The 255,046-nt window shown below is 43.5% G+C and overlaps 7 protein-coding genes, 1 long non-coding RNA gene and 1 other non-coding gene across 11 annotated transcripts; 3 read left to right on the top strand and 6 right to left on the bottom strand.

Moving 5' to 3' along the window:
* Positions 1–17,846: 17,846 nt before the first annotated feature.
* Positions 17,847–27,028, top strand: MCRS1 (microspherule protein 1). Of its 3 annotated transcripts, none has more exons than XM_047066533.1 (15): positions 17,847–17,930; positions 19,089–19,208; positions 19,729–19,867; positions 20,232–20,370; positions 20,984–21,142; positions 21,292–21,401; positions 22,243–22,351; positions 22,615–22,753; positions 24,939–25,014; positions 25,373–25,401; positions 25,518–25,610; positions 25,787–25,869; positions 26,027–26,114; positions 26,350–26,477; positions 26,595–27,028. In XM_047066533.1, the coding sequence occupies exons 2-15, from the start codon at positions 19,199–19,201 to the stop codon at positions 26,679–26,681; spliced, it is 1,389 nt and encodes a 462-aa protein (XP_046922489.1). In that variant the 5' UTR covers positions 17,847–17,930; positions 19,089–19,198; the 3' UTR covers positions 26,682–27,028. The 3 variants fall into 3 exon arrangements, with proteins under 3 accessions (XP_046922489.1, XP_046922487.1, XP_046922490.1); XM_047066531.1 differs by having other exon boundaries at positions 19,089–19,540; XM_047066534.1 differs by lacking the exon at positions 19,089–19,208 and having other exon boundaries at positions 17,878–17,930.
* Positions 27,029–27,156: 128 nt separating this feature from the next.
* KCNH3 (potassium voltage-gated channel subfamily H member 3) lies at positions 27,157–44,077 on the bottom strand. Its single transcript, XM_047066550.1, has 15 exons — positions 44,002–44,077; positions 42,304–42,537; positions 41,685–41,819; positions 40,754–40,887; positions 40,070–40,313; positions 39,523–39,680; positions 39,230–39,437; positions 35,072–35,353; positions 34,577–34,776; positions 33,878–34,127; positions 30,395–30,612; positions 29,294–29,625; positions 28,810–28,916; positions 28,101–28,177; positions 27,157–27,979 (listed from the first exon to the last, which is right to left on the bottom strand). The coding sequence occupies exons 1-15, from the start codon at positions 44,075–44,077 to the stop codon at positions 27,383–27,385; spliced, it is 3,252 nt and encodes a 1,083-aa protein (XP_046922506.1). The 3' UTR covers positions 27,157–27,382.
* Positions 44,078–53,182: 9,105 nt separating this feature from the next.
* SPATS2 (spermatogenesis associated serine rich 2) lies at positions 53,183–131,182 on the bottom strand. The gene is made up of 12 exons (XM_047066352.1): positions 131,158–131,182; positions 96,374–96,453; positions 91,685–91,793; positions 90,496–90,545; positions 81,122–81,383; positions 79,244–79,423; positions 76,492–76,627; positions 63,702–63,760; positions 60,051–60,160; positions 56,998–57,100; positions 55,511–55,725; positions 53,183–54,448 (listed from the first exon to the last, which is right to left on the bottom strand). The coding sequence occupies exons 1-12, from the start codon at positions 131,180–131,182 to the stop codon at positions 54,137–54,139; spliced, it is 1,641 nt and encodes a 546-aa protein (XP_046922308.1). The 3' UTR covers positions 53,183–54,136.
* LOC124502777 (U6 spliceosomal RNA) lies at positions 121,635–121,741 on the top strand. Its single transcript, XR_006960031.1, has one exon. It is a non-coding gene; the product is annotated as a U6 spliceosomal RNA (small nuclear RNA).
* On the bottom strand, positions 131,161–212,793 carry LOC124501899 (translation initiation factor IF-2-like). The gene is made up of 3 exons (XM_047066351.1): positions 212,787–212,793; positions 202,682–203,262; positions 131,161–131,423 (listed from the first exon to the last, which is right to left on the bottom strand). The coding sequence occupies exons 1-3, from the start codon at positions 212,791–212,793 to the stop codon at positions 131,376–131,378; spliced, it is 636 nt and encodes a 211-aa protein (XP_046922307.1). The 3' UTR covers positions 131,161–131,375.
* LOC124502662 (uncharacterized) lies at positions 165,043–172,945 on the bottom strand. Its single transcript, XR_006959969.1, has 3 exons — positions 172,881–172,945; positions 168,778–168,831; positions 165,043–165,093 (listed from the first exon to the last, which is right to left on the bottom strand). It is a non-coding gene; the product is annotated as an uncharacterized LOC124502662 (long non-coding RNA).
* Positions 212,794–215,283: 2,490 nt separating the features above from the next.
* Positions 215,284–218,026, bottom strand: DNAJC22 (DnaJ heat shock protein family (Hsp40) member C22). The gene is made up of 2 exons (XM_047065570.1): positions 217,187–218,026; positions 215,284–215,469 (listed from the first exon to the last, which is right to left on the bottom strand). Exons 1-2 carry the CDS (start codon positions 218,024–218,026, stop codon positions 215,284–215,286), a joined length of 1,026 nt encoding a protein of 341 aa, XP_046921526.1.
* Positions 218,027–230,316: 12,290 nt separating this feature from the next.
* Positions 230,317–233,177, top strand: C1QL4 (complement C1q like 4). Its single transcript, XM_047064930.1, has 2 exons — positions 230,317–230,853; positions 232,998–233,177. The coding sequence occupies exons 1-2, from the start codon at positions 230,317–230,319 to the stop codon at positions 233,175–233,177; spliced, it is 717 nt and encodes a 238-aa protein (XP_046920886.1).
* A 1,749-nt stretch (positions 233,178–234,926) lies between these two features.
* On the bottom strand, positions 234,927–241,325 carry TROAP (trophinin associated protein). Its single transcript, XM_047066688.1, has 15 exons — positions 241,248–241,325; positions 240,841–240,995; positions 240,553–240,736; positions 239,881–240,038; positions 239,654–239,791; positions 239,383–239,465; positions 238,830–238,882; positions 238,231–238,343; positions 237,227–237,343; positions 237,036–237,119; positions 236,867–236,926; positions 236,477–236,611; positions 235,691–236,324; positions 235,235–235,428; positions 234,927–235,056 (listed from the first exon to the last, which is right to left on the bottom strand). The coding sequence occupies exons 2-15, from the start codon at positions 240,982–240,984 to the stop codon at positions 235,009–235,011; spliced, it is 2,145 nt and encodes a 714-aa protein (XP_046922644.1). The 5' UTR covers positions 240,985–240,995; positions 241,248–241,325; the 3' UTR covers positions 234,927–235,008.
* Positions 241,326–255,046: the final 13,721 nt, after the last annotated feature.

Raw genomic sequence — 255,046 nt, 5'->3', positions numbered from 1 at the left:
AGTTTTGGAACCGGATCTGTGACCATCTGGCCCCTGACCTGGACGCCAATCAGGGAGGATTCCCCAAGTGTCACCTCTGCCCTTTGGGAGCCAGCAAGCCAGGGCGGCCACGATTAGTGCCCGGCACGCAGTAGGCACCAGTAATTTTTCAATTCATCAGAGACATGGACAAATAAGTAACTGATGTGCTGATGATTAGCAGGAAGGCTCAGAAGATAAGACCAAAAGGAAGTATCAAGTACCAGTCAGAGCCAGGTGTCACTGGGTAGGAGGCAAAGGCAGATATGTCTCAGAGGAGTAAGGACAAAGGTGGAAGAAATGAAGACCTAGAGGTTCCACCTCTAGATGGTGTGGTCTAAGGAGGCCATCTCTGGCAACTCTTCAATTCAAGCAGTTACAACACTGCTTTCGTGAATTGATTCAGCTCATGAGCACTGCTGTCCACCCTACTCCCCTCTAGCACACAGCCATCTGCCTCATCTACCACTTGGCCTTCAGCCTCCCACTTTCCTCCACTGGCCCAGACACACCTGGCCTGGGGACATTGTCTAGGAAGTGACCCTGTCCTCAGAGAACCCGCAACCCAGTGATTCTGTTTATCAGGATTGGTGCCCATGCGTGCTTCCATCCAAGGTGAAGACTCGGAAAAGAAGAGGAAGATGTGGGATGTGAAAAGCTGGCCTTTAGATGATGTGAGAGTAGAAATGACTGCTGAGCCATGGCTTAACATAGGGCAAGGATGCCTGGTTGGGGAGGAAGGGGAGAGGCATTCCTGCTGCAGGTCTTAACACAGGACAACTGTGACAGCCAACAGCCGCTCCTGGCCTTTCAGGTCTCGAGCTTATTCTTTCTTTGGAGGCCTCACCCAAATTGTATCCTACATAATAAAATGCCCTAACACTAAATACAACACTTTAAATAATTTGAAAGGATTTATGTGACTCTACCTTGGAAATAACTGGCCATGAGGGTTTTTTTTAATCTTTTATTTTATTATTTTTGAGAGAGAGAGAGAGAGAGACAGAATGAGAGCAGGGGAGGAACAGAGACAGAGGGAGACGCAGACTCCGAAGCAGGCTTCAGGCTCCAAGCTGTCAGCACAGAGCCCGACGAGGGGCTCGAACCTATGAACCATGAGACCATGACCTGAGCCGAAGTTGGACACAACCAACTGAGCCACCCAGGCGCCCCTTTTTTTTAATTTTTTTTTAATCTTCTGAGTTTTTTTTTTTAAACATGTCTTTGTGACTTCTCAACGATCATCATGCATATGAGGTGCCTGGGTGGCTCAGTCAGTTAAGTGTCCGACTCTTGATTTCAGCTCAGGTCATGATCTCATGGTTTGTGAAATCGAGCCCTGTGTTGGGCTGAATGCTGACAGAGCAAGGCCTGCTTGGGATTCTCTCTCTCTCCAAGTAAATAAATAAACATTTATAAAACATCATCATGCATAGAGATGAAATCTAACAAATTTTGTAAATGTAATGAAAATATTTTAATATTAAATTTGACAGTGTAATGAAACTGACAATGTTATGTTTTGTAAACAACTACATATTAATTTTTTTACATTTTTGTATTTTGATGGCAATGATATCTTAAAGGTTTTGTACATTTTCATAGGCTCTTGGCATTGTGCTTAAGGGGCCTAGTGGCTATACCTGCTCTAGTGATGAAGGACTTTGACTTTCCGGACATCCTCTAGCAAGCTCTCTCGCAAGCAAGCAAAGTGTCTGACTGATTCTTCTGCTTTGTCAATGGTGTCATCCCCTTGAGGACAAAGAGGGCCTGGATTGTCCCAATCTGTGAAGCCAAGAGATTTGGACACCAAGGAGATATGTTTCTATCTATGTCTCTTTATTATGATATATGATATCACAAACCATGAAATCATGACCTAACTGACTGAGCCACCCAGGCATGCCCTATGCATGATGATTGTTGAGAAGTCATAGTCAAAGACATGTTAAAAAAAACTCATGGCCAGTTATTTTCAAGGCAGAGTTATATAAATCCTTTCAAATTATTTAAAGCACTATATATGGTGGCTTTCCAGGGATGAGGTTTTTGATATTACATGAGTCTCATTTTTTTTTTTTCAGAGCAAAGTTGATGTATTTAGTCAAATAAGATATTGCCTCCACCCCCAAAAAATCTCCAGGAACCCAAGGCATGGGAAGGAATACTTCTTGGCATATTTCTTCGAGTCAGATTTAGGGGTTGGCCATAGCTCTGCTTGCATGGCCATGGCCTTGGGGACCTCAAAGATGATGAACCAACACTAATGTGGAGAAGGGGACATGAGGAAAGGGTTTACTTTAAGCCTTAAGTGTGACCTTCAAGGAGGTGTGGGTAAAGTGGAAAGGACAAAAACCTTTTGAAGACAACCCAGCCAAAGAGCTAGGGAGGGAAAAGCCATGCAGGGTCTTGTCTTCCATGTACAGGGGAGGCCAACTTGGTAAGCCAGAAAAAGGATGAGCATGACTGACTCCATGATTGGAGGAGTCATCTTCAAAAAAAAATTAAAAATAAATACAGTAGAGCATGGCTAACATGTAACTATCAATGAGGACTTTGAAATAGCTATATTTACCATAAAGAAACTAGTCTAGTGGAAAAGGTGGACAATATGTGTAACAGTTGGGGAATTTGAGTAAAGAGTAGGAAATTGTAAAAATGAATGGAAAAATGGAAATGCTAGAAGTGAAAATCTTAATATCAGAGATGAGGAATTCCTTCAACAGGTTTATCAATAAACTGGACAAAAGCAGAGGGAAAAAAAACAAACCTGTGAACTTGGAGCTAGCTCAGTAAAAATGAACCAAACTGTATCACAAAAGTAAAAGCAAACAAACAATTAAGCAAACCCAAAACTAAGCACCGAGACATATGGCACAATGACAAATGATCTAACACGTATGTAATGGAAATCTCAGAAGAAGAGGGGAGACAGAATGGGGCAGAAGAAATATTTGAAGAGATAATCACTCAGAATCTCCCAAATTCACGAAAGACAAAAACCACAGATCCAAGAAGCTCAGAGGACCCCAAACAAGATAAATGGGAAGAAAAACACACCTAAGCATAGCATAGTCCCAACTGTTGAAACGAAAGATAAAAGAACATCCTGAAAGTAGCCAGAAAGAAGAAAAAATTACATAAAGAAGCAAGAAGCAGTCTTCTTAGAAACTCAGCAGGGTGCCTGGGTAGCTCAGTCTGGTGTCTGACTCTTGGTTTTAGCTCAGGTCATGGTCTCGCAGTTCATGGGTTCAAGCCCTGAGTTGGGCTTTGCGCTGACAGTGCGGAGCCTGCTTGGGATTCTCTCTCTTTCTCTCTGCCCCTCCCACACTCTCTTTCTCTCTCAAAATGAATTAATTAACAAAGAAAAGAAAGAAAAAATAAACTCAACCAGATGGTTCCTGAGGCCCAGCTCTATCCCTGCCATATAGGTCCACAAGATAAACCCAGTAACATTCCAGAATATTCTCCCATCTGGGGGGCTGATATGAGCTTGGGCAGATTTCTGTTACCTGCAAAAACAACAGTGGGGTGCAGCCGAGCAGTGGCTCAGCTAAGCAGCAGCCTGCAGGGCACTGGCTCTCCAGTTCACCACCTGCAGCCCCACCACCACCACCCCATGCCACACCCAGCCCCTTTCTCTACACACACCCCACCCTGAACTGGCTGTGGCCACATCACCCCTCAAATACTATTTATTGGCTGTGAGTTGGAAGGAGGCAGAGTAGGGAGAGGCTAGACATACTAGTAGACTGGCCTCGACGCCCATCGAGGTAGGCCCTGGGATCCGAATGTTGCTCCAAAGCCTTTCCCCAGGCGTGACCAGCCTGGAACAACCAAAGCCTGAGTCCAGTTGGGACACCTGTCAGGACTTTGCTGAGTGGATGGTCACTGCCATTGGTGGCAAAGTCTGTGAGAGGCAGCCAGTTGCCATAATTCAGAGTTGCCATGTGGTCAAGAAGATTCAGGTTTCCTCCCCCACGACCCATGTTCAGAGAGTCCCTGTGTTGGCTTCTGTGTGGCCTCACTTTCCAGAAGAGTTCCTTTGCTGCAGGAGCCACAAGGAGGCAGCAAAGAGCTTGTTTCAGGGCCTCAGCTGGCCTGGAGAATCAGAGGGGTTGAATTTAAAATCTGGGCACTGCTGAAAGACGGACACAGCTGAAAGTGGTGGGCTTTCCCTGAGACAGTACTCGGCTGAGTGTGGAAAGCAAGTATGGCAAAGGTAGGGGAAAGACAAGAGATTCCTGACTCCTCCCTGGACATCTGGATCCTGCAGACAATTCCTGGTTGCCAGGGTCCTCTCTCCCTCAGTCAGGGCCACTTCATCCTCCCTTGACCACCCCAGCAGGGGCCTCAGCTCTGCAGTTCAGAGTGCTGTCTTTGCAAATGATTCTTCAGGCAACTGGTTTTTAGGAACTCTGCCAGGAGGCCCTACTTGAGACTTCCTCAAACATGCATTATGTCCTCATTCATTCATTCATTCAACAAATATCTATTGGGCACCTAATACTGGGCACGATTCTAGGCATTAGGGATACAGTACTGAAGAAAATCGATTTTTTAAAGTGCTTTCATGGAGCTTACGTTCTTTTGGAGGAAACCAGATAAGAAATTAGAACTAAAATACACCGAATGTTAGATGGTAAAAGATGCCATGGAGAGACACAAATTTCAGAAGAGGGTAAGGTACCAGAATACAGGGGTTACAATTTAAAATAGGTCACGTCGGGGCGCCTGGGTGGCTCAGTCAGTTGAGTGTCCAACTCTTGATTTCGGCTCAGGTCATGATCTCAGAGTTTCATGAGTTTGAGCCCTATGTTGGGCTCCGCACTGACAGTGCGGAGCCTGCTTGGGATTCTCTGTCTCCATCTCTCTCTCCCTCTCTCTCTCTACCCCTCCCCCACTCATGCTATCTCTGTCTCTCTCAAAAAATAAACTTAAAAAAATAAAATATGTCATATCAGGCCTCCCTGAGGTGACATTTGAGTAGTCTTGAGGAGGTGAGAAGTGAGCCATGGGGTAAGAGCATACCGGGCAAGGGAACAGCTGAGGTAGGAGCATGCTTGGCAAACTCCAGAAGCAGCAAGTCTCCAGTGTGTCTGGCACCAGGTGAGTGAGTGGGAGAAGAGAAGGAATGATGAGGGAGAGGTGACCGGGGGACAGATCAGTGCCTTGCAGGCCACAGTAAGGACTTCCCTTTTACTCCGGTTGAATAGGAGCCATGTTTACGTTGAAAATGGAAACCATTGCAGAATTTTGAGAAGATGAAGGACATAATCTGAGCGACACCTCAAGAGCATTGCTCTGGGACACCTGAAACTAACGTAATATTATGTGTCAACTGTACTTCAATTAAAACAAACTGGAAGGGCACCCGGGTGGCTCTGTGGGTTAAGCGTCTGACTTCAGCTCAGGTCATGATCTTGAGGTTCATGAGTTTGAGCCCTGCATTGGGCTTTTTGCTGTCAGCATGGAGCCGGCTTGGGATCCCCTGTTCCCCTCTCTCTCTGCCCCACCCTGTTTGCACTCTGTCTCTCTCACAAATAAATAAACTTAAAAAAAAACTGGAAAAAAGAAAAGAGCATCGCTCTGGCTGCAGTGATGAGAACAGACTGAAGGCTGGGAGGCGGAGGCAGGGAGACCAGTTGGAAGCTATTAACAATTTCCATCCCATTCAGGAAAGGTTAGTAAGGGAGCTCAAATGCCCTCCTCCAGTGAAGTCCCCCCCAATCTTCCCTAAGATCCCCCCCCTTCTCTTGGGACCTCTCTCCACCCTCTGTTCATGCATCGCCCAGCCTTGGCCAACCTTGCCTTTGTTCTAGGATTAGTGCTAGGCCTGTCCTCAGCCCCCCTAGACCTCAGACTCTTTAGGAGCAGATGTCCAGTTGCTTTGACAGCTGTAGCTTCTCCCGGCACAGAGTGCTGTACACACAGAAACCAAGTCAGACTTTCCCTAAGGAATGAGTTATCCCATCCCTCATTAGTTGAGCTGCCTGCTCTTGCCTCAGAAGCTTCTTCTGGGCTGTATTTCAGCCTGGAGAGCCACATCTCTCTGTATGAAACACTTTACCACTATAACAGCCCTAATTCTGTCTGTCGGCCACCTTCACAGTCCCTCAGTCGTGCCATGTTTACACGCCACCCTTGTCACTGCCCTGCAAAGACAGGCTCTCAAAGCTGGCAGAAAGCACATGCGAAATATTGTTTGCCAAAGCCATTGGCTTCTCTGGAGGCTTTTGAGAGCAAATTAAATGAGTACTTATTGAGTCCTTAAACATGTATTGAACACCTACTGTGGGGCTGTGTTCTGCACTAGGCAGTGAGGGTATAAAAGTGAATAAAACAAGCTTCCAAGGATCTTACTGCAAACACAGAGTAAAGGCCATATGCAAAGCACAGTGCTAAAATAAAGACAACTGCGTCCTTGTACTGCACCAAGGACTCCCCATCCACTCATCCGTCTATCACTCACTTAGCAGTTACTTACTGAGTGCACTGAGTGCAATGTGCATTACACTGGATGTGTGATGATGGCATTGAGACACAATCCCTCCTCACACTCTGATGTGGAAACAGCAAATAGTGGGGAGCTGGCATATGCAACAAACACAGTTCAGGGTAAGTGATGTTGTATAGGTACAAAGTAAAATGGAGAACAGGGGAAGGAGATGTTCTTTGCAGTGAGGGTCTGGAAAGGCCTTCTGGGCTAAGTGGGTTTTCAATAGAATGTTGAAGGATGGGTAGAACTATCATAGGTGGGAGGAGTGGAATCAGAGGAATCCAAAGGAATAGAACACTATGAGCTTAGACCCTGTTTATGGGCCAGAAAGTGGTCCCTGTGGTTGTGGTTCATTGGGTAGAGCCAGGTATTGTAGGAGCTGAGCTGGACTGGAATTGGGTTTGGATGGGCTTGAAGGCCAAGCTGATGATTTTCAAGAAAAGGAGTGGTAGTTCTAGATCTTGCTTTAGAGAGGCAGTTGTGGCAATGCAGAGACATTAGAGAATGAAATCAATTCGAGGAGCAACAATGAAGGCTTGAACCAAAGTAGTATAAAGAACCAGCTTTGGGGCACCTGGGTGGCTCAGTCAGTTAAACATCGCACTCTTTTTTTTTTTTTTTTAATTTTTTTTCAACGTTTATTTATTTTTGGGACAGAGGGAGACAGAGCATGAACGGGGGAGGGGCAGAGAGAGAGGGAGACACAGAATCGGAAACAGGCTCCAGGCTCTGAGCCATCAGCCCAGAGCCCGACGTGGGGCTCGAACTCACGGACCGGGAGATCGTGACCTGGCTGAAGTCGGACGCTCAACCGACTGCGCCACCCAGGCGCCCCAAACATCGCACTCTTGATTTTGGCTCAGGTCATGATCTCACCGTTGTGAGTTCAAGCCCTGTCAGGCACAGAGCCTGCTTGGGATTCTCTCTCTCCCTCTTGCTCTGCCCCTTCTCCCTTGCTCGAACTCTCTCTCTCTCAAAACAAACATTAAAAAAAAAAAAAAAGGAACCAGCTTTGATTGAATTTATATATTCATGCCCTTGTTTGTTCACAAACAATTATGTACAAAACCTTGTATTGATTGAAGATAGGGATGGAGCAGACAGGGAGGAAAGAAAGAAAAATAAAACCCAGTTTTATTTCCTCAAGGATATTATAATGAAGTGAGAGACACAGACCACTAAAAGTCTACTGCAGTGGGGTACCTGGGTGGCTCCGTCCGTTAAGTGTCCAACTCTTGATCTTGGCTCAGGTCATCATCTCACAGTTCATGGGATTGAGCCCCATATTGGGCTCTGCACTAACAGCACAGAGCCCACTTGGGATTTTCTCTCTCCCACTCTCTCTTCCCCCCTTCCCCCACTTGCACACACACTCTCTTAAAATAATAATTTAAAAAACCCAGGAATTAAAAAAAAATGCTATTACATTCTTTCCTTGACTTCTGTCATGTGATATTTGGTTTCCCTCCTATGTTCCCTGTACTCTTTTGGCTCCTCAAGAAGTTCATTATCTTCAACCAGTGTATTCTGTGGGTTGCACCAGTGCCTGGACTCTCTCCTCTCTTCGTGCCGTATGATGTCCCCAAATGACTTCATCCTCCCCTATGGCTTTGAACATCAGCTATATGATAATGACTCCCAAATTTATCCCTAATCCCCTTCTCTCCTGAGTCATAGAGCTGTATATCCAGACACCCATCTGAATGTGTCAACTGGTTGCCCACTGGCACCTCTAGCCCAATTCATCCAAATAAAACTCATCTTTCCTTCTCACTCAAACCAACTTCTCCACTTGCACTCCCTGTCTCAAAGTATAATCATCATTCTCCTTCTACTGCCAAAGCTGGAGACCAGGGATCCGTGCCTCATCTCTTGCACCTCTACACCCAGTTTATCCCCAAGCTGTATCCAGTCTACATTTTGTGTGTCTTAGATGACCACCCTAATTTAGCCACTGACTGACCTCCCTGTCTGTAGTTTTACTGTTTCAATTTATGTTCCATACTAGGCCAGAGAGATCTTTCTCAAATCCAGATCTCATACCATACCCCCTGCATAAAAACTCTTTAATGGCTCTTCATGAGTTTAATCATGACCTGTAAAGATTTTTGTGACAGCTCTTCAGCCTAGCTGTATGGTAGTCCATTGTATGGATGGACCACAACTTCTTTAACTAGTCTTCTAGTGACAGATGTTTGAGTTGTTTGCAAATTTTTGCTACTATAAACAATGCTATAGTTAATAACTTTGTATATACTTTATCTTGCATGTGTGCAAGTATGTTGGATCTGAAATCATATGCATTTTTAATCTTGACAAATATTAACAATTTACAGTTCCTCCAGTAACATATAAGAGGGCCTATTTTTCCACAACCGTGCCAAGGGTATACAGTCAAATGTTTGGATTGTTTGCCAAAAATAATATCTAAGTGTAGTTTCAACTTTCTTGTGAGTAAGCTTGAGTATTTTTTCATATGTCCAAGAGCCATTTATCTTTCCTTTTATGTTGCTCGTCCCATTTTCTTATTGGATTTTTGTATTTTTTTATATTGATTTGAGGGGATTTTGTATATATTAAGCACATTAGTCCCTTTGTCTGTGAGATGAGTTGCAAATATTTCCCTCCGTGTACCATTTGTGTTTGTTCATGGTGGTTTTTTTGCTCTGCAGAAATTATAGATTTTCTTGTTGACTGAACTTGTCCTTTTTTTATGCTTTGGGAAATTTTGTGCTCTTCTGACAAATGCTTTCTCCACTGTGACATTATACATTTATGGTTGTATCCTTTTACATTTATTTAAACACAATTGATTCACATGGATTTATTTTTAGGGTAAAGAACAAGCCAGAGATACCATATTATTTTTTTTCAGGCAGTTACACAATTGTCTTAATACCACTTATTGTATAATCCATTTTTCCCTACTGATAGATGATGCTACCTTCATCGCACACTAACATTTTAAATGTTGAGTCCATTTCTGGATTCGCTATTTGGTTCTCTTGATCAAGTTGCCTGTGTATGTGCTAGTGTCCCCTGGGTTTCATTACTTTAATTATTGTAGCATTTAATGGTTTTATATCTGGTAGAACTATTTCTCTCACTAACCTTCTTTCTCAGAATGTTCATGGCTATTCTTGATGCAGAAATTTCCCTGTGAACTTTATATTCAGATTATGTCGTCTGTTGGTATTTTTATTAGGTTGTGTGAAATTTATAGATTAATTTATGGAGAGCTGACATCTTTATGATAGTGAGTCTTTCTACCCAAAAATAGAATATGACTTTTCATTTTTTCAAGCCTCCTTTTGTGTTATTTGATAGCATTTTAGTATTGAGCGCCTGGACCTAGTACATTCGTTAAGATTACTCTTGGTTAGTTTACTTTGTTGTTGCTATTGTAAATGATATATTTTATTCCCCTATATTTTCTAACTGGCTGTTGTTCACTGGCTTTTTGTATATTAACTTGTGCCCACTTTGCCAAAATGTCTCATTTGTATTAGTTTTGCAGTTGATGTCCTTGATTTTCCAGGTAGGCTATCATTTCATAAATAAATAATGATAATTTTACCTCTTTTCCAGTTGATCAACCTTATTCCTTTCTTTTCTGCAATTAAGTAGGCTAGTACTTCCAAAGCAATACTAAAAGAAAAATAGTCACAGGGGCCATCCTTATGGAATACCTAACTTTAATGAGAATAATTTAGGTTTCCTGATTAATTGTGACTCTGGCTTTTGGACGGCGATGTGTAAACTTTGTCACGTTTGTGAAGTTGGGTGTTTCATCATTTTTCTGTGGTTCTCTATCCTGAAGACTGCTGTTTCGGGAGGCTCCAGGCTGTGTGTAAGGCTCTTCCTCTGCAGACAGTTTCTCCTCCCTTGGAGAAAAAAAAAACATGTACAGATATCAAGTATATGTTAACTTAAAATGCATTGCGAACCCAAAGATAACTTTGTAGTGGTCAACAGCTTTATTAAACTTGACTTCCTAAGATGGTATAGTTGAGCCAATAGCAGATCCTGCATCTTCTGGCTGAGCGCCCAGAGGTAACAGCCTTAGGTGAGAGGGAATCTTCTCTAGTGGACAAGAGTCGGGATGGGCTATGCTATCAGTTTGGGCCCTACACTCTGATAACCTGGCAGGTGACACTAAGACCCAGGCCCTAAGAACAGTACCAACAGCTAACATTTTTGAACACTTGCTACTTGTTTAAATAGTGAGTGATTTACTCCTCAGAACCATCCTACAAAGTGGGTACTATTATTTCTCAAAAGATGATGAAACTGAGGCAAAGAAATGTAACTTGCTCAAGGTCACAGGTCAGTAGGTGATACAGCTAAGGTTTAAAATCAGGCTGTTCGACTCCAGAGCCTATGTTCTTAACCACCATAGTCTAATTCCCAGGAGGAGCAGCCTGGAGCCCTGAGCAGCTGAACACAGATCTAGGAGAAATCATGAGTATGGTCTCCATTGTAAACCACACCCATCCCAGGGAAAGAGGGCCACACTGTGAAAGACTATTCTGGAGCCAGGATGGTTAACTGAAGCAGGATGATTGGTGCCCTTGCTAGCTTTTCCTTTTATCCACACTCTTCTTTCTTTTTGTCCCCTTTTCTGGCTCCTCCTCTACCTAACCTTAAACATTGGAGTGCCCCAGGCACTGGCTTTGGACCTTCCTCACTCTCTGTCTATACTCTTCCCTAGACACTGGCATCTACATCTTCATGATAATGTTTCCTTTGTGTGTAGCTCCAGGGTAGGACTTCTTGCCTGACTGGACTAGTGTGTCCACCTCTCCTCTCAACACTTCACCCAAATACCTCCCAGGCATCTCAAACTTAACATGTCTGAACAGAACCCTTCTTGTCTACCCCTACACGAACCTCCTCCTCCTCCCACAGAATTCTCCTTTTCAGTGAGTTTATTTAACACACTTGCTCAACGTGGGGCTCCTGGGTGGCTCAGTCAGTGGAGCGTTCGACTTCGGCTGAGGTCATGATCTCACGGTTAGAGTTCGAGCCCCATGTTGGGCTCTGTGCTGACAGCTCAGAGCCTGGAGCCTGCTTCGGATTCTGTGTCTCCTCCTCTCTCTGCCCCTCCCATGCTCATGCTCTGTCTTTCTCTGTCTCTCAATAATAAATAAACATTAATTTTTTTAAAAAAAACACACTTAACATATTTGTTAAGCACCTACTATAGCAGTGAACAAAATAGACAAAGCCCCTGCCCTAATAGAGTTTACATTCTACTGTTGGGAGGACATACAATAAATGGGAGAGGGCTGCCTGGGTGGGTCAGTCAGTTGACTGATGCTTGGTTTCAGCTCAGGTCATGATCTCACAGTTTGGTTCATGGGTTTGAGCCCTGCATTGGGCTCTGCCCTGACAATGCAGAGCCTGCTCGGGATTCTCTATTTCCCTTTTCCTCTTCTCTTCCCCCACTTACACTGTCTCTCTTTCTCAAAATAATAAACTTAAAAAAAAGTTTTTAAAAAATAAAATAAAAGGGGGAAAAGCAAAGTATGTCATGCATTAAAAGATAAGGGCTAAGAAGAAAAACAAAGCAGGGAAAGGGCAGAGGGTGCAAGGGATGGAGACGGAGATGTTAGAAAGGGCAAGGGGGAGGAGCAGGAGATGAGGTCAGGGTAACAAGGGCTAGACCATTAGGTGTACTCAAAGAAGATGGAGGATTTTGAACCGAGGCTTGACATGAGTGGATTTCCATTTTAATGGGCATGCCCTAGCTTCTGTGAAGAAATCAGGGGAGGGGCAGGAAGATGAAAGTAGGGAGACCAGTGAGGCAGCTCTTGCAATAGTCCAGATGAGAGATGATGGACTTAGGGTGAGACAGGAAAACTAAAGGGAGCCCATGAAAAACTGCTTTTATCGCTCCTTTTCCTGCTTCTATTCTTGCTAGGACCTGCACCTCTCCCTTACACATGCATATAGAACAGATAACAACGTATGCCCTCTTAGAGGCCGCTTTTAGGCAATGGGCTTGAGCAATGGAATGTAAAAACACTCACAGCAACCCCTTGGTTGAATATCAGGTGACCCACCTCAAAATATCCACAGGCCTTAACTAACCAATGGGCTACTTACAACCAGGCAAGTTACCAAAAAAGGGAAAATTCCATATGTCCCCATTACTACTCACCTGCCCTATTCATTCATTTATTTATTTATTTATTATTTTAGTTTAGTTTTAAAATTTTATTTATTAATCTTATTTATTTTCAAGTTAGCTAACATACAGTCTTGGCTTCAGGAGTAGAATCCAGGGATTCATCACTTACATATAACACCCAGTGCTCATCCCAACAAGTGCCCTCCTTAATGCCCACCACCCATTTTCCCCACTCCCATCAACCCTCAGTTTGTTCTCTGTAGTTAAGAGTCTCTTACAGTTTGCCCCTCCTTCTGTTTTTATCTTATTTTTCCTTCCTTTCCCCTATGATCATCTGTGAAGTTTCTCAAATTCCACATGAGTGAAATCATGTGATATCTGCCTTTCTCTAACTTATTTTGCTTAGCATTATACCCTCCAGTTCCATCCACATTGTTGCAAATGGCAAGACTTCATCCTTTTTCAAAGCAGAGTAGTAGTATACACACACACACACATACATACATACACCACATCCTTCTTAATCCATTCATCAGTTGATGAACATTTGGGCTCTTTCCATAATTTGGCTATTGTTGATAGCGCTGCTATAGACATTGGGGTGCATGTGCCCCTTTGAATCAGCACTCCTGAATCCTTTGGATAAATTCCTAGTAGTGCAATTGCTGAGTCATAGGGTAATTCTATTTTGAATTTTTTTTGAGGAACCTCCACACTGTTTTCCAGACTGGCTGCATCAGTTTGCATTTCCACCAACAGTGCAAGAGGGTTCCCCTTTCTCCACATCCTCACCAACATCTGTTGTTTCCTGAGTTGTTAATTTTAGCCATTCTGACTGGTGTGAGGTGATATCTGTATTTTTGATCTGTATTTCCCTGATGATGAGCAACGTTGAGCATCTTCTCATGTGTTTGCCATCTGGATGTCTTCTTTGGAAAAGTGTCTATTCACGTCTTCTGCCCATTTCTTCACTGGATTATTTGTTTTTTGGGTGTTGACTTTGATAAGTTCTTTATAAATTTTTGATACTAACCCTTTATATATCATTTGCAAATATCTTCTCCTATACCGTTGGTTGCCTTTTAGTTTTGTTGATCGTTGCCTTCGCTGTGCAGAAGCTTTTTATCTTGATGAGGTCCCAATAGTTCATTTTTGCTTTTATTTCCCTTGGGGTGCCTGGGTGGCTCAGTCAGTTAAGGGTCTGACTTCGTCTCAGGTCAGATCTCGCGGTCTGTGAGTTAGAGCCCCACTCCGGGCTCTGTGCTGACAACTCGGAACGTGGAGTCTGCTTCAGATTCTATGTCTCCCTTTCTCTCTGTTCCTCCCCCACTTGCACTCTGGTTCTCTCTCTCTCAAAAATAGACATTAAAAAAGTTTTATTTCCCTTGCCTTCAGAGACATGTCAAGTAAGAAGCTGCTGTGGCCGAGGTCAAAGAGGTTGCTGCCTGTTTTCTCCTGTAGGATTTTGATGGCTTCCTGTCTCACATTTAGGTCTTTCATCCATTTTGAATTTATTTTTGTGCATGGTATAAGAAAGTGGTCCAGGTTCATTCTTCTGCATGTTGCTGTCCAGTTCTTCCAGCACCATTTGCTAATGAGACTATCTTTTTTTCATTGGATACTCTTCCCTGCTTTGTCGATTAGTTGGCCATACTTTTGTGGGTCCATTTCCGGGTTCTCTATTCTATCCCACTGATCTGTGTATGTGTCTGTTTTTGTGCCAATATCATACTGTTTTGATGATGACAGCTTTGTAATACAGCCTGAAGTCCAGGATTGTGATGCCTCCAGCTTTGGTTTTCTTTTTCAACATTACTTTGGCTACTTGGGGTATTTTGGGGTTGCATACAAATTTTAGGGTTGTTTGTTTCAGCTCTGTGAAGAATGCTGGTGTTGTTTTGATTGAGAGTACATTTAACGTGTATATTGCTTTGGGTAATATTGACATTTTAACGATATTTGTTCTTCCAATCCATGAGCATGGAATGTTTCTCATTTCTTTGTGTCTTCTTCAATTTCTTTCATAAGCTTTATGTAGTTTTTAGCATACAGACCTTTTACCTCTTTGGTTAGGTTTATTGCTAGGTATTTTATGGCTTTGATGCAATTGTAAATGGAAATGATTCCCTGATATCTCTTTCTGTTGCTTCATTATTGGTATATAGAAATGCAACCAATTTCTGTACATTGATTTTATATCCTGCAACTTTGCTGAATTCCTGTATCAGCTCTAGCAGTTTTTTGGTGGAGTCTTTTTTTTCAACGTTTATTTATTTTTGGGACAGAGAGAGACAGAGCATGAACGGGGGAGGGGCAGAGAGAGAGGGAGACACAGAATCGGAAATAGGCTCCAGGCTCTGAGCCATCAGCCCAGAGCCTACGCGGGGCTCGAACTCCCGGATCGCGAGATCGTGACCTGGCTGAAGTCGGACGCTCAACCGACTGCGCCACCCAGGCGCCCCTGGTGGAGTCTTTTGGGTATGTAGAGTATCATGTCATCTGCAAAGAGTGAAAGTTTGACTTCTTTGACAATTTGGATGCCTTTTATTTAGATTGGTTGTCTGCTGAGGCTAGGGCTCCCAACACTATGTTAAACAACAGTGCTCACCTGCCTCCTTTAAATAGTCCCCACCCACTGCTTCCTTGCAGACAGTCTCTGCTTTGCTGTCCTGCCTGCCACTCCTTTACAGTGTATTCCATAAACTTTTATCTCTTTTGTTCTGCGTTGAGTGAATCCTTCCATGTCCCCCTCCCCACCTGCCCGCAGCTTCCAGGTCCATCTGATTGGGTTGTGATTGGGTTCTTCCACATTAGGAGACCCCCATCATCAGAGGTCCCCATCATCGGAGAAAAACCACTCCTAGTAAAGGTCAAGAATTTAGATTTCTTTGCAGTCTTCCAGCACAATAGTGAACATCGAAAGAGTGACTGGGCAGGGTCACCATGAATATTTTCCAAGACCACTGACTCATCAAGACCTCTGGCTCCAGGGCATAAGTAACTTGTGGAAGACACCTAAACACTTGCCTTTGTTCCTGGATGCAGGAACTCCAGGCCCCAAGCAAAGACGAGATTCATTCTTTTTTCCTTTCTGAGTCTCCCAGACTCTATGCCAGTATCTACACTCTTTTTGTGTCTTTAACAAACTGGTCTCACTTCCTCTCAGCTGTGTTTCTTTTTTTAATGTTTATTTATTTATTTTTGAGAGAGAGAGAGAAAGCATGAGCACAGGAGGGGCAGAAAGAGAGGGAGAGAGAATCCCTAGCAGTGCCACGCTCAGCACAGAGCCTGATGAGGGACTCAATCTCACACACTGTGAAATCATGACCTGAGCCAAAATCAAGAGTACAATGCTTAACTGACTGAGCCACCGAGGCGCCCCTCAGCTGTGTTTGATTTCTACCCTGCACAAAGCCAAGGATTTTCTTGGCTGGTCTTGCAGGATCCCTTCTGGGTCCTCAGGCCCAGCCGGCCTGCATCAAGGTGACTTGGATAGGGCCAGATTCTGGATATACTCTAAAGGGTGCTCCAGCATCCACCCAATTTCTCAAGCCAAAAACCTAGGTCTTATCTTTGATTCTTCCCTTTCCCTCATATCCCATATGCAATCCATCAGCAAATCCTTGTAGTTCTAGCTCCAAAATATACATCAAAGTCACTGTTTCTGTCCGTTTTCACTGCCCCACAACCCAACTAAACCACCCGAATTTACCTCTCACCTGGATTGCTGCAAGGTAACCTCTTAATCTGATCTGTTTCCTCTTTTACAATCCTTCCCCACAAACAGCTGGAGGCATCATCTTAAAAATTAAATCATATCACAGCAAGGATGCCTTCACTTGTAATCCTTTAAGAGCTTTCCAAAGCATTAAGAATAAAGGCCCAAATCCAGCAAGAACTGCAAAGGCTAATGTGATCTGCCCCTGATGACCTCTATCCACATCTCCATCCCTCTTTTTCTTGATCATCCTTCTCCTGGGCTCCTTCCTGTTCCTCAAACTCACCAAATTCATTTCTGCTTTGGAGCTGTGCTGTCCCCTCTATCTAGGTCATCATACACCAGCTCTTTTCATGACTGGCTTCTATCAACTGTCAAATCTCAGTTCACCTGTCCTCTCCTTAGAAACCTCCCTGATAACTCTCACCTGGCATAGATACTATACTAGACCTCATAAAATCCACACACCTTGTATCAGAAAACTCACAGTCTTTCAGGGGAGAAAAATAGGTTAATACTTATTAAGTAAGATCACAGGACAGTAAATGAGTTGAGGGCTTTTGAAGCAGTGGGCTATCATACACTGTCAGGGCCAGAAGGGCTAGCCTCCCACCTGACATCCCCTGACAATGTCCAGGTGACGTGTGGTTGACATCTCCATTGAAAGGATTACCCAATGCTGGACAGCTTTGGAATTGGGACTTCCCTTAATCTGAGCTGTGATATGATTCTCCGCAGTTACTACTCTTTCGTGCCCCTCTCAGGAAACATAAAACAAACAGAAACCCTCTTTTAGTGGTCTGTTTGGATTCTCAAGGCCAAACTTGCCCGCTGCCTTGTTCTCCCATCCCAAGCTTCCCTCCAGGGCACTCTCCTCTGGACTTCTCTCTTACCTACCGAGGTCCACAACTGCTTCCAGCAGTCCTGATGGGATCGGGCTGCCACTGGGCATTGCTCTTTCCTCAGGACCTCTACCTCAGGCCCACGACCCTCCGTCCGTTCCTTAGACATCAACCTCCCCGCCTTCTGTACGCCACACCTCTCCAGCTGGAGCGAACGCCACATCATCTCCCCGTGTTGTGCCTAGCACAGGGCCCGACACACAGCAGTTTCTTTAAAACCGCTGGGAGAATCAAACAATACATCGTTGCCCCTGGGAAACCATCAAAGGCTCCTATATCCCGTGGGAATTCGAAAGCCGAAGTGGGGTCCCCCGCCCACCCTACCTCCAGCCCGCCTCTCAGTCTATCCTACGCCAAGTCTCGCCTTTCCATTAATCACTCTCTTCAAGCGAGTAATCTTTCTGAGGCCTATAATCCCTCATGTTTCCCCCTATGTTGTCCCAATTGTGAAAACCTTTTATTTCGACTATTAGCAAAAAGTCGGCCCATTCCCTGCCGTAACCACGCCCCCTTCATCACATTCCCGGGGCGAACCGGAAGAGATCGCGCCTCCCCTAGTTCGCAGACCCGGAAGTAGATGTGTCTCACGGAAGCCGGGTTTGGCCCTGCGGCTGCTGCCGTCGCCGCGGAGAAATTGTTGGAGCTGGCAGCCTAGGAATGGTGAGACCTCGCGGTTCGCTTCTGAGGGTTCTGAGCAGAGTTTGGGGCGAAATGGAGTTTTCCAGAGTGCCGCTGGGGAAGACCCCCCCACAATGTTTGGGGCCCCGCCCCGGTAGCGCCCCGAAAATCTGCGCATGCGTGGGCCGGACCGGGCCAGAATCTGGTCCGAGATGTTACGCATGCGCAAAGGTGCGCAAGGCGTAGGTGGGGTGAGACTTGACCTGGGAGTTAGTCTCCTGTCCCTCGCCACCAGTTCGTGGGGCTTAACCCAAGGCAGCGAGGACATCTGGGTGCACTCGGTGCTTTGCTTTTGAGTTTCAGGGCTGACTTCACCACTCTTATTCCGAGCTCCAGAAACAGACCGGCACTACTCCCCCACCTCGGGTGTGCACTCGGAGAACGAGGGCCAGGGAAGGAAGGGGGCCCAGACTTAGCCTCAGGCTACCCTTCACCTGACCCCCGAGTGTCAAGATTCCCAGCCGTATCCTATGGAGCCGAGCGACTAGAGCACCTGGGGGCAGGGCCAGAAAACTGTGCGGAGAGCCGCCCTGGTCTGAAGGGGCGGGGCCCGCAAGCGGCACGCCCAGAGAGTCCCCAGTACCTGAGTTCTCTGGGGTTAGGAGCAGGCGCCCCAGGGCGGTGGAAATTCGCTCAGTTACCAAACCGCGTTTTTTTAGGTTCCACGCAGTCCCACCCGGTAAATCTTCAGCCAAAGCTGAAAATGAAAATAAAAATTAGATGGACAGATCAGAGTTCGATCTCCATTTCCCTGCTTTGGCTTGGAAGGGCAAGGGTGGTGCTGCTGAACTGAGTGGGCAGCGAAGATAAGAAAAAGTGAGCCACTAATCCCTTGTTTCCTGCTGGTTTATAGTCGAGGCCCTTCCTAGCGACTGTGAGTAGAATCATAGAGGTCTGTGGACCCCCTAAAATGCTATGTGTTTGTACATTTTCCTGGAGTCCATAGCTTTTATATTCTAAAAGATGTCGGTGACCTTTAGAAAGCTGTTGGTTTATCAGGGTCATGGCAGAATAGAGCCTTGTGTTTCTTCTCCTTATGTCTTCCCTAGTTTATGGGATCCTGGGGGAGCTGTTCCAGTAGAAGGTGGGGCTGGCCCATTGGAAACCTGTGCCTCAGGGAGCCTTATTTCTCCTTTGCAGAATCTCCTCTCAGCCTCTAAGCTCACCTGGTCAGAATCCTTGGATGAGCCTGTGGGACCCTTCCTCCTAGCCCTGTGGTTTGGAACCAGTGGCTTTGGGACTGTAAGAGGATGGACAAAGGTAGTATGAGGCCAGGCCAGCTCCCCAAACGCTCAGGCGCCAAGCATCTGCTGATTCCACCCCGTGCCTGGCACGTATGTCTTTTCGTCCTGACTGGGCATTGCCACCTCCCCCTGGGCCAGCACCACCCACGTACCTCTCGGCAGAGGCCACAATTGACTGACTTGCTGTTGAGCTGCCGCTCTTTGGCACGGCTGCATTTTGATGGCAGAGGGAGCAGTTATGCCCAGAGCCCGGTGTGTCGGCATCACCAGTCTGACCTGAGCACCATGTGCTGCACGACATGACACGTGGCACCGGGAGAACTGCCCAGCGTGGAAGGTCTGGGCCAGGTCTGAGCCCAGATGGGATCTGGATGGCCAAGGAACTCCCACCTTAAAACCTCAAATGTCAAGGAAGCAGGGGAAGGGCCAGGAGGGCTGGCAGGGGGAGGAGGAGCAGAGGAGGGGTCCCATGTTCAGAGGCTCAAGGCTCTACTAGGCACTTAGGAGACTTGAGTTCACTGCTTTTCTTTTTCTAGATTCTCAGGGGCTGCTAGATTCATCTCTGATGGCATCAGGCACTGCCAGCCGCTCAGAGGATGAGGAGTCGCTGGCAGGGCAGAAGCGGGCTTCCTCCCAGGCCTTGGGCACCATCCCTAAACGGAGAAGCTCCTCCAGGTAGTAAGGGTTCGAAGGGCCAGGAACTGGGCAAGGGCATTAGGTGCTACATGTCTTCACCACTGTTGCGGTGGCTACCCGAGCTCTGGAGCCTAAGTACTGGCAGAGCCTTGTGCTTTCCCTACCAAATCCCTCTTGTGGGATATGGGCCAAGGGAGGGCGATCTGAGATCTTTGACATGGAATCTTTGTGGTGCAATACCCTGTCATCTCAGAGGGATGGAGCATAGCAGTTCCGTGCCCCATCCACTGAGCCGGAGCAGTTAGCGCCCAGCCGGGAACCTGCTCTGTTTCAGAGGCTGAGTGTGTGCAGGTGGGTCCTAGGGAAGGGGCAAGGGATGCTCACTGGGTAGGACTCTCCACAGGTTCATCAAGAGGAAGAAGTTTGATGATGAGCTAGTGGAGAGCAGCCTGGCTAAGTCCTCTACCCGGGCGAAGGGAGCCAGTGGGGTGGAACCAGGGCGCTGTTCGGGGAGTGAACCTTCCTCCAGTGAGAAGAAGAAGGTGAGGGATTGGGAGATGTGGGGGCCAGGGCCAGATTTTGTTTTTCCCCACCACCTTTGCCAGCTGACAGGGGCCCTGGCAAAGGAGACTTGTGAGAAAATCGGGTGGCCTCAGCCCCAACCTCAGATGCCTCCCTCCTGAGAGCCCATCGCTCCCTACTCCCCCTTTCTTGCTGCACCCCCCCCCCCCACACACACACCCTGTCAATGCGTCCTGTATCACATTCTGTGTGGGAGGCATGGAGCGTGCATCTATTCTGGGAGCAGACAGCCTGTTCCCAGCATTGCTGGGTGTAAAAATAACCCCCAGGTGGCATTGCTCTGGCCCTAGACACTGTACCAATAAGAGTGGTTTCCTGGTATCCTCCCCACCCACCCTCCACTCTGGGGTTGAGGGTGCCACCAGCAAAGAGAAGACCCCATATGTTCAAGGATTATGTAGAAGTACTTTGGTAGAGGTGGGAGGGGGAGGGGTGGGGACTAGAAAGCCGAGCTCCTGCCTGTGTTGCTTATGGTTGGGTGGGACCAGGGCCACCACACAGTGTGTGAAGTTCAGGGTCCAAAGCCCCATCTGCCCTGATGCCGGCTTTGAGCTCTTCCTGTCCTCTGCTCAGGTGTCCAAGGCCCCTAGCACTCCCGTGCCGCCCAGCCCAGCCCCAACCCCTGGACTCACCAAGCGTGTGAAGAAGAGCAAACAGCCACTTCAGGTGACCAAGGATTTGGGCCGCTGGAAGCCAGCAGATGACCTCCTGCTCATCAATGCTGTGCTGCAGGTAGTGCTTCCCACTGCAGGCTTCACGTCCCCCTCTCCCCCGGCCTGCGGTTCCCAGCCCCTGCACTAGCCCAGCAGCACCCTGGGGGTGGCAGGGGAAGGGTCCTTCCCAGCTCTAGGGCTGGGACCAACCCATCTGGGGCCTTGCAGACCAACGACCTGACATCTGTCCACCTGGGCGTGAAGTTCAGCTGCCGCTTCACCCTTCGGGAAGTCCAGGAGCGCTGGTACGCCCTGCTCTACGATCCGGTCATCTCCAAGTGAGTGGGGCCAGCTCTGGCAGCATGGAGGGACGAGGAACACTAGAATTTGGCTCCTGGAACAGAGAGAACTATACAAGGAACCAAGGGAGGGGCCTGGGAGGCAGGACTCATGGGGCCTTGCATCCTCTGGGATGATATTGAAACCAGGCAGGCTTGGGAGGGAAGCTTCTTCCTGCTGCCAACCCGGCTAGTCCTGGCTTGATGCCAGAAGCAGGGGATCTGGAAGCTGCAGAAGCAGCCTGGAAAAAATATCCGAATGAGCGCCAGGAGCCCTCGTTCCACCAGGGTGGTCTTGGGCAGGTCACTTTCCATCCTTTCCCCACTGACCTCCACAAGAAGGAGTTGGAACAAAAGAACACCAAGGCCCCTAACAGTCCAAGTTTCAAGTAAGCCTGTGTGCATACGCCGTACACACTTTTCCTCCTCAGCCACTTCGTTTAGCATTGTCATTGCTGGCGGGATGCTTACCACCCATCTTCTGTTCCACGGTCTCTAACACCATTTAAGCTGTAGCCACGGCCCTGACAGGAAGCGGGCAGGGCTCAGCTTTGGAGAGAGGATGTGGTGGGCAGTGGGTGGTCTCGGGATCTCCCTCGGGACTGGTCTCTGGAGGCTGTGCCTTGAGTGTCTTCGAGGAGGTGAACACTGGAAACTCGGTTTGTTGAGTTGCCTGTTACGCTTTCAACAAACGCATGAGGCCACAGGTGCAGTGCTAAGCCTTCGGCTGGTGCTGCTGAGGGCCTGGCCTCTAGTTCTGAATCTCAGAGGCCTATAGGAACCCCTGATTGCTTGACCCCCTCCCTTCAACCCTGCCCTCTTTCTCCCTCTACCCCCTCAGGCTGGCTTGCCAGGCCATGAGACAATTGCACCCAGAAGCCATTGCCGCCATCCAGAGCAAGGCCTTGTTTAGCAAGGCTGAGGAGCAGCTGCTGAGCAAAGTGGGATCGGTAAGGCTGAGGAGCAGAGAAGGGCAGGGTGGGGACCTAACCACTGGGAAAACTACGGATGTGGGGAGGCCCCACTGCCCGGAAACGTGCCCGGCAGGTCTCGTATATTGGCAGGGGCCTTTGTGGATGGGGTCCTTAGGAAGAGCCAAGACTGGCTCCCTCTCACTTCTCCCAGCTCCTGGTGGGGACAGGGGGTGGGGATGATGAGGCGGAGACAGGAATGAGAAAACCCAAATGCCGAGAACACGCTTCTTGCCCTCCAGACCAGCCAGCCCACCTTGGAGACCTTCCAGGACCTGCTGCACAGACACCCTGATGCCTTCTACCTGGCCCGTACTGCCAAGGCTCTGCAGGCCCACTGGCAGCTCATGAAGCAGTATTACCTACTGGAGGACCAGACAGGTAACTGGCTCCAGGAGCTGGCGGAGTGGGTGTGTGCGTGTAAGTGTGAAGCTGTCTGGGCACAGTTGCCCTCAGGTGCCCAGTAACGGATCCCTCAGTGGCCCCCAGTGTCTTGCATCTCTTGGCAGCAAAACTTCCTTCCAGGAGGAAGGAAAGTGGCTGGAATGACACTCAGCAGCATGGTAAGGGTAGCCCAAACCGTCTGCAATCCTGAGCAAAAAGTCTAAATGGCAGTGTTGTCTCCCACTTCCTGTTTTTGTTGTCGTTTTTAACATATTTCGCTGTTATGTAAACAATACGCTAACATAGTCTTCGTGAATAATGTTGAAAGTGAATAAAAGGTGAAAGTCCCCTGCACTGCTTTATCTTTCCCCATTTCCCCCCCAGAGATGGTAGGGTCTCTGTCTTTCTGCCCCTTCCCTCTCTCCACTTTCCTTCTCGCTGCCTTGGAGCCATGCGGAAATTCCCATTGGGCCTTCACACCCAGGCCCCCCTGCCTTCCTCCTTTCCCAGGGGCCAGAACACTCTCTGCCCACCTCTTCCTCACCAGCAAGTTCTCGCTCCTGATGACAAACTCAGGGAAAGTCAGCTGACTAAAGTGCGGGAGACTCTTCAATTCGACTTGGGATTTGGGATCAGGCTTTCGTGGTGCAGCGTAGTGTAGGCACACTCTGCCCTCCCTTCCTGGATGGTATTGCCCATTAGCGTCTCCATAGTTGTCCGCACTGTTCTGGAAATGAGGCTTTGCCTGTGCACTCCGCCTACTCCCTGGGTCCTACTGCTCCTGGTTATCAGAAGACACTCCTGCAAGAGGATTTGAGGAGATCGTGTCAGGGATGCCCTGTCTTTCCTTCCTGAGGGTCTCTGCAGTTAGTGGGCAGCCCTCTTTATTCCTGCAGCTTCCACAGCTCTGCTTCTGCCTCAGACTCCGACGTCCCTGAATTCCCACAGAGAGTGGACACCAGATAAAGTTGATTTATGCTGCTATAGCTGGCTTCTTTGAAAGTTATCTTGTGTAAACGTCTCTGTTAACTCAGAGGTTTAATTTTTCTCTCCAAGAGTCTTTTCTGTGGGTATTTGATTTCTCCTTCGCTGTCTAGTGCTGGGAGGTCCTAGGAACTGGGTAGATATACTGCTTGGCTCTCAAGTTGGTTGAGTATTAAATTGGTGGGATTTCAGGCAGCTGCAGTGGGGGAGCAGTCGGGGACGGGGGGGATGACTGTCCCAGTCCCTTGTTTCCCACACAATCTGACCTAAGGGGATTGAGGGTGTGGAGCACTTGTGGCTCCTGTGCAGCCCCCTTCACTTCCCCGGGCAGACAGTGACCACACCCCGGGTGTTGACAAACTCCCCAGCCGACGGTTTCACAGCCACTAACTACTGAGCGACACTGCAGTCCTGGGAACAGCTGGCCTTAAGGCAGAAGTTCTCAGAGTTTGTGGGCCCCCATCCCCTTTTGCAATTTGGTCAGAAAAAAAAAACGGAAAAACTTCCACGAAACTTTATTCTCAACACATCTAATGGACTCTGATATTATTCTATCCCGTTTCTTTTTCTTTTTTGGGTGGGGGGGCGGAGGAAGAAATGAAACTAATTTCATGACTGTTAATACCTCATGACCCGCAGTTTGAAAAATACTGGCTTACGGGGGGGCAGCTCACTTCTGGCACATCCTGAGGAGCACTTGACCGGCATGTGCCTCTCTCTGCCCCCTGCTGAGTGTGGCAGAGAATATTTGGGAGCGTATGATGTGTCGGAGGAGCATTTTGGATTTGGAGTCAGAAAAATAGAGCTTGGGTCCTGCCTCTGTCCTAACCCTGAGTCACATGGCTTAACCCTGCTTCCTGTGTCTGTCCCCTTGTGTGCACAGGGGAACTGACAGCGATGCCTTCCCTCCTTAGTTCAAGGCTGTGTGAGAACCCTTGCACACTGAAAAGCACACACGAAAAGTCAGCCTTAATTCCCTTTTCTTTCTAGAACCACCTCTGCCCTTAGCTAATGTCAGGAATTCTTTGTGCCAAAAGAGGGTGTCTAATCTGGTCTGTGCTCTGTTGCCTATTGATTGCAGTGCAAAACTGTTGCCACAGGTTGTCTTCACAGTTTGTCCCCTTAGTTCAGTTGCTGCACGGCAGCTTAGGGTGGAGTAGGAGCGGCGGCGCTGACCGTCCCCCCGTCCTTTGTTCAGTGCAGCCGCTGCCCAAGGGGGACCAAGTGCTGAACTTCTCCGACGCAGAAGACCTGATTGATGACAGTAAGCTCAAGTGAGTGGCTGGGGCCACAGACAGGGTACAGAGTGGAGTGTGCCCCCCCCACCCCCTTGGGTGGGCCAGAGCTCCCTGGGCAGCACTGCCCAACCTGGCCTCCTGCTGCTGAGAATCGGGCCCAGCCCACACCCAGCCTTGTGCACCGCTTGCCGCTCTTGGCACCTGGTCTCTTTGCTGAGCCCCATCCCTTCAGCAACCCCCCCCCCCCCCCGGGAAGGAGGCTAGTCCAGGGTCATAGGAGCAGCCTCCTGGGTTGTTCAGCTGAGAGACTGAGGAACACCCTAATGAGCCAAGTAGCACCTGATGGTAATAGCAGGTGATCCTGATTCCTCCTCTTTCCCCCTTCTTCCCACAGGGACATGCGGGATGAGGTCCTAGAACATGGTAAGTGTACCCTGGTGGGGACCGTTAGGGGGTGGAAGCCCCTGCCAGCACAAAGCATTGGTATGAGGTGCTGATGACCTCAGAGCATCCCCGCTTACCACCCTGACTCACCCCAGAGCTGACGGTGGCCGACCGGCGCCAGAAGCGAGAGATTCGACAGCTGGAACAGGAGCTGCATAAGTGGCAGGTGCTGGTAGACAGCATCACAGGTGAGGCGGCGGGGGACCCGGGTGGCGGGGGGCCTGCTCCAGCTCCCTCTGCCCCACCCAGAGCCCCTGTGCTTGCCTGGCTGGCTGCGCCCTCATTTCCCACGCCCTGGCTCCCTGCCTTCCACCCCGCGGCCCTCAGGCGGGCTCTGCGTGACACCAGCTGCTCCCCCTCGCAGGCATGAGCTCTCCTGACTTCGACAACCAGACTCTGGCGGTGCTGCGGGGCCGCATGGTGCGGTACCTGATGCGCTCCCGAGAGGTAAGGCGGGCCCGGCCCCTGCTTCCCCGGGTTTCCCTCCTCCGTCAGTCTTGTCCTCGCTGACCTCTTCTGTGTCTGGCCCCTGATCTCTCGTCTTTCCCTGACCTGTGTAGACCCATTCCTCAGGTCCCAGCCCTCACCTACCCCGTTTCCCCAGATCACCCTGGGCAGAGCAACCAAGGATAACCAGATTGATGTGGACCTGTCTCTGGAGGGTCCGGCCTGGAAGATCTCCCGGAAGCAAGGTACCGGCAGGCGGCAGTGTGGGGGTGTCCCTCCCAGCCTCTCGCTGCCCTCCGGCCCTGCAGCTTGGTCTCCATGGGAACCCGCTAGGGTTGAGCAGCTGGCATTTCAAGAGCTCTAACTTGGGAGTCATGGGTGCCTTCTAGCCTGTTCCCGGGAAGCAGTGTGTGTGGGGACTGCAGGCCCTCTTCTGGCCTCCCCTGTCTCCTCATCCCTTTCGCCTCTCCATCCCCACAGGTGTCATCAAGCTGAAAAATAATGGTGATTTCTTCATTGCCAATGAGGGTCGGCGGCCCATTTACATCGATGGACGGCCTGTGCTGTGTGGCTCCAAATGGCGCCTCAGCAACAACTCCGTGGTGGAGGTGAGCTGGGAGGGAGGTGAAGAGGTCATGATGAGACCCGGGGCATGGGAGGCCGGTGTGTGGGCCTGGCCCCCAGTCCCACCTCTGTCCTCAGCCGCTTTTCTCTCTTGCCCACAGATCGCCAGCCTGAGATTCGTCTTCCTCATCAACCAAGACCTCATTGCCCTTATTCGGGCCGAGGCCGCCAAGATAACGCCACAGTGAGGAGTGGTGGCGGGACCCGTGTGCTCTCTCTGGCCTCCGGTTCCCCTGCCATTCCAGCCCCTAGGAGCTAGGAACTCAGGCTCCTGGAAAAACCATGGGCAGGAGGAGACCCAACTGGCCCACTGATCTGAGCCTCTGTGGGAGGGCAGGGCTGGTCCTTGGGAAGCCCCTCGAGGCTGGAACCCTCCGGCTTCCTTAGAGCCAGAGCCCCTCCCCTTCTCTCTCTGCAGACCACCCTCCTCTGCCCCTCAGATTCCCACCTTTTCCCTTTGTCTCCAGCTGATTGGCTTCAGACTTTTCCTTTATTATTTTTCTTTTGTAAATAAAAAGCACCGAGTTCCAAAGTAGTTCTTTTTATTATATATATTTTTTAATATAAAAAATGGGACTGGTGAGGCAGGGACACATGCAGGGGATGGCAGAATCCCTCGGCCTCAGGCCTGTCCTCCATCCTGCAGAGACAGGTCAGAGAGCAGGCTGAGGTGGGGCACCAAGATTCCCAGCCTGGGGCCTGCCCCTGAAGCTCCAGCCCACTCGTGAGAGTCAGGGGCCAAGGCCTCTTTAAGTCTCGGGCTCCCTGCCCTGAGCCGGGGACCAGCACAGAGTCCTGGGGAGCGGCTGCCACTCTCTCTGCCGCCCCGAGTTTGGGCAGAGCAGCAGACGGCAGCGTGTCTGGCAACACTGGGTTCTGGGGCTGGCAGTCAGACCCCCGTGCCTTCTTCCTGGGTCCACTGGACTGTGCCAGAGCCGTGGCAGCCGATAAGCACCATCTCCAGGCTATGGGGTTCCCAGGGCAAGGCCAGGCCCCCTGACCCTGGCGGGGGCTCTCCAGTACTTGCAGCCTCGGCCTGGTTAGTGGGTTCCGGGGGCCCAGTCCTAGCCCCTTCCTCGGGGGCCGGGGAGCCAGGGGTACTGGGCTCGGGGCAGAGCTCTGCTGAGGCCGGGGGCTCTGAGTCAGAGGTGGGGGTCCAGAAAGCTGTGGCTCGAGGCCAAGGGGAGCTCTGAGAGGCCGGGGGGCCCCAGGGCCAGGGTGCTACGAGGGGAGGGGGCCCTGGACGAGGGTGGGGCCAGGTCCCACTCAAGACAGAGGCAGCTGGGGGCTGCAGGCAGTACGAGGATGTCCCAGTGTCCACACACAGAGGTTGAAGGAGCCCAGAGGTGCCGGCTAGGCACGGCCCCTCTCCCGATGCCCGAAGGCAAGGACCCTCCCCGTGGGGCGCCAGGACTTGCTGCACAGCCTGGCGAAGTGACTGCAGACCCTCCCGCATCTGCAGCACCTGCTCAGACAGCTCTGTCACCTTTAGGGAGCGAGGCAGGAAAGAGGGCGAGGTTAGAGAGGAGTCTGGACCTCACACAACGGCAGCGCCCACCCCCCTCCCCTCGGCTCCCCTCCCCACCTCCACTCTGCCTCTCACCCACCGCCTGCCGCAGCTTGTCCAGTGTGTCTGTGTTCCTTGCCTCACTGGGCCCGAGGGGGACAGTGAGCAGGCCGTTCTCTGCAAAGAGTAGACTAGGGTTACCAGCCAGCACCAGGAAGAGGCCAGGCATGGGGTCCAGGCCTCTGCCCCAGTTAGCACAGACCACACTGGCCTGGCGGGGCCTGATGCCAGCCACGGCCACTTCCAGCCTTGCCCCAGTTGCCGAATTCTACCCAAACCGCAAGGAGCCCCTGGGCACGCTGCCCCACACTTTCCCCCTCAGGACGCTGCCCTCTGTGCCTGTCCTCCAGACACACGACCGCTCCCAGGAGCTCATTACCTGGTCCGCTCTTGGGGCTGCGTGGCCTGGGGACCACTTTCAATTCTGCTTCCCCCTTAGCCCTCTATCCTCCCCAGGGTCTTAGCAACATTATCTTCTTTAACATGCACGACAACCGTACTGCAGACCAGAAGCTGGAGCGAGAACCGAGATCTTGCTGCTGGAGAGCTGACCGCAGGGGTCCAAACCCCTTCCCGACCACCAAAGTGCTGGTCTTAACCACCAAAATGCCCAAACCATGCAGGCTGGGAAGGACAAGAGGCAAGAAGTCTTTACCCCGCCGGTTTCTCAGGGGTGCGCAGGGCAGAGAGGCAGCCCTGCCCACCTGCCGCCGCCCCCCATCCCCCAACCTCGGAGCGGGCCTCAGTACCTGGTCCAGGGGAGGGGCTGCTGCTGCATTCCGGGCCAGGCTGCCCCACACGGAAAGAGAACTTGGGCTGGTCGGAGCCACAGCCATCCTCAATGCCATCTACTACCCTATGGACACGGGTGCCAGGACAACAAATCAATCCACGGGCAACCACTGTGGTGCCCTAGTGTCCACACACAGGAGCTCCCTGGAGTTCGGGGCCCAGGAAAGGTAACACGTGGTCCCTTTCCCTAGGAGCTTGGAGTTTTGCCGGGGGCTCCAAGCTTGAGCAACAGGACACAGCGGGAATTCTGAGCAGTAAATGGCCATGGACCAAACGGTTAGGGAGGGGCCGCAGGAAGGTGGAGTCCAGGAAGGCTTCGTGGAGGAGGCTGGGACCGGTTAGGATGGAAGGATGGACACCCAGGGGAGGAATGTGCCTGGCTGGACCCCAGGGCTATCGCCACCATCTTTGCCAGATCACAGGGGCCCAGGGCCTGCTTACCTGGGGCTCAGATCTGGGGGTACATTCCACGGTACAGAGGGTAACTGCAAACCCTCTAGGCTTCGAGGGTGAAGAGAGGGGCCGGCCTCAGCCTGTGAAGCCCCTGCCCTGCCCGGCCGTCCTCTGCTCCTTAGCCTGGGCCGGGGCGCGGTTCGCCGTGGGGATAGCAACTTAGCAGCGGAAGAGGAGGATGTGCAGCCGGGGGACAGCAGGGGGCTGGAAGGCTCGTCCGCTGGGGCCGGTGAGGCCGCGGGGCCCTGCTCCCCATCCGTCTCCTTCTCCTCCAGTGTGGACATAAGGGTGTTGTCACCACTCAAGGAGCTGGTGTCTGCCTGGGGACAGTGGGGCACAGGGAACCAGCCTGGATAACCCCTACCGTGTCCCATTCACCTGCCCCCCCGTGACCTCATCTCCCTAGAAGGAGCCATCTTTGTTAAACTGGATGCCCAAGATCTCCCACCCTCGGAGGCAGAGGCTGTTACTCGTGGCGGTGAAAGGAGGTGGGTGGGGGACTGCTCTTCTGCTGCCACCACAAAGCCACCAAGCCCTGGAGGAATTTGCTGACCTTCAAAATTCTAGCCAAATGTGGATGTATCACCCCTCTACCTGGTCCCTCAGGCTAACCGAACTATCCGGGGGAACACAGTGCTAAAAACTGGTTTAGAACTAGTGGTAGAAGCCAGGAAAATTCGAAGCCCCTCAGAGCAGTTGTCTCTCACGGTGAGGAAGCAGGAAGCAGGGAGAGCCGCAGGGCTCTCTTCGGAGTCAGCCTGGAGGACTAGTGCCCGGCCCTGCCCAGGGGCCCCATCCCTCACGTGTGGCCTCAGCCTCCATCCCTTAAGACTCCGCTGTGGACCAGGCCAGGCCGTCTCGGGCGGGCCGGGGAGAGCCGGCAGGGCTGGCGGAGCACGGCTGGGCTGGGCTCTAAAGGACAGCGTGGGTATGTAGGGGCAGGAGACGGGAGAGTGTAGACCCCCCACAACGTGTGGGGGTGTTAACACCAGGCCAGGCGCTCACACGGCTCCTCCCCAAACCCCAGCCTCTGCCCACTTCACCAGCCACCACCCCAGCCCCCTCCGCACACATTCCCGGTGCCCTCACCTCTGCGGGGCCTCCGCCGGCACCCAGGTTGTAGCTGAGCTCCCCTCGGAGGCCCCGGCTGAAGCGTGGGGCAAACTCGGGGTACAGTGCGAGGCTCTCGTGCAGCCCAGTCAGCTGGAGACACTGCAGGACGCAGTAGGTCAGCCCCTTTACATCAGCATTGGCCTTGACCACCTGTTCCCGCCGGGGCAGCTCACAGCCAATCAGATCACCCTTCCCTGGGAAGCGGAAGTAGAGGTCAGCAAGCCCTGCCCCTCAGCCCACGCACTGAGGGTCAAGCAGAGGCAGCTGAGCTTCTCTTGTGAGGTGAGTGGGGCCTTCGGAGCCAAGACCCAGACGGGCAGAGGGGCCCAGGCTCCGGCCGACCCCCGCTCCTTATCTCTCCGGCTCCTCAGACAGACTTGGAGTGAAAAGCACTGAGGCCCAGGAGCTCAAGCACTTCCGGGATGGAAGCCACTGTCCTGAAACACACCTGAAGTCTAGCTCTGAGATTAACTGAGCGGTCAACAATTCTGGTGGTTCCGAGGCTGTCTGTAGATGGGAACCCGGGCCCCATCTCTACCTATAACATCTGCAGGAGACCCCACAATCCGGTATCTTTCAAGCCTCACACGTGATTCAGGTGGGGCTCATCCAGGAGCCAGCAGGTTAGGGCCCAGCTCGGCACAGTGAAGAGGTCAGGCAGCCACGCTTCTTCATCTCCCTGAACCCTGGTTCTTGCGGGACGGATTTTGTACTGAACTGGGTCCTGGTGCTTTCTTGATCTTACCAGAAGGTGCCAATGTAGGATTTTCCCACCACCCAGCTGGGACTGCCACCTGGCTGACAGCAATTGTAAAATGGCATCAATTAGAGTCCGTATCCCAATCTCAGAGATGTTAAATTATAGGGGGAAAATGTGCATCTTACAATCAATGAACTAGGGTGCCTCCAATCACGGACATGTGAGGAGTAAGCAAGTTAGTGTAGGTAAAGCGACTGACACAGAGACGATCAAAGTTCGTTTCCTTTCTCTCCCTCTGGACAAGAGTCCCCTGTAGATCGTTCCCAACAGAGACGGCCTGCCGTAGGCAGAGCACTCACCGCCTTCACAAGGCAGCTCAGCCCACTGCCGGAGTTCGCAAGATTGGAAAGCGTTTCCTTACCCTCAAGGAAGAAGATGGATCACTGCCACCCTCCACCGTGGGCTGGCTCGTGCTGCCAGCAGGACTGAGCTTAGCAGCTCCTGTAAATGTTCACGGACTTTTGCTCAAACTTAAGTGTAGAAAGCATTGCTGTTAAATTGTATTTTCTTGGTTTCGGGCCATCCTTCTGGTTCCTTCTGAGAGCTGTTTGGATCTCAATGTGCTCATCTGATGAATGAGCTCTCTCTCCTGTGTGTCATCTGGAAGTAAGAGAAGTGTGTATTTTTTGTCTTCATCCAAGAGGTGAGATAGAATCGAGAAATAGGACAAGACCAATGACAGAGCCTCCATGCCATCAGTCTCAGACCAGAGACTGCCCTCCAGGCCGGCATTGCAGCCGGAACCTCCAGCTCAGCGTTCCAGCCCCCTCAGGTCTTCCTGGTACTGTCACCCAGCCCACTTCTCTTCTCTTGCCTCCTTCCCCCACAACCGACTGTGTGTGCTTAGCTGTTAGCTCATACGCAGAGGTAGGGGCCAGAATTGACGCCACGAGCTGCACGGTGAGCCTCAGCGGCCAGCAGCAGGCAGGAGGCCCCTGGATGTCCAGCGAAGGAGGCAGGTGGGGGCAGGAGTGAAGGCAAAGCAGAAGACCAGGTTGTGGGGAACCGGGCATACATCGGGGCACCCGGAGCCATCAAGTCAACAGAGGAAACAATTCCTCTGGAACGTGTATGCAGGCACAGGATGGATCAAAGGTGGCAAAAGCTCCAGTGCTGGGGACGCAGGCAGTGAGGTGAAGGTGGCGGACATTCTTGAGGCTCGTCTTAATAGTGAACAGGATTATTTTGCAACCTGGTGCGTGGCAGCAGTGAGGAGATGTTCTTACAGGACCAATGCCAGCTCCCAGCCACACTGCTTCCTCGGCTCCGAGATGAAAACCATCTGTTTAATAATCCGCTCGTCAGTCTTGACCAGTCTGCAATTGTCAAAATCTGTCTGTTTGCCCTTCCGAATCTCTCCAGTTCTCCAGCATTTCTCAAGGACTGCCAGCTATATGTGGGGGGCCATAATTCCGTTTCCTGGGAGTCCTGGCATAAAAGGCATCTAGGTCGGGAAGCCAAACTCCCAGAAGACTCAAGGTGAAAGGTGTGGCAGCCTCTCACCTCTCTTACCTCCAAGACCCCCTTGATGGTATTTCTTTTTCCTGTTGGTAGATCATCCTCCTCGGGGGAGCGGGGAGGGACGCACAGTAGCTTCTGGGCATCTAGTCTTCTTAATTCTCCAGGTTGGTGACAAACCTCAGCCCCTCCAGGCGTCAGCCACCCCCACGGTGAGTCTACAAGCACTTGGCCGAGGTTTCAGCTCCCTTCCATCCCCTGTTGTGAGGCCCTCCATTACCCAAACAGGTCACAGAGTTCCTGCCTGCTGGGGGCGCTGCTGGGAGCCTCCCACAGCCACGGACGCCCTCAGCTCTGTGTTTCCAGGAGTGCTTTGCGTGTGCCTTCCTAAAGCCCGGTGTGTACAGCCTGCCATCCTGAAATTGTGCCCTTCCTTGGGGACACAGCGCTCCCTTGATCAGAGCTCCTGAAAGCACAGTGTTTGAAGCCTTAGGGTTGGCAGACTAGGTTCTAACCCCACCAGCCAATTCATGAGCCTCTCCAAGCCTCCTGCTCCTTCCGTGCAGAACAGGCACGACACCAGTGCCTCTGCCAGGGGTTTTGTGAGGTTTGTGTGAGCTGAAACACCTAAGGGCCAGCCCCACAGTGAGACCCTTGGGATCAGCATTATTCTGATGTCCATCCCACAACTGCAATCTCTTCTTCCTTGTCCAGGGACTCGACCCATTTCCACCTCTTTCTTTTGCCAAGAAGGGAAGTATATAGGCAGAGTCTGAGCCCTGCTGTTGCCCGCTGGGACCCTGGGCCTGCTCTGTGACCAGCCCTAGGAAAGCACAACCCCCCTCTCCCCTGACCTGGTGGAGGGGCCCCACAAGAACAGCTCTCATTCCCTTCTTGCAGCCCTGCCTAAGCACTCTCTCCAACATTGCCATCCCTAGTATTTGATTTTTCTCCTTGGCAAGAACTGCTGATCCCCCCCATCCCCTCATAGGCTGCAGGCTGGTGGTCCTCCACTCACTCAGGGAGCCTTGAACACCTCCTTGTGTTGCCACCCGGTGGTCACTAGGTCCGCTTTGAGCTTTGTCTGCTTGGAGCTTTGCGCCATGGCTTCTCCTGACTCCGTCCTGGCTGTTTCTCCACGGGTGGCCTTGCCTGTGCCCCCTGTCCACGTTTCTGCTGATGGGGCCCTGGTTCCACCCACCTCCCCCAAAACCCCCGCTTCCTCTCCTGCCCTCACAAACCTAGGATGGCAAGTACGGTGCCGCCCTTGAGCACCTCCATGGAGCCGGAGCAGACAAAGTAGAGGGCCTGGAGAGCGTCCCCTTGGTGGATGAGGTACTCGCCAGGGGTGCAGAAGGCGGGACGCAGGGCCAGGGACAGTGCCCGCAGGCAGCCACGGCTCGCGGCCTCAAACAGAGGCAGCTGCAGAACCTCCTTGTGCAAGTGCATGGCGATGTCTGCTCGAAGCTCGTCTGGGAGGCTCTGCAGCAGCTGCAGGGGGGAAGCAGGTGGGGAGGTTAGTGGTGGCAGAATGCAAGGCAGCCTCCAGCCAGCCCTCTTTACATCCATCCCACAGGCCTTAGGAGCAAGGGGAAGTGTGGGAGGGACCTGAGGCTCCGTGCCTGTAGCCTGTACCGGCAGTGCGGGAGGCTGCCTCTGCCCCCCTCCCATCACTTTAGCCCACCGTGAGCTGCTTGGCTTTCCTCCCCCAGGCCCAGAGCCGGATGTCGGTGAGCAGAGCCTCCAGGCCTAACAAGGGTGGAGAAAGGCCTTCAAGGCTTTTTGACTGCCCTCTGCCCCATGCTACTGCCCACTCCCGGGGAGCAGAAGCCAGAATTTTGTGTTCCTTGCCCCCCAGCCCACTCCTGGGAATTTTAGGCCAAGCGCATACTCCTGGAAGGAGCAAAGGCTGGAAGGGACAGCCCTGGAGGCCTGCGCACCTCAGTGGTGTCGATACCGTTGTTCACAGCCCACGTCGCCTGGAAGTACTCGAGCATGCGCTGCTTGAGGGGCTTGGGGATGCGGTGGATGCGGATGTAGTCTCGGAGGTCACGGGTGCGGCTGTGGTACAGAAAGCGGCGGGCGTACATGCGCTGGATGATGGCCGTCACGTTCCCAAACACCACCGCGTGCATCAGGGCTGGGGAGGGTGGCGAGAGGGGGTCACCTCCAGGCCCGGCCTGACACCACGCCGGACACATCTGTCCTCCCTCCCACCATCCAAGTCTCCTAGGCAAGACACGGGCCGCTGTGTGGCAGGGAGTCCTGCAGCCACATGGGACTCCCCTGGCCCTGGTTCTGTGTTCCTTCAGTCCCCAAAAGCAGAAGAACCTCTGAGAAGGACCTTGGGGCCCTGGGGGGAGGTGGGGTGTTGGGGCCACCTGGAGCCACAAGTCTGAGAGTGGGCCCAAGACAGGGAGAGCAGCAGGCCTCACCGCCAATGAGCATGGTGCAGATGGAGAAGATCTTCTCGGTGTCCGTGTTGGCGGACACGTTGCCGAAGCCCACGCTGGTGAGGCTGCTGAGCGCGAAGTAGAGGGAGGTGATGTAGGCGCTGCGTAGCGAGGGGCCGCCCAGGAGCTCCAGCCCCGTCCTGTTGGCCTCCCCGCTGACGCTGCTACAGTTGTCATTCTGGCCGGAGCTGTTCCCTGCCACAGGGCTGCGGCCCACCAGGTAGTAGGGGGTCTCGAGTCGGCGGGCCAGCTCCTGCAGCCAGCCTGGGGAGGGGACAGGGCACACCTAAGCAAGCGGGATGGCACTGCCACACCACAGGCGCACGTGTGCCCACTGCTTCCCCCGGGGCGGGGGCCATGTGGATGCAGACCCCCCCCCCATGTCTTCCCACCACTTTCCTCCTCTGCCGGTCCAGCACACCCTGTCCACCCCCTCAACCCTGACCAAGACAAGCACGTGAGGACGAGGCTGTCGTCTCTCCAGCCGGCATCTGCTGGTGCCGAGAAGGGAGCAAGGCGCATTGCACCCTCTCTCCCGTGGCTGCCACTGATCCCAGCCAACGGGCCCGGCTGGAGGGGCACAGGGCCCGCACCGGCCAGTCTTGTTCCCAGGGACGGAGAGGTGAGGCCACCTCCTCTGCCCTGTCCACCCAGATTCCTCTTGCTCTTTCTCTGGGCTCACCTGCTCCCAAAGGCTGCTTCCCCCTCACCCCTCCCACGACCACACAAACCACCCAACCCCATGTTTGCATTCTCAAGCACACCGTGGACGCGTGCATACGCACCATCAAGGCCACAGACGTGCTCTGCAGTTGAGAGGATGAGGACACACACGTATGAGCACATTCACAGGTGCACAGCCACAGCCACTCACACAGGAAAAGCCTGAGCGCACTTGGGAGAGAGACAAGGGCACACAGGTGCTTGCACTCAGACACCCAGGTAGGTGAGGCGAACACGAGCACACAGGTAAGCACACTCAAAGGCCACAAACAGGCAGGCACCTGTGCACACACAGAGGCTCCTGAGCACACATGCAGACATGGGTCAGCCTGGGACACTGGGCAGAAGCTGAGAGTGCCCCAGTTCCCCCCATCAATCCCACACTCTCTGGCTTGGACTTGGCAGGAGATGGAGCTGAGTACTGGGCTCTCTCAGGAGCTCTGGCTACCCACAGTCACTCTGAGCCCAGCTGGAAGGTTGTGGGAACTCTAGGGTGTTGGATGGGGGTTCCTGGGGTCCACAGAGGTCCCAGGGATCCTGGCAGAACCGGGGGTCATGGGGAGCAAGGGAGAGAGGGCTGATCTAGGGTGGAGACACAGAGGGCAGGTGCAGAGAGGGGGCTCAGGGTCTGTGGCTGCAATGGAACTCACCTCTCCACATGCGCTCTGCCACTCCCACCTTGACACACCCAGCGTCTCTGCTCCACACTCTCCCGAACGCCTTACACACACTCTCCCTGCCATCTCTACGCCCCTCCTCACCCCCAGACCTGTTTATTCAGCGATCTCACAAACATGTGCCTCATGCACAACACCCGAGGGCCATGTGATGGGGCTCAAACGGACATGCTATGGGTTAGGGCTAGAGGGCTCCCTAGAAGAGAGGACATTGGTGTTTGGTCTCCAAGGATGGCTAGAGTTTTGACTCAGAGAAACTGAGAGAAGGTTGTTCCCGATTTAGGGAAGGACCATATTGGGCCATCCCTAGGGATGGTGACACGTGCAAGCAGTAGCTCAGCTTAGCTGGAGTGTGCGGTTCATACTGGGGGCATCAAATTCCCTGCTAAGGAATTTGAGGGGAGGTGTCAAGGCCTGAGCCAAGGTGAGGACTTGCTCTCCTGTAACTCGACGTGTGCTGCAAGGATTCGCGGGAGTGTGCCAAGCTCGTCAGTCGCTCTTCAGCTGGGCCCAAGTTGAAGCCAGTTCCAGGTAAGGAGAGTGGGCAGCAAGGGGTGAGAAGCAGGAGGATGAGGGGAAGGTTCCAGAGGGGCCTGTCCTCTCTGTCTTGGCCATGGGGCATTGGCAGCTCCTGGAGCTGGTGGTGCGGGGAAGCTGTTCCGGAGGCCAGTGGCTTTCGTTGAGAAATGCCCCGAGTGATCTCCCTCAGCATTTAGTACAATCTTTTGAAAATGCAGCCCATCTCTATGGGGCTAACAGGAATAGGGGGAAGGAACTCTGTGTCGACACCACCCACAGCAAGGCAGAACCCAGGCAGGGAAGCCGGGGGCAGGGACCTCCCAGAGCCAGACCAGGAGGGGGCGCCACTTCCCCTCCAGAAATCCCTTCTGGGTCTGGACTCTGGGAGGTCTGGGTGTGGCTCTGACCCAGCTGGGGAGTCGCTTCTCTGGAGAAACAAGAAGGGGAAGATGATGTGAAGAAGGACTTGGAAACTCCCCTAATGTGAGCTAGTACCAGCCCAAAATAGAATGAAATTACTCCAGAACTTAGGGTGCAAGAATTAATATGAATATCTGCAAAACAGCCAGCCCCCCACTTGCCCATGTTCTCCATGGTGGGACTCAGAGCCCGTCCAAGAGCCAAAGACATTCTTCCCATCAGCTGAGCAGCCTCTGTGAGGTGGTCAGAACAAAGGAGCCACAGGGACCGGAGACTCAAGAGTGGCCCTATTTGGGCGCAAACTGACCTGGGGATATGGTGTCTCAGCCCACTTTGGGATCAGGGCTTTGCATCACTATTATCTATCTCCCGGCCCACTGACCGTGTCGCCATGTCCGCCTCCATCACAGCCTCCCTCTGGGAAGGGCAGGTGCCAAGGAGCTGACACTGCCTGCAGCAGCCCGATTCCGTGTGCTCGGCAACTAGAGCTTTGGGGAATATCCAAGTGGGCCTCTGGGCCACACACCAGTCTCCGCGGGCTTGGCAAGGGACAGAGGATTTGCAAGAGCCTCCTTGGCCCTGAGAACTGATCGGAGCATGTTTCTAAGGCCCAGCTGGACTCCTGGTGACCCCACCAAGGAGCAGATGGTCATGCAAGGCCATCTGAGCAGCTGGCCTGCTGCCCATGGACTGGAACAAGCGTACAGTCCAGTTCCTGGGAAGCCACCAGAGGGCTGGAGGGCAAGGGAGGGAGAAGGTGTGTTCGGTTTTGGAGCCTCAGGGTATGAAGAGTTAGAACTGGCTGGAACAGAATGGTTCAGAGTTAGAGGAAGGATGGAGGTTGAGCTGGTGTAGTGGCACCATGGAATGACAGGGGACAAGGTGAGGGGAGGAGACAGGGCCAGGGCGGAGGAGGCTGACGGAGGGCCTCATTGCTCAGGGCAGAGGGGTAGAGCAGTTCAAAGGGGTGTGGTTAGCAGAGTCAGGTGCCACAGGGACTTCAAGGGGATGCGGGTTTGGCCCTAGGAGGTCACTGCAACCTGCCAGGTACCATTTTGGGTGGAGAGGTGGGGGTGGGAGCCTTCCTGGCAGGAGTTAAGATGTGAGTGGGAGGCGAGCAGAGGGAGGAGTGGAAGTAGAGGTGAAGTGAAGGAGAGTGAGTACACCAGTGGAGCAGAGAGAAAGGCTGCATTTTAGGCCTGGGGGAGGGCAGAGAAGCAGCTGAGAGGGATGGGCCTGCATATAACAAGAGTGGGGAAAGGCCTTAGAGGGCAAGGTGTGGGGGGCGGGATTCCGAGAGGGTGGCGCAAAAGCACCAGGCACCAGAAGTACCCAGGGCAGTGGCTCCCTGCATGGCCTTCTCCTGAGAAGGGTTGATTCTCAGCTGGGCAGAGGCCTGAAGAATGTGACAAAGGCTAAGGCCACAAGGAGGGTATGATGGGTGAGTAGGACTCCCCCGGGCCCACCAGGCTTTCTCCACTATGCCTGGCTGCTGAAGAACAGGCCTACCTCAAGGTAGTGGCTCTGTCACAGTCACACCTGTGTGCACGTGCGCACACACGCACACACACACACACCAGCCCCCACATTCTTCTCACAAACACACACCTACTTGCATGTATGCCCCGGATACACATGCAGACTTGCACACATCCCTGACCCCCCATATCAGCTCACAAACACACCCGTGGACTCACATTTCCCTGACACACACACACTCGAGCAGACATATTCCTCTGTTACATATGTACACACACACTCTCCCCTCCCCCCCCCACCCCTCGCCGGAAGCCTCTGGTACCGATCTCCGGCAGCTCCGAGGCACTGCTCTCGATCTCCAGCTGGCCAATGTAGAACCAGACGCAGGCCACCCAGTGGGCGAGCAGGGCGAACACAGCCATGAGCAGGGTGAGCACCACAGCACTGTACTGCGAGTAGCGGTCCAGCCGCGGGAGCAGCCGCAGCAGCCGCAGCAGCCGCACCGTCTTCAGCAGGTGGGCCCCAAAGTACTGAGGTGGGGGGAGACAGGGAGGTCACCCCAGGGTCGGCCCCGCCAGCCCTGCCCCAAAGCCCACTCAATCCAGCCACACTGACCACGTTGACCTTGAAGGCATGTAGCAGGTCAAAGGGCAGCGCCGCGATGACATCCAGCAGGAACCAAGTGGTGACGTAGTGGAGGCAAATGGACTTTGGGGCAAATACCACCTGGCCTGACTTGGACACAAACGTGGTGCGGAAATTCAGCACGATGTCTGCAAGAAGTCGGGGTGGGACTCAGCATGGGGTAGCGGAGGGGCCACACCTTACTGGGCATTGACACTTTACTGGGTATCTGACATGGCCTGGGGCCCCCTACCATCGTAGTTCATACAGAACTCTAAAGGGTGGATACTGTTATGCCCATTTGATGGAGGGAGAAACTGAGACTTGGAGAGGCTATCATCAGCTCAGGGTCATATAACCCGTTAGCAGTAGAGGTATGTTTGGAACCTAGGTTTGATTTCAAAACCCACAGGTCACAAACAGGGGGAGGGCGTGGGGGACACTTGTCAGCAGGCACAGGAAACCATGCAGACTATCCCCATCAAAGCCCGAGGGGTGCCCGGCATGGGGTGGGGTGGGAGGCACAGGGCACACGTACCAAGAATGAAGAGGACCTCCACAGCCAGATCACAGACGCTGGGGGCACTGCGGGCGGCGCTGGGCTCCCGGGCTGTGCTCACACACACGCTGTAGGGCACGGTGACAGCCACGTAGAGGGTGGCAAGCAGGATGAAGCCGTCCCAAGTGGCCCTCAGTGCCCCACAGTGCAGCAGGATGAAGGGTGACTTTCGGATGGCTGCTACTTTGTACTCAGGCAAGTTTGGCTTCTCCCCAAACACCCCCTGAGAGGGGCAGGGCAGGTCCAGCCAGGGAGGACAGGAAATTTATAGAAGCTGAGTTAGATAGGGTCTGGGACAGGCAGCCACCTCCTTTCTCTCCCTGCATACTCAAAGCAACCTCTGACACGGGCATTAGAGCCCTCATGTTACAGATCAAAAGACTGAGGATCAGAGAGCCCACTGACTTAGCTGAGGGCACACAGCCGTTTAGGGGAAGAGCCGACATTGATCCAAGTCCCATCTGACTCCAGGGCCAAGACTCTATCTTTGATGGATCAGGCATCTGACATTCCCTCCCTCAGTCACAACCCCAAAGTGCTGGTGGGGCCTGGGTGGTCCCCTGGACATCCTCTCTGTGCTGGGCTTAGTTCCCCTCCTCCATCTCCTCAGCCTGCCCCTACGGTGCCCTGCCCCCCAAACACACACCCTTATGCGCAATCCACCTTATTGAGCTTGTGCTTGCCCTTGGGCTGCTTCTGCAGGTGCCCAGACAGGTGGTAGAGCACAGCCCGGCTCCGCCGCCGGTTGGCATTGAAACCTTTGGCTCCTGCCCGGCCATATCGGCGCCGGCCACCACCTGCAAAAGAGCGGCCCGTGAGGATGGTGGGGGGAGTGCCCACACCCCCTAGCTAGGGTCTTGTGTGGAGGACACCAGTTGCTGGCCCATGACCTGGGCCAGTCTGACTCATTGACTGGTTAGTCTGTTTAGAGCTGGGGACTCCAGCATCCTCACTTCCAGGGGCACTTATAGACACTCTTCCCCTCACTTCCAGGGGCACCTATAGACACTCTTCCCCATGCCAACTTGCAGGAGAAGGAGGTCTGGATTAAGGCAAAGTCAGGAGAGGATCTCCATAGGGAAAGGCCTGAGACAGGAGTGGGGAGGTGGTTCCCAGGGCTGGGGGGTGGGTAGGGGGGATGGAGAGTACCCCTAGCATCCCCAGCTGCCCCCAGTGACAGCCTTGTGAGCTGGCCGTAAGGCCTCCCCGGTCCTTGGAGGATACAAGAGGGGAAAGGTCCCAGGGACTAAAAGAGGGCTTTGGATGGGGCTCCCAGTCAGCTCTGTGTGAGGGAAAGGTACCAAGTGGGTCTGCACTGGGCCCCACTAATTGGTCCGAAAATGTTACTTCGCAGGCACTAGCAGAGTTTGTTTGCTTTCCGTTTCTTAGTAAAGTTGACTTCAAAACTCCAACTTTGTCTCAACTGGTCTCTTTGGAAACAAGCTTTCCATATCTGGGCATGTGGAGATGAGAGCCTCTCACCCAGCAAAGTGGGACTCAATGAGTGCAAGAGGGTGGGGGGACCCGTGAGCCCAAGCTGGGTGCCAAGGCCCCACCCACAGCAGCTAAAATCAACAGCCCCACGGGCACCCACCTGTCTCCTTCCAATTGTCAGGGCCCCCTCGGTTCTTGGTGTCACTGATATCCTTGTGAGAGACCAGGAAGAGGGCCACCTCCCCTTTCTCATTCTTTATGGGTATCACATCGAGGAGACACCAGAATGGGAGCCCTGGGCACAAAGACAGACTTAGCCTAGCTCCTGTTCTCCACCTTGCCCGAGGTGACAGAGGTTCCACTGCCACCCCCCCGCCAAGACACAAGCAGGATGGGGGCTTTTCTGGGAGTGGAGCGGCGGCCTGGCTCCATTTAGGACAGGGCTTGATGGAACAGAGAGGGTGGGGGAAGGCAAAGGAGAGCAGAAATGACCATCAGACATGTGTGTTCATAGACCTGTCCTACTGAGACCGGGACATTTTTCCGCTGAGGTGGGAAACTCAAGATTGGAAATTGAGTGGAGACTGAGGCTGAGGTGGGGATGGAAGAGAGAAGCCAAGGGACAGTGGATGGGGCAGGGAAAGTAAGGGGATGTGGGAAGACAGGACGGGATGGGGAGATGGAGAAGATGGGGATGGAACACAGGGGCAGTGGATGGAGTGGGTGCCAGGCTGGGTGAGGCCTCAAAAGTGAGGTGGGCTGGCCAGGTGGCCCCTCACCGCTCTTCCGGTACAGGATCAGCTCAGCCTTGAACTCCTTGTGCTCATCCAGCGCCTTGCGGATCTGTTGGCGGACAAGCTCACTGGTGTCTGGCCCATAGAGGAAGGAGCAGGCGCAGCCCCGCTGCATGACCTCGGCCCGGGAGAAACCCGTGAGGTCGCAGAAGCCATCAGAGCAGTAGACCACGGGGAAGAGCCCCGCCACCTGGGCATTGCCCAGCACGAAGTTACTGTCTGCAAGAGAGCACCTCTCAGAGGAGGCATGGGGTGGGGGGGCACAGGGTCTACCACCCCTCTTTCTTAAATGCCTGCAACCAAAGGGTGGGTGTCACGAAACCCAAGAATTCTGTGTGTGTGTGTGTGTGTGTGTGTGTGTGTGTGTGTGTGGCTGGGGTTAGGGCAGGCAGGTGCGGTTTATAAACAGGAATCAGTGTGTCACCTGTGTACCAGTGCCCTGCAAGGGTCCACTCCTAGCCATGTGTGTATGTGTATATTCAGGAATCAACACCGAGGTTAGTGAATGGGGCCCTGTGTGGGAACTGTGCCCTCTGGACCGAGTCCTGAGCAGCTTGGGGTATAGGGTAGGGCTGGGATGCCCAAAGAGGGCTGTACAACCAGCTCTAGGCAGCCACAGCCCCACTCATACCTCTGCCAGGTCCATTCATGGCTGTCTGGCTCCTCTCACTGGAACCCACCTGGATGGGAGGCGGTCCAGGCCACCATTCAGCCTGCACTTTTTTGAACCCCAGCTGCCTGATGGGGCTCAGGAATTAGTGAATGTGATAAAAAATGGGGGTGTAAGCATGGTAGCTGCACAGCACTGCCTGAAGCCAGCAATGTATTGGGGAGTGGGGGGCACTGAATCAGCAGGCTGCAGGATGGAGAAGCCAGTGTGTGTGTGTGTGTGTGTGTGTGTGTGTGTGTGTGTGTGTATTGGGGCAGGGGCTGCTCAGTGATGGGCTCCCACCACCTATCAGGAACTGCAAGACCATGAAGTGTGCCAAGCAGAGAGCTGGGAAGCCCCACTGGGGGTGAGTGTGAGGGAGCAGGAGAAGGAGGGAGGGGGTTTTCACGACTTTCCCTGTGCTCAGAGCCCTGGAAACCCAGGATCCAGAAGCTCTGGTCGCCTACTCCAAACTTCCCCAATCTTGGTAGGAATACCCGAACCTATCTTTGGGGGTCTAGAGGGGTCCTGTGGGTTTAGGCTGGTGAGTTTAGTCGGTGAGGTGAGCTTGGACAAACAGTGTGCTCCTAAATCCTGCCTACTCTATCTCCTTTGCAAACCTTTTTCCTAAATCTGATTTTTGAACCCTCGGGCTGTCCCTGAGCACCGCTCCTCTCCCTCGTCCCCCACCCCGCCCCTCCACTTCTATGTTAGTCGGGGGAATAGCGCCAGACTCAGGAACAGGGTGGGTTAGATTCACTAGGTAGGGGTTCAATCTCTAGCAAACAAATAGCATCCGGGGCCCCAAACCCTGAGACTTCTGGCCGTCTTGCCCAGCCTCGTGTAAAGTTGACCCTGGACCTTTTGGGAAACGGCGTCTGGAAGGAGATGGTGGTCCCGGCTACAATCAGGGCGTTGGGGACAGAGGGTGAGAACAGGAAGGAGCCAGGCTGAGATGTCGGGGAGCGGGACCTGCGGGAACCCTGGCAGGGAACGGCTTCTCTGGGAGCCAGTGGAGTGAAGGTCAGACTCACGCGTGCCGTCGAAGCGCGTGGCGATGGTGTCCAGGAAGGTGTTCTGCGGCGCCAGGAGTCCCCGCATGGCCGGCATCTTAGGCGGCCGTGGCCGCCTGCCCCATCCCTCCGGGGCGCGGGGGCTCAGCGCCGGGGGAGGGCGCCCAGCTCGGCCGCCCCCCACCGGGCCCCGCGCCCCCTAGCGCAGCCGTCGGAGGCTGAAACCCACCCCGGGTTCGCAGGCCCGGCCAGCAGCCGGTGCGCGAGGGGGCGTCCCCGCCGTCGGGGCCCGGAGCATGGCGCGCGGCCTCTCGCGTCCTGGCCGCCCACGAATGCCGGGCTCCAGACTCCGCGCTCGCCGCGCTCTCCGCACCTTCCGCTCGCGGCGGCGGCAGCAGCGGCCGCGGCTCCCGTTTCGGCTGCGGGTCGGCTCCCGCTCGGGCTCCGCTCGGCGCCGGGTCCCCGCAGCTCCCTCGGTCTGTCGGGGAGAGGAGGCAGCCTCCCTCCCTTCCTCCGGCGCCCGCCGCCTGCACCGGGGTAACCATGGAGACGGGCACACCCAGGCAGGGCCGCCTCCTTAAAGGGACAGGCCTCCCGCCTAGGGATCCCCTCCCCTTGGGACCTCGGTGGGGGCAGGGGAGGCGGCGGCCCCCCTACCCCCGCCGAGCCTGCTGCCCGAGCCGCCCCAAGCCGCCCCGCCCGCCCCTCGGAGAAGACCGGCGAGCGCCTGGTCCCGCTCGGGCTGACTCAGCGCAGGGGCGAGGCGTCTTTCTCTGCAGCATGGGGGTTCGCACAGAGCCTCGCAGACTCTCCTCCCCCGGAGCGACCAGAGGAGAACTCCGGCGGGGGGGGTGCGCGGGGAGGGGGGGGCTCTGTGTTTTAGAAGACGCTTTCCCCGAGGAAAAAATGTAAAGGGAAAGGGGGCTGGGCGGTGGTGGGAGGTGGGGAAGGCAGGCAGAGGGACCCCAACTGTACGGGAAAGTCTAAAAGGAGATGGGCTGGAGGGTGTCTAAACGCAGCTTCTGGGCATCCAAGCCTTTGTCAGCCTCAACTTGACCCTCGTCACTGGGAGGTGCAGCTGCAGACAGGAGCTATCAGGAAACGGGAGGGTGGGTAGCCCTGGAAGTAAGGTTGAGACGCTCTCGGTGAGTGCCGGTGGTGGTGGTGGGTGTGTGTACGGAAAGGGTGTGGGATATTTCTACTCTTTGTCACCTTTTGCCTCTCAGGCAGCTCCCGAGGGTCAGGTTGCAAATACAGCGGACGGGTAGGACGTCAGACACTGGGAGAACTTCTTAGCCTCGTGCGTGCGGATCCCTGGCGAGCGAGCGAGCGGGGAGTGAGAAGGACCCGGCCAACGCTGCCCCAACTCCTCGAGTCCCAGAGTAGCGGGCTCTGCGCTGTGGGGGGAGCGGTGGCTGCAGGGACCCCCTCCCGTGAGAGGGTGGGAGGAGGGGCCAGGCGGGGCCGAGCGGAGCGGGGCCGGGGCGGCAGTCTGTAGCTTGTCTCCGCGCTGCGTCGATCCCCCCGGCTCGCTCTGCCAGCGCCGCTCCTCCTCCCTCCCACGATTTGCCAGCGAGCGCGGCTACCGCCCGCGCCCAGAGGAGCCGCCGGGGCCAAAGCAGCAATTTGTTCCCCAACGGGTGAAGCGGGAGGCCCAGCACCCCCGCCCCTCAAAGAAACACATCCACAGCCACCAGCCTCGGAAAGAAAGGAGTGTCGCCCGCTCCACCCACCCCTCGTCAGCGACACGGGCCAAAGCCCCAGGCACCTGTATTTAAATGAGCTGGTGATTTAGGAGGAAAGGGAGGACGCGTCCTCCTCCCCAGGTCCTCTGAATCCTGGAATCCCGCTCCCAGGAAGAAAGACCCCAAGGAACCAACCTGTTCCCCACGCCCACCTCCACAAGCAAAGTCAGCCCTCCTCCAGCCCATCATCACACCCTCCACGCCAAGTTCAAGCATTCTGCTAGGAGAGGGTGCTGTTTGGTAGGAGTCTGTCTGCTCGCTTGGAGACCAGACCAGGAGGTGGTTGAAAGCACATAACTTGGGTTTGACTATAGTCCTGCCACTTGCTGCGTGATTTTCATTCGGGACCCAATTTTCTCCTTTGTGAAATGGAGATAATAAATAATAACGACCTCAGAGGGTTGTTAGGAAGATTAAATGAGTAAAGGACTTAGAACAGTATGTGACATTTGCATCATGTAAATGTTTATTATCTGATTTTGAATCTCATAGAACCCCTATGAAATAAGGTAGATGCTACTTACACTCCACTCACAAATGAAACAGAGGAAGAGAGACAGAGAAAGAATGGGAGAGGGAGAGAGGTTTGCTCACAGTAACCGAGCTGGTAACTGGCAGAACTAAGGTTCCAACCATGACAATCTTCCAAACCCAGGTCCAGAGTCTGCCTCACTGCAGCACAGCCGTCCCCACCGAGGACCCAGAAAGAGCTTAAGGTTAGCTGGGGACCGGTTATCTGGGTTGTAAATCAGATCCAGGTGGCCTTCCAGTCGCCCGGTATAAGTGCCAGGTGTTTAGGCTTTCGGGCTTCCAGCTTTTCGGCCTGGGCTGGTCTTGGTTATTAAAGACAGTGGTTTGGACATTAAGACAAACCCAAACCAGACACCTTGGGTCGGTGTGAGCAGGCAGTAGATGGCATGTGGGGGTGCCCCCAAAGAATTAGTAGTTTACATTTATTGAGCATTGGGTGCCAAGCACCGTGCTGAGGCAGAGGGGCTACATTTCTAAGATGCACCGCCTCCTCCTGCAACTCCAGCCTATTTTGGCGCCCTAGTCCCCCCAATACTAGAAAATATACTAACCTTCATTGAATGTTATGATCACTCTTCTTATCCCAGAATGAAACAATAATGTTTTGGTCTTTAAATCCCTTTCCCCACTGCCCTTCAAAGAATTTGTGGGAACGTGAATATGGGGTGGGGGTTGCAGCCACTGCCCAAGTCCTTCCTCTGAACTGACCGGGTTTAAGATGCTCCTTCAGCCCAGAGGCAAATTTTCAGGCATAGAGCCTCCCGCTCTCTTCCCTCTTTCACTTCACCTTGTCCCTCAGGTCTTCCTCTCAGCTAACACTAACAAATTCCATGCCTCCTCCTTCCACACCTCCCTCACTCCCCCAGCCCCAATACAGAACAGTGTGTGACATTTACATCATGTAAATGTTTATTATCTGAGGGGCAGGGACTCACATTTAGGAGACCAGAGAATGGGGGTTGGGGAGGAGCTGAGAAGTGAACAGGGTACTGGGAGGTCAGGGAGCACCGTAAGCCCCTTTCTTCTCTCATTCCCCCAACTCTTGACCCATTATTGGGCCACGGTGGGAAGTCACAGGGAGGGGAAGGTTGAGGGGGAGCCCTGTTCAGAGACAGCTCAAAGCCATTGTCAAAAAGAAGAAACTCGGGAGCCTGCATTTTGGAGCTGCCGTGGGAGGCCTGTGGGAGTATTATCTACAAAAGGAACTAAGAGAGAGAGAAGAGTGAAGCAAGGGAAAAACCGCTCAAGACACAAAAGATGGAAAAAGCACCCTGCCCCCCAGAGCGCAGGCAGAGTCACTGTGTGCAGGGGGTGAGAGCAGGTGGCTGTCGAGGAACAGAGCCCAGGGGCCCCTCCCTTCTCCTCCCCTCTTCCCACTCTCTTCCTCCTTTCTGGAGGTCCCCAGGTCTGTTTCCAGCCTTGCTCTCTCAGCCAATGGGGCAGGTTCTGCTTCTAAGGCTGTGGTGAGCAATGGGAATCTTAGCCTTTCAAGTCAGACCAGTCTGGACTTGAATTCTAGCTCTTCCACTGATGACCTTGGGTGGCAATAGGAATGGGGTGGGGGTGGGTGTTAATCTCCAAGAGCATCAGTTCCTTCATTTGTGAAATGATCTTTCCTTAAAGGATTGTTGAGTGAGACGAACTAAGTGGTTGGGATTGTTATCAAAGTCCTCCTAAGTGCTTGCCCTGGGAATGCAGAAATGAGCTCAGGATGAAGCCTCACTGAAGGTTCGCCATCTCAGAACAAACAAACATTCTGGAAAACTTCGAGGCCTCCACTACTTGGCCACTCCTTGGCTGTGTCATTCTAGGTCATTCCTTTTCTGTCAGTGGAGGATCCTAGCTGTTGTTGAGTAAACCACAATACATTTTCCAACAAGGGAATCATGAAAGATACATGGTTTTACTTACAGATCTGCAAACTGTTGTGGATCATATGGCTAGGAAGTGGAGGAACCAGATGCGAATCATGATTTGACTAGGTCGACAGGAGTTTGTCACTGTGCCATCTTGCTGGGGTGCTTTGTCCTGTCCTTTGGTAAACAGCCTTTTCAAAGGGGACGGTATGGTCATTTTGACGGGAGGTCAGATAGTGACCTGTAGCGAGTGCCCACAGTGCCTGGCAACCCGGACCTCGAACCACGAACCACGACGAACCACGAACCGCGGGGAGCCCCATCAGCCCTGCGGGGAGGGGAACCCACTGCAGTCCTGCCTGTGGCAGGCAGGGGAGTGAGTATGAGAAATCTCAATCTCAATCTCAACCTGCGTGTTCTAGCAACACCAGAAAACTGATTTGTTTGAAATCCAGTTACAGGGAAAGCCTAACTGGGTTAAGTTGAAGAGAGACATAAAAAGGAGACCTGACTTTTCCCTGAGGAATCAGAGTGGGTGGTATTTGTTCCTGCTGTTTTGACGGCAGTGAAGGGGCGGGTGGGCTGGAGAACAGTTGCGCTGGTGGTAGTGACGGTGGGTGAGTTTCCTCACCCAGAAAGATCTTCAGATCATGTTTCCCCCTTGGTTAAGGAGCAAAGTAGGTGACAAAGCTGCCTCAGCACCTGGGTGGAAATAACGCTCCCTGACTCTCCCCTGGGAAACCCCAGCTTCAGCCTCACTCCTGCACGCTGCTGCAAGGGTGACTGTTTACCCGTGTGAACGCCATCAGCCTCTGGCCTACCCTGCCCAGGAGCTCAGAAACTGGGGATGAGGGTGTGCTTTTCCAACACGTATGGCAGACAGACAAGAGGGCACAGAGCTCACCACGCTGGAGGGATACGCGCTCAGGAGAAAACCTACAGAAGGAATAGGATAACTGAGCCATTATTATTTTTTTGGTTAATAAGTCTGTCTGGCTGGAAATAGGGGAAGTCTTTTATACACTTTTTAACGGGGCAGGAGAGACAGAAGAGCAGAAGAATTATGGTAAGTTCAACTTGTCACAGGTTAGCTTAGACACCAGGGTACTGCTGTGCGGCACCTGGCTAGATACCTCCCCTCACCCATCCATGGAGTAGTTGCCACTGTGTCCACTTTACAGTTCAGGAAGCAGTTCAAAAATGTTATTTGCCCAAGGTCAGTCAGACACAGAGCTACCTAACTGAAGCCAGAATTAAAATCCAAGTGTATGTCTCAGAAGTCCAGGGTCTTTCCACCTTACCATACTGCGTAGCCACCACGCATGGCTTCCAAGAGTTTAAGGAAGAGCTGAGAGCTCTGTTTCCTTCACCTGCCAAGTGGCTGAAGAAAGAGCTGGAATCATGTGTCTATGCCTCAGAACTCAGCATAGTTCCCAGCACACAGTAGGTGCCTCAATGTTCGAAGGAAACAACGTGCTCGGGTGGCTCATGCAACCGAAGTCAAACTTGATTGATTTAAAAGTTCCCTTCTTCTGGCTACCAGGATTATGGTCTGGTACTCTGAATTGGCTAAAACAGTGATGAAACAGCTCCTTGGTTGGTGACCTCACAATATGTGCTGATTTGAACGACTTTTTCTTCCATGAAGTATGCTACCTCATGGATACAACCCCTACTAGGTGGGACAAGAAGGTGGGATGAATCCTGTAAAGTAGGCAAGACAAATCTTCATTTTGTTAGGTCAAATGGCAGAATTTCCAGTGGGTAACAAGTCATGACTTCACTGATAACCAAGAAGCATAGGTCAGTTCACAGACTGATTAACCATGCATGCTGGGTTTTCCAGGCCACCTCCAACCTAAAACAGTTTATCTTGCTCTTCCCAACACATACATCATCATATGACTGTACCCTGGGTTGGGATTCTGAAATACGAGGTCACCCTACCTATAAACCACTGAACAAAAGGCCTGACCACCCCTTGGTATAGTCCTACTGTAAGCCGAGGACCCAGGCCTTAGCATAGTGCTTCTTCCATTTTACTCACACCAGACAGGATGGCTCTTTCATGCGACACTACCTAGTATTGTTTTATTCAATGCGTCAGTTGCCCCAACTAGTTTATCAGCCCATGAAGGGCTGTATTTTACTTATCTTTACCTCTCCTTAGCTTCCAGCTCAGCAACTGTACAAAGCACAGTTGGTGAGAGTATAAATCCAAGCATCTTTAAGAGAACTTACCAATAACCATATGGCCCAGCAATTCCATCCTAGGAATCTGCCCAATAGATATACTCTCACAAGTAAGAAATGATATATGTATAAGATGCTCATTTCAGCAATACTTAAAACCTGAAAACTATCATTAAAGACTGGTTAAACTAATTATGATGAGTTTATACAATGGGATACTGTGCAACCACAGAAAGAACAAGGTATATTTATGAGTACTGACATGGAAAGAGATCTCAGTGGTGTATATTCTTATGAGGTAGGTATGCTAATATAGAAGATCTCCAGAAGGGTCCACAAGAAGCTTAACAGTGGCTGCCTCTGGGGAAGGGACAAATAGTCCAGAGTGGGGTGGAGGCTTATTTTTTACCATATAACCTTTTGAACTGCTTACAGATTTTTTCCTTTTTACCATTTACATATATTGATTTTCTTAAAACAAATACTAGCTATAAAAAGAGGACAAGTGAAAAAAGCAAGCTATAGAGGAGTATGCACAATATGATTCCCATTTATGTAAATGAAAGAAAAATACGTATTTGCATGTTTGGATTTGGAAAATTTGTGGAAAGATATATAAGAAACTTATCAGTGATTTCTTCTCAGGAGTGAGACCAGGTAGGGGAGGATTTTTTAATTTCCACCATGTATCCTTTTTAAAGGTTAAAAAGAAAAAAACATACAACTTTTTCAAAAAATGAATGTTAAAAATTGCCATAAATAAGGGGCCTAGGAAGTATTTGGTGTTCCTAATGAAGCCACGCTAATTTAAATTTTCTCTCTCAAGTGGTATACAACTGACAGTGCTAAACCACCTGAAGTTTCAGTCCTATGGTTAGGCTGCGAAAAGGGCAAGACACTGATCTTTAAGAGGAAGGGGAAAGGAAGGGAAATGACAATTAGGCCGGGCACCTCTGAACACAGTGGGCACAGAGCCTCCCTTCTCTTGGGAAGCCCAGAGCTACTACAGGGAGCAAGAGATGGGCTGTACAATTCAAACTTAAGATAAGCCTAACCTCAGGGTGCCTGGGTGGCTCAGTCAGTCAGTTAAGCGTCTGACTCTTGATTTCGGCTCAGGTCACAGTTTAGTGAGTTCACAGTTGAGTGATCTCACGGTTTAGTGAGTTTGAGCCCCACGTCGGGCTCCACACTGACAGTGCAGAGCCTGCTTGAGATTCTCCCTCACTCTCTCCCTGCCCCATCCCGTTCCATTCTGTCTCGCTCAAAGTAAATAAATAAGCTTAAAAATTGCCTTTAAAAAAAAAAAAAAGATAAGCCTAACCTCTCTTCACTGGAAGAAGGTCCAACTGACAAATTTAGAATATCTGAAACATGAAATCCTAAATGAATTATGGCTTAGACATATTATTTTCAAAAAGAACTATTGAATGCATATAGTATCTTTGTTTTATAAAGACAAAACAAAAAGTTAAAAGCCTATATATGCATGTGTATACATATATATATGTTCTGAAAAAGGTCTATAAGGATATATCCCAAATTATTGAGTAATTACCCCTGAGGAATAGAAAGGGAGGGTGGAAAACTTTAATTTTTGTCTTTTATAATTGCTATTATTTGACTTAAAAAAAAAACTTTAACATTTATTTATTTTTGAAAGAAAGAGAGTGTGAACGGGAGAGGGGCAGACAGAGAGGGAGACACAGAATCCAAAGCAGGCTCCAGGCTCTAAGCTGTCAGCGCATTTTAAACATTTAAATATTTTAAACACTACTTCTGTCATTAAAAACAAAATGTAAAAAAAAAGTGTAATTTTTAAACTTTTTATGATCATACCAAAACATCTTCAAATATTCTTCTATAATGAGGTTTTAATTTTAACATGAAAATGTTTCATTTTTTTTTTAGTAATCTCTACACTTAGGATGGGGCTTGAACTCATGACCTGGAGATCAAGAATCATATGCTCTATGGACCGAGCCAGCAAGGTGCTCCTCAACTTCAAGGTGGTTTTGACAAACATGCAGCCTCCCATCTTAGAAGGTTGGTTTGCCTGGATACAGGGATAGACCACATGACCCTTCAAGATCACTTCAATCTCTGGACTTTCTATAAAGTATAGGGAAGCAATTAATCAGAAAAGCAGGGCTTTTCCTGGATACCCAGCAGGTTGATGGTGTTGGACAAATTCCCCAAAATGAGGGGATCAGCCCTTTAAAATGGCTTCCTAGTATTCCTGGACTACTGTTTTCTTTACTGAAAGACACACACACACACACACACACACACACACACACACACACTCACTCTCTCTCTCTCTCTCCCTCTTTCAATCTGTTCAACCAACCTGAACCCTGGCAGCTCAGCTTCAGCCAAAGAGCCAAGGGAAGCCCTGAGGCAGCTAAGTTCTGCACCACTGCCACTTACAGTCTGGGCTTCAGATTCGGGAGAACAAATGCTGGAGAAAGAAAAAGCTCTGCTGTTGCTAAATCATAGATGCTGGGGGTGGGGGCGGGGTGAGGGGTCTGGCCCCACTGCCACCTGCTACATGCAGGAGCTCAATTATACCGTTACACTCACTACTCCTGTCAAGGGACAGGCAGTGGAGGAGAGGGGTTGCTCGGGAGAGCTGCTGGCAGCTGTGGTTTTTCTCAACCGGCAAGCTTCCTTTGGAAAGTCACCGTTCCCTACACTAGGAATCTTTTCCCACAAGGTACAGCTGCATTTGCTCATGCTGGCTTCCGCATTTTCCTCTGGTTCCGAAGCTAAGCAGTGGACAAATGACTTAGGTCTCTGACATCCTCATTTAAGCCCCGAACAAGCTGTCCGGGTGACTTCTACCCCATGAGGCCCAAAGGAAACCAGAGAATGAAATGAAGTCATTTGCTGCCGTGAAACAAATGTGGGAACATTATGCAGTTGTTTTTATTTTTCCAACTATAAAGACTGGCAATTTGTTGATGGGTAACACCTTAGATTAACACTAATTATATTGCTATAAATTTGGTTGAGGATAAGAATAGGATTCAGGAACAAGGGAGAACAATAACAACAAAAATCTTCAAACATTCTTGAAACAAAGAAACACTTTTTTTTTCCTTTAATTAAATGCTTCTTTCCCACAGACTTCCCTAGACTAGTTTGCAGTCTAAGGCCATAGGAAACGAGGCTTTGGGCATTCTGAAGAGACTGCAGATTAAGCTATGGCGCCAAGCAGGAGACTAAAACCCTGACCTGACTGTGTCAATCTTAGGCATGTTCTGGGAGCAGAGGCAGATTCTCAAATGTTTCCCAGCGTTCCTTCCTTTTTACCAATTAAATTTCCGCTTCTCTGGCTAATTCAGTGTAGTACACAATCCCCTCGCTGCCTTTCCTGGTTATACTGTTGTGTAGAGGGAACCTGCCAGGAACGTGTCGCTTCTGCTTAGGCTGCAAAGGCAACTGGACTAGTTCTGATCCATCTCCTCCTGAGAGCCTCAAGAGTAGGGAGTTGCTGAGGAAGGCCTCTTCGGGGAACTGAAAGGTCGGGTGCACTGGGAAGAACATCGCTCACCCTTGGGAAACCTGGCATCGGTTGCCTGTGATTCCTGGTGGAAGTGACCAATCAGACTCAATCCGTACCATTGGGAAAGGTCAAGGGAAAAAACAGCTTCCCCTCCAAAAATGGTAAAGAGGAAATGAGGAGAGAAGAAACCCAAAATATTCAGAATGGCATAAAAAGTGGTATGTGTAAACTTCTTTTTGTTATTACATCTAACTATAAGTTTCCTAAAGTCCAGTTACCAAGTTGAATTGTGTGGGATAGAGGAGAGAGGCCAGTTGGAGCTGCCTTCAAGAGTTCACAGCTTCAAGCTGAGAGGTCCTAGGTTTGCGCTGGGGGAGCCCCTTTTTGAATGAGGGCTTGGGGGGGATGGGCTCCATGCTGGCTCCAGTTCCATTGGTCCCTGCAGAGTGGGCCTGGCCCCGTTCACTAATGTTTCCTGATGCCTGGGATGGAGCATTCTGATACCTGGAACTAGATGAATACCATGAGCTATTTCTGTAACGACCCACACTGTCATGTCGCCCTTGGTTCATGGGGTCATTCGACTTTTGGCCTTGTGGCCTGTAGCTCTGTCCTCCTCGTCTGTTCCCCGGCAATACCTGAGGATAAAAGAATACAATGTTCAAAGAACTCTGGCATTATGGCACTCTGTCTGTTCCAGTTCAGCTTACAGGAGTATTCTTAAAGCCTAAATTGTGGTATCCCATAGTTGGGACTCAGCTCTCTCTCGAGACTCCCAGAATTCTGTCAGCCAATCTAACTTAGCCACTACTCCAGAATTAATGTATCTTCCACTATTTTACCCCACCTTTCATCCCTAGGCTCTCCACTGAAGAGGACTTCACTTTTCTTTAGCTGGACACAAAAAGATAGCTAAGGAGGAAGAAAGAACACTCTTGGGCTGTTACAAGCCCTTGACTGGGCAAGTATCTTATCACATGCCTGAACTCTGAGGACTGTAAGCCATTTGTAAAGATAATGAACACCTGGAATAATAAAATAAACGTCTTTATAATCTGCTTGGCTATACATTATGAAGCACAGATTAAATCATGCTGCTGTGACATTTAGGACATCTCTCACATTACAACCCAGAAAGCTTATGGCATGTGGTTTTATTTTTGTCCTCCACTTCCAATGTAATACCAGTTCTGCAGGATTGCTAACAGCGCTGCCTTGGATTGCTCTTGTGCATCTTCTTCAAACCAAGAAAAGAACCTCTGGATTATGCTTCAACTCTCTGGTGTTTGCCCTCCACCCCACCAGGTTCACTCTCTCTCCCGGATATATTCGACGCGGTGCTCCTAGGGAGCTGCTGCTTCAGATGCACTCTGGTGAACCTGCCACTGTGTACTCATCTACCTCGAGATGGGTGCATGACTCCCACAGTGACTAATTACCAGGCGATACTACCTACAATAGCTAGGACTCCCGCCAACATCAGAAAGTCAGCAGTCTTGGCAACAGGAAGTCTAAGCTAGCTGGTGGTTTGGAACAGAAGTACCAAATGCTTTCTCTGGAACTAACTGGGGCTGGAGGGATTCAAAATAGGTGTGGAATGGCCATAAAGAGAGGAAGGTAATGTACTGAGCTGTCAGCAACTAACTGTGACAGTCTGGTAACTTTTCTCTATAAGTGGCTTGGTGTGGAAGCTAGGTTACCTCTTGATGAGGCTGGTAGGGCCGGCCACTGGAGTTTGCTATGGGTGCAGGAGTCTCTCCTGGTGCCGAGTTTTTCTTGTTAGCACTTGTAAGGCTGGGAGCAGAGGCACAGGTGGAAGAGGAAGCGGCAGAGGCATCACACGGACTACTCAAGGACATAGACGGAACTGTGCTGCATCGGGATCTGGTTGAGTAGCTGTTCTTTGGATGGGACACTGGACGGAAATAGGAGAAATAGGTTGTCATAGGACAGAAGAGCACGATGGTAAGGTTTTCCCTATTTCTCCACTTCACGATAAGCAATTTGGGACAAAGAACTGTCTACTGGAGTAGTTGTAAAGATAAGCTTATAAAAAAGCAACAGGAAGCAAAATCTCCCTTCTGCCCTCTTCCTCCACTCCTTCCAAATCCCTATTGCTTTTTTTTTTTTCCTTTCAAGTTTTTATTTAAATTCCAGTTAGTGAATCCCCCACTGCTTTGTAAAGGAACTCTTAGAGACAGGAGAACAGTGTAAGATCGGAGTAGTCATTCCCCCACCAACTCATGACTTCTCGGCATTTCCTACTAAACTCCTGGCTGCGGCTCCAGCAGCTGACTAAGCCTAGGAACAATAGTATGGGCCATATGTTCAGTTTCCTATGAAGGAACATTCTGAAGTACAGACTTCACAAAGAAAGAAAAAGGTAAATAGAAAGCTAAATCCCTTTTTAAAAATTTGAATGATGCAAGGTATAAATAATCAGGATTAAATATGAACAGAACTAGTCTTTATAATAAACATGTATCTTCCCAAGGTTCTTTCTGCAAAAATAATCCTCAACTCAAAACATCTGAAAAATAGTAATATATTCACTTCAAATTTTGTCAGAATTCAATGGCTTAAAACTACCCCCCCCCTTTTTTTTTTGGTTTTAAGTCTGGTCTAATGTTGAGTTCACAATCACTGCTCTAGGTCCGACCTTTCACTTTTATACTGACAGAGAAAGAACAAAGGAGCTGAGCTCAGGGTTTGACTGGTGTGCCCCTATAAGCTCTCACCTTAAGGACCGCCCCCCCACCCCAGCCTTAAAGCTATTATTTAAGCACCTATTATGTGCCAGGAAAGGTAGGTGTTATTATCTCCATTTGGGAGAGGAATAAAATAAAGTTCTGAGAGGTTAATGTAAAGGCAAGGATTCCAGCTCGGTCTGACTCAGAGCTCCCGCTCTTTACACTATGTATCACACACAACTCAACCCAGCAGAAAAGGATGAAAAAATAACATTGCAAATTTAGGGAGCCAGAAAATGCCCATCTTCTAAGCTCAAAGAATCTGCATCCTGTGACTTCTTAAGTATCTCAGAACTGCTTTTCACAAAAGCAAACAAAAACACAAGAGGCATTAAAGCAGAATCAGTGGAGAAGCCAAGCCAAAACTTTAGTCTCGGATCAGGAGACGGAGTCCCCTCCTCACCATCTCCAGCGCCCAGAATCTCTCGCCATCCTACCTTGTCCAAATGACTCAATGTCCTTCTTCAGCGTCTCTACATCACAGGTGAACCGAGCTACTCGTCCCAGGTCCTCATCGTATTTACGCTCACTAACAAAGTGCTGGAGAAAGGACAAAGAAAAGCCTCCAGGTGAGACAGGTGGTATACATGGAATCCATGGCCTCTTATAAACAGATGAAAAAAACTATTTTCCATTGTCTTTTTGTTGCTTCAAATTTTACTAAATGGCCATCATATTGCCTATGCCAGGTGACTGATGGAATTCAGCCATTTTCCTAAGGTTCAAAGGTAAGTCTGTTGGGGAGCTTTATGAAATGCTACCTGATGGTCAAAGCCCATCAGAGATGATGAAGAGAAATTGTAAAGAAAGAAGAAAAAGTTTCCAGTAGAGGGCCATCTTTCCACTGTTGGCTACTCTCCACATTGTTCCATTTTATACAGAAGCAGAGGCAGCAAAAATGCTCGTACGTTACAACAATGATTCCATGTAAATAGAGGGCTTGGTGTTCTTTAATAGGAACCTCCTTAGGCAACCCACTTCATCCCTTTATAAAGTAGGATTTGTTAGTCCTTGAAGTGGGGACAACTTCTTGAGATGGAAAATCATTCATGTGAAAATCCAACCTTGCAAATGAGAAGGGTTTATGCTGCAAGTAATTTAATCCTTTTAAGCAGACTGAGCTGAGACATAACCAACCCCTTGGGTCAAAACTAACTATCATGTCAGGAATAAAGTGCTTCTGGGGGTGTCTTTCAATAAACAATTTCCAAAGTAGCCTGGAATCTTTTTTTTTTTTTTTTTTTTTACCCCCAGATGAAAAGGAGGCAAAAAGGAAAAGTTAAAAGCCTACATATCATTTACAAGAATCAAACTCCTCAGAACAGTCCTCTAGCAGGTGGTCTAATTCCACTTTGGATTTTCAAGGGGTATAATCAAAAACATCAGAATCCTTGGGATGGATCTAGAAGCAGTAGATGGTAAAGGAGAAATCAAAATTCCCTGTGAACCCTGAAGTCCTGAGAGTACACTGTGGTTCAGGAAAGCACATGAACCTCTGTAACATAGAGCCTTCAGACATGTAATATCAGTCTGAGAGTAATTCTGAAACAAATTCTAGGGTTTGTTAAGCCAGAGACATAACAAGAATGACGGAAATAACATGATCTGGAAATAAGACATTTAAATTGCACAGCACCCACTTCAGTACACTGAATATGTGGAGAGAAACAGATCCTTAGTCAGCCTGCAGAAATATTTCTAGCAGCTTTTCAACCACGTGGGAAGGAGAACAGATGAAGCCTGTGAGAGCCAGGATTCTCATCTAATTCCAAAGGGGTTTCCGGCTTCTCCCAGATAGTTGAACAAGACTGACTGGCATCTTCATGTCAGTGAAGAAGACTTTCTATAATTTTTAGTATTATAGTTCTAGTTAATCAGAAATGGTAATTTCCTACTGGCATCGTTTTGCTATTTCACCCCAATAGCGTCTAAGGGGAGAAGTGAAAGACTGAGTGTGAAAGACTGGGTCAGAACAATAAGGATACCTGGAAGGTCTTAGATGATTTCCCATCTAGGTTTTTATTTTACAAAGGCTGTTATATAGCCTGTGCAGCAAGTGTTCCTCTTAAGTATGGCAAGAAGTCTCATGTGTTCAGAAAGAGCAGAGGTTAGGGCTCAGGAGTAGGAACAGCCAACTCCTCTTCTTCACACAGCTAACGGTTTATAAACAATTATTTAGAATTCCAGTGTCCACAACTACCCACAAATATCCCAACGTCTCTCAGGTCTCCATGCTTAGTCTCAGAAACATTGTTCTTTATATAAGAATTTTAAATGTATGAGGGGCGCCTAGGTGATTCAGTTGGTTAAGCGGCTGACTTTGGCTCAGATCATGATCTCACGGTACGATTTTAGAGTTTGAGCTCTGCTGTTGGGCTCTGTGCTGGCAGCTCGGAGCCTGGAGACTGCTTCAGATTCTGTGTCTCCCTCTCTCTCTCTGCCCCTCCCCTGCTTATGCTCTGTCTCTCTCTCTCTCTCTCCCCCTCCCACTCAAAAAAGAAATAAACATTAAAAAAATTTTTTTTAAGAATTTAAAATACATGAGTGTCGAACCTAAGTAATCTTCACAAACAGATACAATACAATATCTCAAGTTGCTCATTTTTCTCTTCTAAAATCAGAATCAACCAACCAACCATTTCAATATTTACTGAATCCCTACTACATGCCAAGGCACTATGCTAGACACTGGAGGCACACTGGTTCCTGCCACTGTAAAGTTCACAATCTAGTTGGGAAGACAGATCAGTCAAATGCATATAAAATGATAACTATGCTATGAACATACAAGATAGGGGGCATGACATGAAAGTTAGGAAGGACGAGCAGGCCAGTTATCTGTGTGCTGGGAGTGGTTGGGTGGGGCGTTTTGTACAGATCGAAAAGCATACATATAGCCCTCCAGCAGGAGGGAAGAGACTATGTTTGTGGGAAGGAGAAGCAAAGATGGCCAGAGAACAAGGGGAGTATGGTGTGAAATAAGATGGTGGCAGAGCCGGACCCTGCAGAGCCCTTAGAGGCCGTGTTAAGGATTACAGTCTTTATCCTAAAAGCAGTGGGAGGTTTGAAGCAGTTTAATGTGGTGTGAGAACAGATATGGAGAGCTGGGAGGGCGGGGCAGTGGCAGAATAGACGGGTGAAATCAGTTAAGAGGCCATTACAGAAGTCCAAGCAAGAGACAACAGTAGCTGGATCACGGTGGTGGTGAAGATTGAAGAGAAAAGGTCAGATCTGAGATTTGGGAGGAGGTCAAACAGACAGGGTCTGCTGACAGATTTAATATGGGAAAGGAGAAATTCCTAAGGCTTCCAGGTTGGACACCTGGATAGATGACAGTACCATTTACAGAGAAAGGGAACATGGAAGACGGTTAGCTTTGAGAAGGGAAGATCATGAGTTCAATATATTAGATATGGCGATGAATTATGGAGATTTGCTGCTTCAGTCCCTGAGGGTAAGAAGAAAGGCAGAAAGGAGAAAGAAGTTTTACCTTGATATCAGCTCTGAGCTCAACCAATTGTTCCTCTGACATTCGAACAGCCACATCAGTCATCTTCTTTAGAAGTTCGGCTTTCTTTTGTCGGCTGAGCAAAATTTCCACTGTGGAGGAAAAGAGAGTAGGACTCTTATCTTCTGCTAAATAGGATAAAGGAGAATTGGAAATATGGGCCTTGCAGTACATATTTGAACAGCCAAAGGCTTAGCTGCCCACCCATCCAGAAAATGAAAATACCAAAGGTCCAGTTTCCAGCTTCTTGAGGGACTCTGAAGGCAGTTAAATGGTAAACACTTTTTATGAATCATAAAGACTCATAAATCATTTGTCATTTCTCTTTCTTCTCTTTCCAGTCAAAAAAAAATTTTTTTAATCAAGAAACATATAAATTAAAACAGAAATAGGTACCCAGGGTAAAAAAAATTCACCTAGAATAAATGGGTATAAAATGAAAAGTAAAAGCATCCCCCTACTTCTGACAGCAAATATCTCTCTCCCTTCTTTCCCCTCCTTACAGATAGGAGTATGTCATATATGTGGTCCTTTCCTTTACCTAAGCTATTTTTACTTGACATACCTTGAAGTTCATTGCCTATTAATACACTGGCTCTCCTTCACTGTTTAACAGCCACATGGTTTTCTACTACTTAGGTATACTACAATTATTTACTAAGTCCCCTAACGGTGGATACTTAGGTTGTTGACAGCCTTTTAAGAAGTATAATCTTTGGCATGCTCCCAGATGTACAACTCAGATATGGCCACAGAGGATAACAGACAATATGAAAAAAAAAAAATCTCTCAGAGCAGAGAACCAGGGGTTACAGAGGATGTGAGCCAAAGAAATCCTCCAAGGAAGCAGAACTAGGTGCTGCCATATGAACGAAGGCGTTTTCTCTGCCACAAGGCCAGGGATTCTGCTACTCCTGCCCAGTACAATTTGATCATTGCTTTTCCAGGTGGGAATTTTTTACTCTAATTATGCTCTTCTTTATATAATATTGGAGGTAGGGGCATTTAACTTTTCCTTTAGTTCATGGGGGTCTCACAACATGCCATATCCAGATCTGTTGAAAGATCTGAAATGACCCCGAAGCCCTGGACTTTCAGCTAAATATACTAACTAGATGAGACTTTGGAGGTATTGTCATTGAGGAGGAGGGGAGTGTGTTCTCATTTTTTAAAAAAGAGGATATCGGGTAGCTGAGGGGTGGACAGTAGCAAAAAGACTGTTAGCAACTGCATATCCATTCTCCTCTTTTTCCTATCGGAAGTCCAGTGTTTTGGGTACCAATCTGCTTAGGTAAAAATCTACATTTCCTGGCTTTGCTAGATAAGACAGTCGTGTGATATGGTTTAGTCACTGAGATCTAAGCAGAACTCACAGGGCGAGGTTTATAGGAGTCCTAGCCAGCATGTAACATATTGCCTCTCCTCAACTGGAGCCTTAGCAGGGATCTTTTGACCATAGGTACACTCTAAGGATGGCTGAGTACAACGACAGAGAAGCCCGGGTCCCTCATGTCATTTTGGAGACGCCCTGCCAGCCCTGATCACTTACCTCTGGATTTTTCATTTCATGAGAGAAAGAAATAAACTCACATTTATTTAGGCCACTCTGTTGCATGCAGTCAAACTCAATTCCTAACTGTTATACATAGAATCCTGTAACCCACTTAGAAATCAGCCAAATTTATGTTAGAAAATAACTAGAATTTTCCAAGAGCTACATCAGGTATACCAGAGAGTTGAATGCCTTTAGCAAGTTTACTTATTAGCCTGATTGTCACGGATATGCCACCCATGGGCTGCCCTCCCCACATGAGCTTAATTAATAAGAACACACTTTCCCAGTAAGTGAGGGATATGCCTACAAAAGTTTCTTGACACTAAGGCCCAATAGTTACAAATGATCTACTGGTCTGGCTCCCAAGATAAAACCTGTCTGCCATTTTGTGTCAAATCCATTTGCTCTCAGGAATCTGCATTCTAGGATTCTAAGACAAAACTACAGATCCCATCATGGAGGAAATGTGTCACGTCAAGAACTCCACACAAATCAGTGGACCCAATTACACAACTTTGGACAAGCCACATTTTCTCCAAAGGACTCATTTCTTCATTTATTAAAAAAAAAAAAAAAAAAAGAAGGAAAACCTAATTACCTCATAAGGGTAATATGAAGATCATAGAGAAATGAATGAAAAAACTCTGAACTGTGAAGTACTATGAACATACAAATTAATAAAACTATTAAACGTGTAAGAAAAAAAAGAAGCACCTTCTTGATAGTATTGGTAAATGAATAATTACATTTACTAACACTGAGATCCAGGATTTTAGCATGAGAGAAAGGAGATACAGATATACAACTGACAAAATTAAGTAAAACTGTAGCTCTTAATTTGATAAAATAAGATTTGCCATGAATTGATAATTGGTTGAAGCTGGACGGTAGCAGTTAATTATATCAGCCATTTTGAAATGTTTGGCATTTTCTATAAAAGATATATTTTTAAAAAGCACCTTCTTCTCAAAAGTAAGGACTATGTCTTCTTACTAGCTTTATTTGAAACTTTATGCTCAAAATAGAACACACAGTACACGAATAGACCGAAATGGTCACATTTAGAAATTTCAGGATATACCACTCAATTTAAATGAATCTCACCTCTGAAAAACAATGGACAGCACCTGTTCAACATTTCAGGTCAAAACAGATCAAAAGAGAACTCAGCTCAGTGCCTCCTCTGGCCCATGAGCATCAACACAAATGGTTTAATTGTGAGTCATCACCTCAACCTATTGCCATTCGTACCAGTCTGAGAGCAGGTTAAAAGAAACAACCCTCCAAATTACAAATCTAGCATTCAAAGCATGAAGGTCAAACCTGCTGCTGAAAAGCCCACATCAATGCCATTGTAGAAGCTGTAACAGATACTCCCTTCTTTCCATACAGCTGTGTATCTTGTATCTACCCTCAACAGGAATGACAAAAAACAGGTATCTGGTTCTTTGGTACAAAACCCCACAAATTACCCAAGTTAGACTCTATTCCTCCAGAATCTATTTTAGTAAGCTTTCAAGGAATCCTAGTCATGGTATCCTAAACCCTCATTTCATTGACTTCCTCTAACTAATGATAACAGACACTGAGTGGAGACTGTTCTACAAACTGAGAAAACCAAGAAAGTTCTCAGGTAATGACAGTGATGCATACACTAAATTGTGGGCAAGCTGGTGAAGTTAACTCTGATTATGCCAAACATTTTTTTTTCCAAGTAGAAAAAAAAAACCCAATGGAATTATTCAATCACTGGAAGTAAAACCCCAAATAAGACAAAACCCAGGCACCTGGCAAGGATACTTTATTTTCCTAAGATGATGTTGTGGTGGCAAATACCATGATGCAGTCCCTCAGACATTGAACATTCAAAATATTAACATTCAAAAATATTAAAAACCAGATTCTTGTAAAGTTGTTTCACCTGACAGGATTCATATGCCAGGGCAGTACAGCTTCTCAAGATTCTTCAAATAAATATATAAACTCCTACAGTGACATTTATATTGAGCTTTTGTTATGAGGGTTGAAAGGCAGATACCTACTAACTGGTAATAGCTTTAACTACAGATCAGTCTTACTTGCTTCAGCTTTCACTTTGTCCATTTCAGCAAGCAATGCCACTTCTCGATCCATTAAACTAGGAAAACATGACAAAGGGAAAAAAGGTTTGATCAGAAACTCAAACAGAAATAGCACATTGTTAACAGAGGAGACAGACTTATGAGTTGTTTCACTGAAAGTATACTACAAAGTAAACCCTGTGTGGACCACATAAAAATTGTCTTACCCTCAGCAAAGGATATTTTAAGGATTCCAATAAATAGACCTGATTCCCTTTTATTTCTTTTTTTTCTTTAATTCCCTTTTATTTCTGTGTATTACAGTAAACCAGTAGCTAGAAGTCCAAGAATTGAGAACCAGTAGGTGGCAGTAGCGAGCTACAGAACACTTCTAGCTAAACTGTGCTAAAGCAAAAGTTCTGGAAGTTACGTATTTCCACATACAAAGTCACATATTTTTTATTTTATATTTTGGTCTATAAAATCAGACAGCTTTGCTTCTAATACATTTTACCAGGCAATATCCGTACTAGGGCATGGTAAATTTATCCACAATTAGGATTTTGTATATTCTCAACACTTTACCACAGTTGCACCAAGTCCACTGGCACTTTAGTCTATTTTGTCAAAGTTTTTATTTAAACTCCAGTTAGTTAACATACAGCGTAACAGTAGTTTTGGGAGTACAATACAGTGATTCAACAATTCTTTTTTTTTCTTTTTTGATTCAATTCTTATTTTTTTAATGTTTGTTTATTTATTATTTGTTTATTTATTTATTTTTATTTTTCCGAGAGAGCACAAGCAGGGGAGGGGCAGAGAGAGAGAGGGAGACACAGACTGCAAAGCAGGCTCCAGGCTCTGAGCTGACAGCACAGAGCCCAACACAGGGCTCGAAGTACCCAACCTGGAGATCATCACCTGAGCCAAAGTTGGACACTTAACTGACTGAGCCACCCAGGTGCCCCTTGATTCAACAATTCTGTACATCACCCAGTACTCATCACAAGAGGTGTCCCCCTTAATCCCCATCACCTGGTCAGCCCATCCCTCCCCTCTGGTAACCATCAGTTTGTTCTCTGTAGTTGAGTCTGTTTCTTGGTTTGTCACTCTCTCTCTCTCTCTTTTTTCCCTTTGCTCATTTGTTTTTGTTTGTGGCACTTTAGTCTTAAAGAGGCAGAGTAGTTAAAAGACATATATACATTGTGCTGGTTTCAGGTAAACATTTAATAATCCAGAAAAAATGAAATCAAAGGTTTCTGATAGGCTTTCTACAGAAAATGAACATCAAATGGGTACTGAGAATTTTCTCCACTGCAAATGTAAATGGCACGTAAAGCTTTCTATGTTCTTGTAAAAGAGCCCACTACCTTCAACATATAGAAAGACAGTAGTTTGCCCTAGTCTGCAACCTCTGGATACAAGTAATTTTCCTTACCGTATCAGTTTTACTCAATGGTGAAATAAAAATCTAAAATTTTGATACTTGCCCAGACATGAAATGTTCCAACTCTCTTTGAATTTTCTATTCATTCTGATTTCCCCTTTTGCAAAGGAATAGATCTACAGGGTTAATAAAAGTTCTACTCTTGTTTCTGATTGTAAAACTAATCATATAGACACACATACATAAACATATACGTATACATATATATGAATGCTGATTCAATTTAGCTCAATATTTCGTGATGTTAGCAGAAAGTAGTTAATACAGGGACTATAGTGTGAGGTATACAAAAAAAGATAAGGCAGGGTCATTTTCTCAAGGAGCAAATTCCTTTATATGAAGTGCCAGAGAACACAGGTTTGATAAGAATTATGTATGATGTGGGGCACCTGGGTGGCTCAGTTGGTTAAGTATCTGACTCTTGGTTTCAGTTTAGGTCATGATTTCACAGTTCGCTGAGTTTGAGCCCCACCCTGGGCTCCATACTAACAGAGCAGAACCTGCTTGGTGTTTTCTCTCTCTCTCTCTCTCTCTCCACCCCCCTCTCTGCCCCTCCCCTGCGTGCACGTGCACACTCATGCTCTCTAAAAAAAAAAAAACAAAAAAACATCATTATGCATGATGTTAATAAACAGACTTGTAATGAAACAAATTTGGATGGCATATTAATCCAGAAGCACCAGACAAGAGAGAAGATCCAACTATTGTAGGGTAGCAATACTCTGCTAAGAAAGCATTCTCCAAACCTTGGCAATACTTTGCTCCGAGAACTCTAGCAGCATTTGGAATACCTAAAAGCAAAACAAAAGCACAACTGAGACAGGAGCTGCCAGGCCTCAATTTTGACCCTACCTCCTCTCTGTTGCTGAATCACCTTAAGATGCAGACGCTGTGTCCACCAGATGACAAATTTGTCTCTGGCAAAGCTTGTAAAATATTTATTAAGACTTCCGCAAACAAGTAAGCTTTTTGCAGCTTACGATCTTTATTATGAAAAAGTAGAATGTCACATGACATGTTTAGCAAGAAAAAAAATTCTGCGTCATCACAATCAGACTTTTCTGTGGCAGTAGGAGCTACGAAGTACACTGTGTTGGATTTTTTTCCCCCTGTAGGGATGACTGGAATCCATTTAAATAAAGTTTGTTTTTTGATTGACTCACTGGTGATCGTAAGAAATTCAGAGGCAGTGTATGGACAACTATCTGCCCATGCCATTAAAAAAAGTGCATATTTTCGTGCCCAAAAACCCCACTATAAAAAGCAGTAAGTGCTTCTATTTCTTGTTTGTTGTCTTGCCATCTATTGATAACATCTACAAAAGGTCTTATGTCGTCGGCCAAGTATTAAATAGAGCAATCTACTGGTTAACCGAGACTGTTGGGATATTTTCTCAGAGAAAAGCCTGATGAACATTTGCAATTTTCCTGAAGATTTTCACAAGTCTTTAAAACACAAAAATGAATATGGGGCGCCTGGGTGGCTCAGTCGGTTAAGTGTCCGACTTCAGCTCTGGTCTTGATCTCACAGCTAGTGAGTTCGAGCCCGCTTCAGGCTCTGTGCTGACAGCTCAGAGCCTGGAGCCTGCTTCCAGTTCTGGGTCTCCCTGTCTCTCTGCACCTCTCTTTCAAAAATGAATAAACGTTAAAAAAGAAAAAAGTAAAAAGTTTAAAGAAAAGCACAAAAACAAATAAATGCTAAAATATAAATGCCTGATAGTTAGCTTTTGTCATTGTAATGTTCAGTGCCTGACACTAAGCTTTGATTGTCCAGACCTCCATTTCAAAGACATCTCAGATAAACAGACTGCCAGCTGCACAATAAAAAGTCAGGCTACCCCACACAGGAAGTTCCTCTTTTAGAAAGCCCTGAGTGACCCATATAACTTGAGTAACCCTACTTTCCCTTCCCACGCTTTAATTCCTGCTCTTATGTTTTAAATTCACCAATAAAGAATGAACCCACAAAACCTTAGGTAACCCACCATCACCTGCAATAAAGGCATAACCCCGGTCTGGGCTCTATTTAAGCACCCTGTGCTGTATGGCACTGGACGTGCCATGTCCCCTCTAGGACATGTAATGTAAGTAATAAAAGCTTGTTTTTTTTCCAAGATCCCTGATGGCGGTTGTTGAGGTGTCTTACAATCCTAAGAACCGCCAGGGCTGATCCAGCCACAACGCTAGCTCAAATATGGCCTCATTACAAGTAATATGCGGCCCAGGTGAATGCCCCCCGGGCGTTTGTAGCTGAGAGCATTGCCATAGATAGGCCGAGACTGACCAAAGCAATATAATAATAACTTGCCTCCTAAAAGTACATCACATAATGTACTGCAACTGTGTAGAATGACCATATCTTTAGGTCATCAATGCTAAAGCATTTTAGAGGTGGCATGTCATAATGCCTGCAGCTTTCAAATGGTTCCACCAAAACACATCATACACACACACTCTGTACCATCCTTCCATGTCTTTTGTCTCTTTGAAAGTTTTCATAATAAAAAGTTGAAATAAGTGCATCACAAATAGAAAAGGTGGGAAGAGTTCAAAAGTGGACAGTAGGGTAAGCATAAAGATAAATAGCAGAGGCTTTTTTTTTTTTTACGATTAAAAACAAGAGTTTATCGTAATATTGCTTTCTAACAATGCGGAAACTTAAGCTCAAGTTTTTCATCTGTTCCTCAGCTAAACGATGGTCTTCATATAGATCTGTGGCCAAGAGATTCAAAAGTACCTGTGGTTTGAGGTAACAGTTTTTAGAGGCCATAACTGCAAGCAATGAGTCCTCTCAGAGAGTGATGAAAAGCTCATTCAGACAGTCAGACTTTGTTACCTTGCTCGTGCCAATACACAAGGACACTGAGCTTGCAGTTGTTGTCTCAAGGTTTTCCTGAATGGAAATACACCATAATCAGCATCTGATACACTGGATTCTGAAACTGCTAATGAAATTTGGCTAAATATTGCGGGGACTTAGACACTAGGTCTTATTAAGCCTATGCCTTATAACAGTGTAGAGAATTTCCACATCATTTCTTCAGTCATGAAAGATGGTTTTAGATGACTTGTCACTGCCACTAAGGGAAAAGACTGGTAAATGTCTGAACGTTCTGTATTGCCTTCCTTCCTTACTAGGACTTTTTACTATCTTCACATTTGTTTAATTTATTCTAAAGCTTCTATGTAATTTATTTAGTTGCTCAGAATAGTTTTGCCTGTAGTACTATTCATATCTCTAAGATATCTTACATGTCCATCATTTGAAGCAAGCCCTTTAATTAATGCATTTAACATGTAGATTATTGATTCTAGCTATTGCCTTCAGTATTCCTTGGTACCAAAAAAATGTTAACTATCATTTGTTTATGGTTGCTGCATTAGAAGACAATGTTATGGGGTGCGTAGGTGGCTCAAGTCGGTTAAGCATCCGATTCTTGATTTCATCAGCTCTGGTCATGGTCTCACGGTTTTTGAGTTCAAGCCCCACATCGGGCTCTGCGCTGGGAGCCTGCTTGGAATTCTCTCTCTCCCTTTCTCTCTGCCCCTTCCCTGCTCGTGAGCTCTCTCTCTCAAAATAAACAAATAAACATTAAAAAAAATTTTTTTTTTTAAAGAAAATAATGTTATAATGGAAACACATCTCTGGCAATTCCACAGCCAACTATTTCAAGGGATGATACTCTAAACCACTCACTAATGTTAGAAAATATTTGTACCTGATTATATTTGCTGAAAACCTAAAACTTATTCATTCTAACACCTCTGGCCAATCAAAGGAGAAATCCAAGCAAAGCCAAAGCAAACACCTTTACTTCTCTGAAGACATTTCCCTCTTCTCATAAAAACAATCAAAAGAGGGGCACCTGGGTGGCTCAGTTGGTTGGGCGGCCGACTTCGGCTCAGGTCATGATTTCGCGGTCCGTGAGTTCAAGCCCCACAACGGGCTCTGTGCTGACAGCTCAGAGCCTGGAGCCTGCTTCAGATTCTGTGTCTCCCTCTCTCTCTGCCCCTCCCCTGCTCATATTCTCTCTCTCTCTCAAAAATAAATAAGCGTTAAAAAAAAAATTAAAAAAGAAAACAATCAAAAGAGGGAACAGTCAGTAGTTTTTATTAGCAGAAAATTAATGATGCTTCATATGTTTTGTAGAACTCCATACTCCCGGCACTTGGCCTTAATGGAGTATGGTACACGTGCATAGGCTCAAAACAAAAACAAAAAACACCAGTAAGTCAGGTCATCACACAGAGTTGAACAACAGTGGTAAAATTAACTGAAAGAACTAGCTTATTAAATCATATTTGGATCTTATCAAATCAGGAGTCCTCACAAAGCATGTAGACATGCGATTTCATATTTTAAGAGTCTGAAGTAGCTTTTAAGAAATTAGGATGTGAATATAAGCTGTTCCTTTGGGACTGTTCTTTTCCAGTGGTCAAAAGCATCTCAGTTCTGAAGTAATATTACAGACCATATGACTCGATGATATTTTATAATATGTTTAGGAAAAAAAGAACCAGTAGCAATCTAGATTACCAAGGAGTTTATTGTTCAAGTTTCCAGTTGGTAAGGAAAAATTGTTAGTGTTAAGCCATCTAGAGAGCAGCTGGCTACATCCCCACTTAAAACTGTGGGTTTTTTTTTATCCTCTCTCTCAAATTATGACAGTAATGTCTAAAGGACGACATATATAGACTAGAAAGGCAAAGACTAAAAAATAAAGGCAAACAGAGATACCTGATAAGACAATGAAAAAGAAAGCAGAAAGTAGAAAAGTGTCACTTAATACCAAGTATGTTTGGGCAAATTAGTTTTTACTGTGCCCATCTTTTCTTATCTATAAATTGGGTATAATAGTTATACAGATTAGAAACATGTGCATAAAAGCTTCTGACATGCAATAATGGCTCAATAAATAGCAGCAGAAATTACTATTCAAATATCTGTGTTCATCTTGACTTCTCAGTTCCAGCAGAATATCCATTTAGTAAAATATGTTCATATTAACTTTGGTAAATCATTATATATACCAGATCCATCGTCTAGAAATTCTTAAATGAACACATACACATATTAGGACAGTGTAAGCAGTTACAGAGAGGTGAATCAAAGAAAACTTTAAACGAAAAGAATATACCACAAAAGTACACTCACTATGATTACAACTATTAAGATTATATGTGCATACAGATGGGGGACACAAGAGGACACAGAAAGTTAAGTTGGTAGAGTTACATGACTTTTACTTCTACTTTAAAGAACTGCTGTTATGCTCTCATTTTACCTTGGTCTCTGACTTCCTCCCATATTACTTTCAACTACTGCCCCCTTAGCTATAGCTATACCAGGTGGAGCCCCTACATGTCCCTTCTATGCCTTTGCTTAGATCAGATCTCCTAATGGCAGTATTCTAGCCCCATCCTTTCTGCCAGTGTAAATTCCTGTCCTTCAAACCTTAATAATGATTCATTTATTTTAAGAAATCTTTTCTAATTGACCCTACTCCCTAGTTACCTTTCTCTTAATCTTTATACTTTCTCCACAACTAGGATCTGACTTGAAGGATAGGTGAATCACAAATCATTCTAAGGTGTGATTTAAGGCTTCTGAATTACAAAGCAATATTTGGATGGAATATTCCTTCTTAAAGTTTTATTTTAAAAGAATCCTTATAAAGGCTTTCATAGGCTCACTCAAAATTTTGGTCCTGCTCAATCTAACTCTGTTCCATAATGACAAAATTTCTTAGTCCCTAAATTTCCTCTGTTATATAGCCTTTAAGCTGAGAAGGAAATAATATATGTGACAAGTACCAAGTCTCTAGCATTCTTCCTAAGCTTTAGTGAGAAGTGAGCCATCAGTGAGAGATGGGATGAAAATCATAGGTTACAGGGAGTCAGAATACAGAGATTCAAATATTGAGTCTGCAATTTATGATGTTATGTTAGGCAAATCGCTTAAGACTCAAATCCCTTTTAAACGGTAAAGTTGAATTTAAAATTCCTACTTAGCAGGATAGAAATCCAGATAAATAAGTCAGATAATATGACTGAATGTTTGGTACACTGTTTGATAATTATCATGTTACTAGATATTTTCACAGATGGTTAAAGAGTTAAAATTTTAGGAGCGCCTGGTTGGCTCAGTCAGTCAAGTGTCTGATTCTTGGTTTTGGCTCAAGTCATGATCTCAGTCCTGAGGTCAAGCCCTGTATCAGGCTCCTTGTTGGGCATGGAGCCTGCTAAAGATTCTCTCTCTCCCTCTCCCCCGCTTGTATGCATACACACTCTCTCTCTCTCTCTCTCAAAAAAAAAAAAAAAAAGAGTGAAAAATTTAAATTAAAGGATATCAAAAACCAAGAAGGCCAACTACTAGTAGAAATAAGGTATCAATGTACTAAATATGCAACAACTGAAGAATAATTTAAAGGTATAGAGTGCTATGGAGATTTTTGATAACACATTATTACATTAGCCCATTCCTTTATTTCTAAAATAGACATTTTTGAAAGTGCTTTGGTTCTTAAAATGATATGTAAGTTTTCACCATATAAATTTAAAGTTTATATGGACTTTAAGGATCTAAAAGCCTTAGGTTAGACTACCTGTAGCTTAACATCTTCTCTAAAAGAGAAGCTCAACTAAAAGGAAGTAACTTTTTTTGCTGTTTAATTTATTTTTTTAATTTATCCAAGTTAGTTGGTATATAATGCAACAATGATTTCAGGAGCAGATTCCTTAATGCCCCTTACCCATCTAGCCCATCCCCTCCTCCCACAACCCCTCCAGCAACCCTCTGTTCTCCATATTTAAGAGTCTCTTATGTTTTGTCCCCCTTCCTGTTTTTATATTATTTTTGCTTCCCTTCCCTTATGTTCATCTGTTTCCTATCTTAAACTCCTCATATGAGTGAAGTCATATGACATTTGTCTTTCTCTGACCAATTTCACTTAGCATAATACCCTCCAGTTCCATTCATGTAGTTGCAAACGGCAAGATTTCATTCTTTTTGATTGCTGAGTAATCAAAAAGAAGGTATATATGTATATACTACATCTTCTTTATCCATTCATCCATCAACGGACATTTGGGCTCTTTTAATACTTTGGCTAATGTTGATAGTGCTGCTATAAACACTGGGGTGCATGTGTCCTCTGAAATAGTATACCTGTATCCTTTGGATAAATACCTAGTAGTGCAATTGCTGAGTCATAGGGTAGTTCTATTTTTAATTTTTCGAGGAACCTCCATACTGTTTTCCAGAGTGGCTGCACCAGTTTGCATTCCCACCGGCTGTGCAAAAGAGATCCTCTTTCTCTGCATCCTCACCAATATCTGTTGTTGCCTGAGTTGTTAATGTTAGCCATTCTGACAGGTGTGAGGTGGTATCTCATTGTGGTTTTGATTTGTATTTCCCTGATGATGAGTAATGTTGAGCATTTGTTAGTGTGTTGGTTGGCCATCTGGATGTCTTCTTTGGAGAAGTGTCTATTCATGTCTTTTGCCCATTTCTTCACTGGATTGTTTTTTGGGTGTTGAGTTTGATAAGTACTTTATAGATCTTGGATACTAACCCTTTATCTGTTATATCGTTTGCAAATATCTACTCCCATTCCATCGGTTGCCTTTTTAATTTTGTTGATTGTTTCCTTCACTGTGCAGAAGCTTTTTATTTTGAAGAGGTCCCAATAGTTCATTTTTGCTTTTGTTTCCCTTGCCTCCAGAGACGTATTGAGTAAAAAGTTGCCTGCGCCAAGTTCAAAGAGGTTTTTGCCCGCTTTCTCCTTGAGGATTTTGATGGCTTCCTGTCTTACATTTAGGTCTTTCATCCATTTTGAGTTTATTTTTGTGTACGTGTAAGAAAGTGGTCCAGGTTCATTCTTCTGTATGTCGCTATCCAGTCTTCTCAGCACCACTTGAAGAGACTGTCTTCCATGGATATTCTTTCCTGCTTTGTCAAAGATAAAGTTGGCCATACGTTTGTGGGTCCATTTCTGGGTTCTCTATTCTGTTCCATTGATCTCAGTGTCTGCTTTTGTGCCAAGAAGTAACTTTTCTAAGGTGAATGAGGAATCAGCTATGAAAAATTTCAGTCATAAGCAAAGACTTACATTAACTTTATATGTTTAGAATTTCAAATTTCTTATCCATTTTATCCTTAAAAAATTATTTTAAAACGTTTATTTTTGAGAGAGAGAGAGAGAGAGAGAGAGAGACAGCGTGAGCAGGGGAGGAGGAGAGAGAGAGAGAGAGAGAGAGGGAGACAGAATCCGAAGCAGGTTCCAGGCTCTGAGCTGTCAGTACAGAACCTGAGGCGGGGCTCAAACCCACAAGCCATGAGATCATGACCTGAGCCAAAGTCAAATGCTTAACCAACTGAGCCACCCAGACACCCCTCCATTTTCTCCTTTAACAAAGAGTTGGGTGTGTTTAAGAGATGCCTCTCCATTTTCTCCTTTAACAAGGAGTTGAGTTGCTTTACAAAGGCAAGTTGAGTGTATTTCCTATTGGCATTTTCACCAACATATTATATGATAACTGTCCAAAATGATTTATCTACTTTAGCTTCATGTTCCATTCCATATCCTGCTCCTTAACAACTTTAAACTTAAGTCAACTAATAGCTCCAACAATGTAAGTCAGACAAATTTAATGAATGGACAAGAAAAGTAAACTTGGGTCTAGAGATGATTATTACTGGATCACCAACAAACGGATTTTGAGTTTTACATACTGGAAAAGCCTCTGATTTTACCTTCCCACAGGTATGTGTCTGCTTTCATTTGGCCCCAAAATGAAAGCAGTTATCTGTATAATTCCCCTAGTGCCCCATCAATGTAATCTTACTGTTGCAAATTTGTTAAACCCTTTTCTTTTCTTTTATACTATAACCAACACAAAAAATGGCTTCCTGAGTGACATTAACTCTAAGCTCTGGTTCAGTGCCAAATGGAGTTAGCTTACCTGCCAATTATGTCTTGAAGTAGCAACTACAAGGGGCATTGAAATAAGGTAGTATAAAAACCCAATCAGCCAGAGAGAAGGGCACCAGCAGGAAAGGGCAGGTAAATCTCTTTCCTCAAGTTAAATTGACCCAGTTGTCACATCTGCTGATCAATCCTAAATACACAGTTCCCAGGCAGGAAACCATTTCATTTGTCATTTATCGAAGGAGGCTCTCCTTGGCTGGGTTCCAAGTCAACAGGAACTCACAAATCTCTCTCCCGGAACTGCATTTCCTGGTTTAGGCTGGTTCTGAATACAATCAGATCCTGTGGCTAAGTAATCAGTAAGCTAAACAGTCATGGAAACCAGAGGCTTATCAGAGCAAAGTTGGGATGATCTACTCTTAGCTCTTTATTCTTTTCCAAATGAGTCAATAATATCTGATATGATAGTAATCCAGGGCGAAGGGCATGGTACTTTCTCCCAAAAGGTTCATAAAGAGTAGAAACCAGTTACTTAGAAATATTCGTAGAAGTTAGAGCTTAATTTAAGGTGAGTTTGGGAAGACTGCTTGGAGTTAGAGAAGTATAAAGATATAGAAGAACATATTAGGATAGAAAAGTGGCATCAACAAGTATATAGAAGAGGAAATGTGGATGTTAAGTCTTCTGGCTGAAGCAAACATGTATGTAAGAAAGACAGAAGATATGACATTAAATTTCTAGCTATAAAACCTGAAAGGGAAAACTCAGGATTCAGGACAAAGAGCCTGCTTAGGATTCTCTCTTCCTCACTCTCTCTGTCTCTCTCTTTCTGTCTGCCCCCAACCCCATGCATGTGCCTGCCTTCTCTTTCTCAAAGTAAATAAATAAACTTAAAACTATATACACAAACATATATGTACTTTTGGTTATGATGATTTAATGGACCATTCTACACTTTGCAAATGATAAAAGTATGTGTCAGCAACTTTTTGGAGGCTTTATTCTACATCTTCATTAATTCACGCCCTCTTCAATTCCACAGGACGGAGGCTGCCTACACTCCCTTGTCTCTTGTTTCTTGTGGCATGAAGTAACCATACTAAGCTGATGAACAGAGACGTGGTTGAATACAACCACAAACAGGCAAGAAAATGGATGGTTGGGAGGAAGAGTGGGGTAGGTTTCCTCTATTCATGAATGCTTCCTCTCATATTTCAGATCTAGGCAAGTCTTATAGAGAAGGAAAGTAAACAGTCTTACACCTCCAAACATCAACCTAGCTGCTGGTCTTTCCATCACTTTACTGAATTTGGTCCTCAGGGCTTTTCCATTGCAAACAAGTCCCTTATAAAATGCAAATACCTCCCCAGAAAGGAGTTATGGCTTCAGTATTAGTTACCACCTCAATATATAATGATTAAAACTATCTTCAGTAATTTTAAAAAACATTAGAATATATTTCTCCCCGCAAAAGATTCTATAGTCAAATACGCTTGAGAAACAGCATAGTATAGCTCCCTCTTGTAGATTCACAGTGCACATTAGCATTGAAAAAGTACTTAAGTCCAGTGGTAAAATTTTTAAAAAAGTATTTTCAAACCTCTTTAACTACCAAACCCTATTTCCCCTACAGAACACATATTAATATATTTTAAGATATGAGTATTTTTATTGTTTTATTTTTATTTTTAAAGTTTATTTTGAGAGAGAGAGAGAGAGAGAGAGAGAGAGAGACAGTGAGCATGCAAGTGGGGAAGGGACACAGAGAGAGAGAGAGAGAGAGAGAGAGAGAGAGAGAATCCCAAGCAGACTGTGCACTGTCACTCCAGAGCCTGATGCAGGGCTCAATCCCACAAAACTGTGAGATCATAACCTGAGCTGAAATCAAGATTTGGACACTTAACAGACTGAGCCATCCAGGTGCCCCTAGTTAAGAGTATTTTTTTTTTAGAACACAGTTTGAAAAACACAAAAGTAAAACAAATCGATTAATAATAAGGCACCAAAGATACGTTTAGGGCAGAGTGCATTAGGAAGGATGACAGGAGGTGGGAAAGCAAAGACAGGTCTTTTCTACTTCATAATTTTGTTCAAAAACATCATGCCATTTGTTGCAGGTTCCTGGTTTAAAGGACAGACCCTAAAGTAAGGATGTGTGGTCCATTCTATAATTATTTGTCCTTTTCTGAACAATATCAACCTCAAGCCCATTCCTAGAACACAAAGAGTTCTCTGTACCACCCATTTGCAAAATGGCCATGTGACCAAAAGGAGTTGAACGAAGCAGAAAGCTAAATATACCTCAGGATTTTTAAGTTTCTTCCCACTACATAGAGCAGTTAAGAGTCAGAAATTAAAGGACCTGGTGAATGGCAGACCATGTTTATAAATGATCATCTTTGTGCCATGTGATCAAATGCAACTTAACTTACCAGCTCTGCAATTCAGCAAAAGCTTGTTTCATTTTCTTAATGGAAGCATCCATCTCTTCTTTAACTACAACTCGATACCGTGCGAGAGACACTGTACAGCGCTGGAGGTCTTTCACAGATTTTTCAATATTGGAACCTTGGGAAGAAAACCCAAGGATTAATATAAAAAAAGGAGCACAAGTAACCTGAAAGTTAGAAATGAACACCTAAGCATGTAAAGTAACAAATGTCATGTGGACTAAAAATGTTTCCTTAACGGCCACCCTCCTCACCAAAAAATTGATGTTTTCATAGATTTTTGTTTTTAACTAAGTATCCTGGCTAAGATGGAGTACTAGGAGTTGGATTTACCCTCCTGTCTTACACAACTAAACACACACAGACAAAACATATGAAACCTGGTTTTCAGACAATAGACGATAGACAGTACTTTTTCCCTGAGAAAAGACACAAACGAAGTGAGGCCTACGATTGCCTCAACTTACTGCCATGAAAGAGTTTCCAGGCTGCAGTGCAAGGAGGAGAAATCCTAATCCTGAATTGAGAGGACAGAGCTAAGAACTTGGGGAGGCCAAGGTGGTTAGAATTCTAAGGGCAGAATACTAGAGAGGAAAGAGCTACACAAAGATGAGAAAATTGTACAGAGATCTGCAGGGGATTCTGAATGCAGCGGTGTGAGGAAACTACCTGAGACAGGAAAAAGAACCACTGGAAAGGAATACACAGAACAAGCCTCAGACCTCACCCAGCCCACAAATAGTTCATGTTCACACCAGCCAGAATAGGGCACCAGGTAGAACACTTGGAAGGGTACTCCCTCAGTAATGAGGCAAAATTAGCTCTCAGGGCTATTCTAGTTCCACCTAACAAAGCTTAAAAACAAGCCTCAAACTGTTACCAAATAGTCCCAGAACAAATCATAAGAGTACTTAAATAAAACACAAAAACTATCTAGCAATCGACAAAGCAAAATTCACAATGTCTGGCACCCAATGAAAAATTACTAGGCATACAAAGAGGCAGACAAACACGATCCATAATGAAAAATCAACTAACAGAAACAGATGCAGAAATGTCATAGATGTAGAGTCAAGTAAATAAAGACCTCAAAACAGCTGATACAATCAGATACCGTAAGTTCAAGAAGGCAGAGAAAAGCATAAACATGTTAAGGAGAGACATGGTCGATACTTTAAAAAACCCAGCTGAACCTCTAGAGGTGAAAAAAGACAATGTCTGAGATGACAATTTCACTGGATAGGATTAACAGCAGATTAGAAACTGTTAAAAAAAAAGATTAATGAATTTGACAACAGCAACTTCAGAAACTATCCAAAATGATGGGGCGCCTGGGTGGCGCAGTCGGTTAAGCGTCCGACTTCAGCCAGGTCACGATCTCGCGGTCCGTGAGTTCGAGCCCCGCGTCGGGCTCTGGGCTGATGGCTCAGAGCCTGGAGCCTGTTTCCGATTCTGTGTCTCCCTCTCTCTCTGCCCCTCGCCCGTTCATGCTCTGTCTCTCTCTGTCCCAAAAATAAATAAACGTTGAAAAAAAAATTTTTTTTTAAAAAAAGAAACTATCCAAAATGAAGTAAAGTATTTGAATAGGTACCAGTGTTTCAAAACTCTCTAAATGACAGGGTTTGGACTATAATTCACCATGCAGCCATTACAAAATTAATAAAATTCTCTGTGTAGTAGTTCAAAACATTGTATGTGGATAAGCCAACTTTATAGGTAAAGATGAAATATATTTACCACCCAACATATTCTAATCCGTTTCCAAAAGTTCTACCAACCTTTCTATATTCACCAATGTCAAAGTTATATATACAATTTATAGGTGAAATCATAGATCTAAGAAGTTTAATGTGCCAAGATATAGATTTCCAATTTTTTATTTAAATTCTTCCTCATCGTAACTTGATTTCTTTCCAAATCTAAAAAGCTTTCAAGCTTGTGCTTTTCTTTTTGCTTGACTGAGTATTTTTGATGTGCTTTCTGCACCAAGCTGAGGGTCATGTTAGATTTAAAAGGAAAGCTTCACTAATTAAATTTAGCTCATGTGGAATAAATAATTCAATAAAGAGCTACAGGTTACAAGTGTCTTTTACATTTCTGTTTTGTACATTTAGTGGAGTGGACCACGATGCTTTAGATGTATGACACTCAGAGGGGCTATCATCTCTACCTGTTTAATTACTGGCTGATTATTTAAATGATGAGTATAGTGAAAAAAAAAAGCAAATAACTACCACCAGTCGATACTGCACACTTACTTAAGAGGAAACGATCTTGTTTAAAGCTACAGTCTGACAGATATTAGTAAGCGCATGAAGTTGTGAAGAGAAATGAAAAGATTTCTTTAAAACGTCATGTCAGAGTTGGCAGAGCTTTTTACTATTAAATCAACCAGGAGATAAAAATGAAGGAAACAGTACAAAAATGTTGTAGTAAAGCAAATAAAAGAAACAAGTTACTGTTAGTAGAAAAGTCGTTCTGGCCAGTAGAGTTTGACTTTCATTCACTAAAAGGATCCCTGTCATTGTAACAAGACTGTACAGCATCTAAAATACTCTCAGACTCCAACTGTGTACAGGGAGTTAGGGAAGGGTAGTTGCTGCCTCAAAAACAGAAAAAGTATTACCTGCTAACCTCTGAGATCTTATCTGAGGAACAAGGAGAAAATTTGCCCTCTCTAGCCAAAAGCACAATTTTTTTTTTGTTTTCTCTCAAAGGTAGCCTTCTGATTTACCTAGCTTTTTGTTGGTGGAAGAGAGTGGAAAATCTTCCATCCCCAGATTTGAAAACTGAGGTGCTGTGGTAGGTCTTGAGAGAGATTTCGCAGCATTCCTATTTTGTTGAGAATTCTGAGTAGACTGCATAGTCAAAGACTTGGGCTCAAAATCAGAGATGCCATTCTCCAGCATGGACCCTGTCAAAGAAAGGCCAGTATTTTAGAGTAAAAGTTAGGAGGAAATCAATCAAGCAGTCTTAAGTATAAACAAATAAAAAAGGTAAAAATGTTTCAGGTAAAACTATGCCTCTGAAAGGTTATGAACAAAAACAACTGACAAAATAGAACAAAGAGCAGAATCAGTTGGACGAGACTATCAGGAGCATCTGGCTCAGCCCTAAACTTCATCCTGAATGAAAAGGATGAGTCTGGGTTAACCCATCTCAAGATAAGCTAGCTTGTTCCCTGTACCTTGGTAGCTCTGGGCACAAGGAAGCACTAATTTCTTATAACTTCTGTAAGTTATATTGAGGAAAAAAGAGTTTTACACTGTTCCAGGGAAGGAAGAGTTTTATTATTAATCTATTTATTTATTAAGTTTTTAAAAAAAGTTATCTCTACACCCAACGTGGGGATCGAACTCACAATATTCAAATCAGGAGTTGCATGCTCCACCAACGGAGCCAGCCAGGTACCCCAAGAGTTTTAAAAGCTTTAGGGAAAGCACAAAGAGTTAGGATATCAAAGAAGAGCTAGCTCAGGACAAAAAAAAAAAAAAAAAAAAAAAAAGGAAGCCACTGACTATCTTTGGTTTATTTGAGGTTATAGCGTAGGTGCTATATTTTTCTCTAAGTCTTTTTGTGTGTGCAAGCTAATCAATAAAAGAACATCTGAGAAGTACAGAACAACTTTTAAATTGTCATTACATAATAACTCTAGCAGCAACAGAGCAAGTGGAAATGGATTAACAACCAAGTAATTAAAAAGCCAATTTTAAAAGACATATTCCCAGTATCTTCCCAACATTCATCAAAATGGTTAATAAAACAAAAAATGTGCAAGATATTTGAATTGACAACATTAATCTTAATTCTTTACTAGAAAACAAATGTGGGACAATAAAAACCAACAGTCTACTTCTCATGAAAGCCATGAGATTACAGTTACTATTATATATTCCTCACTGTGTTGGGCCCTAAAATAGTAACATCAACATCAATTCATCATCATCATTGTCCTTAATAATAAGCAATTTAAAAAGTCTTAAGGTCACCTTCTATAATCTCTAACTACTGAGGGATTATTATGTTAAAAGATTTCCACAAGACTGACTTAAACTAAAATTAAAATATAAGACAATGGAATAACAACTATATTTGTTAGGCCTTTGGTAACTACAGTTGACCCTTGAACAATGTGGGGGTTAAGGGCACTGACCCCCTCCCTTGCAGTTGAAAATCTGTATATAACTTTGACTCTTCCAAAACTTAAGCCTACTGTTGATCAGAAGCTTTACCAATAACATACAGTCAATAAACATGTTTTGTATTTTATAGGTATTATATCCAATATTCTTACAATAAAGTAAGCTAGAGAAAAGAAAATGTTATTAAGAAAACCATTGGGAAAAAAAAATCATTAGGAAGAGAAAATATATTTGCAGTACTGTATTATATTTTTTCGGGGAAAAAAATCCACAAATAAGTGGACCTGCATAGTCCACACTGCGTTGTTCAAGAATCAACTGTACAAAATTTGACTCTTTCATATAAAAGGCAACAAAAACTAAAAAATAAAAGACTAACTAAATTCAATTTATTGATTGCTTTTTCAACCAGGAAGTCCCTATATTTTTCAACAGAAAACAACTTTTCAAAGACCTGTTAATAAACTCACCTGTTCTATCCAGCACATCTGGTGTAGTAGACTCAGGATCTTCCAATTCTCTGGCATCTATTGAAAGTGTCTCCATACCTTCACTGAGTGAGTCCACAGACTCAGTATCATTGATGGCACCGTTGACATGGTAACCATTAATACCACCTTTCTCTGAAGAAGGCACAGTCTGTTCCTCTTGAATGGAAACCGATTTACTGGAATCTGGGATACTGTTACTTGCTTCTGCTGTAGGCTTTGGTTTGCTTTTCTTCTTTTTGTTCTAATGGTTATTCAAGATTTGAAAAAAAAGAAAAGAAAAAGAAGACCCCACAACCCAGAGAAGTAACTCTAGCTACCCAAAGGCAATCAATGTTATTAATTTCTCGTATGCCCTCCCCAAAATTGAACACATTCTTGTATATTTTGAACTACTGACTAAAATAAGTATGTAAAATACTTTGGATAAACTCAAACACATAAATATAAAAAATGTATGCATGGAAAAACCCACCAAATCAAAAGATAAATTACAAAATGTGAAATACGTCCAACTTATATACAAAAAGTTAAATTTATACAGAGCTCTAACAAAAAACAAACAAAACAACAGCCCAATAGAAAAAAATGGTGTAGGATACAAACACATGGAATGAAGTGCAACCTCAGTCTAATAAGAGACATAAATTAAAACTGCACTGCAGAGGATTCTGGGACAATGACAGAGGAGGAAGCACTAGTAATCTGTCTCACTAGACAATAATTACACTGGCAGAATCTGTGTAATGTAACTATTTTGGAACTCTGGAGTCTACTGAAGACTTAAAATTTGCAGGTGAAGACCTGGACAGTAAATCGTGGTTAATCTCAGTCAGTATCAGCTCCTCTCATAGAAGCAGTTACCTTAGGGTGCGGGCAGCTGTGCACCTGTTCTTGGAGCAGCTCGCACACATTGTGGGAGCCAGGGCAGACAAAAAGGACCCTGTCCTCCAAATTTTGGGGATCTGCACTCTGATCCCTGCTGCTTTTTTTGATCACAGGAGTGTAGACAAAGAGTCAGGCATCCATTGTTATTGCACCTTCTCCCATTGTTGTAAGCCCTGCCAGCTTTGGCTGAGTGACTTCCAGGGAAATAAAAAGAGCAGTGCCCCCAGAAAGCAAACAATAATAAAAAAAATAGCAAATCCTGAGGAAGGGGCAGAATCTGATTTCCAAAGTTATCACATTATTAGATTCAAATGTCCAGTTTTTCAACATAAAATCACAACTACAAAAAACAAGTATGATCTACTTAAAGGGAAAAAATCAACAGTAACTGCCTTTGGTAACCAGAAGGGAGGTGGATAGGGGGATGGGTTAAGTAGGTGATGAAGATTAAAGAGTGCACTGGATGATATACGGAAGTGTTGAATCACTATATTGTACATCTGAAACTAATATTATGCTGTATGTTAACTGGAATTAAAAACAAAACAAAACAACTGTCTTAAAGATACTCAAAAAATTAAAAGAAGATCTGGACAAAGCCAAGAAAACAAAGTATGAACAAAATGTAAATGTCAATAAAGAGATAGAAAACCTAAAAGAAATTAGTTAAGAGGGGTGCCTAGGTGGCTCAGTTGGTTAAGTGTCCGACTTCGGCTCAGGTTATAACCTCAGGGTTTGTGAGTTAGAGCTGAGAGCCTGCAGCCTGCTTTAGATTCTGTGTCACCCTCTCTCTCTGAATGCCCCCCCGCCCCCCACCGCCCTGTTTGCACTCTCTCTCAAAAAATACACTAAAAAATCCATAAGGGGCGCCTGGGTGGCTCCGTAGGTTGAGCATCCGACTTCAGCTCAGGTCATGATCTCGTGGTTCATGAGTTCAAGCTCCACATCGGGCTCTGTGCTCACAGCTTGGAGCCTGGAGCCTGCTTCAGATTCTGTGTCTCCCTCTCTTTCTGCCCCTCCCCTGCTCACACTGTCTCTGTTTCTCTCAAAAATAAATAAGTGTTCAAAACAAAAACAAACAAGTGATTTCACTTATAAAAAAACATTAAAAAATAAGAAATTAATTAGGAAATACTGGAGCTAAAAAATAGAATAACTGAAATTTTAAAATTCACTAGAAAGATTCAAAGGCAGATTTCAGCAGCAGAAGAAAAAAAAATCTGTGAACTTGAAGATTGGAGAATGCAAATTGTAAAGTCTGAGGAAGAGGAAAGGAAAAAAAAAACTGAAGAAAAGTGAATAGAATCTAAGGGACCTGTGGGACACCAAAAAGTAGACCAATATACACATCATGAAAGTCTAAAAAGAAGATAAAGGGACAGAAATAATATCTGACGATATCTAAAAAAGAAATAATGGCTGAAAACTTCCCAAATTTAATGAAAAACATGAATATAAACACCCAAGAAGCCTAATTAACTCTAAGTAAGATGAACTCAAGGAGATTCACACTGAGACACATTATAATCAAACTTTCAAAAGACAGAATCTCGAAAGCAGCAAGAGAGAAGTCACTCATCACATACAAGGAATCTTCAATAAAATCATCAGATTTCATCAGATTTCTCATCAGAAACATGAAGGCCAGAAGGCAGTACGTGGATATACTCAAAGCGCTGAAATAGAAAAGTATGGTCAACCAAGAATCCTATAACTGGCAAGACTATCCTTCAAAAGTGAAGGAGAGGGGTGCCTGGGTGCCTCAGTTGGTTAAGTGTCTCACTCTTGATTTTGGCTCTGGTCATGATCTCACAGTCTGTGAGACTGAGCCCCGCATGTCAGACTTCGTGCTGGTCATGGAGCCTGCTTGAGATTCTCTGTCCCTCTCCCTTTAACCCTCCCTGCTCATGTACTCTTTCACTTTCTCTCAAAAAATTAAAAAAAAAAACTTTTTTTAAGTAAAGGAGAAATTAAGATATTCCTAGATATATAAAAGCTGAGGAAGTTCATGACCACCAGATCTGCCCTATAAGAAATGTTCAAAGGAGTCCTGCAACATAAAATGAAAGGACACTAGTCAGTAATTTTAAGCCATATGAAAAAATAAAAATCTCAGTAAAGGTAAGTACATGAGCAATTATAAAGGCCAGCATTATTATAATGGCTTGTAACTATATATTTGGTTTTGTGCATAATTTAAGAGACTAATATGTTAAAAAAAAAAAACTATTAATCTAAAATCTACTTTGGTTTGTAACTCCAGATCTTATTTGTACATAATTTAAGAGACTAATGCATTTAAAATTTTTTTAATGTTTTATTTTTGAGAGAGAGAGAGACGGAGCTCGAGAGGGGAAGGGCCAGAGAGAGAGGGAGATACAGAATCTGAAGCAGGCTCTAGGCTCCGAGCTGTCAGTACAGAGCCCAAGGCGGGGCTTGAACCCAGGAACTGCGAGATCATGACCTGAGCCAAAGTCGGACGCTCAACTGACTGAGCCACCCAGGTGCCCCATGAGACTAATGCATTTAAAAGAATTATTAGTTTGGGGCACCTGGGTGACTCAGTTGGTTAAGCATCAGACTTCAACTCAGGTCATGATCTTGAGGTTCATGAGTTCAAACCCTGCATCCGGCTCACAGCAGTCAGTGAAGAGCCCACTTTGGATCCTCTGTCTCCCTCTCTTTCTGCCCCTCCCCCACTATTACTCTCTCTGTCTCTCAAAAATAAACATTAAGAAAATAAAAATAATAAAAAAATATAAGTAAATAAAAATAAAAGAATTATTAGTTTATGCTTTGGGGAACACAATGTATTAAGATATAATTCTGTGACATCAACAACCAAAAGAAGTGGGGATGGAACTGTAAAGGAACAGAGTTTTTGTATGTTATTGAATATAAACTGGTATAATTTCAAATTAGTGTTAAAACTTTAGGATATTAAATGTAATCTCCATAGTAACCACAATGAAAATAGCTATAAAATATACACAAAAGGAAATGAGAAAAGAACTCAAACATTTCAGTATAAATAACAGATTAAACTCAAAAGAAGACAGTAATGCAAAAAATGAGGGATAGAAAAAAAGTTAAAAACAAATGGAAAACAAATAGCACAATGACAGAAGTCCTTCCTTATCAGTAATTACTTTAAAGGTAAATTGATAAAACTCTACAATCAAAAGACAGAGATTGACAAAATGGATAAATACACATAATCCAACTATATGCTGTTTACAAGAGACTCACTTTAGATTCAAAGACACAAATAGACTGAAAGTGGAAGGATGGAAAAATGTATTCCATGCAAATAGTAACCAAAAGAGAGCTGGGGCTATTAATATAGCCTTTAGACTTTAAATAAAGCCTATCGACTTTAAATTAAAAAAGGTTATAAGAGACAAAGAAACACATTATATATTAATAAAAGGCTTAATACAAGAAGATATAACAATTATAAACATGTGTACACCTAATGACAGACTATCAAAATACGTGAAGCAAAACCCAGCAGAATTAAAGGGAAAAACGGTTGTACAATAATACTTGGAGACTTCAATATCCTACTCACAACAATGGACAGAACAACCAGACAGAAGATAAGTAAAGAAACAGAGAATTTAAACAACATGACAGGGGTGCCTGGGTGGCTCAGTCGGTTAAGCGTCCAACTTCGGCTCAGGTCACGATCTCGCGGTCTGTGGGTTCGAGCCCCACGTCGGGCTCTGTGCTGACAGCTCAGAGCCTGGAGCCTGTTTCAGATTCTATGTCTCCCTCTTCCTCTGACCCTCCCCTGTTCATGCTCTCTCTCTCTGTCTCAAAAATAAATAAATGTTAAAAAAAATTAAAAAAAAAAACCAACAACATGAGAGACCAACTAGATCTAACAGACATAAACAGAACACTCTACCCAACAAGAGCAGCACAGCACGTATGCTCTTCTTGAATGTACATGGTACATTTTTCAGGATAGACCATACATAAGGATACAAATGAAGTTTCAACAGATATTTTAAAAAGATATGTATCATACAAAGTGTCTTCTCCGACCAAAATGGGATAAAGTGAGACATCAACAAAAGGACAATTGGAAAATTCATATTATGGAAATCAGCACATTTTTAAAATTTATGTCTCTTTAAAAAATGTTTATTTTTAGAGAAAGAGAGAGAGAGAGAAAGGAGAGAGGGAGAGACAGAATGTGAATGGAGGAAGGACAGAGAAAAGGGAAAGAGAGAATTCCAAGCAGACTCCACAGTGTCAGCACAGAGCCTGATGAGGGGCTTGAACTCACAAACCATGAGATCATGACCTGAGCTGAAACCAAGAGTCGGATGCTTCACTGACTGAGACACCCAGGCGCTCCTGGAAATTAGCACATTTTTAAAGAACAAATGGATCAAAGAAGAAATAACAAGGGGAATTAGAAAATACTTAGAGATGAATGAAAATGAAAATATCACATACCAAAACTCAAAGAGTACAGCAAAAGTGATGCTAAAGGGGAAACTGCTAACTGTAAATGCTGACATTAGAAAGTATTTATATATATTATATATATATATATATAATATATATATATATATATATATATCTTACATATAATCTCAAATTAGCAACTTAACTTTGCAGTTAAGGAACTAGAAAAGAACAAACTAAAACCCAAAGCTAGTAGAAGGAAGGAAATAATAAAGATCAGAGCAGAGATAAATGAAATAAAGAACAGAAAAGCAATAGAGAAAAATCAATGAAACCAAAAGCTGAATCTCTGAAAAGATGAACACAACTGACAAACCTTTAGTTAGAAAGGCTAAGAAAAAAAAAAGAGAGAAGACCCAAATTACTAAAATCAAAAATGAAAGTGGCGATATTACTATAGATTCTACAAAAATAAAAAGGATTACAAGAGAACACTTTGAATAACTGCATGCCAACAAAGAAACACAAAACCTACCAAAACTAAATCATGAAGAAATGTAGAAAATATGAACAGACCTATAACTAGTAAAGAGACTGAATCAGTCATCGAAAATCTCCCAACAGGGGCACCTGGTGGCTTAGTCAGTTAAGCATCCAACTTCGGCTTAGGTCATGATCTCATGGTTCACAAGTTCGAGCCCTGCACTGGGCTCTGCACTGACAGAGTGAGGCCTGCTTGGGATTCTCTCTCTCTGCTCCTCCCCCACTCACGCTTTCTCTCTCTCAAAATAAATAAACTTAAAAAAAAATCTCCCAACAAAGAAAAGCCCTGGATGCTATGGCTTCACTGGTGAGTTCCACCAAACACAGAAGAACTAATAACAATTTTCAAAAATTTCCAAAAATTGATGTACTATAGTATCATTTTTCATTTTGGACTAGCAAAGGTCAAAAAGAGTTGACAGGGTTGAGAATATGGAGAAACAAACATTCTCCTATACTACTTTGTGGGAATGCAAAGTGGTACTCTCTATGGTCATCTGGTATGGTAGTATTTATCAAAATTACAAATGCACATATCCTTTGATCCAGCAATTCCACTTCTAGGAATTTATCCTAGGCAATACTGACACATGTACAAAATTATATATAAGGTTATTCACTGAAATACTGTTAATAGTAACAAAACATTGGCAATGACCCAAATGTTGATCAATAAAGGACTGGTTAAATAAATTATGGTGCATCCAAGCAGCAGAATGACTATACATCCTTAAAAAGAACAAGACAATTCTTTATATGTTGACATGGAATACACTCTAAAATATATTACACGAAAAAAAGAGCAGGCAAAGAGAAGAATATATATTCATGTTTGCTTATATATACATAAAATATCCCAGATAATACATAAGAAATTGGCAATACTGTTTACCTCTGGGGTGGGAAGCCAAATGGCTGGGGAATAGGGAAGGGATAAAGATGTTTCAGTGTATTATCTTTTATAGCTTTGAATTTTGAGCCACATGAATATATTACCTATGAAAATAGAAAAATTAAACAAAAACTCCTTTGCCTTTTACCTTGACAAACAACAGCTCTAGTAGCAATCTTAATTCTATTTGTAAGACTAGGGGCCCCTGGGTGCCTGAGTCAGTTGAGCGTCCGACTTCAGCTTGGGTCATGGTCTCACAGTCTGTGAGTTCGAGCCCCATGTTGGGCTCTGTGCTAACAGCTTAGAGCCTGGAGCCTGCTTCGGATCCTGTGCCTCCCTCTCTCTCTGCCCCTCCCCTGCTCATGCTCTGTCTCTCTCTGTCTCAGAAGTGAATAAAAACATTAAAAAAAAAAAAAAAAACTAGACTGACATTACTGAATCAATTTTTCCCCAATCCCTTCTATCCCCTCAAACATTTTCGATGGCCCTAACAGGAGCACTGCGGGTATTCTAGATATAATTGTCTCCTCCCCACAGCTTTCATTTCTTTCTCTTAACTACTTTCCTCCATGTGAACTAAGTTTTCACATCACTGCTCCGCATATATGATAACTATCTTAGTAACTGCTCATGGTCACATCCTATTGACTTAATCCCAACAGTTAACCAGACTGGATTTGGGCATTTGGGATGGTCAAACTGAAGCCATTTTTCTTTCTTTAAATTTTAAGAAATTTATTTGTCTCCAACATATGCTTTTCCAGCTTCAAGTATATCTTATATTACTAATAACTTATTATCCTGGGGCAATAAATTAATACACTGCTGTTCTTCATAGCACACATAGCTATTTATATTGGGTGAAAAAAATGAGAAGAAGTTAAGCAAATACTCAAAATTACAGGTATGGAGAGTGCTTCAGGGGAATCAGTAGAAGTACTAGGTTCCACTTGGAAAACATTTCAAGAGTCATTAGGGCCAAACCTGGTTTGGTCAAGACCTAACAGAACTCCTAATGAAGTGATTTAGAGTCATCAAGAAAGGATTCCAGAACTGCAGCACTAACTGAATACAGGAAAAGAGCATCCCAAAGAGACTATTATTCCCAGAGATACCTGATTAAAATCTGTACTTTAAGCATTTTCTAAAGGAGCTAGATGTATTTATTTATCTTTAAATACTTATTTATGTATTTTGAGAGAGAGAAAGAGAGAAGGAGGGAGAGGGAGAGAGAGAATCCCAAGCAGGTATCGTGCTGTCAGTGCAGAGCCCGATGCGGGGCTCAATCTCATAAACCGTGATATCTTGACCTGAGTCAAAACCGAAAGCCAGACGCTTAATGGAATGAGCCACCCAGGTGCCCCTAAAGGAGCTACATTTACAGTAAAGAGCTGTGGGGAGCATTTTGAGATGAGCCAGCATCCTTTAGGGAAAGCATTCTAGTTGTTTTTTTTTTTTTTTATTTTGTTTTCAATGTTTATTTATTTTGAGAGAGAGAGAGACAGACAGACAGACAGAGACAGAGCATGAGTGAGGTAGGGACAGAGAGAGAGGGAGACACAGAATCCGAAACAGGCTCAGGCTCCGAGCTGTCTGCACAGAGCCTGATGCGGGCTCGAATCCATGAGCCATGAGATCATGATATGAGCCAAAGTCAGACTTTAATCGACTGAGCCACCCAGGCACCCCAAAAGCATTCTAGTTTTAAGTGGATAAGGAGCAGGGAATGAGCATGTTAGATATTGTATCAGGTACTTATATTTGCTGAGTATTATTTTCCTATTTTAGAGATGAACAAACCACGGCATACAAAAGTTAACAATACTCCAATGTTACAAAGCCAGTTAAGTAGTAGAACAGGATATAAATCCAGTTTTGATTAACTCCACAGCCCAAGTGACTTCTACCTCCCTAAACTGAAACATAAGCCCCCTCTGCATAGCTAATAGTACAAAGCCCCTTTTAAGGCTTTAAGTCAAAGCTCATTAATATCAGAGACTATATAACACAGTTGTCTGACCTAAAAATCTTAAGCTATTTTAACTGATGTACAATATGAATGATACTGAAAACCCCTGGACTAGATCACTTTCTTTAGAGGAGCTCTGCTATCCTCGACATGCTCTCATTTCATCCGTAATATTACCTCAGCAACTACACCCTGGCAAAGTCATTCTGTTTCCTGCCTTAAGTCACACGGAAGAGACTGTGTGGTACTCTATGTACACAGCTGTGTTTTAATGTCACAGAAGACTTTTTTTAACCACATGAAGTGAAGTGGCATATGTAAATCTTTTCTATGTAAATCTTTTCTTTCAATTATGTTTGCAGGGCCTAAAATTTACAAAAAATTTTTTTAATATTTATTTTTGAGAGAGAGAGAGAGAGAGAGAACGCACACGCATGGGCAGGGGAGGGTCAGAGAGAGAGGGAGACATAGAATCTGAGTTGTCAGCACAGAGCCTGACGTGGGGCTCAAACTCACGAGCCATGAGATCGTGATCTGAGCTGAAGTCGGAAGCTTAACTGACTGAGCCACCCAGGCACCCCAGGGCCTAAATTTTTTAATGATAAAAATGCCAATACCATGCTTGTAAATTTAATTCATTTTTACCTTTTTCTTGCCTGTTACTGTCCATTCTTTGAGTACTTCACTGGCGCTACCTGTAAAAGAAACCAACTACAGATTTTCTCTCCTACCACATCCATGGTCAACAAGGTAATTAGTGTCCCTGCATTTTGTAATTGCTGGAGAATTTCCAAAGTTCCTAATAGGAAAGGTTAAGGTTCAAGTCTAAGTGCTAATATGATGAGATAATCCTATCATATTTACCTTTTGGAATATCTGTCCATTTAGACCCCCCCCCCTTCTCCATGTAATTTCCTTTGTAAGTTCTTCTAAGAAGAGAGAAACGCAGCCTGACCATTTGGAAGATTCTTTTATTTATAAAACTTAGACAGTATACAAAGATAACTGGTTTTAGCCCAAATATGCTATCCTCTCCCCTCTGGAAGATCAAATACCATTTGGCTATGTTGCTTGAGAGAGAGCTATACACTATTCTAGACCCAAATACTAACATTATAAAGAAAACAGATGATGATAAAGAAAAACCTTACAGTATTTGGGTCTGTTTATTCTACACTGACAAATTCAGGACAATAGAAACAGGGAGACCTAATCTGACGTTGATATTTAACGAAGCAACAGCTTCAAGCAAAGTTTTTCTCAAAACAAATTATGTGGAAAGAAGTTTATAAAGCACTCCTCAACTCTATAAACTGAAGCCTTGGCTAACCCCACCAATCTTCCATATGTCAGACAAGGAAACTCAAACCCTTACATTTGAATCACTTGCAGGAACCACACTAAATGGCATAGCAGCCTGGAAGAGAATGTGGAGTCCTTGAATTTGACATCTGTTGCTGGGCTGCTGGATCACTGCTTTGTCACTAAGAGGTTCTTAAATTCTTATTCAACCCAATTCCAATCAAGTACCTTATACCACTAGCCATACTATTTGTTCTTAAAACCAACAGAGAACATTTTGAGTAAAATGATGGCATTTTCTCAGCTTGTCTTTTATTCTAAGATATCACATAGCTTATGAATGATACTTCTAGGGCTGAAAGAGGTATCTTTAAGAGATATCTTTAAAAAAAATGGCATGGTACATTATGTTATCCTGGGGTTTGCTATATCATCTATAAAACATCAGATTGCTGAACGAATGTTAATAGAAGTTTGAAGCAACGTCTATTTGAACAAATACAAACTTATTAAAAAACGGAGTTAGGATTACCTTCCATGAACGCTTGTACTGTTTTGTCCACACAATTATCAAAGTGCTGCAAAACCAGGATGATTTCATTGTTGCTCTTATTGGGAACTATTGCACGCACTGCATTTATCTGGAAAAGATGACAGGGTTATTTAATTCTAACATCAGTTCGTCAATTGGCAACTGATGCCTATTATAGAAAATAACAGAAAAAGTGATGTTTCATGTTTAACAGTATGTATCACTCTTTAGTGACAGTGAGAGTACATACAACCATCTCACTGAAAATGATTAACAGATGAACGATAAGAGCACACAGAAAATTAATTTCAAAACTTAGAAAAGCAGAACATTTCTAGAAATAGAAGGTATGTGCCAGATTTTATTTCAAGAAAGGGTGGTTTATTTAGGTATCAGGTATTAATTTAGCATCAACATTTCCTCATCTCAGCAAACTGTGGAGAAAGGTAAATAGTTTAACGAGCCACCAACAGTAACAACTTAGATTTTTCAGTAGCATTTTTCAAAAACTTTTTTTTAATAATTCAGAATTTATTTTTTTAATGTCTTTATTTATTTTTGAGACAGAGAAGAAGCGCAAGCAGGGGAGGGGCAGAGAGAGAGACAGACAGACAGACAGATACAGAATCCAAAGTAGGCTCCAGGCTCTGCGCTGTCAGCACAGAGTCCGACACGGGGCTCGAACTCACAAACTGCGAGATCATGACCTGAGCCAAAGCCGACATTTAACCAACTAAGCCACCCAGGCACCCCTCAAAAACATTTTTACTTCATATCATTTAATTATATAATAACACTATAAGGATAATTTATTATAAAACTGTTTCAGGCATACAAAACATAATGGACATTCACTACATGATAATCAGCTTAATAAAATAAAATAGATGGCAACTGAGGCCCCCATGAAGTCCCTCATAAATCCCATCTCCCTCCTCTTCACAGAGATTTTCTGCCTTGAATTTGGTTTTATTCTGATACATGTTTTCGCACTTTTATGATGTATGTATATATCATAGGTAATATATACTATTGTTTGCCTTACATAAATATTATCATACAATACATGTGTATATGCAATTCGCTTTTTTCATATAACATTGTTTTTTTAGATTTTTGTGTGTGTTGATAAATGCATATTTTATTTATTTGAACCGTTACACAGCATTTCCATTGTATGAATATAGCCAATTTATTCATTCTGTTGATGGGCACTTACATTGTTTCCAATATTTGGCTGTTATGAAAAATGCTGGAATGAATATTCCTATGCTAATTTGCTGCTGATTCTTCAGTGCCTAAAACAATGTTTATCATATTGTAAGCAATTAAAAAAAAGAAAAAAAATCATATCTTCTTGGAACAATGAGAGAAGGTCTCTATTGTGTAAAACCACTAGAATTCCTGAATATCAGAGCATCTACAAATTCATGACATAATGCCAAAATGTTCTTTAAAACAGATATGCCGGGGTGTCTGGGTGACTCAATCACTTAACCGTCCAACTCTTGGTTTCAGCTCAGGTCACGATCTCATGGTTTGTGAGTCTGAGCCCCACACTGGGCTCTGCGTGGACACACGGAGCCTGCTTGGGATTCCCTCCCTCCCTCTCTCCCTCCTCTCTGTCTCTCTCTCTCCCTCCCTCTTCCTCTCTCTCTCTCAAAATAAACAAATAAACTAAAAAAGAAATAGATATGCCAATTTTGTCAGACTTATTCCTGAGGATTTTTTTTTAAATTCAAGTATAATTAACATACACTGTTATATTAGTTTCAGGTATAGAACATAATGATTCGATGATTCTATACATTTCTAATGCTTATCAAGATAAGCGTACTCTTAATCCCCTTTATCTATTTCATCCATTCTCCTCCCACCCATCTCCACTCTGGGAGATTGGAGATAAAAAATATACCATTTACAACTGCTATTCTGTTTTCCTTTTGGTATATCAATTTAATACCCAGCAATTAAATGAATTAAAAGAATTTGATGAATTATTATAATTTCTAACTTTCTTAGCTTGTGTATGTAGATAGAAAATAATAGTATGGTCTACAAATAACAACCATTTTTTTCTTTCTTTCCAATCCTTCTAATTTTCATTTCTTGTCTCACTGCAAAATGTGAAATTGGCTATTTCTCCAAGAAGACCTGGCTCTTTTTGGTAGGCAGCAGTAGTTAGAAACCAGTATCTAAGAGCTAGGTATGTTTATTGTTACTGGGGAGTCATTATTTCTAGATTTTTTTCAGTGGATAGAGTTAGGAGATTTCATTTTTTACAACTTGAATTCAAAATAATACTTTCAATTCAAACATAACATTAAAAGGCTTTTTCTTATATAATTTTAAACATATCTCTCTTCTCTGTATGCTGTTTCAGGTCCTAAAAACATTAAATTATTTACTAATTTGCTTTATTCTATAATATTGAAAAATAATATTAATAAACTACAATATAATGTTCATAATGATAAAACACACAATTTAAGCTTTATTTTCAATCCTTTTGTATATTTTTAAAAGTCTGTTTATTTTTGAGAGAGAGCACAAGCAGGGGAGGGGCAGAGAAAGGAGACAGAATTCCAAGCAGGCTCTGTGCACGTGTTGTCAGTGCACAGCCCAACCCCAAGCTCAAACTAGTGAACTGTGATATCGTGACCTAAGCCAAAATCGAGTCAGATGCTTAACTCACTGAGCCACGCAGACGTCCCTCTTTGTTTTTTGAAATATCCCTCTTAAACATGCATAGTAAGAATATTGTGTTCAGAAGTCAGTGGGAAGATTTGTTCTAGTTCACCCTTTCCCTAAAGGTGAAATATTTTTAGGATCTCAATTTCATGTAAGATCTTAGCTCCAATTCCTAACCTAGGACAAGCCTTGGGGCCCTGAGTGGTAAAACCCATTTGTTACTGACACTGGCAAAATGTTTCACAGTTACCTAGCTCAGGCTTAACACGCTGGTTTTTAATGCCCTCTATATTTTTGGCCCCCAGGGATTTCCTTAACTTTTTTGTGTTGGGCTATGCATTTTTTAAATTTGTATTTGTTTATGTATGTATGTATGTATGTATGTATGTATGTATTTATGTTTTAATTTATTTTTGAAAGACAGAGCATGAGCAGAGTAGGGGCAGAGAGAGAGGGAGACATAGAATCTGAAGCAGGCTCCAGGCTCTGAGCTGTCAGCACAGAACCCAATGTGGGGCTCAAAACCATGAACCGCAAGATCATGACCTGAGCTGAAGTTGGATGCTTAACCAACTAAGCCACCCAGGTGCCCCCATGCTATGCATTTTTAAATCATGTATGTTACTTTTCATTCTGTATTTCTAGGTATTTTATAACAGGAATGTTTTCAGGTTCTTCAGTCAACCATATTGCTTGAAAAGGAAGTACTTTTATATATGAAGAGAAGTAAAGTATCTTGTCTAAGTAATAAGCAGAGACTGTATTACAACCTAAGTCTTTTTAGTACACTTGCTTTCATATCATTCTACCCTTTTTTTTTTTGTTTGTTTCAGGCTTACTGAACAATGATAAGGTTTAAAACCATAGAAATGGGAAGGTATATAAAGTGTAATCCAAAGAGGGCTAATTTGTAATACACATTTTTTTTTTAATTTTTTTTTTTCAACGTTTATTTATTTTTGGGACAGAGAGAGACAGAGCATGAACGGGGGAGGGGCAGAGAGAGAGGGAGACACAGAATCGGAAACAGGCTCCAGGCTCTGAGCCATCAGCCCAGAGCCTGACACGGGGCTCGAACTCACGGACCGCGAGATCGTGACCTGGCTGAAGTCGGACGCTTAACCGACTGCGCCACCCAGGCGCCCCTGTAATGTACATTTTTGAGATGAGCAAAATACTTAGTACTGATGACTATAAAATGAACTGTAGGCAAAACTTAGATACAATGATAAGGTAAGATTCTGATAACCTAAAATATGAAAGTGTTTATATTATTCAACCAATACAGTATATCTATGACTCTATAATCAACAATATACTTTTCTTAATAAGACAGAGAAAGCAATAAAGCTTTTATCTTATGTTTTTCTCAATAAAACTCATTAAGGGCTATATTACTAAAAACACTTGGTTTTCTTCCATAGGAATATTACTTGGAAGAGCTATTTATCTTCTTGCACTAAACTCTCCTGGAGTTAAGAATCCTCTCCAAATCAGGGGCACCTGGGTGGCTCAGTTGGTTAAGTTTCTGACTTTGGCCCAGGTCATGATCTCAACAGTTCGTGAGCTTGAGCCCTGTGTACTGACAGCATGGAGATCTGAAGCCTGCTTCGGATTCTGTGTCTTCCTCCCTCTCTGCCCTTCTCCTGCTCATTCTCTCTCTCTCTCTGTCTCTCTCTCTCTCTGTCTCTCTCTCTCTCTCTCTCACACACATACACACACACACACACACACACACACAAACATTAAAAAAAAATTAAAAAAAAAATCCTCTCCAAATGAAAGATTCTATTCAAGTTGTTCCTTGAAGAATGTTGCCAAATAAGATACACACTTAGCCGTAAGTATTATTTGTTATAATATTAACTAATATTTGTGATATTAGTTATGCAAAGAAAATATTTCACTTTCTAAATGAGTTTGTGTAGCCACTGATTGTATTAGTACCTAAATTTTACTGTGACATTCAAGCTTACTATCCACAGTAAGTAGTCATACCTTCTCCTTCATGTTCTCAAAAGCTCCTCCTTGGGCCAGTACAGTATTGGACTGCAAATCAAAAATGAATCCTGATGTATCTGAAAGAATAAGAAGGAAAAAATATATTCAACATGATCCAAAACTAATAAGTGATCCATCCCCAAACCATACCAGCTGATTTCCTCCCATAAACAATTAACAACGACTTAGTTTTGTTATTTTGCAAATTCTATTATATATATATATATATATTATATATATAAATATATAATATATATATATATATAACTTCATTTGGGTTAAAATTATAAAATCTGATTTAACCCAAACTGCCAAGAGCTTGAGAAAAACACTAAATACATCAACTATATTAGACTGTCCAGTAATCCTTGATATCTTTAACTATCCTATCTTAATTTAAAAGGCCCTTTTAAAATGTGGCAAGTAAATAGTTCCCCACGGTAAAATTTGACACTAATGAATCTGAAACTGTGAGTGAGCCTGAGAGCTCTGTACCACTATTAATAACAATACATGAAACTAATTTCCATCTTCTAGACTGCACTACACATATCATGTTCTTAGACTACAAATCCCTGAATACATTCATGTTTGTATCCCCAACACAGTGCTTGATGAAGCAACGTACCTGAGTTTACACTACCAGCACAATACGGGAAAATTCAGCGCAAATTGATTACAGAAAAGAGTTTGGCTTCCCTGTGCTTATAAAGAAAAGGTGATCTGCAAATTTAGTCAGTTTCTTTACCAGTGACTACGTAATCAATGAATTACCTCAGCCTTAACACTTGACAACCTGGTTTTAATCTAATGAGATGCAATGGCAGGAAATGGTTAGAATGCTTCCCAAATTCTGATGTGGATACTTATCTGGGGAAACTTAGGTTCAAATGCAGGTTCTAGGGCGCCTGGGTGGCTCAGCTGGTTAAGCATCCGACTCTTGACTTCGACTCAAGTCACAATCTCACGGTTTGCAAGCCCCACACTGGCTCTGTGATGACAGCACGGAGTCTGCTTGACATTCTTTCTCCCTGTTTCTCTGCCCCTCCCCCACTCGAGTGTGTGTGCTCTCTCTCAAAGTAAATAAATTTTTAAAAATGCAGGTTCTGATTCATTAGTTTGGCTTGTCACCTGAGATTTATACTCTAAGGTAGTATCAACATTGCTGATCCATGCACCATACTTGGGAGTAGCTTGGGAGTTAGAATTTCAACAAAGCAAGTAAAAGGAGAAATTTTGAGAAAAGAGGCTGCTATGGTCTAAATGTTTGTATGCATCTCTCCTGCTGCTACTCACCGCACCCCCCGCCCCACCAACACATAGCACTAAATTCATACGTTGAATTCCTAAAGTGTTAGTGTTATATAATGGTGTTATGGTGTTAGCAAGTGGGGCCTTTGAGAGGTGAATAGGTCACGAGAGTGGACTCTCATGATGGGATTAGTGCTCTTGTAGAAGAGACCCCACAGAGCTTTCCAGCCCCTGCCACCATAGGAGGACACAATGAGAAGTAGTCTATGACCCAGAAGAGGGCCCTCACTCAACCATGCTGGCACTCTAATCTCACACTTCCAGCTTCCCAAACCGTAAGAAGTAAATTTCTGTTGTTTATAAGCTACCCAGTCTATCACAGCAGCCCAAACAGAATTAAGATGGAGTATAAAAAATACAGTAATATTTTAGTACACTTTCCAAATTCTTTTGCTATGATTATAGATGTGTTTTAATTAAAGCCTCTTTTCAGGGATAAAAGGTAAAGCATATAGTCAATGGTACTGTAATAGCATTGCATGGTGACAGATGGCAGCCACACTTGTGGTGAGCACAGCATCATATATAGACTTGTCAAATCGCTATGCTGTACACCTGAAACTAATGTAACAAACACTGTGTGTCAGATATACTTCAAATAAAAAATGAATAAACTCTTTTACAGCTTAATCCTGGTTTTCAAATACTTCCTAATTCCTATGGAAGACTGGTAATTCATAAGGTAGAACGATAACAGCATTTTGGTACCAGAAGTGGAAAAGAGGATATGAATAGAGTCAATGTCATTCCAAGAAAAACTATGCTTGCCAATTACCAATAAAACCATGAATTAATTTAGATTTAACTTCTGTGATACTGGCAGTTTTGAGACTGTTACTTAAGTTAAAAATTAGGTTGCACTTACCACAAACTCAGTGTTTAAGCCTGAGTTTTCTAGATGACTACATAATATGGTTAATTCTCAATTATCTTTATTAACTGAAAAGAAACACAGTATATAAAGATGAAAATCCTATGCGGTCAAAATACTATCCCAGCAACTTACTCAACTGCTATAGGTTAGTCAAATGATTTAACTTGGAGGTTATAAATACTCTCCTCCAAAGACATATTAATAAGCAATGAGATGATACAAAGGACATCGATAATCTTATTAAAGAATCACACCATCAACTTCTTTTAAGAAAATGAGGGTAGAGTGAATGAAAAACAGCATTTTGGGGCCTATATTTAAATGAACTATTAGTATTACTAGCTTCTTATATACATCATCTAACACTTTATTTTTTCCTTTTTTTTTTAACGATTACTTATTTATTCTGAGAAAGAGCATGTGCTCTCGGGTGTGAGGGAGGGGCAGAGAGAGAGAGAGAGAGGGAGAGAAAATCCCAAGAAGTCTCCATGCTCAGAATGAAGCCCAATGCAGGCTTGATCAAGATCAGGATCTGAGTTGATATCAAGAGTCAGACACTTAACCAAACTGACTAGGCCAACCAGGAAAAAATAGGGATTTTTTTCCTTTAACAACACATTAGATGAGACAAAGTACAAGGCAAATAAAGATTATTTCTGTAAACACCTTCAGCTATTGCCCCTCCCCACCAATTAGCATAAGTATTATTAGGGTTTGTCTGGCATACATACCAGTTAGGATAATGATTAAAAATACATAAAGCAGCCAGGATCCCAAGAAGAAACAAATGGCACACTCAAATTGGGGAATCTGAGGAGAGTTTAATAAAGGGACTGTTTTCAAAGGTGCCAGTAAGGAGTGGGGAAACCAAAAGATACAGTGCAGTACCCTTGGCTAATAACAATAATCTACACTGTTACTCTGAGGTTTTAAAGAGGTGTAAGGAGGGGCGCCTGGGTGGCTCAGTCAGTTGAGCGACCGACTTCGGCTCAGGTCATGATCTCGAGGTCTGTGAGTTCAAGCCCCGCATCAGGCTCTGTGCTGACAGCTCAGAGCCTGGAGCCTGCTTCTGATTCTGTGTCTCCCTCTCTCTATGCCCCTCTCCCACTCATGCTCTCTCTCTGTCTCAGAAATAAACATTAAAAAATAAATAAATAAAGAGGTGTAAGGAGAAAGCAATTACTGGAAGCCAGAGACACAAGGCTCTTTCATCTTTGTTTCATCTGGTATGGAGAGGGCCAGAGGACTATAGCCAAGATCTTTGGTCAAAAGACAAGGTAAGCCCATAGTAACCCCCTCAGGAAAAGATTGGGAAATAAATACCACTACCTCACTGATCTCCCTGCCTCTGATCGCCCGCGTGTGTTGCCTACTGATCTAACCCAACTAGAAGCCGGAGGGCAAGAGAGCTGTTGTGGTAGTGCACCATACAGGGCAGTCTCCCAAGTTATAAATGCCAAGTTCATATTTACATTCTAAATCATAAGTTCACCAAAACTAAAAAGCAATAATTTAACATCTTAACTTGCCTACTCATCAGCTAATATTGCCTCTTTTAACAACCAACAACTCAAGTACACTCAAAACCCTGCCTCCATGAACTGGAGCTTAAGTGCCCCTCAGCATTATAGATAAAGTCATTTTTAGTTCCCATCAACAATATTTAACAATTCTCTTATTTTTTCATGCAAAGAAAGCTTAAGATTTACTTAATTCCACCGGTAGGAAATCAGGAAGGATCTCATCCTTTGCTATCTATTCTTTGATAGCAAAGTGTGTATGTATACTCTGCAAGAAATAAATTTTTAAAGAAAATGCACAAGACTCGTAAGTCTCACATAAGACTCATAAAGGATACAAGGAATTCTTAAGAGTAAGCTTTCTTACCATTTATTTCACTCTATCAGGGACCACCTTTGAAGTTTCTTGGAATTATTTCAAATAGCATATATTTAGGAATATTTTGGATAAAGTATGTTATTTACAGGGTCACTGACATATTTGTAAATAATGCAGGCTTTGCTATTATTGTTTTTGCTGGCTTCAAAAATCAGGCAAAAGTCATTTTAAGCACTGAGGATTACACAGAAATATCTGAGTCTGATTATACCATGCATCATACCAAACTTGAACAAGTTTTCTTAAATTGAGGTATAATTGACATATATATAAAACACTATATTAGTTTCAGGTGTACAATGTAATGGGTCACTATTTATATATATTTTGAAATGATCACCACAATAAATCTAGTTAACATTTGTCACCATACATACCTACAAAATATTTGTAACAAGAACTCTTATGATTAACTCTCTTAGCAACCTACAAATATGCAAGACTATTAACTAGAGTTACCATGCTGTACATTATATCCCTAGGATTTTTTTTATAATTGGATGTCTGTACTTTTTGACCCCCTTTACCCATTTCACTCCCCATCCCAAATCCCCTCCCCATAACCATCAATCTGTTCTCTTTATCTACAAGCTTGGTTTCTTTTTTTTTCTTTCTTTTTTTTTTTTTTTAAGATATCACATATAAGTGAGATCATATGATATTTTCTTTCTCTGACTTATTCACTTGGCATAATACCCTCAATCCACATTGTCACAAATGGCAAGATTTACTTCTTTTTATGGCTAAATGATATTCCCCTGTCAGAATTTCCTTCCTTTTTTGAAGTGGATTTATTTTGAGAGAGAGACAGCACAAGCGGGGGAGAAGCAGAAAGAATCCCAAGCAGGCTTTGCACGGTCAGCGTGGAGTCCGATGTGGGGCTTGATGTGGGGTTCAATGTAGGGCTCAAACTCATGAACCTCGAGATCATGACATGAGCTGAAGTCGGATGTTTAACCAACTGAGCCACCCAGGCGCCCTCCTTTGTTTTTAATACTGAATAATATTCCTGTGTGTGTGTGTGTGTGTGTGTGTGTGTGTGTGTGTGTGTAGAGAGAAGCATAGAAGGGGCTCAAAGCCAGGTATGGAATAAGTCTAAGGATTCTTACAGAAACTACCGAATTTGTATCTTTGAATTCAACAAAAACTTATGATTTTAGATTATGTTTTTCCATTAATATAGATGATGGTAAATTACTCTATTATCCCTTCTGACAAGTGAAGAGAAACATCTGAGAGGGAATTATAATACCTCCCAGAATACTTTAATTTTACAATGATAAGAAAATCAGTCATGGTATCATTTCTCACCCAAACTCACACAATGAGAAACCTACAGCAGAATCAAGGACAGACTCCAAACTTAATGCTATACATTAGTGCTGTAACTCATCACACACTAGTTCTCAAGTTGCCATTATTTTAACAGTACCTTGGTATATCACCTTTCTTCTATGGATCTCAGATTCTTGTTATTACTCACTGATATTCCTTACACATGCATAAAACAAAGGGGATAACAAAATTATTCATATTTCACCACGATCAAAGAGAGGCCACAGAGGTAAGATCTTCCGATTAAATGCAGATAAGCCCACATGAAGAAAGCCTGGATGCACAGATTACCTAACAAGGGTGATGATCACTTGTCATATTTTCTCAAACTAGATCAGCTTCCTCTTAAAAATTGAAAAGTAGGGGCGCCTAGGTGACTCGGTTGGGTTGAATGTCTGACTCTTGATTCCGGCTCAGGTCATGCATGATCCCAGGGTCATGGGATTAAGCCCTGCATCAGGCTCCACACTGAGCATGAAGCCTGTTTGGGATTCTCTCTCTCTCCCCTCCACTGTCCCCTCCCCTGCTTGCATGATCACACACATACTCTCTAAAAAAAAAAAAAATCAAAAATTAAAAAAATTTAAAGGTAGACTCAAGAGTTTAAGTGTGAATTCTTACAGAAGTGTATCTCACGAACAGTTAAATAACCTAAAGTTCTCCTTTAGCCTGAACACAGCCTACATTCAATCACCTAAAAGAAAACAACCAGTGTCTTGAAATTTTTTTCTCATGCCAATTTTGAAAATAGTCCACGTATAAATCACCAATAAAATGGCAGATAGAGTTCAGTTTCTTCTTGTGCACGAATTACAAACATGGGAACAGGAATTATATTATATAAATGTGACTGCAAATAAAAGAAAGTAATTGTCACAGACATGACTAGCTATGAAGCGTAGGGTATATTCACAACCTCAAAACTGAAGAGGACACCAACTTCAATTTCCGAGGTCAATTTTCTCTTCTGCCAATTTACCACCTAAGCTTGGAAGAATTATGACTGTTTTGGTAAGAAAAAAGGCATATATAAAAGATAAAGATGGGGTGCCTGGGTGGCTCAGTCAGTTAAGCGTCTGACTTCAGCTCAGGTCATGTTCTCGCAGTCTGTGAGTTTGAGCCCCACATCAGGCTCTGTGTTGACAGCTCAGAGCCTGGAGCCTGCTTTGGACTCTGTCTCTCACTCTCTCTCTCTCGCTCTCTCTTTCTCTCTCTCTGGCCCTGCCCTGCTTGCACTCTGTCTCTCTCTCAAAAATAAATAAACATTAAAAAAAAAAAAAGATAATGTGTAAGTGATGAAAAATCAAGCTTGGAAGAGGAGCAAATCCTAAATGGGAAATTTAGAAAAACAACTATGTCAAAATGCCATTTTTAAAGATGTCTAGTCTGCTTTAAGTAATTCTACTATGGAGTACTGTTATAGCCTTCTGGAATGCTAACACTTTTTTATATTTAGTTCTTTAAAAGTTATTTAAGAAACTTCCATCTCGGTTGTCAGTGGCCAAATACAAAAATCTTTGCAACCTGAACACAGTAGGTTGCAAGGATATAGACTTACAGTCTCATCAACTGGCCTTTCCAGGCATCTCAGATGACTACTGCTATGGTTTACAGGTTCTGAAAAATCCACACTTCAACTACCAGTCAATCTGCTAAGTGGGTCTTCAATGGAAGAAAGCAGCCTTATATTTCCCTATTTTTCCTTCATTTATCATATAGTCTTAATGACTGTTTAAATTTTTTTACTTTGTTCCTTTGAGTGCTTCTTCAACTACATTCTGAAGGATATTGTGCTGCTTCTTACAAGACAAAGAAATTACACTGGGAAATTTACAAACTTCTAGAATTAGTTTTGATTTTTCCAGGTAAAGCTTGCTAGAAAATCAGAGTTTTTATTAACGACACAAATGAACAATTAAATCCTACCTTATTCTTACCACTAGATTTTCCTAGGTTTCCATCAAGTGCAACAGAACAAGCTTCATTCATTCATTCATTCATTCAGAGAGGGAGCGGGGGCGCCTGGGTGGCTTAATCGGTTAAGCGTCCCACTTCAGCTCAGGTCATGAACTCACGGTTCGTGGGTTTGAGCCCCATGTCGGGCTCTGTGCAGACAGCTCAGAGCCTGAGCCTGCTTTGGATTCTGTGTCTCCCTCCCTCTCTGCCCCTCCCCTGCTTGTGTTCTGTCTCTCTCTGTCTCTCAAAAATAAATAAATGTAAAAAAAAAATTTTTTTAGAGAGAGGGAGCGCACACACCAAGCAGGCTCCCTGCTGTCAGCACAAAGCCCAACACAGGGCTCGAACTCACAATGAGATCATAACCAGAGCCAAAGTCAAGAATTGGATGCTTAACCAAATAAGCTACCCAGGCGCCCCTAGAATAAACTTCTATTTTTTAAGTTAACAAGGATTCTTGAGGTTCTCATTATTTAAAAGGTTTACTGGTTCTAATAATAATTCTGTCAATTTCTCTATGAATTGTGATTGAATAGGAAATTCTGTCCACCTTTCCAAAACCTTCTTAGTAATATACCCTAGAGAATAGCCAGGAGACAATGATATTTATTTTAATGCCCCACCTCTTCTGTCTCAATGCCACCTTTCATTAGTTTGGAATTAGTTCTCCCACATATGAAATGAAATGCATAGCTTTAAAAAAAGTTCTTTCCTGGGGCGCCTGGGTGGCGCAGTCGGTTAAGCGTCCGACTTCAGCCAGGTCATGATCTCGCGGTCCGTGAGTTCGAGCCCCGCGTCAGGCTCTGGGCTGATGGCTCAGAGCCTGGAGCCTGTTTCCGATTCTGTGTCTCCCTCTCTCTCTGCCCCTCCCCCGTTCATGCTCTGTCTCTCTCTGTCCCAAAAATAAATAAATGTTGAAAAAAAAATTAAAAAAAAAAAAAAGTTCTTTCCTACTCATTACTGCCCTACAGAGTCTGAGCAATTCTACAGCTTTTCCAGGAAAAAACCCTCAATTTCATAAATTAAAAGAATAAAGCATTTGAGAACTGTGATTTTTTTTTTTAAAAGAACACAAACAGGGGCGCCTGAATGGCTCAGTTGGTTAAGTGTCTGACTCTTGATTTTGGCTCAGGTCATCATCCTAGGGTTGTGGCACCAAGCCCCACGTTAGGCAGTGTGCTGAGCACGGAGCCTGCTTGGGATTCTCTCTCTCTCCTTCTGCCCCTCTCCTCCACTCGCTCTAAAAAAAAAATATATTAAAAAAAAATTAAAAATAAAAGACACAAATCTTCGATTACTAAGATCAACTATACATTCTTTGCTGATTCTAGATCAACTCTGAGCTAATGTCTTATTCACAAAATCTTGTATGTAGTTCCAAGGTTTACATGAATTCAGTTACTTAGAAAATTATGAAGCCACATGATGACTACTATGACATCTTACAGCCAACTTTCAAACTTTTCAATGGAATGGGACACTAAAATAGAATAAAAATAAAATACTTAGTTAAATCTTTACTTCTAAGTAGTGAGAAAAACTGTCATGAGTTTTATGTTTCTATTGGCTAATCTCTCCTTGCCTTTGGGGAAAGGGAAAAATAAATTGTGATGTGGCTAAAAGATGGATAGCCAGTAAAAACAGGGGAAAAAAGAGAAATCAAGGAATCTGGATAATCTAAAAACCAGAAAATCAGTTTGCAAATGAATCAAGTTGTATAAAATGCCTCTGTGTGAGTTGTTCACTTAAGTCTGAAGAAAAACATAGTTTTAGCTACTAAGGGCGTATTTTCAGTCTCTCTTACAAGTCAAACCCTCATTTGTAGATTTCAATAAAATTTCTCTAATAAGATTATTAACTCCTAGTTGTTATACAATACATGCCATAGTTCTGGGTTTAAGGTAGATTGGATGAACTGAATGCGCTATTTTTTTAATTTATTTCGGGGGGGGGGGGGCAGGGGAGGGTAGGGCAGAGAAAGGGAATCCCAAGCAGGCTTTGCACTGTCAGCACAGAGCTGGATGCGAGGCTCAAACTTACAAACTGCGAGATCATGACCTGAGCTGAAATCAAGAGTCAGATGCTTAATCGACTGAGACACCCAGTGCACTATTTTTTTTTTAATGTTTATTTATTTACTTATTTTAAGTGTGAGAGGGACAGAGAGAGAGAGAAAGAGAGAGACAGAGAGAGAGAGACAGAGAGAGAGAGAGTCCTAAGTAGGCTCCACACTGCCAACGCAGAGCCCAATGCACAGCCTGTTCCTATCAACCTCAAGATCATGACCTGAGCTGAAATCAAGAGTTGGATGCTTAACTGACTGAGCCACCCTGGCGCCCCTGAACGCACTATTTTTTTTTAAAAAATTAGTTCCTACTCCTCACTGTTCTTCAGATTCTCAAGAATTCTACCAGCTATCTCAGGAAAAAAACTCAATTCCAGTAAGTCAATGAAATCAAAACATTTAAGAACTATGATATTTAAAAGTCAAAGAAATCTTCAATTACTAAGCTCAGTACAGACTAGCTGGTAGAATTGCTGAATCTGAAGGAGAGTGAGAAGGAAATATTTTTTTTAAACTGTGTGTTTCATTTCATATATAGAACTAAAGTTTATTTTTTTTTTTATTTATTTTGAGGGAATGCACATAAGCACAAGCTGGGGAGGGGCAGAGAAAGAGGGAAAGAGAGAATCCTAAGCAGTCTCCATGCTGTGAGGCAGAGCCTGATGCAGGGCTTGATGTCACAAACCATGAGATCATGACATGAGCCCAAATCAAGGGCCAGATACTTAACCAACTGAGCCAATCAGGCACCCCTAATTTCAGTCTAAAAAAAATTTTTTTTAAATTCATGTTTATTCTCGAGAGCGACAGAGAGAGCGCGCGCACAAGTGGCAGAGGGGCAGAGAGAGAGGGGCAACACAGACTCCAGGCTCTGAGCTGTCAGCACAGAGCCCGATCCGGGTTTGAACCCACAAACCATGAGATCATGACCTAAGCCGAAGTCAGATGTTTAATCAACTCAGCCACCCAGGCGCCCCTCTAATTTCAGTTTAGATCTGAGAGATATTCTTTTGTCACTGTAAAAGACTTTGCTTTGGATGTTCCTTCTAGCACCATAGAACAATGAATATCTTCCCTTTCCAGCACAGCCCATCCCCTGTGCTTCAAGGTACAGAAATGAACAAGTAACCCTAATTTCATGCTCTGTCTCCAACAAAACAATATCCTTTCTCCTAAAACCACAGCACTGCAAATCTGTCACTCTTTACTCATTAACCTTTATGCAAATAAGAATTAAATGTTTCTTCTTTCCTAAACCGCAAAAATTATGAATCAATTATCTACTTTGATTATAAATATTTCTATATCCACATAATTGTTATAATTACCACAAGGTAGACACTAGCTTTTAAGTGTTATACTTGTGAAGGTTTAAGACACACATTACCTACATAACACACTTGTTTAGGCCCATTCTGTCCTAATAAAACATCTTTAAAAAATACTTTATTGTGAAATATAACACATTTACAGTGCACACACACACACATGAAGTATCACAGCTTGATAATTTATCACAAACACTCAAATACTACTACCCAGGTTAGAGAAATAAAACTGCCAGTACCCCAGAAGTTTTCCTTATGTATCCTTCCATTATTGTCTCTCACCATTCACCAAAGGCATGATTCTCCAAACTTTTCTTCATAGCTGGTATCACTGAAGAAGACACACCTAAATATTATTGTATAGTTTTATCTATAAAAGGAGTAATTCTGTATTTTATTTTTGGTGCCGCGGGTTGTTTCGCTCAACACTGTGTTTGTAAGATTCATGCATGTTTTTGCAAACAAATGTAGTTTGTTCATTTTCCTTGAATATTTATTTCATTGTATGATTATGCCATTGTTGATTTATCTATTCCGCTAAACAACTGATGGACAAAATGGTGAACAGTTCGGCTGTTTACTAGACAAATGATAGACAATTGGCTTGCTGCTAGTTTTTGGCCAATACAAATAATGCTGTTTTGAATATTCTTGTACAAACCTCCTGGGGACCTGGGAATGAATTGCTGTTGAATACTCAAAAACAGAACTAAGTCATAAGGTATGCACATCTTCAATTCTAGTATATATGTCAAACAGCTTCTCAAAGTAGCTGTACCAATTTAAACTTCCACTAGCAGTTTTTGAAAGTTTCTATTACTCCACAGACTCACATTCTTGGTATTGTTAATCTTTTTTTTAATTGTAGCCATTCCAGTACAAAGAGAAGTAGTATCTTGTTTCAATTTTCATTTCATTTCTTTTTACTTTATTTTTATTTCTTTTATGTTTATTTATTTTTGAGAGAGAGACAAAGTACGAGTGGGGGAGGAGCAGAGAAAGAGAGGGAGACACAGAATCTGAGGCGGGTTCCGGGCTCCATGCTGTCAGCACAGAGCCCGATGCGGGGCTCGAACTCACAAACTGTGAGATCATGACCTGAGCCAAAGTCAGACATTTAACTGACTGAGACACCCAGGCGCCCCATCTTTTTTTGTTTTTAATATTTTTTAATGTTTATTTATTTTTGACAGGAGAAAGAGATGGGGGGGGAAGGAGGGAAGGAGGGAGATAGGGCGAGCAGGGGAGGGGAAGAGAGGGGACAGGGGATCCAAGGCAGGCTCTGTGCTGATAGCACAGAGCCTGATGCAGTGCCTGAACCCACAAACCATGAGATCATGACCTGAGCTGAAGTCAGATGTTTAACCAACTGAGCCACCCAGGTGCCCCTCACTTATTTCTAAAAAGAATGAGTGCCCTCACATATGTTATTAGCCATTTTGTTATTCTCTCTCCTGACAATGCCTACTAATGCCCTGTATTTGGAGGAAGAATGGTCTTTTTCTCTGTATCATGTTTAAATGATTTAAACATGATACAAATTTCTTCTCCCATTCTGTGTCTTGCCTGTTAGCTCTCCTAAATGCCCCTTTCAATGAATAGTTCTTAATTTTAATGTAATAATGCATTGACATTCTTTCCCTTTATGATTGTTTCATTGATTTACTTATTTATTTTTTAAAAATTTTTTAACATTTATTTTTGAGACAGAGAGAGAGAGACAGCATGAACAGGGGAGGGCCAGAGAAAGAGGGAGACACAGAATCCGAAACAGGCTCCAGGCTCTGAGCTGTCAGCACAGAGCCCGACGCGGGGCTCGAACCCACGGACCGCAAGATCATGACCTGAGCCGAAGTCGGACGCTTAACCGACTGAGCCACCCAGGCGCCACTCATTTATTTATTTTTATTTTTCTGATTTCAGGAGAATTTAGTGATTCATCCCTTATATATAACACCCAGTGCTCATCCCAACAAATGCCCTCCTTAGTACCCAGTTAGCCCATTCCTCCACCAACACCCTTCCAGCAACCCTCAGTTTATTCTCTGTATGTAAGAGTCTCTTATGGTTTGCCTCCTTCTCTCTTTTTATCTTATTCTTCCTTTCCTTCCCTTATGTTCATCTATTTTGTTTCTTTTTTCTTTTTTAATGTTTATTTTTGAGAGAGAGAGGGATACACACAGAATGCAAGCAGGGAAGGGGCAAAGTGAAAGGGAGACGTGGAATCTGAAGCAGGCTCTAGGCTGTCCAACAGAGCCTTATGTGGGGCTTGAACTCATAAACAATGAGATCATGACCTGAGCCAAAGTCGGACGCTTAACCGACTGAGCTACCCAGGTGCCCCTCATCTGTTTTGTTTCTTAAATTCCACATATGACTGAAATCATATGATATCTTTCTCTTACTGATTTATTTAACTTAGCATAATACATTCTAGCTCTACCCACATTGTTGCAAATGGCAAGATTTCATTCTCTTTGATCACTGAGTAATATTCCATTGTATATTTATACCAAATCTTTATCCATTCATCAGTCGATGTACATCTGGGGCTCCTTCCATAATTTGGCTATTGTTGAAAGTGCTGCTATAAACAATGGGGTGCATGTGCCCCTTCAAATCTGTATTTTTGTATCCTTTGGATAAATACCTAGTGGTGCAATTGCTGGGTCACAGGGTAGCTCTATCTAATTTTTTTGAGGAACCTCCATACTGTTTCCTAGAGTGGCAGCACCAGTTTGCATTCCCACCCACAGGGCAAAAAGGTTCCCCTTTCTCTGCATCCTCGTCAACATCTGTCGTTTCCAGAGTTGTTCATTTTAGCAACTCTGACACGTGTGAGGTGGCATCTCATTCACTGTGGTTTTGATTTGTATCTCCCTGATGATGAGTGATGTTAAGCAATTTTTCATGTATGTTAGCCATCTGGATGTCGTCTTTGGAAAAGTGTCTGTTCATGTTTTTTGCCCATTTCTTCATTGGATTGTTTTTTGGCTGCTGAGTTTGATAAGTTCTTTACAGATTTTGTATACTAACCCTTTATTTGATATGTCATTTGCAAATATCTTCTCTCATTCCATCAGTTGCCTTTTAGTTTGGTTCACTGTTTCCTTCGCTGTGCAGAAGCTTTTTACCTTGGTGAGGTCTTAATACTTCATTTTTGCTTTTGTTTCTCTTGTCTCTGGAGACATGTCTAGTAAGAAGTTGCTGCAGCCAAGGTCATAGAGGTTGTTGTCTCTTTTCTCCTGTAGGATTTTGATAGTTTCCTGTCTTACCTTTAGGTCTTTCATCCATTTTGAGTTTATTTTTGTGTATGGAGTAAGAAAGTGGTCCAGGGTTCATTCTTCTGCATGTTGCCGTCCAGTTTTCCCAACACCATTTGCTGATAAGACTGTTATTTTTTTCCAGTATTGGATATTCTTTTCTGCTCTGTCAAAGATTAGTTGGCCATACATTTGTGGGTCCATTTCTGGGTTTTCTATTCTGTTTCATTGATTTATGTGTCTGTTTTTATGCCAGTTATGATTAGTGCTTTTCAGGTCTATTTAAAAACTCTTTCCCTGAGATAATGTTTGAGACTTGCTTCAAAATAATCCACTGAGGGGGCATCTGGGTGGCTCACTCGGTTGGGGGGTCCAACTTCAACCCAGCTCATGATCCCATGCTTTGTGGGTTTGGGCCCCACTTCAGGCTCTGTGCTGACAGCTCAGAGCCTGGAGCCTGCTTCGGATTCTGTGTCTCCCTCTCTATCTGCCCCTCCCCTGCTTGCACTCTGTCTCCCAAAAATAAATAAACATAAAAAAAAATCCACTGAGGATGGGTGGAAGTACAGACAAAAAAGATTGGCCATGTGTTAATTACTGTACCTGAGTCATGAGTATTTGGGAGTTCACTGTATTAGTCTACTTTTATAAGCTTAAAAATTTCAAAAACAAATTAAAAGAAAATAAATGTTAAAAGTCCTGGAACTTTTAAGTGATTATAGCAAGGTTGCAGGATACAAGGTCAATATACAAAAGTCAACTGCTTTCTCATATAAAAGCAATAAACAAGTTTTTTGAATGTGAAATTAAAAACACAATACCATTTATGTTACCACCCCCCAAAGTAAAATACTTACATATAAAACTAACAAAGTATGCATAAGACATATATGAGGAAAACAATAAAATCCTGAGGAAAAAAAAGAAAGAACTAAATAAAAGGAGAGCTATTCTATCTTTGTAGACAGGAAGACTCAACATTGATAAGATGTCAGTTCCTTCCAACTTGGTCTATAGATTATATACAATCCCAATCAAAATGCCAGCAATTTATTTTGTGGATATTGATAAAATGATTCTAAAGTTTATATGGAGAGGCAAAAGACACAGAATAGTCAACACAATATTGAAGGAGAATAATGCTGAAGATATGACACTACATAAATTCAAAACATATTATAAAGCTACAATAATCAGGGAGCCTGGGTGGCTCAGTCAGTTAAGTGTCTGACTTCAGCTCAGGTCATGATCTCATGGTTTGTGAGTTCGAACCCCAAATCGGGCTCCCTGCTGTCAGTACAGAGGCTGCTTGGGATCCTCTGTCCCCCTCTCTTTCTGCCCCTCCCCCACTCATGCTCTCTCTCAAAAATAAACATTAAAAAAACAAAGCTACAGTAATCAAAGCAGTATAGTATTGGTGAAAGAAAACAGACAAACAAACAATGGAGCAGAATATAGAGAGCCAGAAATAGACCAACATAGATTTTTGACAAGGGAGCAAAGGCAATACATTGGACCTTAAGGAAGTCTTTTCAACATGGTGCTAGAACCACCAGACATCCACATGCAAAAAAAAAAAAAAAAAAAAAAAATCTAGACACACTTTACATTCTTTACAAATATTAACACCAAATGGATCACAGACCTAAGTGTAAACTGTAATACTATAAAACTAGAAGATAATATAAGAGAAAGTCTAGATAACCTTGGGTGTTGCAGTGACTTTTTAGATGCAACACCGAAGGCACAATCCATGAAAGGAATAATTGATAAGCTGGACTTCATTAAAATTAAAACTTTCTGATCTGCAGAAGACATTGTCAAGAGAATGAAAAGACAAGCCACAGACTGGGAGAAAATATTTGCAGAAGACATCTGATAAAGTGCTGTTACTCAAAATATACAAAGAACTCTTAAAACTCAACAATAAGAAACAATACAATTTAAACATGGGCCAAGGCCTTAAGAGACACCTCACCAAAGAAGATATACAGATGGCAAACAAGCCAGATGGCAAAGATGCTCCTCATCACAGGTCATGAAGGAAATATAGATTAAAACAAGATGCTACTACACATCTCTTAGAATGGTCCAAATCCAGAACACCGACAACACCAAATGCTGGCAAGGATGTGGAACAACAGGAACTCCCATTCATTGCTGGTAAAAATGCAAAATGGTACAGGCACTTTGGAAAACAGTTTGGCAGTTTCTTTAAAAACTTACCATGCAATCCAGCAATCAATCTTTTTGGTATTTACTCAAAGGAGCTGAAAACATGCCCACATAAAAACCTGTATATGGATGTTTATAGCAACTCTATTCAAAATTGCCCAAAATTCCAAGAGGTCCTTGGATAAACTATGATGGTGAATGGATAAACTATGATAGATTCAGACAAAAGAATATTATTCAGTGCTAAAAAGAAATTAGCTAACAAGTCATGAAAAGACATGAAACAACCTTAAATGCATATTACTAAGTGAAATAAGTCAATGTGAAAAGGCTACATCCTGTATGATTACAGCTATATGACATTCTGGAAAAGGCAAAACTAGAGTGACAGTAAAAGGATCAGTAGCTGTCAGGGGTTAAGTGGAATGAAAGATTAAAAAGCAGAGCACACAGGATTTTTAGAGCAGTGAAACTACTCTATATGACCCTGTAATAGTGGATACAGGTCATTATTCATTTGTCCAAATCCAAAGAATATACTACACCAAGAGAGAATCCTAATGTAAACTACAGACTTTAGGTGACAATGATGTGTCTATGTAAGTTTACCAATTGTAACATATGTGTCACTGTGGTGGAGGATATGGATAATGGGGGAGGGTATGTGTGGGGGTAGGAGGTATAGGGGAAATCTGTACCTTCTGCTAACTTTGCTGTAAACCTAAACCTTCTCTAAAACACATAATCTATTAAAACATTTAAAAAACACTATTGAGGAAAAAAGTTTAAAAAGGAAAGAGTCCTTCCTTTTCTGAGCCCATGAAGATACTCTTCTAAATTACATTTATAAGCTTTATTGTTTTACCTTTCACATTTAGATCCATAATCTAAACCCTGGAATTGATTTACAGGCATGAAGTAAGTAAGGAACAGAGTTGTATTTTTTCCATATGGATTTCCAAATGTCTCAGATCTAATTGAAACAAGATCATCTTTTCCTCAAGGCCTACAGTACTACTTTTCAAATAAAATCTCCATATATGAATAGCTCTGTTTCTGGGCTCTCTGTTTCATTTGTCCATATTTCCATCTTACTGGTAATACCATATTGTCTTTTTTTTTTTTTAATTTCAAATTTTAGTTAGTTAACATACAGTGCAATATTGGTTTCAGGAGTAGAATTCAGTGATTCATCACTTACATACAATACCTAGTGCTCGGGGGAACCTTCCGACTTCAGCTGAGGTCATGATCTCACAGTTCTTAAGGTTCAAGCCTGTGCTGGGCTCTATACTGACAGCTCAAAGCCTGTAGCCTGCTTAGGATTCTGTGTCTCCCTCTCTCTCTGACCCATCCTACTTGCACACAGTCTCTCTCTCTCTCTCTCTCTCAAAAATAAACAAACATTTAAAAAAAATTTTTTTTCAACATTTATTTTTGGGACAGAGAGAGACAGAGCATGAACGGGGGAGGGGCAGAGAGAGAGGGAGACACAGAATCGGAAACAGGCTCCAGGCTCTGAGCCATCAGCCCAGAGCCCGACGCGGGGCTCGAACTCCCGGACTGCGAGATCGTGACCTGGCTGAAGTCGGACGCTTAACCGACTGCGCCACCCAGGCGCCCCCAAAAAATAAACAAACATTTAAAAAAACAGACAAATTCCTAGAAACTCACACACTACCAAAACTGAAGCAAGAAGAAAGAGAAAAGTTGAACAGACCTAAGACCAGCAAAGAAATTGAATCAGTAATTAAAAATCTCCCAACAAACAAGAATCCTGGGCCAGATGGCTTCCCAAGGGAATTCTACCAGACATTTAAAGAAGAGTTAATACCTATTCTTCTCAAACTGTTCCAAAAAACTAGAAATGTAAGGAAAACTTCCAAATGCATTCCATGAGGCCAGTGTTACCTTGATTCCAAAACCAGACAAAGACCCCACTAAAAAGGAGAATTACAGGCCAATATTCCCTGATAAACCTGTATGTAAAAATTCTCAACAAGATACTAACAAATCAAATTCAACAGTACATTAAAAGAATTATTCACCATGATCAAGTGGGATTTATTCCTGGGCTGCAGGGCTGGTTCAATATCCACAAATCAATCAACATGATACACCACATAAATTTAAAAAATGGGTAAGAATCATATGATCCTGTCAAAAGATGCAGTAAAAACATGTGGCAAAATACAGCATCCATTCTTGATAAAAACTCTCAACAAAGTAGGGATATATGGGACATAACTCAACATCATAAAGGCCATATAAGAAAGGCCCACAGCTAATATCATCCTCAATGGAGACAAACTAAGGGCCTTTCCCTACAGTGAGGAACAAGATAAGGATGCCCACTCTCACCATTACTATTTAACAGTACTGAAGTCTTAGCCTCAACAATCAAACAACAAAAAGAAATAAAGGGCATACAAATTGGCAAGGAAGAAATCAAACTTTCACTATTTGCAGATGACATGATACTCTATGTAGAAAACCCAAAAGACTCCACCAAAAAATCGTTACAACTAATACATGAACCCAGCAAAGTTGCAGGATATAAAATCAACATGCAGATATCTGTTGCATTTCTAAACACCAATAATGAAGGAGCAGAAAAAAGAAATCAAGGAATTAATCCCATTTACAACTGCACAAAAAAAAAAATAAGATATCTAGGAATAAACCTAACTAAAGAGGTAAAAGATCTGTACTCTGAAAACCATACTGTCTTAATTACTGTAGCTTTACAGTAAGTCTTAATTGGATTCAGTGAGTTCTCTGACCTTGCTGTTAAGAATTCTTCAGTTATTCTTGGCCCTTTGTATTATCATATAAATTTCAGAATCACTTTGTCAAGCTGCATAAAAAATAATGTTGGGGGAGGGGCATCTGGCTGGTTCAGTTGGAAGAGCATGCAACTCTTGATCTTGGGGTTGTGAGTTCAAGCTCCACACTGGATATAGAGATTAAGAAAAAAAGTAAACTCAATAAAAATAATGTTGGGGCCTTTATAAGGATTGCATTAAATCTATGAATCCATTTTGAAGGACAGTTATCTTCAAAATATTGAGGCTTCCAATCCATAAATATGGTATACCCTTCTATTTAAGTGTTCTTTCATTTCTTCCAATGATGCTTTATCATTTTTTAAAAATGTTTATTTTAGAGAGACAGAGAAACAGAATGCAAGCAGGCGAGGGACAGAGGGAGAGGGAAACACAGAATCCAAAGCAGGCTCCAAGCTCTGAGCTGTCAGCACAGAACCTGGCGCGGAGCTCAAACCCACAAACCGTGAGATCATGACCTGAGCCAAAGTCGGACACTTAACTGACTGAACCACCCAGGTGCCCCAATGCTTTATCATTTTTTAATAGTGTTATACATCCTTTATTAAATTTATTTCCATGTTATACTTTTGGTACAAGTGTAATTGCATCTGTTTTTAAATTTCACTTTCTAATGATTTATTGCTGGTATAAACAGGTGTGATCGATTTTTGTGGGATGATTTTATACCCAGCAACACTGTTCAAATCACTAATTCTAGTAGTTTAAGCTCTTGTGGGCTTTCTACATAGGGTATCTACAAAAAACATAGAGCAATCATCAACATAATGGTGAATACTAAGACCTTTTCCTTTGAGACCAGAAAACAAAACAAAAATGCTTGCTTTGTTACTTTTTTTCCTTCCAACCTCACAGAGAAATAATTGACAAATATGATTATATATAAAGTATACAACGTGATGAGCTGATATACATGTGTACTGTTGGAATAGTGACCAAGATCAAAACAATTAACACATTCATCACCTCACATAGTTAACTCTTCTGCTTCATTACTTCTAGACAACTGGAGGTCTAATAACTACAACAAAGCAGGAAAAAGGGACAAATATCATAAATACTGGAACCCCATTATTCATGGATCATTTTATTTAGTTTCTTCTACATTTTGGAGGGGATTTAATTTTCTGTTCTTTTCCTAATTTCCTTAGAACTTAGCTCATTGACACTGGGTGTTGTATGGAAACCAATTTGTCAATAAATTTCATATATATAAAAAAAAAAAAAAAGAACTTAGCTCATTGATTTGTAGCCTATCTTCCTTTCTAATATATACATTTAAAGCTAAAAAAAATTAAAATTCCCTCTACGCATGATTTTAGCTGCATGTTACAGGTTTTTGTATACAAATTTCTATTATTGCTCTGTTTAAAGCATTTTCTAATTTCATTTTGATTTCTGTTTTGATCCAACTGTTATTTAGGAGTATATTTCTTAATACTCAAATATTTGAAGATTTTCTAACTAACTTTTGGATGACTAGCTTAAATGCACTGTAGTAAAAAAACAAGCTGTATGATTTTCTCTAAAAATTGTGGCAATTTGCTTTATGGCCAGTAGAATTTTTGAAAATGTTCTAAATGCACTTATAAAATAATAAACATATATATACTAAGCTGTTAGATACAATTTGTTCTAATTATGATAATTATGTCACATGTGCTAGTTATATCAAATATTTTATATCCTTATTAATCCCTCACCTGATTGTTTTATCATTTACTAAGAAATCTGTGTTAAAATATCCTACTATAATTGTGTATTTCTCCTTTTAATTCTGTCAATTTTTTTAAAACCTATTAGAATTATTTTTTCTGTTAAATCAAATGCTTTATCATTATGAAGTGTCCCTCCTTTATCTCTAATCATGCTTTTTTGCTTTAAAGTCTACATTGGCTGAATATTAATACATAAACATTCAGAACAGTTTTCTTTTGTTAGTCTCTAATTCTTTTTTTTTATTCTGGTAAAAAAAAAAAGGCATAGCATAAAACTTACATGTTCTTTCTTAACCATTTCTTCTTAACCATTTCTTAGTGTATACAGTTCAGTAGTGTTAAGTATATTCACATTATTGTACAACTAATCTCTAGAACTTTTTCACCTTACAAAACTAAAACTCTGTATCTATTAAATAACAACTCCCCATGTCCCTTAATTCCCCATAAGCCCAACTCCTAATAACTACCATTCTACTGTTTCTGTGACTTTGACTATTGACGATACCTTCTATAAGTGGAATCATGTAATATTTACATTTTTATGACTAGCTTATTTCACTTAGCATAATGTCCTTTTATTTTAAAGTTTATTTTGAAAGAGAGAGAGAGAGTGAATGGGGGAGAGACAGAGAGGGAGAAAGAGAATCCCAAGCAGGCTCTCAACACTGAGGCAGATTCAGGGCTCGATCTCCCAACCATGAGATCATGACCTGAGTCAAAATCAGGAATTGGCTGCTTAACTGACTAAGCCACCCAGACACTCCATGTTTTTAAGGTTCATCCATATTGTAGTATGTAGTGACTATTTTAATTTAATAGCTTCCCTGGAGATTATAACATCAATTTTTGACTTGCAAAATTCTAACACTAATTGGCAGTTTTACCCTCTTCTTTGAAAAAGCAAGGGAGCTTATGCACCTCCCAATTTATAGGCCATGGCTACTATGCATGCTAATTCTCTATGTATTTTTAAATCCTAATAAAACATTCTTAGTCTTTTATACATCAATCTTCAGACTTGACCATGTATTTGTGGTCTGCATTACTATTCATGCCTTCTTGCATCTCCAACTTTCCAATTGGTCTTCTATCTCAGAGTACCTTTAAATTTTTTTCAGTGGGGTGAGGACTTTTGGTTTTGTTTGTTTTGTTGCTTTTTAAAACTGTTTATTTCCACTTTATTCTAGAAGGATATTTTCACTGTATATGAGGTGTGTAGAGTTGCAGACTGGCAGTTATTTTTATTCAGATCTTTAAAGATATCATCCCACTCTCCTGACTTCTTTCTGTTGAGAAGTTAGCTCTAGGTCTGACTGTGATCCTTTCAAAATTGCATAGTTTTTCTCTAGCTGCTTTTAAGATTCTCTGTCTTTGCTCCCTCAAAATTTTATTATGATGTTCCTAGGTGGATTTCTTTATTATATTTATTCTGCTAGTGATTTCTAGCACTTCTTGAATCTGTGGCTTGATGGTTTTCATGAATTTTGGAACGTTATCAACAATATCTCCTCAAATACTCTACATTATTCTCTTTCTTCTGGGGTTCCCATTACACGTATGGCATACCTATCCCTGTAGCCTCTATGTTTTTTACTTCCTCTTCTGTATTTCCTAATCTTTTGAATTTCCATATCATTTAGTTTCTTCTAACTTATCCTGCAATTAATTCACTGACTCTTCTCAGATACTATCAATCTGTTTTTAAAACCGTACATTGAGTTCTTAGTTTCAATTACTACATTTCCCAGCTCTAAAATATGCATTACAAAATAGTTTTCCAGTTGGCTGCTGAACTTCTCCAAGTTGTCTTTATTTCCTTGAACATTTTAAGAATTTTTTTTTAAGAACAGTTATTTTGTTTATTTTAGAAAGAGAGAGTGAGCACAAGTGGGGGACAGGGAAGGAGGGAGGGAGAGGGAGAGGGAGAGAGAATATCTTAAGCAGGCTCCACACTAGTGTGTAGCCCAACACAGGGCTCTATCTCACCACCCTGGGATCATCACTTGAGCCAAAATCAAGGTCAGATGCTCAACCAACTGGGCCACCCAGGCTCCCCAAGAATAGTTGTTTTAAATCTGGTAACTACAATATTTGGATCTCCTGTGAATTTGTTCTATTGTCTAATGTTTCTTATTCCGTATTTATTGTTTCATCCTCTTATGTTCCAACTATTTTTTGTGTGTGTGTACTAAATAATCTATTTAAAAACCTGATAGTGAAAATAATCTGTGAGGATTTCCAGAGAGGATCTGTTTGCTTTGTACCAAGGCACCCAGTTACGTCAAACCAATTTCAGGTACTGAAATAATTTGAAACTAAGTTGCAATTCCTACAAAGGTGAGTCTATTTCCACTCATTTTTACTACTAGGACTCAGTCTCTTGGGGTCCTATGCCAGAGCAAAGGGTGGGGGGTCACAAGTCCCCGCTTACAATCCAGAAGGCCCTTAACATCAATCACTGTCCTCTTGGCTCCAGGAGTTTGTCACCATTGGCTTCTCAACTGCTCTATCCTCTTTGCATCACCCAGGTAATTGCCTGTTACTCTCCCTTCAAAATGTTTATCTTCCCTGTCTTTAGTCTAATGGATTCTTGCATGCACCAAACCAACTCTCTTGGACTAATTTTGAAAATGATACATTAGAAAAACTTGGGAAGATTTTTTTTTGTAGGAAGCATATAAATGAGAAGTGTAAGAAAAAACTTAAATTGATTCTAAGAATAACCTATTTTTTTAATTGCCGAGGGTAGAAAGACAAACCACATTTACTTACTTCTTTCCCACCTTATTATTAGATATTTTAGATATATTAGATATTTTACTCCTAAAAGGAAGGGAAAAAGAAATACATGGCCAATTATTTCCAGATACCTTTTGTAGAACAGTCAGCTAGAGCCTAAAATAAAATGTCCTCTTTATTGAATTTCTAAAAAGAGATGACATTAGAAAAGTATATTAAGAGTGAGTAAATGACTTTCAACAAAAAGAACTGTGTTGGGGCGCCTGGGTGGCTCAGTCAGTTAGGCATTCACCTTTGGCTCAGGTCATGATCTCACAGTTCGTGAGCTCGAGCCCTGCGTCAGACTCAGTGCTGAAAGCCTGGAGCCTGCTTCAGATTCTGTCTCTTCCTCTCTCTCTCTGCTCCTCCCCTGCTTGTACTCTCTCTCTCTCTCTCTCTCAAAAATAAACATTAAAGAAAAAAAGTTTAAAAAATAATAATAAATTAAAAAAAAAAAAAAGAACCGTGGTTGAACCCAATGAACTAAAAGACCCAAAGACGTGCTTCGGTTCTGTATTAGTTTCCCATGGCTGCTATAACAAATTACCACAAACTTGGTGGCTCAAACAATGGAAATTTACTCTTTCATAGTTCTGAAGCCCACAAGTCCAAAATCAGTTTCACTGGACTGAAATCAAAGTAACGGCAAGGCCACACTCCTCTGAAGGCTCTAGAGAAGAATCTGTTCCTTGCCTTTTCCAACTGCTGGTGGGTATATAGGCATTCCTTGGCTTATGGCCATATCACTCCAATCTCTACCCTCATAGTTATAATGCCTTCTCTTCTATCTGAAATCTCCTTCTGTCTCCCTCTTATAAGGATACTTGTGATTGCATTTAGGCCTTGCTTGGATGATCCAGGATAAGCTCTCCATCTGAAGATCTTTAATCACATCTGCCAAGTCTTGGCCATCCATACAGGTAACACCCACAGCATTTAGGATATGGGTATCTTGGGAACGGGGGAAGAAGAATTATTCAGCCTACCATAGGTTCCTAGCTCTGTAGTTAATTAACATTATAAATTACTTCCAGATATGAAATATATACGTCATGGGAATGAAAGGTATAGCACAGAGAATACAGACAATAGTATTGTTAACAGTGTTGCAGGGTGACAGATGGTAGCTACACCTGTGGTGAGCACAGAGCTGTATAATTTCAAATCACCATGTTATACACCTAAAACTAACATAATAATGAGTGTCAACTATAATTCAATAAAAAATTTGTAATTAAAAATTTTAAGAAATAATTTATTTAAAAAAGAAAAAAATCTGAAATATTTTTAAAATTTTAACAAAATTTGTTTCTAGATAGTCTACAGTGTACTAAGGTACTGAGCCAGGTGTCGGAAAGACAAACAAGAATAAAACCCAGTTATTATCCCAACAGGCTCTGAGTCTAACAGAAGACAGGCATACAGTGAATGTTTATAGGTATAGCAGATGAAGTGGGAGGCAGAAAGAATAAAGAAGTCAGTTCCAATAGTTATTATGACTTCAGGGGCACCTGGGTGGCTCAGTTGGTTGAGCGTCGGACTTCGGCTCAGGTCCTGATCTCATGGTTCGTGAGTTCAACCCCCTCATCGGATTAGCTGCTGTCAGTGCAGAGCCCACTTAGAATCCTGTCTCTCTCTCTCTCTCAGAAATATGGTTTTAATTAAAAAAAAAATAAAAATAAAAATTCTATGACTTTATAGTTTGTAGTACTCACATTGACAGCACATATACTAAGACTGGAATGTTACAGAGAAGATTAGTGTGGCCTCCACACAAGTAAGACATGCAAATCCATGAAGTGGTCCATAAAAAAAAAATGTTAAAAATAAATAATAAAAATTTAAAGATAAAAAATAAAAGCAGTTTTTACCTCTTCTCTTTTTTCTCTTTTTTGAGTTTATTTATTTTGAGAGAGAAAGCGCACGCAGGAGAGCAGAGAGAGAGGGAGAGAATCCCAAGCAGGCTCCACACTGTGACAGCACAGAGCCCCATGTGGGGCTTGAGCCCAAAAACTGTGAGATCATGACCTGAGCTAAAACCAAGAGTCAGTCGCTTAAATGACTGAGCCACGCAGATGCCCCTGTAGATCTTCTCTTGAAAAGGAAGTCCTCACATCCATTAGGGAAGCTATTTAAAAAGCAAACAGAACACAACATGTGTTGGAGAAGATGTAGGTAAACCAGAACCCTTGTGCACCGCTGATGGGAATGTAAAATGGTACCTCTGCTACAGAAAACAAAATGGCAGTTCCTCCCCAAATCACAGAATTACTGTAAATCCAGCAATTCCCTTCTGGCTATATACCCAAAAGAAGTGAGATCAGGGATTTCAAAAGATATCTGTACACCCAAGTTCACAGCAGCATTATTTACAATAGTCAGAAAGTGGAAACAACTCAAGTGCCCATCTACAGATAAGCAAACAAAATATAATACATACATACAATGGAATATTATTCAGCTTTAAAAAGGAAGGAAATTCTGACACGTTACAACATGGATTAACTCTGACATTATCCTTAGTGAAATAAGCCAGTCATAAAAGGACAAATACTATGTGATTCCATTTGTATGAGTTATCAAGAGTAGTCAAATTCACAGAGACAGAAAGCAGAAAGTAGGACGGTGGTTTCCAGGGACTAGGATAAGGAGAGTAGGGAGTTATTGTTTAATGGATACAGGGTTTCAGTTTTGTGAAATGAAAAACAGTTGGGGAGGGAAGAGGAAAGAGAGAGACATTTAGGCAGTTCTGTATAAAACAAAAAGTAGTAAAGCGGGGCACCTAGGTGGCTCAGTTGGTTAAGTGTTTGACTTTGGCCCAGGTCATGATCTCATGATTTGTGGGTTCAAGCCCTGCATCAGGCTCTGTCCTGACCACTTAGAGCCTGGAGCCTGCTTCGGAGTCTGTGCCTCTGTCTCTCTCTCTCTGCCCCTCCCCTGTTCACGTGTGTGTACGTGCTCTCTCTCTCTCTCTCTCAAAAATAAACAAACCTTAAAAAAACTTTTTGTAAGTAGTGAAGCAATTAAGCAATATTATAGTACTGGGATAGAGAAATTAATTGTTCATGCATGATCAACTATGAAATTCAAGTCAGCTATTTTAATGTTTCAGAGGTTTAACTATCAAATGTGAAGGTGTTTTGTAGCTGAATAGTTTTACAAGTGGGAAAAGAGGAAGAGAGAGAAGCAAAGTTAAGTGTGAAATGAAGTCAACAAAAAAAGTACAATACTTGTGAATGTGCTCTTATCACTGTAACTTGATAAATACAGTCACACATGGACAGGCAAACATGATTTTTAGGTCTAGAAAAATATTAGCAAATGTGATTGTTTAAAAGAGTCTAATGTACCATCCCCAGAGATAGTGATTCAAAAAAAAATTTTTTTAATTTCCAGAATGATTCTGAGATACACTCAAGTTATTATAATCGTTCAGTCTTATCCTTCTTTAGTCTCTGAAGGCTATTTATAGAGAAAATTAGGATCATAAGTAATCTGTGGGATTCAGAACTAAACCTACTCCCAACCTTGGATTACCCCAGAGTTGGCTTTCTTTTATCTAGTGCTGGATTCAGACATCAGTCAGATGTAAAGGTAAAAACTATGCTTATTTATCTCACTATAACTTCATATTATGAACCTAACAGGTTCTCAAATATTTGCTATGGGTTCTACCCAAAAGTTCTTTTATTTAGCTCATGATTTTCAACATTTGGTTGCCCAACAAACAGTTCAAGTAATCCAAGGGTAAGGCCCACAAGAGATTTTTGGCAGAAGCATTTTTTACCTAATTAACTAGTAGGCCACATGAACTAGTAGGCCACTTAGGGTCTAAAGACCTGCCCACTGTTGCCACTATTTAATTCAGAGCTATTCAAACCATCAGGGATAAAGAACTAGTTGTTGTTTTTATTTTGTTAATCTCTAATCTTTGAGGACCAATGCTTTTATAAAACAATAAAACTGTGCTTGAGAGTGGTGTGAAGAGATTGGCAAGTCCTCTCCTGAAAACACAAGTATTAAACTGAACAGGACTGTCAACAACAACCATTTCAGGGCCCTAGAATTCAACCAAAGGCACACGACAAATTGAGAAATTGCTAGAGCCTTAAGTAAGAACAATGAAGTCTGTATGCTTCTTGCCTAGGATTGATCCCATTCACCTATCTCCAGCTTTGTGGAGAACAACGGCTTTACCAGGGCAGGGCTGGCCATAAAAATCTGCAGTTTTATTGCCAAAGAAGGCTAACTAGAGAGGAAGGCAAAACTCCACAGCTCTGTCAAGCTCAAGTAGAGAACTCAGCTGGAAATGAATAAAAATAACTCATTGCTTTGTTAGCCTGAAGCTGGAGTCTTGGTTGAGTGAGTGGTAAATAAGTAGGATAGTTAACAGGGAAATCCTGGAAAAAAACACAGAAAAGCTAGATTAGCTCTTTACACATTCCTAGCTAAATAAGAAACTACGCACATGCACAGGGAAACCCAGGAGGCCAGTGGAAAGTAAAAGTGAAAACAAACTTAAGAACTGCCTGAACTTTGAACATCCTCCTCAACCCATATGGTTCAGTCAGCAGAGGATCAGAGCTTATGCATTTGAGATGTTTAGCAAAACCTCATTCCAAATCACTGGCTGACCAATAAACACTGCAGATGCAGGGACAACCCCTATATAAATATATGAAATATTTATATATTTCATATATTTAAATATATAAATATATTTTATAAATATATAAAATATATATAAATATATTTTAATATATAAAATATATTTATATATAATTTATATATATTTATTTAAATATAAAAATAAAAATTAGAATTAAAAAAAATGTGCAGATACATTTGTGACTGTACACATGGGACAGGCAGAGAGGTAGATGCCTCAATTTATGTCCAAGCTAATTATTTTTAAAATACCCTCGGGGCGCCTGGGTGGCGCAGTCGGTTAAGCGTCCGACTTCAGCCAGGTCACGATCTCGCGGTCCGTGAGTTCGAGCCCCGCGTCGGGCTCTGGGCTGATGGCTCAGAGCCTGGAGCCTGTTTCCGATTCTGTGTCTCCCTCTCTCTCTGCCCCTCCCCCGTTCATGCTCTGTCTCTCTCTGTCCCAAAAATAAATAAATGTTAAAAAAAAAAAAAAAGCATTAAAAAAATAAAATACCCTCAAGAATATAAAGAATCCAGAGTTAATACATTACCTTAACTATCCACTTAAAAAAAAATAAATAAAAAGCTAAGGGGCGTGAGTGGCTCAGTTGGTTGAGCGTCCAGCTTCAGGTCAGATCACGATCTCACAGTTTGTGAGTTCGAGCCTTGCATTGGACTCTGCGCTGACACCTCAGAGCCTGGAGCCTGCTTTGCATTCTGTCTCCCTCTCTCTCTGCCCCTCCCCCACTCACGCTGGCTAGCTCTCTCTCTCTCTCTCTCTCAAAAAAAAAAAAAAAAAAAGTAAATAAACATTAAAAAAAAAGGCTAAAAGAGGGGCACCTGGGTGGACTCCATTGGTTAAGCGACCAACTTTGGCTCAGGTCATGATCTCACAGTTCGTGAGTTCAAGCCCCACATCAGGCTCTGCTGTCAGCACGGAGCCCACTTCGGACCCTCTGTCCCCCTCTCTCTCTGCCCCTCTCCCACATTCTCTCTTTCTCTCTCTCTCTCTCTCTCTCAGAAATAAACATTAAAAAAAAAATTTTACTCTTTAAAAGAGATTATTAAGAAAACAGAAAGACAGGGGCGCCTGGGTGGCGCAGTCGGTTAGGCGTCCAACTTCAGCCAGGTCACGATCTCGCGGTCCGCGAGTTCGAGCCCCGCATCGGGCTCTGGGCTGATGGCTCGGAGCCTGGAACCTGTTTCCGATTCTGTGTCTCCCTCTCTCTCTGCCCCTCCCCCGTTCATGCTCTGTCTCTCTCTGTCCCAAAAATAAATAAACGTTGAAAAAAAAAAAAAAAAAAAAGAAAGACAAGACCACAGGCTGGGAGAATATATTCAAAAATCATGTACCTAATAAAGAACTTGTATCCATAATATATAACTCTTACAACACAATAATAGTAAGACCAACAACTCAACGAAGAATTTGGACAGACATTTCACCAGAAAGATAACACAACAGCTAATAATCACATGAAATGATAGTCAACATCATTAATCACTAAGGAAACCCAAATCAAAACCATAACGAGATACCATTCCACACCCAGTAAAATAGCTATAATAAAAAAGACTGACCATACCAAGTGTTGGCAAGGATATGGCACATCTGAAATCCATATATATTTTTGGTGGGACTGTAAATGGTATGAGCCATTTCGGAAAACAGTTTGGGCACTTTTCTTTGAAAATTACACATTTTTACTCTTAGGTACGTCTCCATGAGAAATGTAAACATATGCCTATATAAAGACTTGTGAGCAAACTTTATAATTATTTATAATAGCTAAAACCAGAAATAATCCAAATGAATAATCAACGGCTGAATGGATAAACAAAATGTGATATAATCTGTGATATTGTAACATAATCGGAAATAAATATTTTTATCTTCATCCCCAGCTCGTGGCTAGAGCTCCTAAAACCTTTGTAATTTCCTAGGCAATAAAGGTGCTAGGACCATCTTTTGTTCTAATATTTGGTCTTTGACTTCAACTCCTGACACAGAACTCCTAATTCCCTTGGAATTTCCTGGGTGATAGAAGCGTCTTTTATTCTGTTTTTATTATATTTTTTTTAAAGAGAATTGTTCTGGGTTTTTTACGTTTTTGTTTTTAATTTTTTATTTTTAGAAGGGGAGAGCACACATGCGAGCAGGGCAGAGGGGCAGAGGGAGAATGAAAGACAGAGAGAATCCCAAGCAGGCTCCACACCTGGCTCAGAGCCCAATGCAGGGCCCAATCCCACGACCCTGGGATCATAACCTGAGCCAAAACCAAGAGTCGGACGCTCAACTGACTGAGCCATCCAGGCGCCCCAGGGACATCTTTTACTTTAATGAAGCAACTTTGGTAGGTTCCTGAATAGCTTCAGTATGGGACTGGTCACCAGAAAGATCAAACCATGATTAGAAGCTTGGAACTTTCAGCCTCACACACTTTACTCCAGGAGCAAAGCAGAGCTAGAGCTAGAGTTAATAATCATGCACAGGTGATAAAGCCTCCATTAAAATCCCTAAAGTATGGTGATTTCAGGAGCTTCTGGGTTGGGGAACACATCCACGTGCCGGGAGAGGGGCACACCCCAACTTCACAGGGACAGAAAAACTCCTGTGTTTGGGAACTTTCCAGACCCACCTACGTAGCTCTTCACCTGGCTTTTCATCTGGCTGTTCATCTGTATCTTTTATCATATCCTCTGCCATCTAATAAACCAGTGAATATAAGTGTTTCCTGGATTCTGTGAGCTACTGAACCTGAGGAGTCGTGAAAACTGCTCATTTGCAGCCAGGTTGGACCAAAGTGTCAGTAACGTGGGGACCTTCTTGCCATTGGCATCTGAAGTAAGGGAATCTTGTGGGACTGAGGCCTTAACCTGTGGGATCAAACACTAACTCCTGGTAGGTGGTACCAGAACTTAATCGAATTGTAGGACATCTGCTAGTATCAGAGAATTGGTCAGTGTGGGAAAAACACCCATCATCTGGTTACAAAAGTGTTATGAGTAGCAGACTGTAAAAGAAAAAAGTTTTTCCTTTTCATAACTTTAATATTACTTAGTAGTAAAAAGGAACAAACTACTGATATAGTCAACAACTGATGAAACTCAAAAACACTACACTAGGTAAAAGAAGGCAGACACAAAACTATATTGTATTAATTTGTTTATATGAAATCTATAGAAAAAGTAAAACTCAAGAGACAAAGTAGATCAGTGTTTGCCTGGAACTGGGGTTGGGAGCAAGAACTGATTGTAAGCAGGTAATAAAGAACTTTCTGGGGTTAGAAAAATATTTTACAACAGGATTGTAGTGATAGCTGCAAAGCTGCATAAATTTACTGAAAAATAATCAAATTGCACATTTATAAAAGGTGATTTTTATGGTATTTAAATTATACCTCAATAAAACTGTTTTGATAAGGCTTGGATGTTGCAGACTGTCAAATCACCATAAGTTTCTAGACACTCTCCATTTCTAAATATTTCTCCAATGCACAGAGAGATATCAGTCCGTACTCTGAGAAGCACTAATCTAACTGATTTCTGCCAGGATGGCTAAAAGGAACAATCAATAGTTGTAAGTGAAATTGACCTTAATTTAATTTAAGCCATTCCAAGTTTAACTCCACTAAATATTTCATTAAATAAGAAATTTACATGTATCACTGACAAAAGGAAAATGTTTTCATTCCACAATAGACCATGTTTCCATAACTCATTATAAAATGACACTTTGTGGAGCGCCTGGGTGGCTCAGTCGGTTAAGTGTCTGACTCTTGATTTCAGCTCAGGTCATGATCTCACGGTTCATGAGTTTGAGCCCTGTGTCAAGCTCTGCACTAACAGTGCAGAGCTTGCTTGGGATTCTCTCTCTTACGCCCCCTCTGTCCCTCCCCCCACCAAGAATAAATAAACTTTAAAAAATAATAAATAAAATGACTCTTTGTAAATGAGTATCACTAGAAAACAAAAACTACCATATTAGCTCTCTTTTTGATGTTTTAAAAGCTAAGTTTATAGAGTCAGTATAATTATTTGGACTAACAAAGCCCACAACAATCAAATTTTAAATATATAAATGAATACATGAAATAAAATTATATAAATATTTTGTACTTTTTTTATTCAAATAGATTATACATACAGATTTACTTCAGAGAAAGTCCTAACAACAAATAAGCTTTCTTTTGTTTCCAACTAAGTTTTAATTCAGGCTACGTTCAATCAAAATTTGTTAGCACTTAATACCTATGATATGGTCAAAAATCTAAATTCATTTTATAGTAATTAGATAGCAATTACAAAAAAGCAATGAATCTTTCTTCCAGTTCTGGAAAAACACAGACATGAATTAAACAAAGACTCTAGTTTTAACAAGGTCAAAGCAATCTGCTGAAGTTAACTTTTTAAGGAAAAATTAAATGCTAAACTTTTTAGAAGAAATTGTTTTATTTTAAAGTCTAGAGTCCTATTTTTACTATTGTATTTCTCATTTGTCGGAGGAAAACAGATACTCCATGTTTCCAGCATAACTAGGAAGAAAGCAAACTGAATCATGATGATTAAGAAGAAACAAACTTTGATTATAAAAACTTTTCAGTGGATAATCTCACTGCGTAAAACAGTTCAGTTTCTTTAGTAATCTAACCATTCCTTAGAACTCAGATTTCCTTTATATAGATTTACTATACAATGAAACTACAGCTTTCACAAACACAAGCAGCTCTGGTACATTATTTTCTTAGAATTAGGTTTTTGAACTACCAGGTCAAAATTAAGTTTAAAAGCATTTCCTTCATAGGGGTGCCTGGGTGGCTCAGTCAGTCGGTTAAGCATCTGACTTCGGCTTAAGTCACAATCTCACAGTTCGTAGGTTCAAGCCCCATGTCAGGCTCTGTGCTGACAACTCAGAGCTGGAACCTACTTCGGATTCTGTGTCTCCCTCTCTCTCTGCCCTTCCCCTGCTCTGTCTCTCAAAAATAAATAAACCCATTAAAATAAATAAAATTAAAAAATAAAAGCATTTCCTTCATATTCAACACATGACACTTGAATCTATAGCTTTGTTTTGAATTAAAGAACATTAAATTTAAAATTGGGGCGCCTGGATGGCTCAGTTGGTTAAGCGTCCGACTTCAGCTCAGGTCATGATCTCACAGTTCGTGGGTTCGAGCCCCACATCGGGCTCTGTTCTGACAGCTCGGAGCCTGGAGCCTGTTTCAGATTCTGTGTCTCCCTCTCTCTCTCTGCCCCTCTCCTGTTCATGCTCTGTCTCTGTCTCAAAAATAAAAAATAAACAGTAAAAAAAAAAATTTTTTTTAAATAAATAAATAAATTTAAAATTAAATTGAATGAGGCGGAAAAAAGCCAGGATAGCTACGGTCATTCTTTTAACAAATATATTCCAGTTAGGTATAATAAATAGTTCTAGTGCTATTGTTAAATTTGTTCCTTTGCATTTTTCCAGCTCTTCTAAAAAAGTTGAAAAAGGGGCGCCTGGGTGGCGCAGTCGGTTAAGCGTCCGACTTCAGCCAGGTCACGATCTCGCGGTCCGTGAGTTCGAGCCCCGCGTCAGGCTCTGGGCTGATAGCTCAGAGCCTGGAGCCTGTTTCGGATTCTGTGTCTCCCTCTCTCTCTGCCCCTCCCCCGTTCATGCTCTGTCTCTCTCTGTCCCAAAAATAAATAAACGTTGAAAAAAAAAAAATTTAAATAAAAAAGTTGAAAAAGAGGGGCGCCTGGGTGGCGCAGTCGGTTAAGCGTCCGACTTCAGCCAGGTCACGATCTCGCGGTCCGTGAGTTCGAGCCCCGCGTCGGGCTCTGGGCTGATGGCTCAGAGCCTGGAGCCTGTTTCCGATTCTGTGTCTCCCTCTCTCTCTGCCCCTCCCCTGTTCATGCTCTCTCTCTGTCCCAAAAATAAATAAACGTTGAAAAAAAAATTTTTTTTAATAAAAAAAAAAAAAAAAGTTGAAAAAGTGATTTTATGGAGTCTCTATTGTCTTTCCCCTTCTCATAACTATTCTTGGTATTTCTTGATTCTCTGGATCTTATATTTTACTTTAGACAAGAAGCTAGAGTTAATAATCCTGGAAGGAAAGCTAAAGAAGGAATCTAAAACTGGAAGCACTTACTCTTGCTTCATTTCCTGTCTCCAATGAAAGAATCAACTCATCAGATATAGAATATCCTGCAGTAAGTTATCTCCCACCATGCCCCCTAACATGTGTTCATACTCCAGAGAGTGCATTTCCTAGACGCGGTTGGCTTTCTGGCAAATATATCCCAATTTAATATAAAAGTAGAAAAGCAATTGTTATATGAGTTAATTCCCAAACTAGTAACACACAAAACTATACTCTAATATCTACAAATACTTAGACAACAGATTAAGTTGTGAATGTTGTATACTCTTCTAAAATTAATGGCAGTCAAGACAAGGAGATAAGTTATACCTATCAGTAGTATTGCATTGGGTGAGGGAAAATATGACCATTCAAAACACATTAAGAGAACCTTTTAAAAATATATATACCATTATTTCATAACTATGCTTTTAACAATTTATGCCCACATGTAATCTTACCCTTCTGGTTTTGTTTCCTAGACATTGTGATTTCTTTGATCTCAAAAAATACAGATGAAAAATATCCTTTTGCCTTGTCTGGGTTCTGACTGTAGTTCTCTCTGATTTAAAAGTAGGCAATGGAAGTCTGTAGTTGGAGATGATAAATACTAAATCCTGGTTATCTGAAATTCTGCTCACTAGCTGTTGATCTCCTTTCCTTCTCTTCTATCAACTTGTCAGGAAATATCATCGCAGACATTCATGTCTCTTTTTCCAGGGAGATTCTGGAGGGAAAACACACAAACACATTCACTGTTACAGTAACAGCCATCTGTACAAAATTTCTAACCGATACCACAGAATTTAGTTTGTATTTTTTCTAAAGAAAACTGGCTATTAAAAGTACTCTAGGAGCGCTTAGGTGGCTCAGTTGGTAAAGCATCTGACTCTTGGTTTCAGCTCAGTTCATGATCTCACAGTTCATGAGTTCAAGCCCCACATCAGGCTCTGTGCTGAAATCGTGGAGCCTGCTTGGGATTCTGTCTCCCTCTCACTTTACCCTTAACCCTGCTCACTTTCTACTCGTTCTCTCAAAAATAAACATTAAAAAAAAAAAAAAAAGAATAGTACTCTAGAAAGAATGTAGCCATAAAAAGCAATATTTTAGTCTGTGAGAAACTTTAATCTTGGAGAAAGAGACAAACCAAAAAACAGACTCGTAACTATAGAAAACAAACTGATGGTTACCAGAGGGGAGGTGGGCATGGATAGGTGAAATAGGGGATGGGGATTAAGGAGCGCGCTTGTCATGAGCACTGGATGATGTATGGAATTGTTGAATCACTATATTGTACACCTGAAACTAATACAACACTGTATGTTAACTATACTGGAATTAAAGAAAAAGAAACTTTAATCTTAGAATCAGAACATCTCCTTAGTTCAGGAAAAAAAGTTGTCTAACTCTTATCTTTTGTATCTATCTCAAAAGTCTTATCCTCATCTCTGCTTCACAAACTAAAATATTATCTCTTGTCACTCCCTAAGACCTTTCTCATCACCTGCTCTTCCTGCCCAAATCAAGGATCTTTTTCTGCCTCTAGGATTTCCTCTATCTAACTTCTCTTCAGGCATCCCAGCTCAAATACAGCTGCAAGAAAACTGGGGAAGGGGGTGGGTGAATGGGGAAAGAACAAAGCAATTTTAATAAAAACTGAAACATCAAAATTTGGATTATTCCATAGTGCAAGAAGCTTCTATAAGTTGTAAAGATACAAAATGCTATTTTCTTCTGTATTACTTAACTTTAAAAAATACATGCCTAAGATTTTGGGGTAAAGAAAGCATGATGAGGATCAAAGAACTCTTACACCTAGACACATGATAGGAAAAACATTTTACATAATGCAACCCAAGAAGGAAATGAGAGCAACCCTCTGTGAAATACTCTCCAATGTGGAAGGAGGAGAAGGAAGGAATAAGTAGACAGCTGTGGTAAAGTTTAAAAAAATCCACCAAAAGTAAGAGCCTCTGTGGACACAGAGAACAGATTAGTGGTTACCTGCGGCAGAGGGGGTGGGAAAATGTGTGAAGGGGGTCAAAAGGTACAAATTTCTAGTTAAAAGATGCATAAGTCACAGGGAAGTAACATACAGCAAGATGACTAGTTCATACCATATTCCATATTTGAAAGTAGCTAGAAGAGTGGATCTTGAAAGTTCTTATCACAAGAAGAAAATTTTCATACAGTGACAGATATTAACTGGACTAATTGTGGTGATCAATTTGCAATATATATAAGTACTGCATTATTAGACTGTACACCTACAACTAGTATGTCATGTCACTTACATCCCAAGAGTAAGATTCTCTACAAACCACTATAGGACTTGAGGAAAGATAGGGTGAACCTCAGGAGCTTACTATCTTTCAGAGAATTGAGTCAAATTGGGAGAATCAGTCAAAGCCTGTGAAAGTACGTGGAATTTACCACTGGATAGAGTGGGCCTAAGAGAAAACATTTTATGAGATTTTAGAAGAAAGAACAGAATTTAGATCTACTGCAAAGGATTAAACTCTTCAATGGCAAGCTCTTCTTTACCCTCATGTCCTCAGCCTAAAGAAAAGAGGATGAAAGCAAAAGTCAACAACTAACTGTAGCTGATGAGCAGGGTTTGGTGGGGATAGGTCCCAAATAAGGTGGGAAACATATCAAAGATATTTTCATCCATACTCTGTAATTACAAACGAAAATTGTGAACACAGCTGTCCACATAAAACATAAAGAAGATTAAAAAAAAAAAAACATAGTAACTATAAATTCTATAACAAAAGAGATAACAAGAGAGAGGAAATTACCATGCAGCAGAGGAAGAAACAAATCAGGGAAACAATATAATCCCCCAAAACCAAAAGCGGAGTCTCCCTTGAATACTAAGTTGAATACTTCGAGAAATGGGATTCAATAAAATAAGAACTAGAAAATAAATGATAAAAATAGAATGAGGGGTGCCTGGATGGCTCAGTCGGTTAAGTGTCCAACTTCGGCTCAGGTCATGATTTCACCGTTCATGGGTTCGAGCCCCACGTCAGGCTCTGTGCTGACGGGTCAGTCTGGAGCCTGCTTTGGATTCTGTGTCTCGCTGTCTCTCTGCCCCTCCCCTGCTCATGCTCTGTCTCTCAAAAATAAATAAACATTGAAAAAAATTTTTAAAAAAAGAATGAAAGAAAGTAGATTGTAAAACTAAAGAAAAACTAAAAATCAAAACAACACCATTATAGATCCAATAAGAAGTCAGAAACAGCAAGAAACAGAATAGTACAGATGAAAATCGGGGCGCCTGGCTGGTTTAGTCACAAGAACATGTGACTCCTGATCTCAGGGTCATGAGTTTGAGCCCCATGTTGGCTACAGGGATTCCTTAAATAAAACTTTCAAAAGTACAGATGAAAATAGAAAAAATGGAATGGAGCAAAGCCTTAAGAAGAAAAAAGAGATTGCAACTAGAAAACAATGTTAGAGGGGCTCCTGGGTGGCTCAGTTGGTTAAGCATCCGACTTCAGCTCAGGCAGGTCATGATCTCATGGTTCACGAGTTTGAGCCCTGTGTCGGGCTCTCTGCTGACAGTTCAGAGCCTGGAGTCTGCTTCAGATTTTGTGTCTTCCTCTCTCTCTGACCCTCCTCCACTCATGCTCTGTCTCTGTCTCTGTCTCTCTCAAAAATAAATAAATATTTAAAAATTAAAAAAAAAAAAGAAAAGAATATTAGAGCACTAAAATGACCCAATCTAAGGATAATTAGGATCAATACAGGGACTCAGAAAATAAAGAACTCAATAAAGGAAACAAAAAAGCATTTACAGATAATATGCAAGAAAATTCCATTGAAATAAGGGATCTGAATCTGTCCACTCTCCACCTCCAATCTACCAGAAGAAATCCCATCTTTTCTACCTTTAAAATACATCACAATTGGAGCACCTGTGTGCTCAGTCAGTTAAACATCTGACTCTTGATTTCGGCTCAAGTCATGACCTCATGGTTTGTGAGTTCAAGCCCCACGTTGGGCTCTGTGCTGATAGCATGGAGCCTGCTTGGGATTCTCTCTCTCTTCCTTTCTCTCTGCCCCTCCCCTGATCAGGCTCTCTCTCTCTCTCAAATAGTTAAATTTAAAAATAAAATACACCAGAATTGAACCATTTCTCACTACCTCTCCTGCTATAGCCTCATCTAAGCCACAATCATTTCTCCCCTACATTGCTCTCATCAGGACTGTAACAGTCTCTTAACTGGCATCCCGAGTCTTCTATCATGCCACTCTCCAGCTTCCATTTCACTTTAGCTGCTTTTAAAATTTAAGACAAACTGTGTCTCAAATCTGCTGCTCAAAGCCCTCCAGCTGCTCCCCATTTCATTCAAAGTAAAAATCAGAGTCCTTACAGTAAGTAGCCTAAAAGGTCTTATCTGTTCTAGTACCCTGTCCCAATCCTCTCTTTATCTCTCTGACATAATTTCCTACTATTCTCTCCCTCCAGTACTCCATCTAGCCATACTGGCCTCTTTGTTGCCCCTTTTATATCCTAGATATGTTCTCACCTTCAGGCCCTTGAGGTTCTCCCTGTGTCAGGAATGTTCATCCCTAGATACCTATCTACATGAAATAGTTCCTCACCTCCTTCAGGTCTTTTCTCAAATGCTACCTTCTCTGTGGTTATTCATGAAAACCTACTGAACTTGGGGTAAGAAAAGCGAGAGTCCATGGCATTACTGCCTAAGGCTGTTCCCATTACCCCCACATCAGTGGGAAAGTAGTTCTACCAAGGTGAGGAAAGCCATAAAAACTAGCAGCTTCACTCACAGAGAGGGCTGACTCGATTTGAGTCAAAGCACAGAACTCCACGCCCATCAGCATTGTCAGTAACAATGTGTATTCTTGGTGGCAAAGGGCCGAAGGATGCTGTCTTGGTTGGTACAAGCAATGGGCCAGCAGACTAGACAGAATTTAAAAGGGAAATCTGGAAACAAGACTATAAAGGATAAGTGCTCACATAGCCACACTAGAGAGACTAGAGAGGACCTACTAGGAGCCTGTACACACAGGAAGAAGAAACAGGAGAGGGCTCAGCGGAAAGTAAAAGTCTGAGCAGATTTTAAAAGGAGCTCCCTAACACACACAAAGATCTACTGGCACAGAGTGGTAGCCCTACTAGCTCACATGTGTTTAGCACAATCTTTGACAAATGGTTAACTGACCACTAAGCCATATGGATATAGGTGTGATTCCAGGAAAACACTCTTAAAAAAAATAAAAACAAAACAAAACAAAAACAACCCGAGCAGATATTACCAGCCACACACTGGGAAGAAACATTCCACAGATTTAGTCCTGACGATAAAACAAAAAAAAACTCTCAAAGGAAAAAACAAACCAGAATCCAAAGTTGCTACAATATATTATGTAAAATGTCTAGTTTCAACAAAAATTTATGAGACATGTAAAGATGCAGGAAAGTATGACCCAAACTGAAGAGGGAAATAAAACCTCTCATGGAACTGAAAATGTCCCTAAGTAGGACCAAATGCAAACTAAACAAAATCTTCCAACTACTTTAAAGAACTAAAGAAAAATATGAAGACAATGTCCCAAACAAACAGGAAATATCAATAAAAAGATTGAATCATAAAAAAGAGACAAATAGAAACTCTAGAGATGAACACTGGAGTATAAGGGGGGAAAAAATCAGAAAACTTGATATCTAATCTGAAAAGAAAAGAATAAAGAAAATCAAAGCCCAGAGACCTATGGAACAACATCAAGTATAATATACACAACTTAGGAGTTCCAGAATTGGAGAGAAAGGACAGAAATAAGGACCAAAAACAATGCAAACTGATATATTTTTAAAAATTAATCTACAGACTCAAGAAGCTCAATGAACTACAACTACAATAAACACAGAGTTCCATACCTAGATATATAGTAAAACTGATGAAAGCCCAAAACAGAAAATCTTGAAAGAAGCAAGAAAAAACAAACTCATCATTTACCAGGAAACAACAATATAACTAGTTGCTGATTTCTCATCAGAAACAAGGAAAGTCAGAAGACAGTGAGTGAAATGACATATTCAAAATGCTGAAAGAAAAAACTGTCAAGCAATAATTCTATATCTAGCAAAACCATCTTTTAAAAGTAAAGGTGGGCAATCAAGAAGAATGAAATCTTGCCATTTACAACAACGTGCATGGAACTAGAGTGTATTTATTATGCTAAAGCAAAATAAGTCAGAGAAAGACAAATCATATGATTTCACTCATATAGGGAATTTAAGAAACAAAATAGATAAATATAGGGGAAGGGAAGCAAAAATTAGATAAAAACAGAGAGGAGACAAACCATAAGAGACTCCTAAATACAAAGAACAAACTGAGGGTTGCTGGTGAGGTGTTGGGTGGGGGGATGGGCTAAATGGGTGATGGGCATTAAGAATGACACTTGTTGAGATGAACACTGGGTGTTACATGTAAGTGATGAATCACTAAATTCTATTCCTGAAATCGTTATTACACTATATGTTAACTTGGATTTTAAATAAATAAATAAATAAATAAATAAATAAATAAATAAATAAATAAATAAATAAAAAGTGAAGGTGGGAAGGGGTGCCTTGGGTGGCTCAGTCAGTTAAATGTTAAGTGTCTGACTTCAGGTCAGGTCATGATCTCACAGTTTGTGGGTTCGAGCCCTGAGTAGGGCTCTGAGCTGATAGCTCAGAGGCTGGACCTGCCTCTCTCCGCCCCTCCCCAACTTGTGTGCATGCTTACACCCTCTCCCTCTCTCTCAAAAGTAAATAAACATTTTTTAAAAATAAAAAAATAAAAGTGAAGCAAATGAGCACAAGAACAGGCAAAAACTATCTGGTGATAGCAATCAGAATAATGGTTACTTCTGGAGGGAGGGTGTCCCTTTGAGAACAAGAGGGAACTTTCTGAGAAGGCAAATGTTCTAGATCTTGATCCAGGTTGTCTTCACATGGGTGCATACATATGTAAAAATTCATTGAGCTTTATTTACTCTTAAGATTTGTGTATTTTACCATACATGAAACTCAAGAATCTAAAATTTCTCTTCTATAAAAACTAGAAGAAAAAAGCCAAAGAAAAAACCGACTGAGCCACCCAGGCGCCCTGGAATACCATATTATATTAATTAAAGTTTGAAATGTGGAGAAACTAGTAAAGAAAATTTTTAAATATTAAATCTGGATGTTTATATTAATTTGCTACTTCTTATCAGATAGTAAAGCAAATTCAAAATGGTCAGTCTTGGGGAGCTTGGGTGGCTCAGTCGGTTAAGCGACTGATTTTGGCTCAGGTCATGAATCTCACTGGTCGTGAGTTCAAGCCCTGTGTCAGGCTCTGTGCTAACAGCTCAGAGCCTGGAGCCTGCTTCAGATTCTGTGTCTCCCTCTCTCTCTGTTCCTCCCCCGCTCACACTCTCTCTCTCTCTCTCTCTCAAAAATAAACATTAAAAAAAAATTCAAAATGGTCAGTCTTGGATTAGTTATCTTTGTGAGCTATAGCTTAAAGCTAAGAAAAGCAATGAACCAGATTTCATATTCAGTTAGCTTTGATCTTAAAGAAGTACATTGTCACAGACCACACCCCTAGTACCAGCTACACAAGCATATACTACTGGTTTGTAGGCATTCTGTACAGTTCAGTGACTTCTCGAGGTGGAGACAAAGGACGAGAATGGACATGTACAGTTTTAGAACCTATTACTTTGACTTATTGTTAACTGTTATATTTATTTTTCATTTCAAAGCACAACAAAACAGGGCATAAGGTTTTCATATTTATCAGACTGGGAACATGGGTTAAAAAAAAGAGATGAGAAAAAGAAAAAGAAAAAGAAAAAGAAAAAGAAAAAGAAAAAGAAAAAGAAAAAGAAAAAGAAAGTACCATAGAGGTTACCAAAAACTAAGGGGAAGAAGAAAAAGAAGAGTTACTGTTTAATGGGTACAAAGTTTTTATAAGGGATGATGAAATGGTTTGCAGATAGTGGTGATAGTTACACAACACTGTAAATGAATTTAATGTCACTGACTTGCACACTTATGAGTGGTTAAAATATTTCTAATTTTAGAAATAGACTTTAAACAGCCAAAACATCTTGAAAAAGAAAAACAATAACTTCCTGACTTCAAAACATATTACAAAGCTATGGTATTCAAAACAGTAGTAATGGGGGGGGGGCGCTCCTGGGTGGCTTAGTCAGTTAAGCATCCGTCTTTTGATTTTGGCTCAGGTCATGATCTCATGGTTCGTGAGTTCCAGCCCCAAGTCAGGCTCTGCACTGGCAGCGTGGAACTTGCTTAGGATTCTCTCTCTCCCTCCCTCTCTCAAAATAAATAAATAAAACATTTTTAAAAAGTAGCATTGGCAAAAAGACACTTAGACCAAAGGAACTGAATAGAAAGCCCAGAAATAAACTCTCTTATATATGGTCAAATGATTTGTAACAAGGTACTAAAATCATTCACTGGGGAAAGGACACCCTCTTCAACAAATAGTGATGGGAAAACTGGATATCTGCATACAAGAGAGTGAAATTGAGCCCTTACTATACACCATATTAACAAAAATTAACTCAGATGCATTAAAGAGTTAAACATAAGACCTCAACTCCTGGAAGAAAAAAAACACAGAGAAGGGGCACCTGGGTGGCTCAGTCGGTTGAGGATCCAACTTCAGCTCAGGTCATGTTCTCACAGCTTATGAGTTTGAGCCCCACGTTGGTCTCTGTGCTGACAGCTCAGAGCCTGGAGCCTGCTTCAGATTCTCTTTCTCTTTCTTTCTCTCTCTCTCTCTCTGTCTCTCTCTCTGCCCCTCCCCTGCTCGCACTCTGTCTCTCAAAAATAAAAAAACATTAGAAAAAATTTTTTAAAAAACAGAGGAAAAACTTCATGATATTGGATTTGGCAATGATTTTCTGTATATGACATCCAAAGCACACACACACACACAAAAGCAAAAACAGACAAATGGAACTACATCAAACTTAAAAACTGTATGTCAAAGTAAATAATCAACAGAGTTAAAAGGCAACCTAAGGAATGGGAGAAAATATTTGCAAATCATATATTTGATAAGCAGTTAATTTCCAGAATTTTTTTAAGATTTATTTTATTTTTAGAGAAAAAGCACATGCACACACCATGGGAGCGAGGGGCAGAGGGAGAGAAAGAATCTACAGCAGGCTCCATGCTCAGCACAGAGCCCAACGTGGGGCTTGATCCCATGACCGTGTGATCATGACCTGAGCTGAAATCAAGAATCAAATGTTCAACTAAGGTGCCCACAGGATATATTTTAAAAACTCCTACAACAAGAACAAAAAACAAGTAACCCAATTTAAAAATGGGCAAAGGACTTGAACAGACATTTCCCCAAAGAATAAACAAATGGCCAACAAGGATATGAAAAGATACTTAACATCACTCATCATTAGAGAAATACAAATCAAAACCACAATATCATCTCACACCAGTAGAATGGCTGCTACCAAAACAAATAAAACAAACGAGAAAATCAGTGTTGGCAAAGATGTGGAGAAACTGGAACACTTGTTCACTATTGGTGTGAATGTAAAATGGTGCAGTCACTATAGAAACAGAATGGAGGTTCCTCAAAAAATTAAAAACGGAGACGCCTGGGTGGCTCAATTGATTAAGTGTCCAACCTTGGGTCAGGTCATGATCTCACAGTTCGTGGGTTCGATCCCCCCATAAGGCTCTGTGCTGATGGCTCAGAGCCTGGAGACTGCTTCAGATTCTGTGTATCCCTCTCTCTCTGCCCCTCCCCAGCTCGTGCTCTCTCTCTCTCTCTCTCTCTCTCTCTCTCAAAAATGAGTAAACATTTTTTAAAAAGTTTTTTAATTAAAAAAAATTAAAAACAACTATCATTATCATCCAGCAATCCCACCTCTGGGTATACATCCAAAAGGACTGAAAGCAGGGTATCAAAGAGATATTTGCACACCCATGTTCATTACAGCACTATTCAGAACAGCCAAGAGGTGGAAGCAATCCAAATGTCCATCAATGGATGAATAAACAAAATGTGGCATATGCACACAATGCATTATTACTCAGCCTTTAAAGAGAAGGAAATCCTGTCATATGCCACAACATGGATGACTGAGGACATTATGCTAAATGTCAGTCACAAAAAAAGACAAATATTGTATGATTCCACTTATACAAGGTATCTAAAGTAGTCAAATTCATAGAAACAGAAAACAGAATGGTGGTTGCCAAGGGAAAGAAAGAAAGGCAAATGAGATATTGTTGTTTAGTAGGTATAGTTTCAGTTTTGCAAGATGAAAAATTTCTGGAGATATGTTGCACAACTATGAAAGTACACTTAACAGTACTATTCTGTATATTTAAAAATGGTGAAGGGGCGCCTGGGTGGCTCAGTCGGTTTAGTGTCTGACTGGCTCAGGTCATGATCTCATGGTTTGTGGGTTCGAGTCCTGCATCAGGCTCTGTGCTGACAGTTCAGAGCCTGGAGATTGCTTCAGATTCTGTGCCTGTCTGTCTGTCTGTCTCTTTCTCTCTCTGCCTCTCCCCTGCTTGTGCTCTGTCTCTCTCTCTCTCTCAAAAATAAATAAATGTTAAAATTCTTTTAATTTTTTAAAAATTTAGAAATAAAAAAATAAAGTTGTAAAAATGGTTAAGATGGGGGCACCTGGGTGGCTCAGTTGGTTAAGCATCCGACCGTGGCTTAAGCCATGATCTTGCAGTTCGTGAGTTCAAGCCCCACATTGGGCTTTGTGCTGACGGCTCAGAGCCTGGAGCCTGCTTCAGATTCTGTGTCTCCCTCTCTCTCTGCCTCTCCCCCACTCATACTCTGTCTCTCTCTCTCTCAAAAATAAACAAACATTAAAAATAATAGTAACTAAAAATGGTTAAGATAGTTAAATTTTAGGGGTGCCTGGGTGGCTCAGTCGGTTGGGCCTCCAACTCTTGATCTTGGCTCAGGTCATGATCTCATGGTTGGTGGGATCAAGCCCAACAGCACAGAGCCTGCTTGGGATTCTCTCCCTTTCTGCCCCTCCCCACTTTGTGTGTGTGTGTGTGTGTGTGTGTGTGTGTGTGCTCTCTCTCTCAAATAAATAAACTTAAAGAAAAGATGGTAAATTCTATATTATTTCTTTATAATTAAAAATAAAATTTTTCAAAAATTTCAGAAATATAGTGATTTGGAAAAAGACAGATGAGAAATGTTAAACATGTGGCTTAGCATAATTGATCACCACTAGTGGAAAACCAAACCAAAGTACATGCTCTACTAATGAGATGGAGTATATCATTAATACAGCAGTGTAGCAGTGGGTAAGTGAAGTCTCTAAAGCCAGACTGCCTGGGTTTCTAACCTAGCTCCACCACTTCCTAGCTGAATGACTTCAAGCAAGCTACTTACTTTCTTTATGTCTCACTTTGTTCATCTGTAAGATGCAAATAATGCTAGCATCTTCCTCACAGGGCTGTTATATGGTGTAAATGAGTTCACACAGATGTAGCACTAAAACAATGCCTAATACTTAACTGAAAACCACTCAATAAACATTGGCGGATATTCACTGCAACAAAAGATGTGTCCCCTAAAACTAAAAGATTCCACGAATCATGGCTTATACAAGTTACTTAACAAGTAAGTGGGAACTTTACTAATATCATGGGTTACTAGCACCAGGTCATAATTACAGGTATAGTCAGAGCCTCAGAATGGTAACTCCATTAAATTTGGATGATGTGCAATTAGGAAACTGGAATGATCTGAAGCATTCTAAAGATAGAGTGGGTATAATTTTCAAGTCTTGGGGTACATAACTTCTCACACTGGCAAGCATCACAAGGACTAACAAAAGATTAACTGGACTATACATGAAGGTATTTATATAGTTAGTTTAAATTTAAAATACAAATTGTTACAAAATCTATCCACAAACAAAACCAGGGGGAAAGGGAAGGACAGGTAAGGAGGGAAGAAAATATAAAAAAACTAAATCCTCATCTTCCATAATAGGATTGCCCCCAAAAGACTGAAAAGTTAGCATAACCATATTATTCAGAAATATGGAAGTTAATACCAGAAGAAATGCTAATGACTATCCATGGAAAGCCAGAATTGGAAATGGGCTGCAGGGAGAGGTAGGGACTGTTTTTTTTTTAATTATTATAATAAACTTTGTGATATTATTTGACTTTTTAATATCATGTGTGTATATATTTAGATTAAAAAATATTTTAACCTGTTTTTTTCTGTCCCATAACCTGTTTTACACAAATTAAAACTACTGAAACACCAATTTTTACCCTCAGACCAGCAAATACACAAAACGATTATATATACTGGTAGTAAAGCCATAAAAAACAGGCCTCTTCATGTCTAAGAAGGTAAATTTACACAATACCTACAGAAAACAAGACAGTAATTACCAAAATTAAAAATGCATACACAATTTGACCCAGCAAGACAATTTCTAGGAATTTACCCTACAAGCATATTTGCAAATATGTGAACTGATGTGATAATCAAGGTTATCCAATGCAATATTATTTATGATAGCAAGATATTGGAGACAATCTAATTGTCCAAAAATAGGACACTAGTTTCATGAATTATGGTTCATCCATACAATGAGACACTATACAAATGTTTATGAATAAAACATACTGACATAGTAAAATATATTGTTAAATGAATGCGATGGAGAAGATTATATTTTTTTTTTAATTTTTTTTTTCAACGTTTATTTATTTTTGGGACAGAGAGAGACAGAGCATGAACGGGGGAGGGGCAGAGAGAGAGGGAGACACAGAATTGGAAGCAGGCTCCAGGCTCTGAGCCATCAGCCCAGAGCCTGACGCGGGGCTCGAACTCACGGACCGCGAGATCGTGACCTGGCTGAAGTCGGACGCTTAACCGACTGCGCCACCCAGGCGCCCCGAGAAGATTATATTTATACTGTACATAAATACTATATATCTGGAAGTTATTGATAAACAAGAAACTTTCAATGGTGACAAATCCATTGAGTAATGGAAACTGAAAAAGACAGCAGAGGATGCTGGGTGGGTAGTTCAATCAGTTGAGCTTCCAACACATCATTTCAGCTCAGGTCACAATCCCAGGGTTGTGGGATTAAGCCCCAAATCAGGTTCCACACTGGGAATGGAGCCTGCTTGGGATTCTCTCCCTCTCTCTCCCTCTGCCCCTCTCCCCTGCTCTTGTGCTTCAGTCTCTCTCTCTCTAAAAAGAAAAAAAGAAAGCAAACTAGGATAAGAAAGACTTTTCAATCTACCTTTTAATATTTTGACAATGTAACTACATAAACATCTGCTTGAAAATTTTCAATACTTTTTTTATTTTTTATTTTTTTTATTTATTTATTTATTTTTTTTTTTAAACGTTTATTTATTTTTGAGACAGAGCATGAACGGGGGAGGGTCAGAGAGAGGGAGACACAGAATCCGAAACAGGCTCCAGGCTCCGAGCTGTCAGCACAGAGCCCAACGCGGGGCTCGAACTCACAGACCGTGAGATCGTGACCTGAGCCGAAGTCGGCCGCTCAACGACTGAGCCACCCAGGCTCCCCAATACTTTTTTTAAAAGACTCCTTTCCAGTAAATTAAATCAAAGCCGAAAACCCTCAATTGAATCTAAATAATATTTATTACAACTCAGTAACCCAATCAATAGGTTCAAGAAATGTATCAATAAGGACCTACAGGCACTAACTGTCTAGACCTGCAGAGTAATAACCAAAAACAAGAAAATGGGAAGTTCCAAACAAAAACTTTTTTCCTGATTTTTAAAGGACTGCAAGAAAGTAACCAAGAGTTTTTATTCCACAATATCATCAGTTTGCCAATAAATATCATTCTCATTAGGTTTATAAGTGAATATGAAAAAGGAGAGAGATGCATATTAATGCGCTGATATATTCTAAAAAACAATTAGGAACAAAGATGATATACTTAATGATGTCAAAAAAGTGAAGGTGATGGCAGAAAAACAGACACTCAGATCAACGGAACAGAATAGAGTACCCAGAAATGAACCCACAAATGTATGGCCAACTTTGACAAAGCAGGAAAGACTATCCAATGGAATAAGACAGTCTCTTCAGCACATGGTGCTGGGAAAACTGGGCAGCAACATGCAGAAAAATGAACCTGGACCACTTTCTTACACTGTACACAAAAATAAACTCAAAATGGATGAAAGACCTAAATGTAAGACAGGAAGCCATCAAAATCCTTGAGGAGAAAGCAGGCAAAAACCTCTTTGACCTTGGCCACAGCAACTTCTTACTCAAAATGTCTCTGGAGGCAAGGGAAACAAAAGCAAAAATGAACTACTGGGTCCTCATCAAAATAAAAACCTTCTGCACAGTGAAGGAAACGATCAACAAAACTAAAAGGCAACCAATGGAATGGGAGAAGGTATCTGCAAACGATATATCAGATAAAAGGTTAATATCCAAAATCCATAAAGAACTTATCAAACTCAACACCCAAAAAACAAATAATCCAGTGAAGAAATGGGCAAAAGACATGAATAAACACTTCTCCAAAGAAGACATCCAGATGGCCAACTGACATATTAAAAATGCTCAACATCACTCATCATCAGGGAAATACAAATCAACACCACAATGAGATACCACCTCACACCTGTCAGAATGGCTAACATTAACTACTCAGGCAACAACAGATGTTGGCAAGGATGCAAAGAAAGAGGATCTCTTTCGCACTGCTGGTGGGAATGCAAACTGGTGCAGCCACTCTGGAAAACAGTATGGAGGTTCCTCGGAAACTTAAAAATAGAACTACCCTACAACCCAGCAATTGCACTACTAGGTATTTATCCGAGGGATACAGGGATGCTGTTTTGAAGGGGCACATGCACCCCAATGTTTATAGCAGAACTATCAACAATAGCCAAAGTACTGAAAGGAGTATTACTCGGCAGTCAAAAAGAATGAAATCTTGCCATTTGCAATTATGTGGATGGAACTAAAGGGTATTGTGCTAAGTGAAATCAGAGAAAGACAAGTATCGTATGATTTCACTCATATGTGGACTTTAAGATACAAAACAGATGGGGGCGCCTGGGTGGCTCAGTCGGTTGAGCGTCTGACTTCGGCTCAGGTCATGATCTCGCGGTCTGTGAGTTCGAGCCCTGCATCCGGCTCTGTGCTGACAGCTCAGAGCCTGGAGCCTGCTTCAGATTCTGTCTCTCTCTCTCTCTTCCCTTCCCCCGCTCATGCTCTGTCTCTCTCTCTCTCTGTCAAAAATAAATAAACATTAAAAAAAATTAAAAGATACAAAACAGATGAACATAAGGGAAGGGAAGCAAAAATAATATAAAAACAGGGACAGGCACAAAACATAAGAGACTCCTAAATATGGAGAACAAACAGACGGTTGCTGGAGGGGTCATGGGAGGGGGGATGGGCTAAATGGGTAAGGGGCATTAAGGAATCTACTCCTGAAATCATTGTTGCACTATATGCTAACTAACTTGGATGTAAATTTAAAAAATAAATAAAATGGTAAAATAAATTATTTTTAAAAAGTGAAGGTGAGTATAAGTCTTTTTTTTTTTATTTTTTTTAATGTTTATTCACTTTTGAGAGAGAGAAAGAGAGAGCATGAGCAGGGGAGGGGCACAGAGAGGGAGACACAGAATCCGAAGCAGGCTCCAGGCTCTGAGCTGTCAGCACAGAGCCCTACACAGGGCTCGAACCCACAAACCGCGAGATCATGACCTGAGCTGAAGTCAGACACTTAATCGACTGAACTGTCCAGGTGCCCCCAAATCTGTTTTCTTAATGTCTTTACTCATTGGCACTTTCTAATCAATACGCCACTCTAATTAAAAACTTTCCCATTATTATAAGGCCTAACCACCATAAGTTTTCTTTTGGAAAATGAAATTTTCATTTACAAAAACCAGTAAATTATGAAAAGCAATTTTTTTAATGTTTATTTATTTTTGAGAGAGAGAGAGAGAGAGAGAGTGGGGGGGGAGGGGCAGAGAGAGAGGGAGACACAATCAGAAGCAGACTCTAGGCTCTGAGCTGTCAGCACAGAGCCCAAGGAGGGTCTTGAACCCAAACTGTAAGATCATGACCTGAGCGAAAGTCAGACGCTTAATAAACTGAATCACCAAGGTGCCCCAAGAAAAACAGTAAATTCTTTTTTAAAAATTGTTTAACGTTTATTTATTTTTGAGAGAGAGAGACAGACGGAGTGAGAGAGGAGGAGGGGCAGAGAGGGAGACACAGAATCCAAAGCAGGCTCCAGGCTCTCAGCTGTCAGTACAGAGCCTGAAGTGGGCTTGACTCAGCGCGAGGTCATGACCTGAGCTGAAGTCAGACACTTAACCGACTGAGCCACCCAGGCGTCTCAAAATCAGTAAATTCTTTAAAAAAAATAAATAAGGGGCGCCTGGGTGGCGCAGTCGGTTAAGCGTCCGACTTCAGCCAGGTCACGATCTCGTGGTCTGTGAGTTCGAGCCCCGCGTCAGGCTCTGGGCTGATGGCTCAGAGCCTGGAGGCTGTTTCCGATTCTGTGTCTCCCTCTCTCTCTGCCCCTCCCCCATTCATGCTCTGTCTCTCTCTGTCCCAAAAATAAATAAACGTTGAAAAAAAAAATTTAAAAAAAAAAAATAATAAATAAATAAATAAATAAATAGGGGTGTCTGGGTGACTCAGTCGGTTAAGTGTCTGACTTCAGCTCAGGTCATGATCTCACAGTTTTTGAGTTAGAGCCCTGCGTCAGGCTCTGTGCTGACAGCTCTGTCTGCTTCAGATTGTGTCTCCCTCTCTCTCTCTCTCTCTCTCTCTCTGCCCTTCCCCCGCTCATGCTCTCTCTCTCTCTCTCTGTCTCAAAAATAAATAAACACCAAAATAATAAATAAATAAACAAACAAATAAATATCTCGATTTGGAACAACACAGAATTGGATATTGGAACAAAACAGGATTTCTGGAAATTTATTTTAAGTTTATTTATTTAAGTAATCCCTACACCCAATGTGGGGCTTGAACTCACAACTCCGAGATCAAGAGTCACGTGTTCTTCCAACTGAGCCAGCCAGGCACCCCAAATTTCTGGAAATTTAAAATGCATTCTAGGGGCGCCTGGGTGGCTCAGTCGGTTAGGCATCCAACTTCGGCTCAGGTCATGATCTCACAGTTTGTGAGTTTGAGCCCCACATAGGGCTCTGTGCTGATAGCTCAGAGCCTGGAGCCTGCTTCAGATTCTGTGTCTCCCTCTCTCTCTGCCCCTCCCCTGCTCGTGCTCTGTCTGTGTGTGTCTCTCTCTGTCAAAAATAAATAAACATTAAAAATAAATTTAAAATAAAATAAAATGCATTCTAAGTGGAAAATCAGAAACCATGTGATACCACAACTTTTCTTTACTACTATTAAAAGACACAGGACCCTCCAAATTGCTTAACATTAGTCATCAGTGGCAGCTGTAAGTGTGGGAGTAGAGGGAACTCAAAAGGAGCAGAGTAGGAATACATATGTGTTTATCTCTTCCCATTTCACTGCTGGCTGGGTGGTTAGAGTTGTCTGTACCCTTTTCCTCATGCAGGTGGCTGTAACCCAAACCCAATCAAGCCAAATTATCCTCAGCTGTGTAAATTCTTCAATAATAGTTTTAAACAATACTGATCACTTCATCCTCACCCCCCTACACACGGAAATTCCATTCCTTCCGTCTCCTTAAAGCACAGATGTGCAAGCGGCTCAAGGGAATGGAGGCAACTATTAGGCAAAAACAAAACAAGGCAATTAAGAGCAACTTTATTCACTGATTTTAATCCTTAAAAGGAGATTCCATGCATATAGAAACAGGGATTTCTAATACCCCAACTTAAAAACTATATTAACTGATCAATTAATAAGTATTTAACGTGAATTATTATGTGCCCATACTTGAGATAAAAATTATGAAAGATGGACTATTGGGGCACCTGGGTGGATCAGTCAGTTAAGCATCCGACTTCAGCTCAGGTCATGATCTCACAGTTTGTGGGTTCGAGGCCCACATCAGGCTCTGTGCTGACAGCTCAGAGCCTGAAGCCTGCTTCAGATTCTGTGTCTCCCTCTCTCTCTGCCTCTCTCCTGCCTCTCTTTCTCAAACATAAAAAAATTAAAAAAAAAAACCATAAACAACAAAAAAAGACAGACTGCAGTGCCTGGGTGGCTCAGTCGGTTGAGCATCCAACTTCAGCTCAGGTCATGATCTCAGTTTGTGGGTTCGAGCCCGCATCGGGCTCTGTGCTAACAGCTTGCTCAGAGCCTGCAGCCTGCTTCAGATTCTGTGTCTCCTTCTCTCTCTCTGCCCCTCCCCCGCTCATGCTCTGTCTCTCTCAAAAATAAATGTTAAAAAAAAAAAAAGATGCACTATTATTCATCCTTAAAAAGGAAGGAAATTTGACACACGCTACAACATGCATAAGCCTTGCATTACAGTAAGTGAAATAAGTCAGCACAAAGAAACAAATATTGTGTGATTCTACTTATATAATATAAAATACTTAGATCAGTCAAATTCACAGAAAGAAGAATGATAGTTGTGGGGTGAGTATAATGGGGAATTAGTGCTTAATGGGTACAGTTTCAGTCGGAGATGATAAAGTTCTGGAGATGGATGGTGATGAGGGTTGCACAACAATGTGAATGTCCTTAATGTCACTGAAATATACATTTTAAAATGGTTAATATGGCCAATTTTATGTTATATGTATTTTACCATAATTTTTTAAAATTTTAGTGCAATAAGAAAAAATATTATCAGAGAAAAAATTGGTTTCTTGACCCAGCCAATAATCTCTAGAAATACTGGTAAAGGAAAAAAAACTAAAGTACAAATACCATTAGGAATTTAAAAGAAGAATCAGTATAGATCTCACAAACATTAAAAATGTAAGGCAAAAATACATACAATCTCATGTGAATTCATTTGAAAATTCAGGTAACAAATTTTTTTTAAGGTTTTTGAGTAATCTCTACACCCAACATGGGGCTTGAAATCATGACCCCAAGGATCAAGAGCTGCATGTTCTACCGACTGAGCCAGCCTGGTGTCCCAGGTAACAAATTTCTTGAAAACCAGACAGATACATGCAAAAAACAGAAAATCTAAATAGTCCTATAACTCAAAGTATTGAGATCCTAATTTAAAATACTCTCATACGGAAAAAAATCTCATCTCTCATCCACTGCTGGTAGGAGTGTAAACTGGTATAACTTCTTTGAAATACAGGCATTATTTTGTAAAGTAAAACATTTATCAACCCTATGATCCAGAAATTACATTCCAAAGTACCAAGAGAAATTCTTGCTCATGATACACCAGTAAACATGTGGAACTCACAACAGTAAGAAATAGAAACAGCCCACATGTCATCAATGGAAGAGTGAATAAATTTTGATGTATTCGCTAAATGAAGCAAGTCAATTAAAACTATGCAACAATATGGACATTAAAATTTTTTTAAAGAAAATCAATTCCCAGATTATATACAGCATGATCTTTTTTAAAAAATTCAAATATAATCAACACAAGACAATATATTATTAAGACACACATATATCTGATAAAATGACTGCAAAGATAGCACAAAGAGTAAAAAAACAAAAAAATTAGAACAGTATTTACCTTGAAAAGCAAGAGAACATTAGAAAGAAGAACATGTACAATATTATGAACATTCAATGTTAAACTTCTTAGGTTAAATGGTGGGGTTTTTTTTAAGTTATTTATTTACTTAGAGAGAGAGAGGGAATGGGGGAGAGGCAGAGAAAGGGAGGGAGAGAGAGAGAGGATCCCAAGTAGGCCCACACTATCAGCACGGAGTCCGAAGCGGGGCTCCAACCCATGAACCATGAGATCATGACCTGAGCCAAAGTCAAGAGTTAGAGCTCAACTGACCAAGCCACCCAGGTGCCCCTACAATATTTTCAATAACCAAATACACACATAAACAAAATGATACAAATAAATACTAATAAAGTTTCTTAATTTAAAAGGCCACTGGGGAAATGAAGCCACTGATTCTCACATATTGTTAAAGTATAAAAATCCATTTTGTAAAATCTACCAAGGCTAAACACGAGCATACCCTATGACCAGATGTCCCACTCATAAATGTATGCTCAACAAAAAATGCATGTATAAATGCACCAAAGACATGTACAAAAATGTTTAAAGCAGCATTATTTGTAACAGACCCAAACCAGAAACAAACCTAAACATACATCAATGACACACATCAGTGAGAGAATGGATAAATTGTAATGTAGTCACAAAGTAGAACACTATATACCACAATGAAAAAGAACAAGCTACTGATATAACATGGATCAATTTCAAAAGCCATGCTAAGCAAAAAAAGTCAGATACAAAAGAGTACATGCTCTAGGATTCCATTTATATGAAGTTCATAAATGAGCAAAACTTCTACTATAGTGACAGAGGTCAGAAGAGTGATAGGAAAGAAATAGTAGTGGGAAAGAAACTGGTACTGTTTTATCATCATGATCTGAGTAATGGTTATATGGGTGTGTTCACTGTGTAAAAATTTAAGTTATACCCTTAAAGACTTTGCAGTTTGCTTTATATTACACATAGAAGTTTAACAAAAAGAAAAGAAAAAAAGGCATCCTTTTACCTCTTAACGTGACAAGTCAACTGATACTCTCCATCTCCTTTACAATGTACTAATACCCCTGGTTGAACACTGGTACATCTCTGCTCCCACTATACCACACCAAATCTGATCTATTTGTTTCCAAACCTACTTAATGTCAGTTTTGCCATAACTACAATTACATAATTATAATGAAATATTAAATACATTAACAAACTATGAATATTGAAAAAGTTGCTGTGAAAACTAAATTGAAGGTTCTGGAAGACTGATATAAATCGTTTGAAAAACTATCAAATTGGGGCGCCTGGGTGGCTCAGTCGGTTAAGCGGCCGACTTCGGCTCAGGTCATGATCTCGCGGTCCGTGAGTTCGAGCCCCGCGTCGGGCCCTGTGCTGACAGCTCAGAGCCTGGAGCCTGTTTCAGATTCTGTGTCTCCCTCTCGCTGACCCTCCCCTGTTCATGCTCTGTCTCTGTCTCAAAAATAAATAAAACGTTAAAAAGAAAAGAAAAACTATCAAATTAAGTGTGGATGAGACATATAAATAAGCTTGGAGAAAAATTAAAAATCTAGGAGGAGCCTATACTCATTGCTTCAAATCTCTAAGAATTCTCACTTCACATAGAAAAACTGTAATTGGAAGCTGCAAGCAATGCATCACAAGGTGTCATTAATGTCAAAAGGATGAAGAACTCTTAGCAGACTGATACTTAACACATCAAAAAATTGGTGTACATTTGTTTGTTTTAAGCTAAAATAAAATGCTTATGATATGTATGTATCATTTTTATTTCCTGCTTTAACCAACTTTTTCAAATAACAGTACACTATAGAAGATCAGATAGTGATGGATAAGAGGACTTCTATAATAAAAAAAAAGTGCACAGATAACTTTGGGCAAACTACTACTACCTATTATTACATAAAGCAAAAATATTAACTATCAACAAGTCTACTTATTAAAATGGCAAAAAGAAAAATCTAATTGACCAAAGCTGGGACTACTGTTTTTAAAATATGCCTCTGCTGCTATATTAGCTATTATCATTAATCAAAAGGCCAGCATGGTTAATATTATGGAAGTCTTAGAAGAAAATGGCTGCTGAAAAGACCACCAGGGGCCCAAGAATCAAGGTCTGAGTATTACTGAACTGGAAAACAATATTCTGAGTTCTCTTGATAGGAGAAATAGATAAGATGCTTTTGTTAAAACTTGCCTTGAAAGTTGTTAAAATAAAACGCAAACAAAAATCAGACTTGAAAATTCCCTGAGCAGACAAAACCAGTCAGTCATATAAGCAGATCTTAATTTTTTTTTGTAAGACAAGCAAGGTTAACTTAACCTGGATCACTTCTTGGTTGTGCCCCTGAAAATCTTAAGCAAAACTTAAAACTGTTTCCCAAAATTGATATGATGTAGCCACTAACCAACTCCCTTGGAGAAAATTCTAATATTGCAACCAATCACTGTAAATAATAAACATTTACTGCCTTCACACTATATAAGCTGCTTTGTAACAAACAATATGCCTCTGAGCCTCATTCCATGTTTTGATCTGAGTGCTCCCAGTTTACAAGTTGTCTTTTTGGTATGTGCACAATAAACTTTTACTAATTACTACTCCGGTGATTTGTTGCTTTTACTTGTTTTTTATGAACTTTTGACAGTTAATGGGGTCAGCAGTGGGATCTTTAGCCAATGACTCCCTGTGACCGGTGAGCAAACCACATGCCAGTACCCACAGAGCACTGTGCACTCACTGCTTTTTTGCAGACTACAGAGTAAGTCTTTCTAGGATCTGAGCTCTACTCTTTGCATTCTGAGCTCTCCAAGTTTACTGTGCACACTTGCTTTCTGTCTCTGTTGAAGCTTCTTAGTAAGATACCCTTTAAGGGAAAAAAAACGCATGATTCCTTGGGTTTTAGACAATGATAAACCTAGCAGGCTCCCGTAGGTTATTTGTTTCAGATATTCTAAAGGGTTCCAACTTGTCTAAATCTTCTTTTTCTTCTCCCTCCCTCTTACATGTATACCCACTATAGAACAGAATCTTGTGTCCTTCTGGAAAAATGGTTGGGCTTTACAAAGGATAATTTCGAATTGCAATGGCCACTTTGGGGAGCTATTTTTAAAAAAAGATGATCCCTCTTAAGGGTGCCCTTTAAAAGAGAGGATCCCAGGGGCACTTGGGTGTCTCAGCTGGTTAAATGTCTGACTCTTGATTTTACCTCCGGTCATGATCTCACAGTTTGTGGGATCTGCTTGGGATTCTCTCTCTTTATCTTTCTCTGCCCCTCTCCTGCTCTCTCTCTCCCTCTCAAAAATAAGTAAGCTTTAAAAATAAATAAAAGAGAATCTCAAATCTCTCAAAAACAAGGAAATGCATTCCTTGGTTTGCAGAGGCCTCCAGAAGACAGAATGACTCTAAAATAGTCTAAAAGATTCATTACAACAAGTCAATGAAAACTTATGACAAAAGCCCTGAGTCTAAAGATTTGAATGACCTTCCAATTAACCCATCTGTGCCTATCTTGATTCTCACAATCTATTTGATCTTTCGCCCTTTCCCTCAAACCTCCTAGGCTCCTAATGGTCTTGAGAGTAAAATCTTACCATGAACCAGTGGTCCAATCCAAAGCAGAATTTAAACCCTGGTTTGAAGCTGAGCTGCAAGCCATTATAAACCATTTTCCAGACCCAAAGAAGAATCAAACTAAATTTATAGGAAATTTTAAGATAATTCTTGGAGCTTATGACCTGGGCTCATGGATTTGTACCAATTCATTCACATGGTGCTAAGTTAAGGAGACACCCAAAGGTGGCTCCATGCAATAGGTTGGAAAGATCCTTCTAAAAACTTAGACGATCCCACCATGTATGCCTCAAAAGATGGAATAAAAAAGAGAGAGAAAATTAGGTCAACTGCTTCTTAAAGCTATACCCAGGGTTTTTCCTGTGAGAAATGATTGAGCCTTAATACAATCCTGTCACTAGAAAAGGAATAAATTAGTTGCAAACACTGGAATTCTTTTAGAAGAAATATTTAGACAGCATCCTGGTCTTAGAGACCCTGACGCTAACTTCACCTGTCTGCTCATTTTATTAATGGGCTTCACCCTTGAGCTTAATGATTTATTAAGGAAACATAAATTAGAAGGGAAGATCCCTCTCCTTTCTGAGCCCCAACATTCTGCTGAGCATTTTGAAAGAGTTTTAGAACACAAAAAGTGTTATCAAGCAAATAAACTCATGGCCCATGATTATAACAACTATAGAACTAACTTTAGAATTAACTTTGCCCCTGTTGACAAGCATATCTGTCAATACTGTAAACAGAAAGGACAATTATCTAAGAAGAGAGAACTCTCAACCTCCATTCAGATCTCCAGATAATAATCAACACTGATGAGGCTTTAAGGTACTGCCCAGTAAGCTACTCCCAGTAATTCCTATAAATCATTAGAGTAAAATGAAACCTGAAATAAATGGAGAAAAATGTACTGTGCCAGTAGACTCCTTCCACTTTAAACCTCCACCATGATACATCAAGAACTTCCTCGAAGTAATTAGGAGACCAAATATATTTTGTCTCTGGAGAAATAACCTTGGAATTTCCAGACTCAACAGACTCCAAGACATTATGTGTTCTATAAGCTCAAAATAATTGTCCTGAAGAGGCCAAACTCCATGATGAAGCAAATACTGTAGACCTCTCTGAAGCTTTTAATATCCTATGGACCTCTTCTTCCACAGATCTGGGAAAAATTCCAAAATTGCCCCCAATATTCCTTAAAACCCTAAGCCATACAAGGGCTCACCCCCATAACAGAAGATTTAATAAATCAAGGACTACTTATTCCCTGGTACCAGTCCTTCCAACACTCCTATCCTACCCCCAAAAAAAGCCCCACAGCCAAGGATGGAGATCTGTACAAGATCTTAGAGCTATAAATAAAACTGTCATTCCAAGGCTTCCTGTAGTACCCAACCAAACGCTCTATTGTCAGACATTCCAACCAATTTTGAATCGTTCATGGTTGTAGATCTGCCTTCTTTAGCATCCCAGTAGATAAGGAAAGTCAGTATTTGTTTGGAAAAATCAACAATATACTTAAGATAGTTATGCCTCCAGGAACCACTGAGGACCCTTCACATTTCCCACAAGTTCTACATCAGGATTTAAGTACATTATCATTTCCAAAAAATTCTATCCTGATTCAATATGTAGATGATTTACTTCTTTGCTCTTCATCCACACAAAACTGAAATTGACTCAAAACATCTACTGCAACAGCTAGCTTAAAAGGCCATAAGGCCTCCTGAGATAAACTTCAGTTTTCATAAGAAAAAGTACATTACCTTGGTTCTGATTTATCAGCAAAGGAATCTTTCTGTTTACAGAAAGAGTAAGTACCATCCAAAATTTCTTCAGATCTATAACAAAGAGACAACTTAGAGGCCTCCTTGGACTTGCAGGATACTGTCAATCCTGGGTCCTTTAGTTTTTCCTTATTGGCCTCTCCACTCTATGAACTGACTAAAAGGAACTCTCAGGAACCACTTCCTTAGGAAACAAAATATGAGGAAGCCTTTACTAAAATCAAACAAGCCTTACAAAATCCTTCTGCACTGGGTTCCCTGACTATATACCAAACATTTTACACTGTTCATGAACGTTGACACTGGGAGTCCTTACACAAGAACATGGAAGAAAAAAATAGACCTGCAAATTATAGTTTACAATTGGACCCAGCAGCCAGGGCACATTCAAATTGGTCACAGGCAGTTGCTGCAGCTACTAAAATTGTAGAATCCTCTTCAGAACTTGTTCAAAGAAGTATTTTAAATCCGCAAGTTCCTCCTAATATACAAATTTTAACTGAGCGAACCCAGCATTTCTTAGCTAGTAGACTAACATGAGATTCTATTCCTGTCTCCTTCAAATCTGTGCATTCTTCCTTGCAACTCCTTAAATCTTGCTACCCTTCTACCCTTACCCCAAAAAGAAGAAAACTCATAATTGCACCAAATTGGTCTCTCAAAATCTGACTCCTAGATTAAATTTACAAGAAACTCCATTAACCAGTCCGGATTTAGTACTCTTAACATTGATGGCTCTTATGCCAAAAATTCTGAAGGGAAATATGAAGCTGGATATACTGCAACTGCTCAATATGAATTATTAGGAAGAGAAGTCCTTGGGGTGCCTGGGTGGCTCAGTGGATTAAGTGTCCAACTCTTGATCTCAGGGTCATGAATTTAAGCCCTGCACTGGACTCCACACTGGGTGTGAAGCATACTTTAAAAAAAAAGAAAGAGGAGTCTTTCCTCAATTTAACTCAGCCCAACCTGCAGAATTATTTGTCCTCAAATGAGCATGTAAACTAGCAAAAAGAAAAACTGCAAATATTTACAATGATAGGAGATATGCTTTTGGAGGAGTCCAAGATTTTATTTAGCATGCTCTGAAAACAGGATTTTTAACATCAAATGACACACCTATAAAAACAGGAACCTCAGGTTGCTGATTTCCTCTTGGCACTGTTATTACCCTCACAAATCGCATTATCAAAACTGAGGCTCGTACCCACTAATCAGACCCTGAATATCAGAGAAATGTTATGGCTAACTTTCATGCTAAAGCTGTTAATTCAAGAAATTCCTAATGTACCAAAACTCTATAATTTAAATAAATGTTCTAAAAAGATCCAAATCACATTATTCATGACAATTTGTGTAACAGACAAAAAATTGTGTCAGATAATAGAAAACAAAAGTGGCACCACAAAGGATGCAAGTTCCATGAAAAAAGAAAACCCTGGGAAGGCCCAAACGACTGTCCAGTGCTTCCTGAATCTCTCAAACAGCCACTCTTATGAGCACTGCACATGACTACCCACCATGGAATTGACAAAATGACCCAAATTATGAAAACTATTGGTGAGGTGACTGTTCTAAATCGGCACAACAGGTTTATAATCTGTGTTTAACCTGTCAGTCATATAACTCTATTAAAACTATTAAAGTAGCTTTGGGGAATTGCTCTCCCACCATCCAGACCATCAGAACATCTACAACTGGACTTCATTCAATTGCCTCCTTCTATGGGTTATCAATATGTACCTGTCATGACATGTCTATTTTCTAGATGGGTCAAAGCTTTCCATCGTTGGAAAGCTCATGCCACTACAGGAGGAAAGAAATCATTAGAAAATGTTTTCCATTATGGGGAATTCCAGGTAAAACTTCACGGCTTATGAGTTCAAGCCCTTATGTGGGGCTCTGTGCTGACAGCACAGAGCCTGCAGCCTGCTTCGGATTCTGTGTCTCCCTCCCTCTCTGCCCCTCCCCCACTCGCGTCTCTCACAACCAAATAAACATTTTAAAACACACACACACACACACACACACACACAAAAGAAAGAAAGAAAGAAAAAAAAACCTTACTTTCAACAGGTCAAGGAAGCTCGTAAACACCCTCCACATGAGAGGACTTTGTACTCCATACTTTGGAACTTGGACAGTGGGTGTTTTGGAAGAGACATCAATGAAAAATAGCAACTGAACCTCAATGGAAACTTCTCCTACAGCAGTTAAATTACAGGGTATTGAACATGGGTCCATGACTCTCAACTAAATAGAGTTCCCCCAGACACTGGAACTTGTAAACCTACAGCTGCCTAAAAATGAAAGATTTCCAAGAAAAAGTCTTCCCCTGCAGCAAACAACAGTATGGTATAGATAGTTTCTGTCCCAAATCACAGAACATTCAGCAGAATTCCTCATTCACTTCTAGGACTTGATTTATAACAATTGTTGTATATTACTGTCTTGAAAATTAATTGTAAATATTTAAACTTAGGTTTCTCTTTGCATTGGAAATTTCCTCCACCCACAGTAAACACCCACTAAGGTCCACCATCCAACAAATACTTTCTTTTACTACTCAAAATGGTCATTGATTATGTTACCATTTAAATGCTCAGGAAGACTCCAATTAATATTAGAACCAGCTTCTATAAATGCTTGAATGATTAATTCAGGAAATGGCTTTATGAAAAGGTCTGATATCCTTCCCTTGGCCATTCAACTAATATTTATGGCCATTAATCTGACACTGGGAAGAAGCCTTAAAGGCCAAGGAATGGCCCATAACCGCTGTAAACTTCATTGCTGGTAACCCGTGCCTATGCATAGAGAATCTTATTGATACTGGACTTGATTTGGGGCATGTTCCAGACTCACTCTGTAATCAAACCCTCTGGTTTGACTCAGATGAAGGAGATTAGACTCCTAAATATAATGACCCAGATTTAAAATTAGAGAATGATGATACCTTTAATTATATTACCAAAGAAATTAATGAAGCTGTACCCTGGTTCAGTGAAAAATTGGTAGGCAAATGGAATGCCTCCATAACCCTACTATATAAATAACAGTTTCACTTACTTGACAGACAAATATTCAAGGCACCACTGGATAGGAAATCAATTGTTTATCAACAATAACATGACATATGGACTGCTAAGCCAACCAAATTCATAGGAATGTTTTTTGTTCCTATCTAAATTTAAGCTACAGCCATTCAAGATGGTAGTGTGCTGATGCATACATGGCAAAGAATAACCATGATATCCATGTTACCCCTGACTGGTGGGTCATGGGATCCACCCTAACTCTCTCTTAATAATACTGAGTAATTCATCCTCTGTGGTAATAACACAGTATACAGAGACTTCCCACCCAAATGGTCTGGATGGTATGGTTTACCATATTTTATACCCCAAATGACTAAAAAGGACTCTTTGAATTATATAAACTTAGGATTGTTTGTACATAAAGTAACTCCTCATAAGTTAGCTTCCCATGAACTTCCACATTTTATTATTCAAAAAAAGCTCTGGTTGGGGTGCCTGGGTGGCTCAGTTGGTTAGGCTTCCGACTTTGGCTCGGGTCATGATCTCAGAGTTTGTGAGATGGAGCCCTGCGTCGGTCTCTATGCTCACAGCACAGAGCCTGCTTCAGATCCTCTGTCCTTCTCTCTGCCTCTCCCCCACTTGTACTCTCTCTCTAACATAATTATTAAAAAACCCAAATAAACAAAAAAAGCTCTGGTTTTCATACTTGTTAGAGTGGTTTTTCCTCAAATGAGTTAATGAATTAGAAAAATCATGTATTTCTCCAACTATTTAAAAAATAAAAAACTATTAAATAAATGGTTTATCTCCAGTGGTACTGCAAAATGGAATAGGCCTTGATGCCTTGACTGCTCAACAAGGAGTTGCCTGTGCTACAACTGGGTAAAAATAATGTTGTTTCTATGTTGACCAATCAGGAATTATTATCCAAAATCTAAAGGATCTTAAATACCTGATAAAAATTTTTCATCAAATAAGTGACACCTCTTCCACAGATCTGTTCTTTTGTTAAACCTTGGCTCCAGGGGGCACTGGGTGGCCCAGTCAGTTGAGCGTTCGACTCCTGATTTTGGCTCAGATCATGATCCCAGGGTCATAGGATAGAGCCCCATGTCAGGTTCTGTGCTGAGCATGGAGCCTGCTTAAGATTCTCTCTCTCTCCCTCTTCCCCTCTCCGTGACTCATGCACATGAGCCCTCTCCTCTCTCTCTCTGGGAAAAAAAAAAAACAAAAACAAAAAACAAACCTTGGATCCTGGAAATTTTTCAATCCTTGACTATTTTCCTCCTTACAGTCATCATATTAACCTCCCTAGTGTGTTGCAAATGCCTCCAGTTCAAATGCCTGTCAGCAGCCACTTGTACACCAAATTAGTATCCAAAAGGATCAAGCAACTGGATGAAAACAAGAACAATATAAATGATGAAGACGGTGACTACATGGCCCTCCAGCCTGACAACTCATTTAATGGAAACAGTGAATATGTGACTCTCTGGCCTGACTACATCATCGCTGGTAACTGACAGTAACACTACTGGCTGGTCATGCTCTCAACCTGCTGAGAGAGTAACCAAAGAGGGTGGAACTGTCAAAATCAAACACAAATGGAGACCAGACTTGATTTCCTGAGCAGACAAAACCAGCCAGTCACACAAGCGAAGCTTAAGTTAGCTTATTTTGCAAAGACGAGCAAAGTTAACTTGACCCCTTCTTGGTAGTGCCTCTGCAAATCAAAAGCAAAAGTTAAATAGTTCCCCAAAATCAGTATGAAGTAACCACTAACCAATTCCCTTTCATTTGAAAAAATTCTAATACTGTAACCAATCACAATAAAGAATACTCATTGCCTTCATACTATGTGAGCTGCTTTGTAACAATAGATCTCTGAGCTTCAATTCCATGTTTCAGTATGAGTTTGCAAACTGTCTTTTTTGGAGTGTGCACAGTAAATTTTTACTAATTATTACCGATTTTACAGTTTTTTATGAACTTTTGACAGGCCTAAACTTTCTCTACAACACAGTATTTAAAATTTCTTTCCAGGGGCGCCTGGGTGTCTCAGTCGGTTGAGCGACCAACTTTGGCTCAGGTCATGATCTCATGGTCTGTGAGTTTGAGGCCGGCATCAGGCTCTGTGCTGACAGCTCAGAGCCTGGAGCCTGCTTCGGATTCTGTGTCTCCCTCTCTCTCTGTCCCTCCCCCGCTCATGCTCTGCCTCTGTCAAAAATAAACAAACATTAAAAAAAATTAAAATTTATTTCCAAATCTGATACAAACCATGGGTTTTTCTCAGAAAAACAACAAAATGCACATCATACACAGGCATCCAGTTAGAATGAATTTAGGTACAATAGTTTCTTACCAGATTTCCTTAAAAACCTATTGATTTAAACTATTAGAGAGCTCTCAGTGATAGTACTCTAAAGCTTCTCATTGCATTCATTATTCAACAAATATTCATTGAAGGCCTCCTACATTTAAGCCTTGTGGGAGCTTGAGTGGGAGGGTGCTGTTTCAGATGCAGGAGAAAATTATGGAATATCAGAATGCAGGGGTTTAATGTGAGAGCAGGTGGTAAAAAAGTGGAGGCCAAATCCTGTATCTATTCAAATGTGAAGTTTGAAAATAAAGGAATGAAAGAAATAAGGTATTAGCCAGAGTTCTAGCAAGGCCAGGCAAAAGAGCTTTTCCCCCCCAAAATAGGGAATACTTTTTGAAAGACGAGATGATCACACATACTAGGGAGAAGGGTAATACTTGTACAAGTAAAAAATATCAGAAGTAAAATCAACCTTACGTTCAGATGCAATTAATCTATTTAATGCCTAATACGTGCTAGGAAATACACTAAGCAATTTCATACACGTTATCTTCTTTAATCCTCACGACAACCTTGTAAGATAGATAAACTTCTGAAACAAACAAAAAAAGACAAAAAGAAATACAGAGATGGAAGGAAGATGAGAGAGGTCATACCAAATGACTCTAATAATTTCAGTAATGGAAACAGGAGAAGAGAAAGAAGGAGGGCTTGACGGGAATAGACCAGAGCGCTAACATTTACTGCCTACCATGTGTCAGGCACTGTTACACCTTTACATATAAATTCCATATAATCCTGTTTAGTATTTAGTATTCATTTAATTGAAGAATTTGAGATTGTGAGAGTGTCCCAAGATCTAACAGCTGGCAAGTGGTAGGGTGGTGATTCAAACCCAGGTCTACAAGACTACAAATGCTGTTTCTTTCCACTATACCACAATGCTGCTTCAAAATCAGGAATGTGCAAGGGAATAAAAGGATCATGAGGCTGCAAAGGTCCAGTTATAATTAGCATGAATAATGCCAATTCCATGCCCTCCCCTCCATGGGTTCAACTACCCAAGTAAAAAGTATTTAGAATGGGAAGTTGCTAAGGTTGTAATAAATATGTGCTTTTTTCCCAACGATTTTTTTCCTTTATTTTAAGTAATCTCTACACCCAGGTTTGAGCAGGGCTCAAACTTACAACCCCAAGATTAAGAGTTGCATGCTCTACTGACTGAACCAGCCAGGTTCCCTAATATGTACTTTTAAGAACTAAAATAGGGCAGGCGAGTTCTAGTTTCCTTCAAATTGTTATTGTTCTTTATTTACTACCTACAAAATATTAGGCACTGGGTAGTCTTATAGGACTTGCTACCTAACCACTTGAAGCTACAATTTATGAATGATATTTGCTAGTATCATTATAGTCAAAATATTGTAGCACATATTTGACATTTGCGAAGACAGTAAATCTTAAAAGTTCTCCTCAAAGGAAAAACATTTTTTTTTTTTCAACGTTTATTTATTTTTGGGACAGAGAGAGACAGAGCATGAACGGGGAGGGGCAGAGAGAGAGGGAGACACAGAATCGGAAACAGGCTCCAGGCTCTGAGCCATCAGCCCAGAGCCCGACGCGGGGCTCGAACTCACGGACCGCGAGATCGTGACCTGGCTGAAGTCGGACGCTTAACCAACTGCGCCACCCAGGCGCCCCGAAAAACATTTTTTATTGTGTATGGTAATAGTGGGGAACTAGACTTATTGTGGTGACATTTTGTGGTGTATATAAATATCAATATCAAATCATTATGTTGTACACTTGAAACTAATATAATGTTATATGTCAATTATCTCTCAATTTTTAAAAAGTCCAAAATTCAACACTAACCTAAGGAAGGGTTCTCATGTTGATCAAAATATCAGAAAATGCCAGCCTAAGAATAACTTTCCTTTCATTTTGAAAACTGATTTTAGTTACAAGGAATAAGAGTAAGGCCTAACACTAACAGACATAAAACTGTTGTCAAAAACCAGAATATAGGCCCACTTATTCTTGTCTTTTTATGACAAACTGCAAAAGACTAAAATGGATCAAAAAGATCACCAGGGATCTTCAATGGAAAACTAGGCATTGTGTAATGTACGCCTTTCCTAAATATCTGAGCCTATAGCATTTGCATCTTCCATGATCTTTGAGTTATTTTATAAATGTAAGTTGTAGATAACTGATAGCAATGCAAAGGATTCTTGTCCATATACATGCAAAAAAATTCTGTCCAGTGGAAGGAGGAATGATTTCCCTCATGTCCCTGTAAAAAAAGCCAGTTTTACATCAATTTGTAAATTCACTTCAGCATTTTTTTTAATGTTTTTACATTTTTTATTTTGAGTGAGAGAGAGAGAGAGAGAGCGCACACAGGTGGGGGAGGAACAGAGAGAGAGAGAATCCCAAGCAGCCCCAATGCGGGGCTCAAACTCAATGAACTGTGAGATCATGACTAGAGCCAAAATCAAGAATCAGACACTTAACAGATTGAGCCACCAGGTGCCCCCATTTCAGCATTCTTGATCATATATATACATACATATGTATGTATAGTACCTGAATTCTCCTTTAAACCACTTTTAACATCTTACAGGTTCTCCAATTAATTTAATTAAATGAAAACTTTTACATGTGTGCATTTTATACTCATGTGAAAATCATGATTTGCTTAATTTTTAATCCTTTAATAAGGAATTTCATAAAATATGCAGTAGATACAATGATAAATGAAAATTTTACTGCAAAAGCTTAAGGAAGGGAAACATCCTTTTCTACTCTGGTATATATATATTTAAGGCCAGATAAAACATACCTTGTCTCTTTTCAGTTCTGAAATTTTAAGACTCTAGGAACCAGTCATTGTTAAAGTTGGCCATTCTTGAAAGAGCCCATAACTGACAAAAAAATTATTTGAATGATATTCTCAACTGCCTTTTTCCCCTAATGCACAGTGTCAATGTAGCACTGTCTCAAGAAAAGAAACTTCATTATTTCAGAAATGCTTAGAATCTTTTGTCTGAACTACTTTTGTTAATTATAGTCACCAATAAAATAGATGGTGCATTTTCATACTGAACTAAAAATCTACATTTGACAAATGCTTTTTCTAATCCAAAAGATTTTCTGCCAGTCAACATCTGTATAATCATAAGAATATTAACTACATCTGTGTTGTTTTCAAAATAATAATTGTCTTCTATTGGTGTGTGTAGCATTAAAAGACAGAATGATTAAATAAAAACTAATTCAACTTGAAAAAATATATATATATGTACACACACACACACACACACACACACACACACACATATATATACAGCTTAAAAAGACAAAACCAGAAATCAATATCCAAACTAAACATTAAATCTGCAACATGTTTTAAACTCATTAAACTGGTACATTAGGAAAAGGTCTATCAATGCTCAGATCTGGCTTTCTAAGACCCAAATTAAAAATATCTTTACTACTACTAGCCTCAGTGGAATTACTGATTTCACAAAGCAGCTTTTTTCCTCACTCAGGATCAAACTAATTGCTGACACTCTGAGGAAAGAAAGAATAAAATCAACTTGTACCAAAATCTTTATACTCAGCATTCATTCAGATCCTTCCAAACTTCTCTCTTGGCTTATAACATGCCAGAAAAATATTGCTCTAGCAAGTAATTATTTTATCCAAAAACGAACAGGGCAATTTAGGTTGGAAATAATTTGCTGTCCATGTCATTCATAAATCCACACTACTGTATTATAATTCCTAAAATTAATGCATAATGCATACAGCATATCATGCATTAAATATTTTAAAAGTTTTCATCTAGTTGAAATTAGTTAGGTAATACTATCAGATTTAAAAGCATGAAAAGTTAACTTTTTCTTCTCCTCACCTCTGTTTCCAAACCAACAGGAACCTTTCAGGTAGTAATGTGTGTCAACTAGGAAAAAAAGAGAACGCAGACAAACAAGTGAAAGAGTTATAGAAGGCTAATCCCAAAAGGAGATGTTGCCTTTTCCAAGTTGCAACCTAACTTAAAGGGCTATAAGAAGTCTTCACCATTTTCAGGAGTTCAAGATAGGTACGTATTGGGGCGCCTGGGTGGCTCAGGCGGTTGAGTGTCCAACCCTTGGTTTCAGCTCAGGTCATGATCTCACTGTTCATGGGATTGACCCTATGTGTCCAGGCTCTCTTGGGATTCTCTCTCTCTCTCTCTCTCTCTCTCTCAAAATAAATAGATAAACTTAAAAAAAAGATAGATATGTATTGTCCTCCTTCTTAGGAATGTAACTCATTCCAAAACTTTTTGTTCTGACTCTTCTGAAGGTTCTTCTACTGCCACCAATTAGCATGTGTTTATAGGAGTCTATTAAAGCTTTGTAAAAGTATCTTTCAAATACCAAGTAAAAAAAATAACTGAGTCATTTAAAATAAAAGCTTTTCCCCCCTACCCCAATTCAACAATGCATATAAATCTGGAAACCAAGAAATATAAAACAGGTAAATGATTAAGTACAGGCATTTCTTCTCCAGAAGTGGGAAGGCAGCTAATTCTATATAACTTCCTATTCACTAAGCTATCTTCTTCTTTCAGATCATCAGAGAATTTGGGTGAATCTCTCATAATGTACAAATCCAGAGAGAAAGGTAAAGAAAGATGTAAAAGGGGAAGAAAAAGAAAACAGAATGGAAAAAATACAAAAATGTAATGTTCACACTGCCTGTTCAATCATAAATATAGCAAAACATATTCACTGCTATGCTCCTTTCATCTAATGAAAAAAGGGGAAAAAACAAGACAATAACACATATCATAAATTACCTCAACTTTTCTATTTTACCTCCATAGCAAGATCACTATGCAAGGAGAGCAAAATCTTTTCAGATGGGGTCAGGCAGTAGAGCAGTTCTAGAGACCATTCCTTAATACTATTCAAAGTCTTTTATAACAGGGGCGCCTGGGTGGCTCAGTTGGTTAAACATCCAGCTTCAGCTCAGGTCATGATCTCACAGTCTGTGGGTTTGAGCCTTGTGTCAGGCTCTGTGCTGACAGCTCAGAGCCTGGAGCCTGTTTCAGATTCTGTGTCTCCCTCTCTCCCTGCCCCTTCCATGCCCCCTCAAAAATAAACAAACATTTAAAAAAATAATAAGTCTTTTATAACCTGATTTACCATCTGCTCTGGAGTCCTCAAGTTTAAAATTATTTCTATCACCTACCCACTTTTCAAGCGCTAAAAGTAAAGGTGGGGGAGGGCGCCTGGGAGGCTTAGTCAGTTAAGCGACTGACTTCAGCTCAGGTCATGATCTCATGGTTTGTTGGTTTGAGCCCCGCATCGGGCTCTGTGCTGACAGCTCAGAGCCTGGAGCCTGCTTCAGATCCTGTGCCTCCCTCTCTCTCTGCCCATCCCCTGCTCACGCTCTCTGTTCTCTCTCAAAAATAAATAAACATTAAAAGAAGAAAGAAAGAAAGAAAGAAAGAAAGAAAGAAAGAAAGAAAGAAAGAAAGAAAGAAAGAAAGAAAGAAAAGGCATCCAAATCAGCTTAGAGGAAGTCAAACTTTCACTCTTTGCAGACGACATGATATACTAATATGGAAAACCCACCATAGTGGAAAAGATTCCACCAAAAAACAGCTAGAACTGATCCATGGATTCAGCAAAGTTCCAAGATGTAAAATCAATGCACAGACAGGGCACCTGGGTGGCTCAGTCGGTTAAGCATCCAACTCTTGGTTTCAGCTCAGGTCATGATCTCACAGTTTCATGGGTTTGAGCCCTATATTGGGCTCTGGGCCGGCAGTGCGGAGCCTGCTTGGGATTCTCTGTCTCCCACTCTCTGTCCCTCCCTCACTTGCACTATCTCTGTCTCTCTCAAAATAAACAAACTTAAAAAAAATTGTTTTAATCAATGTATGTAAATTTATTTCATTTCTATACACCAATAATGAAGCAGCAGAAAGAGAAATCAAGGAATTGATCCCAATTACAAGTGCACCAAAAACCATAAAATACCTAGGAATAAACATAACCAAAGAGGTGAAAAATCTATACACTGAAAACTAAAAAGCTTATGAAAGAAATTGAAGAATTTCTTCATACATACGTACATACATACATACATACATATACATACAATGGAGTATTACTCACGATCAAAAAGAATGAAATCTTGCCATTTGCAACTACATGGATGGAACTGGAGTGTACTATGCTAAGTGAAATTAGTCAAAGAAAGATAAATATCATATGACTTCCCTCATAAGTGGAATTTAAGATACAAAACAGATGAACATAAGGGAAGGGAAGCAAAAATAATATAAAAACAGGGAGGGGGACAAAACATAAGAGACTTAAATATAGAGAACAAATTGAGGGTTGCTGGAAGGGTTGTGGGTGGAGGGATGGATTAAATGAGCAAGGGCCATTAAGGAGAGCACTTGCTGGGATGAGCACTGGGTGTTAAAAGTAGGGGATGAATCACTGGATTCTACTCCTGAAATCATTATTGCACTATATGCTAACTTGGATGCAAATTAAAAAAAAATAGAAAATAGAAAATATAACCAATGAATTGATAAGTATGGATAAGGAGATTTCCAGGCAGAATATTAATTGTCAACTAGTTTTTTTCAGCTAAGTATCATAAAGTACAGGTAGAGAAAAGTGAGAAAAAGAAGGAATTATATAATTTTCAATAAGAATATAGAGGAAATATAAAGGAGTCAGGTCTTCCTAGGTCCAAAAATAAAACTGTTTCTTCTTTTTGAGTGTTTATTTATTTTTGAGAGAGAAAGAGAGCCCACCTAGTGTGAGTAGGGGAGGGGCAGAGAGAGAGGGAGACAGAGGATCTGAAGTGGGCTTTGTGCTAACAGCAGAGAACCCAATGGTGGGCTTGAACTCATGAACTGTGAAATCATGACCTGGGCCAAAGGTGGACACTTAACCAACTGAGCCACCCAGGCACCCACAAAATAAAACGGTTTCTTACTTCCATATAGCAAACATTTCTGCAGTTAAGAAATGCCCTCTGAACAAAGATCAAATCCAAGGCAGTGTCAGGGAAACACAGACTAAAGATTAAACTTTTGTTTGGACCAAGGGTTGGCAAACTTTTTTTCTGTAAAGGGAAAGATAAATATTTTAGGCTTTGAGGGCCATATACAGTCTCTGTTGAACATTCTTCTTTTTTTTTTCACAACCTTTAAAAAGGTAAAAACAAATCTTAGCTCACTGGCAATAGTTTACCAACCCTAGTGTGGACTCCCAAGAGATTTAAGGTGTTGCCTTACAATTCCTTTCAAACAAAAGGCCTTCTAAGAATCTTAAAGGTTTTGTCCCACAAAAACCTTAAATGGAGCTGATTCAGGACATGCTACCCCAAAATAAGGTACCTCTGCATATTGAATATTTTAAGATGAAGAAGCTGGAGCAAATGGCAGAAACAGGAAGGTCACCCTGACCTTTCCTCTGCTCTTCTCCCCTTGAATAGATCATAAAATGCTCATGAGAGGTAGCCTCCCTATACCTGGAAGAAGAGAGCACTCCTATCTCTGAAGACAAAGGGACATAGAAAAGAATCCTAACGAATAAGCCTTGCTAAATTTCCTCCAGTTAACTACACTTACCTCATATTCTTTGTCCTATCACATTTCTCCACAACTGCCCAATCTTCATCAAACCTAGCATAAAAATACTCAGGTTTAAATCTTTCTTTAGGTTAAAAATAGAACTACCCTACGATCCAGCAATTACATACTAAGTACTTATCTAAAGAATACAAAAGTACTAATTCAAAGGGATACATGCATCCCAACGTTTATTTATAGCAGCATTATCTACAATAGCCAAACTATGGAACTAGCCTGTGTCCATCAACTGATGAACAAATAAAGACGAGAGAAAATATAGTTTGTGTATATACATACATATGTATATACACATATATACACACATATATACATACATACATGTATATATACATACACACACACAAGGGAATATTACTCAGCCATAAAAAAGAATGAAATTTTGCCATTTGCAACAAAGTGAATGAGCTAGAGAGTATTATGCTAAATAAAATAGGTCAGAAGTCAGGAGAGGAGAGAAATACCATATGATTTCACTCATATGTAGAATTTAAGAAACGAAACAAATAAGCACGGGGTGGGGGGGGGGGGGAGAGGGAGGCAAAGCAAGAAACAGACTCTTAACTATAGAGAACTGATAGTTACCAGAGATGGGATGGGTGGGAGGGATAGATTAAAAAGGTGATAGGGATTAAGAAGGGTATTTGTTGCAAAGAGGACTAGGTGCTGTATAGAAGTGTTCAATCACTAAATGGTACACCTGAAACTAATATTACACTGTGTGTAAACTAACTAGAATTTAAATTTAAACTTAAAAAATAAACATTTCTTCAGGTCTTCATTTTGTTATAAAGGCTTCCGGGTCACATAAAACTTATATTAAGTAAATGTGTATGCTTTTCTCCTTTTAATCTGTCTTTGTCAGTTTTTTTTTTTTAACGTTTATTTACTTTTGAGACAGAGAGAGACAGAGCATGAACGGGGGAGGGTCAGAGAGAGGGAGACACAGAATCTGAAACAGGCTCCAGGCTCTGAGCTGTCAGCACAGAGCCCAACGTGGAGCTCAAACTCAGGAGCCGTGAGATCATGACCTGAGCCGAAGTCGGACGCTTAACCAATCTGAGCCACCCAGGTGCCCCTGTCTTTGTCAGTTTAATTTTCAGACCCAGCCAGGGATCTTAAAAGGGTCAAGGAAACCTTTTTCCTCTTCTACAGAGCCTAAGGTAGAGAAAGGTTGATGTCAGTGTGTAAGTATGGCTTTTGTCTAACAGAGTGAACCCCTCAAAAAGATTCCTAGAGAATTTAAAATTCAGAAACAATGTCATTTGGACTAAAAAAGACAGTACAGGGGCGCCTGGGTGGCTCAGTCAGTTAAGCGTCCGACTTCAGCTCAGGTCATGATCTCAGGGTCCGTGAGTCTGAACCCCACGTCAGGCTCTGTGCTGACAGCTTGGAGCCTGGAGCCTGTTTCAAATTCTGTGTCTCCCTCTCCCTCTGTCCCTCCCCTGCTCGCTCGCTCTCTCTCTCTCAAAAATAAACAAACATTAAAAATAAAATAAAAAAGACAGTACAAAATGAAAAGAGGTTTTTGGGACACACACCCAATTCATGCTCAAATCACTATGGTTTAGGAAATGACTGAACTGCAAACAAAGGATACATTTTATAAAAAAGGAAGGAGAATTCAGAGGGCAAAACCAAGAGTATAGAGGATGATTCCTAGACAATAAAGCTGAGCCCTAATCACAGAAATGATAATATTGGCCTGGCTGGATTTCAGAACTGCTGTGGATCAGTGACTACTGTGTTCCTTACATTTTTCTTTATTTTTGAAAAGGAACGTCCACAGTGGTTATCTTATGCCGTCCACTGTTTCTTATTGGGTGGGCTAGATATGGGGAGAGATAACATACCTCTTTAGTTTGCAGGCCTTCAAAATGAAAGCAATGGTACTCAGGGAACCATACCCAAGGAGCTGTATCCAAACAGCCTTATCTGAACCTGGATCTGATTTAGATGACAGGATCCTAGACCTCAAGCCAGAGCCTGATGCTGTCCTAGATAAGACCCCCTTGAGAAGCAGTAAGTGTGTTTTGCACTTGGGAGGAATGTAAGTAAGTTGTGGCCAGAAGGACTGAGGTGCTTTGAAATATGTCTGCATTTTCTTGACACTCTTCCCAGAAAGAGGTGGGGTCTAATTCCCTTCCCTCTGAATATGGGTTGGCCTTAGTGACTCGCTTCTAACAAATAAAATGCAGTAGAAGGACACTGATTCTGAATTTAGGTCATAAAAAACAACACGGCTCCTTCTGGCACTCTCTTATTTAGAACAAGTGCTTTTGGAGGCCTATGCTTCTATGTAAGAAGTCTGGCTACTATGAAGCCCCTAGGCTGAGACTACACAGAAATATAGAGACAGAGATGTCTGAGGAGCTATTTCAGCTCCTAGCTATTTGGACTTTCCCACCCAAGTGCCAGACATGTGAGTCTAGAAGGAAGCCTCTGAGATAACACAAGACCCATCACACTACAAATACATGAAAGAACTTGTGCAAGAATCACTTAGATCAGCCTAGTCAACACCCAGAACCTTGACACTTTTATGCCATGTTTGTAGTCATTTTGTTCCTTAGCAACAGATAACTGCAACAGCATGCCTGGAGACCCTAGCCTGCATGTTGGAAGGTCAAACTTAGCCTGCCTTTCTATATATATCAACCAAATGACCTCAGACAACATCTTTAGCTCATCCAACTCCTCCTCCTTCTTCCCCCTCCCCCAGACCCACTGAAATATTTGATTTGACCCTGGTAAAAAAATATTTTATGACTTAATACACACAATTACAATGTAATAATTATTATGTTTTAAATTGTATGCCAATCTAACTTTAAGTGTTACTTGAAACCACCTGTATTTTACACACATAGTCCATGCTTCTTACTAGCATATTATTTTAGTTATTTTACAAATACTTTTGAAATGATCAAGTAATGGTAGTCATACAACCTCCTCCGTAACTTAACACTAATTTATAGAGTCTTAAATGTGGTTATACCTGCAACAGAACTAGAATAATTATCACTAATATATAATAACCACTATTTCTAAGGTCTCTTTATTTTTAAATGTTATGATGTAAGTTCAGAGAAAATAAATCATCTGCATTTGAATATATACAATTCAATGTGTTTTAGATCACTGGCAGGGAATTTAATGTTCTAGCTCTTAGAAGAAAAAATGGAATTTGATGTTCACAGATTATAAACATGGTTAAGCTCATATTCCACTGAGAAACTAAAACAACTGAGCCAAGAACTAACTGGCTCCAGCAGAACGGAAGAAGTTACTCTGGAACAGGAAGAGCAAGGAGGCCTGAGGTGAAGATAACTTACTCTTAAAATTCTCCATTGTATAAGCATTCCCAAAGAGACATTTTAAGGAAAAAAGCCTTAATTGTCTATAGCTACCAAATAACTAAAACATCCTAAATTATTTAGCAGTTTAATTAACCTTTTCTCACTCTTTCCTAGACTGTCAAATGTTTGATTTAGTAAGCAAGCACTGAGAAGAAAAAGTCAAATATAATCACAATCAGTTTGAGAAGAAATTTGAAAAAAATAAGCATCCTGCATATTTTTTGTGATTCTTTGACCACTGAGTATTGAATACACACAAAGTATGAGTAACTAAAAGGAAAGAGAAGGTCAGTATGCAAAAGTCTATTTAACCCACACGACATGGCTGATTTTTAAAAAAATTTTTTTTTCAACGTTTATTTATTTTTGGGACAGAGAGAGACAGAGCATGAACGGGGGAGGGGCAGAGAGAGAGGGAGACACAGAATCGGAAACAGGCTCCAGGCTCTGAGCCATCAGCCCAGAGCCCGACGCGGGGCTCGAACTCACGGACCGCAAGATCGTGACCTGGCTGAAGTCGGACGCTTAACCGACTGTGCCACCCAGGCGCCCCGACATGGCTGATTTTAATTATCAGCCTGGGTTTTGGGTCCTGATAGCAGAGTCATTTGAAAGAAAAAGTTTCTTTCTTACTCGTAGGCAAAAGCTTGGGCCCTATACAAATTGTGAAATAAATAATGGTCACTTCCCAAAGAGAATCCATAACTACTTAATTCTTCCTACCTCATGCAAAAGTCCCCGTTCTTCAGTAAAACTGTCTTTCACTGTCAGAAGGTACTGAAAAACACTAAATTCATTGAACACTTAAGAATGAATATTTGAGAGCCCCTAACCCTCCCATGAGATAAAAGATTATGAACAGTACAATGCAACATAGTGGAAAAAATTCTGGATTCCCCCCCAAAAAAATGCCTTTTAAGCTCTACATCAAAAAAAGGTGGCCTTCTACTTACCATTGTATCTCCCAGTACCTAGTACAGGGATAATAAACACATTAGTGAGCACTAAACACTTTACATAAATGAATAAATATTTTGCTTTTATCTCCCTTATAAGAAACTTTCATTTCAGTTCCACTCTACCAGTAACAAGCTACACAACCCTGGAAAAGTATTTGCTCTCTCAAGCTTTAAATTCCAATATACTGCACAACATAAAATGAGGTGAGGTGAAGACTGAGGAGGATTAGACAGTAAGCCTCAGGAGGACAACAACTCCGTCTTATTCACCTCTGTAACCCAGTATCTAATAAAGTGGCTATGGTACATTCAAATATATATTGAATGAAGTTTCTTCTGGCTCTGATTCCAGAATTCTTTATTCATTTGCTTAGATTTGTTTTCTAAGCATATAGTATATAGTCCAACAGATTTAAGATTCCTTCTCTATACTCATTACCAGTGAAGGCCTTTTAAAACTAGAATACTTCTAAAATCTTCTCCACCTTGCCACACGGTGCTTTGCCTGACTGAAATTATTTATCCCCTGGATGCAGCTTTTAAAAAAGTAAGATCTGGAGGCACCTGGGTGGCTCAGTTGGTTAAGCATCCAACTTCAGCTCAGGTCATGAGCTCGTGGTTTGTGAGTTCAAGCCCCGCATCAGACTCTGTGCTGACAGCCCAGAGCCTGGAGCCTGCTTCAGATTCTGTGTCTCTCTCTCTCTCTGCCCCTCCCCCACTCACACACACACACACACACACACACACACACACACACACACACTCTCTCTCTCTCTCTCTCTCTCTCTCTCTCTCTCTCAAAAATAAACAAACATTAAAAAATATAATAAATAGGGGCACCTGGGTGGCTCAGTCGGTTGAGCGTCCAACTTCAGCTCAGGTCATGATCTTGCAGTCTGTGAGTTCGAGCCCCACGTCAGGCTCTGTGCTGACAGCTCGGAGCCTGGAGCCTGCTTCCCATTCTGTGTCTCCCTCTTTCTCTGCCCCTCCCCCACTCATGCTCTGTCTCTGTCTCTCTCTCTCTGTCAAAAATAAATAAACATTTTAAAAATATATATATAATAAAGAAATAAGTAAATAAAGTAAGATTTGAATAAAGACAGGATGCCAGAAGCAATGCAATTTTCCAGATTCTTCTGAGCTGGCTTTTGCAGTTTAATCTAATTGTGCTACTTAAAAACATTATTAGAAGTACCTGGAATAATAAGGTTAATCCATTTGAAATCCAAAAATGTATTCCACAAACACAAATGTATTATTATTCTATATGCCCATCCTTCAGCATAAGCGATTGAGAGCTATATACATTTAGTCAGGTTCATGTTTTTCATAGAATGCAACCAACAACTATCAGCAACTCATTATTTGGAGTTCTTTCTGTAGCACTATATAAAAGTTAATATTTAAATTTTTTAATTTTAATTTTATTGATTTTTGAGAGAGAGAGAGAGAGAGAGAGAGAGAGAGAAAGTGAGCATGCATGCATGAGCTGGGGAGGGGCAGAGACAGAGAGGGGAAGAGAGGATCCAAAGCAGGCTCTGCGCTGACAGCAGCAAGCCCCATGTGGGGCTTGAACTCATAAACCAGGAGATCATGACCTGAACTGGAGATGGACGCTCAACCAACTGAGCCACCCAGGCACCCCTAAAAGCTAATATTTAAAAGGATCTTACACCTTTGGAACACTATCATCTCCAATTTAGGTGTATCCTTCAAAAAGTTGGCTCAACTCTGCTATCAGGTAGTAATGACTGCAATAAATTCAAGAACTTCAGCTTGAATAAATAATTATGGTTGGCATATTCCCAAATTATCCTCATTATTAAAGTCTAAAAAATAACTTTTGAAATATTAACCCATATCCTCACTAGCAATTTACAGTTTGTACCCAGACAATTAGCATTTACTTTATGTTCATTAAATCAACTATTATGTGCCAGATATTGTTCTAGCCCAACAGCCAGCAAATTTTTTCTATAAAGGGCCAGGCAGCAAATATTTTAGGCTTTACAGGCCATATGGTCTCTATCACAATACTCAACTCCGCTACTGGAGCGTGAAAGCAGCCACAGAAGACACACTAATATATGAGCATGACTGTGTTCTAATTCAAGTCTACTTACAAAAACAGACAGCAGGCTGTTTTTGGCTTACCAACCTCTATTCCACACCTATGGGGAGACAGTAGTGAAACAAATTTTAAAAATTAATGTTAAGAGACACCTGGGTGGCTCAGTCAGTTGAGTGACCACCTCTGATTTTGGCTTAGGTCATGATTTCACAGTTGTAAGATCAAGCCCACATCAGGCTCCTCACTGAGTGTGAAGCCTGCTTGGGATTCTCTCTCTGCCTCTCTCTGCCCCTCCCGGGCTTGTATGTGCACACGAACACACACTCTCTCTCTCTCAAAATAAACACTTTTTAAAATTAAAATTAATTATTTACACATGCAAATGCATGCAGCCTATCACATACTGATAAATGCTACGGAGAAAAATAAAGCAGGGTAAAGGAGATAAAGAGAGCCAGGGCCTCACTGATATGGTGACATACGAGCCTCACACCTAAAGAAAGAGGAAAAGCCATGCTACCAACATAGGAAAAGCATTTCAAGGAGAGGTAATAGCAAGTATAAGGGCTTTAAAGAAGGAACAACTTGGCATCTTAGAAAAACAGTCACTGAGGCTGAAAGGACATGAGCAGAGGTCATAGGTAATTAGGCTAGAGAGGTAAACTGAGAACAGACTCTACAGTTTTTCAGGCCACTGTCAGAACTTTGTCTTTTACTCTGAGATGGAAAGTCACTGGAAGGTTTTGAGCAAAGGAGTGACAATCTAACTTGACTTACTTTTTAGAGGACCATTCTGGAGGTCTGCTGAGAACAGACTATACATAGACAAGGGCAGAAGCACGGAATCATTCAAAAAGCTAAATGTAATAATCAAAGAAAGAGAGAACGGCAGTTTGACTCTTAGTGGTAGCAGCAGAGATGGTGATCAGATTCAGTATGTATTCTGAAGGTAAAACACCATCAGATATGAGATGTTACAGACAGGCATCAAGGATGATTCCCATGTTTGAGGCTCGAGTAAGTGGAAGGATAGTCTCTATATCTTGATATGAGGATGACTGTGGGATGAAGCCTGGGGGAAACATTAGGTTTGAGATGCATGTTAGACATCCATGTAGAGATGTTAAGCAGGCAATAGGGTATATAAGTTTGAAGTTAACATACTTTTATGTTATGATTGTTCCCAGTATGTTTGAGCTCTCCAAGTGGTTATAAAGTCCTTAAGAACAAAAACACCACACTTTCACTTGACTCACAACTATTATCCTCAAGACTATCTACTCCTAGTTTACACATAGTTCTAGTAAGATTAAATTTCTAGGTTCTGAATTCATGAAAGATAGAAGCAGCAAATTTAAAGTAGGGGGGAAGCAGCTGTAACAGAGATGACAAAGAAATAGAAATTACAAAACTAGAAATATCTAGCATTCTGAAATTATTTGCTATAGGAACAAACAGCTGTACATAAATGTCAGTAAGTCAGTAGTCCCTGAAGGCCTTTTGTTACAGCACAAAATATTTCTAATTATCTTTTGTTACATTTAGTGAAATTAATTTTTCAATCACATCATACATTTTTAAAATATTACTATTATAAATGGAAGAAATGGTGGGGCACCTAGCTGGCTCAGTAGAGCATGTGACTCTCAATCTCAGGGTTGTGGGTTCGAGCCCCACATTGGGTGTAGAGACTACTAAAAAATAAAATAAAATCTTGGGGCACCTGGGTGGCTCAACTGGTTAGGTGTCCAACTTCAGCTCAGGTCATGATCTCACGGTTCGTGGGTTTGAGCCCCGCGTCGGGCTCTGTGCTGACAGCTCAGAGCCTGGAGCCTGCTTCAGATTCTGTGTCTCCCTCTCTGCCCCTCCCCAACTAGCACTCTGTCTCTCAAAAAATAAAATAAAAACGTTAAAAAAAAAAAAGTAAGTAAATAAGTAAGTAAAGTAAAGTAAAGTAAATAAATAAATAAATAAATAAAATCTTAAAAGAAAAAAAAGGGGGGGCACCTGACTGGCTCAGTTGGAAAAGCATGCCACTCTTGATCTTGGTAGGGTCAGGAGTTCAAGCCCCACACAGGGTGTGGAGATTCTTTAAATAAATAAATAAACTTTTTAAAAAATTCAAAAATGAAGAAATGGTATGTAAAAGTGTTAATTATTTGAAAATTTCATGTATGCGTTATTCTCACAGGATTTGTTACAAGGGATCAAATGAAATTACATACATAAAAGTCATTTAATAAACATTTACTTTGGATTCACCCTGTGCTGGAAATGATGGATGTAAGAAAAAGCAAGCTGTCATTCAAGTTCAAGTCTCTTCCTGAGGGATGGAAATATAAACAATTATAACACAATGTGATCAGTGGAATGAACACAGACTCTGAATTAAGGTACCTGGGTTTGAATTTTGCCACCATTATTGGTTCACAGTTTGAAATGCTTATCATTCTTAACTTGACAGTCATTCAAAAACAGGTAGCAGGCCACAGTTGACCTATGAGCAGTAGTCTGCCAACCTCACACATACAAGAATACTGGCAGTGAATATGGTGATCAGAACAGATGATTCTGTTCCCTGGGTAAGATAAGGTTTGGAAGTTGGAGAGACACAGATAAACCAGCTATGTAACTCTCCTCTCTATTCTCTTTGCCTAGCTAACTGCAGCTCATCTTTCAGGTCTCTGTTCCCACATCACTAACTCCAGAACCTGCACTTTTCCCCCTTCCTATCCCTGAGACTAATCTGATGCTTTACCCTTTTTTTTTTTTTTTTTAATGTTTATTCATTTTTGAGAGAGAGACAGAAACAGAGAGAGAAGGGGAAAGAGGATCCAAAGCAGGTTCTGTGCTGATAGCAGAGAGCCCGATGCGGGGCTCAAACTCATGAACCGTGAGATCATGACCTGAGCAGAAGTTGGACACTTAACCAACTGAGCCACCCAGGTGCCCCCTGATGCTTTTACTACAGGATTCCAAAGAATCCTACTACAAAACATTCACATTAAATTGGAATTTCTTGTTTAATAGTCTTTCCTGCTAGATTGTAAATCCACGTAAGTGGGAACCTTTCTACATACTCAACGTGATATCCTGAGCATCTAGACCAGGGCCTGGTACATAGTAAGTGTTAGTTAATATCCACTGAAATGAACAAATCAAACAATAGCTGAGTCTCCCCATCCAGCCACAGCTTTTTCAGGAACCTGTGAAAACACAGATCCTTAAGCAGGTTCACTCCTTCCAGGCAGTACTTTACTCTCCCCAACCAGGACATAGGTCAAACTCTTTCTCTCTTAAAACTCCTGTTTCCTTGGCCAGATTTAAGGAATCTCAAGTTAACTCTCCCTGAAACCTCTTCCCTCTTTTCTCTTTCCAACCCTAATGGTGAGCCTCCCCAATTCCTTCTTGTAATCTTGCTGACGTTCCTCCAGCAAGCTAGAAACAGCATCATTTACCAGTTTCCAGAATAGCTAGGGTATTTAATAGGGCACTGAAAACATTTTGATGTTTCACTCTAAGTTCTCAGTAAGAAAGGGGAGAAAATAGAGGCAGGGAAGGTAAACAACAGAGAATAGAACAGGAAATTCTAACTTTTGACTAACTGCATTAACAGCTTCTTACTGTAAAACACCTTGGTCCCAGGAGTGGAGAGCAAGTAATAGAGCTGCAGCTCTTTCTGCCACTCCTCCAGCCTCTCTACCAGCACAGGCAGAAATGAAGAGACCCTTTACTCTAGAGCTTCTTCCCATACTCCTATCCCTCATGTGCTTATCCTACAATTTACCTGAGACATCAAGACTAATCTCATTACTAATCTCTTTATGCCACTTACCACAAGAATTCGAGGACTCTGATGTCATGCCAAATCCCCTAACCTCTCATCCCCATATGCCTAGGTACATCCCCTTTTGTGAACTGCTCCCCCTCTCTCCCATCCTTCCTCAATTCCTGCTCTAGCTGAAATCAAATTGCTGAGGCCATTGCTCTTTCTACAGTCTTATCCGTGGTTCCTCCTCTCCCACACTCCTTATACTACTGGGGCCTGAGCAGAAGAGTTAGATATTCACCTTGTCCCTCACTTCTGCATCCAGATTATTCCTCTTTCTTCCTTCCTAAAAAAAGCCTCCTGTCAGACCATGCCACCACCTCCCACCCCACCGCTGCATTCATCTGGCTATGCCTGAGCCACTTCTTAAGCCTCCGAGATTTTAGTTCCTATCTCACTGGACTGTCATAATTGCAAATGATTTAAATGCTCACCTAGATGACTGCTGTGTTATTTGGCTCTTTCATCTCCTTGATCTCCTCACATGCAACAACCCCACCCTCTACCCTACCATGGCCACTCACTCCCTCAGTCAATACCCTGTCCTAGAACTTGCCAACACAGTAACTACAGTCCCTCCATAATCTCTACTTCATCTGCACCCACCCTCCAATCACTATTTCCTATCTTTTCAGGTTGCTCCCTCTAGCACCCCAACTCCAACAATACTTTGACCTCACCAGGACTTATAAGTCATTGATCCCACTCCCCTCTCATGTCTTCATCTCCCACCTTAGCTTAGAGTTCAAAGTCCATTATAGCTTAGATTGAGGTCCATTTCCTTGCATGCACCTCAAGAGTCCTGACCCCTCCCTCACTTCATATTTCCCTGGCAAGAACACCCACCCCTATTAAATACAACTCCTTATCAAACAGCTAAACACTTTAGGACACTCAAAAGACAACTAGAAATTTGGAAACTGCCAGGAAACTGGATATTAAAGAATTATTAATTTTTTTTTACATGGTAATAATATTTTTTGCAAGTGTCCATATCTCTTAGACATAAAATATGAAATATTTATGCATAAAATATGATGTCTGGGATTGCTTCAAAATAATATGGAAGGGTGGAAATAGGTAAGTGTACAGATAAAACAAGATTGGCTACTAGTTAATATCTGTTGAAACTGTGTACATGAGATGTACATCTGAGTACATGAGAGCTCTACTTTGTGTATTTAAAGTTTTCCCTAATAACATATTAAAAACAAAAATACAACTGTCTCACTAATCTGTGTCTATACCAATGCTGCTAAACATGGCTTTGAAATGAAAAGAACAAAAACACACACCCACATAACCATACCAAACAATCTCACTTAAACATTCACAATCACTAACTTCAAATGGTCTGTTGGCTCAACGTGACAATCCTATGACTTTTGCCTTATCCATTCGTTCTCCCATTCCCCTACAGGCCCATTTCATGTTATTTCCTCTCTCAAGTCACCAACACCTCCTCTCCATCTTCACTCCTGGCTGCTGCCCTTCCTTCAATTTCCCAGTGAAATAGGAAGCACTCACTAGCGCTACCCGCATCGGTTCCCATTTGCCTTGTCTTCCCTGTCATTTACTGTGGCAGAGCTGACTGCTCCTGTCTAAGGCCAATGCCTCCACTTGGATACCAGATTCCAAGCCCATTCCCCATTGCCCAGCCATTCCCCATTCCCACCTCTGCATCAGCACTGTTTCCTTCTCTATGGATCCTCTCCATCAGCATTATATAAATACACTCTTATTTCTATTTTATTTTTATTTTTTTATTGAACCATAATTGACACATGACATTATATTCTTTCAGGTGTGCAATTATTTCTCTCATTTTAAAAGACAACTCTTTACCTCCAATTTCCCCTCCAGCTATGTATCCATTTCTCTGCTCTCCATGACAGCAAAACTCCTAGAAGAAGCTGTCTATGCTCACTATCTCCAAATTCCTTTCCTCTTTTTCAAAATCACCCCAATGGGCTTATGGTCCCTGATTATTTCACCAAACCCTCTCCTGCCAAGATTAGCAACAACATGCAAATTTCTAAACGCAATGGTCAATGTTTAGTCTTCATCTTATTTACATATCTGCAATATTGGGCACATCACACATAGTCTTATTTTGTCTAAACGTTACCCTCTCCAAAACATCTGCTCAATGAGAATAGAGACGTTTGTTTTGTTCACAGTTACCTCTCTAACACCACGAAAGAACAGTGTCTAGCACATGGTACCATATTTCACTGATTCAAAAATGCCTTTGCCCCCATATTTTAACATCTCTGAAATCCAGACACAACTAATGATATCTTTCAATTGTTATGTTTCTTCCAAGTACCTATGACACTACCAAATCAAAACACTCTTTAGTTAAAATCTCTGCTTGTGTTTTTTTTTTTTAATGTTTACGTATTTTGAAGGAGAGAAAGAGAGAGAGAAGGAGAGAGAATCCCAAGCAGGCTCTTCGCTGTCAGTGCAGAGCCCGATGCAGGCTCTGATCCATGAAATCATGATCCCTGAAATCATGACCTGAGCAGAAATCAAGAGTCAGATGCTTAACCGACTGAGCCACACAGGTGCCCTACTGCTTGAGTTTTTGTACCACTTGAGTATCTAGTGGAGTTCAGACTGAGAACCAGTTCAAACCCCCAAGAAAGGTTTTACCCCTCCTATACAATGCCAGGGTTGAGACATGCCTTCTGTCACTTGCTGTGTGGTGGGTTTATTTCTCATTTACATTCTCATGTAGTTTCCCAGCTTTATGTGGAGTCTCTTACAAACTACCCATCTTGGGCCTATTTCCTTTTTTCAGTAGTACATAAAATAGTGGTGCATCATACAACTGATAGTACCAAAACAGCAATACAAGCATATTATTTACAGAATATGTAATACTCTGTACATAAATACAAAAAAAGTGTTAACTAAAAAAGCTAAAAGTGCCTCTGAGGAAAAGGATATAAAGGAGGAAAGGAACTTAAAAAAAAAAAATTTAGGGGGCACCTGGGTGGCTCAGTCAGTTAAGCATCCGACTCTTGATTTTGGCTTTGGTCATGATCTCACAGTTCATAAGTTCAAGCCTTGCGTCAGTCTCTGCACTGAAAGTGCAGAGCCTGCTTGGGATTCTCTCTCCCCCTCTCTGCCTCTCCCCTGCTCATGCTCACATTCTCTCTCTCTCTCAAAAAAAAAAAAAAAAATTAAGATTAAAAACTTTAAAATACAAAATACAAACTGAACTAGTGATAGGAAATTAGTGATTGTCTGGAGGAAAGGAAAGTGGAGGAGAGAGCATGACAAAGGAAACAAGAAAACTTGTGGAGTGATAGGTATGTTCATTATCTTGACTCTGGTGATAGTTTCACAGCACGTGTCAAAACTACTGTAAATGCACTAGTTTATTCTATGTCGATTACACTTCAAACATAACACCTATTGTTATAAAGTTCATTTATAAAAAACAAGGCAGAGACAGCCAAAGATTAGAACAGTTGGCACTGTATACAATCACAAAGGATTAGTATCCAAATGTATTAAAAATACCTATCAGTCAGTTTAAAACAAAAACAAAAGCAAAAACAAACAACTCAATTGAAAAATAAGCCATAGGGGCGCCTGGGTGGCGCAGTCGGTTAAGCGTCCGACTTCAGCCAGGTCACGATCTCGCGGTCTGTGAGTTCGAGCCCCCCGTCGGGCTCTGGGCTGATGGCTCAGAGCCTGGAGCCTGCTTCCGATTCTGTGTCTCCCTCTCTCTCTGCGCCTCCCCCGTTCATGCTCTGTCTCTCTCTGTCCCAAAAATAAATAAACGTTGAAAAAAAAAATTTTTTTTTAAATAAATAAAAAAAAAAAAAAAGAAAAATAAGCCATAGCAATTAACAAATAATACAGGAGAGGAAACTTATGAGACAATAAACAAACTGAAATATGCTCAAACTCGTAACAATGGAGGAAATGCAAATTAAAACATAAAACAGTATGACTCTCATAAGTTCAGCAAAAGTTACAAAGACTCAATAAAATCCAGGATTGGCATAGAGCAAAATGAATTCTTATATACTACTGAGGGGTGTATAAACTGAAACAACTTCTTTGGAAAACATTTTGATACCTAGAAAGCTGAACCTGCACAAACCTTAAGACCAGAAACTCTACTCTCACTCATTAGCATAAGAAAACATATAGAAAGTACACACTACATTATTTGTAATGGTTAAAAATTGATACAAAGGGTAAAAATTATTGGCAACCTAAATGTTATTAACAGGTAAAAAAATTTTTTTAATGTACAGCCATATAACCAAACACAGAAAAATTAAGGCTACAATAAGGAAAGGAACAAGAATCAAAAACCATCCTGAGCAAGAAAAACAAATTGCCTGAAGATAAGCACAACATGATGCTGCATTTATAAAGTTTAAAAATTAAAATACTGTTTTCTATTTATAAAATACTGTTTTATAATTTAATACTGTTTACTAAGAAGCCACAGATAAGACACATTGTCATCTGACAAACCACTAAGAAAAAGCTCTGCCAGTTAAACTATAATCGGTTGTAAAAACACATCACAAATGCAAAGATTAAATGGGGTGCTGGAGAAATATGCATCTTAGAACCAATGAAATACTCTTCTGTACAGTTTGTGTACATATACATAGTGAAAATTTTAAAAGCATGCAAGGGATTAATTGTCACTGAATATGTTACAGTGGCTACCGCCGGGGAAGGAAGGAGGGCAACGTAATTTCCATGTTTTCTTAAAAACAAAAAATCGGATGTCTAAATTGTGGTCTTTAAATACCACTTCTCAATAAAAGAAATCAGGGCTCCTTAGAGAAATGGCTGATTGTAGGTTTATAGAAGGAAATAAACAGATGAACCTGGGATATTTTCTTGTGTCTAAAAGCAAGAAACCTATAAACAACTATTGGAGACTTACTAAAAGAACACAGAGCCGACTTAAATGGGTCCCAGTACACCAAAATAGGACACCAGTAAGAATAATGTCTATAGTGCTTGCAACACATTAAATACATAAAAATCCACTGACTCATAATCATACTCTAAAACAAAAAACTCATTGGTCACTTTTGGACATTAGTAGGGCACTAATTCATATTTCATTACTCTAAATACTGATGAAGAAAAAGAACCAAAGCATTTATTTCACCTCTTCTGTATAAACCATATTTCAGAGTAATCAAAGAGTTAACAAAGGAAAATTCTTCATTATAGAAGGATTCCAGTTCACAGATACAGAATAATAATAGCATCAGAAAATCACTATTTTGCAAGCCTTAATCAAAGAATGGATCTAGGCAAAAATCATCAGTGGCTGCAAAAACCATTAGATAAAAGGCTCATGGAAAACTTTTAGAAAAAGATGGATCATGTTGACAGAACCCAAAGCCACTGATCAAAAGGGAGAGGGAAGGATAGATGTTAGCAAGAATGGAAAAAATATTAATTGCTGAAGCTAGATGAGGATACATGGGAGTTCATTATATTCTTTCCACACATGTGTAATGTTGAAAATTTCCATAATAAAAAAGTCAGTTTGAAAAAAAGATATTAAGCAAACTGCAATAATTAAGATGAGACAAAGCACTGAGGTGAGCACACAGATGTTTCTATATTATTCTCTATTTTTAATCTGTGCATTTGAAATACTTCACAGGAAGCAAGATTTAAAGTAAAACTAAAATACCAAACAATAAAAACAGAGTGGGGTGGAGAGAAGGAATGAGATTTAAAGCATTCTAAGGTTCTTGTATTGCACAGGAAGGCAGAGATCACTGTGTATACATGTTAAAAATTGAAGGATTAATTGCTAAAGAGAAATACAATGTTCAACTTGAAAAGAAAAACAGGACCTCTCTATATATGTGTAACAAGGCAAATAAGATGAAAAGTTTAAAAAAAAGTATAAACTAAAATGACATACTTAAGTCTAAAAGTATCAGTAATCATACTAAATAAGATGAAACTTATCAAAAGATAGACTATCAAATTGTTTTCTTTTTAAATCCAACTATGTATAGGTTACCAACATATGCTTAAAGTAAAGTGAGACAGAAAATCGGAAAATTAAAAGGAAAATTAAAATATATGCTACACAAATATTAATCTAAAGAAATCTCAATATTATTAATATTAATATCAGACACAATAAGATTTAAAGAAGCAAAACTCATTAACCACAGTCTTCAGGAGAGAGCCCACAGGATTCATCACAAGAAAACCCCTTATTTCTGGAGTAAGAAATCTCTCCCTGCCATGCACAGATATTTTAAAAGTGGGTCCAGGGCGCCTGGGTGGCTCAGTCGGTTGGGCATCTGACTCTTAATTTCAGCTCAGGTCATGATCTTGGTTCATGAGTTTGAGCGCTGCATTGGGCTCTGTGCTGACAGTGTGGAGCCTGTTGGGATTCTCTCTCTCCCTCTCTCTGGCCCCCCCTCAAACGCTCTCAAAAATAAACAAACTTTAAAAAATAATAACAGGGGCGCCTGGGTGGCGCAGTCGGTTAAGCATCCGACTTCAGCCAGGTCACGATCTCGCGGTCCGTGAGTTCGAGCCCCGCGTCGGGCTCTGGGCTGATGGCTCAGAGCCTGGAGCCTGTTTCCGATTCTGTGTCTCCCTCTCTCTCTGCCCCTCCCCTGTTCATGCTCTGTCTCTCTCTGTCCCAAAAATAAATAAACGTTGAAAAAAAAAATTAAAAAAAAAATAATAACAAAAATAATAATAAAAAGTGGGTCCAAGTATTTGGAACAAAAATGTCCTTCCTGAGATCCTGCCATTTCCCACAACATGGATGAACTTAGAGGACATTATGCTAAGTGAAATAAGCCAGAAACAAACAAAACCCTGCATGATCTTACTAATACATGGAATCTAAAGAAGTCAAATACATAGAAGCAGGGGCACCTGGGTGGCTCAGTCAGTTAAGCATCCAATTTTGGCTCAGGTCATGATCTCAGAGGCTGTGGGTTTGAGCCCCACATTGGGCTCCACACTGACAGTGTGGAGCCTGCTTGGGATATTCTCTCTCTCTCTCTCTCTCTCTCTCTCTCTTTCTCTGTCCCTCTAACTTGTACTTTCTCTCAAAATAAATAAATTAACTTAAAAAAAATACATAGAACCAGAAAATAGAAGGTGGTTACCAGAAGCAGAAAAGTGGGGGAAATGGGACAGATGTTAGTCAAAGGGTACAAAGTTGCAGTAATACAGAATGAATAAGCTCAGAGATCTAATGTACAGCATGATGATTAGAGTCAATAACACCATACTGAATACCAGAAATTTGCTAAGAGAGATTCCAGGTACACGTACACACACACACACACACACACACACACACACACACACGGTAATTATGTGAGAAAATATGTTAGTGACTATGGTAATCATTTCACTGTCTATATGTATATCAAAACATCATGATGGGGGCGCCTGGATGGCTCAGTCAGTTAAGCGCCCAACTCTGGATTACAGCTCAGGTCACAATCTCACAGTTCGTGGGTTCAAGGCCTGCATCAGGCTCTGAGCTGACAGTGCAGAGCCTACTTGGGATTCTCTGTCTCCCTCTCTTTCCGCCTCTCTTTCTCTCTCAAAAATAAACATTAAAAAAAAGAAGAAATGTAGAAATTTAAAAAATCATGATGAACACCTTAAATGTACACAATTTTTTTTTTTTTTTTTTGGGACAGAGAGAGACAGAGCATGAACGGGCGAGGGGCAGAGAGAGAGGGAGACACAGAATCGGAAACAGGCTCCAGGCTCTGAGCCATCAGCCCAGAGCCTGACGCGGGGCTCGAACTCACGGAACGCGAGATCGTGACCTGGCTGAAGTCGGACGCTTAACCGACTGCGCCACCCAGGCGCCCCCACAATTTTTATTTTTAAAATGAATTAAAAATTTTAAATCAGCATGATCTTCCCTAGGATCCAGAACTCCTTCCCCTTCCTTCCCTCCCAACACTCACACCCTCACCTCCAGAATCTGCCTGCTGTTTATCAGTCCTAACCTGTTCAGGTACTTTATCTCTGTTTATGCTGTCCATCAAAAGAAGCCCCAGACTTTCAGACCTCTCACCTCCCATATTCTAATCCCCACACAGTTGTACACATCCCCTGCTCTGTCCCCATGTGCCACACACCTCTCTACAAATTCTGAAACTCTTCCACTGTGCCCTATATTTTCAACTTCTACTCAACATTTCCCTCAACTTCTTATTCTAATTAAAAACTAGTTCTCCTCTGAGGCCATACTCCCTCTGCACCCCTTAAGTGGTGAAAGTTCTCCTTCCCACACCTTTCATACCACTGGACCTAGGAGTAAGGAAATTGCCCTCCTTGCTCCTCACTGATGCTTCCAAATCAGTCTCCTCTCTTCCCTACCTCCACTTTGAATATCATGTGAAAACTCTATTACCCATTACCTGGCTGTCATGGTTAATTTTATGTGTCAACTCAACTGGATCATGAGGTACCCAGATATCTGGGGTAAAGACCATACCTGGATGTGTCAGTGAGGGTGTTTTGGATGAGAATAGCATACGAAGTGGCAGACTGAGTTAAGCAAATGGCCCTCCCCAATGTGGATGGGTATGAATAAAAATGGTAGAGGAAGAGAGAATTCATTCTCTGTCTCTGCCTGACTACTGAGTTGGACTACTGAGCTGAACTATCTATCAGTCTTCTGCCCTTGGACTGGAACTTACACCAAGGTGTTCCTGGTTCTCAGGCCTTTAATCTTGTACTGGAATTTACACCACCAATTTTCCTGGGTCTCCAGCTTACAGACCTCAGATCATGGGACTTCTCAGCTCCCATAATTATGTGAGCCAATCCTTATAATAAATCTGATTCTAGATATATACAGATACAAATGTAGATATATAGATATAGATGAGAAAAAGAAAGATCCTACAGGTTCTTTTTCTCTGGAGAACCCTAACACTGTGACTCTCCACAACACAGATCCTATCTTAAGTCTCAGTGATTTCACACAGATGATCTAATACTCCATCTCTCTGAATTCCTATTTCACATCTCTGAATCCCTTGATTCCAAGGATTTTGTCCTTCACCCATGCAGCCCAGGCATGATAACACCCCCATGATCTCAATTTTTATATCCTACTGTCCGACCACGACCTACTATTTTTATAGCTCTCTCACATACCCAAATTCCAACATCTTTTGATCTCAACGAGACCTTCAATTCATTGATTATATCATCTTTTATATCATTATATCATCTTTTCACCATCTTTTAGCCACTTCATGGCCTCCTTTCCTCCTCACCTGGTTTAAATTCTGTAATTTAAATCAGTATATTATCATAACCACACCCTTGCACCTATGCTCTATTCCCTTGACCCTCTCATGTTTTATTCCACTATCTTGATAAAAACCCATCCCTGGTTAAATTCACTCCAAACATAAACCCCTGCAGCTCAATGTGGCTGCAAGAACAAAAACATACTGACTAATCTCATTTTAAATTCACGACCACAAACCTCAAGGGGCCCTTAGTGCCACCTGAAAATCTTACACTATTTCCCTGCTGTGGCCGGCCATTCTCCCACTCGCCTGAACATTTCACACCTTCCCCCCTCCACAAACCTCCATCATTTCCTCCATATCCTCTCAGCTGAGTACTTGATTCCCAATTCATTGAGAATATTAAAACAATCAGAAGAAAACTTCCACAAACATCTACCACCAAATCAATCCACCTACTTGATGGACAGGTCTGAGATATATTTTGAAGATGAAATCAGTAAGATTTGGATACAGATCTGATGTGAGGTACGAGGAAGAGAAAATCAAAGATGACTTCTAAGTCTTTGCTCAAATATTACTTTCTCAACAAGGCCCTCCCTAACCACCCTTCAGTGTCTGTCTGTCTGTCTCTCTCTCTCTCTCTCACACACACACACACACACACACACACACAGTCACATGTTCATAAAGTGTCCCTATCTCCTTCCTTGTTTTTTATTTGGGTGGGTTTTTTTTAATACCAATCATCAACAACCGAAATACTAAACATTCTACTTCTTTGCTTAACATCTGCCTTCCCCTACTAATATATAAGCTACACGCAGGCAAGGATTTTTAAGCTTAATTCACTCTTGTGTATCAGAGAGTAGACACTCAATAAAATTTTGTTAAAGAAATGAAATGTCTCTGGCATGAGCAAATGGATAAATGATGATGTCATCTACACAGAAAAAGAATACCTTTAGGGTGGGAAGAATCACAGTCTCTGTACAAAGGAGCTTGTAATTAATCTAGTGAGAGAAAGAATGAGACATACATTTCAACACATTAAGATTCTATAATTTGTTAAATCTGTGATAAAAGCAAAACTGAAGAATATTCTATGATTCCATTTTTATCAAAAGTGTATGCTTTTATATGTACATACATACTTGCACATACACACAGCAGATACATATATGTTTCTGCTCTACAGAAAAAATTCTGGAAGGAAAAATACCAAACTGTTAGCCTGTGAGGTAAAAAAGGTAATATAGGGGCGCCTGGGTGGCGCAGTCGGTTAAGCGTCCGACTTCAGCCAGGTCACGATCTCGCGGTCCGTGAGTTCGAGCCCCGCGTCGGGCTCTGGGCTGATGGCTCAGAGCCTGGAGCCTGTTTCCGATTCTGTGTCTCCCTCTCTCTCTGCCCCTCCCCCGTTCATACTCTGTCTCTCTCTGTCCCAAAAATAAATAAACGTTGAAAAAAAAAATTAAAAAAAAAAAAAAGGTAATATGTATGGGGAATGAGACTGAAGAGGCAGCGAAGAGACTTTTGCTGTTCACTTTACATGTTTTACAACAGGCATATTACTTTTGTAATTTAAAGAAGAAGAGAAGGAAAACATTTTCTTCCCAAAAGGAAAAAATATATATATTTTACAGAGGATTAATACCCAGTGTAAAAAACTTCCATAAAACAAAAGAAAAACAATTTAAAAATGGACAAAGTATATAAAAAGGCAATTGACAAAGAAATATAGTCAATGGGGACACCCGGGTGGCTCAGTCAGTTCAGTGTCAGACTCTTGGTTTTGGCTCTGGTCATGATCTCACAGTTTGTGGGTTCAAGCCCCACGTTGGGCTCTGCACTGACAGTGCAGAGCCTGCTTCGGATTCTCTCTCTCTCCCTCTCTCTCTCTGTTCCTCCCCCCGCTGTCTCTCTCTCTCTCAAAATAAATAAACATTCTAAAAATTGTTTAAAAAAAAGAAATATAGTCAATGAAGATATACAACATATTCAGCCTTATGTTTAATCAGGGGAAAAAATGCTTTAATTCATCAGGTAACAGCCAATGGTGTATGTGCATAAGCTCATTATCTACTTTTGGTGGGAATATAAACTGGAAACTCTTATTTTAAAGTAATTTAGTGAGCAGGGACACCTGGGTGGCTCAGTTAGTTAAGCGTCTGACTTCAGCTCAGGTCATGATCTCACAGTTTGTGAGTTGGAGCCCCGCATCAGGCTCTGTGCTGACAGCTCAGAGTCTGGAGCCCATAGTCTCCCTTTCTCTCTGCCACTCCCCCACTTGCATTGTCTCTCTCTCTCTCTCTCTCAAAAATAAATAGACATGGGGCGCCTGGGTGGCGCAGTCGGTTAAGCGTCCGACTTCAGCCAGGTCACGATCTCGCGGTCCGTGAGTTCGAGCCCCGCGTCGGGCTCTGGGCTGATGGCTCAGAGCCTGGAGCCTGTTTCCGATTCTGTGTCTCCCTCTCTCTCTGCCCCTCCCCCGTTCATGCTCTGTCTCTCTCTGTCCCAAAAATAAATAAACGTTGAAAAAATAAATAAATAAATAAATAAATAAATAGACATGAAAAAAACTGAAAGTAATTTAGTGAGCGAAAAAGTAAAAAATGCTATAATCCAAAGAATAAATTCCATGAGTCCATAATGATGCAAATAAATTAAATAAATAAATGGGGAATAAAGTACAAGTCTCCTTACAGAAAATTTCTAATTAATAAATGTAGGAATAATGAGAGAAATAGAAAATAACCATTAGAATGCCACAATAATAACTGGTATAGGAATGCTAAAATTAATAGGTGGAACTTTTATTTTTTTTTAATGTTTTATTTATTTTTGAGACAGAGAGAGACATAGCATGAATGGGGGAGAGTCAGAGAGAGAAGAAGACACAGAATCTGAAGCAGGCTCCAGGCTCCACTCTGTTGAGTGTCTGACTCTTGATTGCGGTTCAGGTCATGATTTCGTGGTTCATGAGATCGAGCCACAGAGCCTGCTTGGGATTCTCTCTCTCTGCCCCTCCCCCTTCTTAAAAATAAGTAAATAAACTTAGGGGTGCCTGAGTGGCTCAGTCAGTTAAGCATATAGCTCTTGATTTCCGCTCAGGTCATGATCTTACAGTTCATGCCCCTTGTCAGGCTCTGTGTTGCTGGTGCAGAGCCTGCTTGGGATTCTCTCTCTCTCCCTCTCTCTCTCAAAATAAATAAGTAAACTTAAAAAAAAAAATCAGACAAACCTATATTTAGGGATGTTCTAAAAAATATCTGACCAGTACTCTTCAAAGAGTCAAGACAGTGAAAAAGACAAGAAAAAAACAGAAACTGTCACAGATTGCAAGACTCTAAAGACACACGCTGGCTAACTGTAACACGGGATCTTGGGTTGGATCCTGGAACTTTTTAGGACATTAGTGGAAAAACTGGGGAGATCCAAATAGTTATATAATTTAATACTATTGTACCAATGTTAATTTCTTTGCGTTGATAAATGTACTGTGGTTATGAAAGATGTTAACATTAGGGAAAGCTGGGGGAAGAGTATATGGGAACTCTCTGTACTATCTTTACTCTTCTGCAAACCTAAAATTATTTCAAACTAAAAAGGTTTTTTTTTTTTAAAGCAGTTGGCATAATTCACCAGAACTTTTAGAAGAATATACCCTTTTATACCCTTTTACCCAGCATTTCACTTCTAGCAATCCAGAGAAACACTCACATAGGTCCAAAAAGAATTTTATAAAAAAGTGTTCACTGAAGCATTGTTAGAAAATTGCAAGGGATACACATACATATACACACACATAACACGTATATATATCCATCAATTGAGAAATGATTACATAAAATGGCATATGCATATTATGGAATAAACACCATGAAGAATAAAATGGATCTGCACATAACAATGTGAAAAAAAATCTCCAAGATATATTAAGAAGAGTAAGTTACAGGGGTGCCTGGGTGGCTCAGTCAGTTAAGCGTCTGACTCTTAATTTCAGCTTAGGGCATGATCTTGTGGTTCCTGAGTTTGAGACCCATGTGGGGCTCCAAGCTGACAGGGCAGAGCCCGCTTGGGAATCTCTCTATCTCTCTCTCTCTCTCTCTCTCTCTCTCTCTCTCTCTCTCTGTGTGTGTGTGTGTGTGTGTGTGTGTGTGTGTCTGCCCCTTCCCTATGCTTGTTTTACTTCTGTACTGTTTAATTTTGTTTAAAATTTAACAAAGCTTTAAAATTTTCATGTGCATTTTTTAAAGTACACTATGACAAGTGCTATTATGAAAGTATGTAACAGATTTCAAAGCTCAAAAGGAGGGGTGTTTAGTCTGCCTGAGAGACTGCAGGAAGGAGAGTCACCAATGGATTTAGAAGGCATTCCAGGCAGAGTTTATGGAATGGGCAAAGGCACAGAAACATCACAAAAGGCAGGAGGGTTCAGAGCTGAAGCATATAGAACATAAAGCTTGGGAGTACAGGGGGAGAGTGACTTAGGAGGGATCTGAATAATCACCGGTCCCTGAAAGCCTACACTTCCCTTTGTTACCTTTCCCAAGAAAATAACCAAATTTAGACTTGCAGACAGCTTTCAGTATATTTTGCTTAAAACTACTGCCCCTCTCCAAATCATGACATAGTGAAATGAAATACTCCAAACCTGTCAGAGTATATTCATCAGTTCAAGATGGTACAATCCTGCCAGGAGGGTAATTCTAAACTAATTACTTTGATCTCCTATTCTCACCTATCTTCTTTTGACCAGCCCATAAAGCCATGTTACAATAAACATAAAAATAATGATAATACATCAACCACATACAGGTATCCCTTGCTTTCCAAAAGTTCACCTTACACCACTTCACTTTTACAAAAGATCTACATTAGTACCTGTTTCCACTAACTGAAGGAAATCCAAAGAGGATTTTCACTTTCACAAAAAAGGCAAGGGGCACCTGGCTGGCTCAGTCAAAAGAGCATGCAACTCTTGATCTCGGGGGTCATGAGCTCGAGCCCCACATTGGGTGGTGCAGAGATTACTTAAATAAACTTCTAAAAAAGGCAAAAAGTGAAAATGGCTTTCAGTATTTATTTTGCAGCAAGCTCTTATAGAAGCTGCGCACACCCCACACACTGAGTGGTGCCCCCAAGCTCCCTCCCTGGGAACTACGCTCAGCATCTCAACATCAAAGTTGCCACAGCTTTGAACTGTGTCTGTGAGCATCTGTGCTTTATCTCAATTTATTTTGTGCATCCAATAGCAAGACGTGTCCTAAGGTAGCAGAAAAGCCTAAGAGGTTATTTTTTGGGTCTGGGAATGCTCAAAAAATTGTCCATATAAATTAATGGTAAACATTTCTTCACTTTATGCCATTTAGACTTACAAAAAGTTTCATAGCTCTACTTTCAGATACCTGGGGAAACCTATACCAGTAAATATAAAAAGAAGGTTTCCCTGACCCAGTTTTCAAAAAGTTTTGATTTCAGCATTTACAACAAATGTCTCATAATAGGGAAGAATGAAGAAAGATGATCTAAATCCCAGATATAACTAAATGGCACTACTACTTTATAGTTCTTAGGAATAAATAAAACATTGATGATATTCTGATTCTTGCCAAAGACAAACTGATTTTTACATAAGTGTTTCTAATCTTAATTTGGGGACATCAATTAAAAGCAAAGTATTGACACTGACATAGTCAAAACTTTATTGACAACAAAGGTTTTGTTGCCTCTGCAGTCCTATTGCAAAAGCTAGGCAAAGTCCCCTTCCAATTAAGGCCCCAAGTAGCAAAAATACTTGTAACTATATTATTAGCTAAAAATATTTACTGAGGTGAATACTATGTGCACTCACTGAACTGTTTCATGCCCATTAAAATTCAATGATCAGAACTCAATAAAAAGACAATCCAATGAAAAACGGGGCAAAGGACTTAACAGACAGTTCTCCAAAAGATACACAAATGATCAATAAGCAAATGAAAGGATGTTCAACATCAGTAGTCACTAAGGAAATTCAAATAAAATTCATAATAAGGTATCCTTTCACAGCTAAGATGGCTACGATAAAAAAAAGAAAAGAAAAGAAAAGAAAGAAAAAAAAGAAAGAAAGGAAGATTGCAACTGTTGACAAAGATGCAGAGAACTGGATCCCTCAAACACTGCTGCTAGGAATGTAAAATGGTGCAGCCACTGGGCTGTACCTCAAAAAGTTGGGCCTGTATGGCAGTTCCTCAAAAAGTTAATCATAAAAATTCTCTGTGACCCAGCAATTCCATTCTCCAGTACAAACCCAAAACAACTGAAGACAGATATGCAAACACTGGTGTATGGATGTTCATAACAGCATTATTCACAACAGCCAAAAAGTGAGAATGACACAACTGTCCATCAACAGATAAAAGGATAAACAAAACAGGGGCGCCTGGGTGGCTCAGTCGGTTAAGCGTCCGACTTCAGCTCAGGTCACGATCTCGCGGTCCGTGAGTTCGAGCCCCACGTCAGGCTCTGGGCTGATGGCTCAGAGCCTGGAGCCTGCTTCCAATTCTGTGTCTCCCTCTCTCTCTGCCCCTCCCCCGTTCATGCTCTGTCTCTCTCTGTCTCAAAAATAAATGAAACGTTAAAAAAAATTAAAAAAAAAAAGGATAAACAAAACATGATACATCCATACAATGGAACTGTATTCAGCTATAAAAAGGAGCGAAGTACTGATACATGCTACAACATGGATAAAACTCAAAAACATCATGCTAAGTAAAAGAAGTCAAACACAAAAGGTCATATATTACCGTATTCCACTTATTTGAAATACCCAGAATAGGTAAATTCATAGAGACAGAAAGCCAATTGGTGGTTACCAATAGATACATCAAGGGGAAAATGAAGAGTGACTGCTTAATGGGTATGAGATCTCCTTTGGGGGTGATGTAAAAGTTCTGGAACTAATAGAGTGATGGTTGTACAAAACTGTGAATATACTAAATACCATTGAGCTGTACACTTTACAGGGTTAACTTTATGTTATGTGAATTTCACCTAAAAAAAATTTAATAGTCATGACAACTCTGTGGTAGGAATTACTACTTCACCAATTTTGCAAATTCAGAAACACAGGCTCAGAGAAATTAAAAGATGACCAAGTCCACAGAAGCAGTAGGTACAGGAACAGAGATTCAATGTGGGTTTGTGCACCAGACTTGTGATCTTTCTTTTTTTGATGTTGACAGAATGAAGCCCCTCTCCCCCAAAATTAATTTTATGCCCAGCTATCTATAATCCAATATATTAGCAACTTCTATGTGATACAAGAGGTTTACACTCTAACAGCTTCCCGATTTTAATAAAAAAATTAGAAGAAAAATAATACAGCACAGAAATATTATAAATATATTATCAGTATCAGCCTGATTATAATACTGATTATGATTATCAGTATTAGCCTGATTAGATTATAACTAACACCACTCAGTAGATCCACATTTCAGGCATCAAAAACTAAAGTTGCCAAGAAGTTTAATAATACACTTGAGGCTGGGGCACCTGGGTGGCTCAGTGGGCTGAGTGTCTGACTTTGGCTCAGGTCATGATCTCATGGTTCATGAGTTCAAGCCCCACATCAGGCTCTCTGCTGTCAGCCTGTCAGCACAGAGCCTGCTTCAGATCCTCTGTCCCTCTCTCTCTGCTCCTCCCCTACTTACACTCTACTCTCTCTCTCAAAAAATAAATAAAAATATTTTTTAAAATAATATGCTTGGGGCTATTTCATAACAGAAATAATTAGCCAGTAGAGTGTGAAAGGATCATGTGTTCTCAGCTTTACTGCCAAATCAAAAATGTAATCACATAAAAACTGAACATAATTCTAATCTTACTTAAATGTTAAGATTTCAGGCAACAAGTAATCAGCATGAAGATACCAAATACACTCCATTTTAGGAGCTTTTTCTACCACTTCAGGTTAGATGCCTAAACAGATTTAGTAACCACTAATGTTGCGCTGTTTCCTATGCTCCCATATTACAGTAACATCACACAATAATATCTCGTAGTCTAACTTACAGGATCATAACATAATGGGCAGGCAGACAATGACAAACGTCAAATATCAACTTTTTAAAAACCAATATAAAATACAACATTTGTGTAGTGACAGAGATGAAAAAGATTACCCAACTAAGCCTTGTTTACAGCACTGTCAACCAGGAATTAGATAACCATCTCAAGAAACCTAGTGTGTACTGACCAGTAAGATTCAACAAAACATCAAGCTTGCATCTAAGCTATGGCTAATTTAGTCTGTGGTGGTTCTGTATCGTCTGCCATTCAAGTACAATACTTTAGTTTCCTGCAATTTCATCTTACTTATAGATGTATTTGACTGTTTTCATCAAATGTGAGGGAGCTTCTCATGATGAGATGCTTATACTGAAGGCATGTGCAGGATATGCAGGTAGGCAATGAAGGCAATTTACTCTAACGACCAAGAGGATGACCAAACAAAATAAGCAGAAGAGTCACTGCCACGACACATTAATGCACATTTCAAATCAATGTAACAGAAGATAACCAGGAAGGGCCAGCAATGGGCTGACCACACTGACATGTAATCAGAGACAAAATGGGTAATTTAAAGACAAGTATTGCTCTACTACTGATGGCAGCCTTGAAACAACAGCAAATAATCTACTCCTGGACATATCACATGTACCCAAGAGAGGATCCTCAAGACTGCAACTTGTACACATTGGTCTTTCTAGTCTTTTACAGGTCAACGGGAAGTAATATCATTGGGCAGCATCTTCACTTACCTACCATGACTCCTCTAAATCATATAACGGGGGTGCCTGGGTGGCTCAGTCAGTTGGGCATCTGACTCCTGACTTTGGTTCAGGTCATGGTCTCACGGTTTGTGGTTCGAGCCCTGCATTGGGCTCCACACTGATAGTGCAGAGCCTGACTGAGATTCTCTATTTACTCCCCAAATAAATTATAAAATGTCCTCATCACAAATTTCCTTCTCCTCAGGCCCAATATCCTTTAGCCAATTTTAAACACACACATTCCACACTAGTAATCATGTTATTTTGCTAATTAAGTCATATAAAAAAAAAAATCCTCCTTCTTACCAGCAATCCAAGGTTGTTACATAGGGTTTGAACTAGTAAGAATCACGATGTAACCCCTAGCCACAAATTAGTCATAGGACAATGACTGTAGAAGTTGCCTTTAAGCTAATGGCTATATCCTCAAATCCTGCAGAATCTGTGTACCACTACGGTAGATTTGAACATGGCGAACAAAATGCTGGCTTCTAACCAAATCTTAATATCCAGTAACCTAAAGATAAGGTGTTTACAACTTTAAATTTTTAGAAATATAGGTGACCCTTGAACAACACAGGTTTGAACTACATGTGTCCACTTATACATGGATTTTTTTTGATACAGTACAGTACTGAAAGAATATTTTTTCTTCCTTATGGTCTTAATATTTTCTTTTCTCTAGCTACTTTACCATAAGAATACAATATATAATACATAGTTAAGGGTCTGGGAAGTCCAAAGTTATATACAAATTTTCCACTGCACAGGGGTCAGTGCCCCTAACTCCTCCTACACTGTTCAAGGGTCAACTGTATTTCAGAACCAACAGACCGCTTTTTATTTTTTAAATTTTTTTTTTAATGTTGATTCATTTGGGGGGGGGGGAGGGGCCGAGAGAGAGGGAGACACAGAATCTGAAGCAGGCTCCATGCTCTGAACTGTCAGCACAGAGCCCGACGCAGGGCTCGAACTCAAGATCATGACCTGGCCAAAGTCAGACACTTAACCAACTGAGCCACCCGGGTGCCCCACAACAGACCACTTCTAAGTAAGTGTGGGCTCTTTTGTGAAGCTCCCAGAAAATGGCATAGGAGCCTAAAGTCCCTTTGTAAACAATAATCTCAAGAAGCAAGACGCAGGGATAATTAACCCCCTTGTGACATTTAGAAAAAATGAAATGGGAGGCTAGACCCATCCCTAAGAGAGAGTCCACTATCAGTCTGCAGCTATTTCAACTATATTTGGTACTATGTGAGAACTCAAAGAGAGAGAGAGAGAGATGGAGAAAAAAAATGACTTGAGCCAATTTTACTTCCTACATTACAGCTACCTTCTTGAAATATTTAAAGCATATAGCAGGCACTCAAACTTTTTTCAATGAATGAAGGGATGAACAAGTTAAACAGTAACCAGCAGCATGTAAAACATCTTTAGATGAAAAAAGCACCCTGGATTTCAAAGGCAGCGAAGAGAACTGAAAATGCTCTATACTACTGACCCATTTTTCAAACACACGTATAGATAATGGGTTTTTTAAATATTTTTTAAGTTTATTTATTTATTTTGAGAGCAAGAATATGGGGGAAGGGCAGAGAGAGAGGAAGAGTGAGAATCCCAGGCAGGCTCCATGCTAACAGCATGGGGCTCAATCTCACTGAGAGATGACTTGAGCCGAAATCAAGAGTAGGATGCTTAACTGACTGAGCCACCCACACGCCCCACAGATAATGTTTTTAAGCAATTATCTACATTTACAGGTATGACTGGAAAGATCTATATATATATAACAAATGGTTCCTTCCACATTGGATATATTTCACACTTTACAACAGATATTCCCATTTTCCTCATCAGCTGAACTGTCTGAAAGATTTTCAAAAGTACTTTTATTGCTAAGTTGAAATGTATTTGAATGTGCTTGCCAGATGTCATGATACATAAACATAAATAGGCAGAAGCTAAGAGAGAGCCGTGACAACTAGGTAAATCATTTCCTTTTGAATCATTTCCAGTACAAGTGTCCTACAAACAGTATAGAAAAAGTCAATAGAGAAAACATCATCCTTCAAACATAAGGCCAAGTGCTACCTTCGGGTGAACACAAATAAAATCACCATTTAAAAGTAATAACACTTCCTCAAAAAATGAAACAGAGAATTACCATACGACCCAGAAATCCCACTTCTAGCATATACCCAAAAGAACTGAAAGCAAGGACTGGAACAGATACTTGTACACCAATGCTCCTAGCGGCACTTTTTGCAATAGCCAAAAGGTGGAAATGACCTAAGTGTCTAAACGGATAAACAAAATGTGGTACACACATACAATGGAATATTATTCAGTCCTAAAAAGGCATGAAATTCTGACACAAGCTCAAACATTGATGAAACTTGAAGACATCGTGCTGAGTGAAATAAGCCAGACATAGATGGACAAACACTATTATTCTACTACTTCCACTTGTATGAGACCCCTAGAGTAGTCCTATTCATAGAGACAGAAAGGGGAATGGCTGAGGGAAGAGAGGAATGGGAGTTGTTTGATAGGTACAAAGTTTCAGTTTGGGAAGATGAAAATGTTCTGAAGATGGATGGTTGTGATGGCTGCATAACAATGTAAGTGTACTTTATGCCACTGACCCATACACTTTAAATGGTTTAAGTGTAAATCTTACATAATCCATATTTTACCACAACTTTTTAAAGTAACTGAGCAAGAATGATGGTCACAGTTTTGTGTCAAAAACATCAAGAAAAGTGGTAAGAGTCTGTAACAAGCATGCTTCACTGTCATCCTCCACAGCCTAGATAACCTACCTGAAAGTCAAGACCTCGGAATAGGAGGGATGGACACACCATTTTCATGTTGCTACAGATTTACACTAAGCAGCTGAGGAAGCTGAATTATATTCTACAGGAGATCGTTTACTAAATAATGAGTGGGCTCTCGTTCCCAACAATTAAATCAGAAAAAAATCAAGCTCTTCCTTCTAGTCTCCAATGGAAGTAACAAGACTGAAATAATCAGTTGCACTCTTAACAAGAAGCACAGCAGATCCTAAAGAGTGACTTTAATTCCCAAGTTTAATTTTGGAACCACTACAATAGGAAACAGCAAGCAGCAATGATGATGATGATGATGATGATAATAATAATAATAACTTCCTTTACTGCTTTTATTAAGTGACTTTGTACACTAACCCTTCTGAGCCTCATCTCAAAAACAGGGATAATGTTTACATCTGCTTTATAAGGGTTGTTTGAAGATCTTATGAAGTAATATACATAAAACACTGAGTTCAGTGCCAAGAATACATATATGTTCAACCCTCCCCTCCTGCCATTCACTAGTATCTGTAGCCCTTTGCCACTCCTGGATCAGTCCCCAGGGGCTATGCTGATGTTTTTGGCCAGCAACCTATGGCTCCTCCCTCAGGACCCAGCTGTTTCTCTCAGTTCTACTTGTTTCACTCCTGGTTTCTAAGAGGATCCTGTCTATATTTAGAGATAATGCCAGTACCAACTGTGGACTCAACAGGTGCTTGGGAGGGCACTTGAGCTCTCCACAATTTTCAATTGTTTTCCAAAGTTAATTGGTTCTGACTACACAACTGGTTGTGTTGACTTCTACAAGGAAGAGCGCCACCTAGGCACAGTACTTCAGCAGTACACTAGACTAAACAAAATAATAAGCCTGTTCACAGGTCAAACCCTTAGCAAGATTAGCTTTAACAGGACCCCAGAAGACTTGTTAATTCACAAGAGCAATAAACATTTATAAAGTCTACAGATATAGCCCACTAACCCAATCTTCATCTAAATCACCATTATCATATCAAACCCAAGATTCAACCAATTCATGCTGCTTGTACTACAACCAAGATTAGGAGGAGGAAGACAGGCAAGTAGAACCAGACAGCAAAGATCTAAAGAAGGCATCCAACAGAGTGTGAATGCAGCTTTATTTACTACCTCTGTGACCATAGCAAGTTATTTAACCTCTTAATTATAACACAGGAAATAACTGTGAGGATTCAATTAAATGAGATAATGCATGCAAAACAAACTTAGCACCTTGCCTCATCTACTGTAAGAGGTCAATAAAAAGCCACATTATCACTAATGAAGACACTCCTTGCTTTATTCAGTTTTTGTAAGATATAAGAAAAGTGACAACTGAGGTCATTATTTTGGACCTTTATAAACTAGTCTAATGCTACTATCCAAGACCTAGCTGAGAAATATAAATGGATAAATTCCCAGAAATCTTAGGTGAGTCAGCAAAACTTAATACCCAACAAATAAAAAGATTAACATCAACTATTTATGAACACATAATGGTAATACAATTTCAAAATCGGCAATCTTGTATGTAGAACCATTCAATATTTGGTCTGGAAATCCAAGTATTAAGGAAATGCCAAGATTATGACCCAGAAATACTTTCCCACAGTATTTTCAAATCACCTTAATTCAAACTGGAAGGTAAAAGGCAGCCTGATAATTTGAAATCAGCATCAAGAATTTCTTGAGGCAGAACCCAAACTCTCCCAAGAGCATAAATCCAGTAGCAGATGGTATATGAACATTTCTCAGTGAGAAACTGCAATTCTAACAAAGTATAGATAACTTCGATTTTATCAATGCTATTCATCACCTTTGGGTCTAAATGAAAACAAACTCTTGGTTCTTTCCCCCAAACACCCTGAACTCTGCATTATCACTGACCTAATTCAAAGCAAGATGCTTATTTTTGGTGATATGTTCTCCTCTGCTTCATTAACCACAGGTAAATTACACACAGTAACCTGATGAACATAAGAGAAATAAATATTACAGGGATGGTTCATCGATGAAATGGACCATAAATAACCAAATTATTAAAAGAATAGCTTGTACTCAGCAGAGGGACATGCCTGAGAAAGACCCACCTTCCAAAAGAACCCAATCATCCTGGATGAATTAGGGAGAAAGATGCCACTCTAGTCCACCTACCCTGTACTCTCAAACAAGATCTACCCTTCCACTTTAAATCAAGCCCAAAACCACATCTATTTTATTTCTCTGCCACCCTTTGCCTTATTTTCCATTCCGCCCCCCCCCATTCCTTTCTATCTTTTTTCAAATCCCACTTTGCCCCCAAATCCTGAGGACCTCGGACACCCACGCAGATGACCTTACGCATACCCACTGCATTCCCAATTCATTGTACTTCTCAACCCAAACGACCCATTCTTTCATTCTTTTCGATCCCTCGTTGTTTCTTAAAATCCAATACCCCACACACGCTCACACCAGAGTCCCCCCTTACTCCATTGTTTCCCTGGCCTGTGCTCTGGAAACCCCCCAACTCGGACCCGTGTGCTTCGGCCTGCCCCACTGACCCCAGAAGGCTTTCACCGTCTGGGCACTCCGGGTCCCAAAGGGCTCACGTCCCCCTCCTGTCCATACCCCAACCCCCAACAACCACCCCCTCCGCCGTGCCCTCCCTCGAGCCCGCTCTCTGCACTTCTGTGCCCCCCTTTACACCCCACCAAACCCTCCACCCAGCACCCTCAGCCTCACCTACCCGGGGACCCCGCAGACGCCGCGTCCCCCCCAGTTCCGGGCTCTGCGTCCCGGACGCTCCGAGGTCTGAGAAGAGGAAAGGAGCTCCTCCGCCTCCTTCTCCTCCTCTTCTAGAGCGGCCGCCGTCGCCGCCTCGCTCCTCCCCCAGCTCTCCCAGAGCCGGACGCCGCCCCGCCCCCACCGCCCCTTTCCCGGCTTCGGCCGGGCGGCGGGCTGGGGATCGCAGCCGCGGCTGGGGGCCGGAGTGCCAGCGGATCCACACCGACCTCGCCGGGGCTCGCGCTGTTCGCCCCGCCCCGGAGCCCGCTCGGGCGCGTGCGCGCCAGCCAGCCAGCGCACAGGCGCGTGCTCGCGCCGGCGCGAACCCGACGCGCCGAGCTCGAGGCCGTTGCAGCCACCCGGCGCGCGAAGGCCGGGCGGGAGGCGGCCCGCGCGCCAGGGATCTGCGAGTGGAGAGGCGCCGGGCGGGAGGCGGGCTCCAGTCCGTCGGGTTACCGCTCCTCTCGAGACCCAGCCCCTCGCGCCTCGCACCGCCCGCCGGGTCGCGCGCCTCAGTTGAGGGTGCTCGGGCGTCGCCGGGAACTGGGAATAACGAGGAAGGGTAGGGATTGGAGGAGTGGGTCGGCAACAAACTAGATGAAAGTGGGGACGGGTAGTACTAGAGCACGTGCCCACGTGCAGAACAGCCCAGGCCCACAAAGAGCCGGGCGGCGTGGGGAGGGGGGTAACAGCGCGCTCTGGGAGTGAAGGACCGGAGCTGGAACTGCCGGAAAGAGCCGAAACTCCCCCGGAGATTGCCGAAGGCGGGCGCATCGAGAGGAACCGTGCGAGGGGCTTTATAATATCTAGGTTCCCGCGGGGACGCGCGCTCTCATGCCGCGTTGCCTTTCGCTGCTCCCGACTCCGCCCCATGGCCTTCCAGCGCCTTCTCCTTTGCCTGCTTCCCGACTCAAGTTTGACTCCAAAAGGCCGTTTCAGAGTCCCTGACCTCAGGCAACTCCCGGACGTCCGGACTTCGCGGCCGCTCAGCTTCCTGGGAGTCCGTAGAGGCCGGTGCGGGATCGAGGGCAGGATAACCTCTGGACTTGAAGGTTCTCTACCACGTATGCCAGACGCTGCCCAAGCCCATTTCTGAGTCGGATCTCTGGTTTGCTCAGCCGTCTACATTCCTCCGTGCGGCTGTGGTCAGGCCGCCAGTGAATCTTTCTGTTAAATATCCTTCTGACTTCATGATCAGATTCCCAACCTCCCCAGGGCCAGAATCGTCTGTAGTATTTGTGCAACCTTCTACGCAGTGTCCTGAAAGTGTGAAGTACTCACCCCACCGTCAACTGGTCAGTGGTCGATTAGGAGCGGCCAGAGGCTGGGGATTTAGACAGCATTGAAAAGATTAATCAGGATCTGTCCCCATGTTCTTAGCTTTTGAGGCCAAAGCTTAAGGAACTCTGGACAGGCATCAGCGACAAACCTGGAACTGTATATGAGTATGTATAGCTAGACACCACAGGCACAGGTTTGTTTTCCAGATGTTCGTTACTGCAGTCGCAGTACCTGCAATGAAGTAGTGTATGTAATAGATCTCAGCCAGATCTCAGATACCCAGAAGTTATCTCGTCCTTTGTGTTTAACTTTGCGCGAGGTTGGAGGGTCAAAAAATACCCCGCAGCCCACTGACCCCTGGCTAATAAAGCCTGGTCTAATCCAATCATATCACTTACAGATCTAAATAAGCAAAAGACTAGGTCACCCAGCTAGCAAGGGCATTATACATAGGTTGCTTACTATTGCATCTTTTCTCAAAATATTCAAATAGAAGCAAACTTTCCAAATATCTGCTTTCTTTTCATTCACTAAATTGAAATAAGTACCCAATGAGTGGTAAGCATTGTTCTAGGTTTTGGGTCACTTACAAAGAAGAATAAAAGCAAGATTATCCCCAAGGAGAGTATCCTATTGTAAAGGAGGATAAAAGCTATTAAATAATTAACTGTAATAGCATGTGAAAAGTGTCGAAACAAAAAGTGCAAAGTGTTGTAGGAACACAGGAATGAGTGACTAATTCTTCCACAATGTCTCTTCCTTCCCATACAGAGTAGAAATGGAATGCTATGACCTTGCTTAACGAGAAACTTCATGCTGCTGAAGAATGGTACCTGACCAAGAGAATCCAAGATCCCTTCCATAATGACAGATTTCACCTACCAAAAGTTGCCTAGAAAACTCTTCATTATAGGGCCTCTTGTTGCTGCAGAACCAATATTGTTTCTTTGGGAGGAAAATAAAGTCTACTTTTGGAAATCTCACAGTGTTAGGAAAGACATCTGATGCCTCTCCTAAGATAGCCAGTGGTCTAATGGGAGACAGTTTTTATATGCGGATATTCCATATGTAGATATATAGAAGGGAGGTGAGTTAAGGAGCATGCATAGGCCCAATCTATGAGAGCTGTCAAAGCATCACTGGAAACCTAACAATGTGAAGAATATCATATTTAACAGATCTCTAAGAGAGTTCTGAGTGTAGTTGAAAGTGTGGGTCACATAGAGCATACAACTTGCTAAGTGGAGTTTGCAAGAGGGGTACTGTAACTCATGGCCCACTTTCACCCTTTCTCCATGCCACATTCTATCTCTCCAAAAAGACATTGAATAAATGTTTCAAAAATATCTTTGGGACCTGAATTAAAAGATTAATTTTATCTTGGTTCTTTACATATATGTTTTCTATTGTGTATGCATAATAAAACAAAATGATCATCGACTGCTTTGAAATAATTGCAAAACTCCATGCTGTCAGTGCAGAGCCTGCTTGGGACTCTCTCCCTCTCTCTAAAAACAAACTTTTTAAAAAAGGAAAGAATTGCAAGTTGTTTAAAGTCCACCTGTAAATTATACTGGAGGTACTGGAGGACAAGAAATGCTGTGATAAATTCGACATATAATACTTGTGACATACTCTGAAGAAAACACAAAAACAACGAAATTTCTGAAATGATTAAAGTGACTGCTAAGGATTGCAAAAGATCATTTTGAAACAACATCCATATGTCTCAGTTCAGCCTTAACGGAATTAATTTATCCCAGGTTACCTAATGATCAAGTGGCAAAATTAGAACTAAGGATAAGTCATGACATAATCTTCATCTTGACAGATATATTTTGCAGATGTTAAAAAGACCTAATTTGACATGTTTTCAAATAGATCCTGGAAATCAAAATTTTTCTTATGTTTGTTTGAGTTGATATTTTGTATCTGAAGTGACTGATTGTCAGATTCCATATTTTTATTAGGAAAAAAAAGAGGCTGAGTTTAGTCTGAGAAACAAAAATTTTCCTCATTATCTTGGAGACTTGATAATTAATGACTGTAATTAACATGATTTTCTTAGAAGTCTCTGCTAACTAAAGTTGAAACTACAAACCACTATAGGCAAGAAGACCACCAGAGAATGTCTCATAAGGTGTACTTTTCTCTTTGATTGCCCCACCTCTAGTACCTAATAAGAGTATTCATGTGGGCAGACCAAACTTTGTGTCTTAGAAAATTAGCATCATGGAGTGCTAACTAGACCTGAAAAAACTATTCCAGTTGCAAATAAGTTTGGGAAACACTGGGTAAGATAAAGTTAAGCTAGTTTCTTTACATCCCAGAGCATTTAATTTGGTAATGTGCTTTGTTAACAATCGAATGAATGCACTATATAGTATGCAGCTTTCCCCCAAGGAAGCTTTTTTCCCTAAGAGACTTCTGCATGGGATTCATGTTTCTTTGAACATTCATTTTCTAAAGTTCTATTAAATGGGTTTGATTAGGTCAGCATTTCCCACTTTACAGATAACAAAACTGAGGTACAAAGACAGGAGTAACATAGCCAATTGTATATCAGATGTTTATAGGCTCAGTCGGTTGAGCTTCTGACTTCGGCTCAGGTCATGATCTCACACTCTGTGAGTTTGAGCCCTGCATCGGGCTCTGTGCTGACAGCTCAGAGCCTGGAGCCTGCTTCTGATTCTGTGTCTCCCTCTCTCTCTGCCCCTCCCCTGTTCATGCTTTGTCTCAAAAATGAATAAACATTAAAAAAAAAAAAAAAGTGGCATCCATTAGGAACTAAGCCAGCCAGGTGCCGTGAATTTGCCCTTTAGTGACTGTTTCTATACGTAAGACCAATCAATAACTAATACTGCTTTACTATAAGTTTATTAATGGAATTTCAGCATGCTCTTTCATTTATACAGCGTGTCACCATTTTTTTAAGTTTATTTATTTATTTTGAGAGAGAGGGAGAGGAAGAGGGAGAGGGAATCCCAAGAAGGCTCCACACTGTCAGTGCAGAACCCAATGTAGGGCTCAAATTCATGGAATGTGAGATCATGACCTGAGCTGAAGTCAGATGCTTAACTGACTGAGCCACCCAGGTATCCCAGTCTGTCACCATTTTTTAAAATTAATAATGACTAACCTCTGCAAAATGTTTTATTGTTTATAAAGAGCTCTCAACATATGGTCTCATTTGATTGTCTCAACATCTCTGTGATGCAGGCATCATTATTCCCATATAACAAATGAGAAAACTGAGGCTTTAAATTGTTAAGTAACATGTCTGTTGTTTGCATTGTTAAATATCCTGTTATTTGCATGGGGAGAAGACAGTCGCTGCCCTCAAGGGGCTTTGGTATAGTTAAAGTGACAAGACTTACAAACATGAGACAGAGAATGATTATGTAGCAATATGTAGGAAAATGCTTGATAGAATAGTCCAAACTTCACAAGAATACTGAAGGAATTCAAGGGGGAAAGATTACTGGAGATGGAATTAATCAGTGAAGGTATCATTTAGGGATAAACCTTAAGCTGGATCGTAAAAGAAGAGTAGAGATTTGGATTAGCAGAGAGGAAAAAGAATTATAGGAAAGAAGAGTGACATCAGCAAAGGCATGAACATGAAAACAGGAAACACACTGATGGAAAAGAATTAGAGTTGATAGGGAGATGGGTCTAAAATGATCAGTCTTTTGGCTGTGCAAGAAAAGTCAACTGCTGAGAGGCCATGGGTTTCCAGTCACTGAATATAAATAATATGACACCATGTGCCCATATGGAACAGCTATTTGCTTTCCAATCCAAAAGCAGTAAATTTGCACTCTCTGCCATGGACCCCAGGAGTGAAAAGGAGAAAGTATCAACAGAAGCCAAGTCCAAACTGGTGGTTATGGGTATATTTCCCCCCATATCCTTCCTGTTCCTTTCTTTATACTAATTCATCTGAAAGGTGAATGACCTATTGATGCTAGGAAAAATGCCCCTTCAGGTGGTGCTCACAAAGCCAGATTCTCATGCTAAGTCAGTCACTGCCCAGCAGACGATCAATATTCCCCACATTTCCCAGTCCAGAAATGTGACTAAGGTATGGCACCGAATGGATTTAAAACGATTCCAACTTTCCCATACCGGGAACTGTTGAGACTTGTCAGTGAGGTTTAAACCAAGAAAATTGAAGGTCATACTTAAAGTTATAATAGTTTGCAAATAAGCAGATGGGCTAATGGAAAGGGTGGATGACAGGTGGGGAGAAGGAAAATAATTGGGAAGAAAAGAAAAATGAGAATAAAGAAAGAAACAAATTGGGGCACCTGCGTGGCTCAGTCGGTTGAACGACCAACTTCAGCTCAGGTCATGATCTCACAGTTTGTGAGTTCAAGCCCCGCATCAGGCTCACTGCTATCAGAGCAGAACCTGCTTTGGATCCTGTCTCCCTCACTCTCTGCCCCTCCCCCACTCGCAGGTGCACCCATTCTCTCTCTCAAAAGTAAATAAAACATTAAAAAAATTGAGCAACAAATTATTGAAATGAAATCTCATGCAGCAGAATCCTACATAAATTTTTCGCTTTTGTTGTTCAAAACCCACCTTAACAAAACAAATGAATAAAACCAGGTAGTTGAACATATTTCAATCTTTTACGGTGACCAAGAGAAAGATGGCAAGGAACATGAAGAGAAACCAAAAAATCAGCTTCTCAGGGTGTGAACATCAAAAGCCAAAGCAGTGGCATGAAACGTGTGTTCAAGCAAAGCTCTCACATGAGACAGACTGCCTCAGAGTCCCCCAGGAGATCAAATGACATCTAGGAAACACATTTCATTTAGAGATTGCCCTGAATAACACCCAGATCCAACTTCACAGTTGCTCTCTCTTTCCCAACAAAAGAGGAGGACTGAACTCTAGTAATAAACCTACTAAGGAGGTATCACTACCAGAGCCAAAAAAAAAAAAAAAAAAAAAAATGTGAAGGGACATATTTGACCCTTGCGACAGCCTTAAGGCGCCATCTGCAGTTCTTAGCTAAGACTGCAATAAACCCAAAGCTCCTGCTGGCTTGTTAGGACCACCTACTGGTAAAGAAAAGAGAAAACAAAGAAATACTAAATTCAAGTCAGGGAGTCCTCAAAAACCTCCTGGGTCCTAGAGTAGATGCAAGCATAGCTTTAAGACGCAGTACCCAGGAAAAGATCTAAGGGCCTTCGTTGGCTATAAGCTCAATGAGCAACCAAAAAAGCTAATAAATTCTTAGACTGCTTGATTTCAAGGATGATATATTGTCCAGACCTTGAGAACTTAATAGCCCCACAGTACCCCGTTCTGTCTGAACACATCTGAGAATTGCATTTAGTTCTGGGCACAATTTAAGAGCAATATTGACAAGAACCATAAAAATGTTCATACCCTTTGACCCAGTAATCCCACCCATGGGAATTTATTCTGAAATAATTCAAGAGAATAGATGAATTAGAAACATGAAGATATCGATGCAGCATTCTTTATAACAAAAAAATATATACATTAATAGCCTAAATGTCTCCCCAAAAGGGGAATATTATGCAGCATTAAAATATAATGATACGCTATTTGAAAAGTTAAAATAAAAAACATAGAATGATAATGCATGCTACAACATGGATGAATCTTGAAAACATTATGCTAAGTGAAAAAAGCCAGACACAAAAGGAGACATTGTATGATTCCATTTATATAACATGTCCAGGGTAGGAAAATCTATAGAGACAGAAAGTAGATTAGTGGTTGCCAAGGGCTGGGGGAGGGGAGAGCGGAGAGTGATTGCTAATGGTATGGGGTTTGTTTTAGGGAAGGCAAAAACGTCTGAAATTAGCTAGTGGTGATAGTTGCACAACCTTATGAATATACTAAAAATCATTAAACTGTATACAAGGATGAATTTTATGGGCATGTGAATTACATATCAATTAAATACATGTATGTCTTCATAGAAATATATACACATATATATACATCTTCATAATAATATATAAAATGCTTATGATTCAGTGAGGGGGGAAAAAGCAGTACAAAATTGTGTCCTTGATATGAGACAGTCGTGTAAAAATTAATTATGTACGTTTACAGATGAGGACTAAAAGGGAAAATGAATAGGTGGAAACAGCAAGGTGAATGTAGGTGAATTTTTTTATTTGGGGGGTGGGTGGGTAGCCATTATATTGTTCTTCGAGCAATTTAATATTTTCTTTTCTTCCCAAGACAGTGTCCACCAGAGGGCAGACAGAAGATGACAAACAGAATCATTTAGCACAAGCCTCAGCTGAAAAGTTAAGAACCCAGCATTCAGTGTGGAAAGCAATCTCAAAGGGCATGTAAGTCCAACTTCCTCGTATTACAAGGGACAGACTGCAGCCCAGAGTGGTAAAACGGCAGGCTGGTCCCCCAAGCGGTGGAGGTAGAAGCCTATGTCCGCACTTCTCCATCCATCTCTTCCTACCAAACTACAGTGCTTCCTTAAACAAGGCAATGTTTCATCTAAAAAAGAGAAGATTTCGAAGGATATGAGATGAGGGCAGCTGCTTATCAAGGAAGGGTTTTTGTTGTTGTTGGGTTTTGTTCTTTGTAACAAGAGATGGCATATCTAGAAATTACAGGGAAGCAAATTTTAGTCCAATAGAAGAACTTAACGATTAAGGGTGTCCAAAAGGTGAAACAGGTAGCAGATTTCCAACTGAAGCCAATGCCAAAATGGAAATCTTTGAGGAAAGCTATTCTTCAGGTCCTGCACTGAGTGAGCACTTGGCATAGAGGCCTTCTCACTTCCCTTCCAACTCTTTAAAAGGCCCTATACATTTTTTATTTGTGGGAGTGGGAGAATATGAAATCATTGGATTTCATGAAATCTTCTTGGTTGGAGAATAAGGAAGACCTCACACTTGCTAATATCTTGGTTTATATAAATATAGAATTATTTTATAGTGAATTTCTACTTACAGCTGATTTTCGCTATATCAGGTGCTTTGGGAATCACATCCCCAGAAAAGTCTCTTCATGATAATAATGTCCCAGGGTTGTTAGCAAAGCAGAATTCCCTTCCAGAAGTTCTCAATTCCCATAATTTTGTGCCATTTTTTTCTTTTCAAAAAATGGCTGGGCTATACCACTATGAGATATACGAACAGATGTCCCTGGAATGAGTGGGGAAGGAGTGTAGGTAGTCTAATCCTGGTAAGGACTCAATTTCAGAACCCATTCATAGGCCAGGGCAAGAAGGAAGATGAAATCCAAATATGAGTCTTAATGAGTCTTTCCTACTAAGAGGTAATATTCCATAACATCTTTCTCACTTCTTACCACGTGCCTCAGCCCATACCTACAAAAATTTCTCCTGTGCAAAGTTTTAAACTAATCCACACTAAAGTAACCAATGTGGCTAAGAGGTGGACGGCAGATCACCATGCCATAGCATCTCAGAAAGTAGAAATACCTCTCTGTCCTGCATAGAAGGACTGAGACTCCAGATGTCAGGGAATAGCCTCCCTAATTGAAATGAATCTGCCAAAGGGTGACAAGAGAGTTCTGCAAGGACAATCTGCAAGTGAAAAGGGCCATCTTACAAGCAGTGAACTCCTTCCCATGAGATTCATCTTACCCTCGGAGTTGTCTCATTCTTAGGACTTCTGCTATCCCAACTGGCCCAGATGAGCTCTGACCCTTTTTAAAACTACAGCCTAAGAACAGCCAAATCCAAACCACTTCCCCGGTTCCCCATGAACAGCTAAAAAAAGGCTGGAATTTTTCCTTTTAAGTTGATTTATTTATTTTGAGAAAGAGAGAGACAGAGAGACTGAGAGTGTGACCAAGGAAGGGCAGGGAGAGAGGGAGGGAGAGAGAATCCCAAGCAGGCTCCTTGCTGTCCGTGCAGAGCCTGACATGGGGCTTGATCCTATGAACCATGCGATCATGACCTGAGCCAAAAATCAAGAGTCAGACACTTAACTGACTGAGCCAACCAGGTACCCCTGGAATTTTTCTTAATTATAAAACAAGAGAGAGAGAGTTTGGGAAAGAGGAGGTGAGGAAGAGGGACCATTTATACTCTACCACCACAACACAATCCATCATTCCTATTTACTACTTTCTAATCCTTATTTGTAAGCATTCATACGGTGATTTGCAAGAAACCAAAAGGAATTTTTTAAATAGAAAATACACTAATACACTCTAGGAAAATTCAGCCTTACACGTAGAACCTTCATTCCATACCAATTAACTCCCCTAGACACCCAAGCCTTGTTTCCTTACATGGCTGAAAGGGGGAAAGGGTTATATTAAAGTTATATTTGCTCACTCTACATATGCTAGTTTCCTTATCCCAGCAACCCTTTAAGAGTACATACTATTATCTCAATTTTAGGGGAAACTAAGGCTCTCAGAGACTAAAGAAACCTAGGATCACACAGCTAGAAAATCATGGAACCACGTTAAAATCCTAATCCTAATCCTTCTGATTCTAAAACTCATGTTTAAAGTTGAAAGACAAGCCATAGACTGGGGGAGAATATCTACGACACATACGACAAAGAGTTAAGGTTCCTTACAAGCGAGGATACCAACAAAATAGATTTCACAAAGACAGGTAGGAGATAATTTATTTTTTTGGAGATAATATTTTTTTAAAAGCAGAAAATACTTATGTTCAGGCTTTCACTAAAGAGGACATGCAAGTGCCCAACAAAATTTGAAAAGATGCTGACCTTTACTATGAGTCAGGGAAAGGCAAATTAAAGTCGTCAGATACTATTCCTCACCCATCATCTTGGCAAAAATTTAGAAGAGTGATAACAGTCCATTCCAATTCCAAGGAAAGGGCCACTTCCTTACACTGCTGGAGGAGTATAAATTACCAGAATATTTTCCAGAAGTAACCTGATACAGTATCAATGAAAATTTTAAATACACATTCTGTTTGACCTTATATTATCACTTATTGGAATCCAGCCTCAAAAAAACAAAAAGCACCAGTACACACATTTAAAGATATTTATTGTAGCATTGCTCATGTTGAAACAATAGAAACTGCTCCTGAATAGTTCTTTTTTTTTTTTTTTAATTTATTTTTGAGAGACAGAGAAAGTGCGAGTGGGGGCAGAGCAGGGAAAGGGAGACAGGATCTGAAGCGGGTTCTGTGCTGACAGCAGAGAGCCTGATGTGGGGCTTGAACTCACGAACTGTGGGATCGTGACCTAAGCCAATGTTGGATGCTTAACCGACTAAGCCACCCAGGTGCCCCAATAGTTCCTATTTTCATAAATTAAAGTGTAGCCATATTTTTGTAACAAAAGTTCATAACAAAATTTGAGAATAGTAAAATATTTTCCAAATTAAGTAAAGCCCCTAATCACTCTTTTGTTCCTTTTCCCTAATAGACTATTTTTAATATATTTACATTGTGCAGAAGTAGTACTAGATATCATGTTAATAAGTGACTAATCAATGGTCTATGAAAATACCTCATTAAAATTCCATGTGATGATTTCACAGATTCTAAGTATTTTTCAAAAGAAACATATCAATTTTTGGCAACTTTACAAAGGTGTAAAAGTTAATTTGGCCTTGAAATCATGGTATATAAATTCACTGGTAGGAGCACCTGGGTGGCTCAGTTGGTTGAGCATCTGCCTTTTGATTTCAGCTCAGGTCATGATCTGGAGGGTTCATGAGATCGAGCCCTGCGCTGGACCCTGTGCTGATAGCATAGAGCCTGCTTGGAATTCTCTCTCTCTCTCTCTCTCTCTCTCTCTCTCTCTCTCCCCCCTCTTTCTCTGCCCCTCCCCCTGCTCATGCTCTCTCTCTTTCTCTCTCTCAAAATAAACTTTAAAAAATTCATTAGCAAAAACTGTTCAAGTTTTGTTTTATATGAATATAAAACAAAACACATCTACAAATTTCATTCCTCTCAGTTGATCAGATGAGACCAGATTTTATTTTAATCTGCAAAGAGTATTAGCCAAAATAATAATAATTCTACCTTAAAATATATATGTGTGTGTGTGTGTGTGTGTATAGATAGATAGATAGATAGATAGATAGATAGATATCACTCAGAGTTAATTTCCCGAAAAAAAAGTTCGAGGGATCACACAAACACAAAAGAAGAGCAAGAAAACTGGAGTAAAAGTATATAAGTTTAACATCATGTTCCGGTTCTCCAGTCTTCCTATCCGTCCTAGACGTTTCTTCCACACTTGGCTAGTTACATGGAAATTAAATAAGACCCTGTTTAGATACTCAAGCACTGGTTCCCTCGGTTTCCCCAAAGCCCTCATAAAGGCACATGAAATATAAAATCATAAATTTTCCCATGAGTCCCCATCAAACAATGTCATCTGCCCCTTCTCCAATGTTCCAGTGTACTCCACTTATAATTCTTATGACACTTAGATCAAAACGCTGAAGGAGATGAACTTGGATATCTGTGTATGTTATATCCCCCACCAGACTGTAAGCTCCTAGGCAGCAGAGTATGTAGTTCAGGGTCAGGGGGAGACCTGAGAATTCAGCCAGTCCAACCACCCAAGCAAAATCTCAGGGCTCTCTACAATACTTCACCAAGCAGAAAAGTTTGCGATAGCGGTACTACCCCCACTCCATGGCAGCTTGTTCCTTCTTGGAAAAGTGGATCTCCTAGAAAGCTCTCCTATAAATAGAATTAAGATATTTTTCTGCAATTTTTCTCATTTAACCCCTCTCTTACCCATTGGTAATCTACAGATCAAATCCCTATTGCCACAGGACAGCTTGTGAAATATGAGAACCTTCATATTTTTCCTTCAATCTCCTAACTCAGTACTTTGCATATGAAAGAAAGAAAGAAAAAGAGAAAGAAAGAAAGAAAGAAAGAAAGAAAGAAAGAAAGAAAGAAAGAAAGAAAAAGAGAGAAAGAAAAAGAGAGAAAGAGAAAAGAAATTGTTAAACAATCTTCTTCCATCGCTCATCAATGTACCAGGGTGGGCAAGGTTGTATATTCTCTAAAAGATATTTTATTGGTTTTATAACATGCCTTTAATTTCACTATCTAGTTTTAGGAAGAACTTATCAGGAATACAATAACCAACAATTGAGAAATTCAAAATAGAAACGTTATTCCACTACAATAGCTTTCTCACTCCTTTAAGGTTTTCTCATCTCCACTGCAAACAGACCAGTTCTTCAATGCTGTTGGGATGACCTGTGTGGGCAAAGCTGGGTTGGAACAAGCTGCTCAGCTCTGCCAGGAAGAGTCCACCCTCAAGGGGCAATTTCTTCTCACCTCCAGGATCCCTTGGGCTTTCTGGGCTGACTCAGGGCTTCATATGCAGCCTGGATCTCCAGGAAGTGCCTCTGAGCCTCCTCTGTCTGGTGTCGGTTGTGATCAGGGTGCCAGATCTTCACTAGCTCCCGGTATCTTCGATGTATTTCTTCATTTGTTGCCCCCTCTGAGACACTCAAAACCTTAGGGAAACAGAAGGTGAAAATTAGAATTCCATACGTTTCAGAGAACCTGGGTCTCTCCCCACTTCCTTGCTAAATCAGGCTGTGCTATCTCTGGAGTCGGCTTTTACTTGCCTGAGAGAAAGGCCCAGAACCTCAGATTAGAATTCCAGCCTTTTTTCTTTTTTTTTTTTTTTTGAGTTTATTTATTTATTTTGAGAGAGACAGAGACAGTGCAAGTGGAGGAGGGGCAGAGAGCGAGGGAGACAGAGAACCCCAAGGTGACTCCATGTCATCAGCACAGAGCCCAATGCAGGGCTTGAACCCATGAAACAGCGAGACCATGACCTGAGCCGAAACCAAGAGTCAGACGCTTAACCGACTGAGCCACCCAGGTGCCCCTAGAATTCCAGCCTTTTGAAACATGGGCTAGCTCTGGATCTGATGGCAAGAACCAAGCTTTGCTTTGAACCACAGCTGCCCGTTTTCTAACCTGGGACTTCACCATCCTCACAAGATCTCTTCCTTGAAAGAGAAATAAGCATATATGTCCACCAAAGACATGTACAAGAATGTTCACAGCAGCTTTATTTAGAATGGCCCCAAATTGGAACTAACCTAAATGTTCATTAACAATAGGAATGGATAGATACCGTGTAGTATATTTATACAATGGGATACTACACAACAATGGAAACGATTTATAAATGTTACAGTACTTATTCATAGTGCATGCAACAGTATGAATAAATCTCACGAACATAATGTTGAATGAAAGAAATCAGACATGGGGTGCCTGGCTGTCTCAGGCATGTGACTCTTGATCTCAGGGTTGTGAGTTCAAGTCCATGCTAGGTGTGGAGCCTACTTTAAAAAAATAAAATAAAAATAAGTTAATTTAAAAAGGAAAAAAGTCAGGGGCGCCTGGGTGGCTCAGTCGGTTGAGCATCCGACTTCAGTTCAGGTCATGATCTCGCGGTCCGTGAGTTCGAGCCCCGCGTCGGGCTCTGTGCTGACGGCTCAGAGCCTGGAGCCTGTTTCGGATTCTGTGTCTCCCTCTCTCTCTGACCCTCCCCCGTTCATGCTCTGTCTCTCTCTGTCTCAAAAATAAATAAATGTTAAAAAAAAATAATAAATAAAAAATAAATAAAAAGGAAAAAAGTCAGACATAAAAGTATATACCGAATGATTCCATTTGTATGAAGTTCAAGAATGGACTAAACTAATCTACGGTAATAGAAGTCAGAATAGAGATTCTTCCAAGGAAAGGAGTCTAGAGCGAGAAGGGACACAAGGGAAGCTTCTTGGTGCTGGATATATTCTATACCTTGGTTTGAGTGGTGGTTACATAGATGTATACATAAAATGCGTCATCAGCATACGGCCCAACACAGGGCTTGATCTCACCACTGTGAGATCACGACCTGAGTCACTATCAAGAGTCAGATGCTTAATTGACTGAGCCACCCAGGCACCATATATGTTATATGTTACTTTATATATGTTACACCTCAGTAAAAAGTAAACAATATATACCTATCTTTTCCCACTCACTGTTAGTAACCCTGTACCTTCACCCATTGCACACAGAAGCCCAAAGAAAGCCAGACACCCTTCTAGGGCCCAACCCAGCAGACATGAAAACATATACTCCCATATACGGGGCATCAGTTCCAGTAAGGCTTAGCCTAACTCTCAGAGCTGTCCCAGACAGGAATGAGAGGGAACAAAGACTTACCTGGTAAGCCAGCTGACGCTTCTCATCCTGAAAACTGCTAACAAACTCATAGAGCTTCTCCCACTCATGGAAGGAGTTGTTGCTGAAACCAGGATCCCCCACCAGCAGCCTCCAGATCCGGTAAGGCAGAAGGAAGACAGACTCTGTGATGCGGCCAAGGAGGGGGAAGAAGCTGAACCAACTCAAAAAGGAGCCAAGGGTCTCTGCCACATAGCTAAGGGTGGCTGCTGTGTTGCAGAAGGTGCTATAGGCTAGTGGGCCTGTGAAAGCAAGGTAAGCCAAGCCCAGACGGTAGAGCCGGACACTGAGTGTTTCTGACCCAACTGAAGTCTTATAGCGGCGATGCTTCTGGGCTGTGATGCTGGCAGCCAAGCTGATGGGAAGGATGGCTACGGGGCGGCCGTAGAAGATAGGGGAAATAAGAAATGCTGCCCCTAGCGTATTCTTAAAGTCTGAGGTCTGGTTGCCAACAGCAGCCACAAGCAAGACCCCTAAGCCAACTGCCAGTGGGAGGCCCACAATATAGAAGTTGGCCATGAAAGAAAGGCTAATGAGAGCCACCAGGCCAAAATAGATGCCCACTATCACCTGGGCAACAAAGCGAATGAAACTGAGAGGGGGTGTCCTCCCTACTGAGCTCTGCCTCTGCCTCTGGGGTCTGTTGGCCTGAGCTACAAAGCTCGGGAGCTTCCAGAATTCCCAGAGCCAGCCCAGCCCGCCACCCCCCAGGGTAAGCATCCAGAGCAGTGCATGAGTGTCCCTTCCCAGGTACAGGTGGTGGAGCCCAGCAGGGCCTCCTACAGCCCAAAGGGCATAGGTCACCAAGAGCCCTTTGGCCATCCTTTAGGTAAAGGGTGTCAGATCAAGTCCAGTGGCACCTGACATACTGCCCAGAGTGCAGAAATCTGGGGTCATCTGTGAGAAACATGGCTGTCATGGTCCCAGACCCTAGGAGATGAAAAAAGCAGTCATAAGACTATATCCAGGCCCCTAGGAGTAACCATTTCTCCTTCCAATAATAAGCGCAGATCTTCCTGAGTGTCCCTGAAATGCGGGTTCTCCCATACCCCTTGGTCTGGCTCCTCATTTCTGTTTGTTTGTTTTTTAAGTTTATTTTCGAGAGAGAAAGAGAGAGACGGAGAGCACACAAGCAGGGGAGGGACAGAGAGGGAGGGAGACACAGAATCCAAAGCAGGCTCCAGGCTCTGAGCTGTCAGCACAAAGCCGGATGCGGGGCTCCAACCCACAAATCACCAGACCATGACCTGAGCCGAAATCGGTGGCTTAACCCACTGAACCACCCAGGCGCCCTTCATTTCTGTTTTTTATAAGCACAGCCAACTCCAAATTTAAGGGAGAAAAATGTTTTAAATGCTTTCAGTTGGTTTAGAACTCAGCACATGGACAGAAAAGCAGAAGCTTAAATTTCGGACCACTCGTTCCTGGAATGATTCATGGGAGAATGGAGTGAACAGGAGTGAACAGATGCCCTTCTAAAGTTCCCACACATTTTGAAAGTCCCCTGGCATCCCTAGCCCTCCTCAGACTCGCACTATGGCCGCCCTCAGACACATGGCCAAGGTTCCTCTCCAGCCTTCCCATCTCTCCAGGCCACGAAATCTTCCCACAAGTCAAATTTGAAAGAGGTCCTGAAGTCCCTCCACTTAAACAGTTCTGTTAAACTAACGTTTTGACCTAAACCCTGGCAGTCCATAGTTCAACCACCTCCTTCCAGGGCAGACTTGGAGTCTCTCCAAAGAGGCCGGATGAACCCCCAGAATACCAAGCCAGATGCCAACGTGTGCCTGCCAGCATCTCCCCCCTAGTAGGCCTCAAGACCACCAGCCAGTTACTCGCTAGTCCCAGGGTGGACTGCCGTACCTGGGTACCCCGGCTCCCAGACCCCGTCAGACCAGTCATTTCCTTTGGCTACAGAGTCAAAATGGCCCCTGTCACTCCGCTCTCACTTCCATCCAAATGGACTTTGTCTTTCTGTGTTTGCTGTGTCACGGAAGTGGGGCCGTCCGGGTCAGGCCCCTCCCTAAGCACCCCCCCCCAACACACACACACCCGGTCCCCTTGGGATCACCTTTCAGCCTCGGCTCCTCTCGCCCGCCCTGTCGGGTAAACCCGGTGTGAGGCTCTCAGGGCGAATCCAGCCTACCCAGGCTGGCGCAGCGCCCCACTCCAGACCGAGCGCGCTTGCACCGCTGCACCACCGTCGCCAGGTGGCGCTGCCGCTCACGGAAGGGCGGGGCCGGGCGGGTCTCCAGACTCACCTTGTCCAGTTGCCGGGGCAAAGCAGCCCCGAGTGGTTCGCTATAAACGCAAAAATAGGCCTTTGATCGCCCCTTTCCATCCCTACAAATGAGGGGGTGACTTGTCCCTCTCAGGGTGCACGCTCTTCCTAACTCCGTTGTTTTTCAAGACGGCCTTGGATGGCTCCACTTCCAATTCCTCTAAGGCCGACTCACCCACGAACTGACTGCAGAGGACCCCCAGCCCGAGTTTGCCTCATTTGCCCCGCCCCCAGGCCTGCTAGTCAGGGGAATTACGTCTAGACCTGAGCCTGAACCTGAGGGGCCTCCAGACCTAGTGGGAGCCCGAGCCTGCTGTATCCTGAAGGCTATGGGCGAGAGGCAGAAACACTAGCAAAAAGGGATATGCGTCCCACCCAGAGAGCAGAGCGAGAGCGAAGCCGCAGCACCAGAGTCGTCTGCCTTCCTCCCACCTCGACGCTGGGAAAGAGCTGGGATGCAAGATGCCTTCGCTTCAATGCCCTGGGCTCCAATCCTGGCTCTGCTACGTGACCTTGGCCAAGTCACGTAGTTTCTTGGGCCTGTTTCCTCTGTAGAGGAAAGGCTTGGCTCTCCAAAGTCCCCGGTCTTGACCTGGGGGTGGGGTGGGCCTGGTGGCCCTCACACTGCCAGCCCCTCAGCCTTTATCCCGGCCCGGGGAGGGAACATGGCTCTCCTAAGGCGCCTTAAGGCTCACCGAGGGGCCAGGGCTGGGAGGGGCCCCAAAGCGACGCGGGAGCTGCCAGCTGGGGGGCGGGGGCGGACAGGGCGCTGAATAATGAATGAGACTTAATTGGGCCCGCACTGAGAGGCGGCGCGCTAAGCTCGGCAAACAGCTCGGGCGGCGGCGGCCGCCGCTGGACAAACAAACTCGCTCCCGGCGCTGGAAGCGGGGTGGGGGAAGCAGCGTCGGAACGCAGAGGGAAGGGGCTGGCCGCCTGGCCGCCTGGCCGCGCGCAGCCTGCTCTGAGGCCGGAGGAACCCAGGGCTGCTGGGCTGAGCTGACCTCCCAGAGAGTGGCGGTCGGGGAGGGTGCTCAGGGTTCCAGCTCAGGAAGCGAGGGCTGGGCGGGGAGAGAGCGGATGGTGCGGTGGGAGCCAAGGGCCCAAGGGCGACAGGAGTGCGCGGAAAAGATGGAGAAACGAGTGGGGGGCGGAGAAGAGAGGGAGAAGTGAGCGGAGAAAAAGCACATCGAGGGAGGGGCGGTCGGGGGTGGGGGCGGGAGAGGAGCCGTTACCGAGAGGAAAGGGAAGAGCGATGGAGGAACAAGCGAAGGGAGGCGCGAGGGGCCGGGAGAAGAATTGGAGAAGAGTCAAGGAGAGGATGGGAGGTGACCGGAATGAGAACGAGAGGGCGGCGGGGCGGGCAGGAGGCGCCCCTGCCTCCGCCTCGCCCCGCCGCGCTCCCGCCCTAGCGCTCTCTCCAGCCGCCCGCACTCACTTTGTCACAATTACGGGGCCGTCACTCGGCCCGGATTGTTTTCCCCAAATTGTTGTTCTATAAACTGGCGGGGGGGTGGGGAGTGGGGGGATCTGACAAGCTGAAGCGGGAGGGGAGGGTCTCAACTGCGGTGGGGGACGTGGCGGAGTATTTACCCACGAAAGGACCGGGGCGGGCGGGTGAATCCGGGGACCCACGCGGGAAGTCTGGTTGGCGTCCCAGCCTCGTTGCTGATCCCGCTTTTAACCTTCCTGGCCCTTCTCAGCCTCGGCTGCCTCAGTTTCTCCAAAAGAGAACTGTGAGGATTGGAGGGTAGGGGCCGCGGAGGCCGTTGCAGGTGGGGCCCAAACTTCCCTGCTTATCCATTCTGTTTTGTTCTTTATACCCTGGTCATAGCGGGAGGGGGTCTATCTCAGCTCAGCCGTCCCCAGAGCTCCTCTCACCCCCGCTGGGTGGCCAGACTCCCACCCCCCCTAAGTCTAGGCCACCCCTTGCCCCGCGCGCGCCCTCCAGCCCCAGGCTCCGCGCCGCCGGGTGCCCCACACCACCTTGTCCCTCAATAGCGCAAACATCTGTTGCGCGCCCACTGTGAGCCAGAGCCGCCCCAGCCTTCCTCCCCCCACTCCTCTCCCCCGCCACCCGCCCCTGCCGGCCCGCCCGGCATGTCGGCTTCGTGACAGCCGCCGCCGAAGCCCAGGCCCCGCGGGAGCGGCCTGAGAGGAGCCGCCGCATGGCTGGCTCCGACACCGGCCTCCCCGGCGGCTCCAGGGGCAACGGAGGGTGGCGGCCGCTGAAGCGAGACGGAGCCGGCCCGCAGAGTTGGCAGAGCTGGGCCGGGAGGGGGGAGAGCCCCTGGGCGGGCTTGTCTCCCGGTCTCTGAGGCCAGTGGGTCTCCTCATTCCATTGCCCTAGGGTCGGCCCGGGCCGGGACCCCGCCTGGCTCCGCTTGCCGGGGACGCGGTTGGCGCCCGTGCCCCCTCCCCCAGTCGGGGTGATTTACACGCGGACTCCGCGCAGCGGCCGCTTCCCAATCAGGAATATCGACCCCGGGCGGGGCCCCCGGGCCGCATCGATCCCTCTAAGGCTCGGGATTTAAAAATGTCAAATTTGCCTTTTCCAGGCGGGCGGAGGGGGCGGGGGAGGGGCTGGAGGAGGGCGGCGGGGCGGCGAGGCGGGGGGGGGGGGGGCGGGGGGACCGCGGGGCATCGACCAGGTGCTTGTGCCCTGAATGAGAAGCGACCTGGTCGTGGCCAGGCCCTGACACTGTGTGGCCATCCTTGGGTTTCAGTCGCCTCTAGATGGGGGCAGGAAGGAATCCCTGCTCTCTTTCCCATTCCCATGGACCTCAACTTGCACTGGCGTATTCCCAAAGAGAGAACCCCTAGAGGAACAAAGACATAACCCAAAATGTAGGAAGACAAATTTGGAGGAGATCCCTAAACATGGACGCAAGGAGAGGTACAGAGACAAAGATATAAAGGCTCCAAGAGACACCCTGGCTATGAGGAAGAGCAAGGCGAAGGGAAGGTGGCTGAGAGCCAGCGAACAAAGCAGGCAACCAGAGATCCAGAGTCACCCCCAACTCTGCCCTATAGACCTAGGAGATTCAGGGCTGGGAAGAAAGTTCGGCTTGACCTTTTAGTGTGTTTGAGAGTGGGGGAGGACAAAGCCAGGTGAAGAAAGAGAGTTATTGGGGTAAGGAATCAGACTATAATTAGCATTACTCTCCCAAGGTATCAACTAGTAACTGGACCTAAGGTCCAAAAGGTAAGGGTCCCAAGGGCCACTAGCCCAGGCCCCAAAGAGATGGGCTCTCTTGGAGGTCTGATGATCTGACCTGTGCCTGAGACCCACCTTCTCCTCTCTGACCGCCTGGGAACCCAGATGGGCTGGAGAGCACACCCTGTATGTGATGAAGATTGTGTATATGTAGGAGTGTGGACTATAGAAAACTCTAGTAGTGACCACTTCCTTCCCCAGGACTCAGCAAATGGGTCTCCAAGCTTTGCAAAAAGCATCCACTACTTTCAGAAAGCTTGGGGAACAGGTGACATTTTGGGTGGAAATGGTGGAAAGGAGCAGTTGTCCAGACCAGCATCCTCACAGTTAACATCTATCCCCCCCACCCCCAGCAGCATACCTCAGCTGTCACTGTGCACACTGCCATTTCCTACAGAACCGGAGAGAGAGAGAGCTGACAGCAAGTAGTGGGGGGGGGGGGGAGCACAGACATGAAGGAAGAGGCTGCAGCTGATCCTCAGACAACACACACCACCACTGACAAAATCAGGTCGACACATTCCTAACGCTGACCCACGCTGTCACTGACTTACACGTGTGATCCACACTCATCCATCCCTGTCACACACGCCATCTCTGTGTGCACAGACATGCACAATGCCTCCCAGGTCAAGCTGAAGCGCCCAGTCTTAAGGCCTGTCCACACACTCTATTGATATTAGACCTTAAATCGCCTAACCCAAAGAGAGGGCTTAGGTCCCGGCCCCCCGGCCGCCAAATTCTAAAACCAGAGCCAGCTCCAACAGCTGTGAGCCAGAGCTCAAGAAGTCAAGTACCAAGATAGAGGCAAAGAACCGGGAGCTGACCCAGCGGTGGGGCTATTAAACGCCTCCCTTACTCTCCCTCCTGCCACTGGCCTCTTTCCCCGCACGTCCACTAGCTGCTCGCCGGCCCGCCGTCCGCCTGTCAGTCGAGTAATGAATGCGCGCTCCGGGCCCCGGGCCCCCCCGGAGTCGTTCATCACTGCCAGCCACCGCCCACCTCTCTGCCGCCCGCCGTGAGGGCTAAGCGGCCCAGGCGACGAGAGCCCCTCTCCCCCCACCTCGACCACTAATTGTCAGATTGAGATGTTGATTTGTCAGCTGGGAGCTAGAGCCAAAGAATCCGCAGTAAAACCCGGACTCCTTGAACTTCCTCTTGGCTCCGTGCGGGTTCTCCCAGCCTTGGAGCTTTTCTGGATTTCATGTGGATGGGTTGGATTTTGCGTGAGAGATCGGGGAATAGAAGCACAGTATCACTCTATTCCAATAGGAGGCGCACCAGGTTACAGACCCTCAGTTTCCCTAGGAAAGCTCCTCTTGGGCGCAGTTCCACCTGTATAGACCAGAGGCCGTTAGGACTTCGTCCCCCAGTCTCCCAGCAGGGGGCGCCTGGGCCACCACCCTCTTCTGCAGCTAGATCCCCGCTTCCGCACTGGAAGCCCCCAAGGCAGCGGTCCTCCAGTCCGCCTTCAGGTCACGCCGGGGGCCATATCCTGCCCTCTCTCTCTCTCTCTCTCTCTCTCTCTCCTGCAGGTGCCTCCGGCCTCCCGCAGTCCTCCGTTTTCCCGCAGGAGGCGTCCCTGTTGCTGGTCCGCTCTCTCCTAGCCCTAGGCGCCTAGGCTGCAGTCCCACCCCCGCCCTCTCCCCAGCCCGGGCCCCGGAGCTCCCCGGGCGGCCGGCTGAGTGACGGGCGGCCGGTGATTATGCGGAGGGGGGAGCGGGGTGCGCCGCGGGCGGCAGCGCTGACCCTTCACATTTCCGATCCGCCGGGACCCTCATCCATCCGAAGCTGCTCTTTGTCTGGCCGCCTAATTGCCGGCGGACAGGATGGATGGCGGGACCGACAGCCGCGGAATCCCTAATAAAGGCCGCGGCCGCCGGGGAGGGAGCGCGGAAAGGAGGGGGAGCAAGAAGGAAAGGATGGAAGGAGGTGGGAGGAAGCACCGGGCCGCGGCTGCCGGCTCAGAGGCGCTGCGCGCGGCGCACACGGGAGCCGGGCCCGCCTAGGGCGCAGGACCAGGCGTCCCGGGTCGACCCGGTTCTGGGCGCGCTGGATATGGGGCTCGTTACGTCTCCTGCTTGTTGGAGAAGAGGAAAGAGCTAGGTGCCACCAACAGAAAGAGCATCCTAGGGCCGACCCGCTTAGCCTTGCCCTCGAGGCTTCGAGCTTGGCGCTGCCTCCTGGGCTCCCGGCTCTCGCCAGCTGGCGCCCCTCCTTCGGCCCCCCGCAAACCCCTCCTCTGCTCACCTGTCGGTTTCCCAGCGCGGATCCAATATCCCGGCGGAGAAATGAGGGGTCTGACAGCTGTCTGTGCGGCCGCTCGCCACATTTCATTAACTGGAAGCTGGAGCCGGCGGAGGGTGGGGGCCAGGGAGAGCAAAAGGAGGTGGAGAGGGAGGCTAGGGCGAGGAGACGCACCTGGCCAGGGGTCAAGGGCTGAGGAAGTAAGTCAGCAGCGCGATCTGGCCTGACAAACACCTTGCAAACAATCACTACCCCTCCCTGTGGGAGTCAGCGCGGCCCTTTGAGCCCAAGGCTGTACAGAGCTGCGGTGCCGGTGCCGGAGGGGAATGGAAGCCCTAGGCCGGATGGCACACTGATCCTCTCTCCTTGTGGCCGAGGCCTGTGGAGCAATGGGGCAAAGGGTGCGCAGCATCTTGGGCCATGACTGTTTCCCCACCCATGGTGGGAGGAGAGCGGTCCTCAGCCCTCCTGGCCAGCTTTCCTCTCATTCACCTCTTGATAACATTTTCCTCCGATTTGTTTGGTTTCTTTCTCCATCCCTTTTCTCTGCCCAGTCCTCTTCCTTCTGAACAACTCCTCTCCGCTGCTAACTTCTGCCAACCGTTAGCTAACAATTGAGCACCTGTTGGGTGTCAGGCTCCACAGCGCTGGGGTGAGGGATCAGGGACACTGAGCCAACTGCCGGCCCCACACACATAGGTCTCCCCTGAGACTCATTCAAATCTCGCCCCCCACTCCTGTCCTGCTTCTTTCACCCTTCCACTGCCTCCGGTGCCATTTCTCTTCTCCGGGGCACAGAGATCAAAACTCGAGTCCTAGGCCTGCCACTTACAGGGTGATACAGGACAAGCCATGGTCTCCTGTCTGGGACCAGTTTCCTCATCTGTAAAATGGAGACAAATATATCCACCACTCAGGGGTGCTTCGAGGACGTAGTAAGAACTTGCATATAAAAGCCCTACAATACAGTATTATTTCCCTTTCCGTGTTATCCCCTGTCCCCTCAGGTGTGCAAAGTTCTTTTCTCTTCATACCAGGCGTCTGGTACCAGGCAACCCAGGCTGCTTCCAGCTCTGCATAATCTTAGATGTGGGAACAGGAAGCCAGAATGTTTGTGAGGGGATGGGGGCCACACTATGAATTACCCTGAAAAGTGAGGAAGGAGAGAGTGCAAGGAAACAAAAGTGCTTTCTTAGATCTTAATGTGACGTCAGCCAGCTGGTTCCTCTCCTCTTACAAACGAGGAAACTGAGGCCTGTGGACGTTACACTGCAAGTGACAGGGACAGGTCACACTGCTAGGATCTTTCCTCCCATGAGCCCCCTATTGCTCATCTCCTCACTCTTCTTCTTCCCCTGAGCGGGCCTGGGTCAGTGACAAGGAGTGTGGGAGAAGGAACAAAAAGAGAGAACCTTCAAGGAGCCAGGACCTTTCCACTAGACTTCATAAAATTTTAACACGAAAACTTCCTCAGAGTAGAAGGCACATATCACATGCAAATCATATGCTAATCACATGCTAATCCAAAGTCTGGTCCTCAGAACTCTGACACACACCTGGCTGTAAGCTCTGGGGGAAATTCTTGGGAGACCCCTGGGTTCCAGGGCAAGAGAGACAAGAGATGTGTTCCATTTAGGCTCAGGTTATGGAGTTAGGATTCATTTTAGGATTGAAGAGGAGTCAAGTGTATAATTTGGAATTAGGATCAGGGTTAGTGCAGAGTCAAGGATGGAGATTAAGGTAAGATTCAGATTGGGCTGTGCTTTTATTTTATTTATTTTGAAGTAAGCTCTATGCCCAATGTGGGGCTTGAACTCATGGCCCCAAGATCAAGAGTCACATGCTCCACCGACTGAGCCAGGCAGGCGCTCCTGGGCTGTGCTTTTACATAGAGGAGTCTAGAGGACTCTTTAAAGGCCTCCTCTCTCCTCCCATTCTCCCATCAGACTCATCCTCACCTCCACAGCCCTTGCTATGTCCTGTAGCAGACCCTTCTCTGCCTACTTCCCACTCCCAACCACACCACCTTCTTGGGGCCTCCCAGTTTGGCTGCCTGAGGAGCTCTGGATAAATTGTCCCAGATCCCAGCCTGGGCCTTGGCATTTCCTCTTGAGCCCAGACACTTGGCTCCTGGCCCCCGGAGCACCGGCCGGCCTTGACCCTACCCAGGTCCCTCCTCGGCCGAATGTGACAGCTGCAGGGGAAGCAATAAGGACCTGGTGAGCTGGCAGCTTCATTCCAGAGCGTGGGGAAAGAGCAACAGAACATGAATAAATTCATGGAGCTGGCCCCTCGGCTCCCTGTGAGCCAAGCCTGCTCCCCCCACCACACAGACCCGCTGCCGCCTGCAGCCCTGCTGGTCACCGCAGCTCACAGCCTGGGCTGGGGACGGGAGGAGAAGGGACGCTCCAGAGAGAAGAGGGCTGGGACCTGGAAGGGGCTGAGGTGAGGGGCTCAAAAAGAGGGCCTTGGTGAGTAGGAGAGTGGGGTGGGGAGTGGGGCTGAGCAGTGAGGGCTTCTGGTCAGTGGAGGGAGGGCAGGAGAGGAGGGAGGAGGAAGGAGAGGGTGGCAGGACCTGGGGACGAAGGGGCCTGAAGATCGGGCAGGGTAGGCCAGCGTGAGCCCTGGCCTGCTCTCTCCTCTCTGATCCATCCATCATCCAGCCTGGGGGAGCAGTTCCAGAATTAGACATGCACGGGGCCGACATGGCCCTCAGCCCCCCGAGGAAGACAAATGGCGACAAAGACCTTGAATAAAATTTGTATTTATGGTTGGAGGAGGAGGCCCCTCCCCCACTGACTGCCAATCCTTTCTCTCCCAACCCTTTCAAGCATGTAGGGGCCTCTCTCGACACTGGCCCAGCCTCAGCAACCTCTTTCTTCCTGCACCATTATGGGATGGGAGGTGCAGGGAAGGGGTACGGAAAATGAGATGAGGGAATCATCTTTTGCCCAATAATCATGCCCTGGTGTGCCCTGTGCCTTCCATTTTCACAACTTATTCCTATATATCACAGTCCTGGCCTATCCTAGTCAATAAGAGGTCCTTTGCAGCTGCACACCTCCAGGGTCTCCAAACATCCTCACTTTTGCCCCTTTTCCAAACTTCTGGCCCTGGAGTCCCTTGTGAGCAAGAAATTTCCCCCAGAGGTGCCAAACCCTAAAGAAGGATGAAGCCACTGGCTTTTTTCATGGACCCTGACCCCTCACAGAGAGGGATCTATCAAAGCTTGGGTCCCCTCTTGGTCACTCGGAATGACAGAAACAGTCACCTTTCACAGGAGGGCGCCCAGCATTTAATCTGCATTTTAGTTGTGTTAATTTGCATCACCAACTTCAAATCCCTTCCTCAAACATTTGCTACGTGGGGACCAGCTTCTTTGGGTTTCCATCAAAACACAGACTTTTAGGAAGGGAAAAGAGGCAGAGATGCTGGGGCTGGACAAGGTCTGGGACCAGGGCAGGGGTGGTGCTGGGCTGGGCTGGCAGGGCAGGACAAGTGAGCCGATAGCTGCTTTCTGACTCTTTCTCCCCAGCAGGTTCTCTACTCTTCAGTCCTAAGGAGAGATGGCATTCGTGGGGTCCCACATGTAGAGACTAAGAGGAAGCCAAATACAGAAACCTCCCTTCAACCAGCCCTCATACACACACACACACACACAAAGACAACACACAATCCACAATCCCACTCACCCAGGAACACACCAGACCAGGGTCCCATGGCCCGACCGCACTTGCCAGCATACTGTCACAATGCACAGACCCAGAGCATACCACTCTGTTGGAAAAACCGCCCCGCCCCCGCATCTTCCCCACAGTTGATATGTCACATTGGAGTCCGAACACGGACCTGGGTGTCTCTCCGCAGCGCGCCATTTACATTTCTCTCTCGATCTGTCAACCTGTCTCAGCCCTTGTCTCTCTCTCTCTATCTCTGTCTCTCCCCTCTCCCCCTCCTGGGCCTGTCAGTTAGTCTCTTTTCGAAGCTTTGTCTCTGTCTCTGCGTCTCTAGCTGGCTTTCTGTCTCTTTGATGTCTCTGTCGCTCCTTCTCTGCTTTCCTGTCGGTTTCCTGCTCGCTCCCCCAGACTGATCTGTTTTCTCTCTCTCTCCCTCACCCTCTGCTCTGCTCTGCCCTCCCCCCACCCCCACCCACCAACACTGGGGGTCGAGGGTGGAGGTGGCTGGAAATTTGCCTTTTCCAGTTCAGGCCAACGTGTACTCATTGAACCCTTTACCAAATGTTATTGGGTCACGGGCACTGAGGGGCGTGGGGTGGCGAATTTCTTTTATTCACCCTTCTTGTATGTTTGTGGGCTTTTCTTTTCTTTTGGTGGAAGGCGCTTTTTAGCTCTGGAATCCACCTCTGTCTTTTTTTCTGCGTGTATCTAGACCCCTTTTTTATCCCATATCTATTTCTGGCTTCCTCTGGAATCCAGGAATACCGAACTCTGGGTGCGGTGAAAGTAAGGATAGGGTGGGGGCAGCGAACCCCTGCAGAATCCGCTCAGAACCAGGCAGGCACCGAGAAGCTGGGGGGACGCGGGTGGGGGCCTTTGCCTGCCCCGCCCCCGCGCTTCCCACTCTGGGCGCCAGGGGTCGCTCCGCCCCGGGCCGCTTATAGAGGCTCCCGCCGCGCAGCGGCTCACACCACCCGCACTGCCGCCCCGGGAGGGAGGGGAGGAAGGTTAGGGACGCAGAGAGGGAGAGCTCTAGCTGGGGAGAAACGCGGGGCCAGGTTCTAGCAGGGTCTGGGGCCGTGGCTGGGGTAGAGAGGCGCGTCAGTGCTCTCCAAGAACCAGAGCGCAAACCTCCACGGAGGTCGCGTCCGGTGGGCGCCACCCGCAGCGCAGAGCCCGGGACGTCCAGAGAGCGGAGAGTGGTCCCCTGCTCCGGCCAGGAGCGATCCGTCTGGGTAGCCGGGGACCTAGGCGCCGCCATCCTTGAGAAGGCAGCTGTCCGGAAAGCAGGCATCCTAGATCTGTAAGAAACCAGCCGTCCGAGAAGCCGCTGATTTCAGGCGCCCGGGGACGTTAGGCTGCACAGGAGGGTAATAGAGGACCGCGGGTTTTGAACCGTCGGGAGGCCCCTGGCCCAACTTACGGGGCGGGTGGGGGGGGAACCTCCGCCTTGACGGAAGGTTTGGGGAACGGCACCGCTGAGGCGGGAGCCCGCAGGGGCGGGGGGGCCGGGCGCAGCCGTCGGGGAGGTCCCGACCCAAGCCCGAGCCCGGCCACCGCCTCCGGGGCCCGCGGAGAGCCCCGGGCCTCCGCCGCCATTGCGCCAAAGAGTGAGGAGGATCTGCTGGCCCTGGCCGCGTCGCGGCTGAGCCGCCGCAAGCGGGTGGCGGGCGCGGCCGTCGGGGTGGCCATGGTGCTGCTGCTGCTGGTGGCCATTCCGCTGCTGGTGCACAGCTCCCGCGGGCCGGCGCACTATGAGATGCTGGGTCGCTGCCGCATGGTGTGCGACCCACACGGGCCTCGAGGCCCTGGACCCGACGGCGCGCCCTCCTCCGTGCCCCCCTTCCCTCCCGGCGCCAAGGGAGAGGTGGGCAGGCGCGGGAAGGCAGGTCTGCGAGGGCCACCGGGACCCCCAGGTCCCAGAGGGCCTCCAGGAGAGCCGGGCAGGCCAGGTCCACCAGGTCCTCCCGGCCCAGGCCCTGGCGGGGTGGCGCCCCCTGCCGGCTACGTGCCTCGCATTGCCTTCTACGCGGGTCTGCGGCGGCCACACGAAGGTTATGAGGTGCTGCGCTTCGACGACGTGGTGACCAACGTGGGAAACGCTTACGAGGCGGCCAGCGGCAAGTTCACCTGCCCCATGCCAGGTGTCTACTTCTTCGCTTACCATGTGCTCATGCGCGGCGGTGACGGCACCAGCATGTGGGCCGACCTGATGAAGAATGGACAGGTGAGATGCCCCCACCCCAGGCCCAGAGGCGACAGGGTAGCTTTCTAGATCTCCCTGCACTCATTACATTGGAGGGCTGCATTCGAACCCCTCTCCCAACAACGTCATTGAGTCTAGAAACGCAGGGCTGCCAAGAACTTATGAATCCTTTCATCTAGCCAAAGAGGAATTAGCAGCCAAAGAAAGGAAATGACCTGCCCAGGGTCTCAACGAGCATTAGGAATGGTGTCAGAATCAGAACTCGGGACACAAAGCTTAATGTCTCTACAGCTGCTATTTCACACTCTAACTATATAGGCAACCCTACACCAAACTTGTTTAGTGTCTTTCCCTGCCAGTTATCCTGTCTTTGGTCACCCTCTCTCCTGAGACAGGTCTTCTGGCTTTTGGGTTTCTCAGCCTCACCATGGTCGAGTTACCTGGAGTCTGGCTCCTTCAAATTAGAATGGAATCCGGATCTCTGGCCATGGGCTGTCAGCAGCTGTTCTCATGTGGGGGCATTTAGCTTGGATTTTTGAGTAGAACATAAAAAAGAACGCATTTGCCCAGGGCCTGGGACCAATTCTACAGCTGGCCTTACCCTAATACTAATACTGAGTCAGTAGGCAGAGGTGGAAATGATGTGGCAGCTCAGGGGCCAGCCAGGCGGCATGACAGAAGGGATTTGGAGGGGGAAAGAGGCAAAGGGCAGATCAAGCAGAAGCTTTGGCCCCGGGCCTGGTTCTGTAGGCCCCACATCTTCCCTGGCAACCTTTGGCCTCCAGGTTCTGCTACTCCCTGCCCCTGTGGTCAGAGTCGGGGTCACTGCCACCTTGGCTTGGGAGAATAGCTCCAAGGACTCAGCTGGAGGGCCGGGACACACACAGAGGGAATGAGAAGCCGCAGGGGTGGGGGTTGGGGAGGTGCCTGGGCCCCACAAATCGCAGGAGGTAAGACTGGGGCTGAGCGGTGACCTCCGAATGCCCCGCACCATGGGGTGGCGTTGACCGTGGTGCATCAGGCCTGCTGGTCTTGGTGTCTGAACCCAGGTCCTGCTACGGCTTCCGGCTGCCGCACCCTCCAGCTCCAGGACTAGCAGGCACTGCATTGGGGTCTCCTCCCAGTAGGGTCACCCCAGGAACCCAAGAAAAGAGAGTGTGTATGTGTGTCTGTATGGGAGTGCGGGCTGTATGTGTGTAAGGGAGTGAGAGCGTGTGTGCGTGATGTGAGATTCTGTGGGTGCAGGGTGCCAAGGTGTGAAAATAGAGCAGCGTCTATGTGCATGTGGCACTGAGTAGGTGTGTGTGGTCTATGCAGGGTGTCGGTGAGCAGTTGGAGGGGGCAAGTGTCTATCTAGAGTGTGCCGGTTTCTGAGGGAGCGGGGGCCCGCGGCTCCCACTCTGTATTCTGCGGCGCGGGCGCTGCGGCCCTGGGGACGGTAAATAGTGATTAGAATAATGATGAATAATTAATGAGTTAATAACCAGCCCCCGCGGGACGGGAAGAGGGGGGCTGGGGAAGGGGCTGGGCGCCGGAGGCGACCAGCAGCGAGGCCAGAGGGAAGGAGGGGTTACCTGTTGGGGCAGAAGGTGACCCCCCATGTCATGGCGCCGGTGGGGGCCAGAAGGGGAAAGGGCACCCAGAGGCGAGAATGCATCATTGCACCTTCCCATGGCCCGCACCCTTGCTTGCATACATACAGACACACCTGTGCCCTATCACTGAGGGGAGGGAATCCAAGTTTAGGAGGTCAGAGCAGGTTCAGAATGTTAGAAATTATCCTACAGCCTAATTTTATTGTTTAAATAATAGCAAACCCTATATAGCGCTATCTAGGTGCTAAGTACTATTCTAACACACTTCACACGTAGTAACTCACTTAATCCTAATAACCTTATGAGGTAGGCTCTATTATTACCTCCCATCTTATAATTCACGTTGACGACCAGAGCAGGCGTGAAATTTGGCCGAGTCGCACAGCTGGTAAATGGCAGTGCCTGGGAAGCTCAGCGATCTCCTGCCTCCTCCTTGTCCTCCCCATCCCCTGCAGCCTGCTACCCTCGCGCCGCCTTCACAGGCCCAGCTGCGCCTACTCCGCCCGACGCTTCTCTCCACCCTCAACTCCGCACGGGGCGTGAGTGGGTTGTTCTGTTCTCCCCCGCTAGGTCCGGGCCAGCGCCATTGCTCAGGACGCGGACCAGAACTACGACTACGCCAGCAACAGCGTCATCCTGCACCTGGATGTGGGCGACGAAGTCTTCATCAAGCTGGACGGCGGGAAGGTGCACGGCGGTAACACCAACAAGTACAGCACCTTCTCTGGCTTCATCATCTACCCGGATTGAGCAGGGCCCCATCCCCCGCGCCCCCGCTCGCCCTTCGCCTCCGCTCCCCTCCTCACCCACCTTCAGCCGGTCCCACCCAAGGCGCCATCCTATCCTTCGAGAGCCTGGCGGTGGGGCAGACCCTCCCGCTCCCGGAGGCGGCCGTGCTGGGCGGACTCTTGGCGCTCCGGGGACGCTCCGAGGTCTAAGTGGCCGGGGAGAGGAGGAAGCCGGGCTAAGGAGGAGCAGAGCGGCTCGGGAAGGGACCGCCGGCTTCGGAGTGCGCGCCTGTCAAAGCTGATCCGAGAGGGGCGGAGGTCGGGCCCTCTCTTCTGCTAGGAGCTGGGGAACAGCTTCACCACCCGGAGCTGCAAGCAGAAAGGAAGCCCCGGCATTTGGTGGTGGTGGTGTGTGTGCGGGGATGGAGAGCAGAAACAGGAGCCCATCTAGGTGGGAGGACAGGAAACGTTTGGAGGGGTCAGGCTCGTCCTCTGTCACAACTTTCTCTCCTTCCCTCATCCCCATTTTCAGGCTCCAGGCACCGGTCTTGGCAGCCTTCCTGTGAACTGGAGGAAGGAGTGAATTCTTTCCTAGCATTTAAAACTCATTCTGTACAGTCCCCATTTCATCCCCATTCCACCTAGGCCCTGGGGCTACAGCTGCTGTTGCCTCTTCCAATAAAGCAAAGTTGGAGAATGTGTGTGCCTCTTAACTTGGTGCACAGTGTGGGGAAAAATGGCTGACCCTTTCCCTCACTCCTTTCAAGGACTCTCGCCCTACCACTCTCTGCCAGAGGTAAAGGTTTACTTATTCCTGGCAAGGTCTGTCTCTGGTGGAAAAGAGGAGGGCTGCTTCTGCTCGGATATGGGAAGGGAGGAGTATCAGCTTCAGGAGAGCTTGGAGACCTTGTACTGTAGGGAGACACCAGCCAGAATGACACTAACAAGGGAGGATTCCAGAGATATGGATCTGGTCCTTCTGCTTTCGGCCTGATGCAGGTAGACTTATAAGAGGAGCGCTAGGAGTTGGGGAGTTGCTGATGGCTCCTAGGAGTGGCATTGATCTCAAGAAGCAAAAAGAACAGGTCCCCAAAGGCCCACATTTGCCCCCCCGCTCTGGTCCCTACCACCACCACACACACACACACACACACACACACACTCATAGAGCTTGCTGAGGGGTGGGGATGGGCAGGAGCGGTCTGCCTTTAGGATAGCTCTTAGGTGAGGGAGCCTGGGGGAGCCCAGGGCCTGCCTCTAAGCTGGAGGACACTGCCACCGTGTGGGCAATTGGAAAGCAACAGTCGTAGCTGGCCTAGGTCAGCCGGGAGGGAAACAGACATTTGGACACTTTAGAAACTTTATTGAGGCGCCTGGGTGGCTCAGTTGGTTGAGCGTCTGACCCGTGGTTTTGGCTCAGGTCATGATCTCTCAGGTTTGTGGAAGGCCCCCGAGTCAGGCTCTGAGCTGAAAGCCCTGGGTCTGCTTGGGATTTTCTCTCTCTCTCTCTCCGCCCCTTCTCTGCTCTCTCTCAAAATAAGTAAATGAACATTTAAAATAAAAAAAGGGGCACCTGGGTGGCTCAGTCGGTTGAACGTCCGACTTCGGCTCAGGTCATGATCTCACAGCTCGTGAGTTCGAGCCCCGCGTCGGGTTCTGTGCTGACAGCTCAGAGCCTGGAGTCTGCTTCGGATTCTGTGTCCCTCTCTCGCTGTGCCCCTCCCTCACTCATGCTGTCTCTCTTTCTCTCAAGAATAAAACATTAAAAAAATAAAATAAAAAAAGAAACTTTATTGAAGGATAATAAATAAGGGCTAAAAGGAAGGCGCATGGCAGGACAGGATGTGGACGAATCATGATAGAGAGTCCTGTGGGGCAGCAGAACCAACTGGAATAAAACACTGGAGAGAGAGACCTTGTCACAGCCCAGCCATCCTTGAACTGTAGCCAACCCTTCCCCACTGACCACTGTAAAGAAGCAGAGGCTTCCCCGCCCCCCTGCCTTCCCTCTCCCCACACCACCCTACTTTCCACAGGCTTGCTGTGCAGGCACAGCTTGGCTGTGAATGGGAGGCTCACCAGGGCATCCTGCCATTCAAGTAATGTGGCCACAGGGTTGGTGCAGACCCGGGTGGGGCCTGAGGGTGGGGCTCGGCTGGTGTAGAAGGCACATTCATCATCCAGGCGGGCCTCGTGGAAGCAGTGGATGGCAGTCAAACATGCTTTGAGGCGCTGCCTCAGAGCCAGGGTTCGAGGGGCCAGGTTGCTGGGGCCTGAGGGCCGAGGGCCACAGAGACTTGAGGGCAGGCTCTAAACTCCCGTCATATCCAGCGCTTCCCCACTCCCCCACCAAGGGCCAAGAGCAGCACACAGCTCGAGGCGCAACTCTTCCCTTCTTCCCAAAAGAGCACCAGGCTGGGGCAGGGTAGGTGGGGAAATGCAAGCAATGGGACCAGCTGGTGCAAGGTGGGGGCCCGCTCCCAGTAAGAGATGAGGACCTCCTTTGTTCACAAGCCCTTCCAGCCAACTCCTTACCTGCCTGGCCTGTTGGGGGCCTCAGTGACCGGAGTGAGTGAATAGGGGGGCTGGCACAGAGTGGGCGTTGGGAGGAGAAGATCAGGTTGGTGGTGGCTGGCGCCCACGGACTGCAGCAGGGCCGTGGGCTGGACTCTGGACTTCTAGGTTCCAGGAAGCAGGCCTCTGATGCCCCAGGCTCTATCCTAGGGGAGGGCTCTAGGAGTCCAGTCTGCCCGTGGGAGTCTGCCTGAAGGGGTCCAGGCTCTACTGGAGGGCAGGGCTCTGATACCTCAGGCTGTTCCTGGACAGGGGATTCTGGTATCCCAGGCTCCCTGCTATGGCTGGACTCTGGGGGCCCTGGCTCTGTTGCAGGGCAGGGCTGAGCTATCTCCAGCTTTGTTCCTGGGCAGGGCTGTGGTTCCCCACACTCCTCTGGGAGGCAGGGCTTTGGTAGCCCAGGGTTCTGTAACAGTCTGGGAGGGTGTAAGTCCCCTGAATTCTTCTCTGGGGCATTGAGAGTTCTAGACATCTCAGCCAGCAGGGGCTGAAGTTCAACCATATCCAGAGAGGAGCCTCCATTCAGGGGGACACACTTGCCCCCTGTGAGCCCTTCTACCTCCTGTCGCAACAGCTGCTGCAGGATACTGATGCGCTGTGAGTGGGAGAAGAGTACCCAGGGTGATGTCAGTGTGTGGGTTCAAGTCTCCACCCACACTGTCCTGTTCCCATACTTCCCTCTCCTGCATCCCCTTCCCTGCTGTGTCATGGCCAATCAGGCATCAAAGCTATTGCCCACAGACCCACCTGCATCTTCAGCTCCTGGAGCTTGGGGGTTGTGCCAGGGTGGGGTCCATGAGGAGCTGCCACGGCGGGTTTCCCAGGACCCTCATGCAAACTCACGCAGCTCTCCTGGTCAAATAACCGGATTGCAATCTGCTCCTGCCACAGGGGAGGAGAGGGGCTGTGTGAGGAAGCCAGGCTGGGGCAGGAAGACCAGGTTCCACAAAGGGGTCCACAAAGAAGGAATCAGGTTAGTTGAGAGGCCCTAAACAGAGATTAGGAGGGGCAGCAGAGGAGCAGGGAGAGTTGGAGAGGTGGTAGCTTTTCCAGAGAGCCCACGTGCCTGAAACTGCTGGGCTCAGGCCAACAGGACACAGAGCAGGATCTCAGCATGGAAAGCCTTCAGATACTTACCCAGGGCAGGGCAGGGTCTTCAGGGCAAGACTGAGGGGAGAGGCCACTCAAACACTGGGCCTGAGACAGAAGTGAGACATCATAGCTCTCTCTGTACCCATCCATTCCCTTCCTCCCCTGCCCTGGCCTATGCCAGCTACCCGCCCCCACTCTCTCCGCTCTCCCTTACCTGCTGAACTCTGGGGGCCGACAGGATGGGTGTGAACTGGGTTTTGGGGCGAACGGCAAGACGCCGCAAAACTGAATACGAGGTCTGGGGAGAGAGGAGAATGGTTAAGCAGGAACAAAACCTAGACTGAGCAGGGATCCCAGCCAGGTTGTTCTGCCCTCGCCCAGCCCCCAGGAGTTGTGGATACAAACTGGAGCTGAGGTGTGAGGCGAGGGTACACGCTGAGCCTGTCCAAAGGGTGATGGATGGGCGATGGAAGGTGGCACCACACGGCCAGGGGAGGGTATCAGGTGGGAGGCACGGCCATCCTGTGGGGAGGAATGAGGTGGAAGAGGGATCACTCCCCCTTTGCATTCCTATGTCTTCTCATTACAGCAGCCAGTACTATTCTATTAAGACCTAATCAAATCCTGTCTCTCCCTTGTTCATCACCCCTCTCCATGGCTTTCCACTCAATCCAAGCAAAAGCCAAGGCCTCACACTGGTTTATAAATCCTTACCCGATGGGATCTTGCCATCACCCTAACCTCACTTCCTGTCATCCTCCTTACTCTGCTTCTGCCTGGCTGGAGTCCTCTTAAACACACGAGGCACCTTCCCTCTTCAGGGCCTTTGCATCTGTGGTTCTTCTGGCCTGGAACATCCTTCTCCCAGATATGTGCATGGTTCACTCCCCCAGCTCCTTTCGGTCTTCACTAAAATTTCATCTTCTCAATGTGATTGCCCAGACCAATCTATTTGAAATTGCCATACCCTCCTCCCCTACATCCACAACCCTTCAGTGCCTGCTTTTTTTTTTTTTTTTTTTTAACCTTATCACCACCGCCTGACATGTTACATATTTTACATATGGGTCTATTTTTTGTCTCCCCCTTCTAGAATATAAACTTATTGACTACTGTGTATCCAGAACCTAGAGTACTGTGGAGTGAATGAATGTCAGGTCTGTCTCATTCTCAGCACTGATCTGATGGTGTTACAAATATATACCAGACTGTGACCTCTCAGCCCCAAGCTCCTGACACCTGGTAAACAGAGGCTAGTCCCCCTCTGGAGAGGCCTTGGGCCCACGGGGCAAACACAGACTCAGCTAGCATCCCGAGGCCCACCCACAATCCTCAGGGCTGGCTGCTGCCAGAGAATTCCCCCAAACATCTCCCCCGCCTCTCCCCATCCCAGAAGGGACCCATCTCACCCTGGTGTGGGTTATCTCTCTTAATGGTACCCGCTGGGCCAGACCTAGGGGGCCCCCTCCTCCTTCATCAGAGTGAGTAACAACTTCATGTTCTCCTTCAGGGAGAGAGGGAGCTATGAGGAGACAGGAAATTTGCTGTAGTGTCTAGAACAGACACCGATGTCTCGCATAGGGTTTTGCAACCTCCAAAGAGGGTGTGCAGGTTTGGACAGCCCCCACTGTACCATCAGAGGTGGGGACGCATCTAGCACCCCCTTGGAGCCCAGCACTATCTCAGTAATCACTTATTAATCTGAACACCCTGAGTGGGCTAGGGGTGTGATGATGGCTCTTAGGGCTGAGGACAGAACAGTGAGTGGAAGGTAAATCTCATAGGACGTGGCAGAGAGAGGGCTGAAGTGGGGACCACCTCCTTTTACCCAAGGGCAACTGGGCAACCTCTAGCATATCAAGGTCCCTTCCTTTCTGGTTCCTTCTGATGTGGCCTTCCCCTCTCTCCACCACCCCCCACCCTGACCTGCTGAACTTTCTCCCGTCTTGCTCCCGATTGCACACAGCCCGTCTGCCCCTGTTTTCTCCCCATGGCCACACAAACTCACCAGGCTGAACTGAGGTCTCCAGGAGTAATCCTGAGGTCTGGCTCACTGAAGTCCTGATGACAATAAGGACAGCAGCTAGCAGTCACTGAGTACCAAGTATGAGCTGGCACTTTGCTAAGTGCTTTACAAACATCATCTCATTTAATTCTTCGCACAACCACCTCTAATGATACAAACATTATCCATATTTGACCGATTAAAAAAAAACTGAAGCTTGGTGGTTAGGGCAAGCTTACACAATTAGTAAATGCTGAATCAACCCCAAATTCCATTTATTGCCATCATCTATGCTGTAGCCACTAAGCAAAAGAGATATAGCATTTCTCATTTCTGTTCCTTCTTCCCCCACCACCCAAAAAAAAACTCGTGTCATACTAAAGCCTGGCTATGGAGGCTGAACCCTATTCCAAGGGTTCACCCTAAGCAGCCACAAGTTTCCCTCTTCCCTTCTGGGTTGGTGGGAAGTCCTAAAGCTACTGGAAGACGCTAGCTCTGAGGGACCCCTGTATCAGACATTGGATCATTCTTTTCTAAATGATCCTTTCTTCCTCACCGGCTGCTGCCACCTGTCCCTCTTCTTAGCTCCTGGAAACTGGGGTGTGCAGAAGGGTGAAAGGAACGTCCTGAAGGTGGAATCTGACCCATGGGAGAAAGAGAAAAAAACAGAGTCAGAGGTGGACCTCAAAACTTCAAGCCTCCACCAAGCCCCATCAGCCTCCACAACCCTCTGGTTCATCATGAGGTATCTTCTCTCCTAAAGCTCAGCTTTGTCCCAGGAAAGAGCTCCCAGAAGCACTGAGTATCAGCCCCTCAAGGGCACTCACCAGAGCCTCTAGCCTCTGGGGACACAAGGTCCTGCCGCGGGGTCCTGGTCCCTCCAGCCTCGAGAAGCAGGAAGCCCTGGCAGGGTCCAGTCGGTGGGTGGGAGTTCTAGGGGCTAAATATGCAGAGGCCCGGGCACCCTGAGACCACAAAAGAGGCTGTCAGCACAGGCTCAGGAGTCCGTCCTCAGTCCACACCAGCCTGATTTTCTCATATCCTGTCTTATTACCTGGCCTCTACGGATGGTGCCTCCCTGGCTCCCTCGAACCAGTACTCTCTGAGCCAGACTGGGCTGGCGCCCCAGGCGACAGCTCTTCACCCCCTCACCTGACAGGATGGTGGCCAGGGCTGCAGGGTCAGCCACAAACTCTACGGTCCCTGGAGCCTCTGCAAGAGAAGGAAAAGTGAAAAGGAACCAGAAGAAGGAAGGCTAAGGGGCCACGGACCCGAGTGTAGTTACCTAGAGGTACAAGAGGGAGCTGAAGAGACTCATATTATTGAACTCAGTTCAGCAAAATTCATAGAACTTTACTTTATGTAAGATACTATTCTAGGCACTGGAGCTCAGAGACGAATGAGAAAGCCCAGCCTCCATCCTCCAGAAGTTACCATCAAACTACAGAGAGGTAACAGACTCAAGCCAAAGTATGGACATGTTATAAAAGAAGTACTACAAAGTACGAGAACACAGAGCAATTGGTTGTGACTGAGGAAGCTGGAAAAGGCTTTAGAAGAGATGACCTTTTGCTGAAAGAAGGAGAGGGCTTCTAAGAGTAGAGAGTTTTCCAGGAGCAGGTTCCAAGACTCTTACAGTAAGCAGATCAGGGTAGTGGAAAGTTCACAAAGGCCGTTCCCCCACCTCCACACAAGGAGACTGTGTTTTCAATCCTACAACAGGTACCTGTCTGGGGAGGGGGCCTAGGCCCCACATTTTGTCCCCCAGGGCTAGGCCTCAGTTCCTCCAAGGGGTTCCGGAGCTGAGTGCTCTCCAGTGATCTTTCTGATTTCTCCGTTTGATGTGTGACTTTTGGCGTGGGGCCGGCTGAGTCGACGGGGCGTTGAATACTGAGCTTCTGCACCAGTCTCTAAGGGAGAGGGGGACAAAAAGCTGGGGTTCAGCTTCGGAGTGCATTGCTGGTATGTGCTGCCTCCTCGTAGCTACTGTCTTCACCCACCAGGCCCTTCTTACCTTTGGATCTTGGTTCTCCTGGTCCAGGACGCGGGGTTTGACTGTAGGGAGAGGCTGGCGTCTCTGAGAACGTACGGGAATCTTGCTAGGAGTAGGAGATACACCCCTGAGGAGAGGTTCCTTTGTGGCTTGGAGGGTGGTCATGACGGCTACAACTGAGATGGGGAGGAAAGGATCTGGGATCAAAGGTCAGTCAGCCAGTTCGGCGCATCAGTTCTGACATTCCTGAAGCTCCCACCTCCTCCCAAACCCATGAGCCCTGAAGACCGATGCTTCCAAGGCCACTGTTCTGGGTGCCACCTCCAGACATCCCGAGCCTACTCTTTCACCCCAGGACCCGGAGCTGCCTCTCCTCCCTATGAGCCCCGCAGTCCCCATTCCGTCCAAGATCTCCATGCCGCACCTACCTCGGAACCACTCTGGCTCACTCACACTGCCTCCGCTTTTTCCTGACTCTGGCTTCTACGGCGCTCCTTCCCCAGTTTGTAAAATACGCCGAGCGCCTGATTGGCTCTTCTGCGCTCCCGCGGAGGCGCGTGACACTTGGCTGAGCAGTCCAATCCACAGGCTTCGGAGGCGGGGCCAGAAGAAGGACTAGCTGTCGAGCCGCTTTCTGGCCTGGAAAAAAGCTGACCCGACTCAGTCAGCCAATCCGAGAGCGGAGCGCAGGATGGGAGGCGGGATAAGAGAAAGGAGGAGGGCGTTCTGAGGCCGGGGAAGGCGTGGCACTCCAAGTCGGGGCCGCAACGGGCACTGCGAACTCTCGCGATATCTCGGGACTGCTGTGACAAGTACGGTTCTCGGGGCTTTGCGGGAGGGGCGGTCCGTCCGGAAAGAGGCTAACGGTGTAGGAGGCTGGCCCGACCCCCCAGAGGCCACTCTGACCGAGAGCAGCGTTAACGTTTGGGGACGCAGTTCCAGACACGTATAGGAAACATCTGCGCGTTGTATCTGGGATGGGAAAGCGCTTCCAAACCGACAGAGAAGGCTGGATGGAATAGAACGGAGCCTAACAACAATAAAAATTAAAATAAACCATCTTTTCCTCGCAGGAGCCTCACGACCCGGCGAGGTGTGGTCTCCATTTCACAGATAAGAGATAAGACTCAAACAGTGTCACTGGAACCCATTCAACACAACAGGCCTGGAGGACTGGGAGAGGGGTGTCACCGGCCTGTTAACAGCAGGCAGGGGTGTGAAACAGAGAACCAAGAATACGCTGGTGAGAATGGAGTGGTGACCTCTAATGGAAGACGGGGAAATGGGCGATGGTTTCAAGTGTGCAGGACTCTTCTCCCTGACTACAGTGGTTTCTGTTACTCAAGCCAGGAACCAGGAGTTATTTTTGGACTCCTTTCCTTACTCTTACAATCTCTTGCTCACTCTTACTATTTTTCATATCTTTGCAATTCATTTTTCTTCTTCATCGCCACCACCCTAATCCACCCTAATCTCACCTAAAGGATTGCAAGAGTCTCATACCCTCCATTCTCTCTTGCTCTCCACTTTCATGCATTCACCACACAGCAGCTAGAGCCATCTTTCAAAATTGCAATTCTGGTCACGTTATCACTGTGCCTTGACCGTTCCTCATTCACAGTCCCCATCTTGTACCACTCTCCCCCTTGTTCTCTGCTTTCCAACTTCCCAACTTCATTGCCTCTTTCAGTTCTTCAAACTAGTCATGTTCCTTCTAGTCTCCCTGTCTGCAATGCCTTTTTTGCTTCCACTTGGCCTATTTGTGCCTCCAAATTGATATTCACTGTTACTTCCGTATAGAGGCCTTCCTCGAACCCCTCTATTCACAATCCACCCTCATTCTAAAAAGATTCCCTGGCTATGTGCTCTCAGAGAACAGCGTTTGTTTCCTCAGAGCATGCATCTTAGTTGGTAATTGATTTTTCATCAGTATGAACATACTCTATTGTGTTTATTAAACTTGGTCCCCTGCTAGACCACCATGAGGGTGGTGACCTTTTATTTTTGGTTTACCATCATATTTTCAATGCCTTGCATTGTGCCTGGCTTGTAAAGTGCTCAATATTTGTTGAATGAGTCAACGGATGGATGAATAATTGATCAAATGAATGCATGGAGTGACAGGGAAGACCTCTAAGAAGTAATATTTGAATTTCCTCTTGAAAAAGAGAGAAGGCAGGACACCTGGCTGGCTCAGTGGGTAGACCATGCAACTCTTGATCTTGGGGTTGTGAGTTCGAACCCCATGTTGAGTGTGGAGATTACTTACAAATAAAATTTTAAAAAACTAAAAAATAAAAGAAGTCTATCCTAGGCACTCGGAACAGTACCTGCAAAGGAAAAAATAAAACATGAAAGAATATGGTGTGTTCAGAGAATGGCGAGCTCTTAGGGGTAGATGGAATGTAGGAACAGAAAATAAAACTAGAAAGGTAGTCTGAGTTGAGGGAAAGAGAAGGTCACCTTATTCCACTGGCAGGCACTGTGAATGTGCCAGATTCTAACCACAAGATCCGCAGGGATGGCTGCTAACAAGCATCGTGCACCTACCATGCGTAAAGCCCTTTTTCGGGTGTTTGGGAAACAGGGAGGAATAAGGCTGAAGTTTGGAAGATGGGGAGGCACCAGGATGGAGGCTGGCTGCATAGTGGCTTTACGTGATTTTAAGGTAGTCAGCACAGCGCAGGTGTTGCCCTCGGCTTCACAAACCTGGACATGGGACAGATTGTCAGGCCACCCAGAGTAGATCTAGAGACTGACTCACACTAATCAAATTCATAAGAGAAACTGAGTGATTTATCAAGAGGGTATACCTTCCAATGACCAAAATATTATGCCTGCTCGTCAGGGCATCGCCTTCACAGACTCAAAGTACAAGGGAGACTGATTTTTATATCAGAGAAGTCTTTAAAAGAGCCGATGTCCAGAATATCTGCCAAGCCTGTCAGAGCATCCAACCTGTTTTCTACACAGCGGCCAGAGTGACCTGCTTCTGTTTGCCTTTGCTGGACAGTGTGCACGGGAAGGTACAAGCCACCTCTCTGGTTTTGTTCTATCCCTCCCCACCCCTTATTCCCTATCTGCTTTCTTAGTCCTCTGCCCCATAAACACTAATTGATCTTGGGGTTGTGAGTTCAAACCCCATGTTGAGTGTGGAGATTACTTAAAAATAAAATTAAAAAAAACTAAATGTTGCTTTAACTCTAATGTGCTTGGTAGAATTTTTTTTTTCAATTTTAGTAAATGTGCTGCCAAAGAGAGCCCTTAACAGAAGTTCTTAACTGTGAATGTGTGCTTATAAAACATGTACAGTTGGGGGTGCCTGGGTGGCTCAGTTGGTTGAGCGTCCGACTTCGGCTCAGGTCATGGTCTCGCAGTTCGTGAGTTCGAGCCCCGCTTCAGGCTCTGTGCTAACAAACAGCTCAGAGCCTGGAGCCTGCTTCGGATTCTGTGTGTGTCTCTCTCTCTCCCCCTCCCCTGCTCATGCTCTGCCTCTGTCTCTCAAGGATGAATAAATGTTAAAAAAAGAAACATGTACAGTTGTATATTAGTTTCCTGTTGCTGCTGTAACAAATTGCTGCAAATTTAGTGGCTTAAAACAATACCCATTTGTTCTCTTACGGGTCTGGAGGTCAGAAGTCTAAAATCAAGGTGTTGGCACAGCTCCATTCCTTCTGGAGACTTCAGGGGAGAGTCTATTTCTTGCCTTTTCCAGCTTCTAGGGGCTGCCAGCATTCCTTAGCTTGTGGCCTCCTCTTCCAGGACTCTATCCTCTGCTTCTGTCATCACATCTACTACTCAGTGTGATCTGCTTCTCTCTTATGAGGACCCTTGTGATAACATTGGGCAACCCATATAATCCAGGATAACATCCCTGTCTCAAGGTCCTTAACCACATCTGCAAAATCCTTTTTGCCATATCAGGTAACACTCACAGATTCGGGGGATTGAGACATGGAGATCTTTGGGAGTGCGTCATTATTCAACCTACTACAGTTTGTTTAGTGTCTGTGTTTTTAATTTGTATAAGTGGCATTACCATATGGTTTTGTTTTTACTTTTTTTTTTTCAGCCAGCTCTGTTTCTAGGATCCATCCTTATTGCTGTATTTAATACAGTCCTTTGCTTATAATTGTTGCATGGAATTCCATGGTAGGCGTCCCTCATACTTTGCTTATCTATTCCCCACATCTATGAACAATGCTAAAGAATTATTCTCTTAAGTGGTCCCCCATGAACCTGTTCAAGGGTTTCTCTGGGACAAATATCCCAGAGTGGAATTTCTGGGTCAGAAGGCTTATGCAAGCTTAACTCCGCTAAATACCACCAGATTATTTTCCCAAAGGTTTGTAACTGTTTACACTCTTTTTTTTTTTATTTTTAAAATTTTTTTTCAACGTTTATTTATTTTTGGGACAGAGAGAGACAGAGCATGAACGGGCGAAGGGCGGAGAGAGAGGGAGACACAGAATCAGAAACAGGCTCCAGGCTCTGAGCCATCAGCCCAGAGCCCGACGCGGGGCTCGAACTCACGGACCGCGAGATCGTGACCTGGCTGAAGTCGGACGCTTAACCGACTGCGCCACCCAGGCGCCCCATACACTCTTAATATTACTTGAAGTTTTACCATCTCTCTCCTTTCCAACCCTTCATGTTATACAACTTTCTAATATTTGCAATTCTAATGGGTATTAGGTGGACTTTTGGGTTATTTTCTTTCTTTCTTTCTTTCTTTCTTTCTTTCTTTCTTTCTTTCTTTCTTTCTTTCTTTCTTTCTTTCTTTCTTTTGAATGTTTATGTATTTTTGAGAGAGAGAGAGAGAAAGCACATGCGAGCAGGGGAGGGGCAGAGAGAGGATCCAAAGTGGACTCTGTGTTGACAACAGAGAGCCCAATGTGGGGCTCAAACCCACACACTGTGAGAACATGACCTGAGATGAAGTCAGACGCTTAACTGACTGAGCCACCCAGACGCCCCTGGTTATTCACAATTCCATTTTTCTAATTACCGGTGAGTTTGAGTGTTGCTTCATATTCTTGTTAGCCAACAGTGCTTCTCTCTCTCCCTGAAATGCCTGTACGTGTCTCTTGTGCATTTTTTTTGTCATCTTTCCTGTCTTGAGTCTTGCTGATTTCTAAGATTTTACTGTATATTCTGCATAGTAATCCCATGTCCACTTTACACGTTGCAAATATTTCATTTAGGCCTCCAGAGAAATAAAATTGATTTTCTTTCTTTCTTTCTTTCTTTCTTTCTTTCTTTCTTTCTTTCTTTCTTTTGTAAGTCATCTGTATGCCCAATGGGGGGCTCACACTGATGACCCCAAAATCAAGAGTCACATGCTCTACGCACTGAGCCAGCCAGGTGCCCCTATAATTGCTTTTCTTTTTAATTTAATTTTATTTTTTAATGTTCATTTATTTTTGAGAGACTTAGAGCACAAGTGGGGGAGGAGCACAGAGAGAGAGGGAGACACAGAATCTGAAGCAGGCCCCAGGCTCTGAGCTGTCAGCACAGAGCCCCAGGCAGGGCTTGAACCCGTGAACCCCAACATCATGACCTGAGCCCAAGTCGGACACTTAACCAACCGAGCCACCCAGGTGCCCCTATACTTGATTTTCTATCTGGCAGTTTTAATTAGCTCTTTCCTTGGTTTTCCCGGTTTTTCTACTGATTCTCTTGGGTTTTCTATAGAGATAATTATGTCTTCTGCAAATAAACAACAGTTACGGGATGGGGGTCATGATCTCATGGTCTGTGAGTTCGAGCCCTGCATAGGGCTCTGTGCTGACAACTCAGAGCCTGAAGCCTGCTTCGGATTCTGTGTCTCCCTCTCTCTGATCGCGGTCTGTCTCTCTCTCAAAAATAAACAAACATTAAAAAATAAAAAATTAAAAAAAAAAAACAGTTATAGGGGCGTTTGGGTGGCTCAGCTGGTTAAGTGTCTGACTTCAGCTCAGGTCATGATCTCACCGTTCATGAGTTCAAGCCCAGTGTGGGGCTCTGTGCTGACAGTTTGTAACCTGGAGCCTGCTTCCGATTCTGTGTCTCTGTCTCTCTCTGCCCCTCCCCAGCTCACACACACTCTGTCTCAAAAATAAATGAACATTAAAAAAAAAAAAATTACATCCGTTCTCTTTCAGTCTTTACACCTTGCTGGGTTTTTTGTTATTCTTGTTTTGTTTGATTTCTTTTCTTACATTATTGTTACATCATTACAGAACTCCCAATATTATATTAACACAGTAGCAATGCCAGGGGAAACCTTGACCTGGGAAACCATCTAAAGTTTCTCCAAAGAGTAACCTTTTTTTCACCTTTTTTTTTTTTTCCTGGTGAAACAGTCTCAAACTCAGAGAAAATTTGCATGGGTAGCACCCAAAACTTTTTTTTCAACCATTTGAGAGTAAGTTGCCAATATGTTGCCCCACATCTCCCCCCAGTGCTTTGATGTACATTTCCTGCTAATAAGGACATTCTCCTCCATAACCACAACACAACCATCAAAATCAGGAAAAGAATGCTGATACTTTCCTGCCATCTAACCTTCAGACCCCATTCGAGTTCCACCGCTTTTCTAAATGATATCTTTTATAGCAAAAGGATCCAGCCCAGAATCATGTGTTGTATTTAGTTGTCATGTTTCTTTAGTCTCCTTCAGTCTGGAACAATCCTTCATTCTTGAATTTCATGCCCTTGACACTTTTGAGCATTACAGGTCTGTTCTTTGCAGAATGTCCCTCAATTTGGGTTTGTCTGATGTTTCCTCGTGATTAGACCCAGGGTATGCATCCCCGGCAGGACTGTTGGGGAAATGATGCTGTTTTCTTCCTGCCTTTTTCTATCAGGTGGTACCCATCTCCATTTGCCCTGTTACTCTGATTATTTCATTAAATTAATGCCAGGTTTCTCTGCTGTAAATATCACTCTTTCCCCTTGTAATTTTTATTGGGGGGGGGGGGGAAGTACGTTGAGATTATGTAAATATTCCATTCCTCATCAAACTTTCACTTTACTGAATTACATCAATATGGACTCATACTTTTCTATTATATTCAGTGGATTATTACCCAATTACCAATATGGTTCATTCTTGTACTCAGGTTGACTCTGGTTTGGTCAGCTGAGGTCCTTTCAAGTTGTCTTCTGTATCCTTTCACCTTGACTGCATCCTTTTAGCATTTGTCTTTTTTCTTTTTTAAGCATTTCTTTTTTCAACGTTTTTTTATTTATTTTTGGGACAGAGAGAGACAGAGCATGAATGGGGGAGGGGCAGAGAGAGAGGGAGACACAGAATCGGAAACAGGCTCCAGGCTCCAGGCTCCGAGCCATCAGCCCAGAGCCTGACGCGGGGCTCGAACTCACGGACCGCGAGATCGTGACCTGGCTGAAGTCGGACGCCTAACCGACTGCGCCACCCAGGCGCCCCTAAGCATTTCTTTTCTTCCTAGCATAGCAACAAGTTTCAGGGTCAAACTCTGTTTTCCCGACATCAGCTCTGGAATCAGCCATTTCTCCAAGGATCTCTGGTCCCTTTTATTGGAGTATGTTATTTAGAAGCCAAGAGCTGACCCAAGTGAGTTGAAAGCTTATGTTCACATGACAACCTGCACATGGGTGCTTATAGTAGCTTTATTCATAACTGCCCAAACTTGGAAACAAGCAAGATATCTTTTGATAGCCGAGTGGATAAATAAACTGGCATGGCCATACAATAGAATATTATTTAGTGATAAAAAGAAATGAGCTATTAAGCCACAAAAAGGAATCTGAAATACATTGCTAAGTGAAAGAAGTCCATCTCAAAAGGCTATATACTATATGATTCCAACTCTATGACATTCTGATAAAGGCAAGAGCTTGCAGGAAGGAAAGTTGCCAGGAGCTGGGGGAGTGGGAGGAGCACAGGCGGAGCACAGAGAAGTTTTAGGGAACTGAAGCTGTCCGTATGATAAGTAATAGTGAATACATGACATTGTGCATTTCAAAACACCCATAGAACCGTCCAACGGTGATCTCTAATGTAAACTACGGACATTAGTTAAAGAACAATGTGTCAACATTAGTTCATCAGTTGTAATAAATGTATTACACCAGTACACGACGTTAACAATAAGGGAAATACTAGGGCCCCTGGGTGGCTCAGTTTGTTAGGCGTCTGACTTTGGCTCAGATCATGATCTCTTGGCTCATGAGTTTGAGCCCTGCATCAGGCTGTCTGCTCTCAGCATACAGCCTGCTTTGTATCTTCTGTCTCCCTCTCTCTCTCCCCCTTCCCAGCTTGTTCTTTCTCTCTGTCTCTCAAAATAAATAAATAAACTTAGAAAAAAAGTAGAGGAAATACTCTCCCTCTTAGTGTGGCAGAGGGAAAGTATTTGGAAACCTCTGTATTTTCTCTTCAATTTTTTCTATAAATCTAAAAATGCTCTAAAAAAAAAAAGTAAAGCCTATTAAAACAACGAAAACAGAAACCAAGAGCTAGCACTAGCTGCGTTCATGGCTATTAGGGTATTGGTGCCCCCAGTTGTTCTCAGTGAACAGAGCTAGGGAAAACAGTCTACACACACAAATATAATCTATACCCACACACACGCACGAACCCACCACATTTACATCTATATTTCTACATCTAAACATATTGAAAACCATGAATTCAAGACTAGCCTTTAAAAATCACATCATTTACCTGCTTTAAAATACTTCAAAGTTTTTCTGCTGTCCTTAGAAAACATCTTAGGAACTTCCCAAGTTAATGTGGACTCTCCTCTCTTTGCCAGACTCCGATTAATGAATCGAGATGGAGGGGCACCTGGGTGGCTCGGCCAGTTGAGCATCTGGCTTCAGTTCAGGTCATGACCTCATAGTTCCTTCATGAGTTTCAGCCCTACATTGGGCTCACTGATATCAGCACAGAGCCTGCTTCAGATCCTCTGTCCCCCTCTCTATCTGCCCTTCCCCCACTCATTCTCTCTCTCTCTCTCTCTCTCTCTCTCTTTCTTTGTCTCTCTCTCTCTGTCCCTCTCTCTCTCAAAAAATAAACAAACAAAAATGAATTGAGATGGAAAATTTAGCAACAAAAAAGACAGAGATCAGCCAAAAGTTCATTTGTTTTAAAATTCATATACCCAGGGGTGCCTGGGTGGCTCAGTTGGTTAAGCGTCCCACTTGGGCTCAGATCATGATCTCACGGTTTGTGGGTTTGAGCTCTGCATCAGACTCTGTGCTGGCAGTTCAGAGCCTGGATCCTGCTTCAGATTCCGTGTCTCCCTCTCTCTCTGCCCTGCTCACACTCTGTCTCTCTCTGTCTCTCAAAAATAAATGAATGTAAAAAAAATAAATAAAATAAAATTCATATACCTGTTAATAATCAGACATAACCTGGGGCGCCTGGGTGACTCAGTTGGTTAAGCCTCCAACTTTGGCTCAGGTCGTGATCCCATGGCTCATGGGTTTGAGCCCCGCTTTGGGCTCTGTGCTGACAGCTCAGAGCCTGGAGCCTATTTTGGATTCTCTCTCCCTCCCTCTCTCTCTGCCCCTCCCCACTTCTGCTCAGGCACTCTCTCTCTCTCTCTCTCAAAAATAAACAAACATTAAACATTTTTAAAAAAATAATCAGATATGGGGTGCCTTGGTGGCTCAGTCAGTTAAGTGTCTTACTTCGGCTCAGGTCATGATCTCAGAGTTTGTGGGTTTGGGCCTCGTGTCAGGCTCTGTGCTGACAGCTCAGAGTCTGGAGCCTGCTTCGGATTCTGTGTCTCCCTCTCTCTCTGCTCCTTTGCTGTTCACGCTCTGTCTCTCTCAAAAATAAATAAACATTAAAAAATTTAAAAAAAAATCAGATATAACATAATCTAGTGTACTTTCTTTAACCTTCTGCTGGTGAGGTTTATTCTCTCATTTCAAATATTTGAGACTTGTTTGTCTTAAAAGAGGTGGCAAAGACAGGTTCATTTATGGTCAGGTTCTGTGGAGGTGGCCTGATAACTGTTTCCTTAGAAGAAAGGTGTCAGTATTCCTTTATAGACTCTTTCCCAGTGTACAAATCATAAACTTCACTCTACAATCCAGCTGGACTTGGAGGGAAATAAGGAAATATGGAACAATTTTAGAAATCCAGCACCCCTAAATCAAGCACCCCTAAAATCAACCATTTTGAAGTGAGCAATTCAGTGGCATTTAGTATATTCACAGTGTAATTACCATCTCTGCGTGGTTCCAAAACATTTTCATCACCTCAAAAGGAAACCTCATACCCATTAAGCAGTTACTCTTCATTCTTCCCTCCCCACAATCCCTGGCAACCACCAATTTGCTTTTTGTCTCCCTATTCCAGATATCTCATACAAATGGAATCACATATGTGTAGCCTACCGTGTCCAGCTTCTTCCATCGTGTTCCCAAGTTGCATCCATATTGTAGCCTATATAAGCACTCCATTCCTGTTTATAGCCGTATACTAGTCCCCTGTGTGGATGGACCACATTTTGTTTATCCATTTATCCATTGATGGACATTTGAGTTTTCTCCCACCTTGTGGCTATTATGAATGGTGCTGCTATGAACCTGCATTTCCAGTTATTTGTTTGAGTACTTGTCTTTTGGGTATATATCTGGGACTGTACTGAAAACAATAAAATGGGACCTCTAGGGAAAAAAAAGAATTATCTTGAGTTCTGGCCCACTAAGAATTCTTTTAGTTTGTTCGTTTGTTTTACAATGTGGCTAAGTATTCGTTAATTTGTTGGCATATGTTTTCTGCCATTTCTAAGGAGTTGCGCGTTCGAAGGTCAGTTCTATGTGTTGACCTGGCTAAACTACAGTCCCCAAACGCTAAGGTAGGTGTTGCTGTGAAGGTGTTTTGTAGATGTGATTAAAATCCACCATCAGTGAACTTTAAGGGAGATTATCCTGGATCAGCTGGGGAGCCTGATTGGATCAGCTGAAAGGCCTTCAGCGCACAGCTGGGGCTTCCTTGATGAACAAGAGGTCCCACCTGTGGGCAGCAGCGCTGTCTCGGCCTAACAGCTGCAGCCAGCCCTTCCTAATGGCAGCCAGCTCTGCCCCAGGGGGTTTGAAGACTGCCGTGGGAAGCCCCCCCAATCGTGGGATCCAGACCCTTGCAATAAATCACTTAATATCTATCTCCTGCTGGTTCTATTTCTCTGGTTGAACCCTGACTGATGCGGGTTTTGGTACCTGGAAATGGCTATTATAACAAACACCTAAAAATGTGGGGGTGGCTTTGGAATTAATTAATGGATAGAGTCTGGAATAACTTTGGAGGATGATAGGAAAAGCCTCGCTTGCCTTGAATAATAGACTGTTAGTAGTAGAAACAGGAATGTTACAACTTGCTAGCCAGGGCCTGGAGGGAGGCGAGGAAGCATGGTAGAGAATACCTAAATCACCACAAACAGACTGTTGGTAGAAATATGGACAATTAAGGTCCTGCTGGCATTGAGGGCTCAAAAGGAAATGGATAATATGTTATTGGAAGATGGAGGAAAGGGGATTTTTTTTAATACAGTAGCAGAAAGCTTAGCAGAATTGTGTCTTACAGTTCTATGAAAAGCAGCGTTTGTGAGGATAAACGGGGGTATTTATCTGTGTTGCCAGTGTTGAAGGTATGGCTTGGTTTTTTTTTTTTTTTCCTGAGAGGAACAAAAGAGGCAAAAAGGCACCAGAACTTGGTATTTTAGAAATTCTCAGCCTACCCAGATTGCAAACAATGCTAAAATTAGGCCATTCGCTGTCAGGAAAGTGTGCTCTGAGGAGAAATCCGAGGATGTACCTGGACAATCTTTTGCTAGTGCCTAGGAAGTATCAAAGGTCAGAGTATTCAATCGCACAAAGGCCCCTTTGGAGAGATTAGCCATGTGACTTGTGGATTTCCTCAGCCACCTCAGCAGAAACCAAGCAGAGAAATGGGAGTGTCTAGAAAGATCTGTGGAGGTGTCTAACGGAGTGAATCTCAGAGCCATACACAGGAGATCCACATGGCTCTTGAGAATGTCTTGCAAACAAAGACACTGCCACCTTGTAGTGAAAGAGGCAGAGAGAGGGTACGATGGAAGAAAGCTCTCTGACCCCCCCCACCCCCACCCCACCCCGAACTGTACGGCCAGGAAACGATCAGCTGAAAACACACAAGAAGGAAAGGGGGCCTTCAAGGTCAGGCAGTGAGGCTGGAAAGTAGGGCCAGGAGCCACAGAGGATTACTCCCAGGCCTTGAAACCTTATGTTGTTTTCCCAGGTGGATTTTCAATTTGCTTCACAACTTCCTTTTTTCTTTCCATTTCTACCTTTCTGAATGGGAATGTCTGTAGCTGTTATCCTCTGCCCATCCCGCTGTTGTGTTTTAGCAACAGGTAACTTGTTTTCTAGTGTCACAAGTCTGTGGATGGAGAGGAGATTCTCCCCAAGATCAGTTTCACCCAGAGCCTCCCTCACCCATACCTAATTTAGATGATTTCAGTGATGAATTTGAGATTTTTGGGCTGATGACATCTAGATGAGAATTTGCTCTTCAGCTGACGCTGCAGTGGGTTGAGATTTGGGGGAACCCTGAAACGGGGTGAATATATTTTGTGTGTGAGACCAACATGAATCTTTGGAGGCCAGAGGGCAGACTGTGGTAAGCATAATAATGCCTTCCCTTGTTTGCATCCCAATCCCCAGAACCCGTGAGTACTTCCTTATGTGGCAAACGGGATGTTAATGATGTGAGTAAATTAAGGATTTTGAGACCGAGAGATTATGCTAGATTATCTGGGTGCACCCAATGTAATAACAAGGATCCTTATAAGAGGGAAGCAGGAGGCTTGGAGAGGGAGAGAACATGATAAGCAGAGCAGAAATCAGAGATGAGATTGCTGGCTTTGAAGATGGAAGAAGGCCACAGGCCGCTGAGCGTGGGCAGTCTTTAGAAGCTGAAAAGGGTTTTCTAAAGCTGCCAGCAGGAACACAGATCTGTCATCCCATTTTATGTTTTTTAATTTTTAAAAATGTTTTATTTATTTTGAGAGAGAAAGAAGGTGTGTGTGTGTGTGTGTGCATGTGTGCGTGCAGGGGGAGAGAGAGGGAGGGAGAAAGAATCCCGAGCAGGCTCTGCCCTGTCAGTGCAGAGCCCGACCCAGGCTTGAACCCATGAACCCTGAGATCGTGACCTGAGCCAAAATCAAGAGGTGGATGTGCAACCGACCGAGCCACCTAGGTGCCCCCTTTTTAATTTTTTAAAATGTTTATTTATTTATTTTGAGAGGGGGGAGAGGCAGAGAGAGGGAGAGACAGAGAATCCCACGTAGGCTCTGCACTGTCAGTACAGAGCCTAACTGGGGGCTCAGTCCCATGAACCCCGAGATCATGACCTGAGCTGAAGTCAGATACTTAACCAAATGAGCCGCCTACGCACCTCGAAATGCAGATTCTTAATCACTATGCTCTCAGTTAAAATAAAAATTGTACTTTTCACATTCTTTCATTAGTTTAAAAAATATTTGCTGCGGGATTACTAAACACGCGTAAGCGTCAAAACAACTTTTATGCATTTATCAACATCTGTTAATCGGTGGGAAGGGAAGTGCACAGGGGACGAGAGCAGCCTGTCAGCCCCAAGAGCTCAGCGTTTGGGACACTTGTTGGTACGTCTCAGAGAGGGAATGGGAAATGTCAATTAGTCTGTTAGGGCTGGTGAAGTGGGCATCTTCTGTGAAAGGAAGAGAAAGCAGAACCAAAGAAAGTCCCAGAAGTCAGCATGCAATCGCTATTAGGCCATGGAAGCCATAAGACAACCGAGACCAGAAGTAAGAAGGAAGTAGGAGTTAGCAAAAGCCAGGGTGGAGGATGAGGTCATTTGCTCATTGTGACAGGAGCAATGGAAGCAGTAGGGACCCTGCGTCGGGGAGCAGTGGGCTCCTGCTGCCGAGGGGCCTGTCACTTCTGTTCGGTGAGGCCTGCGGGGCTACGGAGTCTATTCTTCCTGGGAGGCAGGTCACCCAGGTGTTTCTGGGTTCCTGTGAAGCCACTGCCACTCGGCCCCAGGCAGCGGCAATTCTCATTCCCCTCGTTCCCATGTGTAAGCCCACAATTCACCCCCCCTTGCCTGAGATATTTGATTAGTCTCTGTTCCTTGCGACCCAGATAACCGAACTCCTCCGACCCACTGCAAGTGGCCCCTGAGGAATTGTCCCTGCTGCAGTCGTGGGCACCTCCCTGGGCCCCGGGACCC

This window comes from Lynx rufus, unplaced genomic scaffold, assembly GCF_022079265.1.
Source record: "Lynx rufus isolate CCGP_SWC_20201006 ecotype Redwood Valley unplaced genomic scaffold, mLynRuf1.p SCAF_7, whole genome shotgun sequence".
Taxonomy (NCBI): Eukaryota; Metazoa; Chordata; class Mammalia; order Carnivora; family Felidae; genus Lynx; species Lynx rufus.
The sequence above is the reverse complement of the archived record's forward strand: the minus strand, read 5'-3'. Positions and strand labels throughout refer to the sequence as shown.

What these genes read in the sequence shown, in the direction of transcription:
- MCRS1 (XM_047066531.1), top strand. Translation starts at nt 19,492, where the DNA reads ATGACACGTGGCACCGGGAGAACTGCCCAGCGTGGAAGGTCTGGGCCA. An exon ending in CCTCCAGTGAGAAGAAGAAG is followed by an intron (nt 20,371 to 20,983) that starts GTGAGGGATTGG and finishes TCCTCTGCTCAG; the next exon opens with GTGTCCAAGGCCCCTAGCAC. An exon ending in GAAGATCTCCCGGAAGCAAG is followed by an intron (nt 26,115 to 26,349) that starts GTACCGGCAGGC and finishes CCATCCCCACAG; the next exon opens with GTGTCATCAAGCTGAAAAAT.
- KCNH3 (XM_047066550.1), bottom strand. Translation starts at nt 44,077, where the DNA reads ATGCCGGCCATGCGGGGACTCCTGGCGCCGCAGAACACCTTCCTGGAC. An exon ending in GCAAGCACAAGCTCAATAAG is followed by an intron (nt 40,314 to 40,753) that starts GTGGATTGCGCA and finishes TGCCCCTCTCAG; the next exon opens with GGGGTGTTTGGGGAGAAGCC. An exon ending in CCGGCGGAGGCCCCGCAGAG is followed by an intron (nt 29,626 to 30,394) that starts GTGAGGGCACCG and finishes CACTGTCCCCAG; the next exon opens with GCAGACACCAGCTCCTTGAG.
- SPATS2 (XM_047066352.1), bottom strand. Translation starts at nt 131,182, where the DNA reads ATGTCTAGGAAACAAAACCAGAAGG. An exon ending in TTGAGAACATGAAGGAGAAG is followed by an intron (nt 91,794 to 96,373) that starts GTATGACTACTT and finishes CATCTTTTCCAG; the next exon opens with ATAAATGCAGTGCGTGCAAT. An exon ending in CAGTAACAGGCAAGAAAAAG is followed by an intron (nt 81,384 to 90,495) that starts GTAAAAATGAAT and finishes AATAACCATTAG; the next exon opens with AACAAAAAGAAGAAAAGCAA.
- LOC124501899 (XM_047066351.1), bottom strand. An exon ending in GGCGTCTGCGGGGTCCCCGG is followed by an intron (nt 131,424 to 202,681) that starts GTAGGTGAGGCT and finishes TTTTCCCTCCAG; the next exon opens with AATCTCCCTGGAAAAAGAGA.
- DNAJC22 (XM_047065570.1), bottom strand. Translation starts at nt 218,026, where the DNA reads ATGGCCAAAGGGCTCTTGGTGACCTATGCCCTTTGGGCTGTAGGAGGC. An exon ending in AGCGTCAGCTGGCTTACCAG is followed by an intron (nt 215,470 to 217,186) that starts GTAAGTCTTTGT and finishes TGTTTCCCTAAG; the next exon opens with GTTTTGAGTGTCTCAGAGGG.
- C1QL4 (XM_047064930.1), top strand. Translation starts at nt 230,317, where the DNA reads ATGGTGCTGCTGCTGCTGGTGGCCATTCCGCTGCTGGTGCACAGCTCC. An exon ending in ACCTGATGAAGAATGGACAG is followed by an intron (nt 230,854 to 232,997) that starts GTGAGATGCCCC and finishes CTCCCCCGCTAG; the next exon opens with GTCCGGGCCAGCGCCATTGC.
- TROAP (XM_047066688.1), bottom strand. Translation starts at nt 240,984, where the DNA reads ATGACCACCCTCCAAGCCACAAAGGAACCTCTCCTCAGGGGTGTATCT. An exon ending in TCCAGGAGCTGAAGATGCAG is followed by an intron (nt 236,325 to 236,476) that starts GTGGGTCTGTGG and finishes TCCCACTCACAG; the next exon opens with CGCATCAGTATCCTGCAGCA. An exon ending in GCCCCCAACAGGCCAGGCAG is followed by an intron (nt 235,429 to 235,690) that starts GTAAGGAGTTGG and finishes CTCGGCCCTCAG; the next exon opens with GCCCCAGCAACCTGGCCCCT.